The following is a 288,358-nucleotide window of genomic DNA, read 5'->3' on the forward strand; positions in this document are numbered from 1 at the left end:
GCCCATATTTTCAATTGGCAAGCAATAGTAATTATTTCCCATGTAGTATGTTATCATGTGCATAATTAACATACTAATCTCTTAATTTGACAGTAAGGTACTAAATATGTCTGAAAAATGTGTTTGAGAGTCACCTCCACACAAGTGTTTTTGCAACTTTGAAATTGACCACTAGTAGGAACTTACACATACAGTGGGGCAAAAAAGTATTTAGTCAGCCACCAATTGTGCAAGTTCTCACACTTAAAAAGATGAGGCCTGTAATTTGTCATAGGTACACTTCAACTATGACAGACAAAATGAGAAGAAAAAAAATCCAGAAAAATCACATTATCGGATTTTTAATGAATTTATTTGCAAATTATGGTGGAAAATAAGTATTTGGTCACCTACAAACAAGCAAGATTTCTGGCTCTCACAGACCTGTAACTTCTTCTTTAAGAGGCTCCTCTGTCCTCCACTCGTTACCTGTATTAATGGCACCTGTTTGAACTATTTATCAGTATAAAAGACACCTGTCCACAACCTCAAACAGTCACACTCCAAACTCCACTATGGCCAAGACCAAAGAGCTGTCAAAGGACACCAGAAACAAAATTGTAGACCTGCACCAGACTGGGAAGACTGAATCTGCAATAGGTAAGCAGCTTGATTTGAAGAAATCAACTGTGGGAGCAATTATTAGGAAATGGAAGACATACAAGACCACTGATAATCTCCCTCAATCTGGGGCTCAACGCAAGAACTCACCCCGTGAATGACCTGCAGAGAGCTGGGACCAAAGTAACAAAGCCTACCATCAGTAACACACTACGCCGCCAGGGACTCAAATCCTGCAGTGCCAGATGTGTCCCCCTGCTTAAGCCAGTACATGTCCAGGCCCATCTGAAGTTTGCTAGAGAGCATTTGGATGATCCAGAAGAAGATGGGGAGAATGTCATATGGTCAGATGAAACCAAAATATAACTTTTTGGTAAAAACTCAACTCGTCGTGTTTGGAGGACAAAGAATGCTGAGTTGCATCCGAAGAACACCATACCTACTGTGAAGCATGGGGGTGGAAACATCATGCTTTGGGGCTGTTTTTCTGCAAAGGGACCAGGACGACTGATCCGTGTAAAGGAAAGAATAAATGGGGCCATGTATCGTGAGATTTTGAGTGAAAACCTTCCATCAGCAAGGGCATTGAAGATGAAACGTGGCTGGGTCTTTCAGCATGACAATGATCCCAAACACACCGCCCGGGCAACGAAGGAGTGGCTTTGTAAGAAGCGTTTAAAGGTCCTGGAGTGGCCTTGCCAGTCTCCAGATCTCAACCCAATAGAAAATCTTGAGGGAGTTGAAAGTCCGTGTTGCCCAGCAACAGCCCCAAAACCTCACTGCTCTAAGGGAGATCTGCATGGAGGAATGGGCCAATACCAGCAACAGTGTGTGAAAACCTTGTGAAGACTTACAGAAAACATTTGACCTCTGTTATATACCCTGTTGGCAATGACAAAGTATTGAGATAAACTTTTGTTTATTGACCAAATAATTATTTTCCACCATAATTTGCAAATAACTTCATTAAAAAATCCTACAATGTGATTTCCTGGATTTTTTTCCCTCATTTTGTCTGTCATAGTTGAAGTGTACCTATGATGAAAATTACAGGCCTCTCTCGTCTTTTTAAGTGGGAGAACTTGCACAATTGATGGCTGACTAAATACTTTTTTGCCCCACTGTAACTGTTAATAACTTACTAATACAACATCTGCTCGGCTTAGAAAACCACATGAACTGCTTGAAACAATTTTTTTCTATGAAACCAAAAATTGAAATGGTCTTAATGGGTATGTGGGTTTAATAAGGTACACGTACCCTTTGCCTCATGCCAGACGATAAACTAACACTTTTTTCCCACATGCAAATAAATAAAAAGGTTCAATTTAAAATCAAAGGCAAAGCACAAAACTGTTACGAAAAGCTAAAGACCTCAACCAGAGAACTCAGCAGATAATTACACACATGATTACACACACGATTACACAAATCAAAACTATAATCTCTCTCTCGCCTCATCTTTCTCTTTGTCTCAGCTACATGGGGAGTGGCACTGGAATGGAAAGGGCGAGGCGTGTGGTAGGACAGAGATAAGTTTCGTTTTCCTGCAAATATTCATTGGGACATACAATTTTCTAATCCAAGCCAAAGGCAGTCAAGTTGACATTTGTTTGAGCCATATAATGAGTGCATGACTCACAGGAAATGCTAAAATGATGGCTTGGCATGTCTCTGTCGTTTTGATAATTCCCTTGTCCTTGGTTTATCATGTTGTGTTTCTGCAATGGCATTCTGCCACGGTTAAAACTCCTAATCCCCCTTAGGTTGTTGACTTCTCACAATGGCTATCAGAAATTTAGAGCTACTACCATGTACTGTATATCCTTTACACATGTCTAATGTTATACCGATATAATTCGGTCAGATTTACATGAAGTGCCTCTTGAAATCGGACAAGGAATAAATGTATAGTTTCCTCTCAATGTCTTGCTAGCCGTCATGTTGTGCAACACCATTCTTGCCTATGAAGAAGATTAGAACTTTGTCCCCAGGCTCCACAGTAGCAGTTGTTCATTCTTCTCTGTGTAACAGTTGGGATTATCGGACAATTCGGAGGGAAAACATATTTCGTATCCCAGGATTGAGGTACGTTTCCCGAGCCATATCTGGCCAATCCAATCTGATAGTGGGTTATAAGCACTGCAGCTCGTAAAAGGTCCAATGCAGTCATTTTTTATCTCAATATTAAAACATTTCTGGATAACAATTCAGGACCTTATTAATGTGATTATTTTCAATTAAAATGGTCCCAAAAAGAGTAATAATCTTAGCAAAGAGCAATTTCTCAAGCTAGATTTTTGCTAGGACTATCTGGGATTGGTCTGAGTGCGGAGGGGAAAACTGAAAACTAGCTCTTATTGGCACATCCTAGTGATGACACCAGGCAGGCCAAAACCCCATCCCACCTAAACATCCCACCGCCTTTTCAATAAGCTGTTACACTAAAAAGGAATCATCATTTTCACTATTTCACTATTATTCCAAACTTGTAGTGTGGAAATATATATAAAACACAGTAAAATCAAGTTTCGACTGCACTGGGTCTTTAAAGCCAATTGTACCTCGTGCGCGGAATCCCATTCACAGTAAACGCTGTATATGCCAGCTCAATCGCAAATTGCCTTTAAAAACTTATTCAGAAAAGGTGTCCCGTCCACAGGACTGTTGAGCTAACGTAGGCTAATGTGATTAGCATGAGGTTGTAAGAAGCAAAACAAAAATCCCAGGACATAGACATATCTGATACGGGCAGAAAGCTTAATTTATTGTTAATATAACTGCAATGTACAATTTACAGTAGTATTTAGAGCGAAAGAATGCCATGCTTTTGTTTGAGGAGTGTGCACAATTATGAACTTGAAAATGTATGAATAAACCAATTAGGCTCATTTGGGCAGTCTTGATACAACATTTTGAATATATATGCAAGATTTCAGTGGATAACTCTACAACTTTGCACATACAGTGCGGCCATCTACTGGCCAAAGTCTAAATTGCGCCCGGGCAAGACATTCATTATGCCCTTTATCTTACATTTCAAAGATGGTACAAAAAAAGCTTCGTTTTTTTCTCCATTGTATCATCTTTTACCAGATCTAATGTGTTATATTCTTCTACATTCCTTTCGCATTTCCACAAACTTCAAAGTGTTTCCTTTCTAATGGTATCAAGAATATGCATATAATTGCTTCAGGGCCTTAGCTACATGCAGTTAGATTTGGGTATGTCATTTTAGGCGAAAATTGAAAAACAAAAGGGCGGATCAGGCAGGCCAAAACCCCATACTACCTAAACAGGATGAAATTTCAGGCGGCCTTTTCAATAAGCTGTTCATTAAAAGGGAATTTTCATCATTTTCACTATTTCACTATTATTCCAACCTCATTGTGTGGAAATATATATATAAAACACAGTAAAATCAAGATTGGACTGCACTGGGTCTTTATAAGGCAATTGTCCCTCGTGTGCGGAATCCTATTCACAGTAAACACTGCATATGCCAGCTCAATCGGAAATTGCCTTTAAAACCTACAATTCATATAAACCCTCAATTGGATTGAATCCCACTCTAGGTCTTTACATACCTCCCCCCTCAATCCCCCAACCCCCCACACACTATAAATTTATGTATACAAATCTGTGCACTAAGATGCAGTTCGATGTGTGGTAAATGTACTGTTGAAGAAAATGCCCCCTTATAGTAAAGCCATAATAACATGTGTTATGTAGTACAGGCTACAGCTGAGCAGAGGCATTTTTAGGATTTCCACACATGGGGAATTCTTTTATCAGGGTCTAGGAAAAAACATGTATTTTAAAAACATATTTCATGCAATTCTACCTCATTTACACTACAGAAGACATTGCCTGAATATGTTTGAATACCACACAAATGACTGAAACGAGTGGCTACTCTGACAATGACAAACTGAGATCAATCTGGTCTTGAATTCAAACAAACGATAGCCCAGGCCAATGAAGCAACACAGATTGTAAGGAATTGAGGAAATATACATACACACAGTATATACAGTGTCATAACGTTGGCCTTTTTGGGTATAGTAAGCCCATCCCCCTCTCCCTGCCTCCCCCTTGCCTCCTTCAACTAGGCTGCTGTGGTCAGAAGTCGTAAATTCCTGAGAAGACCTCATGGACACAGTTATAGAGGATAGTTTTTCATGGAGACAAAGGAAATCCTTCCACCTCATAGAACTTGAGGTACGAACAAATTTCATGTTCCGGAGAAGTGTAAAAGATCGGTGAAGAATCCAGCTACGAACTGGTCCGTTTGTCACAACTTGGGAAGCTCATGGGAGACGGTGTGGCCGCATTACCATAACGCTGTTTATATAATAGCCCCAGATATGAGGTTTACATCTAATTGTTGTATAAGATGAATGAGTGTGTACGAGACTGTTAACACAATTTTACAATGTGATTTTGGACTGTTTAATGAAGGAAAACTCAAAAAGGGAATTGGAGTTAACTAAATCAGAGGACCGCCCCTGAGCACAGTTGGGGTCAGACATCCTGGGACAGCCCTTTCCTGCCATTCCGAATAAAATCCAACTTTGAGAAATTATCACCAGACCATGTTTTTCTCCATTAGGAGGGGGATTAAGTTTGTAGACAGCGTTTACCTCAATTACGAGATGGCTAAAGGTTGCAGAATCTTAACCATACCACGTGGTTAAACTCTGAGACTATTGATACCGACAGAATGAGAACAAGTCTGATATGAATTACTAGTCTGCAGCTAGGAATTCGGTAACATTGAACGCGAAGAACGACAACCGCCGAAACATCCATTCTATAAAGAATGTCACTTTGAACCATCCCCTCTAACCAAGACAGAGAGACGGACAATTCTACGAAAGACAAACTTTTCACCAGCGATCAAGACACACTGAGCATAAATATATATATTGATTGCAATTGTTCCCGAATGAGTGAGCGTTCATGTGTAAAGGATTAGCATTTTAATTGATATAATTATCACTCTGTAGTGACTTCTTAGTCGACCCCCATTTCCCCTTTGTCTAACAAGCCGCCATGCCGGTTCAGCCCACTAGGGTACAGGGCACATTTTCCTGTCACTTCATGTAACCACATTTACCAAGTTTGTTTGTTTGTTTGTGCATTTCTGTGAATTACTTAGTAATAAATAAATAATTTAAGACAATTGATGTATGGATGACTCAAAGTGAAGACTGGGTTTGTGTAGATAACCAACAATTCCCAACATTTGGAATGAGACTAACGTGAGGTAAAATAAATAATTCATTAATTCGAAGACAACTTTTCAGATGATTTATCTGATCAATTAATTTTAGGAAATGATAATTGTAATTTGAATATTTTTCCTTGGTGACCCGATTTCCTAGTTAATTAGTGACGTGATTAGTCAGTTGATCGCATAGTAACTAATTACAGATAGTCTTTGATAAAAACTATCAGTCTTCAGTTAATGATAGCAAAGACACGACAACAGCATGAGTCAAAAATGTGGATACACCTACACATTCAAGGGTTTTTCTTTATTTTTTTTACCAATTTCTACATTGTAGAATAATAGTGAAGACATAAAACAATGAAATAACACATATGTAATCATGTAGTAACCAAAAAAAGTGTTGAACAATTCAAAATATATTTTATATTTGAGATTCTTCAAAGCAGCCACCCTTTGCCTTGATAACGGCTTTGCACAGTCTTGGCATTCTCTCAACCAGCTTCATGAGGTAGTCACCTGGTGTGCCTTGTTAAAAGTTCATTTGTGGAATTTCTTTCCTTCTTAATGCATTTGAGCCAAGGTTGTGACAAGATAGGGGTGGTATACAGGGCTTCAATATATCCACAATTTTCCATCCTCATGATGCCATCTATCTTGTGAAGTGCACCAGTCCCTCCTGCAGCAAAGCACCCCCACAACATGATAGTGCCACCCCCGTGGTTGGGATGGTGTTCTTTGGCTTGCAAGCCTCCCCCTTTTTCCTCCAAACATAACAATGGTCATTATGGCCAAACAGTTCTATTTTGTTTTTCATCAGACCAGAGGACATTTCTACAAAAAGTATGATCTTTGTCCCCATGTGCAGTTGCAAACTGTAGTCTGGCTTTTTTATGGTGGTTTCAGAGCAGTGGATTCTTCCTTGATGAGTGGCCTTTCAGGTTATGTCGATATAGGACTCATTTTACTGTGGACATAGATACTTTTGTACCTGTTTCCTCCAGCATCTTCACAAGATCCTTTGCTGTTGTTCTGGGATTGATTTGCACTTTTCGCACCAAAGTACATTCATCTCTAGGAGACAGAATGCGTCTCCTTCCTGAGTGGTATGACGGCTGCGTGGTCCCATGGTGCTTATACTTGCGCATTATTGTTTGTACAGATGAACGTGGTACTTTCAGGCATTTCGAAATTGCTCCCAAGGATGTACCAGACTTTTGAGGTTGTGGCTGATTTCTTTTGATTCTCCCATGATGTCAAGCAAAGAGGCACTGAGTTTGAAGGTAGGCTTCGAAATACATCCACAGGTATACCTCCAACTGACTCAAATAATGTCAATTAGCCTATCAGAAGCTTCTAAAGCCATTACATTATTTTCTGGAATTTTCCCAAGCTGTTTAAAGGCACAGTCAAGTTAGTGTATGTAAACTTCTGCCCACTGGAATTGTGATACAGTGAATTATAAGTGAAATAATCTGCCTGCAAAAAAATAGTTGGAAAAATTACTTGCGTCATGCACAAAGTAGATGTCCTAACATTCTTGCCAAAACTATAGTTTGCTAACAAGAAATGTGTTGAGTGGTTGAAAACGGGTTTTAATGACTCTAACCTAAGTGGATGCAAACTTCCGACTTCAACTGTATATACACTAGCGTTCAAAAGTTTAGGTTCACATAGAAATGTCCTTGTTTTTGAAATAAAAGCACATTTTTTGTCCATTAAAATAACATCAAATTGATCAGAAATACAGTCGAGACATTGTTAATGTGGTAAATGACTATTGTAGCTGGAAACGGCAGATTTTTAATGGAGTATCTGCATAGGCCCATTATCAGCAACCATCACTCCTGTGTTCCAATGGCACGTTGTGTTAGCTAATCCAAGTTTATCATTTTAAAAAGGTTAATTGATTGCAATTACGTTAGCACAGCTGAAAACTGTTGTGCTGATTAAAGAAACAAACTGGCCTTCTTTAGACTAGTTGATTATCTGGAGCATCAGCATTTGTGGGTTCGATTACAGGCTCAAAATGGCCAGAAACAAATAACTTTCTTTCAAAACTCAGTCTTGTCTTGTTCTCAGTAATGAAGGCTATTCCATGCAAGAAATTGCCAAGAAACTGAAGATCGTACAATGCTGTGTATTAATCCCTTCACAGAACAGTGCAAACTGGCTCTAACCAGAATAGAAAGAGGAGTGGGAGGCCCCGGTACACAACTGAGCAAGTACATTAAATTGTCTAGTTTGAGAAACAGACGCCTCACAAGCCTTCAACTCTCAGCTTCATTAAATAGGACCCACAAAACAACAGTCTCAACATCAACCGTGAAGAGGCCACTCCGGGATGCTGGCAGAGTTGCAAAGAAAAAGCCATCTCAGATTGGCCAATAAAAAGAAAAGATTAAGATGGGAAAACGAACACAGACACTGGACAGTGGAACTCACATACAGACACCACAATCATTGAATATATTTGATCCCGTGAAGAGGTTTTGGTTGCATAAGGTTATTATAGTAGCTTGCATGTGCTACTTGTTAAAACCCTAGTTTTATAGTGCAAGAACATAAGGGGTAGAGGTCAATTTTGGATTGAGCAATAGATTGAAATTACACCAGTATGGGCCCCCGAGTGGGCAGCGGTCTAAGTCAATACATCTCAGTGCAAGAGGTTCAAATCCAGGCTGTATCACATTCAGCTGTGATTGAGAGTCCCTTAGGGTGGCGCACAAATTGGCCCAGCATTTTCCGGGGTAGGTCGTCATTGTAAATAAAAAATGTATTCTTAACTGACTTGCTTTGCTAAATAAAGGTTGAGTATTATTATATTTTTTTTAATGGCGTAAAACTCAGACTGTGCATACATGTGGATGAAGCCAGGTAGGCCAGGGTCTTCCCTGTGCCTGTCTGGGCGATCGCAATCAGGTCTTCTCCTTTCAGTGACACAGGCCAGGCCTGAGACTGGGACACAACTGTCATCAGCATGGGAATGACACTGACAACATGGGAGTTACAGTGTAATTTTGTATGGTACCAAGTACCAACCATGGCATCACAGTGGTGGGTTTATTGTTAAAACTAATTATTGTATCTCAGAATAAAGACTTTGTCAATGCCCACCCAGGCATCACAGAATGAGTGTATGCTGCAGTTACTGATGTTAGGTGCAGGAAGTGTAGTCAGCATAATGGATATGACCACAGATAACAGGAAGCTATGAGTCATTACAGGCAGAAAGCTTTCTCACGAAATATCCTTCATTGAGCTTCAAAGGGTATGTCCCAATAACATCTCCTTTCTCCTAGTTATGCACATTATACTTCTGTACTTTTTTGATACTTGAACATAAAAAAATGGTTTGGTACTACAATTTAGTTACTTTCGATAGTTCTATCAAATGTGTCTCATGTCGCGTAATGACATAGAGGATCAATTCTGGCCAGAAACGTCTCAGCGCATTTGGTGTTCCAGTTCGACATTTAGATGCTCTGTCACAGTTTGCCATTTTAAAAAATGGTGTCGCAAACATATGGAAAACTCATGCTATATTTAAGCATTATGATTAATTCATGGTCTACTACTTCCGGCGCCGACAGAGATGGCCGCCTTGCTTCGCGTTCCTAGGAAACTATGCAGTATTTTTTATTTTTTTACGTTTTATTTCTTACATTCGTACCCCAGGTAATCTTAGGTTTCATTACATACAGTTGGGAGGAACTACTGAATATAAGAGCAACGTCAACTCACCATCAGTATGACCAGGAATATGACTTTCTAGAAGCGGATCCTGTGTTCTGCCTTCCACCCAGGACAATGGAATGGATCCCAGCCTGCGACCCAAAACAACGGCGTCGTAAAAGAGGCAAATGAAGTGGTCTTCTGGTCAAGCTCCGGAGAAGGGAACATCGCGCACTACTCCCTAGCATACTACTCGACAATGTCCAGTCTCTTGACAACAAGTTTTATGAAATCCGAGCAAGGGTAGCATTCTAGAGAGACAGAGACTAACGTTCTTTGCTTCCCGGAAACATGGTTCACTCGAGAGACGCTAACAGAGTCGGTGCAGCCAGCTGGTTTCTTCACGCATCGCGCCGACAGAAACATCATTCTGGTAAGAAGAGGGGCGGGGGCGTATGCCTTATGATTAACGAGACTTGGTGTGGTCACAACAACATACAGGAACTCAAGTCCTTCTGTTCACCTGACTTAAATTCCTCACAATCAAATGTCGACCGCATTGTCTTCCAAAGGGAATTCTCTTTGATTATAATTACAGCCGTATATATCCCCCCCCCCCAAGCAGACACATCGATGGCCCTGAATGAACTTTGACTCTTTGCAAACTGGAAACCACATATCCTGAGGCTGCATTCATTGTAGCTGGGGATTTTAACAAGGCTAATCTGAAAACGAGACTATAAATTGATTCAGCATATCGATTGCGCAACCAGGGCTGCTAAAACCTTGGATCATTGCTATTCTAACTTCCACAACGCACATAAGGCCCTCCCCCGCCCTCCTTTCGGAAAAGCTGACCACGACTCCATTTTGTTGCTCCCTGCCTACAGACAGAAACTAAAACAAGAAGCTCCCGCGCTCAGGTCTGTTCAACGCTGGTTTGACCAATCTGATTCCACGCTTCAAGGCTGCTTCGATCACAGGGATTGGGATCTGTTCCGCATGGCTTCCAACAACAACATTGACGCATACGCTGATTCGGTGAGCGAGTTCATTAGAAAGTGCATTGACAATGTCGTTCCCATAGCAATGATTAAAACATTCCCAAACAAGGAAACCGTGGATTGATGGCAGCATTCGTGTGAAACTGAAAGCGCAAACCACTGCTTTTAACTAGGACAAGGTGACCGGAAACATGACCGAATACAAACAGTGTATCTATTCCCTCAGCAAGGCAATCAAACAAGCTAAGCGTCTGTACAGAGACAAAGTAGAGTCACAATTCAACGGCACAAGAGGTATGTGGCAGGGTCTACAGTCAATCACGGATTACAAAAAGAAAACCAGCACCGTCACGGACCAGGATGTCTTGCTCCCAGGCAGACTAACTAACTTTTTTGCTCGCTTTGAGGACAATACAGTGCCACTGACACGGCCTGCAACCAAAACCTGCGGACTCTCCTTCACTGCAGCCATGTGAGTAAAACATTTAAACGTGTTAACCCTCGCAAGGCCGCAGGCCCAGACGGCATCCCCAGCCGCGTCCTCAGTGCATGCGCAGACCAGCTGGCTGGTGTGTTTACGGACATATTCAATAAATCCTTATCCCAGTCTGCTGTTCCCACATGCTTCATGAGGGCCCCCATTGTCCCTGTTCCCAAGAAACTAAGGTAACTGAGCTAAACGACTAGTAGCACTCACTTCCGCCATCATGAAGGACCATATCACCTCCACCCTACCTGACACCCTAGACCCACTCCAATTTGCTTACCACCCAAATAGGTCCACAGACGACGCAATCGCAACCACACTGCACACTGCCCTAACTCATCTGGACAAGAGGAATACCTATGTGAGAATGCTGTTCATCGACTACAGCTCAGGATTTAACACCAGTACCCTCCAAACTCATCATCAAGCTCGAGATCCTGGGTCTCGACCCCACCCTGTGCAACTGGGTACTGGACTTCCTGATGGACCGCCCCCAAGTGGTGAGGGTAGGTAACAACATCTCCACCCCGCTGATCCTCAAAACTGTGGCCCCACAAGGGTGCGTTCTGAGCCCTCTCCTGTCATCCCCGTTCACCCACGACTGCATGGGCATGCACACCTCCAACTCAATCATCAAGTTTGCGGACGACACTACAGTGGTAGGCTTGATTACCAACAATGACGATACGGCCTTCAGGGAGGAGGTGAGGGCCCTCGGAGTGTGGTGTCAGGAAAATAACCTCTCACTCAACATCAACAAAACAAAGGAGATGATTGTGGACTTCAGGAAACAGCCGAGGGAGCACCCCCATATCCACATCAACGGGACAGTAGTGGAGAGGGTTGTAAGTTAAGTTACTCGGCGTACACATCACGGACAAACTAAATTGGTCCACCCACACAGACAGCGTCGTGAAGAAGGAGCAGCAGCGCCTCTTCAACCCCAGGAGGCTGAAGAAATACGGCTTGTCACCAAAAGCACTCAAACTTCTACAGATGCACAATCGAGAGCATCCTGTCGGGCTGAATCACCGCCTGGTACGGCAACTGCTCCGCCCACAACCGTAAGGCTCTCCAGAGGGTAGTGAGGTCTGCACACCGCATCACCAGGGGGCAAACTACCTGCCCTCCAGGACACCTACACCACCCGATGTCACAGGAAGGCCATAACGATCAAGGACAACAACCCGAGCCAATTGTTAGGTTAGATTACTCGTTGGTTATTACTGCATTGTCGGAACTAGAAGCACAAGCATTTCGCTACACTCGCATTAACATCTGCTAACCATGTGTGTGTGACAAATAAATAAATATGATTTGATGGTCATTCATTTATCCACCACCACGCTTCGCACTGCACACACAAGCTGTCCAGAGTGCAGACTAGCAAAAAGAAGCGCTCATCAATCCACTCGCTGAGTTGATTTATTTAGGGAAAGTGATTTATTTACAAAAGTAAACTTTCAATAGTGAACATAGTAGCAATACCAAAAGTCAGCTCTAAAAAAACACCTAGGATTGGTTTAGACTACTGTAGCCAAATCGATCAAAAGTGTGCAACTGCAGCCTGTAACGGCTGTTGGTGGAAGAAGGTGAGGAACAAAGCGCAGCGTGGTACGTGTTCATGTTATTTATTAAACTGAACACTAAATACAACAAGTAACAAAAGAACAACCCAAGCAACTCCGTCAGATGCAAAACACACTAAACAGAAAGTAACTACCCACAAACACATGTGGGAACAGGCTACCTAAGTATGGTTCTCAATCAGAGACAACGATAGACAGCTGCCTCTGATTGGGAACCATACCAGGCGAAACACAGAAATACAAAACATAGAATGCCCACCCCAACTCATGCCCTGACCAAACCAAAATAGAGACATAAAAAAAGGAACTAGGGTCAGGATGTGACACAGCCCGCAATTTGTGGCATTCCTGCATGTGGGCATTCTGCATATGCAGGAACGCCCCCCCTCGAACATCCCTTTGGTTCCTTCATGAATGCACCTCCTCGGCTGGGACACGACATCTTCATGCTTGTGTGACAGTTTGAATGTGGGTCAAAAGGGATATAAAAGTATTATTTTTGTTTTTTGCCCCCGTCTACCAGAGTCATTCTTGCCAGCACACAGAAAAACTGTCTACCAGTCATCCCTACATCCATCTAGCACAGAAGACGGGAGGCGAGGGCAACACTGTGTACCAGCTAGCTTGATAGTTAGCGCATGGTGTCACCACCATCTCCTGTTTGCTGTTTACCCGAGTGCTCCTTAGGACTAGCTGGCTAACCTAGCACAGTATCCTTCGCTACCGCCTGCCGAACAACTGCCTTCAACGTCATTAACAGAACTGGGGGAAAACAGTACCCGACAGGTGGGGCCGAAGGACACTGTCTACCGGTGTACAGCTAGCTAGCTACCGCTGTAAGCTTTGAGTCTTGAATGTATGCAGTTCTGTCCTTGAGCTGTTCTTGTTTATTATCATGCCATGTTTTATGTTGTGTGGATCCCAGAAGGAGTAGCTGCTGCTTTTGCAACAGCTAATGGCGATAAATAATTAAATAAAAGACCAATATGGTTTTGCAGAAGGATTTTAGGCTAAATCTCATTATTGGTTTTTCTTATTTTAACTACAGAGTGCCACCATTCCATCAGCTACAGAGTACAGTTAAATGCACACAATAATGTGTTTGTGGATAGTCATACTAATATACACTGCATTCAGAAAATATTCAGACCCTGTAACAGTTCTTGTCTGGTGAAGGAGAAGTGGACCAAAATGCAGTGTGGTATTTTTGAGACATGTGTAATGACGATGAAAAAACACAAACAATACAAAAACAACAAACGGAACATGAAAACCTATACAGCCTATCTGGTGACAACAAACACAGAGACAGGAACAATCACCCACGAAACACTCAAAGAATATGGCTGCCTAAATATGGTTCCCAATCAGAGACAACGATAATCACCTGCCTCTGATTGAGAACCACCTCAGGCAGCCATAGACTATGCTAGACACCCCCAAGACAAAACACACCACAAAAACCCCATGTCACACCCTGGCCTGACCAAATAAGTGCAGACAAACACAATATATTTTGACCAGGGCGTGACAGAACCCCCCCCCCTAAGGTGCGGACTCCCGGATGCACATCAAAACAATAGGGGAGGGTCCGGGTGGGCGTCTGTCCATGGTGGCGGCTCCGGCGCGGGACGTGGACCCCACTCTATCAATGTCTTAGTCCCTCCTCCTCGCGTCCTAGGATAGTCCACCCTCGCCGCCGACCATGGCCTAGTAGTCCTCACCCAGAACCCCACTGGACTGAGGGGCAGCTCGGGACTGAGGGGAAGCTCGGGACTGAGGGGAAGCTCGGGACTGAGGGGAAGCTCGGGACTGAGGGGAAGCTCGGGACTGAGGGGAAGCTCAGGCAGGTAGTTGGATCCGGCAGATCCTGGCTGGCTGGCGGTTCTGGCAGATCCTGGCTGACTGGCGGATCTGGAAGAGTCTGGCTGACTGGCGGGTCCTTGCAGAATGGCAGCTCCTTGCAGACTGGCAGCTCTGGCTGCTCCATGCAGACTGACAGCTCTGGCTGCTCCATGCAGACTGGCAGCTCTGGCTGCTCCATGCAGACTGACAGCTCTGGCTGCTCCATGAAGACTGGCAGCTCTGGCTGCTCCATGAAGACTGGCAGCTCTGGCTGCTCCATGAAGACTGGCAGCTCTGGCTGCTCCATGCAGACTGGCAGCTCTGGCTGCTCCATGCAGACTGGCAGCTCTGGCTGCTCCATACAGACTGACAGCTCTGGCTGCGCTAAACAGACAAGAGACTCCGGCAGCGCTGTAGAGGCGGAAGGCTCTGGCAGCGCTAAACAGGCTGGAGACTCCGGCAGCGCAGGAGAGGAGGAACGCTCCAGGAGCGCTGGAGAGGCGAGGCGCACTGTAGGCCTGATGCGTGGTGCTGGCACTGGTGGTACTGGGCCGAGGACACGCACAGGAAGCCTTATGCGGGGAGCTGCCACCGCGAGGGCTGGTGTGTGGAGGTGGTACTGGGTAGACCGGACCGTGCAGGCGCACTGGAGCTCTTGAGCACCGAGCCTTCCCAACCTTACCCGGTTGAATACTCCCGGTCGCTCTGCCAGTGCGGCGAGGTGGAATAGCCCGCACTGGGTATGCAGGCGAACCAGGGACACCGTGCGCAAGGCTGGTGCCATGTAAGCCGGCCCAAGGAGATGCACTGGGGACCAGATGCGTAGAGCCGGCTTCATGGCATTTGGCTCGACGCTCAATCTAGCCCGGCCGATACGCGGAGCTGGAATATACCGCACCGGGCTATGCACCCGCACTGGAGACACCGTGCGCACCACAGCATAACACAGTGCCTGCCCAGTCTCTCTAGTCCCCCGGTAACCACAGGAAGTTGGCGTAGGTCTCCTACCTAGCGTCGCCATACTCCCTGTGAGCGCCCCCAAGATATTTTTGGGGCTGACTCTCAGGCTTCCATCCGCGTCGCCGCGCTGCCTCCTCATACCAGCGCCTCTCAGCTTTCACCGCCTCCAGTTCTTCTTTGGGGCGGCGATATTCTCCAGGCTGATCCCAGGGTCCTTCTCTGTAACGGTTCTCGTCTGGTGAAGGAGAAGCGGACCAAAATGCAGTGTGGTATTTTTGAGACATGTTTAATGACGATGAAAAAACACAAACAATACAAAAACAACAAACAGAACGTGAAAACCTATACAGCCTATCTGGTGACAACAAACACAGAGACAGGAACAATCACCCACGAAACACTCAAAGAATATGGCTGCCTAAATATGGTTCCCAATCAGAGACAACGATAATCACCTGCCTCTGATTGAGAACCGCCTCAGGCAGCCATAGACTATGCTAGACACCCCCAAGACAAAACACACCACAAAAACCCCATGTCACACCCTGGCCTGACCAAATAAATGCAGACAAACACAATATATTTTGACCAGGGCATGACAGACCCCTTGACTTTTTCCACATGTTGTTACGTTACCGCCTTATTGTTTTTATTTTCCCTCTCAATCTACACACAATCTACACACAATACCTCATAATGACAAAGCAAAAACAGGTTTAGAAATTTTAGCAAATTTATAAATACAAAAAAATACAAATAAAATGTGCCTTTTACTGAGGAGTGGCTTCCATATGGCTACTTTACCATAAAGACCTGATTGGTGGAGTGTTGTAGGGATAGTTCCCCATCTCCACAGAGGAACTCTGTCAGAGTGACCATCGGGTTGTTGTTCACCTCCCTGACCAAGGCCATTCTCAGTCATTATAGGGAATTACTGATGGCACTGATGAATGCAGATCATCAATGAGGAAAAAAAATATTTAATCCATTTTGGAATAAGGCTGTAACAAAATGTGGAAAAAGTCACGGGGTCTGAATACTTTGAATGCACTGTAACAATTTTCATTAAATGTTTACATGCTTTGCAAGAAAAACGATTCCCCTAATAATCCTGTTTACATGGACACATTGAAAAGGCTACCTGATGGCACTGATAAATGCAGAAAATCGCCAATCAAAATAAACGTTCTACCACAGAAAACATGCTATTTTTGGGAAGAATATTTGATTCTGAGTTAGGAAATATAAAGTATGAATGTGAAAACTACTTACATTCAGTAAGCATACATTCAGTTCCGAACTCCCTTCACTCACGCTAAAGAGGGAGGCTCAGTCGGCTGGTGCTAGCATATGTGCAGATCAAATAAACTGCTGAAACACTGATTAAGGCGTTTACTGTCCTAATAATTTGAAAGCTTGCTAAGAAAACCAGTATTTGAAATCGGCGTATGTTTACTTAGATTTTGACTTTATACCGAGAGTTATAAAGAGTTGTCACACCCTGACCTTAGAGAGCCTTGTTTATTCTCTATTTGGTTAGGTTAGGGTGTGACTTGGGTGGGCAAATCTGTGTTTCTAGTTTTTGTTGGCCTAGTATGGTTCCCAATCAGAGGCAGTTGTTTATCGTTGTCTCTGATTGGGGATCATACTTAGGCAGCCCTTTTTCCCCACCTGAGATTGTGGGATCTTGTTTTTGTTAGTTGCTGTATAGCCTGCAGAACTTTACATTCGCTTTGTCTTTTGTTGGGTTTTGGTGTTCATTTGAAATAAAACTAAGATGTTTGCCTACCACGCTGCACCTTGGCCTCATTCAAACGACGAACATAAGAGTAAGGTGTTTACACGGCTATTGCACAATCTGCCTGTTGCCATGATCTGTTTCATATTAAATTATTCATGTGCGTGTAAACATACTCCAGCCTACCATTACATCCATGCAAGAACCAAAGACTGAAGTGAAACATCCCACTCCCCCATTTTTTCTGGTTCATATCAGAGCATGTGAGCAGAGTTGAGGTTGGAAATCCAGCTCATTGCTTTTGGAGGGGGGCTTGTGCACCATCCAGGTGCTCTGTTTGCTTTCCTACTGCTCAGCTAAAAACCGCTCTATGCTCACAGGGGGAAATAAAAAAAATAAAATCACAATTTAACCAACACCCATCTATTTTTGTGACTACATGGACCTACCAATTGTTTTTTTAAGTATTTGAATAAACATGAAAAGGTGACTGTAAGAAGCTAACATAATTTCAAATAGGCTACATGTCATATTACACAGCATATAAACACTCTAAATAGGTCAGGTGCCAGACAGGGAGCCTAAGAAAGAACAAATTATTTTGGTTATATTATTTCAAGGCTATAGCCTACATAGAAATACATTGTGAAGCATTTGCGAGTGCGACACAAAAGGCTGGTAGGGACAAAAAGTGTTCAGCATTTAAACACTTAGCTGAATTAAATCGTTATAATCTATAAATTGCGCATATTGGATACGACTTACTTAGAATTAAATGCAGATCAAATGAAAAATTACTTATTAGTGCCTTTGAATTAATTTTTAGAATTAATTCTTTTGAAACATGAGTTTGGCCAGTTGGTGCCTGGAGAGCCGGCCAGCAGCGGAACATATCCTCTCCACACTTGCAGAGCTACTGAGATGATAAACACCCCTTTGGCCAATTTTGCCAGGCTGGGCAGAGATGCAGTTGTTTTTTCATTTTTCTATAGATAGGCCTTAAGTTTAGGCAAAATAACCGAATCAAAACAGAAATCTCCTTGAAAGTGAGAATATGCCAAAATGTCCAATTGTATAGATAATAGAACAAACGAAACCTTTGATGTCGTTTATAAATACTTTGCTACAATGACACACTTAGTTATATAACCCACCTTGTTCCTTTCTTTTAGCATGTGCACATAGCATGCTTTTGGAATAGTGTGATTCTTTAGTTGTGGGCACTAATCACCGCACTTCATCACTTGCTATTGGTTCTCATCTTTGTAAGTTACCTTGATTTAGCACCTGTGTGTTTTATCAGTTTCTTATTGAAATATTTAGAGAATTCCATGAGAGTAGCACAAGCAGGGGGCTAAAGCAGCACACAAGTAGACTACGAATGCATGCTGGGCCGAGCATGCCCTGAGCTTGTGAAGTGAGTGCTACTTGTGCGGGCGAGAAGGCTGACGCTCCAGACAAAATGGGCACACTCAGCTCACATACTCTGGTTCATATACAGTCAATAAACTAAGCAGACCAGACCCAGCTGCTAATGCATAGGTGCCTATAGATGGGTAACGTTTATTACACATTTTTAGTAATTTAGCAGACACATCCAGAGCAACTTACAATAGTGAACGCATACAACCAAGTTACCAAGCAGAGGTGTGTTGGTATAAAGACTTAGACTGCAGAAATTGTGGGGGAAAAGGGTCACATCGAACGTGCATGTAAAAACAAAGAGACAATCAAACAAAAGTACTGAAGAAATGAAAAGCGACTTCGGGAAGTACAACAAGAAAGTGCATAAAATGAAGCACACAGAGGATGAACAAAGTGATACCCTGTCTGAAGGCGGAAGAATCTTTGCATGTTTTGTCCATTTCATGCAATGGACACGGATACTGGGTGACACCGCTGCTGGATGGAAAAGCAGTACGGATGCAAGTGGACACTGGAGCAGCCTCATCTTTGCCGTCTGAGGCTGTGTAGAAGGAGAAACTACATCACCTCACAGCCCACAAAGATCACGCTGAAAACATACACCTGTGAGATTGTTCCAGTGAGAGGAGGCATGAATTTTACTGTGGAGCTCAACAAACAGAAGGTAGTGCTACCACTCTACATTGGGAAAGGCAACCATCCAGCATTGCTAGGACACACATGGCTGGAAAAGATCAAACTAAACTGGCAGGAAATTCACATGGTAGCAAAAGAGGACACAAACCTACAAGGCATATTGTGGCAGCAAGTAGCCTAGTGGTTAGAGCGTAGGACTAGTAACCGAAAGTGAAAATGCTTCAAAGCTAGAGCTGTCCCATATGCCATAAAACCAAAAGTTGAAACTGAGCCAAACAGACCTGTTGAGAGTGCAGGATTTAATCCAGTGAAATGGGCTACACCTGTTGTTCCAGTCATAACAAATATGGATTCCTCAGACTTTGGTGATTTCAGTCACCATTAACCCAGTTTTGACTGCTGAAAAATATCCACTACTCCTCATTGACAACCTCTTTTCTGGTTTAGCTGGAGGGCAGAAATTCAGTAAGATAGGCCTGACATATGTCTATGTACAGACGCATGTGGACCAAGAGTCATAAGAACTGTTACCATAGTGACTCACAAAGGACTATACAGGTTCCCGGAGGCCTCCTTTTGGAATCACCTCAACTCCGGCCTTGGTTCAGAGAGTTATGGACCAGACACTGAGCGGGCTCACTGGGGTCCAATGTTACCTCGATGATCTACTAATCACCGGCAAAGATGAGCAGGAGCACCTGAGAAACCTGAACGCTACACTACAGAGACTTAAGGAGTATGGTCTGAGGGTCCGGAAGGACAAATGCAAGCTTTTACAGCCTTCTGTTGAATACCTGGGCTACGTCATCGACAGTTCGGGGCTCCATAAGGCACCATCGAAGGTCAAGGCCGTCACGGAAGTTCCCTCCCCACAGAACGTGAGTCAGCTGAGATCATTCTGAGGATTACTGACATACTATGCAAAGTTTGTGTCAAACGTAAGCTAACATGTTAAAGCCACTTGCATGAACCTTTGAACAAAACCAAACAGTGGAAGTGGACAAATGTGTGAGGAGGCCTTCAAGTGAAAAAAAACAGCCTTAGCCCAGTGAAAGGCCCTAACCCACTTCAACCCCAACTTGCAATGTGATGCATCGCCTTATGCCATTGGTGCTGTGGTCTCACACATCAAGCCATCAGGTGAAGGCCAATTGCTTTCGCATCACGGACATTAGGTAAAGCCAAGAGCAATTATGCACAGTTAGAGCGTGGAGCACTTGCCATCGTGTTTGGAGTAAAGAAATGTCATCAGTTCTGTTTGGCCGGCGATTTACACTGCTGACGGACCATAGACCCCTCACCTGCATCTTTGGTCCCCACACCGACATTCCGTCGCTCGCAGCCAGCCGCATGCAGCAATGGGCATTATTGTTATCTGCTCACCAGTATGATATCAAGTACAGAAGCAGCACTGCAATGCTGATGGCCTCAAGGCTTCCCTTACGCCCCAATTATGTCTGTCCAAGTGAAAAAGTTCACCTACACCAGTGAGGTCTGAGGTTGTGGACATTGTCACTCGTGGGAAAGGAGGAGAGCTGTCGGACAGCCTAAAACCTTACCTAGTGAGGAGAAACAAGCTCAGTCTGAATGCTTGCTATAGGGCTTTTGAGTCATCATACCGCTGCCACTGAGAAGGAAGGTGCTTGAAGAACCCCATTCAGGGCACTGTGGCATGGTGGGAATGAAGGAGATTGCATGCAGCTACTTTTGGTGGCCAGGTTTGGACGCAGCTATCGAAGGCAAGGCCAGTGTCACATTCGTCCTATAGAGGAGACCAAGGCGCAGCGTTGTAAGCGTACATCTTCTTTAATGAAAGAGAGAGCGATGAACAAACTATACAAAATTAACCGTGACGCTAATATGAGAAGTGCGGAACAGGCAACTAAACATAGACTATAACCCACAAAATGGAAAATGGCAACCTAAATAGGATCCCCAATCAGAGACAATGATAAACAGCTGTCTCTGATTGGGAACCAATTCAGGACGGTCCGGGTGGGCATCTAGGAACCTTACCTCTAGCCATGATTGGTTGAGATAATGGATGGGCTGGACATGCTGAGAGATGAGTTCGGATTGGTCTACCATGTAGCATGAGCTGCTCAGTCTGTATAGATAGATAATCCTTTCTTCCGTAGCTTTATTGAATGATATCATAAAGTACTGCAAAAGTGTTGCTACTGTTCTCCAATTTCTGGAGGAAGATCGTGCCATGCTGACTCTCTCTGACTCTGAAAAGGAATCAGTAGATGAGGAAATCGCTGATTCATGTAAAAACATTTATATTGAACCAGACATTGTAGTCTATAAATAACAGTCATGGGGTAGAAATGGCAATCAACAGTGTTGTTGTCACGGACGAAGTTGACTGATACAAAAGGTGTACACAAACAACAGTACCGTTTTAGTAGTGAGGTTGGACGGAAAGCTTTGTCGAAGGTGGCTGCAGGGTTGGGAATGGGACGCTTCTCCCTTTCTCCATCCTTCAGGTCGTCCACAAAGATATCGTTATTTGCTTTCCTACGGGAAGAGAGAGTATAATTAGACAGGAATATAGTGACTTTAGTTTAAAGTTGGTTGGTACCAAACCACAGAAGAGTTATGACCTGATGAACATTTTACTGAGCAGAACATCTAACTCAGAAAGTGGCGTAGGATAGATAAACAGCATCCTCTGCTGGACAATAAATATACCTCTCATTGTTGAGACAAAATGAAGGCCTCATCCCCAACTTGCATGCCTTTAAGTTATCTTCATCCCGACTGGCTTCAGTCTCTGACTCAATGTAGAAATCCTTATTTAGAGGAGGGAGATCTGCAAGGGGTCCCAAAACAATGTTCTTTCAGACACTAAGCACTCCAATCAGAATACTGCCGTGTAGGAACATAGGATAATCGAGTGGAGGAACAGTCATATTCTGTGTGTGTCTGCCACTTCATCTCCTCGTATTTCTGCTGGTTCTCTCTCATGGAGTTTCAGTCTATAGACTGTGGAGGGTTTTCCGCCACAGACGCCTGCAGGGCACAATTTTACCACTCGAAGCCACTTCTACCTCCCCCGCCACACCCACCTCCTCCACCCGCAAATCTTCCAGCTGCTCCACCCCCAAATCTAACATCTTTCCCAGGTCCTGCAAGAGGATACAAAACACACACAGAGAAACTCTGACAATTCGGAAGTCTAGTTACAGCAGGGAAATCCGCAATGGAAGGCAGACAATGAAAAGCTTCTCAGAAATCTATACTGTAAGAACAGCGACTTGATTCAGTAAAATATGTAATGTTGGTGAAATGCCCATCATACTGAAGACATTATCATAGAGCTATAGTTAAAGAGTATAAACAAACAGTATACAGTACCCCACTCAGTGCTCTCTCCCTTTCACAGTGGTTTAAATGTTTTTTTCTGCTGCGGAATACCTGGGACTTTTGTCTCCGGCCACCAGCTCCTCTATCATCTCTCAGGCCTTCTACTGCACCTCACCTTCATCGTCCCCCTTGTTGATCTACAACACTTACACACACAGAGGGAGGTTACCTCTACAGGGGGTCTTTTGATTAGGTGTAGTGTAGAAAATGTATCCCCCCAAAAATCCTACATACTGCTACTACTAAGCAAATGCAGTGTCTAAGTTAATTTATTAAAGCTGAAGAATGTACAGTTGAAGTCAGAAGTTACATACACTTAGGTTGGAGTCATTAAAACGGGTTTTTCAACCACTCCACAAATTTCTTGTTAACATACTATAGTTTTGGCAATTTGGTTAGGACATCTACTATGTGCATGACACAAGTCATTTTTCCAACAATTGTTCACGGACAGATTATTTCACTTATAATGTGATGTATAATGTATCACAATTCCAGTAAGTTGACTGTGCCTTTAAACAGCTTGGGAAAATTCCATAAAATGATGTCATGGCTTTAGAAGCTTTTGATAGGTTAATTTACACAATTTGAGTCAATTGGCGGTGTACCTGTGGATGTATTTCAAGGCCTACCTTCAAACTCAGTGCCTCTTTGCTTGACGTCATGGGAAAATCAATAGAAATCAGCCACAACCTCAGAAAAAAATGTAGACCTTCACAAGTATGATTCATCCTTGGGAGCAATTTCCAAAACGCCTGAAGGTACCACGTTCATCTGTACAAACAATAGTACGCAAGTATTAACACAATGGGACCACGCAGCCGTCATACCGCTCAGGAAAGAGATGCGTTCTGTCTCCTAGAGATTAACGTACTTTGATGCGAAAAGTGCAAATCAATCCCAGAACAACAGCAAAGGACCTTGTGAAGATGCTGAAGGAAACAGATACAAAAGTATCTATATCTACGGTAAAACAAGTCCTATATCGACATAACCTGAAAGGCCGCTCAGCAAGGAAGATGCCACTGCCTCCAAAACCGCCATAAAAAAATCCAGACTACGGTTTGCAACTGCACATGGGGACAAACATCGTACTTTTTGGAGAAATGTCCTCTGGTCTGATGAAACAAAAATATAACTGTTTGACCATAATGACCATCGTTATGTTTGGAGGGAAACGGGGGAGGCTTGCAAGCTGAAGAACACCATCCCAACTGTGAAGCACGGGGGTGGCAGCATCATGTTGTGGGGGTGCTTTGCTGCAGGAGGGACTGCTTGACTCCACAAAATAGATGGCTTCATGAGGATGGAATATTTTGTGGATATATTGAAGCAATATCTCAGATATCAGTCAGGAAGTTAAAGCTTGGTCACAAATGGGTCTTCCAAATGGACAATGACCCCAAGCATACTTCCAAAGTTCTGGAAAAATGGCTTAAGGACAACAAAGTCAAGGTATTGGAGTGGCCATCACAAAGCCCTGACCTCAGTCCTATAGAACATTTGTGGGCAGAACTGAAAAAGCGTGTGCGAGCAAGGAGAATGTTATGAAGAGTGATCAGATGAATTACAATTAATTGCAAAGTCCCTCTTTGCCATGCAATTGAACTGAATCCCCCAAAACAATTCCACTACATTTCAGCCCTGCCACAAAAGGATCAGCTGACAGTATGTGTGAGTGTTGATGAGGACAAGGCTGGAGATCACTCTGTCATGCTGATTGAGTTCGAATAACAGACTGGAAGCTTCAAAAGGAGGGTGGTGCATAGAATCATTGTTCAACTGTGGTTACCTGCAAGGAAACACATGCCATCATCATTGCTTTGCACAAAAAGGGCTTCACAGGCAAGGATGTTGCTGCTAGTAAGATTGCACCTAAGTCAATCATTTATCGGATCGTCGATAGCTTCAAGGAGAGCAGTTCAATTGTTGTGAAGAAGGCTTCAGGGCACCCAAGAAAGTCCAGCAAGCTCCAGGACCATCTCCTAAAGTTGATTCAGCTGCGGGATCGGGGCACCCCCAGTACAGAGCTTGCTCAGGAATGGCAGCAGGCAGGTGTGAGTGCATCTGTATGCACGGTGAGGCGAACACTTTTGGAGGATGGCCTGGTGTCAAGAAGGGCAGCAAAGAAGCCACTTCTCTCCAGGAAAAACATCAGCGACAGACTGATATTCTGCAAAAGGTACAGGGATTGGACTGTTGAGGACTGGGGTAAAGTAATTTTCTCTGATGAATCACCTTTCCGATTGTTTGGGGCATCCGGACAAAAAGCTTGTCTGGAGAAGACAAGGTGAACACTACCATGAGTCCTGTATCATGCCAACAGTAAAGCATCCTGAGACCATTCATGTGTGGGGTTGCTTCTCAGCCAAGGGAGTGGACTCACTCACAATTTTGCCTAAGAGCACAGCCATGAATAACAAATGTTACCAACACATCCTCCGAGAGCAACTTCTCCCAACCATCCAGGAACAGTTTGGTGACAAACAATGCCTTTTCCAGCATGATGGAGCACCTTGCCCTAAGGCAAAAGTGATAACTAAGTGGCTTGGGGAACAAAACATTGATATTTTGGGTCCATGGTCAGGAAACTCCCCAGACCTTAATTCCATTGAGAATTGGTGGTCAATCCTCAAGAGGCGGGTGGACAAACAAAACCCCACAAATTCTGACCAACTCCAAGCATTGATTATGCAAGAATGGACTGCCATCATTCAGGATGTGGCCCAGAGGTTAATTGACAGCATGCCAGGGTAGATTGCAGAGGTCTTGAAAATGAAGGGTCAACACTGCAAATATTGACTCTGCGTCAACTTCATGTAATTGTCAACTAAACCATTTGACACTTATGAAATGCTTGTAATTATACTTCAGTATTCCATACAACATCTGACTAAAATATCTAAAGACACTGAATCAGCAAACTTTGTGGAAATTAATATTTTTGTCATTCTCAAAACTTTTGGCCACGACTGTAGTCACTTTGGTGAGGTTTAAACACTTGGTCGATGTAAATATCATAGAAGATTGTAATTGTCTTTAGGACAGCTGTTTTTTTGTTATGACATTTGTGTTTCTTTACATAATATGTCATTATTGTTCTGAGTGTGTCTATAGTTTTGTTCAATGCTGTGTTAGTGTATGTACGTGCTTTTGTCTGAAACTTTAGCCCCCTGCTGCTGTTGGACCAGGTCTCTCTTGAAAAATAGATTTTATCTCAATGAGGAAAAACCTGTATAAATAAAGGTAAAAAAAATGATTAAAGAAAATGCCATCCCAGCCCCACCCATGTCTGCGCCCCTGACCAGTCTTGTGTACTCCATAGATTAGGGCATAATTTATTTATTTAAATTGACTGGCTTCCTTATATGAACTGCAAAATCTTTGAAATTGTTGAAGGTTGCGTTTATAATTTTGTTCAGTATATATATACTGTGCATTTGGAAAATGTTCAGACCCGGTTACTTTTTCCACATTTTGTTATGTTACAGCCTTATTCTAAAATATTTAATCGTTTTTTTTCTTCTCATCAACCTACAAGCAATTCCTCATAATGACAAAGCAAAAACATGTTGTTGTTTTTTTGGAAAATGTATTAAAAATAGAAACACTTATCTCACATTTAAATAAGTATTCAGACCCTTTACTCTGTACTCTGTTGAAGCGCCTATGGCAGCGATTACAGCCTCGTGTCTTCTTGGGTATGATGTTTGTAACGATGACGCTGGGAGTCAGGAAGCAGATGCAGGTGGGGGGTTTAATAATAATAACGAAGCATCTGGACATGAACACAGAACCAATACTGCCTTAAGAATGATGCTAGGGACTGGTAAATACATCAGGGTAGTGATGAAGTTCATGATGGGGCGCAGGTGTGCGTAATGATGGGTTGCCAGGACCGGTGGTTAGTAAATCGGCAACACTGAGCGCAGGAGCAGGTGAGCGGGAGTAGACATGACAACGCTACAAGCTTGGCACACCTGTATTTGGAGAGTTTCTCCCATTCTTCTCTGCAGATCCTCTCAAGCTCTGTCAGGTTGTATGGGGAGCATTGCTGCACAGCTATTTTCAGCCGAGATGTTCGATCGGGTTCAAGTCCGGGCTCTGGCTGGGCCACTCAATGACATTCAGAGAAGCCACTCCTGCATGTTGGCAGTGTGCTTGGGGTTTTTGTCCTGCTGGAAGGTGAACCTTCACCCCAGTCTGAGGTCCTGAGCACTCTGGAGCAGGGTTTCATCAAGGACCTCTCTGTACTTTGCTCCGTTCATCTTTGCCTCGATCATGACTTGTCTCCAAGTACCATGCTTCACCGTAGGGATGGTGCCAGGTTTCCTCCAGATGTGACGCTTGGAATTCAGGCCAAAGAGTTCAATCTAAGTTTCATCAGACCAGAGAATCTTGTTTCTCATGATCAGAGTCCTTTAGGTGCCTTTTGGCAAACTCCAAGCGGACTGTCATGTGCCTTTTACCGAGGAGTGGCTTTCATCTGGCCACTCTACAATAAAGGCCTGATTGGTGGAGTGCTGCATAGATGGTTGTCCTTCTGGAAGGTTCTCCCATCTCCACAGAGGAACTATGGAGCTCTGTCAGAGTGACCATCGGGTTCTTGGTCACCTCCCTGATCAAGGCCCTTCTCCCCCGATTGCTCAGATTAGCCGGACAGCCAGCTCTAGGAAGAGTGGTTCCAAACTTATTCAATTTAAGAATGAATGAGGCAACTGTGTTCTTGGGGACCTTCAATGCTGCAGACATTTTTTAGAACTCTTCCCCAGATCTGTGCCATGACACAATCCTATCTCTATGGACAATTTCTTCATGGCTCATGGCTTGGTTTTTGCTCTGACAAGCACTGTCAACTGTGGGACCTTGGACAGGTGTGTGCCTTTCCAAATCATGTCCAATCAATTGAATTTACACAAATGGACTCCAATCAAGTTGTAGAAACATCTCAAGGATGATCAATGGTAACAGGATGCACCTGATTTCAATTTTAAGTCTCATGGCAAAGGGTCTGAATACTTATGTAAATATGTTTTTTCTGTTTTTATTTTTAATAAAGTAGAAAAATTCATAAAAACCTGCTTTCGCTTTGTCATTATGGGGTATTATGTGTAGATCGCTGAGGATTTCCCCCAAATATATATATATATATAATAACTTTTTTAAATACAGACTTCCTAAAAAATAAGTGAAAATTGACATACTATCCAAAGAATTCGGAAAATTTTCTGGTAAAAGAAGTGGAGTGCAAAAAAACAAGTTTATACCCCATATTTTAATTTGCTCCATGTGGACACAAGGCTGTTTGGCTCATCTCAGATGCAAAGAGGAATGACTTTGCAGCTGTTTCTAATTAATGAGCAATGCCATGCTGGTGTGTGGTAACATTCCAATAAAACCCAGTCCTGAAACGAAATGTATGTTGAAAATAATGTTATATTATAGGAAAAGATACCACATTCACACAGATTTTCACAAAGTTTTGCAATTCGTATTTGTAACTTCAATCCCAATTATACCATACTTTCGCAGTTGTAAGTCAACTAGCCTACCTGGTTAACTAAAGGTGAAATAAATAAATAAATACTTTGACTAAAACTATGACTTATTGACTTAACTCATTGTGCAACATCATGGGTAAGCTCTGGCCCTCCTATTTTAGCTAAAATATATATATTTCTACAGTTGTGGGCATTTAAAAAAAAACAGCTGCGTTGGACATTACCAAAAGTATGTGGACACCTGCTCATCTAACATCTCATTCCAAAATCTTTTTTTTTTACCTTTATTTTTCAAGGCAAGTCAGTTAAGAACAAATTCTTATTTTCAATGACGGCCTAGGAACAGTGGGTTAACTGCCTGTTCAGGGGCAGAACGACAGTACCTTGTCAGCTTGGGGATTTGAACTTGCAACCTTTCGGTTACTAGTCCAACGCTCTAACCACTAGGCTACCCTGCCGCCCCAGGGTAGCCTAGTGGGCATTAATATGGAGTTGGTCCCCACCTTTGCTGCTATAACAGCCTCCACTCTTCTGGGAAGGCTTTCCAATAGATGTTGTAACATTGCTGAGTGGACTTCCATTCAGCCACAAGAGCATTTTTTAGGTCAGGCACTGATGTTGGGCAATAAGGCCTGGCTTGCAGTCGCTGTTCCAATTCATCTCAAAGGTTTTCGATGGGGTTGAGGTCAGGGTTCTGTGCAGGCCAGTCAAGTTCTTTCACACCGATCTTGACAAACCATTTCTGTATGGACCTCGCTTTATACACGACAGCATTGTCATGTTGAAACAGGAAAGGGCCTTCCCCAAACTGTTGTCACAAAGTTGGAAGCACAGAATTGCCTAGAAGGTATGCTGTAGCATTAAGATTTCCCTTCACTGGAACAAAGGGGCCTAGCCCGAACCATGAAAAACAGCCCCAGAACATTTTTCCTCCTCCACCAAACTTTATAGTTGGCACTATGCATTGGGGAAGGTAGTGTTCTCATGGTATCCTCCAAACCCAGATTAGTCCGTCGGACTGACAGATAGTAAAGTGTGATTCATCACTCCAGAGAACACGTTTCCACTGCTCCAGAGTCCAATGCCGGAGATCTTTAACACCACTCCAGCCGGCACTTGGCATTGCACATGGTGATCTTAGGTTTGAGTGCTGACGTTGCTTCCAGAAGCAGATTGGAACATGGTAGTGAGAGCTCTAACCGAGGACCGACGTTTTTATGTGTTACGTGCTTCAGCACTCGGCGGTCCCGTTCTGTGAGCTTGCGTGGCCTACCACTTTCCACTTCACAATAACAGCACTTACAGTTGACAGCCGCAGCTCTAGCAGGGCAGAAATGTGATGAACTGACTTGTTGGAAAGGTGGCATCCTGTGACGGTGGCACGTTGAAAATCACTGAGATCTTCAGTAAGGCAATTCTACTGCCAATGTTTGTGTATGGAGATTGAATTGTGCTCAATTTTATACACATGTCAGCAATTAGCTGAATCCACACATTTTGAAGGGATGTCCACATACCTATGTGTATATATAGTGTATTTCTGTCTCAGCATAGGCTGCAGTATCAAACATGGTGGTATATACTGAATGGTGTATTCTTCACCTCTGCCTCTCCTCTCTGCTAGGCTAATATCTACTTCAAGTGACAGACCTTTCCACGGTACATGGCTGCCCAGCTTTCTGTAGGCTGTATATAATGCAACTTGGTGTGGTTATATTTCATTCAATACATCCAGACCAAAAAGACAGTTTCATGTTTGTAGTTTATTTACATATGATATTATAATTCATTTAGCATTTCTCATCCACAGAGACTGTCATCTCTGTTATGTGCATTTTAATACATTTATTTGAAAGAAATCAGAATGTTAACATTATCAAGCATGTATTTTAAGGCCAGTTTTGTGTAATAAATTCACTGTACGAGTGGTAGGGAAAATGTACTGTAGTAGATTTGCAGACTTTGAACGTGTGTGTTATCCTAGTTTCAGAAACTGGGCTTACATCTGCATGAGTTCTTCTAGTTAGGCACTGTAGCAACATATGCAGCCCAGTAGAGAAAAAAAATAGATATCATCATATATAAATGCTAAAAAAGGCACCGTTAAGCTTTTGGGTTGTTCCATATATATATATATATATTTACCTTTATTTAACTAGGCAAGTCAGTTAAGAACAAATTCTTATTTTCAATGTCAGCCTAGGAACAGTGGGTTAACTGCCTGTTCAGGGGCAGAATGACAGATGTGTACCTTGTCAGCTTGGGGATTTGAACTTGCAACCCTTCCAGTTACTAGTCTAACACTCAAACCACTAGGCTACCCTGTCGCCCCCATGATTTAAGTCATTTTCTGACTGCACCCCTTTAGATTTGAACTGCACACTTTTTGATTTGAACTTTCATGTTTGCCCATGGTGGAAGTGGTCAGAAAGTGACTTTTTGGACCTGAATGCCAAAACATTCAGGAGGTACTCAAAGTTGATCCATTTTGCATACCCCATCCTGCCATGTCTTGATCTCTCAAAAAGATAAAATGGCTGAGTTTAATCAAATTTGAAAGCTTACAAACAGGGTTGTCAAACTATTCTATGATTTATTGAACATTTGTTTTAATTAAACAATGATGTTATTTAAGCTTTAATGTCTATGATCTAAAAACACAAACTCTGATTTTTCTCATTTTTACAAGTGTTGAAGTTTAGACCCTATTTTACATCATCTGAAGTGTTTGGGTTGTGCCAGTCATCGATTGAGACATAACATACTATTGAATACAGGGTGGGTGTTTATTTAATCATAGATATATAACTAATAGAATGGACCTATCCTTTCAGACCCATGAAATGTACAGTAGGTTGTACACCATTGACATTTGAATTGAAACTTGAACTTCTAATTACTACCAGAAAGATGGCTGATTGTCCACCCATTGTTGAAAGTCAACTTGAATGGGAAAGTATATTTGGTAAAAGACCAAGTCCATATTATGGCAAGAACAATTCAAATAAACAAAGAGAAATGACAGTCCATTGTTACTTTAAGACATGAATGTCAGTCAATCCGGAACATTTCAAGAACTTTAAAAGTTTCTTCAAGTGCAGTTGCAAAAACCATCAAGCGCTATGATGAAACTGGCTCTCAGAGGACCGGCACAGGAACGGAAGCCCCAGAGTGACGTTTGCTGCAGAGGATAAGTTCATTAGAGTTACCAGCCTCAGAAATGGCCGCCCAAATAAATGCTTCACAGAGTTCAAGTAACAGACTGTTCAACATCAACTGTTCAGAGGAGACTGCGTGAATCAGGCCTTCATGGTTGAATTGCTTCAAAGAAACCACTACTAAAGGACACCAATAATAAGAAGAGACTTGCTTGGGTCAAGAAACAAAATAAATGGACATTAGACCGGTGGAAATCTGTCCTTTTGGTGTGATGACTCCAAATAGAGATTGTTTTGGTTCTAACCACCATGTCATTGTGAGACGCAGAGTAGATGAACAGATCGTTCCCACTGTGAAGCATGGAGGAGAAGGTTTGATGGTGTGGTGGTTCTTTGTTGATGACACTGTCTGTGATTTAATTAGAATTTAAGGCACACTTAATGAGCATGGCTACCACAACACTCTGCCGCAATTTTCCACCCCATCTGGTTTGCTCTTAGTGGGACTATCGTTTATTTTTCAACATGACAATGACTCAATACACATCTCCAGGCTGTGTAAGGGATATTTGACCAAGAAGGTGAGTGATGGAGTGCTGCATCAGATAACCTGGCCACCACAATCACCCAACCTCAACCCAGTTGAGATGGTTTGGGATGAGTTTGACCACAGAGTGAAAGAACAGCAGCCAACAAGTGCTCAGCATATGTGGGAACTCCTTCAAGACTGTTGGAAAAGCATTCCAGATGAAGCTGGTTGAGAGAATGCCAATAGTGTGCAAAGCTGTCATCAAGGCAAAGGGAGGCTACTTTGAAGAATGTCAAATGTAAAATATATTTTGATTTGTTAAACACTTTTTTGGTTACTACATGATCCCATATGTGTTTTATGTTAAAGCTTAAAAAAAGGACATCATTATTATTTTAAATGCTTTCTTTCAATAAATCATATAACAGTTGTATAACCCTGTTTGTAAGCTTTCAAATGATGTCAAACTCAACCGTTTATCTTATTCAGTGATGAAGACATGGATGCCTCATGGTAGGACAGGGTATGCAAAATGTGTCAACTTTGAGCATCTCTAGATCCTGAATGCTTTGGCATTCAGTCCCTTTCTGACCACTTCTCACATGGACAAACATGTACGGAAGGTTTCGTTCAAATCAAAAGGGGTGCAGTCAGAAAGTGATTGAAATCACATGGAACGACCATTTCCAGAATCAACTGATGGGAATGAACCATTAATGTCAGTGAAGTAAACGTTATAATAACTTCAGACTTTAGACCAAGCATGATATTATGAAAGAGTTCATAACTCCATAGTTATCCAAGTGGATTCAATATTCAGCCCTGCCGCCAATGCATCTGTCCTCTGTACAAGTACTTCCTGTCTGTAGCGCAGTTTTTTGATTATGTATCTGGAAAACATTTCATTACAGAGAATAACACCACCAGTCACATATGCAGGTTCCAACGTCTCCAAACAATTGTGCTTTCAGTTGTGCATTTATCGTACCAACTCGGGCCATTTTCATACAAAATCCCATTGTAACACACAGCTATATAGATTTTGCTGGTCACGTCACACATATGAACATAAAATATACACATTATACAGTATAATTGCTAATCAGCTAAGCCAATGCACCTATGCACCAATCAAAAAAAACAAAATAAAAACATAAACAAACATGTTGAATGGAAGCTGTCATCGTTAACTCGACAGAATACATATAAAAGACTGCTGTGCCTCTCTCCTTCAACGACAAAAAGGTGCAACATTAGAGAAAATAAAGATGTCTAACACAGTTGGTGCATATTCTCATTCAAGAGCCGTCGTCTGTGTTTAGGCTGAGTGGCAGTCAGCAGTGCTGCTGCCTCGTAAGGCAGTGGGACATGCAAACAACAGACAAATCACATTCAGAAGTTGAGCTCGTTGACAGCAGACTTGTTGCCATATTCTCCATCCACTTACAACATGGCTTGTTCATTACTTTCCTGTCTGTGTATCTCTATGGACAGCATCATTAGGGATGACATTGGTTGGACAGTAGACACATAAGACCAGTGGCCTTCTCTAGACAAAAGAACCTGTGTGCTCTATTGGAAGTGCCAGGCTTGTAGGCTCACATACCACCACTTTAAGGGGACTAAAACATGATGGATCAGGTCCTCTCTCCCTGTATTTAGGATCCAACTCCTCTGACTTACTCTCACACCGCTCATCTGTACCTTGGCAAGTCTGTAACAAGTTCTGATCATTATAGCTACTGACAAAGTGTAGGCTGGCTAACCATTTGTAGAGATGTCCCCAACCTGTCATAGACTAATGTTCATCCACTTTGAGGAGATATACTGTATTTATTTTAAAAGTTTGAAGTGTCCCCTGTCAACCAGCTAGTAACAGAAGGGAATACTGTGGGCTCATGAGCTGTACGACAAGGAACCCTGAATTCTGTAGTGTTTATTGTGACCGACAACTGCAGTGTTCCACGGCCTTGTTTCACCATCTACAGTATCATAGTAATAACTGATCTTATTTGGCTGCGGTTTGTCTTTCACTCAAATGCCTTTAAAAGTGAAAATACTGAATCCTACTGGCCTTGTCAGATTAGAGCACCCAATCAGCATATTGGATTTGTCATCAAAATCAAATGGCCACACAAGATTGTAAAATGTATTTAAAAAAAATGTTTTGACAACTTTACATCAGTAGGATTATCTTATGTTATTATCAAATTAGTTATTGTATTATCTATTTACGACATTTTCTATATTTGGGTAATAATTGCTGACTGCTCATAATTGCCTCCAAAAGGGTTTGGAGGATACATTACTGGAACATGCAGATAAACAGGTGAAATGTGGACTTATGAGGTTAGGCTCAGCCATCATGACTGTGTTTCCAGGGCTTGAATGCTCTCGACCCCAAAGTGCGGTTTAGACATGCAGTTGTCATGCATAGCCGAGAGAGCAAACATTAACACTATCTGACCATCCTCTCTTTTGTCCAATCTTCCTCCCCTATCTCCCCTCCCCCTGTTAGTTTCTCTGCTTGTTCCTGTTTTAGGAAATTCGAAATAGTCCATGCAATGATATGTATGAGAGTATAAAGGGTGCCTGAAATCTTTGATTGAAAGGAGTGAGAACCCCCCCCCCCATCTCTTAAAAACAGGGTTATAATCAACAGTTGCAATTATATTTGTTGTTTGTCCAGTGGTAATATTGGTAATGTATGTGTTGGGGGGAGGGTTTATCTTATTCACTCCTATGGAAGAGTTATTTTAGTCGTACGTGGGTAGGCTGGTTGAGGGACTCTGCACTGCCCGTTGTGTGGGTGCGGGGACCAGTCAGACTGCTTAAGGACCCCCCATCTTCAGTCCGCAGAACGTCCAAGCAGCCAGTACCGTCCGCTGTGGGATGGGACAGGAAGTCACTCCCCTGGGACAGGAAATCAAACTGGTCCTCCTGCGGTTCCAGGTCACGGCCGGTGATGAAAAGGTCTGTCTCCCCCCAGTTGCTAGCGTCGGGGTCGCCATGGAAGTCGTCACTAGAACTTCTACTGTTGCCGAGGGGGGAGGACAGGTTAGGAAGGTTGTCTGCAGATGGCTGGGTGAGGTTATGTGCCGACAGGGACTTCCCCAGCCCCTGTTCCTGCTCCGAGGGCTTGCCATCACATCCAGAGGAAAGCAGCAGCATGGGGTCCACCTCCAGGCTCATGTGCCTCCTCCAGGGGCCCTCCTCCCTCAAATGGGGCTTCCCCCTCAGCTGCACCCTGCCCCAGCTATGTCCACCCTCTCTGTCCCCCTCCTCTCCATGGTCCACCCCGGAGCCTACCACCATAGAGAGGCCTGAGCTCTGCTCCTGCCTACCCCCTCGTGTAGCATCTTGGGTGGGGCTGAGGGGACGTCTTTGCTGGGGGCCCATAGGGGGCAGCTGAAGGGTGGCAGCACCAGCGGATGGTGGAGGGGGCGGGAGGTCAGGGAAGTGCGCTCGCCTGGGGAAACTACTGGGTGTGGTGAGGAGCGGGTAGGGGCTGTCAGGCGGCAGGAGAGGCGAGGGCGTGAGGGATGCAGTGGAGGCAGGGTAGGACGGGGGGCAGGTGTTGAGGGTGAGCTCGCTGGGGGCCAGGATGAGCTGGAGGCCCCTGGAGAGATGTCCTGTTGTTGACCGGGACATCCCCCCACCACTTTCATGCCCTCCTCTGCCCTCCCCTCCCTGGGGGGAGTCAGAGGACAGGTCCTTGCTGAGGATGGAGCTTCGGTAGTCGGAGGTCTGGTGCTCCAGCTCGAACAGGGGCAGGGAGGAGAGGGTGAGGGCAGACGAACCATTTTGTAACACCTGCCTGTACACATCCAGCAGAGAGTCCAGCTTTGACTCTATGGACGTCACCTGGGCGGGGGGAAGAGCAAGAGACATGACCGTCAAAAGCAGCAACGGTTCATTGCACTTTCTAAAAAATCTAGTTGATTCAACTAATTATTATATAGTAAAACCTTTTTGTAGTTTACTCAACATTTTTTTTAAATTGTTACCTGAATTTAAAATGCTTCGTTAGCTCCAACTTCATAAAACTAGTCAAACATTGGGTTAGCCACACCCACACATTCAAATAGTGCTTTTATCATACAATGTTTTTCAACTTACGTATTTGACACATACTGACATACTGTACATGATTAGATTGTGCATGTTCATTTATACAGTCATTATTATTCAACAGGTTCTCCCCTGGGATTTTGAACTAACAACCTCTTGGTTCATGAAATTCCTATCTTCCTGCTACAGCACCATGTCTGTGTCAATGACTGATTTCACCTGTATTCCTACACTTTGCACTGGTAAAAGTTCACAAGAAAAACAATTGTATTTATTATAGTGATTAAGGAGTAACACTCAAACAGAAAATCATTAAATAAGTCAATCAAATCAATGATGAGAGAATTGTCAGATAAACTGATATCTGACACATATGGTGGTGTAGCAGGATGATCAGAAAGACTTGAACCAAGAGGTTGTGAGTTCAAATCCCAGCTAAGGACATGTTGAATAAATATGTAAGTTGAAAACATTGTGTGTTAAAAGCACTGTGTGGGTGTTCCTAGTTGGAACTAAGTTTGGGCCAGATAAAAATGTTAAGTTCAGGTAACACTTCGACCGAAATGTTTAGTAAACAACAAAAGGCTATGTTTCAGTCACTAAATTAATTATTAGTTGAATCAACTAGATTCTTTTTACAGTGTGTGCAAGTGACACTTCTCTACGAGTACACACAAACTAATGTAATTGGCTTAATTGGTCACCTGTCTTTCTACCTTACACACACGTCCCAGCATGCTCATGTCCTCCAGGTTATCCCTGTCAGGGTGCAGCTTGTCCCTGATCTTCTTGTCGATGGGGATTTGGCCCTTACCCAGGATCTGATCCACCCTGCGATACACACACTTGTCGTATTAATCACAAAAAGTGGACAAATGGGCACATTGACCGTCACCCCAGCCTCTTCCAAGGGCACTTCACAGCGGGCAACAGACCTAACTCTAATGGAAATATGTCAGTGTTAGAGTTAGTTAGAACAGACACACCATGATTAGATTCAACAACCCACACTACAGAGTCACAGTGCACACAACAAACCACAGGCTACAGTCAAACACACAATCATACAGGGTTTCTAAACTACAGCTTCAATTAGCTACAGTGCAAACTACAGTTCATGTTAAAAGCAACAGTCTGCACCAACTAGTAACTACAGCCATTCCCTGTGTTCACAAAAGTTCCACAATGAGAGTTCCACTTATTCATTAGTCAATTCTTTGCAGGAGGAACATCGATTCTGTTAGATTGACAGCTGCTGCTGTATCTTTACTATGTCACCTAAGCGCAGGAACATGCAAGCTATTTGAGACAGACCTCACATTCATAGCAGCCCACATGAAAAAATATCATAGAATACTATGATAAATACTATAGTATTCACTGTAGTGTTTTTTTTGCAGATTTACTATAGTATTCACTGTAGTGTGTTTAAAGTCCACAAACACACAACAGTGAATACTATACTGTAGTATTTACAATTAACTATAGTATAAATACTGTAGTAAAATAAAACTGTAGTATATACTATACAATGAATGTAGTGTTTATGCGGATTCTACTATACTGTAGTATTTAATGTACAGTTTTTGCAGACTGAAGTATACTGTATTATTTACTGTAGTGTTTTTGCGGACTGTAATATACTGTAGTATTTACTGTAGTGTTTTTGCGGACTGTAATACACTGTACTGTTTTTGCGGACTGTAATATACTGTATTATTTACTGTAGTGTTTTTGCAGACTGTAGTATACGGTAGTATTTACTATCGTGTTTTTGTTTTATTATCTTTGACATGGAAGTGGAGGCTTTCTCCTTCAGGAAACGTACAGGAGAAATGCTAAAATAGATCACTTTCCATAACCTCTAGGTAGGTAGGACTGAAACCCTGAATCCCTACCTCTTCAAAGAGTATATTAAATAATCCCACAGCCCCCCCGCACCCCTTCTCACCCCCCACCCCACCCCACCCCACTCGCACTTTACTTTTTCTTACTAATCAAATCGAATTCAATTTGTGACATGCGCCGAATACAACAGGTGTAGGCGTTACAGTGAAATGTTTACAGTGCCTTGCAAAAGTATTCATCCCCTTTATCCTATTTTGTTGCCTTTACAATCTGTAATTTAAATAGTGTTGTGTTTTTGCAGACAATACTGTTGTATTTACTACAGTGCTTTATTTGCAGATAATACTGTAGTACACTTATCCAGAGCGACTTACAGGAGCAATTAGGGTTAAATGCCTTGCTCAAGGGCACATCGATAGATGTTTCACCTAGTCGGCTTTGGAATTCAAACCAGCGACCTTTCGATTACTGGCCCAATGCTCTCACCACTAGGCTACCTGCCACCCCTACAGTATACCACAGTAAGTACTACACATGATCGAGGGACACTACAGTGTGTAGTATAGTATTCTACAGTTTACTACAGAATTCTACAGTACTTTTATATTCTATAGTAAACTTTCATGTGGGAGCTTTACTTCTACCACACATTTGGGGATATGTTACATCTGCTAGTTGAATGCTTCCATTTCTTAAGAAGCATTTCTAAACACCTTTATGTCATCAGGGAGTCCATAGCTTCTAAATCTGGGTTGATTCAGTGAAAGCAGTGTGTCCTTTCTGGTCAATATATACAGAACTATGATGCTCTAAATCTAAAGATCTAAAAGTGACCGGATAGTGTAAGCAATATATTAGAAACTCTTGTAGTCCCTTTGGAAGCCTGAAGGTTGAGCCATCATCATCTCACCTTTAAACCTATCCTGCCTCTGTAGATCTACAAACACAGGCTTTGTGCTCCCTGATGGACACATGGACATAGCACCATCTCCTTTCAAACTGTGCTCTGTGTGAGGAACTGGGGGACAGGATGGAGTTGTGGGTAGTGGCTAGCGGGTCTACGTTATTAGGGGTTGATGTGGGAGGGGGGGTATCTAACCCTGGGGACTTCATCCCTGGGGTGGACTTCCTCCTGGCCTGGCTGTAATATAATTGCAGGGAGGGGGAGGACATGTTCCCAGGTTTGCTGCCCAGTGTGGGACCCAGTCCAGTGGCCAGTCTGTGTGGGAGAGACATGGGGGTCAGATACAACACACACACACACACACACACACACACACACACACACACTTGAAGTGTATCAAAAAAGGGACACCTACAGGCACCACGTATGTACCAGCTACAATTACATTCTTTAAAACCAGACTAGACTACCACTACTACAATCCACTACTAAACTACTAAACTATAGTAGATTCCACTCTTTTGGCTGAAAGACACAGTGCAATATCAAGTCAATCAGGGTTATATCACTGATTTAACCGAAGACAACAATCCTAACTCCTGAAACATTATTATTTATTCTCAGACATTGTTAAAAATAACACCATGCAAGAGACTACAATATTCATAATGTCACACATCGATGCATGAGATGTCTACAGTTAGACTATTTTAGGCAGGCGAGCGGGGGGTGGGGGGGTTGCCTAACCCTGGGACAGACTTCGTCCCTGGCATGGACTTCCTCCTGGCCTGGTTGTAATATAAGTGCAGGGAGGGGGAGGAAAATGTCTTGACTCTGGGGCTCAGCAGCTGCTGCTGAGGAGGACCCACTATGGTGTCCAGCCTGGGAGGAAGAGGTACATATGAGGGTCAGATATACACACACACAGACAGACAGACACGTGAATTAAGTGGAGAAGGTGAACATAGATATGAAGGTGTGTGTGTGTGTGCATCTCACCTAGTCTGTAGACTCTTGATTCTGCAGAGCATATCCAGGTGTCCTGCAGAGTACTGTTCTATCACATCTTTCACATCATAGGGGCGCAGAGTCTCCTTAAACTTCTTCTTTGCCACATGAAACTTCATGATCCTGAGTGGAAAAGTGATGAGAATCAAACAGAATCATGTCATTGGGTCATGATCTACCTGTCATCTCTTAGTCAGCCACTAGAGGGAAACAACAGCTTAACTATGCATAAACCAGTATGTTGACAAGAAGCTGACAGTTGTTACTTTAGCCTTTACCTTTCGTTTTTGGAGTATAGGTAAAATAAACATTGCTCAAATACTATCACAAGAACATTATGAAACCGTAGCACATGTCATGTAAACAAAATCGGACTGAGCTATTTTGTAACTAAACCACACTCGAATTGTACTATCCCTCTACCTTAATGTACAAGTACAGCTACCGCTGAGTGAATAATATTGATGCAGGTAAGTGGCTCTCTACAGTCGGTTCATTCTGACCCCCTAATGGCTCCAGAACTGCTCCAGTTGCTCATTATCCTCACTGTATAAATGGAAACCATCATGACAGATGAGCTGCTGTGAAAACAGTTCTCACTGAGAGGGTGTCAACCCGACACCCTGGGAAAATCAGGGACACGTCTCCACTCCCGCTGCCCACAAAGGGGGCCTGCTGAGCAAGTAGGCTGGGCAAGGGGAGAGGGGGTCCTCTGGAGCAACAACCTGTGGGTGGGAATTGGGGTGTTGGCAGACAATCAAAATAGGACATCTTTTGACATCTTTTGCCAGAGAGAGGTGGGGGAGATGGAGAGTTAAAGGGAAACGGAAAAAAATAGAGGGAGGTAGAGAGAGAAGAGGTAGTAAAAAGGAGAGTGAGGGAGGGAGATGGTGAAGGAGAGGGAGAGACAGTGCCAGTATGGTGACCACATGAGTAAACAGAGACATGTTGTCGGGGTCAGAGTGAGTAAGGGGCCAGATGGAACAAAAAACACCCAAACTGTTCTCCCTGAGCCATCACTGGGTTAGCAGAATCCCCTTGAAGCACTGGGCTAGAACAACATAGAGGAGGCCCATGCTCTGGATGTGTTGTATCTAAAAGCCTTAGGAGCCGAGGGGAGAGAAGGAGGTGAAGGAGCCCTGGAAGGCTCTATGTTTAAGTGAAGATTGTGGTCGGGATGCAATTGCTATGTACACTGTTTAAAATAGTCATGTCCTGTACAAAATAAATAGTCTACTGTATATAGAGATCTATCTAGCGATATACAGTGAGCTCCAAAAGTATTGGAACAGTGACACGTTTCGTTGTTTTGGCTCTGTACTCCATCACTTTGGATTTGAAATGATGCAATGACTATGAGGCTAAAGGACAGACTGTCAGCTTTAATTTGAGGGTATTTTCATCCATATCGTGTGAACCGTTTAGAAATGACTGCACTTTTTGTACACAGTCCCCCCATTTTAAGGGAGAATAGAATGCTTCTAATTACTTCTACATTAATAGGGATGATACCATGATTACGGATAGTCCTGAATTAATTGTGAATAATGATGAGAGAGAAAGTTACAGAGGCTTAAATATCCTACCCCCTAAAAATGTTTATGGTAACAGTGAGAGGTTAACATGTCTTGGGGATATGATAGTTGTTGCGTCTGTATCACTCATCATTCAGGACTATGTGACTCCAAAATGACACAATACATTATTAACCATTCATTTCTACTGGGCACAAAGTAATCTGAAACACAACCAAAACAAACAGCAAATGCATCCAAGTTTGTAAAGTCACAAGCTTGATGTAATCATTGCGTGTTAGGAATATGGGAGCAAATATAACAATTCTGACAACTTAATACACTTAAGTGAATTTGTTCCTATTATTTTGGTCCCCTAAAATGGGGGGACTGTGTATAAAACTGCTGTAATTTCTAAGCGGTTCACTCGATATGGATGAATATACCCTCAAATTAAAGCTGACAGTCTGCACTTGAATCTCATAGTCATCGTATCACTTCAAATCCAAGGTGCTGGAGTACAGAGCAAAATCAACAAAATATTTGGCACTGTACGAATACTTTTAGAGCTCACTGTAGATAAGCATTCCTACCAGCTCTCACAATCCCACGTCAGAATTCGACAAACGTCAGAAGTTTCGCAAACGTCAAATTTCGGCGTTCTTCCAGACGTCAAATTTGGAAGTGTTTAAGAACAAGTTTAGTCATTAACTCAGAATTCTTAAGGTTAGCTTCAGGCATTAACTCCAAATTGTTAAGGTAAGGGTTATGGTTTGGGATAGACTGAAAAAAATATCAAAAACAACTTTCTATCTCTGGATTTGAACATGCAACCTTTGGAATCAGAGGGAGATGCTTACGCCCATCTAAAACAGAAACATACTTCAAGGTAACAGAGCTCACTGTTGCCCTTAGTGGCCGGTTTCTACGTCAGTATTCTACGTCGAATACTGACTTGTATCACGGATGACCTGGGTGAAGCACTCACCTGACGGCTCTGATGACAGACTTCAATGGAGCTGATAGGTCTTCCACGGTGACATCACAGTGGCAAACTCTGTCGCCGAATACGTCATCATTCCCCATTCCTGTGTCCACTGAGAGACAAAAAGAAGTGTCAAGTTATTTTTTAAATATTTTTTTTATGGGGTAGATCAGCTTTAAGGGGGCAGCATATTCATGTTCAGATGAAAAGCGTGCCCAGAGTAAACCTCCTGCTACTCAGGCCCAGAAGTGAATATATACAAATCATTAGTAGTATTGGATAGAAAACACTCTGACGTTTCTAAAACTGATTGAATGATGTCTGTGAGTATTACAGAACTCATATGGCAGGCAAAAACCTGTGAAAAATCCAATCAGGAAGTGGGAAATCTGAGGTCTGTAGTTTTTCAACTCATTGCCTATCGAATATACAGGGTCTATGGGGTCAAATTGTACTTCCTAAGGCTTACACTAGATGTCAGCAGTCTTTAGAATGTTGTTTGAGGCTTCTACTGTGAAGTGGGGGCGAATGAGAGCTGATTCAACCAGAGGCCTGCCAGAGTGCCATGAGCTGAAAGACAAAGGAATTCTCAGGCTGGAACATTATTGAAGTTTATGTTAAAAACATCCTACAGATTGATTCTATACTTCGTTTGACTGTAATATTTTTGGATATAAATATGAACTTTATCGAACAAAACATACATGTATTGTGTAACATGAAGTCCTATGAGTGCCATCTGATGAAGATCATCAAAGGTTAGTGATTAATTGTATCTCTATTTCTGCTTTTTGTGACTCCTCTCTTTGGCTGGAAAACGGCTGTGTGTGTTTTTGTGACTAGGCTCTGACCTAACAATCATATGGTGTGCTTTCGCTGTGAAGCCTTTTTGAAACCGGACACGATGGGTAGATTAACAAGAAGTTTATCTTCAATTTGGTGTATTGCACTTGTGAATGTATGAAAGTTACATATTTCAAAAAAAATATTTTTGAATTCTGCGCTCTGCCTTTTCAGCGGAATGATGTTGAGGGGTGCCGCTGGCGGAACCCCTAGCCATAAGAATATTGCAGATAGATTGTAGCTTTCTTACAGACTTCCGCTCCAAGCTGAAACTCAACAATGTAATATTTATTTATCTTTTTCCTCAAATGAAAATTGAAATCAAACCCAGGTTGAATTGAAAAAGAATTGAAAATCAAAGGCCCATTATCAGCAACCTTCACTCCTGTGTTCCAATGGCACGCTGTGTCAGCTAATCCAAGTTCATAATTTTAAAGGGCTAATTGATCATTAGAAAATTGTTTTGCAATTATGTTAGCACAGCCGAAAACTGTTGTCCTGATTTAAGAGGCAATAAAATTGGTCTTTAGACTAGTTGAGTATCTGGAGCATCAGCATTTGTTGGTTCGATTACAGCCTCAAAATGGTCAGAAAAAATACCTTTCTTCTGAAGCTTGTCAGTCTATTCTTGTTCTGAGAAATGAAGGCTTTTCCAGGCGAGAAATTGCCAAGAAACTTGAAGATCTCATACAACGCTGTGTACTCCTCCCTTCACAGAACAGCGCAAACTTGCTCTAACCACAATAGAAAGAGGAGTGGGAGGCCCCAGTGCACAACTGAGCAAGATGACAACTACATAGGGTGTCTAGTTTGAGAAACAGATGCCTCACAAGTCCTCAACTGGCAGCTTCATTAAATGGTACCCACAAAACACAAAACGCTGGCCTTCTAGGCAGAGGTGCAAAGAAAAAGCCATATCTTAGACTGGCCAATGAAAAGAAAAGATTAAGATGGGCAAAAGAACACAGATACTGGACAGAGAAACTCTGCCGAGAAGACCAGGATCCCAGAGTCGCCTCTTCACTGTTGACGTTGAGACTGGTGTTTGGCATTTAGGACTGGCAGCTTAGGACTGGCAGTTTAGGACTGGCAGCTTACTGAATGTAATCACTTAAATAGCAAATGGAGCACGGTTTTCCTGTGGTTCATTTTCATGCCAGCCAGGTAGGCTATACTCCTGTTGTAAATAATAAGCAATGTGCTTAATATTAGGAAAATTGAGAAATAAATATAGTCAGCCTATAGAAAGCTGATGGGAGCCTCCTCTTTTTAATAGAGGCCATCACTCAGTAGTTTCATAGCCTATAGAAATGTTGCACAAGAGGAGCTTATGGGCTCTCATGATTAGATTGCATTGATGTCAGAGTGATTAGAGGGACAATAGTGTGATGAGTACAAGGCAGTTAGCAAGTTTGGTAGGCTAATAATGGCCATCAGCAGCATCAGAGCTTGGAGAAGCTTAATTACCGTGACTAAACGGTCACGTGGAATTTTACTGCCTTCATGACTTGTGACTCTCCCCTTGTGGACTTCTTAAAAAGCACATACCTTATACAAACACCTGCACTCGCACACATTCACATAGACCCACACATACGCAGACACACAGAGGCAACACATCCTCTCTACTCACCCTCGGAGGGCGCGGTGCGTGATTGACTCTTGAGGCGCAGGGAGGGTCTAAAGCGTGTGCGGTCGTTGAAGCTCCAGCTCTTCTGCACCTTAGCAGGGCTGGTTCCCGTGTTAGCGCCCGCCACATCGTTGCCTGGGGAACAGCGTCGGTCATTGTTGATGGATGTCTGGCGGCTCTTCATGCTCTGGCCGCGAGGGCTTGCCATCCGTACCCGCTCCTTAAAGCTCAACTTTGTACTGGAGAGAGAAAGAGAGAGAGGGAGAGGAAGAGAGAGAGGGAGAGGAAGAGAGAGAGGGAGAGGAAGAAAGAGAGGGAGAGAGAGAGAGAGAAAGAACAAAATCCTGTTATTATGCATTCCACCTGAGAGATAAAAATGTGTGCCCACAGAGCACACTCACAGTGTAGTGCAGTGAACTGTCCTTTCCTCAAAACCAAACATGCTTACCTCATCCACAACACACTTAAGAGTACCCCATCTGCTCTCTAAGAGAGTGGTCCCTAACCCCGATCCTGAGGAACTACAGATATAGAATCTTAATTAGAGTTAGTTTGCCACAGCAGGAAAATAATCCTGCAGAAACAGGAAATGTGAAATGTGTGATTATAAATAATGGAAAATCAAGTCTGACATTTCAAAATGGAAATGACAAACTTCAGAAGCCTTTTTAAACTTCAAATATACCACACATTTAAAATGTCCTGCATTGAAGGAGAGTTCTCCTGCAACAGGATGATCAAATGAAGATCCTACATCTGTATAGGATGTGCAGGATTCTTCTCCAGCCCAGAACTAAAGCAGCTGAATCAGCTGGGTGGAAACAGAAGTCTACACTCTTAGAAAATAAGTTGCTACGTAGAACCACAAATTGTACTTTATTGTCGCTACATCAAAGTGGAACCCTTCACTAATACAAGGGTTCTACCTAGAACCAAAAAAGGGTCTCCTATGGTGACAAACAAAGAACCCTTTTTTATAAGAGTGTACACACATTGTAGCTCTCTAGGACCTCTAACTCTTGTGGACTATTGTTCTAGAGAGCAGTTGCAGTAGTATGACACTGACCACTGTTCTAAGACAAAGAAAATTACCAGGGAACACTGCAAGACTTACAATTCATATTGATGCAAAGAATTACTGTTCCTACTACTAAAACTGTAGGCTACTATCTCTATCTCTAGGACACTTAGACCTGTATTGTGCCGATGGGCCTGTGCTTAGACGTACTGTAGATTTATGGCCAGAGAGCCTCTACCTGTGACACACCCTAAATCCCCCCCCCCCCTGCAATGGCAACCGGACAAGCATGCAATGCTGTGCATCAATCAGATGGCATGACAGTAAGCCCAATGCTCAGGCTTGATTCTGCAGGCACTAAAGTTTTTGTGGAAACTTCAGGAGGGAATATTGCGCTCCAGAAACGATAAGGAAGTTATTAACGATAACAGGGACCTTGCCCAAGCCCAGGTCAATGAAGATGCATCAAGGCAGTGTGGGTTGGTCAGTCATGGTGGTTGCAACCATTGTTTATGAATTCATGCAGTGGCACCATGCAGCCAAGCTGTGGGACCTCAGCAGACCAATGGAGATCGAGATGGACTGTATATTTCAGAGATTAAGGACTATATTAAGAGTTCAGATTTCTGCACACAGAACTACTTCCGATACCCAACGGGACCAGGATACAGTTAGTTAGGGGTTGTGTCTGATAAGGGGATCCAAGGGAGGTGGGGGTCAAAATCAACAGGCAACAGGTAACAGGCAGCAATCCCATTAGACAAGCAAAGGGCAAATACAATAGTCTCATTGACGGGAAGGGGGTAGGTGGCAGTTTGGGGGTTCTCTCATCATCCTCCATGCACTTGGCAGTTAGAAGGCATTCCCAGAGATCATGTGACCAGGGAGGAGTGGATGCTGGGTAGTGGGTACCTCCTAAATTTCCGTGTGTAATACCTTCTGAAGCGCCTCCTATTACTATGACCCTTACTAGGGGGGTAGGGAGGAAGACAAATAGAGGAGGAAGGGGTTAACACACCATGGAGTAGGAAAGGGAGGGACGAGAGACATCTGTACGGTCAATACTGTCAGAAGTTTAAACTTGCGATTATGTATCTCACATTCCATGTTGTCAGTGTTGAAGAATAAATATAACTGGGGATTATATGGCTCACATACATTTAGCTGTAGGCCTAGGAGTTTACATGAAAAATATGAAGGTTCATTTGTGGTGATTATGTCCTTACACTCTACACTCTTAGGAAAAAAAGGGGCTATCTAGAACCTAAAAGGGTTCTTCGGCTGTCCCCATAGGAGAACCCTTTGAATAACCCTTTTTGGTTCCAGGTAGAACCCCGAACCCATTTTGGTTCCAGGTAGAACCCTATTGGTATAGGGTTCAGATGCCTTTCCTCAGAGCGTTCTACATGGAAACCAAAATATTTCTACCTGGAACTAAAAAGGGTTCTACCTGGAACCAAAAAGGGACAGCCGATGAACCCTTTTTGAACCCTTTTTCGTTTCAAGAGTGTCGACTGACAGAAGTCATAAGTTGTGTAGAATAGATTCCAAAAGAGCAGAATAAGCAGACACACCCACTGACACACCCCCAGTCTCATATTCTCACACCACACACACACACACACACACACACACACACACACACACACACACACACACACACACACACACACACACACACACACACACACACACACACACACACACACACACAGTTTCGCTGGTTGAGTTTATGTCTGTTTTACCAAACAAATTTGATACTGTAAAGGAACTAATAACATTATCTAAGTTCTAAACCCTTGATGTGAGCGATGCGCATGTGTGTGTGTGTGTGTGTGTGTGTGTGTGTGTGTGTGTGTGTGTGTGTGTGTGTGTGTGTGACTGCATCTGTGCTATGCATAGAGTGTCGACTGACAGAAGTCATAAGTTGTGTAGAATAGATTCCAAAAGAGCAGAATAAGCAGACACACCCACTGACACACCCCCAGTCTCATATTCTCACACCACACACACACACACACACACACACACACACACACACACACACACACACACACACACACACACACACACACACACACACACACACACACACACACACACACACACACAGTTTCGCTGGTTGAGTTTATGTCTGTTTTACCAAACAAATTTGATACTGTAAAGGAACTAATAACATTATCTAAGTTCTAAACCCTTGATGTGAGCGATGCGCATGTGTGTGTGTGTGTGTGTGTGTGTGTGTGTGTGTGTGTGTGTGTGTGTGTGTGTGTGTGTGTGTGTGTGTGTGACTGCATCTGTGCTATGCATATGTCTCTCAACAGAAAATCCACATTTATAAAAGCTGCACTGGCATGACATGAGAAATCCACCGTTGCCAAAGGAGCACTGTATTGTAAAAACAATAACCAAAAATCATAATTAAAGTCACAAATCTCTCTGTCTCTCCCTCCTCCTCTCCTTGTCTCTCGGCCTGCCGACTGAGACTAGTGTTTGATGAGTTATATAAATACCCTTGGAAAGGAAAAAGTGCGTCATGGTGCAGACATGGTACAGACGCCGGTTTGCACATACTGTAACACACACATATCGTAGAAACACACACACTCAAACTCATACAGTGTAGAAATACACACACACACACACATACACACACAAACAGTAAGCATAGAAACACACTCAGATACTCTCTCAAACACACAAACATGGCAGAGACAGAGAGAAACGACCGGTACTGCATTCATGGTGGCTTGGAGAGGTGCACTGAGAGACAGAGACGGATACACTAGAGAGCCTTTTCTCAAACCAAGACATCGACTTCCATAGCACTGCTGATTTTCATTCTCCCCCTCTAACCAGGGACTGATTCTGACCTGGGACCCCCCGGTGATAGGAAGCTCTGGCCAAACAGTGACTTTCAAAACAATTTGAAAACAAGAGTTCAGTATCTACACTTGTAACAAACAGCATACGACTTCTTATTAGAGTGGACGTCATTGAATAAACGATTGCGCGATGTGTGTAGAGGTGAGAGCTACAAACCTGCTAGTTGTCTCGCCCTGTTCTTTCCTTTAGGTGTTAGTGAGAAAAGAGGAGAGAGAGACAAGGGAAGAGACATTAGTAGTTAATGACAGAGTCTACAGCAGGCCTAGGCAACTCCAGTCCTCGGGGACCTGAATGGTGTCACATTGTTGCCCCAGCCCCAGCTAACACACCTGACTCCAATAATCAACATCTTCAGTTAAAAATGCAATTAGTTTAAATCAGGTGTGTTTACTAGGGATGGGGAAAAGTGTGACACCAATCAGGCCCCCAAGGACTGGAATTGCCCAGGACTGGTCTACAGGGTCTCCCACCGGGACTGCGAGATGAAGACAGAGGTCAGCCAGCTTCCTAACATCCTGTCTGTGTGTGTCGCATGCGAGACATGATGTCAGAACATGAACACAAACAGTCAGGCATGAAGAACACAAACCACCACAGTCAAAGCCTTGTGCAAGATAAATGTTGTCAGCTAGTTTGCAGAACATTGCAGCAGGTGCACATGCAAGCGATGGATGTGCTACATGACCGGGCTAGGAAAAGCATTGGCAAACAGAGATAGGAGATAGAAAGGTATATGTGTGTGTGTGTGTCTGTGCATGTATTTCTGTGTATTTGTGTATTTCTGTGTATTTGTAGACCTACAGAGGGTATGTTGGTGTAGGTTTGCATGAGAGAGAGTGAGTGCAATAAAGCAGGTGATCCAGACAATATTAACAGGCTCCTCTCCTGTGCCCTTTAACATACCCTAAAGCCTTCAGAGAAACCATGGATGTCATTTCTGGACAACATAAGTTGGAAAATGTTTGTTTGTACACTCGGTTTTACTTTCCATGTTTAAATGAATTAGTGAAAGTTTGGTTCTTTGTGTGTGAGCGCCTGGAAATATTGGACTATTTGATGACTGTGAGCCTTCAAAAAAATGACTGTAAAAGTACTGTATCCAATGACAATAATAAATAGATAATTATACAGAGGAATGTCAAAAGTAGTTGCTGATTAAACTAAAAAAGACACCTGGCCACTAAAAAAGCAGAGAATGAAATTATGAAAAAAAAGCTGGAAGAGCACAGAGACCAAATAGGAAAAGAGCAGAGCAGCAGCCATACTTTAGGTGTTACCTACTTTGCAGGACTGCAGGTATGCAACGCCTTCAAATGAGGCTTCCAGGTAGCTATGGAAACCGAGTTCTCATCAGCAGCATAACTACGCCAGACACACTACGTGCAGTCAACAGAAAACAAAAGAAAAAGACAAAGGAGGGAGAAGGGGGAGAAATGTTTTGTAAGACAAGGCCGGAGGGAGGGAGGGAAGGGAGGGAAGGGAGGGAGGGAGGGAGGGAGGGAGGGAGGGAGGGAGGGAGGGAGGGAGGGAGGGAGGGAGGGAGGGGGAGGGAGGGAGGGAGGGAGGGAGGGAGGGAGGGAGGGAGGGAGGGAGGGAGGAAACAGAAAGAAAACAAAAAGAGAGTGATTAGTAAAACCGGTGGTATCAAGGCATCATGGGGCAGGGGGAGGGGGGGATACATGCCTGAAGGGGGAGAGGGCACCCTGGTAGTGCTGCCACGTGGCACTGAGGTAGGGACGAGCACCGTCAGTGGAGTAGAGCCGCCAAGCCGCCTGGGGTACGAGTTGACACACGCAGACAGACACACATTGACGGGAGGAATAGCATCATGGTGAGGAGATGGGGTACACGTAATCATAAACACAGAGGTGCCCAACACATACACAGACAGACACACAGACATACAGTATACTGAACAAAAATATAAAAGCAAAATGCAGCAATTTCAAAGATTTTACTGAGTTAAAGTTCATATAAGGAAATCAGTCTATGGATCTATGGATTTTACATGACTGGGAATACAGGTATGCATCTGTATTAAAAAAAAAAGCTAGGGGCATGGATCAGTCAGTATCTGGTGTGACCACTATTTGCCTCATGCAGCGCAATGCATCTCCTTTACATAGAGTGGTTCAGGCTTTTTCATCAGGCGTTTCATCAGGCCTGTTGAATGTTTTCATCAGGCGTGTTGAATGTTTTCATCAGGCGTTTCATCAGGCCTGTTGAATGTTTTCATCAGGCCTGTTGAATGTTGTTCCACTCCTCTTCAATGGCTGTGCAAAGTTGCTGGATTTTGGCGGGAACTGGAACACGCTGACCTACATGTCGATCCAGAGCAGCCCAAACATGCTCAAAGGGTGACATGTCTGGTGAGTATTCAGGTCATGGAAGAACTGGGACATTTTCAGCTTCCAGGAATTGTGTTCAGACCTTTGCGACATGGGGCCGTGCATTATCATGCTCAAACATGAGGTTATGTTGGGATGAATGGCACGGCAATGGGCCTTAGGATCTTCAAATCAAATCAAATCAAATTTTATTTGTCACATACACATGGTTAGCAGATGTTAATGCGAGTGTAGCGAAATGCTTGTACTTCTAGTTCCGACAATGCAGTAATAACCAACAAGTAATCTAACTAACAATTCCTAAACTACTGTCTTATACACAGTGTAAGGGGATAAAGAATATGTACATAAGGATATATGAATAAGTGATGGTACAGAGCAGCATAGGCAAGATACAGTAGATGGTATCGAGTACAGTATATACATATGAGATGAGTATGTAAACAAAGTGGCATAGTTAAAGTGGCTAGTGATACATGTATTACATAAGGATGCAGTCGATGATATAGAGTACAGTATATACGTATGCATATGAGATGAATAATGTAGGGTAAGTAACATTATATAAGGTAGCATTGTTTAAAGTGGCTAGTGATATATTTACATCATTTCCCATCAATTCCCATTATTAAAGTGGCTGGAGTTGAGTCAGTGTCAGTGTGTTGGCAGCAGCCACTCAATGTTAGTGGTGGCTGTTTAACAGTCTGATGGCCTTGAGATAGAAGCTGTTTTTCAGTCTCTCGGTCCCAGCTTTGATGCACCTGTACTGACCTCGCCTTCTGGATGATAGCGGGGTGAACAGGCAGTGGCTCGGGTGGTTGATGTCCTTGATGATCTTTATGGCCTTCCTGTAACATCGGGTGGTGTAGGTGTCCTGGAGGGCAGGTAGTTTGCCCCCGGTGATGCGTTGTGCAGACCTCACTACCCTCTGGAGAGCCTTACGGTTGAGGGCGGAGCAGTTGCCGTACCAGGCGGTGATACAGCATGGGACCTCTGTGTATTCAAATTGCCATTAATAAAATGCAATTGTGTTCGATGTCCATAGCTTATGCCTGCCCATACCATAGCCCCACTGCCACCATGGGGCACTCTGTTCACAATGCTGATATCAGCAAGCCCGGTACAGTACAGTTGAAACCGGGATTCATTCGTGAAGAGCACACTTCTCCAGCGTGCCAGTGGCCATCGAAGATTAGCATTTGCCCACTGAAGTCGGTTACAACGCCAAACTGCAGTCAGGTCAAAACCCTTGCTTGGAAGACGAGCATGCAGATGATCTTCCCTGAGATGGTTTCTGACAGTTTGTGCAGGAAATATTTGGTTGTGCACGCCTACAGTTTCATCAGCTGTCCTGGTGGTTGGTATCAGACTATCCTGCAGGTAAACAAGACAGATGTGGAGGTCGTGGGCTGGCGTGGTTACATGAGGTCTGTGGTTGTGAGGCCGGTTGCACGTACTGCCAAATTCTCTTAAACAACATTGAAGGTGGCTTAGGGTAGAGAAATACGCCTTTTGTGAGTATGGAACATTTCTGGGATATTTAATTTCAGCTCATGAAACATGAGACCAATACTTTACATGTTGCATTTATATTTTTGTTCAGAACAAAGGGGACACAATAGTGAAAGACCAGCACAAAGAAACAACAGCGATAACACATCCCTGCCAACTGAATACTGCAAGTCCGTCTGTGGATAAAAAATATCTGGTTAGAAGTGTTCCACATCAACTCAGCCATACCATACAGATAGGATAAATAGAGCACAAAGCTCAATTAGTTGACTGTTTGCAGGCCTTAAAGCAATGGAAAAAGGGAGCTAAATATATGAATCAAACGAGAAGCCTAATCGTTTTTTCTGCTTGATGGCAAAATCTCTATAAAAACAAGATCTGTGTGTTTGCTTTGTGGAGTTTATTGTCTATGTTGAGTTGATGGTGTATTTTAATAGTCCGAGGCTTGTCTGTTAGGATGAGCTTTGGCGTAGAGGTAAATCCACCCTGGGAATAGCTCTGGTGGAAACAGCTCATAAATATCAGCCCTGTATTGCCTTTGGACCTGAGAGAGGACAAAGAGTCTTAGCTACGGTTAGATATCAAATGCACACACACGCGCACACACTCACACACAAACGTGCACGTGTTTTCACACACACACACATACACATAATATATATTTTATACAAACACACTCTGATACAAACACACGTGGGCACTTTCACGCACGAGCACACACACACAGAACAGTTCAATCATATCTGGTGATAGACTTGTGTGTGTTGTGTACCTGGATGAGGCTGGCTGCTGGGTTCCTCCTCTTCTCAAAGTGTTTTTGTCTGTGCTGTTCCTGTACCTTCAGGGCAAAACCTGAGCCCAGGATACCCTGCACACACACACACACACACACCACACACACACACACACACACACACACACACACACACCACACACACCACACACACCACACACACACACACACACACACACACACACACACACACACACACACACACACACACACACACACACACACACACACACACACACACACACACACACACACACACACACACACACACACACAATGGACCACGTTCAATCAAAGTCAAATTGTGCGTGTGTGTATGTGTGCGCATGTGGGTGTGTGGGTGTCTCACGGCAGGCAGGGCGAAGAAGGAGATTCCCATCAGAGCAAAGCCAGCTGAGATCAGACGACCTGTCCATGTCTGAGGAGTCTTGTCTCCATAACCGATAGTTGTCAGGGTGATCTGTTCACACATACAGAGGTCAGAGGTCACAAAACGATTTTCCCACAATGCCAGTTAGTATTATTTTGGGTCAATTTAAATTTTCAATTCAGGTAGTGAAATGTACTTCCTGAATAGAAAAACCCACTGTATAGAGCTCTCGAGGACCAGAATTGAATAACACTGCACTTGTGTGTGTGTGTTGTATATTTAAGTGACCCCCTTTCTCTTCCAGTCCCTGTCTCCCCTTGCACATCTAATACCCCAGTCTCGCCTGACAGACACCGGAAATTACATTTATCGATTGGGTCATGTTAGCACGTCTGAAGCCGTGGGCATTCATTAATTGTGTTGACATTGTATAAGGTCTAGCAGAGTAGCGCCTGGGAGGTGTTTGAAGACCAGCCAAGCATGATCTTGTAGGGGTGTCATTAAGGTGTCTTAAGGTCATATTATAGACTGGTCGGCAAATCCAGTAATGAATATAAAGCTACTCTTTCTTTTTGTCTTTCAGAGATGTCCTGGTTAGGTTTTTTTTTGTATCTGCTGATTAAACCTCGGGCCTGTGAATATTGGTATGGGCTACGTTGAAACATATTAATCAATCTAAATTGAGTGTGTGTGTGTGTGCGCGTGTGTGTTTGCGCGTGTGTGTAGACTCACTGTGCCCCACCACAGAGCATCGGCATAGGTGGCAAAGTCTTTATTGAACTCCTTCTCCACGAGGTAGACCAGGAACGAAGAGAAGATGAGCACCAGGAACCCAATGTACCAGGCTGTCACCAACTCCTATAGGAAAACAAAGATTATGCTCAAACAAATACATAAAATCTCACTTTATTGGATGTGTAGCCTAAAAGCCATCTCGGTCCGAAACCCCTAAAGAGCAAGTGGTAGTGACAGAGACAAGGAAAGATTCACTAGGAAGAACATGAGAGGAACCAGACAGTAGAGGGGAGCACATCCTTTTCTTTCTTTAAGAAGGTCAGAGTACATAGGACTATCTAGGCCAGACTGTTGGACTACACATTTGGTTGTACCTTACTGTGTGCATAGACTACAGATCCCAGTAGTTTCCAAGTGCCCCCTCTGCGGTCCATACGCACCATCCGCAGGATCTGCAGGAAGCGAAGGCTACGCAATGCTGAGGTGGCAAATATGTTACCTTGGCTACCAGCGGACACCACAGCAATGGAAGCTATGAGGACAATTATGTCTGGAAAGAGACAGAAAGAGATAAAACCAACTTCAATACTTTTGTAGTATTTACAGTCTTGTAAACTTTCATGAGAGTCTAATGATAATGTAGTGCAGTGCATATGAGTGATACACATGATACTATAACATGTTCCAAATAAGTTTTGGAGAGTTAAGGATTTGAAATGGTATGGTAGTTGTGGGTAACATCTCCACATTCCAGCTCTGAAAATGTCCCTCACTCATCAGGCTGCTGGAGCCCAACACCAGAGAGTGTAGAGGGGGCCCGGGGCCACAAACTGTGTCGATCTGGAGCTCCGAGACTGGTTAAGAAAATAGACACATTGTACTGGAGGAGTCATCACATGGATCTAATGTACCTAGTATTCACTTTCACACAATCAGAGAAGAAAGGAGAGAGAATATGAGGGATAGATAAAGGGAGAATAGCGAGGGGTAAAGAGGGTTCACACAAACCCACATCCTTAGGGCCACGGAGAGAGTCCTGAAGAACATACAAACCTCTACTGCTCCTACAGTACACTGGGATGATAGTGTGTTTCGCTCCAGTTCACATCTATCACATTTCAGAAAACACATTTAAAATTCTGAAACTCTACCCGTGGCTGGTTTTAGTCTTCTCTATTGGGAGAAGAAACAGATAGTAATCTGTGTTCTTGTAAACTGTATTTATCCTTCTTTTATGAGAACTCAACGCCAGCTTCTGTTTTCTCTGTTTGTGTATTGAAGTACGGCATCTGTCAATCAGAAGTCAGCCTTGAATATTGACAGTCTTGATGATCATCTCTCAACAACAAGATCTCATAGCTTCCATTCGAAATTCAACGTATTATGGATGAACGTCTATTTTCAATGGATTACAGGGTTAAAACAGAAACAACTCAAAAGGTTAACAGTTTAGGCATTCATTTCGAGTGGTTAAACTAAGGGCTATGGTTCTGGGATGGCTCCGCAAACCAACCAGCACTGTTTCCATCAAGTATCCTTGAGTATTCTCACGACTTGCTAGAGCATTGTGAACTGCTGTAGTACAGTGGTCTGAGCAGTGCACTTTGGCTCTGAGCATCATGAGTTTGAGCCCAGTGTTGAGCAACTGTTTTTCTTTTTTTTGTGAACCACGAGGAAGGCATATATCGACATCAGGACATTTTCAAATGTCGAAATCTAAGTCTATTTCTAGTAATCAGGCTGCATCTCTCGGTGGAGTGATAGCACCTTTGCAGTGCAGCACACACACACACAGTTACCTATGACACAGAAGGGTTTCCTGGCAAAGCGGAGGCGTCCCTGCCATCCCCTGTAGCGACAGCAGCAGCCTGCGCTCCATATCCTGATGATGTACTCCAGCCCAAACACCACGATCATCACAAACTCCTACAGGACACGCACGCACACAAGCACACACACAGTCGCAGCCCATTATTGAGAGTCAAGAGGCAAGGGGCAAAAGCTCAATATGCTGTAAATACCAGACAGTTGAATAGAAAAGCCAGCAATTAATAATGATATCCAATAATCAATATACAGATGTTGGATCTTCATTTGACCCTCTATCTGTCGCAGAATAATCCTGCAGCAGGAGGATTTGGATGAATATTGAATATTTAGAATTGCCGCCAGGGGGCAGTTAGAAGCGGTGTTTTCAGTAACTTAGACTGCAGGTCCACTGGGCGTCAATTCAAGTAGCCAATGTAGGCTACACCTCATCTTGTGTGAATTCTTATGTAGATTATAATAATATTTGTATGGGGTAGACATATTATTTACATTTTTATTTTAGATGAACAGTTTTATTATACAGTACCAGTCAAAAGTCTGGACACACATACTCATTCAAGGGTTTTTCTTTATTTTTACTATTTTCTACATTGTAGAATAATAGTGAAGACAAAAAAACTATGAAATAACTCATATGGAATCATGCAGTGACCACAAAAAGTGTTAAACAAATCTAAATATATGTTATATTTGAGATTCTTCAAAATAGCCAAGTTTTGCCTTGATGACAGCTCTTGCACACTCTTGGTATTCTCTCAACCAGCTTCACCTTGAATGCTTTTCCAACAGTCTTGAAGGAGTTCCCACATATGCTGAGCACTTGTTGGCTTTTCCTTCACTCTGTGGTCCAACTCATCCCAATGTCACGGCTCTTGTCAGAATGCATGGTCCAAAACGCAGTGTGGTAAGTGTTCATGATGTTTTATTAATCAATAAACACTCCAACAAAACAACAAAGAGAAAAAAACGAAAAACCGTTCTTTCAGGTGCAGACACTAAATAGAAAATAACTACCCACAAAACCCAAACGAAAAAGGACAACTTATAAATGATCCCCAATCAGAGACAAAGATAGACAGCTGCCTCTGATTGGGAACCACACCAACATAGAAATAAAGAAACTAGAATGCCCACCTTAGTCACACCCTGGACTAACCAAAATAGAGAATAACAACCTCTCTATGGCCAGGGCGTGACACACAAACCATCTCAATTAGGTTGAGGATGGGTGATTGTGGAGGCTAGGTCATCTGATGCAGCACTCCATCACTCCTTCTTGGTCAAATATCCCTTACACAGCCTGGAGGTGTGTTGGGTCATTGTCCTGTTGAAAAACAAATGATAGTATCACTGCAGAATGCTGTGGTAGTCATGCTGGTTAAGTGTGCCTTGAATTCTAAATAAATCACTGACAGTGTCACCAGCAAAGCACCCCCACAACATCACAAGTCGTCCTCCACGCTTCACACACGTGGAGATCATCTGTTCACCTACTCTTTGTCTCACAAAGACATGGCGGTTGGAACCAAAAACCTCACATTTGGACTCATCAGACCTTAGGAAAGATTTCCACCAGTCCCATGTCCATTGCTTGTGTTTCTTGGTCCAAGCAAGTCTCTTCTTATTATTGGTGTCCTTTAGTAGTGGTTTCTTTGCAGCAATTTGATGATTAAGGCCTGATTTCCGCAGTCTCTGAACAGTTGGTGTTGAGATGTGTCTGTTACTTGAACTCTGTGAAGCATTTTTTAAATTATGATTATTTGGGCTGTAATTTCTGAGGCTGGTAACTCTAATGAACTTATCCTCTGCAGCAGAGGTAACTCTCTGTCTTCTTTTCCTATGGCGGTCCTCATGAGAGCCATTTCAGTCATTGAAATGTTCCGTATTGACTGACCTTCATGTCTTAAAGTAATTATGGACTGTCATTTCTATTTCCTTATTTGAGCTGTTCTAGCCATAATATGGACTTTTACCACATAGGGCTATCTTCTGCATACCAACCCTACCTTGTCACAACATAACTGATTGGCTCAAATGCATTAAGAAGGAAATACATTTCCACAAATTCACTTTTAACTAAGCACACCTGTTAATTGAAATGCATTCCAGGTGACTACCTTATGAAGCTGGTTGAGAGAATACCAAGCGTGTGCAAAGCTGTCCTCAAGGCAAAGGGTGGCTACTTTGAAGAATCTCAAATATAAGATATATTTTGATTTGTTCAACACTTTCTTGATTACTATCTTTACTGTTAAAACAGAGCACAGTAAGTGTACATTTTGCATTTGTGAAAATATTTTGATGTGATATGAAAGTAAAGGTTTTCATGTTTCGAGAACCATATAGCAATTGAGAATCTATTCATGTTTAGATAGAGTAGTTGTCTGTTTTGGCAGCCAGAGCCAGTTGACTTCTGAAAATAACCCAGTCATAGGTTTGGTCGTGCCATGACATTGTTATGAACTTTCTATAGCCACCCTCTCAAGCCCAGTCATTCTGGACGGAGGCTAACTACTGTTTAGTCTAACTTTCACTATAGTTTCTGGAAATACGATGACATTGATAAGGTAGACAAATATTTAGTAGGAAACAACTTTGCCAGCATTATCATGTCATCAAATTTACTTTAGATAGATGACAATGTTGTCATTAGCTTGCAAATATCAGCTATGTTTTTTTAAAGGCAGTAAATTAGGCTGAATAAACTGTTTTGCTGCCAGACAATGCTCCGCTAATAGCCAGGTGTAGTGGTGGTAAGGTGTTGGGACTGCTGTTGGGACTCTGCTGTTGGGACAGCTTTATGTAGGCCCTCACAGCTTGTGGGTACCGTTTGTCACCGTTATATAGTGCAATTAATGTATTGTTTAAATTGTGTTGTGTAGTGGCTTTGATGGAATACATCCAAGGACCTTATTCATGGCTTACATGTTTCGGAACAATGTTGTTTTTAACGTTAATTTGGACGGATGGCCGACTGAGCATTCTACCCAATGCATTGTCAATGATTGCTGATGAAGATCTCATCAAAAGTGCATTACAGTGGCTTGGAAATACTATGACATTCATAAGGAGGCAAATAATTAGTAGGAAAATCTTTCGTCATCATTCTGAAGTCACCAGGTTGACTTTAAATGCACTATAACGTTATAACTGTCACGTTGTCCTCTGAAGTCGGTCCCTCTCCTTGTTCGGGCGGCATTCGGTGGTCGACGTCACCGTCCTTCTAGCCATCGCCGATCCACTTTTCATTTTCCATTTGTTTTGTCTTTGTGTTACACACCTGGTTTCAATTCCCCAATTACTTGTTCATTTTTTAACCCTCTGTTTTCCCCATGGTATTTGTGAGTGATTGTTTTATGTATGTTCGGTCCGTTATTGTGGGCGCAGTATTATGACATGTTATTGGAATATTTGAGTAAAGTTACTTGTGTTACTCATCTCTGCTGTCTTGCGCCTGACTGTTCTACACCAGCTACACCCAGACCACTACAGAATCATGTACCAGAAAAATGTAGTCAGCAGGAGCAGACAACCCTCCTTTTACGGTCGAGGAGCGCGTCCAGTAGCATGCGACCATGTTGCAACGTTTCGGCACCGCCATGGATCAGGTGCTGCAGACGATGGATTGATGGGAGACAGGAGGAGTTCTTCCAGAGCCTGCACCGGCACCACTACAACAGGCACCACTGTTCACCCCTCCTTCACCTGGTCCCAGTGGGATTCAGCTTGCGCTCCCGAGGGAGTATGATGGGACGGCTGCCGGATGCCAGGGGTTCCTACTCCAGCTGGAACTCTACTTGGCGACCGTCCACCTGGCTCTTTCGGGACGTGAGAGCGTGTCCGCCCTCGTCTCCTGTCTCTCAGGGAAAGCCCTGGAGTGGGCCAACTCCGAAAAGGGGGAAGGAGAAGCGGTGTTGGACCATTACGCAGAGTTCACCCGAAGCTTTCGGGCAGTTTTCAACCATCTGCCTGAGGGTACAGCGGCGGGTGAACGTCTGTTCCACCGAAGCCCCCTGCTGCTCACATGTTTTTGTTTATACATTTTCCTAATATTTCCCTGCATTCCCAGCATAAGGCGCTCGTAGATTCAGTCGCAGCTGTGAATTTTATTGACAGAGCATTTGCCCATAGTTTATGGATCCCCATTGTTCCTGTGGATATGCCCTTACCTTGTGACGCCCTAGATAGTCGACCATTAGGGTCAGGGATAATTAGGGAGGGCACCACTCCACTGGGCATGATTATGAAGGAGGGTCACAAGGAGAGAATTAGTCTTTTCCTTATTGATTCTCCTGCATTTCCCGTGGTGCTGGGCCTACCCTGGTTGGCCTGTCATAACCCCACTATTTTGTGGCAACAGAGGGCTCTCAAGGGGTGGTCACAAGAGTGCTTGGGGAGGTGTTTAGGGGTTTCCGTTGGTGCTACTACGGTGGAAAGTCCAGACCAGGTCTCCACCGTGCGCATCCCCTCCTAATATACTGATTTGTCTCTTGCCTTCTGTAAGAAGAGGATGACTCAATTACCACCCCATCGATGGGGGGATTGTGCGATAAATCTCCTGGTAGACGCAGCACTTCCCAGGAGCCACGTGTATCCCCTGTCCCGGGAGGAGACGGCGGCTATGGAAACATGTGTCTCCGCATCCTTGGGGCAGGGGTACATTCGGCCCTCCACTTCACCTGCCCCCTTGAGTCTCTTTTTTTGTGAAGAAAAAGGATGGAGGTCTGCGCCCGTGCATTGACTGTCAAGGCATCAACCAAATCACTGTGAGGTACAGCTACCCTCTACCTCTCATAGCCAGTGCGATAGAGTCAATGCACGGGGCGCGCTTCTTCACAAAATTGGATCTCAGGAGCGCTTACAACCTGGTGCTTATCCGGGAGGGGGACGAGTGGAAGACGGCATTTAGTACCACCTCAGGGCACTATGTGTACCTCGTCATGCCGTAAGGGTTGATGAATGCTCCATCAGTCTTCCAGGCGAGATTTTCCGGGACCTGCACGGGCAGGGTGTAGTGGGGTATATCAACGACATTCTGATATATTCCGCTACATGCGCCAAGCATGTGTCCCTGGTGTGCAGGGTGCTTGGTCGACTGTTGGAGGTTGACCTGTACGTCAAGGCTGAGAAATGTCTGTTCTTCCAACAGTACGTCTCCTTCCTGGGGTACAGCATTTCCACTTCAGGGGTGGAGATGGAGAGTGACCGCATTTCAGCCGTGCGTAATTGGCTGACTTCCACCATGGTAAAGGAAGTGCAGTGGTTTCTAGGGTTTGCCAATTACTACCGGAGGTTTATCCGGGGATTTGATCAGGTAGCGGCTCCCATTACCTCACTGCTGAAGGGGGGACCGGTGTGTCTGTGGTGTTCAGCTGAGTTCGCCTGTAACATCAGTTCTGTTGCACTCACAGACAATATCTTTGCAGTTTTGGAAACGTCAGAGTGTTTTCTATCCAAAGCTGTCAATTATATGCATAGTCGAGCATCTTTTCATGACGAAATATCTTGTTTAAAACGGGTATGTTTTTCATCCAAAAAAATGTAATAGCACCCCCTAATGCTTAACTGGTTAACCAGTACTGTCTGTTAGTATAACAGAACTGATTTGGCAGGCGAAAACCTGAGAAATATCCATTCAGGAAGTAGGAATATTTTTGTTGTTGTAGTTTTCTATTCAATGCCATTACAGTATCCATTGACTTAGGACTCAAATTGCAGTTCTTATGCCTTCCACTAGATGTTAACAGTCTTTAGAAATTGTTTCAGCGCTTGTATTCTGAAAAATGAAGGAGTAAGAGCAGTCGGAATGAGTGGACCCTACCGTGTCACAGAGCTATTACATGCGAGTGACTGAGAGAGTGCCTTTCTTGTTTACCTTTTATATTGACGATGTTATTGTCCGGTTGAAATATTATCAATTATTTATGCTAAAAACAACCTGAGGATTGATTATGAACATCGTTTGAAATGTTTCTACAAACTTTACGGATACTATTTGGATGTTTTGTCTGCTTGTTGTGACTGCCTTTGAGCCTGTGGATTACTGAAGAAAACGCGTGAACAAAACTGAGGTTTTTGGATATAAAGAGACTTTATCGAACAAAAGGAACATTTATTGAAAAATGTATGTGTTCTGAGTGCAACCATATGAAGATCATCAAAGGTAAGTGATTCATTTTATCTCTATTTCTGACTTGGCTGGTTACTTTTTTTTTATTCACAAGAAGTTCATCTTTAAACCTATGTAAAATAGTTGTATCTTTTCTGAATTATTATAATGAGTATTTCTGTATTTGAATTTGGCGCTCTGCAATCTCACTGGATGTTGGCCACATACCCTAGAGAGGTTAAATAAATAAGACCTACACTATTTTTAACAGGACATTACTCAACACTAGTGAGACTCATTTTGCCTACAGTATTTCGAAAAAATATTTTTTTAATGACGTGAATCTCCGCCAACAATTAGAGTGGGGAGAACAAGTATTTGATACACTGCCGATTTTGCAGGTTTTCCTACTTACAAAGCATATAGAGGTCTGTTATTTTTAATCGTAGGTACACTTCAACTGTGAGAGACAGAATCTAAAGCAAAAATCCAGAAAATCACATTGTATGATTTTTAAGTAATTAATTAGCATTTTATTGCATGACATAAGTATTTGATCACCTACCAACCAGTAAGAATTCCGGCTCTCACAGACATGTTAGTTTTTCTTTAAGAAGCCCTCCTGTTCTCCACTCTGTATTAACTGCACCTGTTTGAACTCGTTACTTGTATAAAAGACACCTGTCCACACACTCAATCAAACAGACTCCAACCTCTCCACAATGGCCAAGACCAGAGAGCTGTGTAAGGACATCAGGGATAAAATTGTAGACCTGCACAAGCCTGGGATGGGCTACAGGACAATCGGCAAGAAGCTTGGTGATAAGGCAACAACTGTTGGTGCAATTATTAGAAAATGGAAGAAGTTCAAGATGACGGTCAATCACATTCGGTCTGGGGCTCCATGCAAGATCTCACCTCGTGGGGCATCAATGATCATGAGGAAGGTGAGGGATCAGCCCAAAACTACACGGCAGGACCTGGTCAATGACCTGAAGAGAGCTGGGACCACAGTCTCAAAGAAAACCATTAGTAACACACTACGCCGTCATGGATTAAAATCCTGCAGCGCACACAAGGTCCCCCTGCTCAAGCCAGCGCATGTCCAGGCCCGTCTGAAGTTTGCCAAGGACCATCTGGATGATCCAGAGGAGGAATGGGAGAAGGTCATGTGGTCTGATTAGACAAAAATAGAGATTTTTGGTCTAAACTCCACTCGCCGTGTTTGGAGGAAGTAGAAGGATGAGTAAGCAGTCTCACGAGCCAAACACTTTATCAACAATCTTGACGAGCTACTTGATTATATTTGGCAGGACAAAAAGAAAACAGACTTCATTGAGGGGAGGGTAGGCTATACTTGGTTTTTACATCTTGTTCCATGTGCATATGGGCAGTGTGCGTCACGGCCAACTGCGTTACCGCTAAAACCAGCTTTTGGTTGGTCTTCCCTACCAGCGCTGCCTGAACTTAGCACTTTGGATTTTTAACCTCTACAGGATCGGTGCCTCCCCCCATAGGAAGATTGAGCTAACGTAGGCTAATGTGATTAGCCTGAGGTGTTAAGTAACAAGAAAATATCCCAGGACATAGACATATCTGATATGGGCAGAAAGCTAAAAATGTAAATCTAACTGCACTGTCCAATTTACAGTAGCTATTACAGTGAAATAATACCATGCTATTGTTTGAGGAGAGTGCGCAGTTACAGTATGAACTTGAACATGTATTAATAAACCAATTAGGCACGTTTGGGCAGTCTTGATACAACATTTTGAACAGAAATGCAATGGTTAATTGAATCAGTCTAATACTTTGCACAAACACTGATGCCAAAAATTGAAATTGCACCTAACCTGGAATATTACATTTTGGGCTTTCTCTTGCATTTCAAAGATGATGGGGAAAATAATGACAGAAAAAAACGTTTTCCCCCATTGTATTATCTGTTACCAGATCTAATGTGTTATATTCTCCTACATTAATTTCACATTTCCACAAACTTCAAAGTGTTTCCTTTCAAATGGTATCAAGAATATGCATATCCTTGCTTCAAGTCCTAAGCTAAAGGCAGTTAGATTTGGGTATGTCTGTCAAATCTGCTCCTGCAATGCCCTCTACTGCTCATCCTGTGTCTCCTTGAACTGCCACCCCTCCCCCAGTACTCTCTCCCTCGCACTCTCTCTCTGTGTGTGTGATTATGTGGGCAGAGACAGGTGTGCTGGGGTCAGAGCAGATCCACCAGCTGCAACCTGTTCCATAATCAAGACCTCTACAAATACTCAGCCCTGCCACTTCCACGCTGCCAGATTGTAATCTCTGCTCAGTCAGTCTACATTTCTAGCTGTTTGTTGCTCTTCAGATCCTGTTGTGCCGGTTTTCCTCTCCTCTACAGTTCTGCCAGGTCTGACTCTGGTTCCTGTCTCCAGTCCTACGTCTCCTCATCCTGCTACTCTGCCCTGGATTCCCCACTCTACTACTCCCCTGGATTCCCCTCCGGCCTGCTTACCCTGTCTCAACCCCTCTCGCGCCAGCCTCAGCCTCCGCTCCTAGTTTCCAGCAGCCTGCATGAGCTTCTCCTGACCTGCACTCCATGTCCCCCCTGTGTCAAAAAATACCTTGGTTACTTCATCCCAGTCTCCTCGTCTGAGTCGGCTCGGGTTCCCGTTCCACTCCGCAAAACAATGTCATTTTAGGCTAAAAGTTTTTAAATAGGGTGCAATCCTTAAGAGGTTTTAAGGACATGCCTCAAATATTTTCCACCCATCCCATCTAATCGCAAGCGTGCTGATGTTAGACAGGTAAAATGCAGAACCTGGTGTTAGGGCTGGAAAATGCCAGTGTTAGTTTTTTTCCATGACGAAATTGCAAACTAGCGTGCATTTGACACTAGCACCACCTTAAAGCCAGCCAAAAATGGACCCAAATGGCCGGAAAATGGAGCCAAAAGGTCCGTGGGGCGACGCACAATTGGCCTAGTGTCACCCGGGTTATGGAGGGTTTGGCCGGTAGGGAAATCCTTGTCTCATCGTGCACCAGCGACTCCTGTGGCGGGCCGGGGGCAGTGCACGCTAACCAAGGTTGCCAGGTGCACGGTTTTTCCTCCGACACATTGATGCGGCTGGCTTCCGGGTTGGATGGCGCTGTGTTAAGAAGCAGTGCGGCTTGGTTTGGTGGTGTATCGGAGGACGCATGACTTTGAACCTCCGTCTCTCCCGGGCCCGTACGGGAGTTGTAGAGATGAGACAAGATAGTAGCTACTAAACATGGATACCACGAAATTGGGGGGTAAAATTCACAAAAATAAATTAAAGTGAAATTGTGTTTTTTACATTGGATAAAAGTAGAGACTCAGAGCTACAAAATGGTATATAATACACTGCATTTGAGGAACAATGGGAAAGTAATTCTGCTTTGAACTTGTAACCCCACTTTGAGAAAATGGCCATAGAATATTTTTGGTACAATTACTGAAGAGCTCTTTTGTCTGCACCCATTCAGCATTGTTCACACCCTCCAAAGCCTTAGCCCCACCCATCTCTTTAAGGATTCACATGTGAGGTCATGTAGTGTGGTAAAGATTAAGACTAAAAGTAGTATCTTACAATAAGGAAACATTCCAGGTAAACAAAGTGTCCAGAAAAATATTTTCTAAATATTAGATGGAATTTACCCAGACACACCTGTCTAAATTGATGGGTCATGTGAAAGAAATGGTATAACCCCCAGGCACATCTTACTAGGTGGATAGGTCTCTACAGAATGTGTAGAGTACAGCTAAATGGTTACTTGCATAGTAACAATATCAAAAAATAATGCCAATATAAAGAAAAAAGTAACCTAGTATCAATGCCAGTAGAGAAAGAACAAAATAATATACCCTATGTACAACAACAATATAAGTGATGCTTGTGATGAGGTAGTTATATGCACACAATCAGGGGTAAAGTGGCTGAGCAACGTATGGCATGTGTGTTAGGAGACATGTGAATGTCCATAGAGGCACTGCAGATAGTGCTGATGACTGGGAACCCGCCCCCAGTGATGATCTGGTCCATTCGAACCCAGCACGAACAAGGGAATCTATATTCAGAGAGCCTGTTTCTGTCCTGCCATTGACTTTGGTGCAGCTAGCTAAACAATTAACCATAAACCCAATCTTTAGAGTACTAGCAATACAAACCGATTGTCATAGCTAGTTAAAGTTAACCAAATAGGTTCAATGCTAACATTAGGCTATAACTAGCAATGAAAATGGATTTCTGAGATAATATTACTACACAGATCATACACTTGATGTTAACTAGCGAGCCAGCCACCTAATGCCAGCTAGCTAGGTAACAATAAGCTCTAAATTGCAATGAAAAAAATTCTGACAAAATTAGAAACGTATAATATCTGAAACTGTAGCTAGACTCTTACCTGTTTACCTGGATGAATGCTTCAAGGCAGACTGCAACCCTTTTAATTAAATAAGACGTCCTGTGTGGTTTCCGTTTTGTTTGTACAGCTTGCTTGGCCCGTTGTGTCAAGTCACTCTGGTTTACACTGACCATGAGCAATGCCATAAGAATCATCAAATCTTTCTCCCTTTCTGTCACGGATGGTATGGATGCCCTTAGTTTGAAGATGTAATCCGGAGATAGGTGTTTCATACAACAGCCTTCTGTGTTCTCTTTTCATCTCCTTATCATACTTTGCTTCTACCGTACATTCTACTGATTTCAAAACTCGGTGAACTTCTTCCGTGACAATAACACTGTTGATCGCTGTTTCTTCCCCATCACTGTCATGAGAAGACTCTACAATGTCTTTTTCATTTAAAACATTTTTTAAAACCTAAATCAGGGATTTCCTCATTGTCTGGTTAATTTTCAGAGAGTCAGAGAGAGTCGGCATGGTACAATTGTCCTCCTGAAAGTAGTTCATCACAACGTTTTCCTAGTGACCTTTGACGATAGCGCTTGATGAATTCAGGGCAGCAATGTTATTGGGAGCATTAGCAACACATTTGCAGTTCTCCTTGGCTAAAAAGAAAAAAATACATTTTTTTCTGTAGGATTATCTACACATAAAAGGATTATCTACACATAACGAGCAGCTCATTTTATAGACAGAAGATGCTACAGTGGTTCTTCCTGTAAAAGTTGCATCATACTGCAGCACACCTTGCGGGCTACCGCAGAATTCTATGGCACGTTATTTAATTGTCAGACATTGTTGCTAGTTCGTGCTAGTTTGACCCCCAGAGGGCATCTTTGAGAAGCATTTGACTTTTTGTAATATTAGCTGTATCTAGAGAATTAAAAACATGTTTGTAAGAACATAGTATATTGGATTGATTTTAAATGTAGCTTAATTAATTTGATTAATATTATGGTGTTTCTATTCCAAGAAAAATGAAAAACGAAACCCTCAGTGTTTCCGTTAGGAAAATATGGCGCTGTACAATGTGACAGTTTCCACACACTAATTGTAGGCTAACCAATAGCCAAACGAAGATTCAGTGAAAATCAAAATCTCATTGATTTATCAAGACCAGTCCCCATGCTTGTCTCAGAGCAGTGCCGTCTTGACCTCTGAATGCTGTCTTTTCTCTTTTCCACTTGCCTCTTCCATTACTTTTTGTTTACCTTCATTAGCCTACAATATTTCTGTCATTCAGTGATCTTTATTCCCATATTATTTCGTTATGGATCCATATTGAAAATGGCATGTGCAAGAGACCGTGGTAATATGACTGAGTCACTCAGCTTTATGTAGGTTCCCGAGGCTATATGACTGAGTCACTCAGCTTCATGTAGGTGCTGAGGCTATATGACTGAGTCACTCAGGGCCCTAACCACTAGATCACCCCAGGCTACGATTGAACACAAATTTGACAGTTAGTTCGAAACACTTCACACTTGTATGTCATAGCCTAGTGGAGTAGAGACCAATATCTATCTTGTGTTATTAAGCTAGATAAAATGATGGTTATGGATGTGTATGGTTGCATTTCAGATACATTTTTGTACATTTGAATGTTGCAGTAATAGGACCTAGGCCTACTGTATACCGTATGAGCAAGAGAGAATATTATTTTGATAGCAGGCCTGATCCCAATGGAGAAAACGAGCACTGCTAATTTTCAAGGAATCACGAGGCTCATTTGAATTTCCTGAGGCAACAGGAAAATAATATGCGACAAAAGAGTGATCTAGTTAAGATCCGATATCTGTAGCATCACTGATTGCTAACTTGATAAGGTATAGCTGCAGTAGATTAAATGGAATGTCCATAATTGTTGAGTTTTAATTTCTGTGGTCCTGTGAAATAACAAGAAAGCAATCAGGAAGATTAGTATGCAGAGTTATTAGTCTACATTGTTTCACTGCAACACACACATGTACAGTTCACACACGCATGCACACATACATACACTTTGCTCAGCATGTGCTTTGTTGGTTCTTATGGGATGCAGTTAGAGGCAGACCGAGTAATTCATATGATTGCAATCCATCAGTGCCAAACGTAGCCGACAGTATGGATGCTCTAATTGCGGTGTATGATAAAACATGATACGGATCTTCACACGCACTCAGCACACACGTCAGATACCCTTGAATTTCTGAAAATGCACACATTTAAATATATGCACAGCAAATTGATCAGGGTAACCTAGCGTTGCTTTTTCAGTGTAACATTTTTTTGTGTTGATTCAGGTGTGACATTAACACTTATTGGTGTAAAAGAACCCCAGTGTTTGTGTTAATAACCAGTTAAAACAAAACCACACACATCATGATCATATTTCCCAGCATGCTCTAGTCCAGGTAGATTTTTTTAATAGTTTGTTTCAATATCTATTATTTTGCATGTACATTGATCAATTGATGAATTAATCTTATGCTAATCAAAAATAAATAACACACATTATTCTAAACTAAGCCAATCTCTTAGTAATGAAATGGTTGTTTCAGTTTATACAGTGGTGGATAAAGTACCCAATTGTTCTACTTGAGTAAAAGTTAAGCTACCTTAATAGAAAATTACTTAAGTAAAAGTCAACCAGTAAAATATTACTTGAGTAAATGTCTAAAAGTATTTGGTTTTAAATATACTTAAGTAAAATGTACTAACGAAGCATTTGTGTTCAGTGAGTCTTCCAGATCAGAGGCAGTAGGGATGACCAGGGATGTTCTCTTGATAAGTGTGTTCCTTTGACCATTTTCCTGTCCTGCTAAGCATTCCAAATGTAATGAGTACTTTTGGGTGTCGGAAAAAAAATGTATGGAGTAAAAAGTACATTCTTTTCTTTAGAAATGTAGTGAATGAAGTAAAATAAAATGTTAACTTAAGTACTTTACACCACTGAGTTTAGATGCTTTAAGTTTTCTCATACCTTAGTCTTGGGTGAATGAACAATCTAAATGTTAGATATTCCCACTCTGGCTGGATTCCAATAGGAATTACACATGCATTTGCAAGCCAGCATAATGTGACTTGCAGGCCTGATGTGGCCCATAAACCATGAGTTTCAGGCCAATATATTAGGGTAAAACAAGGCCCTGAAAATAAAGCATTATGAAATACATAGTCTTAATTTAATTTTCGTGAAAACATTTATTCACTTAGTTCTCACTTGGTGAAGGCCACAGGACTGAAAATGAATGAATGCAACAAACATGTCTCTGTCACTAAAAAATACAGTCATGGGTCGGAACAATTCACTCCAAAGGCAAGGCATACTGGGAAATATGCAAATTAGGCTTTACATCAAGCAGTGTTAATTTAACACTGAAAGGTGTGGACCAGTATAGACACGGGAACAGTTGACACTGAAATATGCTGTGTGTATATGCATATGTCCTAGCGTCCTGTCCAGGGGGTGTACTTCTACATCAAGCTGCCTCACTCTGACACAGGAGATAGAGTCCTGCCCCTATGGGCCACTTTGGCTAGGACAAGGCTTACTTACAGTTGAAGTTGGAAGTATACATACACCTTATCTAAATACATTTAAAACGTTTTTCACAATTCCTGACATTTAATCCTAGTAAAAATGCCATGTCTTAGGTCAGTTAGGATCACCACTTTATTTTAGGAATGTGAAATGTCAGAGTAATAGCAGAGGGAATGATTTATTTCAACTTTTATTTCTTTCATCACATTCCCAGTGGGTAGGAGGTTTACATACACTCAATTAGTATTTGGTAGCGTTGACTTTAAATTGTTTAACTTGGGTAAAACTTTTTGGGTAGCCTTCCACAAGCTTCTTACAATAAGTTGAGTGAATTTTGGCCCATTCCTCCTGACAGAGCTGGTGTAACTGAGTCAGGTTTGTAGGCCTCCTTGCTCGCACATGCTTTTTCAGTACTGCCCACAAATTTTCTATAGGATTGAGGTCAGGGCTTTGTGATGGCCACTCCAGTACCTTGACTTTGTTGTCCTTAAGCCATTTTACCACAACTTTGGAAGTATGCTTGGGGTCATTGTCCATTTGGAAGACCCATTTGCAACCAAGATTTAACGGCCCGACTGATGTCTTGAGATGTTGCTTAAATATATCCACATCATTTTCCTTCCTCATATTTTGTGATGTGCACTAGTCCCTCCTGCAGCAAAGCACCGCAACAACATGATGCTGCCACCCCCGTGCATCACGGTTGGGATGGTGTTCTTCGGCATGCAACCCTCCCCCTTTTTCCTCCAAACATAACGATGGCCATTATGGCCAAACAGTTCAAATTTTGTTTCAGCAGACCAGATGACATTTCTTTTGGACAGGTCTTGGCTGATTTCTTTTGATTTTCCCATGATGTCAAGCAAAGAGGCACCGAGTTTGAAGGTAGGCCTTGAAATACATCCACAGGTACACCTCCAATTGACTCAAATGATGTCAGTTAGCCTATCAGAAGCTTCTAAAGCCATGATGTTATTTTCTGGAATTTTCCAAGCTGTTTAAAGGCACAGTCAACTTAGCGTATGTAAACTTATGACCCACTGGAATTGTGATACAGTGAATTATAAGTGAAATAATATGTCTGTAAACATTTGTTGGAAAAATGACATGTGTCATGCACAAAGTAGATGTCCTAACCGACTTGCCAAACTATAGTTTGTTAACAAGAAATTTGTGGAGTGGTTGAAAAATGAGTTTTAATGACTACAACCTAAGTGTATGTAAACTTCGACTTCAACTGTACTTCTTACTTATACGTCCAGCAGCCTTGAGGGAAAATGTAGTGGCATAAGACAGAAGGCACTCATGCTGCTTGGGAACTCTGCTGGACTCTGACACTGACATCAATAAGTGTTGTATTGAAAACAGAGTTCCGCTTAGAATAGTGTTCATTATCCTACAGATCTGATCCACTGAGAAACATCCACATGCACACACAAGGACAGTAAGGCAAGTGGCAGTATATCCTTACACTCACCAGGATGAGCAGACAGTGGTTGGACAGGTCTTGATGGGCAGGGATTGTGGAGAACACTGACAGGACCAGACAGCCAAACACCAAGATGAACCTGGGTGAGAGAAACACGCAAACTCTAGATAATAAATGTAACACCTACATATAATACACACAAATATATACAGTTTAAGTCAGAGGTTTACATACACCTTAGCCAAATACATTTAAACTCAGTTTTTCACAATTCCTGACATTTAATCCTAGTAAGAATTCCCCGTCTTAGGTCAGTTAGGATCACCACTTTATTTTAAGAATGTGAAATATTAGAATAATAGTAGAAAGACTTATACAATTGTTTAAAACTTTGGTCAAACGTTTCGGGTAGCCTCCCACAAGCTTCCCACAATAAGTTGGGTGCATTTTGGCCCATTCCTCCTGAGAGAGCTGGTGTAACTGTATCAGGTTTGTAGGTCTCCTCGCTCGCACACGCTTTTTCAGTTCTGCCCACAAATGTTCTATAGGACTGAGGTAAGGGTTTTGTGATGGCCACTCCAATACCTTGACTTTGTTGTACTTAAGTCATTTTGCCACAACTTTGGAATTATGCTTGGGGTCATTGTTCATTTGGAAGACTTCCTGACTGATGTCTTGAGATGTTGCTTCAATATATCCATATCATTTCCCTTCCTCGTGAAGCCATCTATTTTGTGAAGTGCACCAGTCCCTCCTGCAGCAAAGCACCCCCACAACATGATGCTGCCACCCCTGTGATTAACGCTTCGGCTTGCAAGCCTCCCCTTTTTTCCTCCAAACATAACAATGGTCATTATGGCCAAACAGTTCTACTTTTGTTTCATCAGACCAGAGGACATTTCTCCAAAAAGTATGATCTTTGTCCCCATTTGCAGTTGCAAACCGTAGTCTGGCTTTTTTATGGAGGATTTGGAGCAGTGGCTTCTTCCTTGCTGAGCGGTTTTTCAGGTTATGTCGATATAGGACTCGTTTTACTGTGGAAACAGATACTTTTGTACCCGTTTCCTCCAGCATCTTCACAAGGTCCTTTGCTGTTGTTCTGGGATTGATTTGCACTTTTTGCACCAAAGTACATTAATCTTTAGGAGATAGAACTTGTCTCCTTCCTGAGCGGTATGACAGCTGCGTGGTCCTATGGTGTTATACTTGCATACTATTGTTTGTACAGATGAACATGGTACCTTCAGGCGTTGGGAAATTGAGGTCTACAATTTTTTTCTGAGGTCTTGGCTGATTTATTTGGATTTTCCCAAGATGTCAAGCAAAGAGGCACTGATTCTGAAGGTAGGCCTTGAAACACATTCACAGGTACACCTGACTCAAATGATGTCAATTAGCCTATCAGAAGCTTCTAAAGCCATGACATCATTTTCTGGAATTTTCCAAGCTGTTTAAAGGCACAGTCAACTTAGTGTATGTAAACTTCTGATACACTGGAATTGTGATACATTGAATTATAAGTGAAATAATCTGTGTGTAAACAATTGTTGGAAAGATTACCTGTGTCATGCACAAGGTAGATGTCCAAAAAGACTAGTTTGTTAACAAGAAATATGTGGAGTGGTTGCAAAATTAGTTTTAATGACTTCAACCTAAGGGTATGTAAACTTCTGACTTCAACTGTATGTAGTACACACATATGTACTGTATATATCAAGGTCAGGTCACGCTGTCAGAAAAAAAAACGTCTTTATTACTGTAATGAGGATGAAACTGCAGATACAGAAAACTATCCCTGTTTTCACTGTTTCCTTAAACCCATGCCTTGCACTTTTAGGGGATCATCAACTAGGTTCAGTCGTGGGGCTATTTTTTCTGGAGCGGATGGTTGGGTGGCTGGAACATAATTACAAATAATTTGTAGACTGCAAATTGACCGCAAGAAGCCCAAACAGATATAATGTTTGACCAAAACATAATCATTTCAAACCTTACTTACATTTGTTTACAATCACGTGTCTCTCACTATTATGGGTAGGAATACTTGGGAACAGAGTTCTGAATTTAAAATAATTTTAGCTGATTTCCTGGTGTTTTTACAGTCTTTTATGTCCAACAATGAAAATTCCACACAATTAAAAAATTATTTTTTTGGCTCAGAAAATTTAGGGGGCCAAATAAAACCACCCACGGGCCAAATTCGAACCACAGGCCACCAGTTGGGGTACCCTGGGGTATGAGGATCTAGAACGCTAAAGTAATGAGTTGAACAACTGTGGGGACAGAAACAGATACAGAGACGGAGCTGTAGAAAGCAGTTGAATCTTACAGAGTGGAAGGAAACTGCTGGCCAATTCCAGATGTAGGATCTTAATTTGACCACTCTTTTGATGCTGAGAATTTTCCTTACGTAGATGAGCTCCATGATTTACATAACTTCACTGAAAACCCATACTAACACACGGTTATATCAACAACATTATTGCACTTTTCTTGTAGCCTACTTTAGCCCCAGCTAATAACCTAACTACTGACAAAGCAGCATTGTGGACTAAATGTTCAAATCCTGTTGCTGCAGGATTATTTTTGCTGTGACAATATAGGTGAAATTAAGATCCAGCACCTGTAGATGTTTATCCAGCTGAACTAGCAGTTGACATAGAATCAAAGTGTGAGATGATTCATCTGTGTCAAAAATGTTTTTCCTCTATCTTCCTCTCCTGCTCATCTCCATCTTTATAGCTGTGTTTTTACCCCTCTTCCATATTTCTTTCTCTCTAAGTAAATCCACTCTGTGGCTGGTACGGGATTTTTCATTTGCAGTAAAAAGGCAATTTTTCATCTTGTCAAGAGTGAACAAGATGCAAGTTGTTATTCTCTTAGTCTGATGACTTGCTCGTCTCACCCTCTGCTATGTGTGTGTGTGTGTGTGTGTGTGTGTGTGACTCACTCTGTATTCTTAAATCTTATCTAATCTCCACATAGCTCTGGGGCTTAACATATCAATTGATGTGTCTGTTTCTCTGTGCGTGTGTGTCTGACTGTTTTTATCTGTGCGGTATGACGGTAAAACGAGGGAAAAGCAGGGATACTACTGGAGGATGATGCTAATAAGTGGCTTGGAGAGAAATTCACTATGTATTTACCTTTGTGTTGCGTCTCTCACCCCTCATCCCCCTTCCCGCTTAGTCCCCTCTCTCCCCTCTCCTGGAGCTGAACTCCCCCCTTCCTCTTAGATGGTGATTCAGAACATCATTTATTTTCCATGGGATTAATGTGAAATATTAGGGTGAGTAAAGGGCTGTCGGCGGTCCACTCCAGGCTGAGTTATACCTGGAGGGGGAGGTGAGTTAGGGCATGGTTTGGACCTAACGGCCCAGGAACATCTGGTTTTGATAGAGTAGCAGACACTAATAGGCCTTTACTGTCAGACAGGCCATGCACGGACACCAGATCCGCTCCCAGCTGCTGCTGCTCAGAGAGAGAGAGAGAGAGAGAGAGAGAGAGAGAGAGTGTGTGTGGGTGTGTGTGCTGTGGATGAAGAAAGTTTCAAACTTTTTATAGGCTTGATCTTATACAATAATACAGATAAATGATACATTTCACAGGATCAATCGGACATAATTTGGAATCAACAATGGGTTGTCATTTGTCAGCACCATTGGGACAGAACCCCTCCCAATTGTGAAATAACAATGTGTGTCTTGACCTGGGGAGGGACTTTGTGTGTCTTGACATGGGGAGAGACTTTGTGTGTCATGACCTGTGCAGGCGTCACCACCACAACCCACCATGCGTCGTTACACTTCGATAAGTTGACAGTATGACACCTCTGTGACTAATGACTTCATCGATGACTGGACCAATCCATCACTCACTCCCTGGATAGAGAGATCAATAAACAACCAATCCAAGGTGGATAAATCACTGCCATGATTGGACAGTAACAGGCTTTTGGATTACGTGTATTGGATGGCTTTTGTAACTTGTTGTGTCTAACTTGCTTGTGGCTGATATGGTGTATGTAAATTGTATATCCCTGCAACTGTCAGAGACACACACAAAAAAACAGAGCGACAGAGTCAGACACGAAGAGAGAGAGAGAGAGACAGAAAAACAGAGGCAGAGAGACAGAAACAGACACAAAGAGACAGGCAGACAGACAGACAGAGCCAGAGACAGAGAGGTGAAGTGCCTCACTCTCTCCTCTGGTAATGATGAGTGCATGGAAGAGCAGAGACAAAACCATATACAGCCAAAACACCCCCCAACCTAATGCCCTCTTAATGAAATGGAACAGCCAACGTGAGAGTGTAAACGCCCTAGGAGTGTGTTCTGTTGGAGTGCCACTCTGTTTCCCTGACATAGGGGGATGTGGCTGGGGAGACGGCTTTTGGTCAGGGTGAAAGTGGAGAAGGCAAATAGTGCAGTTTCTAGCTAACCATGCCTTGTAGGTCCATTTAATATCCATTTTTACCGTTAGTGATTATTCCGCCCCAAATAGTCTGCTTTTGTCAATACTCCACAAGCAACATTATAGAATGGACTGACACACACACAAAACACATTTTAAGGCCATGTTTCATCTGGGCCGTGAATCTCCCTTAAGCGGACTCATCCAACTGGGCGAAGATTTAGAGTCAAGGAGCAGAAATACAGCTGTGTGTGTGTGTGTGTGTGTGTGTGTGTGCGAGCGTGCGTGCGTGAATGAAAGAGAATGTGTGTATAATGTATAATATTAATAATCTGTGTGTGTGTGTGTGTGTGTGTGTGTGTGTGTGTGTGTGTGTGTGTGTGTGTGTGTGTGTGTGTGTGTGTGTGTGTGTGTGTGTGTGTGTGTGTGTGTGTGTGTGTGTCGGTTCAGCTACGTGAGAGGTCAGTGTTTTCCACACCATACTGCCTGGTATCATTATCTATTTCCTCCTTTCTTTCTATGCCAGCCATGCATTCCCCTTCAATCAGAAAGAAAGTGGGAGGGAGGGGAGAATAAGGCAAGTGCTAAAAATACAAACAAAAGAGAGAAAACTAAAAGGATACGGAGGACAAGAGAATGTGAAATTGCAACACTAAGACCTTATTGTAATTTCAACAGTAAAACACTGTAGAATGCACAGTAAAATACCGTAAATGTGTTTTACAGCATTAATGCATTATGGGCAAAATTCAGAAAAATATTGTTATTAACTGTATTTAGAAGCCTCCGGTAAAAATTACTCTAACATACTGTATTTCTTTACAGTAATAGCTTATGCCTACTGTAGAATAAAATGATCCGTTTCAGGCACCAACCTCATGCTGTCAGGTGAGACACATGAAGCTCAGACTATTTTAGTAAATATCTTCTTGAAGCTGCGGTGAAGTGGAATAATATTTTCAGCAGCTGCTGGGTAGGTACCTTGGCTTGTTTATATGTATCTTTATTACTAGTTGAGTTACTGCATGTTTTCTTTGCTAACCTAGCTAGCTATTTAGCTCAAGTTGACACCAGCCATTTCAGCTGCTCGAAATTGCTCGTAAGTATATTACTGTGCGACTTAGAAAAACATCACCCAGATAATAATTGACAGACAGGTTTCACCATTACTACCGAGAAATGGCTTGTTTGTAGCAGTTCAAAAGATATTACCAATATATTACCGGTGCAGCGTTTCTTAATGGGGATTGACGGGCTGCATTACACATACCGGTAAACCACGTTGTGGGCCGTACTTGCGAGCCACTAAAGCTGATGAGAATGAACAGTGCACCAGTGTTGTATCGAGTTGCCTGTCGACCTAAGGTGTATCTATCACAGTGTCGCCGGCGGTAGCTATAGTAACGTGGCCAATTTTCTTTTCCCTCCAATGATTATATTTCAAGTAGGGTGGCAGCCTACACAAGAAATAACTCACATCGGTAGCCATCTAGATGTCACCGTGATATAGTCTATTAGTCAATGGGGAGAGCATCAACTGCAACAACACCGGGACACAGTGTCCTCCTCAACCTCGTGGGATTTGATTCACACGCCTCTCAGCTGAGCGACATATGGCATTGTGTTGCAGGCCAAGACTGTCTGTATACCCTCTCCCCACTAACCATTTGTTTAATTTAAACAAAACTGTTCAATACAATGCTACAACAGTATTTGTAAACCTGTTCACTTTACTAGTAGTATGCAAACATTTGCCGGCACAGAAAGAAAGGAAAATGTTGTGAGTCCGGTAAAATAATATGTGCTATTGTGTAGGCTATAGTGATGTTTTATTAGGAACGGATCGAAATGTACAGATTGGTTACCTGGAGGAAAATGGAGGAGGGTCATGCTTTTTCAATTTCAGTCAATGGAAGGGTTTAGTCTTTTTTCAGTTTAGTCCAAGGGAGGGTCGTGTAATTTGTAATTGATGACATTTTCAGATTTCTCAGTGTTTTAGAATTAGTTGCTTATTAGGCTATATATCGATGTGTACCCGATGCCGCCCCTCATCTGATTCTCCGCTGGGCGCGCAATATGAAGTGCGCCTATAGGATATTTATTGTGGTCTCAATCAAATTATCCATAGCCTATAGGCTATAGCACATGTGTCAAACTCAATCCACGGAGGGCCGAGTGTCTGCGGGTTTTCGAACTCCACCCTTGAACTTGAACAATGAATTACGGTTACGAATTAGTAAGGAACTCCACTCACCTGGTGGTCTAGGTCTTAATTGAAAGGAGAAAAAAACAAAAACTTGCAGACAATCGGCCCTCCGTGGATTGAGGTTGACACCCTTGGGCTATAGGCTACAAAGTGCATGCTGGGAGAAGCACAGAGCAAAGTTACATTTGTAAGATTTACTTACACCATCCCATTCTGCCCCTGAACAGGCAGTTAACCCACTGTTCCTCGGCCGTCATTGAAAATAAGAATTTGTTCTTAACTTACTTGCCTAGTTAAATAAAGGTAAAAAAAATGGCTTCTTCCATATTTTGGGGGGATTAGGCCTAGTCCAAAACAATCTTATGTGCGGACTAGCCTCTGTTCTGTTCAGTTTGAGAAGGTCAACTTTGATAGCTTGCTACCACTATAATTGATTTTATAAAAAATAAAAAACATTTACCCATGATGTATTTATTAGAGTTATTGACTTCACAATTAACCAGATTCGAGTAACTTACATTGTGGTGCTGAAACTGGAAACAGCATCTGTGGTGTAATCAATCGAAAATGGACAGCTCATGGTGCTGAAAGTAGGCAAATTCGAGCAGGCATAATTCATTTCAAACGTCTTCATTGTAATTAGACTTGACTTAGAACAATATGGCTTTGTGTTGGATCCAATTTCTCCCTATTTAAGAAATAAAAAGGTAGGCCTACCTGTTTGACAGACAAAATTAAGCTAGAGGCTGCTATTCCCATAGATTTGTCAGTCAATTCCTCCACTCACTCTTTAAATAGCCTACCTCTGTGTCAGTCAAGGGCTCTTAAGTTAAAACCAAGACCCGAATTGCGGTGTGCCACAGGCACAGGCCTACCCCTTGTTAGTTTAAGATCCTATTATATGAAGTGATCTATAACAGTGCTTTGGTCCCCTTGTTAGTTTAAGATCCTATTATATGAAGTGATCTATAACAGTGCTTTGGTCCGCAGTGCTTTATGATAGAAACAAGCTCTAAAATACCCGGGAAGACATGTCTGCGATGCATATGGGGATATCATTGTTTGGTTTCTTTGACATTCAGACGCTGAGCTACAATCTGCTATAGCCGAGGAGAAAAAAAAAATGGAATTTGCTTGGGAAGTAATTGAATTGTGTCACTATCAATTGATTAAGCTATTCACTGTCTGTACAATAGAAGATGGTTGAACCCAGACAGCTTTCAGGGAAACACATGTGACCTTCTCGTTGGGTTAAGCCACAGAAGAAGAGCAGACACTAGTTAAAGCATAAATTGTTCTATCTTTTGAAAGTACCATGTTCAGATTCCTAATGACGTCTCAGATGTAATTATTTGCAAACAGGGAAAATGTCATTGCAAACGAGACACACTGGTTAGGAATTGGAGAAATATGATGAGATGAGCACATTGGCCAATTTCTCTTTAGCCTGTCATTTTGGTACTTTGTGTGGTATTAAAAAAGATTGTGCTAATATGTAAAACAATGTAATTTTGCTTCACAGCAGAGATGCTGTAATATATTACACAATACTGTTTCACTACTGTAAAACGTAGATACACTGAGTGTACAAAACATTAGGAACACCTTCCTAATATTGAGTTGCACCCCCGTTTGCCCTCAGAACAGCCTTAATTCATCAGGGTAAGAACTATAAGGTGTCAAAAGATGTCCACAGGGATGCTGGCCCATGTTGACTCCAATGCTTCCCACAGATGTGTCAAGTTGCCTGGATGTCCATTTAATGGTGAACCATTCTTGATACAAATGGGAAACTGTTGAGTGTGAACCACCCAGCAGCCTTGCAGTTCTTGACACAAACCGGTGCGCCTGGCACCTACTACCATACCATATTCATAGACACTTACATCTTTTGTCTTGCCCATTCACCCTCTGAATAGCACACATACAGTGGTTTGCGAAAGTATTCATCTCCCCTGGCATTTTTCCTATTTTGTTGCCTACAACCTGGACTTAAAATCGATTTTTGGGGGGTTTGAATCATTTGATTAACACAACATGCACACAACACTTTGAAGATGCAAAATATATTTTTTGTGAAACAAACAAGATAAAAGACAAAAAACCCAGAAAACTTGAGCGTGCATAACTATTCACCCCCCCCAAAGTTAATACTCTGTAGAGTCACCTTTTGCAGCAATTACAGCTGCAAGTCTCTTGGGGTATGTCTCTATAAGCTTGGCACATATAGCCACTGGGATTTTTGCCCATTATTCAAGGCAAAACTACAAAACCTATTCTCCCTCAGGAGACTGAAAAGATTTGGCACGGGTCCTCAGATCCTCAAACGGTTCTACAGCTGCACCATCGAGAGCATGGTTGCATCACTGCCTGGCGGGGTAACTGCTCGGCCTCCAACTGCAAGGCACTACAGAGGGTAGTGTGTACGGCCCAGTACATCACTGGGGCCGAGCTTCCTGCCATCCAGGACCTCTATACCAGGCGGTGACAGAGGAAGGCCCTAAAAATTGGCTCCAGCCACCCTAGTCATAGACTGTTCTCTCTGCTACTGCACGGCAAGCGGTACCGGAGTGCCAAGTCTATATCCAAGAGGCTTCTGAACAGCTTCTACCCCCAAGCCATAAGACTCCTGAACAGCTAATCAAATGGCTACCCAGACTATTTTCATTGCCCACCCCCAACCCCCTCTTTTATGCCGCTGCTACTCTCTGGTATTATGTATTTATAGTCACTTTAATAACTCTACCTACATGTACATATTACCTCAATTACCTTGACTAACCGGTGCCCTCACACATTGACTTTGTACCGGTACCCCCTGTATATAGTCTCGCTATTATAATTTTACTGCTGCTCTTTAATTACTTATTCCTTATTCTTTTTTCATATTTTTTAAACTGCACTGTTGGTTAGGGGCTTGTAAGTAAGCATTTCACTGTTAGATGAATTCGGCACATGTGACTAATAAACTTGAATTTGATTTGATTTAAAAGGTGACATCAATAATGCATTATAGCTTTCACCTGGATTCCCCTGCTCAGTCTATGTCATGGAAAGAGCAGGTGTTCCTAATGTTTTGTAGCCTCACTGTATATTATAGCATCTCTGCTGTAATGCAAAATTACAGTATTAAGATGGCTAATCTGGTGCCAGTATAATGCTGTACATTTACAGGGAAAGGTTTTACAGTGAACTTCACTTATGCACTTTTCTATGTACAGTTACTGTATAACAGACTATCACTATCCAGTACTGACTGATGATAATTATGTTTGTGCCGCACATGTGAACATGTGGAGTGAAATTAGAAAGGCTTCTTAGAGTAACGGTGCAGATATATATGATATTTATAACATTCTGCTATAAATACACTCTTTCTATCCCTAAAAAGTAGACCAGCATGAGAGACGATACAACAGCATAACCCCGTAGTATGGAGCACCCTGTGCAGTGTGTGTGTGTGTGTGTGTGTATGTGTGTGTGTGCGCGTGCGTGTGATTGCTTTCCTATATTTTCCCACTGATGTAAGAGACAAATGAAAGCTGGCCCTGAGTTTGTTTGGGTCTGGGGATAGAGAGGGAAGGAGAGAGACGAGAAGAGTTAAGAAGGGAGAAGAGATATGAGAAAGTGAGAGGCACAGACTTACTGTCTCCTTGCCAAGAGTCTATTAGTTCATCCCTGTGTTTATCAAGTGAAGTGCAGTAACTTACCTGCTGATGGCAGCGATCAAGCACACGGTTTTATTTCTAAGCAACTACTTCACAAAACACACCAGGGCCAAAGCCACTGGACTGAACAGAGAGACGTTCTCCAAAATGAAAAACCACAACCCCTCAGCGTTCCACATGTTCTCCAAATGTCGTACATTCATATTCTTCCTATTAACAGTGACCTGAAACGTATGTAGATCCCTTGGTTAAATAAGAGAGATTCTAATGGCACTAGTAGAGTCAATCACAACCATGTTACAGTGATGCATACTGTGCTGGAAAACAAGTGGATTTCATTTCCTAAGCCCAGGTTCTATATCTGATAGGTTTTTATAGGTAAGCTGTTCTATAATAGTGATTTAAAGTTCAGAGCTCATCATTCAGACTATGAGAGAGAGACAGAGAGAGAGAGAGAGAGAGAGAGAGAGAGGGGGGAGTGAGAGAGAGAGGGGTAGAGAGAGGGGTAGAGAGACAGAGAGGGGTAGAGAGAGAGAGAGAGGGAGGGAGGGAGGGAGGGAGGGAGGGAGGGAGGGAGGGAGGGAGGGAGGGAGGGAGGGAGGGAGGGAGAGAGGGGGAGAGAGAGAGAGGGAGGGAGAGAGAGAGAGGGGTAGAGAGAGAGGGCTAGAGAGAGAGAGAGGGGGGAGCGAGAGAGAGAGAGGGGGAGAGAGGGAGTGGGAGAGAGAGGGGGAGAGAGGGAGTGGGAGAGAGAGGGGGAGAGAGAGAGAGAGAGAGAGAGAGGAGGGGAGGGGAGAGAGGGAGAGTGGGAGAGAGGGAGAGAGAGGGAGAGAGAGAGAGAGAGAGAGAGGGGGAGAGAGAGAGGGGGAGAAAAGAGAGAGAGGGAGAGAGAGAGAGAGGGGGGTGAGAGAGAGGGGGAGAGAGAGAGGGGGGGGTGAGAGAGAGGGGGAGAGAGAGAGAGGGGGAGAGAGAGAGAGAGAGAGAGCTATAATGAACCAGTGCAGTGGCCAAATTTCCATGATGCTGCATGAGGCTTTGAAGTTGCAGTCAAGGGGGCAGTGCGGGCTCTTAAGTTAAGTGCGTGTGAGAGAGAGAGTGGGTTGTGTAGAGCTGGAGGGAAAAAAGTATAATTGTGCAACAGGTGTGTAACACTGGATGTAACAGCAAAGGGTTGCAAAGTGGAGAGCTTTCACAAGAAGTTTCTCACAAAGAGTTCCTCTAGATCAGATAAGAAACCTCTCTATTTCTTTATCCTATCATGGAAGTAATAGGACGCAAGGGAAAACAGCTCTCTAAGTACTGGCTCACATCTAAATGAGTTGGTGGAGTTTTTCTCTGCCCCTACAGAAGCCACACAGTGAAGCTGAGGTTATCTGTTTTTCTAAACATTATAAAGTGTCTAAACCGTTGAGATATACACAACATGGCCAAAAGTATGTGGAAACCTGCTCGTCGAGCATCTCCTTCCAAATGGGCATTAATATGGATGTTGGAACATTGCTAAGGGGACTTGCTTCCATTCAGCCACAAGAGCATTAGTGAGGTCGGGCACTGATGTTGGGCGATTAGGCCCGGCTCACAGTCAGAGTTCCAATTCATCCCAAAGGTGTTTGATGGTGTTGAGGTCAGGGCTCTGTGCAGGCCAGTCAAGTTCTTCCACACCGATCTCAAAAACCATTTCTGTATGGACCTTGTTTTGTCCGCGGTGGCATTGTCATGCTGAAACAGGAAAGGCCTTTCCCCAAACTGCTGCCAGAAAGTTGGAAGCACAAAATTGTCTAGAATGTCATTGTATGCTGTAGCATTAAGAGTTCCCTTCACTGGAACAAAGGGGCCAGAACCATGAAAAGCCCCAGACCATTATTCCTCCTCCACCAAACTTTACAGTTGTCACTATGCATTCGGGTCGGTAGCGTTCTCCTTGGCATCCGCCAAACCCAGATTTGTCCATCGGACTGCCAGATGGTGCTGCGTGATTCATCACTCCAGAGAACGGGTTTGCACTGCTCCAGCGTGCAATGGCGGCAGGCTTTACACCACTCCAGCCTACGCTTGGCATGGTGCATCGTAATCTTAGGTGTGTTTTGATCTCCGTTTTTTGTTTAGTTTCTACAATTATAAAGTGACTTTGGGTCATTGAAATGCACTACATAGGTCCCATATATTATTATTAGGAGTATTGCTTGGGCACAAGGTGCAGTGAGTATATGGTAAGTCACAACAAACTATTAGACCATAGGGATATACTGTATGATTGAGTGACTACAATACTCATAACGTTTAACGGTGTTCAAATAAGACCTGAATCATATTGTCATCTACACTGTATTTATTTGTATACTTGTTCTCAATATCTTCGCACGGTGGGTATTTTGAAGTTAATTTGCATTGCCTGTTGTTAAGCTGAGAAGGGACAAGAAGTGGTTCCTGTGCATTAATGGGAGACGAGAGAGTCTGTCTCCTGTCATAATCTAATTATGACAGGGCTACGGGGAGTCTTATAGATGTTATGCATGATGTGATGCAATGTTGGCTAACCCTAATGACCAGCCAATGAAGGGCCCAAAGACAGGAGAGGAAGGAGAGAGAGAGAGAGAGATTCAGATTTTCTCTGCTACAGGATGTAGGACACAGCCAGCCTGCAGGGTAGAGAGAAATGCATCAGTTCCTCCTCACTTCCCTCTTTTCCTCTCTCCCTCTGAGATTAACAGTAAGGTTACAGTGCTTGGTGTCTGGGACAGTCTGTGGAAACACAATGTGCCTTACAAGTATTCAAGGGCCCCTGTCCTCCCTTTGAAAAAATACTCCATACCCGCTATTCCGTTAGATTGAGCATCTTCGGCTGATACAGAGTGTTTTCAGACAATGAGGACATCCCCAGTGTGAGAGTGCAGGAGCTCCCTGTGTGGGAGAGAGCGTTGCAATAATCAACACCCCTGCCCTCTCCTCACCTCCAAACAAACATGAACCATAAAGGAGTGGAAATATCGGCCTCCCCTTTCCTGAGTGTGCATGAAGAGGTTTCTATGGTCTATATATCTGGAGCTGTATCAGCGGGGCAGTAAAATACAGTGTCACTAGTTGTGCTGAGTGGGCCTCTTTTATATACACTCATCACCTCACAGGCTATACCCCCTATTAACCCAACATAGCAGCTAGACATTTATCAGCACTGGGCAAATACACACACACACACATACAGTGGAGCAAAGAAGTATTTAGTCAGCCACCAATTGTGCAAGTTCTCCCACTTAAAAAGATGAGAGAGGCCTGTAATTTGCATCATAGGTACACTTCAACTATGACAGACAAAATGAGAAAAAAATCCAGAAAATCACATTGTAGAATTTTTTATGAATTTATTTGCAAATTATGGTGGAAAATAAGTATACTCTTCATACTCTTTCTGACCAGACAGCATCAGATAGATACGCTACACGCACTGAGACAGAGGGGCGCTGTTTCGTTTGCTCAGATGCTTTCTCCGGTGAGATACATTCAGTCTCTTGCGAATTGAAGAAAATTGAAGAAACACAGAGAGACGAAAGATAAAATATTTTGTATGTTTTTTCTTGGTAAGTTTTTTGGGGCAGCCTGGCTTTGAAAAGCCAATAAATAAAATTGGCACTGACCTATTGTCCAGGAGAAGAAAATAATCACATTGCAAAATAATGCTTTTTAGCCTATTCATTGACTGAAATATCAGTTAATGGAAATACAATGCATAACCCCGTCATGCTTATGGGTTAATTTTCATAATTTAGTGGAATTAAAGTGGCGGTTGTGTATATGCATTATGTATCTTATTTATCATATGCGCACAGCATACAGATACAGAGCCTTGTCAAAGCATTATTTATTTATTTACTTATTTATTATTATTATTAAAATAAATAAATACTGTTCAAATAAAGGCTTTATATTTTCTTAAACTTTGTCAATTGTTGCTGAAAAACAAATGGCAAACACTGACAACCAACTCCATACTGTGTAACAACCAACCTCAACAACCAAGATGGGGCTTGTTGTCACAAGTGGACAGAGTGTGTTTAATGGTTTATACTTCATGTTGGAATAAAATATAATGATACAGCTCATCCTTCAACACCATAGTACCCTCTAAGTTCATCATTAAGCTCGGGGCCCTCGGTCTCAACACCGCCCTGCACAACTGGGTCCTGGACTTCCTGACGGGCCGCCCCCCAGATGTTGAAGGTAGGAAACAACACCACTACGCTGATCAAGGGTGCTCAACTCCCTTCTGTACTCCCTGTTCACCATGACCGAATGGCCACGCACGCCTCCAACTCAATCATCAAGTTTGCAGATGACACAACAGTAGTAGGCCTTATTACCAACAATGACGAGACAGCCCACAGAGAGGAGGTGAGGGCCCTGGCAGAGTGGAGCCAGGAGACAGCAGAGGGATCACACCCCCATCCACATCGACGCAACAGCACCTCTTCAACCTCAGGAGGCTGAAGAAATTTGGCTTGGCCCCTGAGACCCTCACAGTTTTACAGATGCACCATTGAGAGGATCCTGTTGGGCTGTATCACCGCCTGGTACGGCAACTACTCAGCCCGCAACAGCAGGGCTCTCCATAGGGTGGTGCGATCTGCCCAACGCATCACCGGGGAATTCTGCTTGCCCTCCATGACATCTACAGCACCCAATGTCACAGGAAGGCCAAACAGATCATCAAGAAAATCAACCACCCGAACCACGGCCTGTTCACCGTGCTATCATCCAGAAGGCGAGGTCATTAATGGCGCATCAAAGCTGGGACCGAGAGACTGAAAATCAGGTTCTATCTCAAGGCTATCAGACTGTTAAATAGCCATCACTAGCCTGTCTCCACGCAGTACCCTGCCCTGAACTTATTCGCTGTCACTAGCCAGCTACCACCCGGTTACTGAACCCTGCACCTTAGAGGCTGCTGCCCTTTTTACAGTACATAGACATGGAATCACTGGTCACTTTAATAATGTTTACATACTGTTTAAGTAATTTGATATGCATACACTGTATTCTAGTCAATGCCATCCTATTCAACTACTGCTGTGCATGCGGAAAGTATTTAGACCCCCTGGCTTTTTCAACATTTTGTTACGTTAAAAATTGTTTCATTTGGTTAATTTCCCTATCAATCTCCACACAATTACTCATAGTGACAAAGTGAAAGCAGGATTTAAGATAATGAAATATCACATTTACATAAATATTCAGAACCTTTACTCAGTACTTTGTTGGAGCACCTTTGGCAGCGATTACAGCCTGGGACTACTTGGGTCTTCTTGGGTGTGACGCTACAAGCCTGGCACTACCGTATTTGGGGAGTTTCTCCCATTCTTCTGCAGATCCTCTCAAGCTCTGTCAGGTTGGATGGGGAGCATCGCTGCACAGCTATTTTCAGGTCTCTCCGGAGATGTTCGATCGGGTTCAAGTCTGGGCTCTAGCTGGGCCACTCAAGGACATTCAGAGACTTGTCCTGAAGCCACTTCTGTGTTGTCTTGGCTGTGTGTTTAGGGTAGTTGTCCTGTTGGGAGATGAACCTTCACCCCAGTCTAAGGTCCCAAGCGCTCTGGAGCAGATTTTCATCAAGGATCTCTCTGTACTTTGCTCAGTTCCTCTTTCCCTCGAGCCTAACTAGTCTCCCAATCCCTACTGCTGAAAAACATCCCCACAGCATGATGCTGCCGCCACCATGCTTCACCGTAGGGATGGTGCCAGATTTCTTCCAGATGTGACGCTTGGCATTCAGGCCAAAGAGTTCAATCTTGGTTTAATCAGACCAGAGAATCTTGTTTCTCATGGTCTGTCCTTTAGGTGCCTTTTGGCAAACTCCAAGCTGGCTGTCATGTGCCCTTTTTACTAAGGAGTGGTTTCCATCTGGCCATTCTACCATAAAGGCCTGATTAGTGGAGGTTCTCCCATTTCCACAGAAGAACTCTGCAGCTCTGTCAGAGTGGCCATCGGGTTTTTGGTCACCCCCTGATGAAGGCCCTTCTCCCCCGATTGCTCAGTTTGACCCAGAGGCCAGCTTTAGGCAGAGTCGTGGTGGTTCCAAACTTCTTCCATTTAAGAATGATGGAGGCCACTGTGATCCTTCAATGCTGCAGAAATGTTTTGGTACCCTTCCCCAAATCTGTTTAGGAGCTCTACGGACAATTCCTTCGACCTCGTGGCTTGGTCTTTGCTCTGACATGCACTGTCAACTGTGGAACCTTATATAGACAGGTGTGTACCTTTCCAAATCATGTCCAATCAATTGAATTTACCACAGGTGGACTCCAAGTGGTGGAAACGTTTCAAGGATGATCAATGCAAACAGGATGCACCTGAGCTCAATTTCGAGTCTCGAAGCAAAGGGTCTGAATACTAATAAGATATCTGTTTTTTATATTTAATGAATGTGCAAAAAGTTCTAAAAACCTGTTTTCATTTTGTCATTATGGGGTGTCGTGTGTAGATTGATGAGGAAAAACATATTTAATACATTTTAGAATGTAATGTTTATAATGTATATTCAGTCCATCCCATATATATATATTTATACTCTGGACTCTGACACGGCTTGTCCAAATATTTATATACTTCTTAATTCCATCTTTTTACTTTTATATCTGTTATGAATTGTTAGATATTACTGCACTGCTGTAGCTACGAACATAAGCATTTCACTACACCCACAATAACATCTGCTAAATATGCGTACAATTTGATTTGAGTTTGATAGAAAAAGGTCCCCATTTCAACTCAGTACCTTGGTGTTTCTACTAACAGTCTTGTAAGATATACCGGTGCAGAGAAATGCTCAAATTACTCAAAAGTGTGAAAACCAACCCCGGTTTCTCCTACATGCCAGGCTATTGTCATGGCCGTCTCCAAATAAAGCAGATGAGAGGATTGGAGAAATGTGCTTGTGCGTTCCAAAGACACCACTTCAGGATAGATAAACACAGATGAGAACTTTTGGCAATGAACCCTCTGATCTAAATAGGAACATTGATTGGTAAAGGCTGGGGGAGCTGAGCCCAGTGTATGCATATGCATGTGTGCAAGGTGCGTGAGTCCTGTGTGTCTTGCAATCGGACCAAACGTACACAATCTGGGAGGCAGAGTAGCGGGAGTAGGCTTTGATCAAAAACATTTTTTTTGTTAGAATGTGCTTCCTTTGATGCCTATGGCTGGCCCAGACCCATGTAGCATAAACATTATTCCAGTTGATTACTGCCTGATTCACATCAATATCACTCATGTTGCCCTGATTAACGCCACTCTGGCTTTCTGTCAATGTTTTGTGTGAGTAGGAGAGTTTGTGTATTTCTATACTGTCTATGGGTTTGTGTGTGTGTGGGAGGGGTCATGAATACGTGCGCGCATGGATGTGTGTGAGCGAGAAAGAGTCAATGCACAGGAATGTCTCCTGTAAGTCTTACTATGCAGCCCCATGCTGCCAGGAATAATAAGACAGACAGACAGACAGACAGACAGACAGACAGACAGACAGACAGACAGACAGACAGACAGACAGACAGACAATTTACACTTGAGCTGCTATGACACAACATGCCCTAGAGGAGGTGTTGCACACCCCTCACTAGACCACCAGAGAGACTAGTCCACTGCTCTGTGCCCGCTATGCCACTGCCATGTGGCTATTAAGCCATTTTGATTAGTGCCATTCGGTCTCTTTTTTTTTCAGAAATATAAAGATTAAAATACAATAATGTCTGTGAATAACATCAATAGCTCGCAGTTATTGTCCTTTTAATGAATAAACAAATCGGACATGCATTTTCAGCTTAAAAAGTATGACAATTTCACATAAGTCAAAGGAGTGTTTTGTGTTGTCATTATTTAAAATGATGAAAGCTGCTAACTAAACAGAAAAGTTCAAAGGAGAAGATAAGTGAAGTGAAGAAAGGAGAAGAGAAAGCACACAGAAGTGCTAATATGTGAGCTTTCAGTTTTCAGAGATTTACACCAGTACTGGCGTCTGGGTGGCTGAGGCACGAGGTACATCTCCACTAGAACATCCAAGCATGGTGAGGACAGTGACGAGAACACACACACACGTGCACACCCAGGCACACAGACACACACACGCCTACACACACAAACACACTTAGGGGAAGTGCTGAGGAGAACCGTGTGGCCACATGCCTTTACACTTGCGTATAACTTAAGCTGTGCCCAGCTGTTGCAGACTGACAGGAAAGCAGACAGCACAGTGTGTGCATGTGTGTTTGCGTGTTTGCGTGTGTGTGTGTGTGCGTGCGTGTCCACGCATTCAACTGCCTGCTATTTCCTGAGCAGTCGGTTACGACAGCAAGTGCAGCTGTCTCTCGCAGTGATATTTCCCAGTGGAAAAGGAAGCTGCCCAAGCTGACTGTAAAGTCATTTAAAGCAACATACTGAAGCTCAACAGCTAACCAGCTCAACAGCTAACCAGCTCAACAGCTAACCAGCTCAGCAGCTAACCAGCTCAACAGCTAACCAGCTCAACAGCTAACCAGCTCAACAGCTAACCAGCTCAGCAGCTAACCAGCTCAACAGCTAACCAGCTCAGCAGCAGTGTGTGTGTGTGTGTATGGGTTTACATACGCATGCGTGTGTGTGTTTATATCCATATGTCTGTATGTTGCATAGGCGTGTGTGTCTGCGTGCGCACGTGTGTGTGTGTTCTCATCGCTGTCCTCACCATGTTCTAGTAAAGATGTACCCTGTTGTATAATTGTGTGCGTGTGCTCTCCATAGACACTCAGTTCCTGCATCTTTAATTGATGTGGTCTTCTATAAATACACAGTCAAGGTGCAGACCTTTACCTGCCTTCCTGGGTGTCTGCAGCCCTGCTTCTACAGAGCATTCCGCTCCAGAGCACCAGAAACTGCTGACACACACATTTTACTCAGCATCCATCATACACACCGCTGCGGACCTAGAAGATACACACCTTATACACAGCCCATTGGATGCACACCTTTTGCTGAGCGACAATAATACACAAAACCTTTGATTTGCACCGAGAAAGTACATACACTTCATTCTGAACGCATTTAGACTTCTTGACTTTTTCCATATGTTGTACTTTAGAGCCTTATTCTAAAATGGATTACATTTTCCTCATCAATCTACACACAATTCCCCATTTTCTTTTGCAAATTTAGAAAAAATACAAAACTGAAATATCACATTTTATAAGTATTCAGACCATTTACTCAGTACTTTGTTGAAATACCTTTGTCAGCAATTACAGCCTCGAGTCTTCTTGGGTATGACGCTACAAGCTTGGCACACCTGTATTTGGAGAGTTTCCCCCATTCTTCTCTGCAAATCCTCTCAAGCTCTGTCAGGTTGGATGGGGAGCGTCGCTGCATGACTATTTTCAGGTCTCTCAGAGATGTTTGATCGGGTTCAAGTCAGGGCTCTGGCTGGGCCACTCCTGCATTGTCTTGGCTGTGTGCTTAGGGTCGTTGTCTTGTTGGAAGGTGAACCTTCGCCCCAGTCTGAGGTCCTGAGCGCTTTGGAGCAGGATTTCATCAAGAATCTCTCTGTACTTTGCTAGTCTCCCAGTCCCTGACGCTGATGCTGCCACCACCATGCTTCACCGTAGGGATGGTTTGAGATTTCCTTCTGATGTGACGCTTGGCATTCAGGCCAAAGAGTTCAATCTTAATTTCATCAGACCAGAGAATCTTGGGGACCTTCAATGCTGTAGACATTTTTTGGTACCCTTCCCCAGATCTGTGCCTCGACATAATTCTGTCTCGGAGCTCTACGGACAATTCCTTCATGATTGATGGAGCGCAGCAGAGATGGTTGTCCTTCTGGAAAGTTTCTACCTTCTCCACAGAGGAATTCTGGAGCTCTGTCAGAGTGACCATCGGGTTCTTTGTCACCTCCCTGACCAAGCCACTTCTCCCCCGATTGCTCAGTTTGGCCAGGCAGCCAGCTCTTGGAAGAGTCTTGGTTGTTCCAAACTTCTTCCATTTAAGAATGATGGAGGCCACTGTGTTCTTGAGGACCTTCAATACTTCAGACAATTATGGGTACCCTGCCCCAGGTCTGTGCCTTGACTCATTGCTGTCTCGGAACTCTACGGACAATTCCTTTGACCTCATGGCTTGGTTTTGCTCTAACATGCACCGTCAACTGTGGACCCTTATATAGACATGCGTGTGCCTTTCCAAATCATGTCCAATCAATTGAATTTACCACAGGTGGACTCTAATCAAGATGTAGAAACATCTCAAGGATGACCAATGGAAACAGGATGAACACTTCTTACCATATAAATGTACTTAAACTTTATTACTTAATTTAATTCTATAAACTCTCAAACGGTAATAATTTAAGTAATATCAAATCAATTGAACTGTGATACATTTAAACATGAACTTACTTTAATAATCTCTGCTACAATCTATGACCTGAAACATTAAATGTCACACAACAACCTAGAAGGATCAGATATTAAGTCTGCAAAATAGTTTTTTTTTAACCTTTGATTATTACTACGGCAAAACACATTAACCCAAAAATCTGCTGAGACACTCCACCCAGAAGGTAATCTGGCCCACCTGAACCTCAGCCAAACTCAATGACATCCATGAATGTGTGAGGTACTTTTACTTGAAATAACTTTATTTAGACTATAGGGCTTTATTGAGACGGAGTTGGGAGAGGAGAAGGGGGCTAAATAAGCAGGAAGGGGGAGACAGATGAGCAGCCAGATCAGAGGAGGCTGTATCAGGGGCTGTTCGTCTCGTGACAGTGTGTGGAACGATTTTCCATCCATTAGTGTGGCCGTGCTCCCAGAGGCATACACACACGCTCTCCTGTGTAACTTTTCACAATTCCATTTGCTTATGTTAATAAACTACCAATGCATGTTAATGTTTACAGGCATGAGTGTGTGCCAAGAATCATAAAAATACAACAAAGTCATCTCCTACAAAATGATTGACAAATGATTCAAAGCAATGTACTCACCTGCATATGGAATGCGGGACAGAGACATGGACAGGGCAGGACCAAGGAGAAAATAGAAGAGAGGAAGAGATTACTACTATAGACAAGTACAGTCCAAATTCTCCTCTTATGGCTTACTCATAGGCCCTGCATATAGCCTACCTACGCTGTAAAAAAAGCCAACTTAACCAATTGTTTAATCAGCATCATTATGCGAGTTGAGTGGACTTGAAAAGGACAATCGTTTCAGTTAACGTGTTAAAGTTGGTTTACTCAAGAAACTCTGCTCGAAGCGAGCTGAATTTGACCCATCTTGTTGAGTATAATTAGAAATTTATGTTTGCGCAAAATCACTCAAGACCACACGCCCATCATTATCATATTTCCCAGCATGCTCTATTGCATGGTGATTTTTTATTTGTTTCAAGGCCTGTGTTTTTATATGTACATTAATTGGTTGATTAATAATATAATACAGAAATATAAATAACATACATTTTTCTAAACTAATCCAATCTGTCAGCAGACTGCTCCTATTACTGAGAAGGCTGTCCCAGTAAACCATGAGTTCCAGACCACTGTGTTAGGGTGTGACTAGTCATCAAAGAAAGGCCTTAATGGGATATATAATGTACTGTCCAAAAAATTGTTAGCTTTTAAACATAACATATTGGTGTTCACTTAGAGAATCACAGGCTACAGAATTAAAACCATTGAATACAAAAACCAGCTCTCTGTTGCTAACAAATATAGTCATGGGTAGTAACTACAATTCACTCGAAAGGCAAGGCACACTGGGAAATGTGCAAATAAGCTATAGTAAATTCTCAAGTTGAATTGTATGTTCACGCCACCTGAAATTCAAAGTTGAGTGAACATACAATTCAACTTGAGAATGTATGTTGGTTGAGCTATATGCCCAAATGTTGAGCAAACTCACTATCCTATTACAGCTAGTTGCCTAACAATTGTATGATGAATCAACCTCTTTTGTTTTACAGCATACTGCTCTTTAATACTAATGCATCATTTGGTATGGTAGGCTGGGCCATCTATGGATACTTTTTCCAATTGTCAGTTGGTTAATTAGACTGTTGAACCATTCAGGTATTAACAGAACCAAGAGTGAGAACCAGTCATCTAAGTCAAATTGTTTTGAACTAATATGTTTCAGACTGTGATCCAGCACAGTGCTGCAGTAGTCTTGTTGTGGAAAAGGACAGTAGCACTACGTAATGGAATCTCTGATGTGCTGTCTCGCGTCTAGTTTACAGTTTGTCCTGTCCCATCCATCGTTTGACACACACACACACACACACGGTAGTGTCTGTAGACTCCTGTGTGGCTCTGCGTCTGGATGTCTGGACAGAATCACTCACTGCAGCAGGCTGGATGTCTGGGACATATACAAGACGGACAGATACACGCACATGTCCACACACAAGGTCAGAGTCTCAAGTCGAATCACAAGTAGAACGGGTCGAGCCTCGAGTCGAATCACAAGTAGAACGGGTCGAGTCTCGAGTCGAATCACAAGTAGAACGGGTCGAGTCTCGAGTCGAATCACAAGTAGAATGGGTCGAGTCTCGAGTCAAGTCCAAGTCGTGCATTCGAAGAGCAAGTCAAGTCGAATCAAGTGTCAAGTCAGACAAAAAAACTCTTGGGACTATAAGGTTCATTATGACATTTTTGTCAAAAATTAGTTAGTTCCATTTGGTAGAACTTTAGATGGTTAAGTTGGTTATGTTCTATCTGCATAAAGCCATTTGAACTTGGCTCTATAAGGTTCTATCTGCAATCCAATCACAAGTCTGAACAAATACAGACGGACCAATCAGAACACGTCTTTGCCATCTCACTCTAAGTACAATCTAGCTAGTCTAGCCAGCAATAATAGCACACAATCAAAAAAATAACACTGTCAGAAATCTTAAGAAAGAAAAATTTACTACCAAACAGTTCTGAAATCTGGGATGTGAAAACTTTGATGCTCAATATCTCAGAACTATGCTTTGCGCAGATAGAACCTTAAAATCGCACGGTCACAAAATCTTGGTCTATTATCGAGGCTACCGCACAGCCCGAACACGAGCGCACAATCGCTACACAAATGTATCATGTCATTACAGCCATAAAAGGTGATGCATTTTCAAAACGCAAGATACAGAAATAAACTGCGTTTAACACCTGCATTTGGAGCTGAAAGTCATTCATGTTAATAGTCAATATCAACTAGGGATATCATGTCACATTGTCACTTCTCTGGTGTCCAGACCAGCAGGATCATAAGGCCTACCTGGATGGAAAGCATGATCTGTCTGTAGCCTTCTTCTTCCTCACAAGGATCGTCATTAATTTGTCAGAAAATGTTACATCTTCATCTCATACCCGAGCTAAGGTAGAGTGATGCTACAGCTACACTGTTTCTTTAAACATACAGTCAGTACCACCACTGAGGTGTATCATTATAACCCACCCAAACTAGGCATGTCTGAAATATGAAAATGATCAATGAAATCACCAGGTAGCCTATTGTTCTGGCAAAAATGCGTCCGTTGCAGATTGCTAAACTGTATTCTATATGGATGATATCAGCGTAGGTAGGCAGGCTACTCTGTTTTTGCCAGGTAAAACCGGAGAAAATTAAACAAGCGCTTTCTGGTCACTAATCTGGATACAGGCGCTCGCCTTTGTGCTTCAATGCTGATGACTGGTCAACGGTTTTACGCAATGTATTGGTTCTGAAACAAATGTTTTTGAAACTAAATTTGGTGCAATGCCGTAGGCCTATGTTAGTGACCAGATCGAATAGGCAAAGTGACTGCTGATTGACAGTTTTGCTGGACCAATCAGGGGGCGGAGGGTGCATTTCAGTAGCCAATCAGGTTTTTTTGCAAATGCGATACTCTCTCTGGCTGTGGAGAGTAGCCTAATCCATGGAGACTGTGCCACAAAACGAATGTCAAAACTTGACAGAACCTGGCTAGAAAATGTAAAGTGATCAGTCTCATATAAAAGTCAAGTCACAAAACGAGTGACAAAACCTCATTTTATTTTCTATCAAGTCGAGTCTCAAGTCATCAAATTTGTGACTGGAGTCAGATTTGAGTCCAAGTCATGTGGAGCCACACTCACCCTCTCTTTCACTCTCTCTCTCTTTCTCTCTCACTTGCTCTCTCTCTACCTCTCTCCCTCAATCTACATACACACAGCACTAATATCCAAGGGTGTCTCCATATACAGACGCATTCTCTGATGTCACACACACACACAGATTCCCAGTTCAGACCATAATAAACACTATGTCATGGTGAAAGCTCCGGTTGTGTCGTGAACAGAGTATCATTATAGCAGGTTGAGGGTACCTACAGGGGACCCATTCGGACCTCAAAATAGAATGCCCCCTACTTACACACACACACACACACACACACACACACACACACACACACACACACACACACACACACACACACACACACACACACACACGCACACACAGGCACACACGCACACACACACACTGGATGCCGACCATGTCAGTCAACCCTCATTCACTTTGTCACTGTGAACATCCTGTGACATTTCTCTTCAACTATGGTCCAGACACATTCTAAAATTAGCACACACACATACTGTTATAAATCATACGATCAAAATAACCACTGTAATGCAACATTGGTCCATGGCTGTGTATAAATTATCATCCATTTGAGGCCTTAAAACAGCACTAGATACATTTTGACCAGTGAGTAACCCCAACATAATTACAATCCCCACCCTAACCTTAGTACATGATGTTACTACCATATGGTACTCCCATACCATACCATATCCATAGATCCTCCACCTAGTTGAATGGGATTTCACTACAGACAGACATAGGAACAGACAGATAGAAATATGTCTATTGGTTGACAAACAGCAGCAATAGGTATCCATTAGACTAGTCTGGGAGCAGAGGAGCCATGACACAATAGCCTGACAAGACCATGGGAAACGAGGTCAGCTGTGACTGCCTACGTCATTGGTTACCAAACGGGTGTATGTATGCCTCTGTCGGACTGTTTGTTTGTTGTTTGTTTCTATCTATTTAGCTATATCATCTAGGTTATCCTTATTCTTGCGGATGTGTATGTGTGTAACAGTGTGTGTCCAGAGACATAAGGCGGGCTTACAAAACCCCAGTCAAACACCGCCCACCCTCCTCACCTCACCACTCCTCAACTCACAACTCCTCACCTCAGCCTCCTCACCTCAGCCTCCTCACCTCACCCTCCTCAACTCACCACTCCTCACCTCACCTCAGCCTCCTCAACTCACCCTCCTCAACTCACCACTCCTCACTCTCTTAACAGGTTTCTCCAGTACTGTTTGTCCCAGCTGATGGGTCTAATGCAGCTACAATGACTACTCTCACTACAGGTGCTCTGAGAGAGAGAGAGAGAGAGAGAGAGAGAGAGAGAGAGAGAGAGAGAGAGATGGCGTGAGAGAGAGATATATAGCGTGAGAGAGAGATAGATGGCGTGAGAGAGAGAGAGAGAGATGGCGTGAGAGAGAGATATATAGCGTGAGAGAGAGATAGATGGCGTGAGAGAGAGAGAGAGAGAGAGAGAGAGATGGCGTGAGAGAGAGATATATGGCGTGAGAGAGAGATAGATGGCGTGAGAGAGAGAGAGAGAGAGAGAGAGAGAGAGAGAGAGAGAGATGGCGTGAGAGTGCATAAGTATGAAATCAGGGGGGTTGTGATCTTTTTCAAATGTCAGCGAGACCACCGTGTGTATTCCTGTTATATGTTCCAACCTGTTGAGTGATGTATCAGAGGCTTTGAAAGAGGTAGGGGACAGGACCAGCATCAATCAGCCTCAACAGCTCCATAAGTCGTCCCCTCCAGTCCCCCTTAACTTTAGCTAACCCCTCAATCCCTCCGTCTGTGGTTCATATGAGTGATGGCTGAACGGATCTCAGAAATTCCTTGACCTTTGACCTCTCTTTTACCCTTAGGCTTCCCAGATCCGGTGTTCCTGGCCTGTTTCCAAGCCCACACCGGCAGAGCGCTGTGTGTGTCGGATCGTTTACAGGGGCCCCGCCGCATCTGGAATGTATTCCCAGTTTTACTCCCGTTTATGGAATTACATGGATCCTGTCCTCCGTCTCCCCTGGTTTTAACCGCCTCTAAAATGGGGCACACCTTAAGAGGGCCAGCCGGTGAGGTTATGCCCCCACAGACGCTCTCAATATGGGGCTTGGCGGTGGGGTTATGCCCCCTCGTAACAAGCCTGGGGGGGGCAGTAAGGGGGCTGTGGAAACGCCCCGGGGGGAAACCTGAGACAGAGGGGGTCCTGAGGCAGCCGGGTTACAGCAAGGGCATCTCGTCTCCTACCCTGGTTCTTCTAACTAGCTGGGGTAAAAAGGTGAGAGTGTAGGGTGAGGGTCATCCTGCTCAGCATCTAGTCTCTGTCTGACTGAGAGGTAGTAAGTTACACAGCAGTAAACCAGGATTCTTGTTGTCTATAATGAATGCTTACACAACCACATACATGATGAAGTGCATGGGTATAAATTGTGCGAAAACAGGAGTAACCGCAATGCAAAACTGTTTTCAGCCATGTCAAAATACTTGTAGTCACATGTTTTTAAATCAATTTTAAAGCTGTAGTAGAGCGTGTCATGAATTTTAAGTTCCTCTACGTCCACATCACTGAGGACTTGTCATGGACCAACAACACCGCCACTCTACTGTACCTAAGGCAGCTGAAGAAAAATGGCATGCCACCCAGGGTCCTCTCCAAATTCTACCGCTGCACCATCGAGAGCGTCCTGACTGGTTGCAAACACAGTCTGGTATGGAAAATGCGCCACCCATGACCACAAGGCCCTCCAGCGGGTGGTGAAGACAGCCCAGTACATCATTGGGGCCGTGCTTCCACCCATCCAGGACATCGACTCGAAACAGGGAGGAAGGCAATCAGCATCCTCAAGGACCCCACACACCCCAGCCCCAAGCTCTTTCTCTCCCTTTCCGTCTGTAGACGGTATCGGAGCAGGAGGTCTGACACCAACAGGCTCAGAGACAGTTTCCATCTACATGCCATCAGACTACTGATCACTTGAACTGAACAGACCACCTGCTATGATTCTCTGCACCTTATCACACAGCACAATCACTGCTACCAGACTTTTGTTATACTGCTCAATTTCTACACTTGCCCCCATCCCCTCTTTCACCATACACTTGTAAATATTGTACTATAAATTATGTATTCCATTCTATTGCCATTTACTTTATGTTTGTATTCTTATTTTGTACTATTTGTTATTGTTGCTGCATCGTCTCGATGGAATTTGCAAGTAAACATTTCATTGGACAATGTATACCATGCGCATCCCATACATATGACTAATACAATTTGAAACTATATCAAGCCTTATCTAATCAGAATCAGAATAACGCTAGCATTAGCTAACACAAGCGAACACTAGCCCAAGTGTTATGTACTTGAGTGAAGACCCAAAAGCGGTTTTAACAGAAAACAGAGTTCTTTAATGAAAAACAGGAATGGCATAAATCCTCTTCCAACGTTGTCAATGGAACAAAAAGAACGTTAGTATAGTGCAGGATGCACCTGCCAGGCAGACTCCGACAGGATAGGACAAGGTGGAAGCAAACGAGACGACAGCTTGCTTCTGGCATCAAAAACACAAACAAGAATCAGACACTGAAAGTAGCAGGAACAGAGAGAGAAATAGAGACCTAATCAGAGGGGGAAGAGAGAACAGGTGGGAAAGAGTGAATGAGCTAGTTAGGGGAGATGTAGAACAGCTGAAGAATGAGAGACAGAGAAGGTAACCTAAAAAGACCAGCAGAGAGAGACAGAGTGAAGAGAAAGGACAGGAACAGACATAACAAGACATGACACCAAGTCAAAATCCCAAGGTAAGTAGTACATCTTAATTTGATCACTCTTTTGTTGCTGAGAAATGTCCTGCACAGCAGGACATGCAAACTTGTGTTGTATTCAAGGTTTAAAAAGGCTTCTAAAGTTTGTAATTTCCACTTTAAAATGTCAAACTTAATTTGCCCTAACAAAAAATGTCCATTCATTATAATCCACACAATGAATCACATTTCCTGTTGCTGCAGGATTATTTTCCTGCTGTAGCAAACTGGCTCAAATTAAGATCCAACATCTGTACAGTGCTGTGAATTTTTTTGTACCCGCTTTCTGATTTTTTCTATTTTTGCATATTTTTTGGGACCGAATGTTATCAGATCTTCAACCAAAACCTAATATGAGATAAAGGCAACCCGAGTTTGCAAATAAGGGAAAAAATGTAGGCTTGTTTTATTTATTTAATTTACATAGTTATGCAACACCCAATTCACTTGTGTGAAAAAGTAATTGCCCCCTTTACACTCAATGATCTGCTCGTTTCAAGTCCTGCCGCAACATCTCAATTGGGATTTGGTCTGGACTTTGACTCGGCCATTTTTATTTTATTTTATTGTTTTCTTTTTACCATTTTCATGTAGACTGGATTGTGTGTTTTGGATCATTGTCTTGCTGCATGACCCAGCTTTGCTTCAGCTCACAGATGGATGGCCTGACATTCTCCTGTATAATTCTCTGATACAGAGCAGAATTCATGGTTCCTTCTATTCAGGCAAGTCGTCCAGGTCCTGAGGCAGCAAAGCATCCCCAAACCATCACGCTACCACCACCATGCTTGAACATTGGTTGAAGGTTCATACTGAGGAATGCAGTGTTATGTTTACGCCAGACATAGTGGGACCCATGTCGTCTAAAAAGTTCGAATTGTGACTCATCTGTCCATAGAACAGTCTTCCAAGAGTCTTGATGATCATCCAGGTGCTTCCAGGTGATTTTTGGCGAACTTGAGTCAACGTTTTGGATGAGATGAGTCTCATTATGTCTGAGGAAATCCAAACACTACATTCCAAAGTAAGAACCTCATTCCAACGGTCAAGCATGGTGGTGGTAGTGTGATGGTTTGGGGATGCTTTGCTGCTCCCTAGTCAAAGTCCAGAACAAATCCCTATTGATATGCTGTGGCAGGACTTGAAACAAGCAGTTCATGCTTGAAAACCCACAAATGTCGCGGAGTTAAAGCAGTTCTGCATGTAAAGAGTGAGCCAAAATTCCCCAACAGCGATGTGAGAGTCTGATCAACAACGACAGGAAGCGTTTGGTTGGAGTCATTGCAGCTAAAGGTGGCACAACCAGTTATTGAGTGTAAGGAGGTAATTACTTCACACAGGGGAATTGGGTGCTGCATGGGCTATTTGTAAACTCAGGTTCCCTTTTTTATACAACAAATAGGCAAAAATAGAGAAAATCCGAAAGGGGGCAAATACTTTTTCAAAGCACTGAATATATCATATAACTACATATTGTAAGCTGACAATTGTGGAAATATTATAGTTTTTCATCCTTAGTTTTATTGAATTTGATTAATACTTGAAAAGAAACCAGTGCTTTTTCACAGCACTGTACGTCAAGTAATACAGTGAGTGGATGAGTTCATCTAGCGAACAGACAATACAATGTGAAGCTCATCTGAGCACTGAAATACGGTAGTGTACTAAACAACGCCAGCAGCATACCACCCTGCATACCACTGCTGGCTTGCTTCTGAAGCTAAGCAGTGCTGGTCCTGGTCAGTTCCCAGACGGGAGACCAGATGCTGCTGGAAGTGGTGTTGGAGGGCCAGCAGGAGGCACTCTTTCCTCTGGTCTAAAAAAAATATCCCAATCCCCCAGGGCAGTGATTGGGGACACTACCCTGTGTAGGGTGCCGTCTTTCGGATGGGATGTTAAAGGGTGTCCTGACTCTCTGAGGTCATTAAAGATCCCATGGCACTTATTGTAAGAGTAGGGGTGTCAACCCCTGTGTCCTGGCTAAATTCCCATTCTGGCCCTCAAACCATCACGGTCACCTAATAATCCCCAGTTTACAATTGGCTCATTCATCCTCTCCCCTCTAACTATTCCCCAGGCCGTTGCTGCAAATGAGAACGTGTTCTCAGTCAACTTACCTGGTAAAATAACAGATAAATAAAATAAAAAACTAGGACTGGCCTATGTCTTTTTAATGGACAGCACTAAAATGCTGTGAGAGATAAATGGATGAGTATCTGTTGTCAAACACACTAAATGAAAGCCATATCTGGGCTACCCTGGGGCGGCAGGGTAGCCTAGTGGTTGGACTAGTAACCAGAAGGTTGCAAGTTCAAACCCCCAAGCTGACAAGGTACAAATCTGTCGTTCTGCCCCTGAACGGGTAGTTAACCCACTGTTCCTAGGCCGTCATTGAAAATAAGAATTTGTTCTTAACTGACTTGCCTAGTTAAATTAAGGTAAAATTAAAATATCACCAAGGTTTTTTGTCTTGGTTTTGCATTCTATTTCTGTCTTTAGAGTCTCGTTTCAAACCTACAGGCCTCCGTTGAACTCAAAATAACCCTTGGGCTAGGCAAGGGATAAACGGCAACACCGTATGGCTGAACTGAGAACATTTCTCACCAGCAACTACTGTACTGTTCCAAACTGGACAAACACCACGTACTGTGAAATGACACAGCCATATGGAACTAATCCCCTCCACTCACTGTGAGGCGATATCAGAGCAGGGGTAAATTGTTGTTATGACTGGGAGGGATGCTTGGATTTCAGCATCTGAAAGAGTCAGTGTCATAATGTAAGTCACTTACTGAGGCAGATAATGACTCAAGTGTAGTTATCCAAAAATGGGGTAATGTGTCAATGTGCTTTAGTAGCTATTTTCGCCACTCTATCTCAGGCTGTGTTTGTGTCAGTGTGTGTACAGTATGTGTGTGTTTGTGTGGGTCAGTAAGTGTGTGTGTGTGTGTGTGTGTGTGTGTGTGTGTGTGTGTGTGTGTGTGTGTGTGTGTGTGTGTGTGTGTGTGTGTGTGTGTGTGTGTGTGTGTGTGCGTGTGTGTGTCGCCTATGTCACTTCCCATTTACCTCTCCATGGGGGTTTAATGTCTTCTGTAGTTGGCGATGGTTATGTAGTGCATTATTTAAATTCTCTCTCTCTCTCTCTCTCTCTCCCTCCCCCTCACTCCTCCTCATCTCGCTCACTTTCTCTGCTGACCACCCCCTTTTTCATAACTTTCACTTAACTATCTCTTGCACATTTCACTCCTTCTCTCTCTCTCCCCTCCCCTACTCCCTCTTCCTACTTGACCACTCTCCCACCCTCTTGCTCTCTATTTATCACCTGTCCTTTCTTCCTCTTCAGTATTATTCTCTGTCTGTCAGAGTGTGTATGAAGCATGTTTGTGTGTCATGTGTTAACTGAGAGCCCAGAGTGGGTGGTGTGGTCAGCCAATTTGTCAATGCTTGACAGGGCGATCGTAGTCTTCCTGTGTTGGGCCGATGTCATCCTGGCAACAACCAAACAACAACAACTTACAACACCATAAAAAGGAGAGAGCTTGGAATTTGAGAGAAGTGGTTCACTAAATGCAAATCATCACCACGAACATTATCATCATCGCCGTCATCATCATCATTGGATCAGACTTAATTGAGTCAAGACTAAAAGTAAACATTGCGCCCCTATAGGAGGTAAACATCAGTATGGGCACTTTCGTAAGCATAAAAAATATTAGCCCAAAATTTGGACAAACCATTATTTACGAGTTACACTATAGAATCAATATGTAATTGGAACTAATGAAAATATTGTTTCATCCTATTTCTAAACACAGACGAAAGGGAAATATTACCAAAGGGAAGATTAAGGGGAAGATTACCCAAGTACATACTGTACATGAACAGACACTAACATAATTAGCCAGGGAGAAGGTAATTGATGGACATTAATTTATAGCCAAGTAATTCCCCACAGCCTATTCTGAGCTGTAGCTATGCCAGCTACAGTATGTGCAACTTTCAACTGGCTGACTCAGAGGAGCTGTCCAGCTGCTTACAGCCTTCAGTCATCACCAACGAGACAGACGAGACAACCCAGCAAACCGGGAACATTCCAATAACATTTGCTAAGATTGCCATTACGTTCAAGTTAGAGTTTTAGCAAACATTACAAAAACATCCCATTTTGTTTTTGATAGGAAACTATTTAAAACATTTTCCCGAATTTGTTTTCATGAAATATCCTCGGAATGTTCTCCAAACATTCGCAAGAATGTTGTGTACAACATCTGTAACAACCACAACAGAACTTTCCCCAAAAGTTCTCATTAGGTTTCCAGGCAATGCATTGTAATAACACAATGTACCAGTAATGTTTTTCCGGCAAATTAAAGTTGTATCTCTGAAAGTTCCCAGAACATTAAGTAAGGTCATGGCAAATCTTTTCATAATACAACAACTGTCCATTCGTGGTGATGATTATACACTGTACGCAACATCTAAAGTGTTGGTCCCATGCATCATGAGCTCAAAAAAAGATCCCTGAAATTTTCCACACGCTAAAAGCTTATTTATCTCAAATTTTGTGCACACATTTGCTTTAATCCCTGTTAGTGAGCATTTCTCTTTTGCCAAAATAATCCATCCACCTGACAGTTGTGGCATATCAAGAACCTGATTAAACGGCATGATCATTACACAAGTGCACCTTGTACTGGGGACAATAAAAGGCCACTCTAAAATGTGCAGTTTTGTCAAACAACACAATGCCACAGATGTATTGAATTTTGAGGGAGCGTGCAATTGGCATGCTAACTGCAGGAATGCCCACCAGAGCAGTTGCCAGAGAATTTAATGTTCATTTCTCTACCATAAGCCACCTCCAACGTCTTTTAGAGAATTTGGCAGTACGTCCAACCGCAGACCATGTGTAACCATGCCAGTCCAGGACCTACAACATCCGGCTTCTTCACCTGCGGGGTCGTCTGAGAACAGCCACCCGGACAGCTGATAAAACTGTGGGTCTGCACAGCCAAAGAATTTGACCTGACTGCAGTTTGGCGTCGTAACTGACTTCAGTGGGCAAATGCTCACCTTCGATTGCCACTGGCATGCTGGAGGAGTGTGCTCTTCACGGATGTATCCTGGTTTCAACTGTACTGGTCAGATTGCAGACAGCGTGTATGGCGTTGTGTGTGTGTCGCGCTGCATGATACTGACTGGTTTTCTGATGCATGCCCGTACCTTTTTTTTTATATATACTATCTGTGACCAACAGATGCATATCTGTATTCCCAGTCATGTGAAATCCATAGATTTAGAGCCTAATTTATTTATTTCAATTGACTGATTTCCTTATATGAACCGTAACTCAGTAAAATCTTTGAAAATGTTGCATGTTGCGTTTATATATTTGTTCAGAGTAGAATGTTTGTATAAAACATTTCCTTGATGTTGCAAGAATGTTCCTATAACACATTTAATCAAGATTCCCAGAATGTTCCGTTAGGTTGTGGGAGCAGTCTGGTGGGAACATTGTGGGGTCATCCTAAAATATATTGTATGTTCCCAAAACACAAAAAGTGTCCAGTTGTGTGGAAGATTCTACGATGGGGTTTTTTTGTGCAAAAAACATTCACTTGATGTAACAAGAACGTTCTCAGTACACATTTTGTCTGTTTTTTAATGGTTCCCAGAATGTTTTATAAGGTTTTGGTAACATTGTGGGGACATGACAAGAATATGTTCCCAAAACACAAATCTGTCCATTTGTGCTGACATTCCGGTAATGTTTGTATCAGGGTGCACAAAACATTCCTTTGATGTTTGTTGCAAGAATGTTGACATAACAGCCTTTCTGAGTTTTTTAAAGGTTCCCAGAACATTTAATTAGGTTTAGGGAACAGTGTGGGTACATTACAAGAGATAGGTTCCCAGAACACAAAATATGTTCCGTTGTGATAACATTCATCCAATGTTGGTTTTATGTTGCAAAGGACATTCCCTTAATGTTATAATCATTAAATAAGTCCGTTTTTATGACATTCATAGCATATTTGTTTTAGGTTCAACATAATATTCCATTGATGTTCACGCAATATACAGTGCCTTGCGAAAGTATTCGGCCCCCTTGAACTTTGCGACCTTTTGCCACATTTCAGGCTTCAAACATAAAGATATAAAACTGTATTTTTTGTGAAGAATCAACAACAAGTGGGACACAATCATGAAGTGGAACGACATTTATTGGATATTCCAAACTTTTTTAACAAATCAAAAACTGAAAAATTCGGCGTGCAAAATTATTCAGCCCCTTTACTTTCAGTGCAGCAAACTCTCTCCAGAAGTTCAGTGAGGATCTCTGAATGATCCAATGTTGACCTAAATGACTAATGATGATAAATACAATCCACCTGTGTGTAATCAAGTCTCTGTATAAATGCACCTGCACTGTGATAGTCTCAGAGGTCCGTTAAAAGCGCAGAGAGCATCATGAATAACAAGGAACACACCAGGCAGGTCCGATATACTGTTGTGAAGAAGTTTAAAGCTGGATTTGGATACAAAAAGATTTCCCAAGCTTTAAACATCCCAAGAAGCACTGTGCAAGCGATAATATTGAAATGGAAGGAGTATCAGACCACTGCAAATCTACCAAGACCTGGCCGTCCCTCTAAACTTTCAGCTCATACAAGGAGAAGACTGATCAGAGATGCAGCCAAGAGGCCCATGATCACTCTGGATGAACTGCAGAGATCTACAGCTGAGGTGGGAGACTCTGTCCATAGGACAACAATCAGTCGTATATTGCACAAATCTGGCCTTTATGGAAGAGTGGCAAGAAGAAAGCCACTTCTTAAAGATATCCATAAAAAGTGTTGTTTAAAGTTTGCCACAAGCCACCTGGGAGACACACCAAACATGTGGAAGAAGGTGCTCTGGTCAGATGAAACCAAAATTGAACTTTTTGGCAACAATGCAAAACATTATGTTTGGCGTAAAAGCAACACAGCTCATCACCCTGAACACAACATCCCCACTGTCAAACATGGTGGTGACAGCATCATGGTTTGGGCCTGCTTTTCTTCAGCAGAGACAGGGAAGATGGTTAAAATTGATGGGAAGATGGATGGAGCCAAATACAGGACCATTCTGGAAGAAAACCTGATGGAGTCTGCAAAAGACCTGAGACTGGGACGGAGATGTGTCTTCCAACAAGACAATGATCCAAAACATAAAGCAAAATCTACAATGGAATGGTTCAAAAATAAACATATCCAGGTGTTAGAATGGCCAAGTCAAAGTCCAGACCTGAATCCAATCGAGAATCTGTGGAAAGAACTGAAAACTGCTGTTCACAAATGCTCTCCATCCAACCTCACTGAGCTCGAGCTGTTTTGCAAGGAGGAATGGGAAAAAATGTCAGTCTCTCGATGTGCAAAACTGATAGAGACATACCCCAAGTGACTTATAGCTGTAATCGCAGCAAAAGGTGGCGCTACAAAGTATTAACTTAAGGGGGCTGAATAATTTTGCACACCCAATTTTTCAGTTTTTGATTTGTTAAAAAAATTTGAAATATCCAATAAATGTCGTTCCACTTCATGATTGTGTCCCACTTGTTGTTGATTCTTCACAAAAAAAATACAGTTTTATATCTTTATGTTTGAAGCCTGAAATGTGGCAAAAGGTCGCAAAGTTCAAGGGGGCCGAATACTTTTGCAAGGCACTGTACATTTTACCTTGTCTTGAAGGTCCTCAGAACATTTAGAAAATGTTACACTTAGGTTTGAAATATATTACCACAACATTCTCAGCAGGCAAATTGGATTGAATCCCAATTATGTTTCTCTTCAGATTTAATACCAATTTACATGATATAGAGACACATACATTTTTTTAACCTAATCCTAGCCAACATCGCTAACCCATAGATATACTGTTAACTGGGTTATTCACCTTCACATCACTACTGTTACAAAATACAGATACAAAACACCATAAAGATTAATGTATCAATATAAACTACAAAATAATTGGGATACTTGTATTTTGTAATGTATTTAATTAAAATATACATATATTTGCAAGTAGCCGGCCCGAACAGCAACAACGTTCTCGGTAACGGTTACAAAAAAAATAATGTTTTACTTGTTATGACTGTGATATGATGTCGTTTAACTACCTTAGTTGAGCAAGTCACTCTGGTTAAGCATGTCAGCTAAATGACCAAAATATAAATGTATGTGTGATAATGAGCATACCAAAATGAACTGCAAAGCACACTGTGTATTGTTTTATGGCAGAGCTAATTAGAATAATACTCAGCATTCTTTACAATTATACATATTTACATGTACATTTATATTTAGTTCATTTAGCAGACAGTTTTATCCCACCATAGTCAGACTTCTGATACCAATGCAGGGTGAAACCGCTGTAAAAGAATTGTTTAGAAAAGTATTTTTTACATTGAAAATACAAATTACAGTATTTTGTAAATAGAAAATACATTGGAGTGTAGTTCAGCCCAGCATAATTCAAATGACAAAATACTCAGAAGTAATTCAAATATTTCTAGTACATGTAACAGAAATACTACCCATCTCTGACTTCACCCATCCTCTTTATATGCTGCATACTTCTGCGCCCATATTTACAAGGTATTCATGACTATAAGTACTGATCTAAGATCACTTTTGCACTTTCAGATCATAAAAAATAAGCAGGGAGGGACCGTATCAAGCGTTTCAAAGTAGGAATTATATCGGGTGTGTTTTTGTTTTATTGAACAAGTTTTACTCAATGTTACATTTTTTTTACAGTTTGTCTAAATTCTGCATTTTTGATTCATACATCTTTTAGTAGAGTATATCTGAGCCTCAATTAATGCATAAAAAAACATGGTTGAAGAATATGTGGGACAGAACCTGCAATATTCAGATCTGCAGTAAAATAATTGACCACCAGTGGATAGCTAGCCTTGTGGTTTTTCTTCAGTCAAATATGGTCAATCAGGACACAGAACACAATTTCGGAGTTATTAAACTGTTCCCATCCTCTTCACATGCTGTGTACTTGTAAAACTATATTTTATGATTTTCTTTCTTCATTGCATGTGTTGTAAAATGCGATTTTAGTTGGATAGAGCTTCCTTTAAACAACCTGTATTCATGTGTATTCCTACGCTTCTTAAATACAGACTCAGCACCTTCAAACTAAATAAGAAAACAACCTTTTCTCAATTTTTAAATCACATTTAATTCGATTTTCAACACGTGACGAAGTAAGACAATCATCAAATACAATGTTACATGTTTCTTTGGGATCCCTTTCAGAACCTGAGATCTTCCGTGGCAATCACAGTTTAAATAGGGGTCTGCATATGCAAATGTGTGTGTGTAGTTGAGGTGCTGACAGTCTGTGTCTTCCGCGGGCAACACATATACGGTTAAACACACCGTTCATTCCCTTCCTCTCATAACTGTACCACAGCCCACATACACATACACATACACATACACATACACACACCGTAACACAACACATCCATGGCAACGAGTGAGAGGGGCGGGGACTCCTCAAAATACATATAGCTACCAAGAGAATGATTACCTAAATGGATATCAAATCCCTACCATTTCAGCACTTGAGGAGGCATATGAAACAAGAGCTGAGTCAAAGATCATAAATGGCCTCTTATATAGCTTAGCCATGTCTGATATAACCTTGTTTAACTCCCACATAAACCCACTGGCCTGGCAGAGGTTTAGTGCAGGAGGGGAGCCAGAGGAACAGCAAAAGACCATCATACACACACACACCCACACACTTGCACGGAAAAGTATACACACGTACACACACAATGACAGGGTATAAATAAATAAACAACTGAGTGAATCAACAATAAAACAATGAATGATTGAAATAATTCATGAGGAATGGAGGAGTGAGGGGGCTGATTGATCGAAGGAGGTGGGATAGGAGTGAAAAGAATGAATTAAACGTTAAATCAATGAAAGAACAACTGCACAATTGACAGAGGAAGCCCAAAATGTCCATCTCTCTGTCCCTTTCCTTCCCTCTCTCCATCCTCCTCTTTCCCTCTCTCCCTCAGTCCCTGAGTCACTGTTTCTCAGGGCCCTGTGGCCCTCTAGGTAATTTTATGTGACAGGCTGTGTCCTGGAGGCTAAGAGGAGGATTAGGCTGCCCAACTCCCTGAAACCAGCCAAAATCCACACCACAGAGCTCCTAAACCCCAACCATTCATAGAGCCTGATCCTGTCTGTGAGAGAGAGTGTGTGTTCGTGCGTGTGTGTGTACAAGTGAGCATGCGTGTTGAGTTCGAGCGGGAAACCACACACACACTACACAGTAAACAGTACACAGTACACAGTACACAGTACACAGGAGGCAGTATATGAGATTAGTCCCGATTAAACAGCCACTTAAGCTCTACTCTATATTACCATCTCCAATTTCCTCCTGCCTCTTTCAACCTAGGATACATCCCTGCATGTCTGGTCCTCCTGGGTGCATGTTTACTTGCAGTTATCAGAGACAAGTGGTACATTACATGCGGGTCACATGACGAGACTGCTATTTCCACCGTGGCCCCCTACTATACCTGTTTTGGATTCTTGCGGTCAATTTGTAGTTTACAAATTGTTTATAACTATGTTACGGCCCCTCGCCGTCCACTCAAGGAGAAAAATTGGTCGATGGTTGAATGTAAATGGTGGACTCCTGTCCTAAATTATATTCAAATACACAGAATTAAAGGCCATACGTAAAGCCATTGCAAAACTCATGGTACTAACCAATTTAGTTAGGTATTTCATTGAGAAAACGTTCTCAATCAATCATTCAAATGTATTTATAAAGCCCTTCTTACATCAGCTGATGTCACAAAGTGCTGTACAGAAACCCATCCTAAAACACCAAACAGCAAGCAATACAGGTGTAGAAGCACGGTGGCTAGGAAAAACTCCCTCGAAAGGCCAGAACCTAGGAAGAAACCTACAGAGGAACCAAGCTATGAGGGGTGGCCATTCCTCTTCTGGCTGTTATCATACAGAACATGTGGTTGTGCTAAGTACAGTTTCTTTGATCAGCATCTATGCTGGAAACATTCCAGGTAAAAGTTCCCTACAACTCCATACAACGTTGAGTTACAGCATTAGCTAAAGAGGTCAATCCCCTATCAGTCAGTAGATAATGTCACTTCAGCCTAATGCACTACACTGCCCCTAATTCCATTAATACAATGCACCATTCAAATCAACGGTGGGTACCTTACCCAAAACATCGGGAGACAGTAGGCAGTGAGTTAGAGGCCTGTAAAAGACTAGTAAAGATCTTTACAAGGCTTTGAGAACTTTAACACTCTCCAGTCCACACTCAGTTTCCACTGTAAAAGTTTGAGAGAGTTTAGGAGACAAGAGTAGGAGATGGAGGGAATGTGCGATAGAGGAGAATGAGAAAGCAAGTGCAAGACAAAGGAGAGTGACGATGAGGGAAGAGTAGGACAGCCAAGTGTGAGAAAAGGGGTGAGAGAAAGAAACAGTGAGGTAGTTGAGGATTGTAAAACACATATATTGGAGGAGAGCAAGATAAAGAAGAGCAAGAAAGGGCTTGAGATGGGTCTTGAAGTCAGTCATATTCAAAAAGTATGTTGTATGAGACAGAATCAATGCGTGTCCAATTCCCATCAGTTGCAGACTCAAAGTTCACACACGCACGCACGCACACGCACACACACACACACACACACACACACACACACACAATAGAATTCAGGACTGGTAGCCAGATGAAAGGCCTCTACTGACACGGTTACTATTTTTGGCCCAGGTATCAATCATGGGCTGTCTGAAATATTAAAGAGAGGCTTACAAAGAGTGAAATGAAATATGTAGAGTATCATTAGAAAAGACCTACATGTACATGACCCTTAAATAAGGGAGGAGTGAGTGAAAGAGAGATAGAAAGAGGGGGAGATAAAGTGGCAGAGGGGAAACAGAGAGGAGAAGAGCGAAAGGGACAGATGGAGAGTGGGAAGATGCAGAGGAGGTAGAGATGGAGAGAAGAGTCACCCAAGAATGGCAGGTTAAAGTGAGTCAGGGTGTGTATATATAGGGTATAGAGTGAAAGTGAGGGGGAAAATTGGATATTCGAAAGGAGTGATACTGTAATGAACACTAACACACACACACACACACACACACACACACACACACACACACACACACACACACACACACACACACACACACACACACACACACACACACACACACACACACACACACACACACACATACACAACCATGAGGGGGCAGGGAGGGGTGGGGAGTACACCATGTTGGTTAAAACATTGTGTGTGCATCAACAGAACCTCCATTGAAGATTATTTGTGGGAGAAGCAACCAGTGAGTGGAAATTACTTTATTTCCTCACAAATCTCGATTACTTACGGAGTCCTATTCTTGGATATTGCAGACATTGATTTATGTGTGTGTACCTGGAGCGCCAGTCAAGGCTTTCATCTAAGAGCAGTTCTACATCCCTGACTGCACTTTATACAGATAGGAGATGCCACAGGATAATGGGGATAAGTTCAAACATACACACAAACCAACCACCAGGATTTGTTTTTACATAGACAGGATGAGGAGTTGATTAACAGGACCTGGGTCAGGTGCATATTTCCTCCACTCTACTCTTCTCTCCTCTCCCTTCTCTCTTCTCTAATCTATTTTGTTTCCTCGTATTCTTGTTTGTAAATTAGGAACAGTTCAACTGAACGACTTCACAGTCTCCCCCTACTGTTTCATCGTCAGCTTAGGTGGTGCAATCAAACAAACACACACTCATGCACACACATTTGCACACATAGATAAATCAATTCCCAAATGAACACTTTAGTGACATAATAATACATGACAACCAAAGCAAAATGACTCCCCCCCCCCCCCCACACACACACACACACACACACACACACACACAAACAATTCAGCAGACCATGGTAATTAAGCCTATGGCATGGTACAGTACTGTTCTGTGTGGTTGTAAGAAGTGCTGTCCTAAGCAGATGTGTTATTAATATTTAAACGGAGGCCTTTTGAGGTTAGTCAGTCCCAGTGAGGATAACACTCTTTGCTTCGGCTTTGGCTCAGCACTCACATACAGTACATACTGTACACATTTAAGTTTGGACACACCTACACACCTATTAAAGGGTTTTTCTTTATTTTACTATTTTCTACAGTGTAGAATAATAGTGAAGATATCAAAACTATGAAATAACACATTTAGAATCATGTAGTAACCAAAAAAAGTGATAAACGAATCAAAATATATTTCATGTTTGAGATTCTTCAAATAGTCACCCTTTGCCTTCTTGACAGCTTTGCACACTCTTGGCATTCTCTCAGCCAGCTTCATGAAGTAGTCACCTGGAATGTATTTCAATTAACAAGTGTGCCTTGTTAAAAGTTAATTTGTGGAAATGTATTTCCTTCTTAATGCGTTTGAGCCAATCAATTGTGTTGTGACAAGGTAGGGGTGGTATACAGAAGATAGGCCTATTTGGTAAACGACCAAGTCCATATTATGGCAAGAACAGCTCAAATAAGCAAAGAGAAATGACAGTTCATCATTACTTTAAGACATGAAGGTCAGTGAATACGGAAAATTTCAAAAACTTTGACAGTTTCTTCAAGTGCAGTCGCAAAAACCATCCAGCGCTATGATGAGACTGGCTCTCATGATGACTACCACAGGAAAGGAGAGTTACCTCTGCTGCAGAGGATAAGTTCATTAAAGTTAACTGCAACTCAGATTGCTGCCAAAATGAATGCTTCAAGTAACAGACACATCTCAACATCAACTGTTCAGAGGAGACTGCGTGAATCAGGCCTTCATGGTCTAATTGCTGCAAAGAAACCACTACTAAAGGCCACCAATAAGAAGAAGAGTCTTGCTTGGGAAAAGAAACACGAGCAACGTCTTTCTGAGACACAGAGTATGTGAACAGATGATCTCTGCATGTGTGGTTCCCACCATGAAGCATGGAGGTGGTGGTGTGATGGTGCTTTGCTGGTGACACCGTCTGTGATTTATTTAAAATTCAAGTGACACTTAACCAGCAGGGCTACAACAGCATTCTGCAGCGATATGCCATACAATATGGTTTGTGCTTAATGGGACTATAATTTGTTTTTCAACAGAACAATGACCCAACTAACCTCCAGGCTGTGTAAGGGCTATTTGACCAAGGATGAGAGTGATGGAATACTGCATCAGATAACCATGCCTCCACAATCACCTGACCTCAACCCAATTGAGATGGTTTGGGATGAGTTGGACCACGGGAATGAAGGAAAAACAGCCAACAAGTGCTCAGCATATGTGGGAACTCCTTCAAGACTGTTGGAAAATAATTCCTCATGAAGCTGGTTGAGAGAATGCCAAGAGTGTGCAAAGTTATCATCAAGGCAAAGGGTGGCTACTTTGAGGAATCTCAAATATAAAATACGTTTATATTTGTTTAACACTTTTTTGGTTACTACATGATTCCATGTGTTATTTCATAGTTTTGATGTCTTCACTATTATTCTCCAATAAAGAAAATAGTAAAAATAAAGAAAAACCATTGAATGAGTAGGTGTGTCCAAACTTTTGACTGGTACTGTACATGTGCACACATGAGCACACACACACTCAGCCACTCATCTTTAGGAGCGACACGACAGCAACGAAACATCTGACAGACACATGGGAGAGATATAGTAAGAGAGTGAAGACGATGAGGGCTGTGTGCACACATGCTTGTGTAAGAATGTGCATGTGTACGATCGAGAGACAGTGTGTGTGTGTACGTCACTAAGCCAGTTGCACAGAGAAAGGAAGTATTGTAAATGAACCCCTAAAACGAGTGTTAGATCACAATGTCTGCTCTATATTTGGAATGTAATTTTTCTTATATGAGCTTTCTATCCTCACTGTATATTTGACAGTTTAGTGTGACTTTTATTTTGAAAGCAGGTGTTTTTTGTGGCCTTCTCTGGTTTACACGCCAAGGGTAAATGGGAAATGGGCACAAAAATAACTTTTTGTTAAGGTTGTTCAAGCACCCAAGAAACAACGTCAAATTTAGCAACTAGTTGGAAAGAGAACAAGGCATTTACTGTCTTTAAAAATGGTCTTGTTTCAGATATCTTTCTAATTCTTTAGAATGTGTACTGAAAGGATATTTGTGTTGTAATTGATGTTCTTAAGTCTGCTAGCGATATGACATTATTAGCTGTAGCCTAGCTCCAACTGTTTGTTAATATTAGTTAATCTTGTGCCAAATTAGCAAGCTATTAGCATGTAATCAACTTCTGTGCCTTGCAAAAGTATTCACCCATGGCGGTTTTCCTATTTTGTTGCATTACAACATACAACAATTTACATGTATTTTTATTTGGATTTTACGTAATGGACATACACAAAATAGTTTAAATTGGTGAAGTGAAATGGAAAAAATACTAACTTGTTTCAAAAAATTATAAAAAATATAAAACGAAAAAAATGGTGAATGCATATGTATTCACCCCCTTTGCTATGGAGCCCCTAAACAAGATGTGGTGCAACCAATTACCTTCAGAAGTCACATAATTAGTCAAATAAAGTCCACCTGTGTGCAATCTAAGTGTCACACGATCTGTCACATGATCTCAGTATATATACACCTGTTCTGAAAGGCCCCAGAATCTGCAACACCTCTAAGCAAGGGGCACCACCAAGAAAGTGGCACCATGAAGACCAAGAAGCACTCCAAATAGGTCAGGGACAAAGTTGTGGAGAAGTACAGATCAGGGTTGGGTTATAAAAAATATCAGAAACTTTGAATATCAAACGGGGCACCATTAAATCCATTGTTAAAAAATGAAAACAATATGGCACCTCAACAAACCTTCCAAGAGAGGGCCGCCCACCAAAACTCACAGACCAGGCAAGGACGGCATTAATCAGAGAGGCAACAAAGAGACCAAAGATAACCCTGAAGGAGCTGCAAAGCTCCACAGCGGAGATTGGAGTATCTGTCCATAGGACCACTTTAAGCTGTACACTCCACAGAGCTGGGCTTTACGGAAGAGTGGCCAGAAAAAAAAAGCCATTGTTTAAAGAGAAAAAATAAGCAAACACGTGGTGTTCACCAAAGGGCATGTCGGAGACTCCCCAAACATATGGATAAGGTACTCTGGTCAGATGAGACTAAAATTGAGATTTTTGGCCATCAAGGAAAATTTCTGCCGCAAACCCGACACCTCTCATCACCCCGAAAACACCATTGCCGCAGTGAAGCATGGTGGTGGCAGCATCATCCTGTGGGGATGTTTTTCATCAGCAGGGACTGAGAAACTGGTCAGAATTAAAGGAATGATGGATGGCACTAAATATAGGGAAATTATTGAGGGGAAACCTGTTTCAGTCTTCCAGAGAATTGAGACTGGGACGGAGGTTTACCTTCCAGCAGGACAATGACCCTAAGCATACTGCTAAAGCAATACTCAAATGGTTTAAGGGGAAACATTTAAATGTCTTGGAATGGCCTAGTCAAAGCCCAGACCTCAATCCAATTGAGAAACTGTAGTCTGACTTAAAGATTGCTGTACACCAGCAGAACCCAGCCAACTTGAATGAGCTGGAGCAGTTCTGCCTTGAAGAATGAGCAAACATCCCAGTGGTTAGATGTGCCAAGCTTATAGAAACATATCTCAAGAGACTTGCAGCTATAATTGCTGCAAAAGGTGTCTCTACAAAGCATTGACTTTGGGGGGGATAGTTATGCACGTATGAATTGGGCTGTTTAAGAAGGTTATAATCCTAAGCAACCTGCATACACATTGTTTGAAGTATAATAGGCCAACATAGCTACTGGAGTAGTTCAAACCTGTGTGCTAGACAACCTTGGTAGAGCATGGGTGGAATAGGCATTGTGGTGCTAGTGAATTTCCTTTCTTTTTCAGCTTCAGACCAATGCCTACTTCTCACTTAAAACATAGGTTTTTGTTTTTGATGGTTTTTAGAACGTTAGGTGATTACACAAAATTATCCAACATTTCAACATGCGAAAGGTATCTTTCAAAAACGTAATTTTGCAATTCAAATTATGTAAAAAATGTGTTTTGTCTCACATATTTTATTTTTCAGTGTAGTGCTAGGGCAAAAACCAAAACGTGCCCCCCTTGGGGTCCCGGGGACCAAGTTTGGGAAACCCTGCCATAGCTTAAGCATTTAAATAAGCCGCCTCAAATTTGCAGCCATCGGTGATCATTTCTTTCTAGGAACTGATCCGTCCTCAGTATCTAATGTTAAGGTAATATTTGAATGGAGAATGCTGATCAGAGAGCAGCACTGTCTTTCTTTCAATCCTATTAGTATCGACACATGCTCTAACGACACACTTATTAAAAAGTTCTCCCTACGTGGTGTTTTAGGCAACCATGTGAGTTCTACGGCTGTTATAGATACGATGCATCGTTAAAACACTCATAAGCTTAAGTTCCATCGCAAAGTTCCATCACAAAACATATGGCTTCTCCCTTTAAAGAGGGGAGGGGGGTGAATATCAACAGCTGCTTTTCATTATGCACATACCAGCTCCTTTGACTCTCAAAGAACTAAATAAATTGAGTGAGCATTTGAGTGAGCATTTGGAAAGAGAGTCCCCCAGATCCCCCTTGTTGATGGCTACTTCCGACTAAGGGAACCTACGCCAATGTCTTTTTTTGTCTTTTTTTAGTGTAGTCCGGACTTGATTCCCTAAAAACACGCCACTTCGATACAAGTTACTTTCGTAGCACATTAGGAGAGCATTTTCGAAACATAGACATCTTTGTTTGGTTCAGATTTGGTCCGGGCCAGACTGGAACAAATCTGAACCAATATTAGACATCTATGTTTTACAAGTTTGGACAGTACAGGACAGTACATGACAGTAGAGTAGCGGTTCTCAGACCTCTCCATGGGGACCCTAGGCCGTTCCATGTAAATTATCTATTTACAGAGCTAGTGTAACGGATGTGAAATGGCTAGTTAGCGTTTCAATCGGTGACGTCACTTGCTCTGAGACCTTGAAGTAGTGGTTCCCCTTGCTCTGCAAGGGCCGCGGCTTTTGTGGAGCGATGGGTAATGATGCTTCGAGGGGTGACTGTTGTTGATGTGTGCAGAGGGTCCCTGGTTCGCGAGGGGACGGGTCTAAAGTTATACTGTTACACTAGCACACCTGATTCAACTTGTCAAATAATCCCCAAGCTCTTGAATAGCTAGTTCAGAGTTACAGCAAAATTGCCAAATGTACGGGGGTCCTTGTGGAGAGGTTTGAGAACCATGGCAGTAGAGCACAGTAGAGTGCAATACATTACAGTACAGTAAAGAAAAGTACAGAAAGTATTTAACATTTATTCAGAATCGAAAATTTACCTGATTTCAACGTCCGTAAAACGTCCCTGGTTCTGGCGAGGAGAGGGACGGAAGCTATACTGTTACACTAGCAAACATGCATTTGCATGCTTTTTACATGTGCATTTGTTTTCTCAGCTACAGTTTGAGTTGTTTCCTGTCTGACAGTGAAATGTGGCTAGCTATTACCATAGCTAGTGTTGCAAAATCCCATTACATTGCATGCATTGTAAGGTAGAAGCGTGATTTGCCCAAAGTTTGGTGTTGGTTTTGATGACTGATGTATCTTGCTAGCTAACTATTGTAATGAAACAGCAGGGAGCAGGTCTCGAACCCTCGACCTTCCAGTCTGAGGTCCGGCGCGCTATCGTCTGTGCCGCAAAAGCATGCTCGTGTGGCAGAGTCGTTACACTACTCCCTCCTTTCAAAGAGCGCGTCTTCACCCTAGCTTGCGACTTTACGTCTTACAGAAACACGCTCACCGGCCAAGCACACGCACTGTCGTGGATGCAAGGTCCGATGACTTCTGACACCAATGTAATGAAACAGCAGGGAGCAGGCCTCAAACCCTCGACCTCGAGCCCGAGGTCCGGCGCGCTATCGACTGTGCCAGAAAATATTGCTAGCTACCATTCTTTGCAAATTTGTTAGCTACCATTTAGCTGACTGGTGTTAGCTAGCTAAAGAGGCTAGCTGCTGAACTTTGGACAAGCAAGCTAACCTTAGCTAGCTAATCAAAATATATGTTTGCAATTAATGATTAACCTCAGCTTGAATACCACCATATAGCGATCTATAGTAGCCTAGGTTTTTTAAATGTACTTTTTTTTGCCTAGGTTTGTTATCAGTCACTTCTTGTAACTGGCAGCATTTTGCAACTGAAATTCTCGACCCGGTTAGACAGAACTGAGATTCGGCTAAAAAGATGTTAGCTTTCTCAGAAATGCTACAAAAAGCTAGCATCTAATTGGTCCTTAATGGAGGGAAATGAGCGCGTCAGAGCGATAAATTATTGTTGCACCTAACAACGTTGTCAATCCGACATTTTTTAATCCATTTGGATGCTATAGTCTCATTTTAATCCATCATCTAGAATTTGAGCTTGGTAAATGCCAGCTAGGCTGCTAGGGGAGAACGGTTCATAATAATGGCTGTAACGGAGAGCAAATGGAATGGCATCAAACCATATGTGATTGATACCATTACGCTCCGGCCATTACCATGACGCCGTCCTCCCCATTTAAGGTGCAGCCAACCTACTTCGGTAACAGCTGGACGGCTCATGACAAGAGGTGGAGAGTGTGTTGTGTACCACCAATCAATTGGCTTAGATATGATGGTAGAGAGATTTTAATTTAACACTGAGCTTCAACCAGTACCATACTATTGTGGGGGCTATCGACCCTACAATAGTAACATTGGTGTCTCAGTAAAAACACTCTTCTGTTATTAGATTGCTTACAATAAACCTACTAATTCCAGGTCACACACTCCTACACACAGGTTCACACACACCTCTGAATATTCCTAATCAAACAACAGTGTCCCTAATGTTGAGTTTGTGTTTTTCAGAACGCTGGGGAGAGACCCTGACCTTTACGATGGCAGGAGAGGAGATAAAGCAGTGAGTACGGTCTGTTCTGTAGCCTTCTCTTAATTGCTGCCTCCCCCCACTCTTCTTTCCCTCTGCATCCCTCTCTCCATCCCTTTATCATGTTCTTTCTGTCTCTTTCTGTCTCGTTCTCCCTCTTTCCATCTCTCTTTCCATCTCTATCTCTCTGTTTTGTTTTGAAACGCACACAAAGTATACTGAATAAAAATATAAACCAAACTGTTTCATGAGCTGAAATAAAAGATCCCAGAAATGTTCCATACGCACAAAAAATGTTGAACAAATTTGGTTACATCTCTGTTAGTGAGCATTTCTCCTTTGCCAAGATAATTCATCCACCAGACAGTTGTGGCATATCAAGAAGATGATTAAACAGCATGATCTTTACACAGGTGCACTTGTGCTGGGGACAAGAAACGGTCACTCTAAAATGCGCAGTTTTGTCACACAACACAATGCCAAAGATATCTTAAATGTTAAGGGAGTGTGCGATTGACATGCTGACTGCAGGAATGTCCACCAGAGCTGTTGACAGATAATTTAATTTCTCTACCATAAGCCTCTTCCAATGTTGTTTTAGAGAATTTGGCAGTACGGCAACCGGCCTCACAACTGCAGACCATGTGTACCACGCCAGCCCAGGATTTCCACATCCGGCTTCGTCACCTGCAGGAATGTCTAAGACCAGCCACCCGGACAGCTGAAGAAACTGTGGGTTTGCACAACTGAATAATAACTGCCAAAACTTTCAGAAACCATCTCAGGGAAGATCATCTGTGTGCTCGTTTTCCTCACCAGGGTCTTGACCTGACTGCAGTTTGGCTTCGTAACCGAAGAAACCATGGTGGCGGTGGGGTTTTGGTATGGACAGGCCTACGCTACGGACAACGAACACAATTGCATGTTATCGTTGGTAATACCGTGACGAGATCCTGAGGTTCACTGTCGTGCCATTCTTCCGCCGCTATCACCATTCAGCATGATAATGCCCATGTCGCATGGATCTGTACACAATTCTTGGAAGCTGAAAATGTCCCAGTTCTTCCATGGCCTGCATACTAACCAGACATGTCACCCATTGAGCATGTTCAGGTTGGGGTGCTCTGGATCAACGTGTATGACAGTGTGTTCCAGTTCCTGCCAATATCCAGCAACTTCGCACACCCATTGAAGAGGACTTGGAAAACATTCCACAGGCGACAATCAACAGCCTGATCAACTCTATGCAAAGGAGATGCGTCGTGCTGCATGAGGCAAATAGTGGTCACACCAGATACTGCATGATTTTCTGATTCACGCTCCTACTTTCTTATAAAGGTATCTGTGACCAACAGATGCATATCTGTATTCCCAGTTGTGTGAAAGTAAGTTATTTAATGAATTGATATAAATTGTCTGATTTTTATGCAAAACGGAGCATGGAGGGCACTTTTCTAATGCACACCAATCGGATTCCAGGTTTCAAGATTGCTTTGATCATGTGGACTGGGATATGTTCCAGGTAGCCTCAGACAATACCATTGATGTATACGCTGACTCTGTGAGACTGTTTATTAGCAAGTGCATCGGGGATGTTGTACCCACGGTGACTATTAAAACCTTCCCTAAACAGAAACCGTGGATTGATGGCAGCATTTGCGCAAAACTGAAAGCAAGAACAACCGCTTTTAATCATGGCAAGGCGATAGGAAACCGAAGGACCGAATACAAACAGTGTAGCTATTCACTCCGCAAGGCAATAAAAATAGCAAAGCGTCAGTATAGAGACAAAGTAGAGTCGCAATTCAATGGCTCAAACATGAGACATATGTGGAAGGGTCTACAATCAATCACGGATTACAAAAAGAAAACAAGTCCCATCTCGAACATCGATGTCTTGCTCCCAGACAAATTAAACAACTTCTTTGCCCGCTTTGAGGACAATACAGTGCCACTGACATGGCCAGCTACCAAAGCCTGTGGGCTCTCCTTCACCGTGGCCAACGTGAGTAAAACATTTAAACGTGTTAACCCTCGCAAGGCTGCCGGCCCAGATGGCATCCCTAGCCCCTTCCTCAGAGCATGCGCAGACCAGCTGGCTGGTGTGTTTACGGACATTTTCAATCAATCCCTATCCCAGTCTATTATGCCCACATGCTTCAAGATGGCCACCATTGTTCCTGTTTCCAAGAAAGTTAAGGTAACTGAACTGAATTACTATCGCCCCGTAGCACTCACTTCTGTCATCATGAAGTGCCTTGAGAGACTAGTCAAGGATCATATCACCTCCACCTTACCTGAAACCTAGACCCACTCCAATTTGCTTACCGCCACAATAGGTTCACTGTCGGTGCAATCACCATCACACTGCACACTATCCCATCTGGACAAGAGGAATACCTATGTAAGAATGCTGTTCATTGACTACAGCTCAGCATTTAACACCATAGAACCCTTCAAACACGTCATTAAGCTCGAGACCCTGGGTCTCGACCCCGCCCTGTGCAACTGGTTCCTGGACTTTCTGACAGGCCGCCCCCAGGTGGTGAGGGTAGGAAACAACTTCTCCACCCCGCTGATCTTCAACACTGGGGCTCCACAAGGGTGCGTTCTCAGCCCTCTCCTGTACTCCCTGTTCACCCATGACTGCTTGGCCATGCACGCCTCCAACTCAATCCTCAAGTTTGTAGACAACACAGTGGTAGGCTTGATTACCAACAACTACGAGACTGCCTACAGGGAGGAGGTGAGGGCCCTCGGAGTGTGGTGTCATGAAAATAACCTCTCACTCAACGTCAACAAAACAAAGGAGATGATCGTGGACTTCAGGATAAAGCAGAGGGAGCATCCCCCCATCCACATCGACGGGACAGTAGTGGAGAAGGTGGAAAGTTTTAAGTTCCTCTGCGTACACATCATGGAAAAACAGAAATGGTCCACCCACACAGACAGAGTGGTGAAGATGGTGCAACAGCACCTCTTCAATCTCAGGAGGCTGAAGAAATTTGGCTTGTCACCAAAAACACTCACAAACTTTTACAGATGCACAATCAAGAGCATCCTGTCGGGCTGTATCAACACCTGGTATGGCAACTGCTCCGCCCACAACCGCAAGGCTCTCCAGAGGGTTGTGCACTCTGCACAACGCATCACCGGGGAAAACTTCCTGCCCTACAGGACACCTACAGCACCCGATGTCACAGGAAGGCCAAAAAGATCATCAAGGACAACAACCACCCGAGCCACTGCCTGTTCACCCCGCTATCATCCAGAAGGCGAGGTCAGTACAGGTGCATCAAAGCTGGGACCAAGAGACTGAAAAACGTCTTCTATCTCAAGGCCATCAGACTGTTAAACAGCCATCACTAACATAGAGTGGCTGCTGCCAACATACAGACTCATCTCTTGCCACTTTAACACATTTAATAAATGGATTTAGTAAAGGTTTCACTAGTCACTTTAAATAACGGCACTTTAATAATGTCTACATATCCTACATTACTCATCGCATATGTACAGTGTATACTGTATCCTATACCATCTATTGCATCTTGCCTATGCTGCACGGCCATCGCTCATCCATATATTTATATATACATGTTCTTATTCATCCCTTTACATTTGTGTGTATAAGGTAGTCGTTGTGAATTTGTTAGATTACTTGTTAGATATTACTGCACTGTTGGAACTAGAAGCACAAGCATTTCGCTACACTCGCATTAACATCTGCTAATCATGTGTATGTGACCAATAAAATTTGATATGATTTGATAAAGCCACAAATAATTGTTCGCTAGCTAGTTACCCACAAACAATTGACATCTACCTTGCATAACATTAGTCTTAAATAATTTTGTCTGTTAAAATATCTGGTTAGCTAGATGATTACGATTCACATATAGCTAGCTGATAGTTATGAAGTAAAATGTATATCTTGTTTCCTCTATTGTTGCAATTGTCCTGGCTAAAAGAAGGTTCAGTGAATAGAGGGGTAGCGTGAGGTAATACAGTAGGGGGAGGGAGAGTGCTTCTCAAATGTATTGTTTAATCCGTTCTTCACTCTCTCGTTCTCACAAGAGCGTATTTAAGTGAACGTCCTCGGTGAATGCACAAGGAGCATGAGATTATGGAGTACCGTGGTCACGCCCTGACCTTAGAGAGCCGTTTTATTTCTCTATTTGGTTAGTTCAGGGTGTGATTTGGGTGGGCATTCCATTTTATCTGTTTCTTTGTTTTTGGCCAAGTGTGGTTCCCAATCAGAGGCAGCTGTCCATCGTTGTCTCTGATTGGAAATCATACTTGGGCAGTCCTTTTTCCCTCTTTCATTGTAGGATCTTGTTTTTTGCATTGGTTGTTATTTTGCCCTGCAGAACGTCACGTTCGTATTTTGTTTTGTTGTTGTCGGTGTTCATTCTAAAATAAATAGAATGAACACGTACCACGCTGCGCTTTGGTCCACTTCTTCCCATGACGATCGTGACAACTGTAGTACGCATATTGAGAAACACCTACGCATTCTCTCACTTTCCAATAAATCTATTTAATTTTAAGCCCAAGGTTTAGAAGAGGAAATCCAGTGTTATGAACTGAGAAATAAGTAGTATCCTACACCTCCCTGGCTCCTCAGCAAACAAAAAGAGGTGCTCATAACCCACACACACACAAACGCACACATGTCTAAACACACACGTCTACACACATACGCAAAAGCACACACAAACACACACACACCGGACAAACACACACAATGGGCCATCATATTGCTTTCACATAAGCCCTTTCATATTTGTAATAAATAGGAGAATGGGAAAGGAGGACATTCTGGGTATGTATTAGGATGTGGCCCTGTCTATATTTCCTCCAGTTCCCTCAGTCCCAATCTGTGAAGCAGATGAATGCAGCAAAGCTGAGCCCATCATGGGGTCCCCAGTGTCCAGAGCAGGTTCAGCACATACTCTGAGCACCAACCACACCTTATACTTGAGTTTAGTAAATATACACGTACTCTCCCCACACACACCAACATAGGAAAATATCCCACCTCCACACACAACGCACACACACACACACACACACACACACACACACACACACACACACACACACACACACACACACACACAAACATATATAGAGAACCTCCTCCTCACACTTGTCGTATTGTCAGAAAAGCCTTAGATTTTTCATAAACAAATAAACCTGCCACCTCCACATCCACTTACATTGCTGGCTGGCTTTGTAGGGTTATGAGAGCATATTTGATTGACATTACCATGTGTGCACATTATTATTATTGCAACCTATAACTTTCAGTCACAAGAATCTGTGAGCTATGTGGGAGCAGAATAGGTCACATGAAAACCTATGGAGAGTTTCATTCACTTACACAAACACCCTTAAATCCCCTCTCCAATAATGCACAGATTAAGTGGGCGAGCTATGGCAAACATAGGAAAACTAGGTTCTGACATACATACGAAGCAAAACACAGTCTATAAATGTATTTTTTATTTTTTATCTACTGCAGCTTATCGTAGAATTCAGTATGTGGGAGAACTATATAAAGCCACTGGTTATGTGAAAGCATATGACATCCTGTAGAAAGGAGGTGTTGTTAACTTAAGATAACCTTCACTGTGCAGGTTTGCCTAACACACACACACGCTAACATTGACATCCAATGCATTTAATTGGTCTTACAATATATTAGATGCCTCAAACTTGAAAGCCCATTTTCTCTTTGTCTATTCATCCTCCTATTGACAGAGTATACAACATTATACAGTAGGTCTGGCGGTGTGAGTGAGATCAGTAGAATCCCAGTAAGAAATCACAGAGGGGTGGATTTATTTCATATTTAATTTTCTTTATTGACTTGGCAATGGACCATCAATAGCCCTCCATATCAGCTATAAAATGCCAAAACATCCAACATAAAACTAAGTAGGGGAGCTAACTTAATTTAATGAGCAGCTTTCTTTGCTAACTAGACTGTATGGGTTCTGGGATGTTAGCTTGGCAGGGCTGGATGGATCCTATTACTTAGCTACTTCCCTTGTCTTCTTTTGTAGTTGCTGCCCTATTGCCCTATGAGTCAGTTCAAATCAAATCAAATGTTATTTGTCTCATGCGCCAAATACAACAAGTGTAGACCTGACCGTGAAATGCTTACCTACAAGCCCTTAACCAACAATGCAGTTCAAGAAATAGAGTTAAGAAAATATTTACTAAATAAACTAAAGTAAAAAAATGGAATAAAAAGTAACACAATAAAACAACAATAACGAGGCTGTATACTGGGGGTACCGGTACTGAGTCAATGTGCTGGGGAACAGGTTAGTCAATGTAATTTGTACATGTAGGTAGGGGTAAAGTGACTATGCATAGATAATAAACAGTGAGAAGCAGCAGTGTAAAAACAAAGGGGGGTCAATGTAAATAGTCTGGGTGGCCATTTGATTAATTGTTTAGCAGTCTTATGGCTTATGGGTAGAAGCTGTTAAGGAGCCTTTTGGACCTAGACTCGCTTGCCGTGCGGTAGCAGAGAGAACAGTTTATGACTTGGGTGACTGGAGTCTTTGACATTTTCTTACACAGAAGTGGTGACCATGGCAAGGTAACAAAGAAAAAGGGAAATGTGTTTCCTTCTCCACACACACACTCACAGTGGTGTAGTAAATAATTGAGTTTCTCTCTGACTCGTGGCAGTCTTGACACCGGTTATAAGGCGCCTGGCGAGCGTCGCCTCCGAAAGGGGCCAGCTTATTACCAAGGAAACTGCTGACTGAAAGGTCTGGCAGGTAAAGGGATGGAGGAGGGGGTACACCTGCAGGGACGGGTGGACTAAGGACCTGAGAGAGACACTGTCACACTAAAGGAAGGTGCCTTTCTTTGTCTTTGCAACTCTCTTTCTGGCTATGCTTTGTTTTCTTTCCCTTATTCCACCTCTGTACTTCCTCCATCTCTCTCTACCCAGACTGAAAGTCTCAATCATAACCAAGATGAACAAAGACGCGCTGAGTGAGAGAATGAGAGGCCGAGTGAAGTCAGAGGGGATATTGAAGAGTCAAGTCTGCGACGTGTGTGAACATGTTTCATTTAGCTGTACTGGTGAGTCCTAACATGAACAGAGAGCAAATGAAAGAATATTAGTAGCAAGAGAGAGAGCGAAACAGAAGGGGAGGACAGAAGGTGAAGGAGAGGTTTAAGTGAGAGAGGGGAGCTGACACTGTTCACATCCCTCTGTCTGCCAGGGTATGTGACCTGGTATCTGTTGCTGGCCTTATGAGCAAATACCTTCTTCATTTTATGTGTGTGTCTGTGTGTGTGCGTGTTTGTGTTCTAACTTGGGCTGAAATAGCATTGAACAATGGAGCAACAGTAGGGGATAGAATGTGCCCAATGTGGCACGCCAGCACACCTGTGTCTGCTGTTGTGGATCTCATTGGATGTTTGGTCAGTATGAGCCCACGTGATTGGGGCCAGCTTGTCACTGGCTGATCAATCTGATTAACCTATCCTTTTCATTCAGATCAGTGCAGGTGAAGGAGAGGAGGAGATGAGGAAAGGAAGATACTTTAGACTATTGAGATGCACCCCTGGTCCTTCTATCTAGGCCAGATGTAGGAGAGGAGACAAGTGTAGGCATGAAGTCTATTAGAACGCAGCCGTTCGCTAAAAGAGAAGAGTATGTGCAGACAGACAGCCCCCCTCCTCCCCCTCTGTGTGGACATTTTGATCTCTTCCTCTCATTTAGTTTCAATTAGAAAGGGGATTATGTACCAGCTGCATTTTGGCAAATGGGGGTGTTTTTGTTTGCTTTGTAGTATTAGCCGGGTTCCTTTTTTTAATTATGAAAAATAAAAGTGATTTATAATGGAAAAAGAATATGTCCACACACACACACACACACACACACACACACACACACACACACACACACACACACACACACACACACACACACACACACACACACACACACACACACACACACACACACACACACACATAGTTTCTCTGGCTGCCAGTGAAAGAGGGATAAAAGGATACAAGTTTTATTGCCTGGCCACCACATAAATCCAGCAATTACTTCAAGACCCAGGAATAAAAATTATAATATTTTTTCTTTTAATGCACACGAACACTTTTGTCATTGTTCGTCCCACAGAGCTAGAAGGAGATTGAGAAATCATTTTTAATTTGAAGCCACACATACATACAATGCCTCCCAGTACTACACACAAAGGGACCCGAACAGAACACAAAGACAAACAGATAGATACACACGGAAAAACAGCTCCAGACACCCACACACTCAAATGGGGACATGTAGGCTTTGAGGACATGACTTGCTGGATTACCATATTCACATAAGAGAACATGGGACATTCACTCCCTCCACCTACTGTGGTAAAGGTTATGGTAGAAATTGATTTACAGAATTTTTCCATATGAGTATAAAAACAAATCAGAGAAATGTCAGCATGTGAAGCTTGTCTATATAACACTGCAACGTGGCACCGTCTTAGGATGCCAACAAGTCAGTAGCACGTAAAAATTGTACGTCCTCGGTTGCAACACTCATTACCGAGTTCCAAACTGGTGGTCTGGGGCTGTTTTTCATGCTTTGGGTTAGGCCCCTTACTTCCAGTGAAGGGAAATCTTAATGCGACAGCATTCAATGACATTCTAAACAATTCCGTGCTTCCATCTTTGGGGCAACAGTTTGGGGGAGACACTTTCCTGTTTCAGCATGACAATGCCCCCGTGCTCAAAGCGAGATCCATACAGAAAAGGTTTGTCAAAATCGGTGTGGAAGAACTTGACTGGCCTGCACAGAGCCCTGACCTTAACCCCATCGAACACCTATGGGATGAATTGGAACGCCGAATACGAGACAGATCTAATTGCCCAACATCAGTGCCCGACCTCACTAATGCTCTTGTGGCTGAATGGAAGCAAGTCCCTGCAGTAATGTTCCAACATCTAGTGGAAAGCCTTCCCAGAAGAGTAGAGGCTGTTATAGCAGCAAAGGGGGGACCAACTCCATATTAATGCTTATGATTTTGGAATGAGATACTTGACGAGTAGTTATCCACATACTTTTGGTCATGTAGTGTATGTCTATTAATTTGGCACTGTAACTCACTTTGGGACTGAGTTTTATTATACACACACACAGAGAATCTGTAGCGCTGGTCCCCACATGTTTTTCATTGTGCCTCAGTGCGTATGAGTGTATTCCATCATCCTGCCTGTAGCAACACAGCTAAGATATTAAATCTATAATTTCAATAATTGCCACATTGCTTTCCCAAAACAAACAATATTGCTTTCTGGGGTGACATTGTGATGACAGCAGTGAGAATGTGAACAGTGCTGAACAGACATTAAGCAAAGATGTGAGAGAAACAAAGTACACACACACACACACACACACACACACACAGTCATCATCAACATCCGCAACTCCACAGCTTTCTCCTGTGGAGCCTTTCGGTGGGTGGTGACATTCACATTGACGATAGAGCAGCTTGTTATAGGTAATTGGGAAAGGTTTCTGTGGATGAGATGAGTTGTCGTGGAGATGTGGATGTTTGCAGTAATGACTGTGTGTGCATAGGGTACCTGTGTGTGTGTGTGAGCTCTGATCCAGATGGTAAAGATGTAATGTATGAAGGCCAGAAAATATCACACATGGACATAAATAACGAGACAGAGACTATGACGCATCTCTCGTTGGAGAGATAAAGAATCTCACAATTAGATTCCCCATATTTGTTATCGATTGGATTAAGCACAAAGGATTTGCATCCGAGTCCCCCATGACCAACCTGTGATCTTATTGGATTAGGGATAGGGAGATTGGTAAATAATAATCTGGTCCAATTGAGTATTGTCCTTTAAAAAAAAGAGGGTTAGTACCAGGGGTTGGAAACGGAACAAAACCGAAAATCACAAAATAACAACAAAAAAATGAAAGGAACAGAATCAGAACCACAAACTAAAATGATTTATATTGTTCCGGAACAGAACCGTTATTTTAAAAGCATGGTAACCGGTTAATAATGTTATTTTACATCCCAGGCGTTTTATTCCAGTCCCACAAAAAATGCAACAAACGCCTATGCAAATCCCTCCCTCTGACAATCAGAAAATTATTCCAGCGTCTGCCTGCCAGCCAGCTAAAAAATCTTTGCCAGTGTGTGTGCATGTAAGCTACCTGCCCCTCTGCCTCCTTTTGCATATCTGTAGTTTACTGACTTTACAAGCGTGATTCAGAAAATAGAGAGAGATATTTTTAATTAGAGAAAAATGGAATAACTCTTTCAATGCTAAATAGGGATACTGTACTTATCACATTCCACATTGGATTAATTAACTGGTGTGTTTTAACACCAATAAACCCATTCATTTAAAAATTAATTTAGTATATGTCAATCTAGCAAACCAGGCAATTAAAAGTAACTGTCTAAAACATGATTTGGTTTGTTTATAGCTTGTTAGCTAGCCAGCTAATGTTAAAGTAGCTGGCTAGGCAGTTCAAATAATTACCATATCATATAGCTGACAACGTCTTAACTTTAACTAATTTTATATTCAATATTACAGGAAAATAAACACACAACAAAATCATTATTCACAAGTTAATGGCGAGCTAATTACAGAAAATTTCTTACGATTGTGAGTGTGATGAAATAAAAGCAGGACATTCTACCGGAGAATTTTAGAATTTGGGCACTGTCTCATTGGCCTAATGTTATATCCTAATTTGACTTTGGTGCAGGTCAAATTGTTCTTCATGTTACTGTCTCTGCTAAACAAAGACTTTATCAAATAAAATCCAAGTTTATTTGTCACATGCACAAGATACAGAAGGTGTAAACGGTACAGTGAAATGATTACTTGCACACTGGAGTCTTTTGTTAAGACATGTAGCTAGCTAGCTACCTAAACAAAGAACCATAATCCCAAATCATAACATTACTACCCTGCAAGAATCTGCAGGTAGCTAAAACTAACCAACCAGGTTCAATGTTAGCTATCTAGCTAACATTAGGCTATAACTAGCAATGCAAATTTCGCTGAGAAATGAATAATTTTACTAAATTGATCATACATGTAAGGCTAGCTAGCGAGCCAGCCAGCTAACTTTAGCTAGATAGCTAACAGTAAGCTTTAACTTGCAATGAAAACAACTTTCTGACAAAATCATAAACATATAATAAATGAAAATGTAGCTTGACCCACACATACTGAGTAGCGTGCTACATGTCAAACCAATCCGATTTCATCTCTCGGCATGTCTAGCCCATCCATTATCTCAGCCAATCATGGCTAGCGGGAAGGTTCCTAGCTTTTTCCATGGCTAAACCCACTCTAAATTTAACAATTGTATTCGTATTTACAGATGACATACAAGTTTGTTATTAAGGCACATGAAAGTTCACATGTTCCAGAAGGCATTTCTGCCCAAAAAACGCCTTTTGATAAAAAAATTTACTAGTTCAAATGCCTCTCTTGTGAAGTAGTGACACAAGACATAGGCCTAGTTTGAAATTAGTCACAGATGTAAACCAGGCTTGCTATTGGGTAAAGTTTGCCAACTTGAACATTTAAATTCATTAAAAAATATATATATATATATTTTCATGATGGACTTTCATCAAAAATCATCAGTTACAGTTGCCAGCCCTAATTAAACACATGCATTCAGGTCCAAAATTATTGTCCCCCCCGCCTGATAAATACTGAGCTATATTGTATGCTCCCCCAAAAATATTTTATAGTAATACAATTGCTCAGAAAAATAGATTTTGTATAACATGTAATAATATAATATATATTGACACCCCTGTTTTCAATATCTTTCAGTGGCTCACCTTGCAAGGATAACGGCACTGAGTGTTTTTCTAAAATGTTTTATGAGATTGGAGAACACATTGGGAGGGATCTTAAGACTAATTCCTCCATACAGAATCTTTCCAGATCCTTGATATCATTCGTCTGCACTTATGGACAGCCCTCTTCAATTCAAACCACAGGTTTTCAATGGGTTTCAAATCCGGAGACTGAGATGGCCATTGCAAAATGTTGATTTTTGTGGTCAATTAACCATTTATTTGAGGATTTTGAAGTATGCTTAGAGTTATTGTCTTGCTGGAAGATCCACTTGCAGCCAAGTTTCAGCCTCCTAGTAGAGGCAAGCAGGTTTCTTAACCACAAATGTCCTGGTACTAGGTAAAGTTCATGATGCCGTTGACCTTAACAAGGGCCCCAGAACCAGTGGAAGCAAGTTATTTTCTGCCTATGCATCTTTATTTCAACGCCAAACTCACCACTGGTGTGCGTGGCAAAAGAGCTTTATTTTCATGTCGTCTGAGCATTGCACCGGTTCCAATCTAAGTGTCAATGACGTTGACGAAACTTCAGGCATTTGACATTTGTTGGATGACATGAAAACAGTTAATACTGTACTGTGTGCGTATGTGCATCTACTGTAGGTGTACTGAGTCATTTGCTGGTCCTCAACTACACACACACACACAAACACACACACACACACACACACACACACACACACACACACACACACACACGCAAGTGCATACAGTAGAAGTCGGACAAATACATTTAAACTCAGCTTTTCCCCATTTCTGACATTTAACCAGTTAGGATCACCACTTTATTTAAAGAAATGTGAAATGTCAGAATAATAGTAGAGGGAATTATTTATTTCAGCTTTTATTTCTTTCATCAGATTCCCATTGGGTCAGAAGTTGACATACACTCAATTAGTATTTCGTAGCATTGCTTTTAAATTGTTTAACTTGGGTCAAACGATTTGGGTAGCCTTCCACAAGCTTCCCACAATAAATTGGGTGAATTTTGGCCCATTCCTCCTGACAGAGCTGGTGTAACTGAGTCAGGTTTGTAGGCCTCCTTGCTCGCACATGCTTTTTCAGTTCTGCCCACATATTTTCTATAGGATTGAGGTCAGGGCTTTGTGATGGCCACTCCAATACCTTGACTTTGTTGTCCTTAAATCATTTTGCCACAACTTTGGAAGTGTGCTTGGGGTCATTGTCCATTTGAAAGACCCATTTGCGACCAAGCTTTAACTTCCTGACTGATGTCTTGAGATGTTGCTTCAATATATCCATATAATTTTCATTACTTGTGACAGCACCTATTTTGTGAAGTGCACCAGTCCCTCTTGCAGCAAAGCACCCCCACAATATGATGCTGCCACCCCAGTGCTTCACAGTTGGGATGGTATTCTTCGGCTTGCAAGCCTCCCCCTTTTTCCTCCATACATAACGATGGTCATTATGGCCAAACAGTTCTATTTTTGTTTCATCAAACAAGAGGACATTTCTCCAAAAGCACGATCTTTGTCCCCATGTGGAGTTGCAAACCGTAGTCTGGCTTTTTTATGGCGGTTTTGGAGCAGTGGCTTCTTCCTTGCTGAGCGGCTTTTCAGGTTATGTCGATATAGGACTCATTTTACTGTGGATATAGATACTTTTGTACCGCTTTCCTCCAGCATCTTCACAAGATCCTTTGCTGTTGTTCTGGGATTGATTTGCACTTTTTGCACAAAGTACGTTCATCTCTAGGAGACAGAACACATCGTCTTCCTGAGCGGTATAATGGCTGCGTGCTCCCATGGTGTTTATACTTGCGTACTATTGTTTGTACAGATAAACGTGGTACCTTCAGGCATTTGGGAATTGCTCCCAAGGATGAACCAGACTTGTGGAGGTCTACACATTTTTTCTGAGGACTTGGCTGATTTCTTTTGATTTTCCCATGATGTCAAGCAAAGAGGCACTGAGTTTGAAGGTAGGCCTTGAAATGGTACACCGGCACAACTACAATTGACTCAAATGATGTCAGTTAGCCTATCAGAAGCTTCTAAAGCCATGACATCATTTTCTGGAATTTTCCAAGCTGTTTAAAGGCACAGTCAACTTAGTGTATGTAAACTTCTGACCCACGGGAATTGTGATACAGTGAATTATAAGTGAAATAATATGTCTAAACAATTGTTGGAAAAAATACTTGTGTCATGCACAAAGTAGATGTCCTAACCGACTTGCCAAAACTATAGTTTGGTAACAAGAAATTTGTGGAATGGTTGAAAAATGAGTTTTAATGACTCCAACCTAAGTGTATGTAAACTTCAGACTTCAACTGTATATAAGGGCCCTCTCTGAGGATTGTGACTGAATAAAAGTTAGATATAAATCGTTGATAAAATAATTCTTAATTTTCCAAAAAGGCTGTAACAATGGTGGGTTTTCCATCTGTTGCTAAGTGCCAGGGACAATAACTCTGTTTCGCAATCCCAAGCTTTGCCCAAAGAAACATAAGTTATTTAAGCCTACCCAAACCTCTGAAAGGCTGCTTCTCCCCTATCCTATCCAAAACAGTGTATATATAAACGTGACAGAAAGGAAAGGGAGAGAGGGAAAGGTAGGGAGAGAGAAGACAGGAGAGAAAGAAGAGAGGGATGGGGAGCGAGAGAGCAGGCTTAGAGAGAGCATTATATTGATGAGGAGAGGGCGTCATCCTTGGACAAAGTGAGATTAAATAAGTGTCAGATTTACACTTCGGACACTTCATTGGGAAAATCATATCATTCAGATGTGACATTTAGCAGTCACAAACACACACACACACACACACACACACACACACACAAAAAAAAACACACTCTTTCTCTCTGTCTCTCACTCTCTTTTTTACACACACAAACACACACACACACACACACACACACACACACACACACACACACACACACACACACACGCACACACCTTGTTATTCAAACACTCAGCTGTCTTGTTGTGTCAGGCTCGCTCATCTGCTGGCTGGAGTCCTGGGAGCAGGCTTACTTAGAGAAAACAGACTCAGAGTGTATTAGGCTCCAGTCAATGGACTGGGCCCAAAGCCTGGATAAACACACAGACACACATGCAGGACACACACCGATTCACAAATGCATAACTATCCCAGACACAAACACAGATAAACATACCAACATAAATACACAAACACACAGAAAGAATGATAAACAGACAGACAGACACTCTCTCATACACTCTCACATTCTATCACACAGTGAGCTTTTTATCCTGGGTAATTTGAGTCACTGACTTCTGGTTAGGCTCTTGGTAGCAATAATAGCAATGTCCACTTTGGGGAGAACTTAATATCTGTGAGGTCAGAGCAAACCTCATACACCACACACACCTACCCTCAATGCAAGACAAACTGTTTTTAACCACAATGATGCTGAATAAACACACACACACACATCAAGCAAAATTCATTATCACATATCTCATACCTCATTGTACAAACAAACACACAGAGACACACACACACACACACACACACACACACACAATAGGCACACTCTTTCCATCACACTAGTGAGACTGTAAGGTAGTACTAAAGTCCAGGGAAAAAAATCATTATACATTTTCGTCCAATAAAGGGGTTTCCCAGCTGATAAAGTCACACAATTCAAGTGTTGAGAAATGAACACTGTCTATGGATCTGAACTCTGAACACAGCCCTGACACTTGGAATGAGTCCCTGTCAGGAATGGTATCCATGCGGGATTCACAGCTTCTGATGGCTCTGATGACAAATGGAAAAATGTGTTTCAGTCGTTTTCATTAAGCCTACTAACACATGTGCAAAGATTCCACACTCGCTGAACTTCAAAGGACGGTTACGGGCAGACGGGCCACAACAAAAGAGCCATCTTTAAACAGCAATAACGCACTATGCGCTCATGATTCAAGTTTGCATTTGATTCACAACAGCTTGCAAAAAAAAAAGAGCGAGGCGGTCAAAAATTATTTTAATATTTGATTAAATCAAAAGATTGCAAGACAAACAGATGCATTCCATTAATGTGCTCTCAATGCATATTTCATCAGGACGGGACACACACGGAGGGGGGAGAATGGCTGGACGACCATCAGAGGCTGGCTCCAGGGGAGGAGGAGCAGAGCGAGGGATGACGTGATGAGATGGAGGCTTTGTCCCCAAATTAATCCCCAATACAGCTAATTCTACCCTCTCCTTGTCTCCAATCCTCATAACCACTCAGGTTTAACTCGATTCAATTTTAATTAACCACAACAAACTTCTTATCAAAGACTAGGTGTTCATTGTCCACTTTTGATGCCAAAGAGCCACTGATGAGCAAACAGTCACATTTGATGAAGCCCCTATCGCAAAGGCATAATATGGATCGCAATGGGAAATAGCAAACCAACTGTGCACAGACGTAATTTCAACGTGTAGTTTTGATTTACATTTGGTTGAGATGTCAACTAATGTGAAGTCAACATGAAATCAACAAAACATGTCACCCTGTAATTGGATTTAGGTTAAAAGTTGGGTGAAAAAAAGACCGAATTCCCTGACGTTGATGACTTTTTTCAAATCCAATCATTTCCCCATGTTGATTCAATGTCATCAGATTAAATGTTTTTTGTTGAAATGACGTGGAAGCAACGTCGATGGGAAGTGGGAAGGCACAGATGAGACAAACGTCACCCTGACGACGTTCTCCTTCTCTTCTATCTCTCGTCTTTTTCTCTCTATACATCTTCCTCCCATAACTCTTTTCTCACCATGTTTCTCCAGTTCTTCCCCTCTCCCCTCGTGACTCCCTTACTTTCTCTCCTTCTCTCTCTCAATCTCTGCCCTACACTCATCCTCTCTCTCTCTTTCTTTCTTTCTTTCTTTCCTCCTCTCCCTCCCTCACTCTCTCTCCTCCTGCATGTGTCAGGTTGGCTGGGGAGCAGGCATTGTGCTCGACAGGTTCTTCACCACCAATTAAACTCCCAGGCAACGGTTGCTAGAAAGGTAGCAACAAGGTCCAACCTGCTCAGGCCAGGGCATTACACGTCACTTTCTGCAAGGGGTCACGACAGCAGATGACCTGGAAGTAATTGCCTTACTTGGACAATAGCTGTTTTGGGGTTTTCTAGCAAACTGTGAGACCAACATAGGTATCAGAGAAATTGCTCCTCAACAGAGAGAGAGAGACAAAGAGACTTGACACATTGGAAAGAATTCACAAATAAACAGAGCAAACTAGAATGCTATTTGGCCCTAAACAGAGACTACACAGTGGCAGAATACCTGACCATTGTGACTGACCCAAACTTAAGGAAAGCTTTGACTATGTACAGACTCAGTGAGCATAGCCTTGCTATTGAGAAAGGCCGCCGTAGGCAGACCTGGCTCTCAAGAGAAGACGGGCTATGTTTACACTGCCCAGAAAACAAAGTGGAAACTGAGCTGCACTTCCTAACCTCCTGCCAAATGTATGACCATATTAGAGACACATATTTCCCTCAGATTACACAGATCCACAAAGAATTCGAAAACAAACCCCATTTTGATAAACCCCCATATCTACTGGGTGAAATACCACAGTGTGCCATCACAGCAGCAATATTTGTGACCTGTTGTACTTTAACAATTTGAACATCGCTACAACACTGTATACATACATAACATGACATTTGAAATGTCTGTATTATTTTGGAGTGTAATGTTTACTGTTCTTGTTTACTGTTAGTTTTTATTGTTTATTTCACTTTTGTTTATTATCTACTTCATTTGCTTTGGCAATGTTAACATATGTTTCCCATGCCAATAAAGCCCATTGAATTGAATTGAATTGATTTGAGAGCAAGAGAGAGAGAAAGAGATAGAGAGAGACATAAAAAAACAAAGACAGAGAGAGAGTGGTCAGGGTGAAAAAAATGTGTCATTTCCAGGATGAATCACCAATGCTACCTAATATATACCATTTTAGCAGACGCTTTTGTCCAAAGCGACTTACAAGTCGGCTGGGGCCACTACTTTTACATATGGGTGGCCCTACCGGGAATCGAACCCACGACGCTTGGCGTTGCAAGCGCCATGCTCTACCGACTGAGCCACACACTACCTGCCCCTGGACATAGTTTCAGACAGTTCTACCTCTCTACATCTCACTGTGGACCCAGACAAAGGGAGAAACAGGGAGAGCTAGGTAATATATAAAACCATTTAAACACGCCTGGACACTGTCAGCTATTTTATCCTGGTGAAAATGTACAGTACTCCACCCTGAGCGCTTGCCTGTCTCTCCCATGGTGAAGGAAAGGTCTTTGCCAAACTGTGTTTGGAGAAAAGCGACATGTACGTGTGGGGGAGGTGAGAGAACCCTCTGCCTGAATCAGGAAGGCTGTCAGGGAGATATCTGGATGACTAACTAACGCAACAGCAAGATAATGTAGTGGGGAGGGGGGCACAGGGGAAACGTGAGTAAAAACCGAAATAATCTCTAACGCACGCACACGCACACACACAGACACAAACACACAATCCCCTGGGCTGAAGGTAGGGGGATGTCACTGCATGGTAAGATATGACAGAGGGATTGCTCCAGTGTTGCTGGGCAGGAGAGCCCAGGGTAGCTCAACACCAGTCACAAAATGCACTGCGTGGGCAGAGAGCACTCAGTTGCCTGTCTCCATCAATCAGCTCCAAAATTGTCTGGGGGAAGTGGCACCTATGCTGATAGGGGGCTATTGTATGACTAATACTCACACACAGAGATCCACACACCACAACTTCTGAGCACAGTGATTTCTAGAATCTTTGGTAACACACACACATTGCCACAAAAAGGCAGACAGTCACACACTGGAGCACACATTTCCCAAATAATACCACTTACACACACATGCACACACTGTTCTACCAGCATTGGTTCGACCACAAACGCTCTCTGAATATTGCCCTCGCACGGACACACACACGCACGCAAACACACATACACACACACACATTATAACGTTGACATTCACATCCTACGACCAGTTCAGCAGCAGTAACATACTGTACATACACAAGCCCTTTACTTGGCTTAGACCCTGATGTCTAACTCCAAATCTCTGGGTTACACATAATGCCATATTGATACATTATAATCAGTTCAAACTCCACTCCAGCTCTATCTACACGTTTAGAAAAAAATTTGTTTGTCCCCTTTTTGGTTCCAGGTAGAACTCCTTGGTAATGAAAAGGGAACTTGTAGCCATTTCCTGCAGTCAAATGACCTAGTGGCCTCATGGGTGGAATGTTACTAATATTTTTCATAATTCAATAATGAGTAAATTTCTTCTTTTTTTACACCGAAAATCTGCTGTTTCTATGTTAAACGGTTTTGTTATATTTCAGCCTTCTGTGATGTACAGGACCAGTCAAAAGTTTGGACAAACCTACTTATTCAAGGGTTTTTCTTTATTTTTACTATTTTCTACATTGTAGAATAATAGTGAAGACCTTAAAACAATTAAATAACACACATGGAATCATGTAGTAACCAAAAGAGTGTTAAACAAATCAAAATATATTTTATGTTTGAGATTCTTCAAAGTAGCCACCCTTTGCCTTGATGACAGCTTTGCACACTCTTGTCATTCTCTCAACCAACTTCATGAGGTAGTCACCTGGAATGCGTTACAATTATCAGGTGTGCCTTGTTAAAAGTTAATTTGTGGAATTTCTTTCCTTCTAAATGTATTTGAGCCAATCAGTTGTGTTCTGAAAAGGTAGGGGTGGTATACAGAAGATAACCCTATTTGGTAAACGACCAAGTCCATATTATGGCAAGAACAGCTCAAATAAGCAAAGAGACACGACAGTCCATCATTACATTAAGACATGAAGGTCAGTCAATCCGGAAAATGTCAAGAACTTTGAAAGTTTCTTCAGGTACAGTCGCAAAAACCATCAAGCGCTATGATGAAACTGGCTCTAATGAGGACCCCACAGGAAAGGAAGACCCAGAATTACCACTGCTGCAGAGGTAATTAAAGCTACCAGTCTCAGAAATTGCAGCCCAAATAAATGCTTCACAGAGTTCAAGTAACAGACACATCTCAACATCAACTGTGCAGAGGAGACTGCGTGAATCAGGCATTCATTGTCGAATTGCTGCAAAGAAACCACTACTAAAGGACACCAATAAGAAGAAGAGACTTGCTTGGGCCAAGAAACACGAGCAATGGACATTAGACCAGTGGAAATCTGTCCTTGAGTCCAAATTTGAGATTTTTGGTTCCAACCGCCTTGTCTTTGTAAGACGCAGAGTAGGTGAACAGATGATCTCCGCATGTGTGGTTCCCGCCGTGAAGCATGGAGGAGGAGGTGTGTTGGTGTGGGGGTGCGTTGTTGGTGACACTGTCTGGGATTTATTTAGAATTCAAGGCACACTTAAGCAGCATGGCTAGCACAGCATTCTGCAGCGATAAGCCATCCCTTCTGGTTTGCTCTTAGTGGGACTATCATTTGATTTTCAATAGGACAATGACCCAAGACACACATTCAGGCTGTGTAAGTGCTATTTGACCAAGAAGGAGCGTAATGGAGTGCTGCATCAGATGACCTGGCCTCCACAATCACCTGACCTCAACCCAATTGAGACGGTTTGGGATGAGTTGGACTGCAGAGTGAAGGAAAAGCAGCCAATGCATTCTCAGCATACGTGGGAACTCCTTCAAGACTGTTGGAAAATAATTCCTCATGAAGCTGGTTGAGAGAATGCCAAGAGTGTGCAAAGCTGTCATCAAGGCAAAGGGTGGCTACATTGAAGAATCTCAAATATAAAATATATTTTGATTTGTTTGTCACGTTTTTGGTTACTACATGATTCAATATGTGTTATTTCATAGTGTTGATGTCTTCACTATTATTCTACAATGTAGAAAATAGTACAAATAAAGAAAAACCCTTGAATGAGTAGGTGTGTCCAACTTTTGAATGGTAGTGTATATGTACAGTGGGGCAAAAAAGTATTTAGTCAGCCACCAATTGTGCAAGTTCTCCCACTTAAAAAGATGAGAGCTCTGTAATTTTCATCATAGGTACACTTCAAATATGACCGACAAAATAAAAATAAAAATTCCAGAAAATCACATTGTAGATTTTTTATGAATTTATTTGCAAATTATGGTGGAAAATAAGTATTTGGTCAATAACAAAAGTTTATCTCAATACTTTGTTATATATCCTTTGTTGGCAATGACAGAGGTCAAACGTTTTCTGTAAGTCTTCACAAGGTTTTCACACACTGTTGCCGGTATTTTGGGCCATTCCTCCATGCAGATCTCCTCTAGAACAGTGATGTTTTGGGGCTGTTGCTGGGCAACACAGACTTTCAACTCCCTCCAAACATTTTCTATGGGGTTGAGATCTGGAGACTGGCTAGGCCACTCCAGGACCTTGAAATGCTTCTTATGAAGCCACTCCTTCGTTGCCCGAGCGGTGTGTTTAGGATCATTGTCATGCTGAAAGACCCAGCCACGTTTCATCTTCAATGCCCTTGCTGATGGAAGGAGGTTTTGGCCATTCTAACACCTGGATATGTTTATTTTTGAACCATTCCATTGTAGATTTTGCTTTATGTTTTGGATCATTGTCTTGTTGGAAGACAAATCTCCATCCCAGTCTCAGGTCTTTTGCAGACTCCATCAGGTTTTCTTCCAGAATGGTCCTGTATTTGGCTCCATCCATCTTCCCATCAATTTTAACCATCTTCCCTGTCCCTGCTGAAGAAAAGCAGGCCCAAACCATGATGCTGCCACCACCATGTTTGACAGTGGGGATGGTGTGTTCAGCGTGATGAGCTGTGTTGCTTTTACGCCAAACATAACGTTTTGCATTGTTGCCAAAAAGTTCAATTTTGGTTTCATCTGACCAGAGCACCTTCTTCCACATGTTTGGTGTGTCTCCCAGGTGGCTTGTGGCAAACTTTAAACGACACTTTTTATGGATATCTTTAAGAAATGGCTTTCTTCTTGTCACTCTTCCATAAAGGCCAGATTTGTGCAATATACGACTGATTGTTGTCCTATGGACAGAGTCTCCCACCTCAGCTGTAGATCTCTGCAGTTCATCCAGAGTGATCATGGGCCTCTTGGCTGCATCTCTGATCAGTCTTCTCCTTGTATGAGCTGAAAGTTTAGAGGGACGGCCAGGTCTTGGTAGATTTGCAGTGGTCTGATACTCCTTCCATTTCAATATTATCGCTTGCACAGTGCTCCTTGGGATGTTTAAAGCTTGGGAAAACTTTTTGTATCCAAATCTGGCTTTAAACTTCTTCACAACAGTATCTCGGACCTGCCTGGTGTGTTCCTTGTTCTTCATGATGCTCTCTGCGGTTTTAACGGACCTCTGAGACTATCACAGTGCAGGTGCATTTATACGGAGACTTTATTACACACAGGTGGATTGTATTTATCATCATTAGTCATTTAGGTCAACATTGGATCATTCAGAGATCCTCACTGAACTTCTGGAGAGAGTTTGCTGCACTGAAAGTAAAGGGGCTGAATAATTTTGCACGCCGAATTTTTCAGTTTTTGATTTGTTAAAAAAGTTTGAAATATCCAATAAATGTCGTTCCACTTCATGATTGTGTCCCACTTGTTGTTGATTCTTCACAAAAAATACAGTTTTATATCTTTATGTTTGAAGCCTGAAATGTGGCAAAGGTCGCAAAGTTCAAGGGGGCCGAATACTTTCGCAAGGCACTGTATATACTATGTATTTTAAAATAGTTCTCTTTTGTTTGTTTTTAATCCCATTCTTCAGCCACACTCAACACCTCCCATCTATCTCTGAATAGCATCCAGTTTTGATTTCTATTTGCAATATATTTTTTAACTGTGCCGTTTCACAAAAGTTCTGAATCTATATATATTTTACGGACACAGTGTATTTTACATGTGTTATCTTGTTGTTTTTAGTTTCACCCTTCAGTTCCACTCAACCCCTCCCATCTATCTCTGAACACCATCCAGTTATGATTTCTATTTGCCATATATATTTCTGCTGTGATGCTTCACAAACCTTTCTATTCTCATAGTTTCTACAGATTGTAAATTAAAGATAAAAACATTTGCAAAAAGTATTGTTATATTATTGCTCAATTGACTATGACTTTTCAAATCCCCCAGCAGTGATATTTGCAGAGTTGGCTCCAGGTTAGTGTTGCAATTCTTCAGCCAATCCTGAAGCTGTGACCAAAAGCAAGCTACATATGGACAGTACCAAAACAAATAATCAAATGATTCTGTCTCTTCGCAGCAGAATCTGCAGAGCTGGGATGATTGTATCAGTAAGCAACAATTTGTTGCCGTCAATTGCATTAGCCTAATTTACTCAAATATTTTTGACATTCAGCGATATTTATTCCCATGTGGACTGACAATTTTCAAAAAATAAGATACTTATGCATTACAACCCATTACATAAATGAAGAGTGGCTGTTATCCACCACAGAGTGGGACAGTGCAGCTCAAAACTGCAGAGGCCTACTGTCCAACTGGTAATTGTGTGGTTCCAAAGGATAACACATCATCTACAGATGGATTTGTGGTTCCAGAGAGAAGCCAGTTGCAAGTCTGTTTCCAGGCACGGTGGGTGACGTCCTTTTCCTGCACATCAATTTGAAGAAATCCAGTGATGGACTATTTTTCAAGTTATTGTTTTAGTATATTTATTTGTTGTCTAATATTAGAAGGCTCTTTAAAGCGATTTGAGTTGTCAATGTGCCACATTGCATTGTGACATTCATGATTCATGCATGTTTTCTTTTTAGCCAAAGGTTGAATAGACCATGCAGACAAATCAATTAATGCATTAAAAGAGGAATAATAGCCTACTGTCTGTTGTCATAAAAACAATTAGACTAAATAAATTGATGTTATAGGCTCTCGGAACTCATTAAGAGGCAGCTTCTATCTTCAATATAATCATTCATTCAGAAGGTTAAACCCATAGGCCAGCAGCAAATTCAATTAGATTACCAGGTTCATTTTTCATTAGGTTATAATAATCCATGCCTTCTGGGAATGTTATCAAGTCTAAAAGTTATGGGCGGAGTTAGAAAGTCAGCTGTCAGGCCTCCCGAGTGGCGCAGCAGTCTAAGGCACTGCATCGCATGCAGTGCTAGAAGCGTTACTACAGGCCCGAGTTCATTTTAATGGGCTGTGCCACAACTGGCCATGGTGGGTCATGTTTCGAAGGACGCATGACTTCGCCTCTTCCGAGGCCGTCGTGGGCTGTCAGAATTATTACAATGGAAATCAACTTTCAATCCGTCTGTTTGCATACTTCAAAGATATGACATTTAAGGGTGTCGTGTGATACCCTATGGGACAATACCCTATGGGACAATACCCTATGGGACAATACTTTTCATGTCAATCATCTTGAAAAAGTGTATACTTAACTGAAAATCAACCAATGTCAGCCTTTAAATGCTTTACTATCCAAATGATTAAAGTGGTTGGGCAACAGACAGAAACAAAATGGTGAAATCTGAGGCTGTATGCCCTGTGTAGTTCAGTTGGTAGAGCATGGCACTTGTTGGGTTGTGGGTTGGATTCCCACGGGGGACCAGTATGAAAATGTACTGTATGCACTCACTATTGTAAGTCACTCTGGATAAGAATGTCTGCAAAATAACGTAAATGTAATATGTGGCCCAGAGTATGGTGGGTTGGTGATGTAGTTGTTGTGTGTATGTTTTGTAATGTCTCAAAAAATAGAATAAAATGTTAAAGGAAAAATGACAAGCTTGCAACACACATCTGATGATTCATTATGAATGGGATTTATTTGATTTATTTCCTTTCCATTCTTCATTGTAACCGCTGTCACACATATTTGAACACTTACACAACATGAGCAGATTAACTTGGTCAAAACATTTGTTTATTAAAGATGATCAGAAACAGTGTTGGCACTTATTTATTTGGATCCAAAGCCACAAATGAGTGAGTCACTCAGCTTTATGCTGAGAAGTAGAGATTTATGCTGAGAAAAAAAAGCCCAAATGAATACAGTGCATTCGGAATGTATTCAGACCTCTTGACTTCTTCCACATTTTGTTACGTTACAGCTCTATTGATTAAATAAAAACATTTCCTGAGCAATCGGGGAAGAAGGGCCTTGGTCAGGGAGGTGACCTGATGGTCACCCTGACAGAGCTCCAGAGTTCCTCTGTGGAGATGGGAGAACCTTCCAGATAGACAACCATCTCTGTTACACTCCACCAATCAGGCCTTTATGGTAGAGTGGCCATACGGAAGCCACTCCTCAGTAAAAGGCACATGACAGCCCGCTTGGAGTTTGTGGAAATGTGGAAAAAGTCAAGGGGTCTGAATACACTATATATTAAATTGCATAAATAAACTACTACATTTCATAAATAAAATGAATTAAGTAGCTCAGGTCTTTAAAATATGGGCAACCTTTGTCCCCTTGCTGGACCCTCTTTCATTCAGTTCCTTCTTCTAATCAGCAATGAAGGGCTCTGTGTTTCAGAAACTCACTTTATACAGAGGGGATATCACTCTTTCACACTGTGGTAAATAAAGAGAGAGAGAAACCAAAAGCCCACTTGCCTATTTTTTTGAAAATCGTCAGTCCACATGTCAAGTGTAATTGCGCCATTGTATTTACCCAAGATCTATCTCACCTCCAGGACCACCCACCAGTTAATACTCTTTTGATCTGATGCAGGGCTCTAGTGCCAGAGGAGAGAGAATCTCAGACGGAAACATTCACACCTCCGGGAATTTACCCAAGGATAGTCTAATAGCTCAGCTCGGTGTGAAAAATACCCCAATTTGTGCCACAGTTTAGACTACCGATAGATCAGCATTCTAACACCCCTTGTGATAGTGTGGCGCAATGACAGAATGATGCAATTTACCACCGTCTGCCACCATCTACCACAAACTGTTGCAGCATAAGCTCCAAACTTGTAATTGAGGAACCAATTACAGGACCGAAACAAATGATCTAATGATTCTGTCTCTTCCTAAAATCTGCATAGCTGGGATGGTTGTATCCCGCCATACTGTACATATAACATTTTATTGGTTGCAAGAATTTTGTATAATAATTTAAATAGAAACATTTTATGTTTTGAATCTGGCGTCGTTTTGTGTATCAGTTCATAAAACATGTGCCATCAAATCGGTACATCGAAAATCTCTTCCCAACTATTTTGCAATCTATATGGCACAGCTGTCAATTATTTGGTCCATAAATGAAACTGGTATGCTTTTTTATTTATCACAATTTTCTTTAACCAATTTTGGTCTGTAATGCAGGGCCGACAGACAAGTTCCTTACTTTGTCCTCCTTCCACTGGCCTCTTCCATTTTTGAGGTAATGCTGCAATTAGTTGTAATTTTGGGTAGAGCAGACATTTCCATATATTTTTGTTAGCTGCATGTGCGACAACTCTCCACCAGTCCAACAAAGATTGTAAAGATTAGAACTTTTCCAATTATTTAAATTTTTTTAATCAATTAGTATATTTGAGTTTAACCATAATATTTGTTGTATTATTTGTTTTGTCTTTTTTAGTGGATGAAACTGAAATGTCAACCAACCTTCTATGGCTTGTTTTAAAAATAGCAATAGTATTTTCTCTAAGTATTGCCATGCAGGACTTCACTGCTGTCGTTTGCCTTTCTCTGCCATTTTTCCAACTGTTAACGACAATGATATAGTGGCGGAGAGTCGACTCCAAAATAATTGATTCCGCAACTCCTTGCACGTCGACTCCCGTCTAATTTCTGAGTGTCAAATGTCACTCCCAAGTATTTGCTCTTAAGAGTCCGAATTTTTGGAACCGAGGAGACTAGTTGCCGTACTTCAGAGAACACAAACACCTGCATCTTTCATAACGTAGCAAGCGAGCACGGAGAGAGAGGGCATGGGCACAATATATGCAGGTCAGCTAGACAGGCCTAGTGCACGGTTCTGACTCTATCAGCAATCAAAATCTGTTTCTCGCAATGAAATGAAATGATCAAAACTTCGCTCTCACACAGTAACACAGTATCTGTGCATGTGCACAGGTTCACAGGGTGCTAGCCACTGAGGTATAAAGTTCCAGGGCACCAAAACAGTGGAGAGAATGAGCCTCGTGCTTAAAAGCTCTTTGTTGTTGCGTTAATTGACCCAATATGCTGTTTACTTTCTGAATCTACTTTATATCAAATAGTCTACATTTAAATTACCCAATTTTCCCCAAGCCTTTATAATCTATCATCTAGTTAGGCTATAACATGTAAAATAATATGTTTTGTGATAATATAATGTAAATAACAGTGCAGTTAAGAAAACAAATAACAGGTGTTCGGTTAGGGAATTTTCTTAATGTTAAGGATCCCAATTTTGTTTAAACATTTAAAACGTACACCCCCCTAATTTAAGTGGGGAAAGTATTCCATGTAGAACCTTGTTTTTAGTGAAAGGGTTCCACTTGGAACCAAAAGTAGTTATTTTCAGTGAATTCTCCTATATGGGGACAGTTAAAGATCCCTTTAATGCAGCTTCTTTGCTTACTTCAGACGTAGTTTAGACATTTGCACTAAAAACCTATCTGGCTTACTTTTCATAAGAAGTATACAAGACTATATCATTATGAAAGGGTTTTCAGAAGATGTTACATTAAGAGATCATGGGAGAGTGTCATGGGAGTGTCATGGGAGACGGGGTGCTTGCATAGGTGAGTGGGTGTCTGTGCTTATGTGCATTAGGGTTGGTGGATAAGGAGATCGTTTAGAGATAATGAGATAACCATCACATTCTTAATCACAGGCACCAGACTCTCTCCCCTTCCTTCCTTCTCTCCTTCTCTCCTTCGCTCTCCTGCTCTCTCTCTGGGCACAAATTAAAGAAGAAGCTCAGCAGTGATGTGGTGACTGTGTTGTGTCACAGAGCCCAGTAAAGGATCAAACAGTGTCCTGTTCACCTAATGCCTCTCTCTGCCCATTCATACTCTTACTGGAATACACACTGTCACACTGTTTATGTGCCTCCATGCACCTCTCTCTCTCATCTTTTCTTCCCCCCTCCCTCTCTCTTTCCCTCTCACAACATCCTATCTGTCTGGATTCTACTGCCTACTTTTTCCATTGGGTACCTGCCAACACCGGTCTCCATATGTACCTTTTAACGGTGGACCAAAACACGAGGTGTTTTATGTGCATGTGGGTTGTATATAGTTGTCTGTGAGACCGGTGACACAAAAAGGAGTGAAAATCTAACTGAGTTACTGTGTAAATGAGGTTAGCGGTGAGGTAACGTCAACGTACGTAATGTCAGAGTGCCATCAAGATGAGATGTGTTACCTATCAATGCACCGGAGAGGCTCTTGAATGAATTGTGCTGACGCACTTAGCTGAAAAGTGAGCAACACAATCCAATTATTGCTGCTGCGTAAGCTTAGTACAAACTGGCTCTTCATCACAAATACACACACGCAAACACACATGCACGCACACACACACGATAAGTCAGTGGAAACTAACTTTGGCTCCTAGACTAGCACATGATGCAAATTGGTGGTTCTGTCCCGGCTCAGCAAATCTGATTACTCAAACACACAGCAGCACATTACGAGATTGGATCGTAGTGTCATTATTGATTCAATAACGGAGCACTATTTGGCAAGGGTAGGGCCTGGTTTTTATTGGATTCATGCTAGAGTGGTTGGACCAGAACCGCAGATATCAACAACTCAGGGAAATCCACACAGGCTTAGTGAGTGGAGAGTGGGGTTGAGGGGGAATAAGCCTGGATTGAAGTTGCCCATAGACTGAGTGAAGGTAAGTTTTATGATGTGGAAGGTATCTATGGTAAACTACTATCCAGAGTAAGTTAAGCACTCACAAGCTCATAACATTAATACACGACCATCCTCAGAGAGCTTCCTACCTGTGCCCACATCACTCTCTCTCTATCTTGAGACATACACTACCGTTAAAAAGTTCAGTCACTTAAAAATGTCCTTGCTTTTGAAAGAAATCCTCTGTTGTTCAGAGGACCTAGCCAACAACACAGCTAACACAATCATTTCAAACTGAAGCTGGAAAGACAACAAACTAGCTGCACTTTGTTTCGTTTGACCTTTTTTCAGTTTACATTTCTTTGTATATATCCATACAAATTATTGCAGCTGATTCATGATTACTACTGGTTGAGAAACGCTTCATGCCTCTGTCTCTTCCCTACTCCCGACACGTTCATTACCATGAGACACCTGTTGTATAAAAATAAATCAGTCAATTGAAATCAATTCATTAGGCTTCACAATGGAACTCAGGATCTGGTCAAGGTATCTCTGAGCATTCAAATTGCCATCGATAACATGCAATTGTGTTCATTGTCCGTAGCATATGCCTGCCCATACCATAACCTCACCACCACCATGGGGCACTCGTTGGTTCACAACGTTGGCATCAGCAAATCGCTCGCCCACAAGACCCCATACACATGGTCTGCGGTTGTGAGGCCGTTTGGACATACTGCCAAATTTGGTGCACCCCACAGTTTGGGAACCACTGTTTTAAACAATTTATTGGCCGATGTCAATTCAATTATTTTAATTCCATTGAGTTTTTTAAACTTTCCGTGAGCTCAATGCGCACGTCGCACAGTTCCTCTAGAGATAAATCAGATCCAGACTGAACTGTGTGATGTAATAGGGAGTTGTAGTTTCCAACAGGTCAATATTCAACATAGTTTAGCGCATAAAATGTGGTAGTTATTTACAATGACCACAATCCATTGCGCGTATACTTGTCCGGTCTGTGCTTCTTTTACGCCTGCTACTACTGAAGCGAGAAGCGTGTGCAATCGTGAGGTGATATAGAGCAGCTGTTGCTTCGCGAGGTATCTCTACCTGAAAATACATGATCTAAGTGATTAATAGTTGGTATTCAGCAGTCATAAAAGTATAGTTTAAAAAAAATCTATATATATATATATAAATATATAAAAATAATAATTACATACAGTGCCTTGCAAAAGTATTCGGCCACCTTGAACTTTGCGACCTTTTGCCACATTTCAGGCTTCAAACATAAAGATATAAAACTGTATTTTTTTGTGAAGAATCAACAACAAGTGGGACACAATCATGAAGTGGAACGACATTTATTGGATATTTCAAACTTTTTTAACAAATCAAAAACTGAAAAATTGGGCGTGCAAAATTATTCAGCCCCTTTACTTTCAGTACAGCAAACTCTCTCCAGAAGTTCAGTGAGGATCTCTGAATGAGCCAATGTTGACCTAAATGACTAATGATGATAAATACAATCCACCTGTGTGTAATCAAGTCTCCGTATAAATGCACCTGCACTGTGATAGTCTCAGAGGTCCGTTAATAGCGCAGAGAGCATCATGAAGAACAAGGAACACACCAGGCAGGTCCAAGATACTGTTGTGAAGAAGTTTAAAGCCGGATTTGGATACAAAAAGATTTCCCAAGCTTTAAACATCCCAAGGAGCACTGTGCAAGCGATAATATTGAAATGGAAGGAGTATCAGACCACTGCAAATCTACCAAGACCTGGCCGTCCCTCTAAACTTTCAGCTCATACAAGGAGAAGACTGATCAGAGATGCAGCCAAGAGGCCCATGATCACTCTGGATGAACTGCAGAGATCTACAGCTGAGGTGGGAGACTCTGTCCATTGGAGAACAATCAGTCGTATATTGCACAAATCTGGCCTTTATGGAAGAGTGGCAAGAAGAAAGCCATTTCTTAAAGATATCCATAAAAAGTGTTGTTTAAAGTTTGCCACAAGCCACCTGGGAGACACACCAAACATGTGGAAGAAGGTGCTCTGGTCAGATGAAACCAAAATTGAACTTTTTGGCAACAATGCAAAACGTTATGTTTGGCGTAAAAGCAACACAGCTCATCACCCTGAACACACCATACCCACTGTCAAACATGGTGGTGGCAGCATTGGGCCTGCTTTTCTTCAGCAGGGACAGGGAAGATGGTTAAAATTGATGGGAAGATGGATGGAGCCAAAGAAAACCTGATGGAGTCTGCAAAAGACCTGAGACTGGGACGGAGATTTGTCTTCCAACAAGACAATGATCCAAAACATAAAGCAAAATCTACAATGGAATGGTTCAAAAATAAACCTATCCAGGTGTTAGAATGGCCAAGTCAAAGTCCAGACCTGAATCCAATCGAGAATCTGTGGAAAGAACTGAAAACTGCTGTTCACAAATGCTCTCCATCCAACCTCACTGAGCTCGAGTAGTTTTGCGAGGAATGGGAAAAAATTTCAGTCTCTCGACGTGCAAAACTGATAGAGACATACCCCAGCAAAATCGCAGCAAAAAGTGGCGCTACAACGTATTAACTTAAGGGGGCTGAATAATTTTGCACGGCCAATTTCAGTTTTTGATTTGTTAAAAAAGTTTGAAATATCCAATAAATGTCGTTCCACTTCATGATTGTGTCCCACTTGTTGTTGATTCTTCACAAAAAAATACAGTTTTATATCTTTATGTATGAAGCCTGAAATGTGGCAAAAGGTCGCAAAGTTCAAGGGGGCCGAATACTTTCGCAAGGCACTGTATATATATATATTAAAAGGAATAGAGTCCGGCTTTAAACTTACTCTTGAAAGTTGTAATAGTAGAATGCACAATTTTCAAATTTGGTAGTGTTCATCAGTTCCTCTTGTCATGTTAGTCATTGCATACATTAGAGAGCTATTATAACTTGTCAGAAATGTCCAGATCAACTAGTCCATGTCAGCCCACACAAACAATTTGCTCATTGATATCATTGTAATTTTTTTGTCACTCAAATATGACATGAATACACATTAGATTTTGAAGAATGTATAGAAGTGCAAGAAAATTAGCTTTAAAACTGCAACATTTCTTTGCACCCATGACAAAATGTGTAGAATTTCAGGAAATATGCTTTAAACCTCTCCACTAATGGTGTGCCCATAGATATAGACATGGCGTGTGCTCGCACGCGCAGGGGGGGGGTCGCGGGATGCTGGAAGGGGGACACCGAGTGAAAAAGATTGCAAACCCCTTGTTTAAAAAAAAACCTTACATTTTGGTTAATCGCTCATCAGAGATGCTATTTAGGCCAATATGGTATTTTGGAAGTCATCCACAGCTATTGTTTGAATTCAGCCAAGGATTCAACAAAAAATAGACAATAAAAATGGAATATACAAGTCAATAATAAATATGATGAATTCACGTCTACATCTCTACCAAAAATCCAAGTGAAAGAATAGGATTAAATCAATTCAAACTGTATTAAAGGGAATTTAAAGTTTGCTTTTATTTTATGACTCTGGATCAGAAGATTGCGTGTTCATTCCCAGTCGTGGACATACTTCTTTTAAAATATATATATTTTTGTCACGTTGTTCGTAGTAATGATGGTCGGACCAAGGCGCAGCGTACTTCGAGTTCCACGTACTTGAATAAAGTGAAACGTAAGCAAATACAACAACAAAAAGGATAAACGAACATGACGACAATTCAGTGCGAACAGGCAACTAAACAAACAATATCCCATAACCCACAGGTGGAAAAAATGCAATTAGAGACAACGATTACCAGCTGCCTCTGATTGGGAATCATGCACAAACACCAACATAGAAAAATAAACCTACAACCCCACATAGAAATAATAAAACTAGACTAAACACACCTAGTCACGCCCTGACCTACTCTATCATAGAAAATAAGGCTTTCTATGGTCAGGACGTGACAGTAACACACACCCCCCCCCCCGTGCGAACTCTTACTGCAAAACCTGAAACAAAAAGGGAGGGTTAGCGGGGGTGTTTAGTGTTGGTGGTGGCTCGTGTGGGGCGAAGTACCCGCTCACCCGCCAGCATTGGGGGCGGCTCTGGTGCGGGACGAAGTCTCCGCTCATCCTGCGGATCCAGCCATGGACCAAGGCTGAACACTTTGTCTGGACTGGGCATCGGCGCAGGGGAAGGCTCCGGCCATGGAGCTGGAGGTCCCGGACCGGGGACCGTCTCAGCAGGTTCCGGAGCGTGGATCGTCATTGGAGGTTCCGGACCGTGGACCGTCATTGGAGGTTCCGGACCGTGGACCGTCATTGGAGGTTCCGGACCGTGGACCGTCATTGGAGGTTCCGGACTGCGGACCGTCATTGGAGGTTCCGGACTGTGAAACATCGCAGGAAGCTCTGGACTGGGAACTGTCGCCGGAAGCTCTGGACTGGGACTCGTCGCAGGCAGCCTGGTGCGTGGGGCTGGCACTGGTGGTACTGGGCTGGTGACACGCACCTCAGGGCGAGCGCGAGGAGCAGGCACAGGACATACTGGACTGGGGAGGCGCACTGGAGGCCTGATGCGTGGGGCCGGTACAGGTGGCACCGGACTAGTGACACGCACTTCAGGGCGAGTGTGGGGAGGAGGCACAGGACGTACTGGACTGGGGAGACACACCTCAGGGCGAGGGTGAGGAGCAGGTACAGGACGCACTGGACTGGGGACACGCACTACAAGGAGAGTGCGAGGAGCAGGTACAGGACGCACTGGACTGGGGACACGCACTACAAGGAGAGTGCGAGGAGCAGGAACAGGATGCACCTGACTGGGTAAGCACACTTGGGGGAAGGTGCGAGGAGCAGGCACAGGACGTACCGGGCTGTGGAGACGTACTGGAGACCTGGTGCATATAGCCGGCATCAATGGTACCGGAACTTTAAAACACTTCACACGGCAAGTGTGAGGAGCTGGCACAGGACGTACTGGGCTGTGAAGGTGTACTGGAGACCTGGTGCGTATAGCCGGCATCAATTGTTCCGGAACTTTAACACACTTCTCAGGACGAGTACGGGGAGCTGACTCAGGTGGCACCAAACTGACACCACGTTCCTTTAGTCCAAATCCATGCATCCTCCACCAACTCAACAACCCTCCAATTTCTCTCTCCTCCAAATACTCCTTCTCCCAGACTGGCTCTGGTTCACTCCTCGGCTCCGCCGACTGCTCCGCCGACTGCTCCATGTCCCCCCCCAAATGTTCTTTGGAGTTTCTGTCGCCTTGCTCCCCGACTTCTTCGCTGTCCCTCCTTTGCTGCTTCCGCCTGCTTCCATGGCAGGCTCTTCTCTCCTGCCATTATGTCATCCCAAGTCCAGGATGTTCTCTCCCTAATCTCCTCCAAGGACCAGGATGCCATTACGTCCCGGGCACGCTGCTTGGTCCTTTGTAGATGGGATATTCTGTCCCGTTGTTCGTAATAATGATGGTCGGACCAAGGCGCAGCGTACTTTGAGTTCCACATACTTTTAATGAATAAAGTGAAACTAAGCAAATACAAAACAAATAAAGGATAAATGAACCGTGACGACAATTCAGTGCGAACAGGCAACTAAACATACACACTATCCCATAACCCACAGGTGGAAAAAATGCAACTTAAGTATGATCCCCAATTAGAGACAACAATTACCAGCTGCCTCTAATTGGGAATCATACACAAACACCAACATAGAAAAATAAACCTACAACCCCACATAGAAATAATAAACTAGACTAAACACCCCTAGTCACACCCCTAGTGGGAACTCATTAGCATGGCAGGCTTTGGTGCCTTCTTCCCGTGGGTTCAAACCGAAAGAAAATGATATGCTCTAATTTTGTAGTACCTAGTCTGTTCTCTGTGAAGTAGGCTACGGGAGTTTGGTAACTCTTTACAACTTGGCTTAGTGTTATATATCTGAACCTATCTATTTGGGATTCTCCATCGGCCGGTGACGCACTCGCCTCCCCCTGGCTTTGGTAGCTAACTCAGCCTGCACACTTTTGAAATATTTACCATCAAATGGGCCCCAGACATCATTCAGTAAGTCTCTGCTCTCTCTTTGCTTTGATCTGTGGTTATGTTTTAGTTGTGTTGTGTTAGTTGGGTTCTAGCTAGTCTCCAGTAGTTGGGCTCTAGCTTGCCGACCATAACAATGGTGGCTGGATAGACTAATAGCTGGTTGGCAAATAGATAATGTTGGCTGACTGGCTCGCTTGCTGGCTAATATAACTGCATATAGCTTACATGCTTTGATAACTGGTTAGATGGCGTTATGTATTTCCAAAACTTTGGTTTACTTTAATGTAGCTGTAAGCTACTGTAGGTGTTGATAGCAACTGGCTGACTCTTGTAATGCTAACCTAACATTAGCGGCTAGTAGGGCTAACTTTAGCAGGCTAGTAGGGCTAACGTTGGCAGTCTAGTTGACTAGCAACCTTGTAAGTTGATTTGTAACAATAAATTCATTAAGTATTTGTTTGTAAGTTGTCTGAAAAAGTAATTGAAACCATTAGTCATGAGTGCTAACAATTTGGTTTAATTTGAAGTTATTTCTGTTGGAGTTTACATTATAGGGAATAGACTGACTTGCCAGGTCCTCCATATTACATCACCCCCGGAAAAACATATTCCAACGTAACTTTGGCATACTTTGGAATTCTGATAAGTTTGATGTAATAACTTAAAAATAGAAAAGGGAGGTGTAACTTTTCATTGGGACATTTCAGATCCATATGTTGTATGTGGATATGTTTATGCTGCGTACCCTTTAACCAATCGGAATGAGTGCCTAAACAATGTTTTAACCCTATCCCAAACCTTAACCCTTACTGTAGCCAATCGGAATGTGCCTAACCTTAACCCTTATAACTTTGCCATTTTATGTTTAGAGAAATGAAACGATACAGAGAGAGATGAGGAACTATACAGGGCAGCAGAATTAACAAAAACATTTTTCCCCCAAATTTGATGTTGGAGAAGCTTTGAAATTTGACATTTGATGAACGTGGATGAACGTCTAATTATGCTGGGAGGCTGTGAGAGCACGTTGAATAATCTGCACAGAATCTCAAACAGCATTGATCACTTGCACCATGTAATCTCAACTGCAATCCAGATCATTTGTTTGTACTATTAGATAACGCAGAGTAATAACACATTAAGTTGTGGGATAAATAAACAAAATATCTGATATTGTTTTCCCCATTTGAAATTTGTTGTGATTTGAAATGGTTGAATTTGCAGTAATAACACATTTAGGTGACAACTAAATCAAAAATCAGACATTGATTTACATTGGAATTTGGTTGCGCTTTTAGATGGTTGAAAGCATAGTGGTAACACATTGGGAATTCGTATTTTTGAGTAGGTGAAAATGAACTCAGCAAAAAAATGAAACGTCCATTTTTCAGGACCCTGTCTTTCAAATATAATTCGTAAAAATCAAAATAACTTCACTGATCTTCATTGTAAAGGGTGTATACACTGTTTCCCATTAACAATTCATGAACATGCACCTGTGGAATGGTCGTTAAGACACTAACAGCTTACAGACAGTAGGCAATTAAGGTCACAATTATGAAAACTTAGGACACTAAAGAGGCCTTTCTACTGACTCTGAAAAACACCAAAAGAAAGATGCCCAGGGTCCCTCCTCATCTGCGTGAACGTGCCTTAGGGATGCGTTTTGGAGCTTTACACACTCTCTGTAGATGTGTCCACAATTGTGCCACTTTTCATTTTGGAATCGACATTCACTGTGCTGGTGATCATCTCCCCCACAACTTGGCTTAGACCTTTGTGATGTGGGCTGCTTTGTTCCTGTGTAACCTTGAGGACGGGACTGAGAAAAGTGTGACTTTTGTGAGCCTTTTTCACCACATGCATCACTGACCTTGTGAACACCTTTCTGATGTTCTGCATGTCCCGATAGCTCAATAGTATCCCTGTGGGCAAGCTCGAATCCAAGTGCGATATCACAGGCTTTCTTAAAGGTCAGGTCCTTCTCTGACAGAAGCCTTCTGTGATATGCTTCACCTGTGAGACCACCTACAAACTTGTCTCGGAGAGCATCATCAAGAAATTGTGCAAACTCACATGTACTTGCCAGCCTTTTTAAAAGCAAGGATGTAGTCAGCCACGGTTTCCCCTTGACTCTGGGGACGTTGGTAAAATCTGAAACATTCTGCAATGAGAATTGGCTTAGGCTTGAAATGCCTTGAAAGGGTTTCAGTCAGTTCTGCATAGGCCAACTCCACTGCTTTTCTTGGTTCAATGAGACCTTTCAGCAATCCATACTCAGTTGGATCTAAAACACTGAGAAATACGTCTGCTTTCTTTTCATCTTTGATTTCATTTGCAGCCAGCCAACGCTCAAAACGCTTTAAATAGGACTCAAAATCCTCTTTTGTATTCTCAAACTCTGGTACTCGACCAATGGTTGCCATTTTCACAGTTAATTGTTCAGTTTCCTCATTCCTTGTATTCCTTACTTTTCAGAAATTTCATCTAATTCTTCACTTCAGAAGTTTCTGCAATTACTTCATTCACTGCACTCATTTATAATAATGTACACATAGTGTTACATTCCTTCTTGCTTTTTTTCTACAATATTTCTCCACTGAGAACGCCTAATTTCAATGGGTTCAATTTGTTTTTTTAATTTAACTACCAGAGGACAGTGTCGCTATCCTGGACTCCAATAGGCTTGCTACTTGGCACTGTGCCTGCTAGCAGTGCTTAAACTTTTCTATTGGCAGAAAAAATAAATAAATACCTGACGATATACATCATTATTTAGAGTTTCATTACTCACGCAACATTCTTCCCTTCAAGTAATGTCCGTTTAAGAAGCTTAATCACCTCATCGCCACTGCAATATTTGTGTTGTGGAAAAATGACCAGGCAGGAGACAGGAGTAGAGTTAGTTTCGTTTAGTCAAAAACTCTAATGCTCTCCAGCCCCCGACACAATAGTGTGCATGTGAATTTCCTATTAGGTGTAGTAACGTAACACTGCCGTAATACATTACTGCTTAGTAACAGCATAGTAACTAATATAAACAGATGTAGATCACAGATACTACAGCTCCGTTCATCTTTCCCTCAATCCTGACTAGTCTCTATGTCCCTGCCACTGAAAAGCATCCACACAGCATGATGCTGCCACCACCATGCTTCACCGTAGGGATAGTGCCAGGTTTCCTCCAGCCATGACGCTTGGCATTCAGGCCAAAGAGTTCAATCTTGGTTTCATCAGAACAGGGAATCTTGTTTCTCATGTTCTGAGAGTCTTTAGGTGCCTTTTGGCACACTCCAAGCGGGTTGCCACGTGCCTTTTATTGAGGAGTGGCTTCCATCTGGCCACTCTACCATAAAGGCCTGATTGGTGGAGTGCTGAAGTGCAGAGACGGTTGACCTTCTGGAAGGTACTTCTATCTCCAATCAAGTTGTAGAAACATCTCAAGGGTGATCAATGGAAACAGGATGCACCTGAGCTCAGTTTCGACTCTCATAACAAAGGGTCTGAATACTTATGTAAATAAGATATTCCTTTTTTAATGTTTAATAAATTATCTACAATTTCTAACAACCTGTTGTTGTTTTGGCATTATGGGTTATTGTGTGTAGATTGATGAGGGATATTGTTTATTTAATCCATTTTAGAATAGGGTTGTAACGTAACAAAATGTGGAAAAAGTCCAGGGGTGTGAATACTTTCCAAATAAACTGCATGTGTGTCCATCTCTTGTGGTGCATTGTGAGGCTCAGTAGCGGTGTGTGGGTAAAGTCACCATGGAAACCATGCCAGATTATGTGTTGTGATAATTGCATTGTTTGCTCTATAACCTGTTAGTTCATATGCTTTGACACTGTGATATATAGGCCTAAAGCCTAAAGCCTATATATAACAACTATTGATTTAGAGTTCCCGCAAGTCGCAAAGAAAAGAGGCGCGACTCCACAATTCCAGCACCATTTCAACTTCAACATCATCTAATCACCTATGCTTCAATGACAACTAAAAACTTTTTAGTCCAATCAACGTAAACTAAATATGATGTGTGTGTCAAATTGGTCATATACACATATATATATATAGATATGTTTATTTTTTTTCATTAATTTTACCCCCTTTTTGTGGTATCCAATTGTTAGTAGTTACTATCTTGTCTCATCACTACAACTCGTACGGGCTTGGGAGAGACGAAGGTCGAAAGCCATGCGTCCTCCGAAACACAACCCAACCAAGCCGCACTGCTTCTTAACACAGCGCGCATCCTACCCGGAAGCCAGTTGCACCAATGTGTCAGAGATAGACTGTGAACTTGGCGACCTGGTTAGTGTACACTGCACCCGGCCCGCCACAGGAGTCGCTAGTGTGTGATGAGACAAGGATATCCCTACCGGCCAAACCCTCCCTAACCCAGATGACTCTAGGCCAATTGTGCGTCGCCTCATGAGCCTCCCGGTCGCGGCCGGCTGTGACAGAGCCTGGGCTTGAACCCAGGGTCTCTGGTGGCACAGCTAGCACTGCGATGCAGTGCCCTAGACCACTGCTCCACCAGGGAGGCCCCATACACATATTTAGCAGACGTTATTGCGGGTGTATTCCTAGCTCCAACAGTGCAGTAATATTTACAATTCACAACAATACACACAGATCTATAAGTATAATAATGGAATTAAGAAATGTATAAATATTGGGACGATCAATGTCAGAGTGGCATTGACTAAAATACAATAAAATAGAATACAGTATGTACATATTAAATTAGTAAAGCCGTATGTAAACATTATTAAAGTGGCTAGTGTTCCATTATTAAAGTGACCAGTGATTCCATGTCTATGTATATAGGGCAGCAGCCTCTAAGGTGCAGGGTTGAACAACCAGGTGGTAGCCGGCTAGTGATGGCTATTTAACAGTCTGATGGCCTTGAGATAGAAGCCGTTTTTTTACTCTCTCAGTCCCAGCTTTGATGCACCTGTACTGACCTGGCCTTCTGGATGATAGCGGGGTGAACAGGCCGTAGCTCGGGTGGTTGATGTCCTTCATTGTCTTTTTGGCCTTCCTGTGACGGGTGCTGTAGGTGTCCTGGAGGGCAGGAAGTGTGCCCCCGGTGATGCGTTGGACAGACTGCACCACCCTCTGGAGAGCCCTGCGGTTGCAAGCGGTGCAGTTGCCCTACCAGGCGGTGATACATCCTGACAGGATGCCCTCAATTGTGCTGCTGTAAACTTCTGAGGGTCTTAGGGGCCAAGACAAAATTCTTCAGCCTCTGTTGTGCTGTTGCGCCTTCTTCACCACACTGTCTGTGTGTGTGGACCATTTCAGATTGTCAGTGATGTGTACGCCGAGGAACTTGAAGCTTTCCACCTTCTCCACTGCAGTCCCGTCAATGTGGATAGGAGCATGCTCCCTCTGCTGTTTTTTAAAGTCAACGATCAGCTCCTTCATTTTGTTGATGTTGAGGGAGAGGTTATTTTCCTGGCACCACTCACCTCCCTGTAGGCTCTCGTCATTGTTGGTAATCAGGCCTACTATGGTTGTGTCTCCTGCAAACTTGATTGAGTTGGAGGCATGTGTGCCACGCAGTCATTGGGTGAACAGGGAGTACAGGAGGGAGCTGAGTATGCACCCTTGTGGGTTGAGGATCAGTGAAGTAGAGGTATTGTTTCCTACCCTCACCACCTGGGGGCGGCCCGTCAGGAAGTCCTGGGATTCAAACCCATGGCCCCGAGCTTGATGATGAGCTTGGAGGGCACTATGGTGTTGAAGGCTGAGCTGTAGTCAATGAACAGCATTCTAACATAGGTATTCCTCTTGTCCAGGTGGGATAGGGCAGTGTGCAGTGCAATGGTGATTGCATCATCTGTGGATCTATTGTGGCGGTAAGAAAAATTGAAGTGGGTCTAGGGAGTCATTTAAGGTAGAGGTGATATGATCCTTAACTTGCCTCTCGGAGCACTTTATGATGGCAGAAGTGAGTGCTATGGGGCGATAGTCATTTAGTTTAGTTACCTTTGCTTTCTTGGGTACAGGAACAATGGTGGACATCTTGAAGGAAGACGGGACAGCAGACTGGGATAGGGAGAGATTGAATGCGTCCGTAAACACTCCAGCCAGCTGGTCTGCGCATGCTCTGAGGACATGGCTAGGGATGCCGTCTGGGCCGGGCAGCCTTGTGAAGGTGAACACGCTTAAATGTCTTACTCATGTCAGTCATGGAGAACAAGAGCCCACAGTCCTTGGGAGCGGGCCACGTTGATGGCACTTTGTTATCCTCAAAGCAGGCAAAGAAGGTGTTTAGCTTGTCTGGGAGCAAAATGTCGGTGTCCACGATGAGGCTGGTTTTCCCTTTGTAATCTGTGATTGTCTGTAGACCCTGCCACATACGTGTCATATCTGAGTCGTTGAATTGCAACTCCACTTTGTCTCTGTACTGACGTTTTGCCTGTTTGATTGCCTTACGGAGGGAAAAACTACACTGTTTGTATTCAACCATATTCCCAGTCACCTTGCCATGGTTAAATGAGGTGGTTTGCGCTTTCAGTTTAGCGCGAATGCTGCCATCTATCCACAGTTTCTGGTTTGGGTAGGTTTTAATAGTCACAGAGGGAACAACATCCCCTATACACTTCCTGATGAACTCAGTCACCGTGGCCATGTATACATCAACGTTAACATATCCCAGTTCGTGTGATAAAAACAATCTTGAAGCATGGATTCCGATCGGTCAGACCAGCACTGAATAGAACTTAACACATGTACTTCCTGTTTGAGTTTGAGGAGAAAAATTGAGTCGTGATCTGATTTTCCAAAGGGAGGGCCTTGTAGGCATCCCGGAAGAGAGAATAGCAGTAGTAGTGTTTGTGTGTACACGCACATGCAAGTAGCAAAAACATGTTGACTCACCCTACTTGTAGAGAAATGCCAATGCCATCCTCTTTCATGTTGGCTGAATGGTCTATGACTCTGCCATCCAGTACAAGCTGTTAGTTTTGGTTGTCCTAGGCTACCTGGCTAAAAATGCTTGCTCACTAGACTGACTTCCTTTCATAGGCAAACGATGCGCCAGGCCAGGTCGTTAACATTAGCCAGTCAACTAAATCTAGCTACATGTTGAACTTACAGTAAAATAATAAAAAATGATTAAGAAAGTCAAAATCCCTATCTCCATCCATAGCTTATTTAGGAAAGGGATGATTTTAGCTAGCTAACTGGCCACCGGAGGACAACGACACAACGAGATGCAACAATTCAAGTTCTGTCAATGACATTTGGCTTCTAATGTAATGTGATTGGTGTGGAGCCAAATCCAAACTGGCTTCCCTTGACACTTTTGTTTGTTGCGCCAGGACCATTCACAGCTGAGCTCACTCAGTTTAGCTCAACGCTGATTGATTTATTTTTTATTTATCAAGGGAGGCTAAATGCACGCTGGCTTCCCTAGCATTAAGTGCTACGCCTGCAACAATGTCATACTCGTTTTGACCAGACAGCATAAATAGGCTACACATAAAGAGTCAGACGGGCGCTGTTCCGTTCGCTTGGATGCTTTCCCCCGGGAGACACATTCAGCCTCTTGTGAATTGAAGAAAATTTATGAAACACAGAGAAATTAAAGACAAATTACTTTGTATGTTTTTTTCTTGGTCATTTTTTGGAGGAAGCCTGGCTTCCCTTGGCGTCAATGAATAAACGCCACTTGTGAGGCTGAGTTGTGGTCAGGGCAGATGTAAGGACTTAACCCCGGTGACCCTGCTGTCCCGCCTGAACAAATAAACCATCAACATCCTGCTTCACAGCCCCTCGCCATGCCCCATCTTACCCAACCTGATAGCTCCATTACCTTCACATACTCCTCCCTACACTCCACGGCCACGAATCAGCTGCAGTGTTAGGAGAGTATTTTAACTTAAATCAAATAAAAAGTCAGCACAAATAAGTGTGTGTGTGTGTGTGTGTATGTGTGTGTGAGAGAGAGAGAGAGAGAGAGAGAACTTTGAGTCTGCAACTGATGGGAATTGGACACGCATTGATTCTGTCTCATGTGTGTTTTTGTTTGGTTTTGCTATGCTTGTGAGGACCTGAAGTCCTCACAAGGATACTTAATCAATGAAAATGTGGATAAGTGGGGACATTTTGTTGGTCCCCACAAGGAAAAAGGCTATTTTAGGATTAAGTACCTTGTTAAGGGCACATTAACAGATTTTCACCTTGTCGGCTCAGGTATCCAAACCAGAAACCTTTAGGTTACTGGCCCAATACTCTAACCGCGAGGCTACCTACCACCCAACCTACTGAGTCTACCTATAATGTAATTTACTGTTTCAGATCCCATGATGAGAAATTAGATCTCTAACTTTGACTAAAGGAGTCCAATAACATAAAATAGGATTTCTCAACCCGAACTGTACCAAGTACGGTTATGTGCACACAATAATAGTTTGATTTAAACGTTTACATGCTTTGCAAGAAGAATGATTACCCTAATAGTCCTGTTTACATGGACACATCTGAAATCAGGCTTCCTGATGGGAGTTTGATAAATGCAGAAAATCGCCAATCAAAATAAACCTTCTACCAACCATTTCTGTATGGACCTCACTTTGTGCATAGGGGCATTGTCATGCTGAAACACAAAGTTGGAAGCACAGAATCGTCTACAATGTCATTGTATGCTGTAGCATTAAGGTTTCCCTTCATTGGAACTAAGGGGCCTAGCCCAAACCATGAAAAACAGCCCTAAACCATTATTCCTCCTCCACCATACTTTACAGTTGGCACTAAGCATTCGGGCAGGTAGAGTTCTCCTGGCATCCGCCAAACCCAGATTCGTCCATCTGACTGCCAGATGGTGAAGCGTGATTCATCACTCCAGAGAACGTGTTTACACCACTCCAGTCGACGCTTAGCATTGCACATGGTGATCTTAAGCTTGTGTGCGGCTGCTCGGCCATGGAAACCCATTTCATGAAGCTCCCAACAAATGGTTATTGTGCTGACATTGCTTCCAAAGGCAGTTTGGAACACGGTAGTGAGTGTTGCAACACAGGACAGACGATTTTTACAAGCTATGCGCTTCAATACTCGGCCTTCCCATTCTGTGAGCTTGTGTGGCCTACCACTTCACAGCTGAGCCGTTGTTGCTCCTAGACGTGTCCACTTCACAATAACAGCACTTTCAGTTGACTGGGCAGTTCTAGCAGGGCAGAAATGTGATGAACTGACTTGTTGGAAAGGTGTCATCCTATGACGGTTCCACGTCAAAAATCACTGAGCTCTTTAGTAAGGCCATTCTACTGTCAATGTTTGTCGATGGAGATTGCATGGTTGTGTATTCGATATTATACACCTGTCAGCAACAGATGTGGCTAAAATAGCCAAATCCACTAATTTGAAGGGGTGTCCACATACTTTTGTATATATGGTGTACTTCAGTATGAGACTGCTATTATTGAAGTCATTTGTGGTGACATCAAAAAATGAGGGGTGTTGTACAAAACAAAGTAATCAGAGATTGGATCATCTCTGACCAATCAGAGTATCAAAGCCAATGACAAATTATCAAAACGCAGCTTTACCCTCGTGTTCTGTCTCCGGCCCAACCCATCGGTTTCTGGGACAAATCAGACCGTCTGGAATGGATTTCCATTCTACAAATCGTCAGGGAGGTACTCAGAGCCACACTCATTGCAGAGAAGAAACTAACATCCGTGGGTGTGATGTAGCGTTTGGCCGGTGCAAGGAATATGGGTAGCCTATCAAGATTCATATGTTATCACTATGACTTATCCAATAGCAGAACCAAATGACCTGGATTGCTGTTGAGATTAAAATAATTAATGCTGTTCGAGATTCTGCACAGATTATTGCAGCAATTGTGAAGATCTCCACAGATCTGTGATGACCTATGCATGCTATCTTGAACATGCACACTTTATATGATTACATAAAACATTTATAGTTGCAGTAACCTCAAAATGTGGCCATGGATGTGTTACTCATTCTAAGGTTGATTGTTACATTAGTTTGTGAGATAACTTTAGTCTATTTACTGTATTACAATAGTAATATTGAGTTGTGTTAGGTTGACAATGCAACCAAATGTCAACATTTAAAGGAGATGCATCTACTGCTTCGATAGTTCCATCTGAGCCAATGGCTTAATCCCATTCTTTAATTTATAATTTTTGGTTGAGTTGAAGACGTGAATCCAACATATAATTTGTGAACTTGTGAACAAGTTCATAGGCTATTTATTGTATTTTAAAGGTGATATTGAATTGTGTCTGGTTGTCAACGCAACCAAATATCAACATTTGAGGGAGATGTACCTTCTGCTTAGATAGTTCCATCTGTGCCATTTAGTCTGGATTTGATTCCAGTTTGTCTACAAATCAATAATTGATACATTGGATTCACATCTCTATCTCAACCCCCCAAAAAATGTAAATGCACTTCAAATAAAGTCTGATATGATTTAGTCCTATTTTTGTACTTTGATTGTTGGTTGAAATGGAGACGTGAATGCAACATATGGTGCTGGCACATGCGCAGATTAAATACACCACTGGAAATCTGATTGCTGTTTACATGTCCTAATCATTTGAAAGATTGAAACACCTGGTTTTCTGAGCAATTGGCGTATGCTTACTTCAATTATGACTTTACGCCGATTAAGATGAGCAGAGTAAGGTGTTTACATGACCAATACCATACGTGGCCTACTACCATAATCACTTTAATATCGAGTGATTAGTGTGCGTGTAAACATGATTATCGTGCGTGTAAACATACTCGTATGGCACTACTCTACAACAGCAGCATCCAACTGTTACAATGAAACAATCCAGACAAGGCACTTGGACACTTGGATCCACAGCCTTTTTTTTTGATTTTGCTAAACTTTTCGGTCCAGGTGTTAGCTGAATAGAAAAAAATAGTTTGCCTAAACTTCGCTCTGCAAATTTTAAATGATGTATTTGCTCAATTTGTTTCATACAGTATGTTCATTCTACAATGCATTATTATTTGGGCATCTTAACTAGAAAAGGCTGTGCAACTGGTTACACATACAGTGATTTTAACATAGAACTTAGATATTTGATACACATTGACATTCCCCATGTATACAGGGAATTGTATTACTGACCTGGGATTTCAACTCACAACCACTTGGTTCATTCTGATCTTCCTGCTATGCCACTATGTCCGTGTCAATGATCAGTTAATCTGTCTATTCCCTCATCACTGGTTCTGTATAGTTGTCTAATGTTGGTAGGGCATATTACTTTGTTTTAATGTTACTCCTTAATTTTCTCCTTAATTCAGTTTTTCTTGAGTGTACTTTTAACAGAGATTTACTTTGAACAGCAAAGTGTGGCCATACAGGTGAAATCTGTTATTTACACAGTGGCATAGCAGAAAGATTGGAATTCTGTGAACCAATAGGTTGTGTGTTCCCAGTTGAGAACATGTTGAATAATAATTACTGTATAAATGAACATGCACAATGTGTGTCAAATGTCAATTGAAAACATTGCATGTTAAAAGCACGGTATCAAACACATAATTTTACATTGACTGAATTGTTTGCCAACATTTTCTCATTTTGAAGCTAAATTTGGGCCAATTAAGAATGCTTACTTAACACTTTGACAAAAAGATTGAATAACGATTTTTTTTAACAGTGTGGTTCTGGTAGCCTACACTTCACCTGGACAAAACCTCTAATCATTCCCTTTCCCCGACGTAGCTTTGTGCGCTGCGAGAATTCCCAGCAACAGGTGACTGAATTAGTACCCTGTCATAAAAGTACTGTTTAAATCTGTTTAGATTACATGATAACAGCTCGTATACTCACACGAAGGCATGGTAGATGAACGCCCATGCCCTGGGTCTCTCCAGCACATTGTAGAGGTAATTCTGCAGACGCCGGTAGCGCACATTCCTGCGCCCGCTCTGCGCGCTGTAGATGAGCGGCTTCCCGAGCAAACTCATCCGGGCGCCCTTTTGCCTCTCCGCGCCGTCTGCACCTGCAGGGCCCAGCGAAAGCATCCTGTCTCCGACTCGAACCGCGTTGTTCATCATCCTCCGTCCAGACTCCACATCTTTCAACCCGTAGTCCTGAGCCCGACGCCCTGGGGAGGTATTCATCCAGAGCCCAGTACCGGCCTCATCGCCACTGTGGTTGCGGGGCATGGCATCACCAACGCCGGCTGGGGATGTGCAGCTGGTACCGGGGACGTGCACATAGAGTGTAGATGAGTTTGCACAAAGGTGTAGGAAAGAAAACCATACGGCTATATTCATGAATTCATTGAAATAACTACAATTAACACTAGGCTATTTTATGGTCTCATCCTCTATCTCGGTGGTCTGTCTACTGGGGTTCGGTGCGGTAAGTAGAATTCTGGGGTTTGGAGACTTCTGTGCCCACGGCGCTTTGGCCATCTGCGCGAAAGAGCAGGGTTATGAAGGAGTGTCAACGACTCCCGGACAGAAATTTGGCGAGGGGAGGAAATCACCCGACACTAACTCCCTCCCCCCTTCTCTTTCTCTGACTTCGATATGTAATATCCACGCGGCTCAGGATTTGCACAGACAGACAAGAGGATTGATTATCCTTGAACCAGGTGCGAGCTAACTTTCCGAATTGTGGCACTTTGTTTGGTTCTTCACTGCGCGCGTCTTCAATCACTCAGAAACCTAGTATGTGGTATTAGAGAGCACCAACAAGCCCATGGCTACCAGGGAATCGATTTGAAGCTTCAACAGAGCCGGGTGACATGCATGTGCAGTGCCGAGGAAAATCTATTCGGGATAAATGTAATAATCTGTATTCGGAAACACTGCCTCGATATAATCACCTCTAGAATATCAACGGGCTCCTATGGAATAAACTCTAATTAAGCGCGTGTAGGCTTTTACACTTCAATTTTAAAGGCGGGTGAATAAGCGGTCATCCAAAACAAGAAACTAACTCGCGTCAAAAGCAGATATACACATCGGGTAAATCCAGTTCCTCACTGTCCTCCCTCCTACTCACGGTGTCCCAGATTGTCGGATTGTAGACTCTCATGTAGCGCTGAATATGGGCATTGACAATGACAACGAGATTCATCCGTGGCCAAAGTGTCGTCGGTCTGATGTCCATGTTCGTTTACTTTCGTTTCAAATACGATTTTCTCTCCTCATGTTTCGTTTATGTAAATACGTTTATTTGAACTTTTTGCGCTTGTGACTCTAGGTCACACTCTTCACAGGCAACATGGATTTTGTCCGACCACGTGACCTCAAGTGAAACACACACACACACACATTATACATTGTAGCATATTAGGCCTATACAGCGGGATAATACAAACTACCCACTGGGCAAAAACTTGTTGAATCAACGTTTTTTCCAGGTCATTTCAACAACAAAAATTCAATGTGATGACGCTGATGGAAAGCGGATTGGATTTGCAAAAAGTCATCAACCTAAGGGAATTTTGTATTTTTTTTCTCACCCAACTTTTAACCTGTATATGGAGTTGATCTGACATCTGTGCCCAGTGGGTATAGCCTACACTCATTGAAAAACGTTTCAATTGCACATGGACTGTGTCAGAGCAGGGACATGTTTGTGAAATCATATTCATTCTGGAAAAAAACAAAAACATAGACAGACCTAAAAAACTACAAGTCTCATGGCCTATGTTATACAGTACTGCAGACAGTGCAGATGCTGTATGTAAATCAATTACAGAGCAACCTACGTTAGCTTTAAAATGCAGTGATGTGTTGTAGGCCTATATGTCATGTAGCCTATATATAAACTATTTAATTTCGTTATCTACACCCAGGGAAGCACCAGTGGGGTGCCTCTAGTTACATTTCTGACAGCTCGCTTAGTAAATTAAAACCTCACAATCAATTTATGTGATTGCTCTCTAAAAGCCTCCTTAATTTGGTAAAACAGAGACTGAGATACCTCATCTCCAATCATCTCTCTCTCTCTCTCTCTCTCTCTCGGCATGGGAAACATTGCCAAAGCAAATGGAATAGACAATAAACAAAGGGGAAATTAACAAGGGAAATATTAGTAAACAAGTTTTAAGAGAAAATAGACATTTCAAATGTTATTTTCTTGGCTATGTACAGTGTTGTAACAATGTGTAAGTAGTTATTATTTATATTTATAAACATAAATATAGGTTGTATTTAAAATGTTTGTACTCCACTGGTTACCCTTTTGTCATGGCAACAGGCCACAAATCTTGCTGCAGTATCTGCGATATTTCGCCTAACAGATATGGGAGTTCATCCATGTTTGATTTGTTTTCAAATTCTTTGTTGATCTGGGGGAATATGTGTCTCTAAAGTGGTCATTAGAGAGGTTAAGAAGTGTAGCTCAGTTTCCACCTAATTCTGTGGGCAGTGGGCACGGAGCATGTCATCTTTGAAGAGCCAGTCTGTACATGCTCATTGAGTCTGTACATAGTCAAGGATTTTCTTAATTTAGGGTCAGTCACAGTGGTCAGGTATTCTGTCATTGTGTACTGTTTGTTTAGGGCCAGATAGCATTCCAATTTACTCTGTTTTTTGGTTGATTATATCCAGTGTGTCAAATAGTTATCTTTTTCCTTTCTAATCATTTGGTTGGGTCTAAATGTGTTACTGTCCTGGGTCTGTGGGGTCTGTTTGTGTTTGTGAACAGATCCCCAGAACCAGCTGACTGAGGGGACTCTTCACCAGGTTAATCTCTCTGTATGTGAGGACTTTGGGGTGGAATGTGTGGGCATCGCTTCCTTTTAGGTGGTTGTAGAGGTGGTTGTACAGGTATAGCCCTAATTCTGCTCTGCATGCATCTCTCGCAGACAGACAGACAGACAGACAGACAGACAGACAGACAGACAGACAGACAGACAGACAGACAGACAGACAGACAGACAGACAGACGCATTATATCCAAACATTCTGTAGCACCCTACTCTTTTCAAATACAGTGGAAAGAAGACAGGGAATGTGTCCCTCAAATTAATCTCTTAGACTAAGAATAGAGTTACCATTTGGCCCACAGGCATCCTTCTGACAGGATATCAAACACCAGAGGAATAAATACAATGGATTTGAGCAGAGACTTGGCTAGAATAGCATAGCAAGTGCTTGTGTGGGTGTGCGTGCGTGTGTGATTGTGTGCATTTGCTGTGTTTATGTTGGATGAGGGAGCTCTATGGACAGGGTGTCTACGAAGATGTCCTTCAGGGGTTACTGATAGGCGATTACAGAGCCATATCCCCTGCCTCTCTCAGCAGGGCAGAAGTCATCCCCCTGTTCCCCAACATCAGTAAGGCCCCTATTCTGTCCTTTTAGTATCTTGAATATGCTGTCTGCCTCGTAATATAAGTACCCCCTCTAGTGGTGACAGGTTGACATCACAGGCTGTCTTTTGGGGGGGGGGGGCTCAGGTATGAAAGTTCACATTTCACTTTTGCTCCACTGTTACAATTGTCATTTAATCATGGACACATTCAAGGGATAAGAGTGATAAAGACTTCTTTAGAAATATTTAATTAAATAGGTAAATCCGCTCATTAAACTGCAATAGAGGTGATTAAACTCGCACACAATTAAAGGTCTCCCTTCACAGCAGACAGTCCAAACATACAAGCATACATGAACTCAGTTGTAAGTCATAGCCTTGTGGGATCTATCAGCAACTCATCTCCTTTGATACGGCTTTATAAAATCAATGGTTCTGCAAAAGGAATTAGCTGATCCACCATTTTGGAAAACAATGCTACTAACAGCACAAATCTTTCAACCATTAGGCCTAAAACAATATATGGGGTGTCAAAAAGAGCTACAAGACTAGGCCTACACAGAGAGCGAGAGAGAGAACAAGATAGAGGGCCATGGGGGTGAAGAAAAGAGAGTGAAAAAGTGATAGAGAGCGCGAGAGAAAGAGCAAATGTGCTACAGGCAGAGAAGAGTGAGAACAATGAGAGGCCAGTTTGGTTTATGGGATGTTTAAGCCTCTCTTCCTCCTGTGCAGTATTTTTTTCAGAGCTGCCGGAGCATGGCACAGCTATGAGGCATAGCGTGAGGCCAGACAAACGCCCCCGTAACGCAGGCCGTAAAAATACTGAGGAGATTACACGGCTATCGGGATCAAGGCTGCGCCCCATGAGTAATGAGCCTTTAAATATACGCAGTGGATACTAGTGGGAGATGAGCTCCAGTCTTGACATGCTTCTTAGCATATTTGCTAGAGCCCAGGTATAAATCAGATTCCTTTAAAATAGATTTTTTTATACCACAGTGGTGGTAATTTTGATAGGGGAATGCTGTGCCAGGCAAGCAGACTGAGCACCTTCTCACCTCCAGCTGAAATAAACTCAGATCAAGTGAGCAACCAAATAGGGTTCTCTTTCATATACTAGTTTCGATGTATGACATTGGGATTTGCTCAGAAATACTAATCGGGGAAGGACAAATCAAAGTCGGAGACACACAGGTCAAGTGGCAAATGAGGTGAGCCCCTCCCTTCATTATAAGGCGCCACTCGCCCATCCTTTGGTCATTCTCTCGTCTCTTCCTTGCAAAGAGCTCTTTTGAAGCTCTCCTCAGCACGACTTGATCCCTGTCATCCTGCTTAACTGTTCTCAGGTGAACCGCAAGGTTAATGTTGCCAAATGTAGGATTTTTAAGCTCTCGTCCAACTGACCAAAAGGAAACATTTTGGTTATTGTAGAATTAGCATCACACGGCTAGCTACTGAGACTTGGCTAGCTCTCGCCGCAAGGCTTAGTCAACCTGGCTAGCTCGCCGCAAGGCTAGCTGTAGAACCAAACTAGGTTTTCTACCTGGAAATGTATAATTTACTAGCTCTCCTCTCTCGATTAACTCAAACCATGTCCCCTTGTGTCGAGTTGACTAAACTGGCTGTCCTAGCTTCACAGCTTGTCAGTTGAGAGACACACTTAGTTCATCGATTGATGAAGAAAGCATGTGCTGTCTCCGGCTAGCATTGTGCTAACTAGCGAGGTTATTTGCCCACGAGACGAACACTAGCTAGCTTCCACTTTGCCCGAGAACTAACTATCTCTCAGAGCCATTGAGCTTGCTGCCACTACACAGTGAGAACCAAGCAATGCTACTTCCCAGTTTATCAAAAGTTTTGGGAAAACATGTCAATAATCAATTGACTGGCTTTCTTTATGTATATAGTATTCTCTCCGGTATGCAATCTGGTTTTCAGTCAGGTTATGGATGTGTCACTGTAACCTTAAGGGTCCTAAATTATGTCACCATTGCCTTTGATTTTAAGCAATGTTGTGCTGATGTTTTTATTGACTTGGACAAAGCTTTTGATATAGTAGACCATTCCATTCTTGTGGGTCTGCTAACTACCTCTTGTGTGCCTGGTTTGCCTCCTGTGTGCCTGGAATGTGTGCCATTCTTGTGTGCCTCGTTTGCTAACTAGCTCTCTCAAAGAGTGCAGTGTATAAAGTCAGAACATCTGTGGTCTCAGCCACTGCCTGTCACCAACGGAGTACCCCAAGGCTTGATCCTAAGCCCCACGCTCTTCTCAATTTACGTCAACAAACATAGCTCAGGCAGTAGGAAGCACTCTCATCCATTTATATGCAGATCATACAGTTACACTCAGCTGGCCCATGTTGTGCTCTACAACAAAGTTTCCATGGTGTCCAACAAGCATTCTCTGCCCTTAGCCTTGTTCTGCACACCTCAAAAATAAGGTTATGTGGTTTGGTAAGAACAATACCCCCCACCCCTTCCACTTGTGTGATTACTACCTCTGAGGCTTTCGAGCTTGAGGTAGTCACCTCATACAAGTATTTGAGAGTATGGGTAGACGGTGCACTGTCCTTCTCTCAGCACATATCCACACTACAGGCTAAGGTTAAATCTAGACTTGCTTTCCTATATTGTAATCACTACTCTTTCACCCCAGCTGCCAAACTAACCCTGATTCAGATGACCATCCTACCCATGCTAGATTTTGAAGACATAATTTATAGATCGGCAAGTGAGGCTGTTCTTTACTACTCGGCCATCAGATTTTCCAGCAATGCTCCTTATAGGATATATCACTGCACTCTTTACTTCTCTGTGAACTGGCCGTCTCTGTATACCCGACGCAAGACCAACTGGTTGGTTCTTATTTATACAAACCCTCTTAGGCCTCACTCCACCATATCTGAGATACCTACTGCAACCCTCATCCTCCACATACAACACTGGTTCTGCCAGTCACATCTCGTTTCAGGGTCCCCAAAGCACACACATCACTGGGTCACTCCTCTTTTCAATTGGTTGCAGCTAGCGAGTGGTACGAGCTGCAATAAACATTCAAACTGGACAGTTTTATCTCCATCTCTACATTCAAAGACTCAAAGCTGAAAATGTCCCAGTTGTTCCATGGCCTGCATACTCACCAGACTGTTTGGGATGCTCTGGATCAACGTGTACGTGTCACGGCTTTCGTTGTGGGAAGGAGAAGCGGACCAAAATGCAGTGTGCAAAACACAGAGACAGGAACAATCACCCACAAACACACAGTGGAAACCCAGGCTACCTAAATATGGTTCCCAATCAGAGACAATGACTAACACCTGCCTCTGATTGAGAACCATATCAGGCCAGACATAGAAATAGACAAACAAGACATCCAACATAGAATGCCCACTCAGATCACACCCTGACCAACCAAAACATAGAAACATACAAATAAACTATGGTCAGGGTGTGACAGTACCCCCCCCCCCACCAAGGAGCGGACTCCGGCCGCAAAACCTGAACCTATCGGGGAGGGTCTCGGTGGGCATCTGTCCGCGGTGGCGGCTCCGGTGCTGGACGTGGGCCCCACTTCACCGTAGTCCTCCCCCACCTTGTCCGCTTCCGTGACCTCCTAGCCACGGCAACCCTGCTAAATAAAACGGGACAGAGGGGCAGCTCGGGACAGAGGGGCAGCTCAGACTCCGGCAGCAGCACCGTACAGGCGGGAGACTCCGGCAGCAGCGCCAGACAGGCGGGAGACTCCGGCAGCAGCGCCTGACAGGCAGGAGACTCTGGCTGCAGCGCCGGACAGGCGAGAGACTCCGGCAGCAGCGGAGAGGAGGAAGGCTCTGGCAGATCCTGGCTGACTGGCGGATCTGGAAGAGTCTGGCTGACTGGCGGATCTGGAAGAGTCTGGTTGACTGGCAGATCTGGAAGAGTCTGGTTGGCTGGCGGATCTGGAAGAGTCTGGCTGACTGGCGGATCTGGAAGAGTCTGGCTGACTGGCGGATCTGGAAGAGTCTGGCTGACTGGCGGATCTGGAAGAGTCTGGCTGACTGGCGGATCTGGAAGAGTCTGGCTGACTGGCGGATCTGGAAGAGTCTGGCTGACTGGCGGATCTGGAAGAGTCTGGCTGACTGGCGGATCTGGAAGAGTCTGGCTGACTGGCGGATCTGGAAGAGTCTGGCTGACTGGCGGATCTGGAAGAGTCTGGCAGATCTGGAAGAGTCTGGCTGACTGGCAGATCTGGAAGAGTCTGGCAGACTGGCGGATCTGGAGGAGTCTGGCAGACTGGCGGATCTGGAGGAGTCTGGCTGACTGGCGGATCCTGGCATGCTGACGGCTCTGGCTGCTCCATGCTGACTGGCGGCTCTGGCTGCTCCATGCTGACTGGTGGCTCTGGCTGCTCCATGCTGACTGGCGGCTCTGGCTGCTCCATGCTGACTGGCGGCTCTGGCTGCTCCATGCTGACTGGCGGCTCTGGCTGCTCCATGCTGACTGGCGGCTCTGGCTGCTCCATGCAGACTGACGGCTCTGGCTGCTCCATGCTGACTGGCAGCTCTGGCTGCTTCATGCTGACTGGCGGCTCTGGCTGCTCCATGCTGACTGGAGACTCTGGCAGCTCCTTGCAGACTGGCAGCTCCTTGCAGACTGACAGCTCCTTGCAGACTGGCAGCTCCTTGCAGACTGGCAGCTCCTTGCAGACTGGCAGCTCCTTGCAGACTGGCAGCTCCTTGCAGACTGGCAACTCAATGCAGACTGGCAACTCCGGCTGCTCCATGCAGACTGACAGCTCCGGCTGCTCCATGCAGACTGACAGCGCTGGAGAGGCGAGAGGCTCCGGCAGCGCAGGAGAAGAGGAAGGCTCGGGCAGCGCTGAAGAGGTGGGAGACTCCGGCAGTGCAGGAGAGGAGAAAGGCTCCGGTAGCGCTGGAGAGGCGAGGCGCACTGTAGGCCTGATGCGTGGTGCTGGCACTGGTGGTACTGGGCTGAGGACACGCACAGGAAGCCTGGTGCGGAGAGCTGCCACCGGAGGACTGATGTGTGGAGGTGGCACTGGATAGACCGGACCGTGCAGGCGCACTGGAGCTCTTGAGCACCGAGCCTGCCCAACCTTACCTGGCTCGATGCCCACTCTAGCCCGGTCAATACGAGGAGCTGGTATGTACCGCACCGGGCTATGCACCCGCACTGGAGACACCGTGCGCTCCACAGCATAACACGGTGCCTGCCCGGTCTCCTTAGCCCCCTGGTAAGCACAGGAAGTTTGCGCAGGTCTCCTACCTGGCGTAGCCCTACTCCCTGTGAGCCTCCCCCCAAGACATTTTTGGGGCTGACTCTCGGGCTTCCTTCCGCGCCGCCGTGCTTGCTTCGCCATCTCCATTCTCCTATAACCCTCTTCGCACTGCTCCAGTGAATCCCAGGCGGGCTCCTCTCATTCTCCCTGGGTCGACCGCCCACCTGTCTATTTCCTCCCAAGTAGTGTAGTCCCGATATTGTTGCTCCTGCTGCCGCTGTTGCTTCTCCTCATACCAGCGCCTCTCAGCTCTCGCCACCTCCAGTTCTTCTTTGGGGCGGCGATATTCTCCAGGCTGATCCCAGGGTCCTTCTCCAAACAATTCGTCCTCCCATGTCCATTCCTCCCTTTGTTGCTCCTGCCTGTTACCACGCAGCTTGGTCCCGTTGAGGTTGAAAACAGCCCTATCTGGTGCACAACACAGAGACAGGAACAATCACCCACAAACACACAGTGAAACCCAGGCTACCTAAATATGGTTTCCAATCAGAGACAATGACTAACACCTGCCTCTGATTGAGAACCATATCAGGCCAGACATAGAAATAGACAAACAAGACATCCAACATAGAATGCCCACTCAGATCACACCAGTTTAAGCCAATATCCAGCAACTTCGCACAGACATTTAAGAGGAGTGGGACAACATTCACAGTCCTCAATCAACAGCCTGATCAATTCTATGTGAAGGAGATGTGTTGCGCTGCATGAGGCAATTGGTAGACACACCAGATACTGACAGGTTTTCTGATCCACACCTTTTTTTAAAGGTATCTGTATCCATAGATTCAATCATTTATTTCAATTGACTGATTTCCTTATATGAACTGTAAGTTGTTACATGTTGCGTTTATATTTTTGTTCAGTATATATCAGGATAATGTGCACTTTTATGGAGAAAAATGTGGTACATTGATTGGGAATCTATTATATTGTTGTTTAATAAGCATTACTATACTTTTTGAACATATACAGTATTCTATACATAGACGATTACTATACTATTAGAACATATACAGTATTCTATACATAGAGTATTACTATGCTATTAGAACATACTGTATACAGTATTCTATACATAGAGTATTACTATACTATTATAACATATACAGTATTCTATATATAGAGTATTACTATACTATTAGAAAATATACACTATTCGGCAGGGTAGCCTAGTGGTTAGAGTGTTGGACTAGTTGGACTAGTAACTGGAAGGTCGCAAGTTCAAACCCCCAAGCTGACAAGGTACAAATCTGTCGTTCTGCCCCTGAACAGGCAGTTAACCTATTGTTCCTAGGCCGTCATTGAAAATAAGAATTTGTTCTTAACTGACTTGCCTAGTTAAATAAAGGTTTAAAAAAATATATACAGTATTCTATATATAGAGTATTACTATACTATTAGAACGTATACACTATTCTATATATATATAGAGTATTACTATAATATTTGAACATATACAGTATTCTATACATAGAGTATTACTATAATATTAGAACATATACAGTATTCTATATATAGAGTATTACAATACTATTAGAACATATACAGTATTCTATATATAGAGTATTACAATATTATTAGAACATATACATATACAAGGAAAACGTCTCTGAGCTTCTTTCTAAAAGGTTTTGTGAGCTTGTAGAACACATTAGGGGGGATCTTAGACCAATACTGCATACAGAGTCTTTCCAGATCCTTGATATCCTACATCTACGCTTATAGACGGCCCTTCACAGTAAGGTACTTAATTGTTACCCATGAAATATTTGTTATTGAGATTTTTTTTTTAAATGCTGTATTGGGTCTTGAAGTATAGATCATTTTAATCAATAGCTTTTATTCCTACACATAAATGTGTGACAAGATTTGAGTCATTCTCAGAATTTCTAACCTGTCGGGAACCTCCTTATTCATAGTTTGAGCTGCTTGATACATGCTTGATACATACAATGTATCATTTTTCCTTTGGGTCACCTTCCTTGAGCATGAGAGCAGGGCACCCAGTAAGCTAAAGCAAACAAATGTAACACACATACTTCACTAACGGACAGACAGGGTAGCACACACACACCAAACCCACAGTAACAGACAACTTACCTTGAACTGCAGTGGCTCGTCCATATGTACATCTATGTCCACGACTCAACTTACCTTTTATTTAAAAGTTGGGCAAAAAATATGTAAAAAATAAAACAAATACGAAAATAAATGGAAAGAGGAAAAATATCCTCTTGTAGTACAGCAGCATCTGTCAGCACATATAAAGGTGATTAATGTACAGTACATACTTTATGTATTATATGTTTATACATGTTCAGTTTTTACAACTTCATTCTATACTGAAACATCTGCCTGTTATTCAAGATAAAGCTCAGTACAGCACTTCCACCTCTGCAGGTCTTCGTCAACCTCTGCTCAGACCTAAATATCAGGGTTACAAGAACCTCCACCAGGGGGAACTGTAGAATCCCCAAACAGTCAACCACCTTCTCCCAATATGCCTTCTCATTCAAAGCAATAAAGACATGGAATGGCCTTTCTTCCTCCCTGAAAGCTTTAGCAGCCTCCAAGCCTTCTCATCTGAGACAAAAACATGGAGTCCAATCAGATGTGTTCACACTGATTTTAATCTAATATGTCACAATTACTTTTTCATTCAGCAGAAGACACACTAAAGCACATGTGCAATTTCAATAGGTGCAATAACTTTTCTGACTTCTGTTTTGAAATGTGTCTGTACTGTATGTCCTGACCTCTGTTTTTATATGTATGTTGTCTGTTCATATGTAATGTTTTCATGTTTATACGTCCACCTGCCCGGGGACTTCAGATGTGTCACGGATCCCTCCGGAACATTCATCACGCACACCTGTCCCCTATTCCCACTGATTAGTATTTGTATATATGTGCCCTTAGGTTTCCATGGTCTGGTCGATTATTGCTACAATGTCCGTTGGTGCGTGTGAGTACCTGTGCTGTGTGTTTTGGACTTTCGTGCCCTTGTGGATTGCAGGTCTCGTCTCTTGTGCATTTGTGTTATTTCTTTGAGGTACTCCTTGCTCTTTTGTTTGGGTTTCAACCCTGTGTTTTGTGTACGTGTTTGTTTGTTTCTTGTCCCCGTGCCTTTTACACGGCACGCTGTAATTTTTAGGTGTAATAAAAAAACTATTATTCATTCCTGCGCTTGGGTGGCATATCGCTGCAGAATGCTGTGGTAGCCCAGCTGGTTAAGTATCTTCTGCAGCAAAGGTAACTCTGGGTCTTCCTTTCCTGTGGCGGTCCTCATGAGAGCCAGTTTAATCATAGCGCTTGATGGTTTTAGCGACTGCACTTGAAGAAACTTTCAAAGGTCTTGAAATGTTCCATATTGACTGACCTTCATGTCTTAAATGAATGGGCGGCAGGGTAGCCTAGTGGTTAGATCGTTGGACTAGTAACCAGAAGGTTGCAAGTTCAAACCCCTGAGCTGACAAGATACAAATCTGTTCTGCCCCAGGCAGATAACCCACTGTTTCTAGGCTGTCATTGAAAATAAGAATTTGTTCTTAACTACCTTGCCTAGTTAAATAAAGGTTAAAAAAATTGACTATTTCTCTTTGCTTATTTGAGCTGTTCTTGCCATAATATGGACTTGGACCTTTACCAAATAGGGGTATCTTTATACCACCCCTACCTTGTCAGAACACAACTGATTGGCTCAAACACAGGAAAGAAATTGCACAAATTATCTTTTAACAAGGCACACCTGTTAATTAAAATGCATTCTATGTGACTACCTCATGAGGATGGTTGAGAGAATGCCAAGAGTGTGACTTTGAAGAATCTCAAATAGAAAATATATTTTGATTTAACACTTATTTGGGGTTACTACATGATTCCATGTGTGTTATTTCATAGTTTTGATGTCTTCACTATTATTCTACAGCTAAACCCTTGAATGAGTAGGTGTGTCAACTTTTGACTGGTACTGTACATTTTCAAATATATGTAATCATTATTGTAAGGAAAAATAGGAATGCCTATACCCACTTCTGCCTCATCCTCTTGAGGAAAGGATGCTAGGGAAGAGGTCTCTTTCATCAATAATTTCAAGCAATATCATATTACCATATATTTCCGCAAATATAAATGTTTCATTACTTTAAATAAAAAAATAGGGTCTACCCTCATCATCCTCAGACACACTCTTACCCTGTTTCTACATTGCAGGGGCATCCTCCACTGAGTGAGGTTCCTCTAAACCACTAAGACATGTCAGATTGGAGGTAGATTGCCTCTTCTTACACACACACATACATACACACACACAAATATATACCTTCCTTATGGAAGAGCAGGATGACCAGTAGCGCAAACAGTAACACACTATAGGCCCTCAAACTTTAAGAACAGAGAGCAATCCTCACACACACACACAAAAACGCACTCACACACACACACAAATACACTGGACCATCTATTACCTCAGTCCTGCACTGACGAAGTGTATGTTTACAGAGATATGCCTGCAATATTGTATCCTGTATTTATCCTGCAGTCGCTGAAATGTGTTGTGTTTGGTGTAATATCCCCCCTGTGTAAAACATTGAGTATACTAACTTCTTAATCCCCACGATGTGTATCAAAGTAGTGTAGTGGAGGTATGCGCCATATCAATTAATAAGGCTGATGGAACAGATTAAAATGTTTAGCTTAAAATACAGATAAACTATTATTGCTTCACATTTTAGTCACAGCAATGTTCACATTTCATCGTAGGTTCATAACTCTGCCTATCGGCCTGTCCTGGGAGACACACAGACCCAACAGGTGATAGATTGACGCCTCTGCCGTGTGTGTAAGAGAGAGAGACTGCTACCTATATCCCCCCATTAGAAACACCATACTTTAATGAAGACAGCTTCTCCATCCTGGAGGGGGAAATCCATCATTTCCAGGTCCAGGGACATGTACTAGTTAGTCTGTGGCGACCTAAATGCCAGAACCGTACAAGAACCTGACACCCTCAGCACACAGTCGGGACAAACACCTGCCTGGAGGTGACAGCATTCCCTCCCCCATATGCTGCCCTAGGCACAACAATGACACCATAACCAACAAAAACGGGTCACAACTCCTGCAGTTCTGTCGCACTCCGGGAATGTAAAGTGCCTTTCAAAAGTATTCATCCCCCTTGGCATTTTTACTATTTTGTTGCATTACATCCTGTTATTAAATTTATTTGGGGGGGATTTCATGTAATGGGCATACACAAAATAGTGAAAATCGGTGAAGTGAAATAAAAATAAACAAATTACTTGTGAAAATGTGAAAAGTGGTGCGTGCATATGTTTTCACCCCCTTTGCTATGAAGCCCCTATATAAGATCTGGTGCAACCAATTACCTCCAGAAGTCACATAATTAGTTAAATAAAGCCCACCTGTGTGCAATCTAAGTGTCACATGATCTGTCACCTGTTCTGAAAGTCCCCAGAGTCTGCAACACCACTAAGCAAGGGGCACCACTAAGCAAGCGTCACCATGAAGACCAAGGAACTCTCCAAACATGCCAGGTACAAAGTTGTGGAGAAGTACAAATCAGGGTTGGGTTCTAAAACAATATCTGACATTTTGAACATCCCATGGAGCACCATTAAATCCATTATTAAAAAATTGAAATAATATGGCACTACAACAAACCTGCCAAGAGAGGGCCGCCCACCAAAACTCAAGGAACAGGCAAGGAGGGCATTAATCAGAGAGGCAACATAGAGACCAAAGATAACCCTGGAGGATCTGTAAAGCTCCACAGCGGAGATTGGAGTATCTGTCCATAGGACCACTTTAAGCTGTACACTCCACAAAGATGGGCTTTATGGAAGTGGCCAGAAAAAAAGTCATTACTTAAAGAAAAAAATAAGCAAACACATTTGGTGTTTGTGAAAGGCATGTGGGAGACTCCCCAAACATATGGAAGAAGGTACTCTGGTCAGATGAGACTAAAATGTAGCTTTTTGGAAAAAGCTATATCTGGTGCAAACCCAACACCTCTTGTCACCCCGAGAACACCATCCTGCCACCACCATGCTGTGGGGATGTTTTTCATCGGCAGTGACTGAGAAACTGGTCAGAATTGAAGAAATGATGGATGGTGCTAAATACAGAGAAATTCTTGAGGGAAACCTGTTTCAGTCTTCCAGAGATTTGAGACTGGGACCGAGGTTCCAGCAGGACAATGACCCTAAGCATACTGCTAAAGCAATACTTGAGTGGTTTAAGGGGAAACATGTAAATGTCTTGGAATGGCCTAGTCAAAGCCCAGACCTCAATCCAATTGAGAATCTGTGGAATGATTTAAAGATTGCTGTAACACCAGCGGAACCCATCCAACTTGAATGAGCTGGAACAGTTTTGCCTTGAAGAATGGGCAAAAATCCCAGTGGCTAAGATGTGCCAAGCTTATAGAGACATACCCCAAGAGACTTGCAGCTATAATTGCTGAAAAAGGTGGCTCTACAAAGTATTGACTTTAGGGAGGTGAATAGTTATGCACACTCAAGTTTCTGTTTTTTTGTCTTATTTCTTGTTTGTTTTACAATAAAAAATATTTTGCATCTTCAAAGTGTCAGGCATGTTGTGTAAATCAAATGATACAAACCTCTAAAAATCCATTTTAATTCCAGGTTGTAAGGCAACGAAATAGGAAAAATGCCAAGGGGGGTGAATACTTTCGCAAGCCATTATATATATCAACAAATTGGCGAGGGCACTAGAACAGTTTGCAACACCCGGCCTCACCCTACTAGTATTTGAAGTCAAATGTCTACTGTTTTCGGATGATCTGGTGCTTCTGTACAGATTCTGCAACACCACGAACGCACAATCCCTCCATCAGTGCTCAGACTGTCCGCAATAGGCTGAGAGAGGCTGGACTGAGGGCTTATAGGCCTGTTGTAAGGCAGGTCCTCACCAGACATCACCGGCAAGAACGTTGCCTATGGGCACAAACCCACTGTCGCTAGACCAGACAGGACTGGCAAAAAGTGCTCTTCACTGACAAGTTGCAGTTTTGTCTCACCAGTGGTGATGGTCAGATTCACGTTTATCGTTGAAGGAATGAGCGTTACACTGAGGCCTGTACTCTGGAGCGGGATCGATTTGGAGGTGGAGTGTCCGTCATGTTCTGGGCCAATGTGTCCCAGCATCATCGGGCTGAGCTTGTTGTCATTGCAGGCAATCTCAACGCTGTGCGTTCTCCTCCCTCATGTGGTACCCTTCCTGCAGGCTCATCCTGACATGACATGGCTGGATCATCCTGACCAGCCATACTGCTCCTTCTGCGCGTGATTTCCTGCAAGACAGGAATGTGAGTGTTCTGCCATGGCCAGCAAAGAGCCCGGATCTCAATCCCATTGAACACGTCTGGGACCTGTTGGATCAGAGGGGGAGGGCTAGGGCCATTCCCCACAGAAATGTCTGGGAACTTGCAGGTGCCTTGGTGGAAGAGTGGGGTAACATCTCACAGCAAGAACTGGTAAATCTGGTGCAGTCCATGAGGAGATGCACTGCAGTACTTAATGCAGCTGGTGGCCACACCAGATACTGACTGTTACTTTTGATTTTGAACCCCCACCCCTTTGTTCAGGGACACATTGTTCCATTTCTGTTAGTCACATGTCTATGGATCTTGTTCAGTTTGTCTCAGTTGTTGAATCTTATGTTCATACAAATATTTGCACACCTGAAGTTTGCTGAAAATGAACAGTTGACAGTGAGAGGATGTTTCTTTGCTGAGTTTATATTTCCCATTCCAATAAAGCCCCTTGAATTTAATTGAATAGAGAGAGAGAGAGAGAGAGAGAGAGAGAGAGAGAGAGAGAGAGAGAAATGCTCTCTGTCAGGCTGAACTACTGACCTCTGCTGCATGATTGTGACTGACACTGCAGCCCTGGCCCCATACCTCCCTGGGGTCTACCCTGGTCACTCTGCCTATCTGTGCCAGATGCTGAATGTCTTAGACCTGGAAGAGAGCCATGTGGCCCTCTTTGATCCATACCTGCTGCCAACAGTGTCACACACCTGTGCATGTGCACGCACACAAACACACACACCTTTCTCATGTGCCAGCTGGTTGAATGTCAGTGAAGTATACTGTAGGAATCCTCCTGTGGTTTCTCTATACAGATATAGCAGTATGAGGGGAAGCTCTTACCTTTAAAATGAAAGACAATTTCTCAGCAGCATTGGGTTGTTTATCGGTCAAGGAACCCTTCCTCCCCTACTACCCCCTGCTACAGGAATATCCGTGCAGCAGTCTGCATGTATTTCTCTGTTAAGCTGTCACCCACAGACTGACTCCACTCCAGTGCTATAGTAGGCAGCTCTAGGGTTGTGTAAATCTCTTCATTATGGATAAGTCTACCAGAGCGCTACTCTCCTCAGGCGATAATGGGAAGGATGCAGTCACGGGCTAGCCTGTGAGGAAGGAGGAGAAAGTACAGTACAACTAGTTCATTTCTCAAAGTTTTTCATTTCATGTAATGATGGAATGGTGTTGAAAGACATTGTTTCCTGGGCTAGTTTTGGTACTGTTGTAAATTGAGATTTATGTGGAAAGTATTGGGTTTCCACTGTGATAGCAAAAATGATACCAGAGTATTACTGGGACTGCATTACAAGGTCAGTGGCGGTATCACCTTCAGATATGACGTCAGGGAGACACAGAAATAGTATCTCTCAATGGAGGGAGGCCTATATGTGACGTCGAGCCACCCGGTCTTTGTGTGTGTGTGTGTGTGTGTGTGTGTGTGTGTGTGTGTGTGTGTGTGTGTGTGTGTGTGTGTGTGTGTGTGTGTGTGTGTGTGTGTGTGTGTGTGTGTGTGTGGGACTGTATAGGATGAGGTGAATTTCAGAGCGGCAATTGTGAAATATCTCCTTTAGGCTGTACAGTACAGCAGGTTTTACATGATTCTCACTGACATGTGTCATGTTGGATGTCCTCCACTGCTTGTCCTCCACTGTCTGTCTGTCTCTTTGTCTTTAATCTTATGTGACCTCGGCGGATCTCACCTCCACCTAATTTCAATTGTTTCTCTCACTGATGACTGGTTACCACTATGTTTTCTCAGCCACTTGCTAACACCCACATCATTTATAACTAAGAACAAGCTAGTGTCTCTGTGAGAAATTAGTGTCTTGGGAATGTATTACCACGGTTAGACATTTTTCATATTTGTTCTCTTTAGTAGGATGAGTATAAATACCCTGCCAGTGAGGATGGATCTATTGTTCATCCCCAAACGTCTCTTTCTCTCTCCCTGAGATCCGCCTGCCTGCCTAAGAGCCTGCCTACCTGAGAGCCTGCCTGCCTACCTGCCTGAGAGACTGCATGTCTACCTGCCTAAGAACCTCAAGACACAATGAGTCACTTAGTCTTCTCATGAATAAATCCCACCTGCCTTATATAGTCTACGCTTCTTTCTTTCCAAAAGATTTCTTGGGAGTCCGCTGGTGTCTCTGTCATGGAGAACACAAATGCTTGCACACTAAGCAGTAGAGGCAGCAGGCACACTGACACAGTGTCAATTCACACAGCCTAGGGTTGAGTTACATACTGTGGGCTCATTTAGTCAAACCCACATATTTAAGCCATACTATTTTGCCCACGGTAAACATAAATCACCAAATGGGGTTGTCCGACATGATCCTACCACATTCAACTCTTGAAACAATATCTCCATGAGATCCTATCACTACCGAGAGTGTGTTGTGTTTTTTAAAACTGGTAGATGTGTTTTTTTTTGTTTGTTCGGTTATTTCCCATCTATGTGTGGCTCCATGGAGGCAGAGGAATCTTATGCCCTTCTCTTTCTCCCCCCACCCCTTCTCTGTGGGTCAGTAAAAAAAAGGTCTCGGGAATAAAATAGCTGTCTGCTTTGGCCCTATAATGTAGGAAATGGACTTGTTTCTTTGGCATCGATTTCCTTTCGGCTTCATTGGAAAGCAGCGTTGTGGAGGCTATCCTAAGAGCGGCAGGTCGATAGGCCTACGAAGTGGAAGGAAGCCAGGGGATGTTGTTCACTGTACAGGCCCTAATTGAAGTGCTCTCTGTCACCTCCGGCCGCATGGCAAATGGCTCAAGACTATGCCCAAGGGTCAGTATGCGCTTCACACCTCTGAAGGGCCAAAAATGTGTCTCTCTCTCTCTATAGTATCCAGATGACTGACTATGGAATGTGATATACGTGATACCAGACATGGATACTATAGTATTGTTCTATCTGACACTTACCTACACTTACTACCTACATGGATGTATGATCTCTGTGGTCAGTTGTATCTGTACAGGGTGAACTAAATGACTCTATGCAAAGGGATTCCATTGTGTATTTGCATTGGTTAATCAGGTTACTGTAAACTTGGTATTGTTTGATTGGTCAATGGCGGTTGGTTGTGGTTTGAAAAATGTACACCTTCAGATGTTAGAAATGAAATTGAAGGTCTGTTGTTCTCTCTCGTATCATGTACATTGGAGGTTTGGTTTTATGATATTTTCTCATTGCCCAGGCTTTTAAGCCTCTGTTCATGCTTTGTCTTGTAAGTTAACCTTAGGATATATATGCCTAGAATTATGTTTCGTTAATGTCAGTACTGCCTTGTAACTTGAGCTTTATGCCTTGTATGTGAATCCATTCACCTGTCCAAGTTATTCAATAATACTTGCTTTGATATTCACTTCTCATGACCATTTCTTTATCTTAGTCAGCTAAACGCATAATACTTGATTGCACATGGTTTTACTGTCATGTTAAATGGAGTCAGATAAAGAGAAACATTTACAAAACTAATGACAAAATCTTATCATGGGTCGCATGTGAAGTATATATAATATACACATATCAAATACTACCCCACTACAGATGTGATGCTGCTCTACTCACTGATCACCAGATAGGGTTCACTGTGCGTTCACGTATGAGTGGTTATCGGTGGTGATTTTGTTCAAATGGTATTGGGCAATGAAAGAGTAATACTTTGTCGAAATCTATTTTCATATTCGCTTCAGAACTTGATGGTGAGTGAATGTCCTCTGAAATAGGACATGGTTGTCTGGTTGTACTGTACTATGTTGACTTACACTAATGAAGAACTACTTGTCAAATACTTCCCTAATGTCACTCTCTGTCAGATAATGTGCTTTTGAGAATCCAGCCACAAGTGTCACATCCTGATCCAACTACAGGCTTCAGAACTGAAAAGAAATCTCCATCATTACTTCAATTTGACCACTAATAGGTCTAATATCACTAATACTGTGCGGAGGAAATAATCATTGATAAAGCTTCTGTTCTGGGAATTGAATGAGAGCAAAACCGGTGCTTTCCTATGGTTACGGAAAGGTAACTTAATAAATCAATATGATTCTCCACATGAGCATCAGGGGCTTAGACAGATCTATTGGTGCTCTGTGTTGTCAAGGCTTATTATCTATGATTAAACTGAAACGTGAGGGACGGGAGGCATTGATTCTGCTTGTTGTTTTCCACAGCAGACTTTCCACAGGGTCTAACCTATGTTCCCTCGGCACTATGTTCCCTCGGCACTATGTTCCCTCGGCACTATGTTCCCTCGGCACTATGTTCCCTCAGCCCTATGTTCCCTCAGCCCTATGTTACCTCAGCCCTATGTTCCCTCAGCCCTATGTTCCCTCAGCCCTATGTTCCCTCAGCCCTATGTTCCCTCAGCACTATGTTCCCTCAGCCCTATGTTACCTCAGCCCTATGTTCCCTCAGCCCTATGTTCCCTCAGCACTCTGTTCCCTCAGCCCTATGTTCCCTCAGCACTCTGTTCCCTCAGCCCTATGTTACCTCAGCACTCTGTTCCCTCAGCCCTATGTTCCCTCAGCACTCTGTTCCCTCAGCCCTATGTTCCCTCAGCACTCTGTTCCCTCAGCCCTATGTTACCTCAGCACTCTGTTCCCTCAGCCCTATGTTACCTCAGCACTCTGTTCCCTCAGCCCTATGTTCCCTCAGCACTCTGTTCCCTCAGCCCTATGTTCCCTCAGCACTCTGTTCCCTCAGCCCTATGTTCCCTCAGCACTCTGTTCCCTCAGCCCTATGTTACCTCAGCCCTATGTTCCCTCAGCCCTATGTTACCTCAGCCCTATGTTCCCTCAGCACTCTGTTCCCTCAGCCCTATGTTCCCTCAGCACTATGTTCCCTCAGCCCTATGTTCCCTCAGCCCTATGTTACCTCAGCCCTATGTTACCTCAGCCCTATGTTCCCTCAGCCCTATGTTCCCTCAGCACTATGTTCCCTCAGCCCTATGTTCCCTCAGCCCTATGTTACCTCAGCCCTATGTTCCCTCAGCACTCTGTTCCCTCAGCCCTATGTTCCCTCAGCACTATGTTCCCTCAGCCCTATGTTCCCTCAGCCCTATGTTCCCTCAGCCCTATGTTACCTCAGCCCTATGTTCCCTCAGCCCTATGTTCCCTCAGCACTATGTTACCTCAGCCCTATGTTCCCTCAGCCCTATGTTCCCTCAGCCCTATGTTCCCTCAGCACTCTGCACTCTGTTCCCTCAGCCCTATGTTACCTCAGCCCTATGTTCCCTCAGCACTATGTTACCTCAGCCCTATGTTCCCTCAGCACTCTGTTCCCTCAGCCCTATGTTCCCTCAGCACTCTGTTCCCTCAGCCCTATGTTCCCTCAGCACTCTGTTCCCTCAGCCCTATGTTCCCTCAGCCCTATGTTCCCTCAGCACTCTGTTCCCTCAGCCCTATGTTACCTCAGCCCTATGTTCCCTCAGCCCTATGTTACCTCAGCCCTGTGTTCCCTCAGCACTCTGTTCCCTCAGCCCTATGTTCCCTCAGCACTCTGTTCCCTCAGCCCTATGTTCCCTCAGCACTATCCCTATGTTCCCTCAGCCCTATGTTCCCTCAGCACTCTGTTCCCTCAGCCCTATGTTCCCTCAGCACTCTGTTCCCTCAGCCCTATGTTCCCTCAGCACTATCCCTATGTTCCCTCAGCCCTATGTTCCCTCAGCCCTATGTTCCCTCAGCACTATCCCTATGTTCCCTCAGCCCTATGTTCCCTCAGCCCTATGTTCCCTCAGCACTATCCCTATGTTCCCTCAGCCCTATGTTCCCTCAGCACTCTGTTCCCTCAGCCCTATGTTCCCTCAGCACTCTGTTCCCTCAGCCCTATGTTCCCTCAGCACTATCCCTATGTTCCCTCAGCCCTATGTTCCCTCAGCCCTATGTTCCCTCAGCACTATCCCTATGTTCCCTCAGCCCTATGTTCCCTCAGCCCTATGTTCCCTCAGCACTATCCCTATGTTCCCTCAGCCCTATGTTCCCTCAGCCCCAGCAGCAGCGGCTGTGTCTGTAGAAGACACTGTAGTTGTCAACGCAGCTGGAGCTTGTGGTTGTAGGATTGTAGTTTACCTCATGGCCAGGAGGTGTCAACATTGTTTTTCACCCTGTGAACTATACCTTCCACATGTGTTTTTCAATGGACTTGCAAAACAATTGTGTGTGTATATACAAAAATTAAGAGACCACTGCAAAATTAGTCTCTTTGGTTTTGCTATTTATAGGTATGTGTTTGGGTACAATAAACATTTTTGTTTTATTCTATGAACTACTGACAACATTTCTCCCAAATTCCAAATAAAATATTGTAATTTAGAGCATTTATTTGCAGAAAATGACGACTGGTCAAAATAACAAAAATTATCCAGTGTTGTCAGACCTCGAATAATGCAAAGAAAATAAGTATTCAAGCATATTCATTTTTAAACAACACAACACTAATGTTTTAACTTAGGAAGAGTTCAGAAATCAATATTTTGGTGGAATAACCCTGATTTTCAATCACAGCTTTCATGCGTCTTGGCATGCTCTCCACCAGTCTTTCACATTGATGTTGGATGACTTTATGCTACTCCTGGCACAAACATTCAAGCAGCTCGGCTTTGTTTGATGGCCTGTGACCATCCATCTTCCTCTTGATCACATTCCAGAGGTTTTCAATGCGGTTCAGGTCTGGAGATTGGGCTGGCTATGACAGGGTCTTGATCTGGTGGTCCTCCATCCACACCTTGATTGACCTGGCTGTGTAGCATGGCGCATTGTCCCACTGGAAAACCCAATCCTCAGAGTTGGGGAACATTGTCTGAGCAGAAGGAAGCAAGTTTTCTTCCAGGACACCCTTGTACGTGGCTTGATTCATGTGTCCTTCACAGACACATCTGGCCGATTCCAGCCTTACTGAAGCACCCACTGATCATCACCGATCCTCCACCAAATTTCAGTGAGTGCGGGACAGTGGCTTGTAGGCCTCTCCAGGTCTCGCACCCACTGTGAGATTTGGTGGAGAATCGGTGATGATCTGGGGGTGCAAATAAATGCTCTAAATTACAATATTTTTTATTTAGAATTTTGGATAAATGTTGTCAGTTGTGTGTGTGTGTGTGTGTGTGTGTGTGTGTGTGTGTGTGTGTGTGTGTGTGTGGGCGCATGCGTGCGTGCGAATGTGGCAGGGTCCTGTGAAGGAGAAGCCCCTGTACCTCCAACTAGACACACACACAAACATGCACAGCCCACACAGACACGCACAGCCCACACAGACACATACAGCCCACACAGACACATACAGCCCAGACACACACACACAGCCCTGACAGACATGCACAGCCCACACAGACACACACAGCCCACACAGACACAGCCCAAACAGACATGCACAGCCCACACAGACACACACAGCCCAGACACACACACACAGCCCTGACAGACATGCACAGCCCACACAGACACACACAGCCCACACAGACACAGCCCATACAGAAACACACAGCCCATACAGACATGCTCAGCCCACACAAAAACACACAGCCCAGACACACACACACAGCCCATACAGACATGCACAGCCCACACAAACACGCACAGCCCACACAGACACAGCCCGTACAGACAGGCACAGCCAACACAGACACACAGCCCAGACACACACACACAGCCCTGACAGATATGCACAGCCCACACAGACATACACACACAGCCCAGACAGACACACACAGCCCAGACAGACACACACAGCCCAGACACACACACAGCCCAGACAGACACGCACAGCCCAGACAGACACACACAGCCCACACAGACACACACAGCCCAGACAGACACACACAGCCCAGAAAGACACGCATAGCCCAGACACACACACACAGCCCATACAGACACACACAGCCCAGACAGACACACACAGCCCATACAGACACACACAGCCCAGACAGACACAGACAAGACAGACACACACAGCCCGGACAGACACACACAGCCCATACAGACACACACAGCCCAGACACACACACAGCCCATACAGACACACACAGCCCATACAGACACACACAGCCCAGACACACACACACAGCCCATACAGACACACACAGCCCAGACAGACATACACACACAGCCCAGACAGACATATACACACAGCCCATACAGACCTACACAGCCCAGAGAGACACACACAGCCCGGACAGACAGACACACACAGCCCAGACAGACACACACAGCCCGGACAGACACACACAGCCCAGACAGAAACACACAACCCAGACAGAAACACACAACCCGGACAGACACACACAGCCCGGACAGACACACACAGCCCGGACAGACACACACAGCCCAGACAGACACACACAGCCCAGACAGACACACACAGCCCAGACAGACACACACAGCCCAGACAGAAACACACAACCCAGACAGACACACACAGCCCAGACAGACATACACACACAGCCCAGACAGAAACACACAACCCAGACAGACACACACAGCCCAGACATTGCTTCGAAATCCTGGTCTGAATCGGAGTAACAGATCTCAGACATACACTACCCTCCAGACTGATGCTGGTTATGAGAGGTGCTGTCAAGTCGGACTTCCCTCTGCTCGGAGTGGCCATACTAGGCTGTCTCTGCTGCGTGCCTCTCAGCCTCATCTTCATCCTGGTGGATGACCAGGGCTTTGGGGACGTGGGCTACCATGGCTCGGACGTCCACACTCCGGTCCTGGACCAGCTGGCTGGGGAGGAGGTGAAGCTGGAGAACTACTATGTCCATATGTCCAGTCAATCTGCTCGCCCTCATGCAGCCAGCTCATGACTGGATGGTGAGTAATGCATTTATTGTACTGGCTTATTATATATTATCCTGACTTGAATGATTCTTCTCAAACTCCTGTGCATTCTTATGACCTTGCTTCTAAATAAAGGGGTGATCTGTCAGAACATTGCATGTTGTTTTGAATAGGTATGTACAGTGCCTTGCGAAAGTATTCGGCCCCCTTGAACTTTGCGACCTTTTGCCACATTTCAGGCTTCAAACATAAAGATATAAAACTGTATTTTTTTGTGAAGAATCAACAACAAGTGTGACACAATCATGAAGTGGAACGACATTTATTGGATATTTCAAACTTTTTTAACAAATCAAAAACTGAAAAATTGGGCGTGCAAAATTATTCAGCCCCTTTACTTTCAGTGCAGCAAACTCTATCCAGAAGTTCAGTGAGGATCTCTGAATGATCTAATGTTGACCTAAATGACTAATGATGATAAATACAATCCACCTGTGTGTAATCAAGTCTCCGTATAAATGCACCAGCACTGTGGTAGGCTGAGGTCCGTTAAAAGCGCAGAGAGCATCATGAAGAACAAGGAACACACCTGGCAGGTCCGAGATACTGTTGTGAAGAAGTTTAAAGCCGGATTTGGATACAAAAAGATTTCCCAAGCTTTAAACATCCCAAGGAGCACTGTGCAAGCGATAATATTGAAATGGAAGGAGTATCAGACCACTGCAAATCTACCAAGACCTAGCCGTCCCTCTAAACTTTCAGCTCATACAAGGAGAAGACTGATCAGAGATGCAGCCAAGAGGCCCATGATCACTCTGGATGAACTGCAGAGATCTACAGCTGAGGTGGGAGACTCTGTCCATTGGACAACAATCAGTCGTATATTGCACAAATCTGGCCTTTATGGAAGAGTGGCAAGAAGAAAGTAATTTCTTAAAGATATCCATAAAAAGTGTCGTTTAAAGTTTGCCACAAGCCACCTGGGAGACACACCAAACATGTGGAAGAAGGTGCTCTGGTCAGATGAAACCAAAATTGAACTTTTTGGCAACAATGCAAAACGTTATGTTTGGCGTAAAAGCAACACAGCTCATCACCCTGAACACAACATCCCCACTGTCAAACATGGTGGTGGCAGCATCATGGTTTGGGCCTGCTTTTCTTCAGCAGGGACAGGGAAGATGGTTAAAATTGATGGGAAGATGGATGGAGCCAAATACAGGACCATTCGGGAAGAAAACCTGATGGAGTCTGCAAAAGACCTGAGACTGGGACGGAGATTTGTCTTCCAACAAGACAATGATCCAAAACATAAAGCAAAATCTACAATGGAATGGTTCAAAAATAAACATATCCAGGTGTTAGAATGACCAAGTCAAAGTCTAGACCTGAATCCAATCGAGAATCTGTGGAAAGAACTGAAAACTGCTGTTCACAAATGCTCTCCATCCAACCTCACTGAGCTCGAGCTGTTTTGCAAGGAGGAATGGGAAAAAATTTCAGTCTCTCGATGTGCAAAACTGATAGAGACATACCCCAAGCAGCAAAAGGTGGCGCTACAACGTATTAACTTAAGGGGGCTGAATAATTTTGCACGCCCAATTTTTCAGTTTTTGATTTGTTAAAAAAGTTTGAAATATCCAATATCCAATAAATGTCGTTCCACTTCATGATTGTGTCCCACTTGTTGTTGATTCTTCACAAAAAATATATCTTTATTTTTGAAGCCTGAAATGTGGCAAAAGGTCGCAAAGTTCAAGGGGGCCGAATACTTTCGCAAGGCACTGTATGTGTTTGGAACAATAGTTTGAAGGTTCTAACCGTGATCCCTGACAATAAATTGGTTCTGACAATCTTGCTTTAGCTCTCATCTAACCTTCCCCTCCTCTCCCCCTTTTCCCAGGTACCAGATCCATACGGGCCGCCAGCATTCCATCATCCGGGCGCGCCAGTCCCTGTGCCTGTCCCTGTGCCTGTCCCTGTGCCTGTCTCTGTGCCAGTCCCTGTGCCTGCCCCTGTTCCTGCCCTCAGATGCGCCCACCCTGGCTGAACGACTGCAGGAGGCAGGCTACAGCACCCAGATGGTAGGGAAGTGGGTGCTGTAACCTGGGCTTCTGCCGGCCGGGCTACCTGCCCATGGGCCACAGCTTCCATAGCTTCTTAGGCTCCCTGACTGGCAGTGGTGATCACTTCTCCTATGAGAGCTGTGACCAGGCTGAGGCCTGCGGCTTTGACCTGCACGACGGGGAGAGACGACCTGGAGCTGAGCAGTAACTACTCAGCAACACTCTACATAAAGAGGTGAGGTCAGCCTTTACACACATCTTTCGTGATGTTGTAATTCATGTACGAAAAGGAGCTTGTCTAGTACTAAACACTACTGTGCATGTTGGAAACGGAATGAAGAGGTTTTTAGAGTGGTCTTGATAAAGTGATTCGCATTTGATTATAATTGGGCACTTCAAAGTCTTCAGCTATTTCAAAGATTAGGACACAACAGAGTTGTTGTATTTTACGTCTCAGTTATATAAAGAAGTAACCCAGACCTGGTGGCCTACTCCTCTTTCCATCCAGGGTTCAGAAGATCCTGAGGGCCCATGACCCCTGGAAGCCCCACTTCCTGTTCCTGGCACTCCAGGCCATCCACACACCCCTGCGGGCACCAAACCCCTTTCTGCGATGCTGCAGTAACCCGGACAACTGCCTGCGACAACACTATGCAGCTATTCTGAGCTGTGTGGACGAGAGTGTGGGGGAGCTGGTGCAGGAGCTGAGAACCAGTGGCCTCTATCAGAAATCTGTTCTGGTCTACTCCTCAGACAACGGGGGCCAGCCTTTCTCTGGGGGCTGCAACTGGCCCATGCGTGGAGAGAAGGGTACCTACTGGGAAGGGAGAGTGTGAGCAGTGGGTTTTGCACAGCCCATTCCTGAAACGGAAAGGGAAGGTGAGAAAGGCGCTGATCCATGTTTCTGACTGGTACCCCTCCCCCCATTGTCTCTGGTGTGGGGGGCCATCAGCCAGGGGCTGCCCTACCCCCGCACTGAGATCCTGTTCAATATCGACCCGGTATCTCGATGGCCCAGTGAGGCAGACTCCAGGCCCTCAACAGCTTCGGCATCTGGGACACAGCAGTGCGGGCAGCCATACGGGCTGCGGACTGGAAGCTGCTGACTGAAAATGTAGGGGACTGTGTGTCGCCTCAGACCCTGCCCGGGGGGTCCAGCAGTGGCAGGACATGGGGTAACGCCGGGACCCTTATGAGATGTCAAACGTGGCTGATGCACGGCCGGAGGTGGTCAAGATACTGTTGGCCAGACTGACCGAGTACAACCTGATGACCCACCTGATGACCACATGGTGGACCCCTCAGCTCCATGGGGGGATGTGGACACCCTGGATGGATAAGCCGGGCAGCGAGGAGCCATGGGGCAGCAGGGAGGGGGAATAGTAGTAAGATGAAGCACTGCAAGGTGTGCAAACTGCAAGCCCTCTTTAAAAATGTGGGCTCCCAGATGCAGAGGTCCTCTCTGTTCTTTTAGTCCTCAGAGGGATGGAAGGAGCACGTGGACAGACAGGCAGGACTGACAGACTTACATGAGACTGGATCTTAGTTGAGGGTGAGTTTTTGACGTCTCATCTGCTCATCAACAGGACAAAATCAGAATGACACTCAGACACCCAGAGGGATATTTCTTGAACTTTTTAAAAAGTTGTACTTGGTGATATAATGGACCGTCCAGGCTACACGCTGCTTATGGCATACTCCTCTGTTGCCTAACCAACTCTAAACAACACCTCACTGCATCAAAATCATAAATTGGGGATTGGCCAGCATAAACTCAGCCAGAAATGCTGTGGCTGTTGTGCTCTCCAGTGTGGTCACAGTACAGTACAACCAAAACCCAAGCCACGTTCCAGACATACACTTTTAGACAAAAAGATTCCAAAAGGGTTCTTCAGCTGTTCCCATTTCTGGTTTCACATAGAAGCCCTTTGGGTTCAATGTATTACCCTCTGTGGTAAAGGTTCTACCTGGAACCAAAGGGGTTCTTCAAAGGCTCCTCTTTTGGGGACAGCTGACAACCCCTTTTAGGTTCTAGATAGCTCCTTTTTTTCTAAGAGTGTATGTGGCTCACACTGTAAGTGTGATATACCGGCTAGCAAATCGCGGAATGTGAAATAATGCAGACGTAATTGGAGCAGACTGGATCAGGGTGGCACTTAGAGTTTGGATGTGTCACATTATAGAAGCCAGATCACATCAGATCAGATCAAATCTGAGGCTTGCATCTCTTGCCTATAAGCCATTTGTGTTGCAACTAATGTGTGATTAAGCCTGTACTGTATATAATGTAGGTAACATTCAGCAATTCTGCAGCAATCCCACACAGAGAAGGGAGAAACACTGTACATGTCTTATTTCCAGCAACAAGCTGCCTACTACTTCCCTGCCTCCTCCTTTCTCCCTCCAGCCAAGTCTCACCCTTCCCTCTTGTCTGATCTCTCGCTCTTTCTCCCACTCTCTCTCATTTCATCTGATTTTCTCTTGCTCTTTGCCTCTTTCCTACAGCGGTAGGAACATGTTCTTCATCCTCCTCCTCCGCCCTCTTCATCGCCTTCTTCTCATATTCTTCTTCCTCCTCACTCTTTCTCATTTCATTCGGGGATCAGGTCAGTTTGTAAGTAATAGGCAGGATGCATGTGAGTCAGAATTGAGATCTGATGTACAGAGTTACATAAACAGAAAGGGGGAGGAAGGCTTCCGAGGGGGGCAGCAAGGCCATGCTGTTTGAAGCACTCCCTGCCTTATCTGTTATCTCGCCATTTGAAAAGAGGTACATATCCTGACATACCGGTAAGTGTCTATGTATAGCTTGATGCTAATGGTATACTGAAATGCGTTCTGCCGTTTGCTGCTTTCCATTCATAAAGAGACTCTGACACAATGTGTTGGTGATTTTGTCACTTGTGTTGAACATCTGTGTGTACAGTCGGGGCCAAAAGTTTTGAGAATGACACAAATATACATTTTCACAAAGCCTGTTTGTATGATGGCAATTTGCACATACTCCAGAATGTTATGAAGAGTGATCAGATGAATTACAATTAATTGCAAAGTCCATCTTGCCATGCAAATGAACTGAATCCCCCCCAAAAACATTTCCACTGCATTTCAGCCCTGCCACAAAAGGACCAGCTGACATCATGTCAGTGATTGTTGATGAGGACAAGGCTGGAGATCACTCTGTCATGCTAATTGAGTTCGAATAACAGACTGGAAGCTTCAAAAGGAGGGTGGTGCTTGGAATCATTGTTCTTCCTCTGTCAACCATGGTTACCTGATAGGAAACATGCGCTGTTATCAGTGCTTTTCACAAAAAGGGCTTCACAGGTAAGGATATTGCTGCCAGTAAGATTGCACCTAAATCAACCATTTATCGGATCATCAAGAACTTCAAGGAGAGCGGTTCAAATGTTGTGAAGAAGGGTTCAGGGCGCACAAGAAAGTCCAGCAACCGCCAGGACCGTCTCCTAAAGTTGATTCAGCTGCGGATTCGGGGCACCCCCAGTACAGAGCTTGCTCAGGAATGGCAGCAGGCAGGTGTGAGTGCATCTGCACGCACAGTGAGGCGAAGACTTTTGGAGGATGGCCTGGTGTCAAGAAGGGCAGCAAAGAAGCCACTTCTCTCCAGGAAAAACATCAGGGACAGACTGATATTCTGCAAAAGGTACAGGGATTGGACTGCTGAGGACTGGGGTAAAGTCATTTCCTCTGATGAATCCCCTTTCCGATTGTTTGGGGCATCTGGAGTAAAGCTTGCCTGGAGAAGACAAGGTGAGCGCTACCATCAGTCCTGTGTCATGCCAACAGTAAAGCATCTTGAGACCATTGATGTGTGGGGTTGCTTCTCAGCCAAGGGAGTGGGCTTACTCACAATTTTGCCTAAGAACACCGCCATGAATAAAGAATGGTACCAACACATTCTCTGAGAGCAACTTCTCCCAACCATCCAGGAACAGTTTGGTGACGAACAATGCCTTTTCCAGCATGATGGAGCACCTTGCCAAAACGCAAAAGTGATAACTAAGTCCTTCGGGGAACAAAACATCGATATGTTGGGTCCATGGCCAGGAAACTTCCCAGACCTTAATCCCATTGAGAACTTGTAGTCAATCCTCAAGAGGCAAACAAACAAAAACCCATAAATTCTGACCAACTCCAAGCATTGATTATGCAAGAATGGGCTGCCATCAGTCAGGATGTGGCCCAGAAGTAAATTGACAGCATGCCAGGGTAGATTGCAGAGGTCTTGAAAAGGAAGGGTCAACACTGCAAATATTGACTCTTTGCATCAATTTCATGTAATTGTCAATAAAAGCCTTTGACACTTATGAAATGCTTGTAATTACCTGTATACTTCAGAATTCCATAGTAACACCTGACAAAATTATCTAAAGACACTGAAGCAACAAACTTTGTGGAAATTAATATTTGTGTCATTGCGTATGTGTGTGCACACATTCCATATAGATATATGCATAGTACTATCATCACAGCACAAACACTGAAACTGTAATCTGGGAATGAGATTAGTCAAGAATGCTTTGAATTAACGTTGGGGCTTTCTGACGCCAGCCACTACAGCTTTAAACTCCAAAAACTCAGAGGCCCTGTAGGTCTAAGGCAAAAACCATATAGCCGAGCTGATTCCTGTGAAGTGACACAAGCTATAAATCACTGAGGTGACACACACAGTGTGCTGTCCAGGAGGTCAGCTGGGGGGGAGTGACCTTTAATGACGTCACAACGATCCGTTACACAGCAACAACGGCAATATAAGCAGTCTGATATGTTCAGAGTCAGAAACCTCCAGCGTTTTGAGTTGAAATTAAAGAAAGGGTTGTGGCCCTGGAGTGAAGTCATGTGTAGTAAATATGAACATAGTGTGGACAGTGGATACATACTGTGGTATAAACACACTAAAACACAGCAGAGCTGTTAAACGGTCACCCTTTAAACCTGTGCGATGACCAGAAAATGGGCAGAGACACATTTCAGGTTTCCCTTGGTAAAGGGTCACCTATTAGCCCTTGGATTAATCTGTCCTTTTAAATAGGTCATTAGTAGAAACCTATGGTGTTGTAATTGACAGCCTGCAGGCGTTAAACTAAAACTAAATGCATGCTCTTTATCCGATCGCTGCCCGCACCTGCCCGCCTGCCCAGCATCACTACTCTGGACGGTTCTGACTTGGAATATGTGGACAACTACAAATACCTAGGTGTCTGGTTAGACTGTAAACTCTCCTTCCAGACTCACATTAAACATCTCCAATCTAAAATGTAATCCAGAATCGGCTTCCTATTCCGCAACAAAGCATCCTTCACTCATGCTGCCAAACATACCCTCGTAAAGCTGACTATCCTACCGATCCTCGACTTCAGCGATGTCATTTACAAAATAGCCTCCAACACTCTACTCAACAAATTGGATGCAGTCTACCACAGTGCCATCCGTTTTGTCACCAAAGCCACATATACTACCCATTACTGCGACCTGTACGCTCTCATTAGTCCATGGAGAACAAGAGCACCTCCTCCCAGCTGCCCACTGCACTGAGGCTAGGTAACACAGTCACCACCGATAAATCCATGTTATCGAAAACTTCAACAAGCATTTCTCAACGGCTGGCCATGCCTTCCACCTGGCTACTCCAACCTCGGCCAACAGCCCCGCACCCCCCCCGCAGCTCCTCGCCCAAGCCTCTCCAGGTTCTCCTTTACCCAAATCCAGATAGCAGATGTTCTGAAAGAGCTGCAAAACCTGGACCCGTACAAATCAGCTGGGCTTGACAATCTGGACCCTCTATTTCTGAAACTATCCGCCGCCATTGTCGCAACCCCTATTACCAGTCTGTTCAACCTCTCTTTCATATCGTCTGAGATCCCCAAGGATTGGAAAGCTGCCGCAGTCATCCCACTCTTCAAAGGGCGAGACACCCTGGACCCAAACTGTTACAGACCTATATCCATCCTGCCCTGCCTATCTAAGGTCTTCGAAAGCCAAGTCAACAAACAGGTCACTGACCATTTAAAATTCCCACCGTACCTTCTCCGCTGTGCAATCTGGTTTCCGAGCCGGTCACGGGTGCACCTCAGCCACACTCAAGGTACTAAACAGTATCATAACCGCCATCGATAAAAGACAGTACTGTGCAGCCGTCTTCATCGACCTTGCCAAGGCTTTCGACTCTGTCAATCACCATATTCTTATCGGCAGACTCAGTAGCCTCGGTTTTTCGGATGACTGCCCTGCCTGGTTTACCAATTACTTTGCAGACAGAGTTCAGTGTGTCAAATCGGAGGGCATGCTGTCCGGTCCTCTGGCAGTCTCTATGGGGGTGCCACAGGGTTCAATTCTCGGGCCGACTCTTTTCTCTGTATATATCAATGATGTTGCTCTTGCTGCGGGCGATTCCCTGATCCACCTCTACGCAGACGACACCATTCTATATACTTCCGGCCCGTCCTTGGACACTGTGCTATCTAACCTCCAATTGAGCTTCAATGCCATACAACACACCTTCCGTGGCCTCCAACTGCTCTTAAATGCTAGTAAAACCAAATGCATGCTTTTCAACCGATCGCTGCCTGCACCCGCATGCCCGACTTGCATCACCACCCTGGATGGTTCCGATCTTGAATATGTGGACATCTATAAGTACCTAGGTGTCTGGCTAGACTGTAAACTCTCCTTCCAGACTCATATCAAACATCTCCAATCGAAAATCAAATCAAGAGTCGGCTTTCTATTCCGCAACAAAGCCTCCTTCACTCACGCCGCCAAACTTACCCTAGTAAAACTGACTATCCTACCGATCCTCGACTTGGGCGATGTCATCTATAAAATTGCTTCCAACACTCTACTCAGCAAACTGGATGCAGTTTATCACAGTGCCATCTGTTTTGTCACTAAAGCACCTTATACCCCCCACCACTGCGACTTGTATGCTCTAGTCGGCTGGCCCTCTCTACATATTCATCGCCAGACCCACTGGCTCCAGGTCATCTACAAGTCCATGCTAGGTAAAGCTCCGCCTTATCTCAGTTCACTGGTCACGATGGCAACACCCATCCGTAGCACGCGCTCCAGCAGGTGTATCTCACTGATCATCCCTAAAGCCAACACCTCATTTGGCCGCCTTTCGTTCCAATACTCTGCTGCCTGTGACTGGAACGAATTGCAAAAATCCCTGAAGTTGGAGACTTTTATCTCACTCACCAACTTCAAACATCTGCTATCTGAGCAGCTAACCGATCGCTGCAGCTGTACATAGTCTATTGGTAAATAGCCCACCCATTTTCACCTACCTCATCCCCATACTGTTTTTATTTATTTACTTTTCTGCTCTTTTGCACACCAATATCTCTACCTGTACATGACCATCTGATCATTTATCACCCCAGTGTTAATCTGCAAAATTGTAATTATTCGCCTACCTCCTCATGCCTTTTGCACACAATGTATATAGACTCCCCTTTTTTTCTACTGTGTTATTGACCTGTTAATTGTTTACTCCATGTGTAACTCTGTGTTGTCTGTTCACACTGCTATGCTTTATCTTGGCCAGGTCGCAGTTGCAAACGAGAACTTGTTCTCAACTAGCCTACCTGGTTAAATAAAGGTGAAATAAAAATGAATAAAAAATAAAATAAAATAAATTGGCTGGCACTCAATTCATACTCGTTGCCAAACCCACTGGTTCCAGGTCACCTACAAGTCTATGTTAGGTAAAGCCCCGCCTTATCTCAGCTCACTGGTCACCATAGCAGCACCCACCTGTAGCAAGCGCTCCAGCAGGTATATCTCACTGGTCACCCCCAAAGCCAATTCTTCCTTCGGCCGCCTCTCCTTCCAGTTCTCTGCTGCCAATGACTGGAACAAACTGCAAAAATTACTAAAGCTTACCTCCCTCACTAGCTTTAAGCACCAGCTGTCAGAGCAGCTCACAGATCACTGCACCTGTACATAGCACATCTGTAAACAGCCCATCCAATCTACCTCATCCCCATACTGAATGTATTTATTTATCATGCTCCTTTGCACCCCAGTATCTCTACTTGCACATTCATCTTCTGCACATTCTACCATTCCAGTGTTTAATTGCTATATTGTAATTACTTCACCACCACGGCCATCTGTATATAGATTTTTCTACAGTATTATTGATTGTATGTTTGTTTTACTCCATGTGTAACTCTGTGTTGTTGTTTGTGTTGAACTGCTTTGCTTTATCTTGGCCAGGTCACAGTTGCAAATGAGAACTTGTTCTCAACTAACCTACCTGGTTAAATAAAGGTGAAATAAATAAAATGAATAAACAGTAATGATATCCCACAGTTTTCCAGAAAATGGTAAGGAACAGCTTTATGCAGATACCTACATGTTTTTAATTTGGGTTTTTCAACATATGATTTCGCCGATAATGTCTTGGCTCATCTTCCCTCTGTGCAGAAAGACATAGCGACTCAGATACCACAGGTGGCTGGTTGCACTTTAATTGGGGAGAACAGGCTCATCACAATGGATAGGAATAAATAAATGGAATGGTATCAAACACATAATTTCCATGTGGTTGATACAATTCCATTCACTCCATTGCAGCTATTATTATGAGCCTTCCTTCCCTCAGCAAGCTCCTGTTTTCAGATGCAGTATATAGTAAACTATATGTACTGGGTTTTTTCTTCGTTTGGGTGTTTCACCATATGATTGGGGATAACAACGTCTTGCTTATCCTTCCTCTGTGCAGATAGACAAAGAAATAACAAACAGGCATTTGGAAAGAGGTGCAGAGTTGTTGAGTACAGTGCTTTTTTCCTTTCCTGTGAAAGAGAGAGAGTCAATAGGGCCGGATGAGGGAGGCGATGAGGGAGGCGATGAGGGAGGTGGTGCTCTCAACTCTTGAATTCTTGCCCAACCTCCACTTATCAGCTGTGCTCTACACACCATGCCAAACTTCACTCCTAGTCTCTCTTCCAGTTGAAGCATGAACTTGGAAGTGAGGAAATGCTCTTGAAAGATATTTCCATCCACCAGCCAAATTGGCGTAATTCTTGTTGAGTGAGTCACTCAACCTCAATGGTACCGCTACTGTATCTCTCTCCACTGCTGTGGAGTGGAGTTGTTTACTATGGAACGTGGAAGCTCTTCAGCCAGCCGTGGCTGGAGGTGTCTGCTACGCGTAGACATTATGCAATGTAATACAATGATGACGGGGCAACAAAAACAGGAATAGAGGGGAGGGCTCTATTGTCTCAGTGTGTGTATGTATGTTTGAATTGGCTTGTAGAGAATTAGGTCTTGTGTAGAACTACACACATGAAAAAATGCTATAGTATAATATGGTATAAATACTGTAGTATTACTATATTTACATACCATAGTATTCACTGTTCTGTTCTGCAGACTTTACTGAAGTATTTTTGCTGACTTTAGTACACTCTTGTATTTATTGTAGTGTTTTTGCAGACATGACTGTAGTAGTCAACATACTGTAGGGTTTCTGTTTTTGTACTATATTTTACAAATAATTTTTCCTTGAGCAAATGTACCTTAACCTGTAGGCAGTACTGCAGTCTGAGCAAATAATTCAGCGCTTCTGCTCTTTTTATACAAGCTGTAGGGAACACAATATATGGCCTAGTCTTGGAATGCAGGTTTCTCACTCATGGGTGGCACACATTGGGATATGGGGGAGGGGAATATGTGGGTATATGCAAATCAAATACTGTACGAAATTCTATAGTAAGTACTACACATGATCAAGGTATAATACAGTTTGGAGTATACTAAACTACAGCATACTATAAAATTCTATAGTAAGCACTACACAATTGAGGAATACTACAGTGTACAGAATAGTATTCTACAGTACACATATTTAGTATCTTAATTCGATCACTCTTTTGTTGCTGAGAATTTTCCTGCTTGACAGGAAATGCAAACTTCAAATCAAATCAAATTGTATTTGTCACATGCGCCGTATACAACAGGTGTAGACCTTACAGTAAAATGCTTACTTACAAGCCCTTAACCAACAATGCTCTAAGAAGTTCAGAAGAAAAACATGTTAAGTAAAAAATAGATACGTAAAAAATTGAGAGAAAAAAGTAACTGCAGTAAAATGACAATAGTGAGGCTATATACAGGGGGTACCGGTACAGAGTCAATGTGCTGGGGCACCGGTTAGTCGAGGTAGTTGAGGTAATATGTACATGTATATAGAGTTAAAGTGACCATGCATAGATAATAAACAGAAAGCAGATAATAGAGAGTAGCAGCAGGGTAAAAGATGGGTCTAGGTAGCCATTTGATTAGCTGTTCAGGAGTCTTATGGCTTGGGGGTAGAAGCTGTTAAGAAGCATTTTGGACCTAGACTTGGCGCTCCAGTACCACTTGCCTTGCGGTAGCAGAGAGAACAGTCTATGACTAGGGTGGCTGGAGTCTTTGACAATTTTTAGGGCCTTCTTCTGACATTGCCTGGTATAGAGGTCCTGGATGGCAGGAAGCTTGGCCCCAGTGATGTACAGGGCCGTACGCACTACCCTCTGTAGTGCCATACCAGGCAGTGATGCAACCAGTCAGGTTGCTCTCGATGGTGCAGCTGTAGAACCTTTTGAGGATCTGAGGACCCATGCCAAATCTTTTCAGTCTCCTGAGGTTTTGGTCTGCCCTCTTCACGACTGTATTGGTGTGTTTGGACTATGATAGTTTGTTGGTTGTGTGGACACCAAGGAATTTGAAGTTCTCAACCTGCTCCACTACAGCCCCTTCAATGAGAATGTTGGCGTGCTCAGTCCTCCTTTTCCTGTAGTCCACAATCATCTCCTTTGTCTTGATCAAGTTGAGGGAGAGGTTGTTGTCCTGGCACCACACAGCCAGGTCTCTGACCTCCTCCCAATAGGCTGTCTCATTGTTGTTGGTGATCATCGTCAAACTTGTTGATGGTGTTGGAGTTGTGCTTAGACATGCAGTCATGAGTGAACAGGGAGTACAGAAGGGGACTGACCACGCACCCCTGAGGGGCCCCCGTGTTGAGGATCAGCGTGGCGGATGTGTTGTTAGCTACCCTTACCACCAGGGGCGGCCCAGTGTATTTGTAGTGTACTTGAGTTTTTAAATGGTTTCTAAAGGTTTCTAAAGTTTGTCATTTCCACTTGGAAAGGTCTGACTTGATTTGCCATAAAGAAAAACGTATCAACCCCAAAAATTAATAATTATTTTTTTAAATCCCCAAATCATGGTCTGTTTTTTGGCCTGGCGCGTATGGAATTACTAATTTAGCCACTAAGCCTTCATGGAGTTGCCACTTGCTGATGTGTTTAATAATGAGCACTCAAGTTATCCACTGCCACTTGTCAATATTCCAAAATTCAAAAGCCATTCGCGAGCATCTTGTGTCCCGCCGCGACCTGTTTTTGTAACATGTTGCTATGAAACACTGACAGACAGACGCACTCTGTGGTAATAGATAGTGAGAATGTTGTAAGAACAAAATGGCACCAAAGCACACACTGTCACGTCTTAACAAGGTGGGTGGAATCAGGCGCAGAGAGCAGATAGTGATATGACAGTTTATTCTCCGGCGAACAAGAAACACGGTCAACCCAACACACACAGGGTGAACAATCCAACACAGGATAAAGACAGACCGGAGAATAACAACACAGGATACACCGACTGACATGAATACACAAATAACAATCCCGCACAAAACAAGGGCGGGACAACCTACTACATATACAGACACAAATTAACTTCATGCGACGAGCAATCCCGGATCCGGGATCCTATTTATAGCCTCAAGCTCATTAGCATAACGCAACGTTAACTATTCATGAAAATCGCAAATGAAATGAAATAAATATATTTGCTCTCAAGCTTAGACTTTTGTTAACAACACTGTCATCTCAGATTTTCAAAATATGCTTTTCAACCATAGCTAAACAAGCATTTGTGTAAGAGTATTGATAGCTAGCATAGCTATAAGCCTAGAATTCAGCCAGCAACATTTTCACAAAAACAAGAAAAGCATTCAAATAAAATCATTTACCTTTGAAGAACTTCAGATGTTTTCAATGAGGAGACTCTCAGTTAGATAGCAAATGTTCAGTTTTTCAAAAAATATTATTTGTGTAGGACAAATCGCTCCGTTTTGTTCACGTTTGGCTACGAAAAAAACCTGTATCCAGTTATAGCCTCAAGCTCATTAGCATAACGTAACATTAACTATTTATGAAAATCGCAAATGAAATGAAATAAATATGCTAGCTCTCAAGCTTAGCCTTTTCTTAACAACACTGTCATCTTAGATTTTCAAAATATGCTTTTCAACCATAGCAAAACAAGCATTTGTGTAAGAGTATTGATAGCTAGCGTAGCATTTAGCGTAGCATTTAGCGGGCAACATTTTCACAAAAACAGAAAAGCACATATCTCTTCATTGATATATCGTTCGTGGAAGTCTGCTTTCTTCTCTGAATTACATGGAAAAATACTTGCAGCTGAGGTTTTACGCACCAATTTCGACACAGGACACCGGGCGGACACCTGGTAAATGTGGTCTCCTATGGTCAACCTTCCAATGATATGCCTACAAATACGTCACAATGCTGCAGACACCTTGGGGAAACGGCAGAAATTGTGGGCTCATTCCTGGCGCATTTACAGCCATATAAGGAGACATTGGAAAACAGTGCTTCAAAAATTTTGCTAATTTCCTGTTTGAAGTTTCATCTTGGTTTCGCCTGTAGCATCAGTTCTGTGGCACTCACAGATAATATCTTTGCAGTTTTGGAAACGTCAGAGTGTTTTCTTTCCAAAGCTGTCAATTATATGCATAGTCGAGCATCTTTTCGTGACAAAATATCTTGTTTAAAACAGGAACGTTTTTTTATCCAAAAATGAAATACTGCCCCTAGAGTTCAAAGAGGTTAACTAAACAACACACAGGTGAAACCAATCAGACAAAACCAACAGATACACGAAAAGGGATCGGTAGTGGCTAGTAGGACGGTGACGACGACCGCCGAGCACCGCCCGAACCGGCAGGAGAGCCAACCTTGGTGGAAGTCGTGACACACACGTTGCCACTCACCAGTCATTTGATAAGCTGATTTAGCTAACGTGGTCTTCTAGCTCAAGGTGCCTGCTAGCTTCTACTATCTAGCTTCATTGACAAACACAGAGATGGAACTTAGCTAGCTAGCTAGCTAGCTAGTGATTTAGGGCACCGATAAAGAGTGTGTAGCTTGTGCTTTGCAGTACACTTACTAGTTTTTCATTAAAAAAATTACTTGAGAAATACTGCACCAAACACCTTAGCTATATGTAAAATTGCGAGACTAAGACCTTCTGGGCAAAAAAAAACAAAAACAACCTGTAATTCTGACTATTTTGAGGAAGTGGTAGGGGCTATGTTGTTGCTCCAGTGACACAACAGGCAAAAACAACAATAACTGCCAGGGTACGAGATAGTGAACATAACATACCCACATCAAACCACACCCCCAAGTGTCAAGTCTCATTTTTTTTCTTAATGAGCAGCAGAAAGGTCCAGGCAAAATCAGTGAGTTCATCTGTCCTTTAAATCTAGGAGACAACCACCATTGCAGCACTACACCACCAATGGAATACATCATAATAACACATAATATTGACAATTGGTACATTCAGGAGAGGTCAAACAGCACTGGCTTGGAAATGGATACTGTTTCCATAGGACCATGCATTCTTTCACCGATCACCCTGATACATACAGCTTTTATTTGGCAAAGAGGAAAGTGGCAACTACCTCCCCTCCTCCTCTTCCCCCTCTTCTCTTTCCTCTCTCCTGTCACGGCCTGACCATAGAGAGCCTGTTATTCTCTATGTTGGTTAGGTTGGGGTGTGACTAGGGTGGGTCATCTAGGTAAATATATATCTGAGTTGGCCTGGTATGATTCCAAATCAGAGCCAGCTATTTATCATTGTCTCTGATTGGGGATCATATTTAGGCAGCCACATCCCCTTTGTGCTTTGTGGGATCTTGTTTAGGTATAGTTGCCTGTGAGCACTACTCTGAGCTTCACGTTTCGATTGTTCACTTTATTGCTTTTTTGTTATTGGAGTTTTCTATTCTCTAATAAAGGATGGAAACATACCACGTTGCATTTTGGTCCACTCCTTATGACGATCGTGACATCTCCTCTTTCCTTTCTCTTCCTATGATCTGACATCCCACTGTTACCACCCACCACTCCATCCTGCATGCTGAAGTCTTGTCTGACATGAACATCATAGAAAATGCTGCAATTAATTTTGAGGCACCTGTGCACCGCTCTAACTAGGCTTTCATATCAGTCAGCCTCCCTGTAATTACAGCAGAAGCCCAGAGCACAGCTCTTGTGTTCACTGCAAACACTCTATAATCACTGGCACTCTCCCTCCGCAACGTTGCCTGACTGTGAAGGGCTTGCCCAGTTCAGAGACGAAGTTCCGGGTCTGTGAGAGAAATACACTCACGAACAGGCTCACATTGACACATACTGTATCTCTCTTTCTGAATAAAAAAAACGAACACACAAACAGTCATTGTTTAAAACACACACTGACAAATACAGATATGTAATTTATCTGAACAGATATACACGAACAGAAGCACAGCCTTGTACAAATACGCTTGCAGCGCATTCTGTCTTTTACTCTCTCTATACAAACACGCATGTGTGCACACAGACAGACAAGGAGCGGGAGCAGTGGCAATACACTTAAACATACTGTGAAACAAGTCATACTAATACTCCTCATAAAGAATTCATGAAAGCTCAGATAAACCGTTGCAGTGGAGCATGCAATTACATCAAGATGATGCTTCAACAACTTACAGTTAAATACTACTCTAAGACTAAGAAGAGACTTAACAGTAATTAGTTCCATTTTCCCAACCTATAACCCCAGAGGGACGAGACACACATTTCTCCACGGCAGCAGCTCTCTGGATTTATGAGCCTGTTATGATGGAGACATTAGTACAGATAATGAAGTAGGCAGCTCTTCCAGACTCCTGGGGAAATGGGAGTCATATGGGGGGGGGTTAAAGGGGCAGCAGGGGACAGCTGGACATGGGAAGCCTAGGGCATGATGATAGTGAAGACCGTTATGTTACAAAATGGGTTCATGTCAGGCGATAGTAGAGGAGCTCCATCCAGTATAGGAGGGGCAGTCAGAGGAATATGTTGAAAGGTCATCAGTAGGAAGGAACACGTAGCAGGCAGGACAGGAGGAAATGTGTGCATGGGTGTGCAGGTGACATGCAAAGGCAGCGTTGCGTTCTGAAAAGGAAGGCCGAGCTTTAGAGTGGACCGTTAATCAGAAGTGCTGAGAGACAGGTATGGATTGGCTCTGGGAGTTTGTTTCCATTTGTGTTTGATTGTGATCAAATCCTATCAAATTCTATGCAAGGCAAGTTGGTGTCACACCTGATAGATCCCTTTCAACCTATGTGGATATCAACCAAAATCAGTCAAGGCCTACTGGTAGACCGACTCACTTCACACTATCATTTTTCAGGAAGATTATCTTTACAGTAGGTTTATCTTTACCGTATCTTTACAGTTCAAATGTCTACACTAAGATATTCAGAGGTGGAAATCTGCAATATTCACACTTAGATATAATTTTATGAGGTCACTTTCATTTAGGCTTTCCTATCTCTGTGCCAATGCAGCATCAGATCACGTATTCTTTCTTCTCGACTACCCTCGTAAGCAGGATAACGCAGCCCATATAATCTGTTCTGGGGTCAGTGTTACTTTAAACAAAGATTGATAATAGGCTACCTACAGCGTTTAGGTAGATAAAGCTGATCCTAGATCAGTGGCGCTCGAGACCAGAGAGGAAATATCGCGTTACTATCCTTTTTTTCTCTACCTCAACCACCACCACTAGGGCTAAAACCACTACTATTTTCTCCCCTCAGTCTCTGTCGCTCCAGTATCTCCCTTTCCCTTTGAGTTTACGAGATCTCCTCTCGAAACCTGAGCGAGGCAGTCACGGAAAAGAGAGGCGATACCCTCCTGCACAACATGGCTGCAATTGTAACCTCGACCAGATTTACAGACGAATATCAGCTGTACGAAGAGCTCGGAAAGTAAGCGACATGAAAATATATCATCCTATTGTTCTTATACATTTTCCTGTACTGCTTCGTAGACTCTCGCTGTGCGTGTCTAGTCCACTGTTGACCAGACAATGATAGGTTGTCAGAAACAGGAAAGGCATCCCCCCCGCAACGAAGAGATGATCGCTTCTATCCTCGTTCAGGGAGCTTTATAGTCCAACAACATTTTATTAGAATATGGTTACATATCGAGCTAGTGTCGGAGGGCTTGCGTGTACTGAGTTTACCATGCCATAGATATGGGACACCTAAACGACATCCGCTATAGGTATAGTGTTTATTTATCTCAAGGCAACAACTTTCCCGCGATCCATTTTTTAAATCATTTGTTTTACTTTTTGGGTTATTTTTCCGTATTGTTTTGTAGAGAGCCACACAGGGATGAACGCTACACTGACTACTTGTGTAACCATCTAAAATGTATCCAATGTGTTTCATTCTGTGCGTTGTAACATTGTAGCACATGAGTACTACACGCATAAACCACCAAGTAGAAAGATACTTTGTAACCCGTCTGTTTGATCGTTTGCAGTTAGCAGTAGCTCGTTATTGTGTACGTCCAACTCCACCTATCACCATACATTTTCAGTTTCAAGTATGCATGATGAAATCATAATAGACGGTAGACCTATGGTAGGCTTAATACAACACTCAGTTATCATAGCCTACAGTAGACTTGACATGTTTTGGTTTATTCCCTGGATAGTTTTGTGGTGCTCAAGGTACTTCTGCACACTAGTTCCTGTGTAGGCTTACAATTACAATTTCCTCTAGTTTTCTGGGATTCTAATCTAAAATATAAGAGTTGTCACATGATCTCATGTTGCTGTTTTGTTTATTAATTTGTCTCGTTGCAGGGGTGCCTTCTCCGTTGTCCGGCGATGCGTTAAAAAGTCCAATGGCCAGGAATTTGCTGCTAAAATTATCAACACAAAAAAACTATCAGCAAGAGGTAAGACAGAGGGAAACATTACACCACTTACTATGCCGTGTGCTTTGATGCCTGTGACATTGTTTCGACCAATCAAAATTCAATAGGAGATCGACACCGGAGAAGGTAGTCTTTTCATTGTTGGTTTATTCAATTACCCATGTGCACATGAAAGTGCTTGATCCATGTAATATCTAGTTCAAACAGCATAATACAATTGCATTATATGTTAGTGTTACATAGCCGTTTCATCAACTTGTCAAAAGGTGTGTGCCAAATTGCATGGTGTAGGTAAGTGCGACATATTTGAGGAACTATGACTTCACAGAGCTCCGTGTTCAATGGGATAAACAGTAGCATTCACCTCATGATGTTCCAGTCCAGCATGACATATTGTTACTGTGCCTGCCTACCCCAGAGCCATAGCTCAGCCACTGTCTGTGTGTGTTGCATTTGTTTACTCTCTATTCCTGCCCTCAGCAACCGAGTGTGTTTGTGAATACAGATTTGCCGGAGGCCCATTTAGAAGGATCTGGAGCGCCTTCGTGTTGTTTCGTCATAGCTGTGGTCACAATACCTCTATTTGCTGCTAGGGCTACACCAGTGTTTTACATTTTCTCCTCTCACGCTATCTTCCCCCCCCCCCTCACCTTGTGAGATCCCCTGATCAGAGACGTGGAGTTCAGACTGAAAAGCATGTCCTCTTGGCCGGAGGAGACTGTCACGCTTCAGTGTGGATATCATCTGCTCTAATCAAGCCTTGGCCAGGAGGGCTGCACGGGGAAACGTGAGACATGGCCAATCTGCCACTGCTGCGGCGCCAGAGACAAAAAGGCTCCGGATCTATTTTTGGGAAAGTGGACGCGGCTGATACCTATTTGTTCAGGTATCAAGTTGGCCCATCTCCTGTTTGCGCTTGACATCGTGGTGGAGATGGATATTAATTCGATTTTTCTAGGCCTCAGCACTTTCTCTCTCTGTCACTGTGTGCGTTAGGGCATACATTTCCATGACTAATGTCAAACAGCTAACGCCATGCTTGTCACACCGTAATTACACTGCAATTCAATGTTTGCGTCACCAATTTTTGGAAGGCATGGTTGTCGCAGCCATTTCTTGCGTCAGTCCCGGCTGCCAATTACTCCAAGAAGAAATCTTCCGGAAGCACAGTCTTAGCTGTGCTGACCGGGTATTGACTTGTTAATCCAAGCAGTCTTTTACTGCTAGTCGTAAAAAAAAAGTACCTCTTTCCCGTGACAACACTGTTGCAGATATGGCCTCTCTGCCGTCTTGAGAAGGCTTTAGCGATGGCCATGGAGGGGCAGTGGAGGTTGTTTGATTATTAGGAGAATTACAAAGGCCAGCCCTCGGTGTGAGGTTGTTCCATCCTCTGGAGATGCCAGCTGAATTACAACCTCCCCCCTCTACCCCACTCTGCCATGGTCTCAACGGAGGGGCCAGTAAAACAAAGAATTTCTTTTTAAAAAAGCCGTAAAAAACAACAACAGGTAATTAGATCTGCTGTGTTTTAGCTGCGGCTGGCAGAGATCCCGTCAAGTAACCTGGCAACTGTTTTCTTGAAACTGTTCATGATGTTGGCTGGCACAGAAGGAGAGGAATGCTCCAGTCCTATTGAGCTGGGTAGAGGAGAGCCAAGCTGAGCCAGAGCCCCTTACCCCCCTCCTCATCTCCTTACTGCTCCTCATGCCCACTGCCTTTAATCAGAGCCGAAGGCCCTGAGCATGCCAATGTGTTTTACACAAACCGAAGCTGCAATCATCTGCCATCATGAGGCTGTATTTATGTATAAAGTTAAAGGCATGCTCTGGAACTTTGGCTACTTCTAAGTATTTTGTAAACCTCCCGCCCTGGGCTGGACGTGTCAATGTGGTGTTCACACATGCATAATTTATGAGCAGAATTGCTGTTTTACCACAATCAGCCACAAGCAACTGTTTTTCTGGAAGCTGTGCTGCACCATTTTCCCCCACGTTGGCCAGCCCCTTAGCAATTCGTGTTATAGCCAATAAGCTTCAGCCCCTCACCATTTGAGTGAAAGCTAGCGAGATGTACACACAGCAGAGCAAGAGAGAGCGAGTATAGCGAATAAAGCCTGGCACGATGTGATGCACCCCTCCTAGGGACGGCATGGAAGATTAGCCATACCACCCCCCGGCACATAGTATATTGCAGCATAGATACTGAAGACTGAGACACGGGGGACTGGGAGAAACTGTGGCACTGTCCAAAGTTACACACAGACTGGGCCAACCAGGCAGGATATAACACCACCCACTTTGCCCAAGCACTGCCCCCACACCACCAAAGGGATATTAACAGACCACTAACTTTCTACTCTGAGACAAGGCTGAGTATAGCCCACGAAGATCTCCCCCACCGCACGAGCCTGGGGGGGAGCAAAACCGGACAGGAAGATCACGTCAATGACTCAACCCACTCAGGTCGTGGTATAGGGAATAAAGTCTGGCCCGGCATGATGCACCCCTTCTAGGGACGGCATGGTAGAGCGCGAGCCAATCTCTTCAACAGGAGGATATCTGGTGAAGAGAAACAAGCCCGGTCCAAACAAGCTATTAGCAGACAGTGCTTGGTGTGTGTGTTCATTCTGTATTCTCTGTGTGATGTGTGTTTAGAAAAATAAATGTTTTTTTATTTGGTGCGAGTGGGGAGCTTTGCAGCATTTGTGCAGATGAGTTGAGTGCATGATGTGAGTCGGATTAAATCCCAGTGTGTGTGGCTGCATGTGTGTCATAGAGGTCAAGCCAGTTGACTGTCGGTCGGTGACTATGCCTTTGGACTGTGAGCGTGTCTTAACCCAGGGCATCAGGGCTAGCTGAGTTGCCCATGCCAGCAGGCCTGGTTGTATATTGGATGTGTTCTGTTATATTATGGCTCTTGACAGTCAGTATCAATCAATCAAATGTATTTATAAAGCCCTTCTTACATCAGCCAATGTCACAAAGTGCTGTACAGAAACCCAGCCTAAAACCCCACACAGCAAGCAATGCAGGTGTAGAAGCAGTAACATCTCACCCCCCCCCTCTCATATTACTCACCAGGTCACTCTGGACAACTTCTTCTGGGGCGCTCTGTCCAGTACTGCAGGGGTTAACCTTTACTTTCTCCACCGTGTGTGTGTCTTTGTTTGTCTGCCTGCCTGTGGGCATGTGTGCATGTGTCATTATGCCTCTGCATGGATGGTCTTTTTCAAATGTACCCTGTCACTCACAGAGTTTGCTGCAGGGTTAGGGTTAGGGTTTGCTGCTGGGGACGTGAGATGCTGGCTGGGTAATAAGGGGGGAAGGGGAGGATGCTCTATGTTCCTGCCTGGCTGGATGGGATGGAATGTACGCTGAGCCTGATCCTGAGCCCTATAGCCTGAGTGAGCAGCCTGAGAGGAGAGGAAAGGCAGCGAGGCCCCGGATGGTGTCGAGAGGCTGATGGAACTGTGCTGCTGAATAATTGACACTAGCACAAGGCTCTGCTGGATAGAAATGGAAAAATGGAGAGAGCCTTTCTCTACCTCTTTCCATCTCTCTCTCTCTTTCTCCATCTCTCTTCTTCTCCCTCTTTCCCTAATCCCAATCATCTCTGTCTTTTTCTCTCTCTTTCTCTCTCCCTCCTCCCAATCTCTCTCTCTCCCTCCATCTCCTTGGAAGGCTTCATCTGTGCTGCTCGTTAGAGTCCTGGTAAACGTAGCAGTACTGCCATGGTGAATCTTTAATGGAACGAATTGTGCATTTTTTATGACACCAAGCCAAGTGTGTGTATGTGTCTGTGTGTTTGAGAGAGAGCGAGGGTGCGTGTGTGTGTCAGAATGTGTGTGGGTGCATGTGTTTTTATAGCCTACTATATCTTTGTGTGATGACAGATAATGCTATTCAAATAATGAAGTTGTCCTCCAAAATTGGAAAAAGAAATACTGATTGTTTATATAAAGATAGCTTGGAAGCTACTTTGCACAGCCAGTACTTTCCTGATTCACAGTGACCTCACACTGAACGTTTCGGTTCGGTTTACATTTTTTTGTAAACATTAAAAGCATTATTAAATATGACATTTAAATTATTTCAGAGCTGTTTTATTTAAATGCCAAAGCCAAATATTGAGAACATTCAATTAGGTCGTTCTACCTCAAAAACATTTAGACTCCCTCCCATCATTTATGAAGTTAGTAACAGTTAAGACTAGCATTCCTGAAACATTATTTTGTTGAAATATAATTTGATCTCTGAGAAATTAAGCTAATTGATTGCACCCAAATCGGCCATTTTAATAGATAAGATTCAGATAATATTCAATGAATATAGTACCCAATTTGGACCAAACTTCTTCCTACCAATGAGTAAGGAGGTCTGGCGGTATAGCAGGAACAGTCCAAACCTGTTATTTTCCCACACTACTTTGTGGTAAATAATAATAACTTTTAAAGTTTCTTCAAGTGCAGTTGCAAAAACCTTCAAGCGCTATAATGAAACTGGCTCCCATGAGGACTGCCACAGGAAAGGAAGACCCAGAGTTACCTCTGCTGCAGAGGAGAAGTTCATTAGAGTTAACTGCACCTCAGATTGCAGCCCAAATGAATGCTTCACAGAGTTCAAGTAACGGGCACATCTCACCATCAACTGTTCAGAAGAGACTGCGCAAATCAGGCCTTCCTGGTTGAATTGCTGCGAAGAAATCACTACTGAAGGACACCAATAATAAGAAGAGACTTTCTTGGGCCAAGAAACACGAGCAATGGACATTCGACCGGTGGAAATCTGTCCTTTGGTCTGATGAGTCCAAATCTGAAATTTTTGGTTCTTACTGCCGTGTCTATGTGAGACGCAGAGTAGGTGAACAGATGATCTCCACATTTGTTGTTCCCACCGTGAAGCATGGAGGAGGAGGTGTGATGGTGTGGGTATGCTTTGCTGGTGACACTGTCAGTGATTTCAAGGCACATTTAACCAGCATGGCTACCACAGCATTCTACAGTAATACGTGATCCCATCTGGTTTGCGCTTAGTGGGACTATTTGTTTTCCAACAGGATAATAACCCACACACCTCCAGGCCGTGTAAGGGCTATTTGACCAAGAAGGAGAGTGATGGAGTGCTGCATCAGATAACCTGGCCTCCACAATCACCTGACCTCAACCCATTTGAGATGGATTGGGATGAGTTGGACCGCAGAGTGAAGGAAAAGCAGCCTACAAGTGCTCAAAATATGTGGGAACTCCTTCAAGACTGTTGGAAAAGCTTTCCAAGTTGGTTGAGAGAATGCCAAGAGTTTGCGAAGCTGTCATCAAGGTAAAGGCTGGCTACTTTGAATATATATCAAATATATTTAGATTTAACACTGTTTTGGTTACTACATGATTCCATATATGTTATTTCATAGTTTTGATGTCTTCACTATTATTCTACAATAATATAAAGAAAATAAAGAAAAACCCTTGAATGAGTAGGTGTGCCCAAACTTTTGACTGGTACTGTAAGTATTCATCATTCTGGAGATGTTTGTACAACTTGATTGGAATCCACGTGTTTAATTCAATTAATTGGACATGATTTGGAAAGACACACACCTGTCTATATGAGATCCCACATTTGACAGTGCATGTCAGAGCAAGAACCACGCCATGAGTTCAAGGAATTGTCGATAGAGCTTCGAGACAGGATTGTGTCAAGGCACAGATCTGGGCAAGGGTAAAATATTTAGACAGCATTGAAGGTCCCCAAGAACTCTTCCTAGAGCTGATCACCTGGCCAAACTGAGCAATCGGGGGAGAAGGGCCATAGTAAGGGAGGTGACCAAGAACCCAATGGTCACTCTGACAGAGCTCCAGAGTTCAGAGCTCCAGAAGGGCAACCATCTCTGCAGCACTGCACCAATAAGGCCTTTATGGTAGAGTGGCCAGACAGAAGCCACTCCAAGGTATGAGTAGGTGTGTCCAACCTTTTGACTGGTACTGTATATATTTTCCTGTGATTTTCTTTTCTCTTTCTTGTTATTTAATTTATTCAAAGTCATCATCTTTTCTGTGCTCAGGCAATAGCAGCCAGACAACCATCTAACGTTATCTCTGTTCTCTCCAACGAGTCATAATATTTAATTAGGCTAGTAGATGGTTAACTAGATAGTAACTGCACATACTGCAGAGCTGTCTGACTAAATCACTATTTTAGTAGTTCTTAAGGCATACTTTCAAGACTGCTACAACTATCAATCGGGTAGACCTACCTCATGAACTGTCTCTATGCCTCTCGTCTCTGTGTTGTGTACATTCCTCTCTCATGTGGTCTGTGTGCGGAGCCGGGAAGAACAAGCGCAATGGATTCCGGTCATTGTAGTTAATTACCATGTTTTCTGCGCTGAACTAGGTTGAATATTTAATTATTGAAGACTACAACTCCCTACAGCATCCCACAGATTGTTCTTGATTTGATGTCTCTCGTGCGCTTGATAGAGAAACAGCACATTGAGCTCACAAAAAAACATAATCATAAATGGAATTCAAGTAATTGAACCAACGTCAATTAGTTGTTTTGTAATAATAATTTAAAAAAATATATTTCAGCACTAGGGACATTAAATTACAGTTATACTACATTACATTATACTGTATTGCATTAGACTGGGTCTGATTGATTACTTCTGTTAGAATTGTCATATAAGCTCTCAGAGTTTTTTTTCTTCTGTATTTGAGTCAAACTGTAGTCTGATTTGTGTATCCTAAACCTCAGGTTTGTATTGTGCTTCTTTCCGTGTGTGTGCGTGTGTGTGTTTGCAATCCGAGGAGTGTTGGGTAATGACTACTCATAGATAGGGGACGTACTACCACTGTTCAGTCCAATTCACCCTGGATGTGTTGTATGATGTCACCCTGGATGTGTTGTATGATGTCACCCTGGATGTGTTGTACGATGTCACCCTGGATGTGTTGTATGATGTCACCCTGGATGTGTTGTACGATGTCACCCTGGATGTGTTGTACGATGTCACCCTGGATGTGTTGTACGATGTCACCCTGGATGTGTTGTATGATGTCACCCTGGATGTGTTGTACGGTGTCACCCTGGATGTGTTGTACAAAGTCACCCTGGATGTGTTGTACGATGTCACCCTGGATGTGTTGTATGATGTCACCCTGGATGTGTTGTATGATGTCACCCTGGATGTGTTGTACGATGTCACCCTGGATGTGTTGTACGATGTCACCCTGGATGTGTTGTACGATGTCACCCTGGATGTGTTGTATGATGTCACCCTGGATGTGTTGTATGATGTCACCCTGGATGTGTTGTACGATGTCACCCTGGATTAAGGCAGAATTAATAAGCACCACACACTGCAGAACTTTGTCCTTATCCCCGGCGTCAGTATGAAGAATGGCTGGATTTGTGTTTGCTACTTTCTTTTTGCTTCCTCTAAGACTAAGACGTTGGAATCAAAGACAAATTGTCTTATCAGACAAAAATGGGATTCTTTTGGAGCACATCCACCCCACAGAGACATATGGAGAACAAAGACAGGGAGGAAATAATGGAAGTTATCAATCTGTCAACAGGTACTGTACACAGCCCTCTGTCTTATTCTGCCCACCCACTCCATTGCCTTTACTTTGAAGCTAAATGTGTGTGTGTGTGCGTGTGTGCACGTTTGTGTGCGTGCATGTGTGTGTGTATGTGTGGCAGTTTAAAGTACTGCAGTATTGTAACGTGGTTGTTAGTGATGTGAGTGTGACTCTGCCAGCTCTGTGTCAGACTACCCTGAGGAATCAAGTCCCTTCCTGAAAAGCACGCTGAATCGTTGCTCTGGGTGTGGAGGTGTGTGTGTGTGTGTGTGCACGTACATGCACACGCTCGGATCAGGGTGACAGTAATACTCTAACCAAGCTGACTTTCTCTCTTCCACTGTCTTTATCTTTATCCCTCCCTCTCTCTCTTTCACTCTCCCTCCCCCTGCCTCTCTCTGTGGATGGTAGTGGTTTATATGTCAAGTGTCTGTAATGTAGTAGTAGGTACCTGTGTTATATAGTGAGCCTGCCAGACCAGGCAATGGTTGTGGCTCTCCGAGCCTCTGAGGCATGGAACAGGATAATCCCAGCCTGATCACAGAGACATGCTGTGACACCCTCAATCAACCTGTCGCCTGGCAATGAGCAGCTCTACTACCACTGCTACTGTCTCCTAGACCTAGTCTGGCCATTATTTGATCTATCACACCAGACACTATACAGAAATCACTAAATAAATACAATCACGTCCATAATTATTGGCCCCCTTGATAACGATGAGCAAAAAATAAAAATAAATAAAACAAATACTGAGCTATATTGTATGCAATTTTTTTGGGGGAGGGAAGTTATTTTATACTAATACAATTGCCCAGCGAAAGAGATTTTGTCTAACAAGTCATTTAAAAAAAAATCTAAAAACGACAGGGGTCAAAATGATTGGCACCCCTGTTTTCAATACTCTAGCATTGCGCGGATAACAACACTGAGCCTTTTTCTAAAATGTTTTATGAGATTGGCGAACATGTTGGGAGGGTGGCCAAAGTGCTCTATTTTCATGTCATCTGACCATAGCACTGCCTGGAGTTTGATAAACGGCATTGACACTTGGATTGGAACTGGTGCTACGGTCAAATGACATGAAAATAGAGCTCTTTGGCCACGCACACCAGTGGCGGATTTGTTGTGGAAAAACAGAAGCATATGCTGAAAAGTACCTCATACCTACGGTAAAATATGGTGGTGGGTGGATCTTTGATGTTATGGGGCTATTTTGCTTCCAGGACATTTTAGCCAAAAACCTGGTTGCCTCTGCCAGGAGGCTGACACTTGGTCGCAAGTGGATCTTCCAGCAAGACAATAACCTCAATCATTAATCAAAATCCACAAATAAATTGATAATTGACCCAAAAAGTCTACATTTTACAACAGCCATCTCAGTCTCGGGACTTGAACCCCATTGAAAACCTGTGGTTTGAATTGAAGAGGGCTGTCCATAAGAACAGACAAAGGATATCAAGGGCCTGTGAAGGATTCTGTATGGAAGCATGGTCTAAGATCCCTCTCAATGTGTTCTCCAACCTCATAAAACATTTTAGAAAAATGCTCAGTGTTGTTATCCTCTTAGTGGGAGGGTGCTGGAGTATTGAAAACAGAGGTGCCAATCATTTTTACCCCTTTTTAGATTTCATTTTATTACTCGTTAAACAATTGTATTAGTATAAAATAAAATAATACAAATATTTGAGCATATAGTATAGCTCCCGAGCGGCACAGCGGTCTAAGGCACTGCATCTCGGTCCTTGAGGCGTCACTACAGACACCCTGGTTTGAATCCAGGCTGTATCACAACTGGCCGTGATTGGGAGTCACATAGGGCGGTGCACAATTGACCCAGTGTGTTTTGGCTGGTGTAGGCTGTCATTGTAAATAAGAATTTGTTCTTAACTGATTTGCCAAGTGAAATTAAAGGTAAAAAACTTAGTTGCCCTTGATAGTAAGTACTGTAGTATAGGCCGTGGAGAATTTTGGTGTGATTTATTTTCATTCTGGGCCCTACTTACCAAACGGTTAAATATTGCGGTTTAAGTGGCTGCTGTGCTGTTTGGATGGCTCAGTTCATATGGCCATCTAACAGTGCAGAAGAGCGTGTTTCTTGGCCTGTAGTCTGCTGTGACCTGGGCTAACACTACTTCTACTCTAAATTAGCACAGTTGTAAAATGAAAGGTCAAATACACAGCATTTAAACAGTCAGCAATAATCTGCAATAATCTAATGACTTCAGGGCTTGTGTGAAGGTAGGATAAATATATGCCTTCCAAAACCACAAGACCCACAAATAATGTAATTATTTCATCAAAATAGTTAAACCTGCCTTTTTTTTGTTGCAATAATCACTGATCTGGCGTTCTAGTCTGTCTATGAAAATGCCCTTTTTGTTACAAATGTAACTAGAACCATGCATAATGCACATTCACTAAGACTAACTTCTTGTAGCAGGCATTATAGAAAATGAACACCGGTCTCATCAACAATCTCTCAAGCCCATGTGCTAGTGATTAGCCAGTTAATCTTTATGTTTCAAGTTTAGACAACTTGGATGTATTTGCTAGCTAACAGGATTGAACAGTGGAATTGTTATGAACACACCCTTCTGTTCATCTGCAACTGTTTAAACAGCATGCAAGCCTGTTCACTTTGTTCAGATGTTGAAATCAAGTGGCCTACCTTATTTCTGAAACCGCTTGCCAGAGAGGAAGATGTGATCTCTCAACTTTGTTGGTATGAGAGGCAGGGGAGGGGCATGGTGTGTTTGTGTGTAAAACATTGAGTAAGAGGCGAAGCGCTAATATCTGAACAAAATAATGGCAATGAGTTTCTATGGGCTTATTTTGGACCTAAACATGTCGCCTGCATTCCCCCTTTAGGGTGAATCCCATTGTTAGGGTGGAGTACGTGCCTCTTGTCATTATATACAGATCTCTGGTGTAAATGAAAGGGTGCACAGAGGAGCGAAGGAGGCGGCAGGGTAGCCTAGTGGTTAGAGCGTTGGACTAGTAACCGGAAGGTTGTGAGTTCAAACCCCCGAGCCGACAAGGTACAAATCTGTCGTTCTGCCCCTGAACAGGCAGTTAACCCACTGTTCCCAGGCCGTCATTGAAAATAAGAATGTGTTCTTAACTGACTTGCCTGGTTAAATAAAGGTAAAAAATTAACTTGTAAGTCGCTCTGGATAAGAGCGTCTGCTAAATGACTTAAATGTAAATGTAAATGTAAAAAATACAACATGAGAACAAGCAGAATATCGCGCAAAAACATACTTTGAAATGAATTTGATATATCGCCCAGCTCTACTCCCAATAAACAGGATTACGCTGGCCAGCATTGTGTGCTGCTGCTGGACAATCTGCTGTTTTTCTTTTCTTTTCTCGGTCTGTCTGTGCCACCGACAAGAGCCACTAAATAGTTGAGTGAAGGACAGTTTACATTGCTTCTCTAAATGTTTGTTTATATTCTCCTTTATATGTCTGTTTATATCCTCGTGTGACTGTATAACACACACACCCTTCTCTGGAGCTCCTCTGAGTAAATGTTGATGCACCTTTAGTTGTAATTCTCTACTTGTACTCCTGTCTCTCTCACTGACAGCTGCAGTATTTCTTAAGAGGACGTCTGAGCGGCCAGCCTGCCCCTCATGTGTGCTCAAGGTAAATGTAGGCACTTTAATGTCTTGGCAAGTGACCCTAGGTACCACACATGCACAGGCACACAGAGCCTTGCCCGTGGCCCAGTTTTGGAATGGCCCTGTCCTTCCCCAAGGCTGCCTCCTGTCTCTCTGCTCTGTTTATGGCAGCCAGAGATTCAACTGTGCGGTCACATAAACTCAGTTAAAGTATAACATCCACAGCAAGGTCCCCTCTTCAGTGACAGACGGTTAGCAAACGCAGCTTAGTTCACCTCAGACAAAAGTCAAACATAAAACCAAACCCTTCATTTAAAAGAGGTTGATTAGATGGCGGTGAATAAGAAGTTGTTGGCTGTCAGGAACAGGTTGACCACAGTTTTGCTCTTAGCTCTGTCTGTCTGTTAGCGCTAGTGATGCTAGCCTCTCTGCTCACTGAGCATACCTAATGGGGTTTGTCCTCACATTGGCTTCTAATGTTGTAGGTGTGCACGTGTAGTTGGAGATGATCTATTGTCAAGACTTAAAAGGCTCCTCCAGCGAGCTGTCAATCACCATCCAGCCTTACATCATACAACACATCAAACAGGCAGAGTAGGGTCACTCAGGGATAATGAATGGTGATTAGGTTGATCATGACCATTATCTCAATGAGAATTAATCATGGTATATTGGCAAAAACCTGTGTCGTACATATGTGTCTTGACACTACACCATAATCACGTTTGGCATGTTAACCCTAGAGGGGTTGCTACAGTACACTGTTACTGGGAACAAAATATTGGATATTGTCAAACTATGCTGCATCTCTGTTGTGTGATGCGTCACAACCCTCTATTTAATCAGTAGGAAGAGGGTTTAATTTAGTAACCACCACACTGGCCCTAGTGCACCTCTCCCAGTTCACCCTTGACCTCAAACTGGACTCTCCTAACTGTATGGACGAGGCTGTGCAATACCATTCTTCTAACCCATAACAGCAGCATATTTACTCTGTGCTGTGTCGGATGTTTGTGATGTTTGTTTGTGTACTTACCTATCTGTGCTAGTGGCCTCATTCCGCCCCACTAATTGTGCACACCCTGTTGACAAGGTTGTGTCTCACTTGGTTGCCCGTGGCGTAAGCGGTGCTGCATACATCAAACCAGCTAGTGAACGTAGCATAGCTGTTTCTGAAGGGAGGTTGAAAGGGAGAGGAGGTGAGGAGTGCATGCTTGGCAGTGTAATCCTCCATACTAGCTTCAGCTGTCTCTCTCTCTGGTAGCAATGTTTGCCAACCATGCACTCACTCACACATACAATACACACGTACGCCAACAAAGGCACCAACACATACACACCTGTACATATCCATATTCATAATATTCAGTACATATCATATACAGGTAACTGCCAAAATAAAGGAAACACCAATGTAAAGTGTCTTAATAGGGCGTTGGGCCACCACGAGCCAGAACAGCTTCAATGCACCTTGGCGTAGATTTTGCAAGTGTCTGGAACTCTAGAGTAACTATTGGAGGGATGCGAGAAATTCCATAATTAGTTTTTGTTGTTGATGGGAGTGGAAAACGTGGTCTCAGGTGCTGCTTCAGAATCTTCCATAAGTGTTCCATTGGGTTGAGATCTGGTGACTGAGATGGCCATGGCATCGTTTTCATGCTCATCAAAGCCCAAGTAGAAAAAAATATTAGATTTAAATCTACATTTGATCTACAGTTGAACATTTTAAAATACATTTAATGCATTAAATATCAATTTTATTTGTATTTGATTAGTATAGTATATTAAATACATTACAAATGATCGAAGTAGGTACACTTTTTTGTACTTAAGTATGATCTTAGTATATTAGCTAAAGAGCAAAACAAATAGATCTTAAGTACATTTTAAGTATATTTCTCATAAATTAGAATTACAATTCCTGTATTTTCTTTACAAAAAAAATATTTATAGAGTGATTCAAGTATACCTTCACAAACATACTTCTAATTAACCACATTAGCTATTGTAATTAGCCATATGAAGGTCACCTTGATTGACCAAAGCATTATCTCAGCCAATGTTAACGTGCCATTTACAAAGCAGTTGTGACTAGAACAGCAATTTACAAGCAACACTTTTCAGAATTGTGCACTATTGGGATTTCACACTTTAGTTGTTCACATTACGGTAATAAATTAACATTTCAATAACATGTGTAATGTGTAATTAAAGGTACAACAATATTCAGTTTGAAATTTGAATAAGCTAAATATGAGGAACAATATCATATTATAAATCACAACTTCAACTGCAGAAAAGGATGTTGGGGAATATGCACATTTTTTGCATATGCATTTTTGAAAGTATACTTTAAATATATTTTGTGGACATTTAAGTTAAATATACTTTTTTTAAAGTATACTTAAGTATATTTTCTAGAGATATGAAAAAGTATACTCTCAGGAAGCATGTTCCTCAACTGTGCAATAAACAATCGTTATCATTGTCAACTTTTTCTGCACTCTTATGAAAAGTAATTCAGAAAGTGCTAAACAAATTACTAGCACTAACACTACAATGCCTTGCAAACGAATTGATACCCTTTGGATTTATTCACTGTTTGTTTTTACAAAGTGGGATTAAAAGGGATTTTATTATAATTTTTTGTCAACAATCTACACAAAATACTCTAATGTCAAAGTGGAAGATTTAAAAAAAACATTTGTTGAAAAGATTGATAGATATTAAATAACTAAAATATAGTCGTTGCATAAGTTTTCATCTCATAAGTTTTCATCTTCATCTTCATATTCTTACACTCCCCCCTAGACCATTTAAAAAATATAAAACGTGAAAAAATAGACAGTATAAAATACATTAGCAGTAAGCATAAAATCATTTACATGAAACACCTTGCATTTCTTTTTTTGTGTGTGTGTTTTTTTTGTTTGTTGAATTTTACCCCCTTTTCTCCCCAATTTCGTGGTATCCAATTGTTTTAGTAGCTACTATCTTGTCTCATCGGGCTCGGGAGAGACGAAGGTTGAAAGTCATGTGTCCTCCAATACACAACCCAACCAAGCCGCTCTGCTTCTTAACACAGCGCGCATCCAACCCGGAAGCCAAATGTGTTGGAGGAAACACCGTGCACCTGGCAACCTTGGTTAGCGCGCACTGCGCCCGGCCCGCCACTGCGCGATGAGACAAGGACATCCCTACCGGCCAAGCCCTCCCTAACCTGGATGATGCTAGGCCAATTATGCGTCGCCCCACGGACCTCCCGTTCGCGGCCGGTTGTGACAGAGCCTGGGCGCGAACCCAGAGTCTCTGATAGTACAGCGCCCTTAGCCACCACGCCACCCGGGAGGCCCCACCTTGCATTTCTATAAAACACAAAGGGCATATTCTACTTGCTGTTGCAACAAGAAATAGATTTCAAGGAAAGTTATAGAAAATAAGTGTTAACAGGTGTAATGATGTCCCTTACGATTCCCTGTATTAGGAGGAAACTCACAAAATAATCATTGTTATTCACCAAGTCCTTTAAAAGTGACCAGCTCTTCCACACTGGTGTCAGTCCCACATAGATAATAACTATTAGAAATGATGTTCTGACAGTCTGCTGGTAGTGAGGAATTCTTCTTCCGTTCCACTGGTTGATAAGGACTTCTCTAATGAACACTTCACCGGTGATCTTGTATCGTTTCAGGTACAGTCCTTGGGATATTGCTTCAGCTTCTGAAGGTAGCTGATCATCTTACTATGCGTCTTCACCTGAGATCGGCCCCCGATTGCTAATCAATCAGTTCTTTATTCTCCAGGCTTCGCGTTGTCATCAAAATGGACAACCTTGCAATGAATGACATTTATCCACAGTGATTTTCCCTTGACTTTCACAGCTGAGCTCATTATGAGCAAAACTTGATAAGGACCTGTCCATTTTGGCCTTCCTTCCCATCGCCCACTGTCCTGACACTACGTCATGTCCCCCCTCGGGAGTTATTCCCCACGCCTCTTTTACTTGTCTGTCTGCTTCCCCTACTGCATTAGAAAGTTGTATGCAATAGTTAAGCATTGTGTCACTCATAAAGTGAACGTCTGCTTTTCTCAAACCTAACGTGTCTGGGTCGACCTATGATGACCTCAAATGGACTCAAGCCTGGGGTTTTATTACGTGTTGCCCGTATACTACATACCACCGTAGGCAATGCAACCTGCCATGCTATCCCTTCTTGATGCATCTTTGAAAGTCTCTCTCTCGCCACGCGATTTGTGCATTCATTTTCAAAATTGAACTTGTCCAGGTAACTGGAGAGCATTCAGTAGATCCATCACCTCTGGTCCATTCTTCACAGGAGCTCCCAGTGATGTCATGAATCCTCTGTTTGAAGCATACCTTGAGTCTGTGTAGATATTAGCTGTTAGCTGATATTAGCTGTTTCCTTCAGCCACCAATTCCGCCACCTTAGACAGACCTTCTCCTGTTTATTCCTCATAAGGACACATTTTCTTTTCCGACAGTCTCCTTGCCACAGTGACCAGAAATCCTGCAATAATGACATACATCAGGTTTATCTTCTGCTGAACGGATAATGTTGTTGGTTTCACTGGGAAACCTGCACAACTCTGATAACAGCCGGTTTATTGTTTTGATTGATGTCTCTGTCCAGTCGTGACAGCCTGTCGATGATGTCTCCATAGATTGTCTCTACCAGTCAGTAGTTGTGGAAACAAATGTTTTTCACAAATAATCCTGTATGGATTGCATCAACTGATGGGTAATTGCCCCATTTTTGGAGGAATTGAGTGCATCTTCATCTTCCATGCTGGGTAACCCACTGTGTCTAACCACCTCTGCTCTAAACCTATCTTCAAATTCAACAAACGGTTATTTTGGTTTTTGAACACATTTGATTATCTCTCCCCAATTGATGGTTGCATTGGTCAGACCCTTAAACTTCTTAGGGCTGCAATCCCGTCAACGGGATCGATATGATAACAGCCAGTGAAAGTGCAGGACACCAAATTCAAAACAACATACATCTCATAATTAAAATTCCTCAAGCATCTTATACCATTTTAAAGGTAATCTTGTTCTTAATCCCACCAAAGTGTTCTATTTCAAATAGGCTTTACAGCGAAAGCACCACGAACGATGATGTTAGGTCAGAGCCAAGCCACAGAAAAACACATTCCTTTTTCCAACCAAAGAGAGGAGTCACAAAATGCACAAATAGAAATAAAATTAATCACTAACCTTTGATGATCTTCATCAGATGACACTCATAGGACTTCATGTTACACAATACATGCATGTTTTGTTCAGTAAAGTTCATATTTATATTTAAAAAAATCTCAGTATACATTGGGTAGTTCCAAAAACATCCGGTGAATTTGCAGAGCCACATCAGTTTACAGAAATACTCATTATAAATGTTGATGAAAATTCAAGTGTTAGACATGGAAATATAGATAAACTTCTCCTTAATGCAACCACTGTGTCAGATTTCAAAAAAACTTTACAGAAAAAGCAAACCATGCAATAATCTGAGAACGGCGCTCAGAAAACAAATAGATATATCTGCCATGTTGGAGTCACCAGAAATCAGAAATAACATTATAAATATTCACTTACTTTTGATGATCTTCATCAGAATGCACTCCCAGGAATCCCAGTTCACATTAAATGTTTGAGTTGTTCTATAATGTCCATCATTTATGTCCAAATAGCTACTTTTGTTAGCGCGTTTGGTAAACAAATCCAAAGTCACGAAGCGCGTTCACTAGTTGCAGACGAAATGTCAAAAAGTTCCGTTCCTGTCCATAGAAACACGTCAAACGATGTATGGAATCAATCTTTAGGATGTTTTTAACATAACACTTCAATAATATTCCAACCGGAGAATTCCTTTGTCTTCAGAAAAGCAAAGGAGCGCGAGCTACCTCTCATGTGAAATGCGCATGACCAGCGCGTGTCTGCTGGCAGACCTCTGACTCAATCTTCTCTCATTCTCTCCCCCTTCACAGTAGAATCCTCAAACAAGTTTCTAAAGATGGTGGACATCTAGTGGAAGCCTTAGGAAGTATTCAGATTTCCCACTTCCTGTTTGGATTTCTTCTCAGGTTTTTGCCTGCCATATGAGTTCTGTTATACTCACAGACATCATTCAAACAGTTTTAGAAACTTCAGAGTGTTTCTATCCAATACTACTAATAATATGCATATATTAGCAACTGGGACTGAGGATCAGGCAGTTTACTCTGGGCACCTCTGATCTTCCATGTAGGGTAACCCACTGTGTCTAACCACCTCTGCTCGAAACCTTTCTTCAAATTCAACAAACTGTTATTTTGGTTTTTGAACACATTTGGTTATCTCTCACCAATTGGTGGTTGCATTGGTCAGGCCCTTAAGGGAAACATGTATGGCTCTACATCCATCGGCCACATCTTGCTCTTCACTACCCCCACAGCTCTATAAACATTTTCTTCAAGTACACCTTGTTCACAGTTGTTCAAAACAAAGGCTAATAACTGTAACCCATCATAAGGATGTAGATTGTATAGTTTTTTTAATAATGCTTCAAATGGCCCCATGTCTTCATACCCATGTCTTGTGGATGCCCCAGAGACTTTCACCAAGAACCCTCAAACTCTCTTTATCTCTCTGCAATGTCCTATCACGGTTATCAAGAAATAATTTATCCTCCCCTTTTCTAATTTCAACTAATACAGTTAAAGACCATCGTGTTTTTGTCAACGAGTTAGACATTCTCTGTTTTTTTCCCCAAGTTTTTTGTATATCAGACAGATTCCATAGTCCATCTTTGTCAACAATGACAGAATATTTATTTATCTCTTGCCTACACTTCTCTTCTTTGAAATGGTTCTTCATATCACTAGACAGTGTATTCAAAATCTTTTTTATGTTCACATCCAGAGGAGCTGTTCCGCCCTTTTCTAGAGTGGTTTTCTCACTTAACAATGGCATTACATTAACTTCAAAGGTTGTATAATATATATCTTTATGTTTATATATTTATTTAACTCCAATATATATGTATACCCCCTTTTGTGGACTATAACCTCTATAACCGTATCTTCTAGTGTTAGCAGTTGTTTACATAAAAGAACATGTTGCCAATGTTATGTTGAACTAACCCTTGGCCCTAAGCCCCTTATGGAGTGGCCACTTGCTGATGTGTTTGGTAGTGTCACTCACTCAATTCTGCCACTTCATTGGGCAACTTGAGAATTGAGATGATCAAAGAGCACTTGTATCCCAACTGCAACTTGTCAATATTCCAAAACCTGTTAGCAAGCATCTTGTGTCCCCCCACAACCTGTTTTGTAACATGATTCCCTATGAGAAAGTTGGCTAGTTTTTCGTGCATACAAAAAAATTCAGATAAACTGCATCAAACACCTTAGCTAGATGTAAAATTGCGTGACAAAGTCCTCGGCAAAAATGCCTAAATTAATGACAGATTTCTTGATCAATTCTGACTATTTTAAGGAAGTGACTATTTTGAGGAAGTGGCTGTTGTTACAACAGTGACTCAGGAGTGACAAACAGCAGTACCTGCCAAGGTACAGTATGCAAACATAACACACCCACATCAAACCACACTCCCAAGACAACTCTTGCTTGGCTTTAGTCATGGCTGCTAGCGTTTCTTAATGAGCAATTTTCAAAAGGAGGCCAAATCAGGAAGTGCAGTCACCCTTTAATTGCTTAGGAACCACAACTGTGTGGAAGCACCTGCTTTCAATATACTGTGTATCCCTAGTTTACTCGTGTTTCCTTTATTTTCGTAGTTACCTGTACATACATGAAGTTTAATTTGTTTCTGACCAGTTATCACCCGAATAGTGATTTCCGAGAAGACGTGGAGAATATTTCAGCAGTTTGGCTGCTGGGTTAGGAGGGAGGATGTGCAACAGGACTGGCATGGGTGGGCTTTGGTGCTGGCAGAGGGGTGGTGTTGTGTGTGGGGGATGAAGGAGCGAGGGCTGTGAGGGATAATGTTATCATGTATTTATCTAGCTTGTGTATATGTGTGTGTGTGTGTGTGCAATCAGAAAATATTCAGACCCCTTGACTTTTTCCACATTTTGTTATTTTACAGCCTTATTTTAAAATGTATTAAATTATTTTTTCCCCCTCATCAATCTACACAGTACCCCATAATGACAAAGTGAAAACAAGTTTATACAACTGTTTGCAAATGTATTAAAAATAAAAAACAGAAATAACTTGCAGTACCAGTCAAAAGTTATTTGAGAATTTTGGTTCCAACCACCGTGTCTTTGTTAAACGCAGAGTAGGGAAACGGATGATCTCCGCATGTGTGGACAGGGTAACTGAGTTCATCAGGAAATGTATAGGGGATGTTGTTCCCACTGTGACTATTAAAACCTTCCTAAACCAGAAACCGTGGATAGATGGCAGCATTCTCGCTAAACTGGAAGTGTGAACCACCGCATTTAACCATGGCAAGGTGACTGGGAATATGGTTGAATACAAACAGTGTAGTTATTCCCTCTGTAAGACTTTGTTACACATTTTATTTTATTTTAAAGTACACTTTTAATACGTGTATTGAAGTGGTCTGCTAAACATGTGTATGTGACCTATAAAATGTGATTTGATTTGGTTCCTACCATTAAGCATGGAGGAGGTGTGATGGTGTGAGGGTGCTTTGCTGGTCACACTGTCAGTGATTTATTGTAATTCTGCTGCGATACCTCATCCCATCTGGTTTGCGCTTAGTGGCACTATCATTTGTTTTTCAACAAGACAATGACCCAAAACACACCTTCAGGCTGTGTAAGGGCTATTTTGCCAAGACAGATAGTGATGGAGAGGGGCTTCTCGGGTGACACAGTGGTCTAGGGCACTGCATCGCAGTGCTAGCTGTGCCACCAGAGACTCTGGGTTTGAGCCCAGGCTCTGTCGCAGCCGGCCGCGACCGTGAGGTGCATGGGGCGACACACAATTGGCCTAGTGTCGTCCGGGTTAGGGAGGGCTTGGGCGGTAGGGATATCCTTTTCTCATCGCACACTAGCGACCCCTGTGGCGGGCCGGGCGCAGTGCACTCTAACCAGGTCGCCAGGTGCACGGTGTTTTCTCCGACACAGTGGTGCGACTGGCTTCCGGGTTGGATGCGCGCTGTGGTAAGAAGCAGTGCGGCTTGGTTGGGTTGTGTTTCGGAGGAGACATGGCTTTCAACCTTCATCTCTCCCGAGTCCGTACGGGAGTTGTAGCGATGAGACAAGATAGTAACTACTAACAATTGGATACCACGAAATTGGGGAGAAAACACAAAAAAAAGTGATGGCGTGCTGCACAAGATGACCTGGCCTCCACAATCACACAACCTTTTTTAAATGTATTTTTATTTATCCGTTATTTTACCAGGTAAGTTGGCTGAGAACACGTTCTCATTTGCAGCAACGCCGTGGGGGAATAATTACAGGGGAGAGGAGGGGGATGAATGAGCCAATTGTAAACTGGGGATTATTAGGTGACCGTGAGGGTTTGAGGGCCAGATTGGGAATTTAGCCAGGACACCGGGGTTAACACCCCTACTCTTACTATAAGTGCCATGGGATCTTTAATGACCTCAGAGAGTCAGGCCACCCTACACAAGGCAGTGTCCCCAATCACTGCCCTGGGGCATTGGGATATTTTTTAGACCAGAGGAAAGAGTGCCTCCTACTGGCCCTCCAACACCACTTCAGCAGCATCTGGTCTCCCATCTAACCTCATCCCAATTGAGATGGTTTGGGTTGAGTTGGACTGCAGAGTGAATTAAAAACAGCCAACAAGTGCTCAGCATATGTGGGAACTCATTCAAGACTGTTGGAAAAGTATTCCAGGTGAAGCTGGTAGAGAGAATGTCAAAAGTGTGCAAAGCTGTCATCAAGGCATAGGGTGGCTACTTTGAAGAATCTAAAATCAAAAATACATTTTGATTTGTTTACCAGTTTTTGGTTACTACATGATTCCATATCTGTATATACTGTATATGTGTGTTTGCATGTGTGTGTGCGTGTTGGAATGAGGGGTAAATGTGAGTGGTATGGAAAGGATGCGTGATTCATAATTCATGCAGGTTAGGGCGAGGAGAGCAAAGAAAAGGTCTGCAGCAGGTGGTAGAGGTGCAGAGTATGGAGAGGGGGATCAGAGAGGATTTGAAAGGGATTGGGAGGGAGGGAACGAGAGAGGAGAGAAAGAGCGAAGAGTGCTTTCCCAGTGCCGCAGTGTGATGGTGGAGTCTGGAGGGTTGCTATGAGCTGTTGTCTTCACTACCGATGCACACTGCACTGTTGCCAGGGTGTGTGGTTGCATGCTAATGTGTGTGCGTGTGTGTTCGCCAGTGTGCGTGTGTGCCTTTGTGCAAGTGTGTGTGCTTGAGAGGGGCAGAAAGAGAGAGGAAGAGACGAGAGATGCGACACAACAGGTTAGCGTCGTTGACAATGCATCGTAAGGCAAGGCTAGGGTTGTTTACATTGGCCTCTTTACACCTCTGTATTATGCCATTGCAATAATGACATAACCTTGGCTAGGTATTGAGTAACTGTTTGTCAGTAGTAAACCTTATGAATTAGTATGGTGCCATGGTGGTGTACCCTGTCCGTGTAGATATTCTCTCTGTACAAACACACATGGCACGTCTGTCAAACAACATGTCAGCCACCCATGTGTTACAGCTCAACAGTGAGTCAGGTTGTTTCTCGTAGATTTGTGTGTTCTCACATGCCAGCCACACTGGACTGTGGGGTTTATCTGTCTGGCTGGGCGGTGGCTGCTCGGACCTTTTCAGAGGAGTGTTTCTGTGCGCGAGCGTGGGTGTGTGTAAGTGTGTGTGCGTGCGTGCGTTTGTCCTCCCAGGCACATTTTACACTGACTTAATTCATGAATTCAAACAATAGAACTGTAAGTGAGAGATTCACAGAGAGAGGTAGAACACGGGAAAGAGGGGGGGGAGGAGTGAGAGGTCGATGAAGTACGCTAGAGAGAGAGGAAATGACCTGGCAGGCAGAGAAAGAGGGGTCAGGGGAGAGGACAGAACACCATAGTGGAGGAGGAGAGCAAGTGGCAAGGTGTGCAGAGGGAGGGAGGCAGAGATGGTGACTGAGGGACAGATGGAGGGATAGAGAGAAAAGCAGGGCGCCCATCTTAGTCAGCAGTGTAAGCTTTATATAGTGGATGATCTCTCTTCTCACCCCTCCTCCTGTGGGATTGGGTGGGGGGTTCTGGAGCTATTCCTGGGAGATGAATAGATCAGACAAACGCACACACACACCACTTGATCCAGCTACCGTATAAGGGGAACGGAGAGACTGCAGGTGCAGTCATTGTAAGACACAGTGTGTCATCTGTCTTCTTTTTTTCTATTCATATTTGAATAATTTACACCATAGGAGACCTCATATCAATCAAGTGATGACGTATTACAAGTATAATAGAGGCCTTTTGGGATTTCGGATCATAGACGGCTGCGTCTTCCTTCTCCCTCTTCTCCCTCTGCATCCTTCCTTCCTTTCTCGTCTCCTTTTCGATCTGTCTCTCCCTCGCTCACTCCATCTCAACGTCTCTGTCTCTCTGTGCGGGGTCCTTTGTCTCTGTAATTCAGTGTGCCCAGACAGCTGGTAAGCAGAGTGGAGGGGCTGAGGCTGAATGGATGAATAGTTGAGAGGAGCAGACCCAGGTGGCCCTGTGAGGAGAGATGGAGGCAGAGAGAGAGACCAGGGTCTGATCCAGTGGAGTGCTGGTGGTGGAACTGTCTGTCTCCTATGGTGTAAATGATTCAAATATGAATAGAAAAGAGAAGACAGATGACACACTATGATGATGACTGCACCTGCAGCTCTCCGTTCCCCTTATAGGGTAGCTGGATCAAGTTGTGTGTGTGTGTGTCTGTTTTGCCATAAAGATACTCTCCTCTCTAGGAAGTGCTTGACTTGGAGCTGTCAGGATTGCCTTACAGGTACTTCAAATGTTTTGGGAATAAAGTACCGGCTCCTTTTTAAAACAAAGTTGCCTATTGCAGGCCCAGATTCACACAAGAAGGCCAAAAATGTTGATCAAAGTGGAATGAAGGCCGAATCTGCATTGAATAGCAATGGAGAAAGGGCATTCATTTCCTGAGTCCGCTTTTATTTCAAGTTTATTTTCTGCTAGTCTGTGAATCTGTGCGTGACAGTAGGCTGCTCAAGATTGTGCAGATAGAACATTCGCCAACCTGAATGCGCATAATGTGCTTTTCCAAGTTGTCAAATAAGGGTTTGTAAGTTCATGAATAGTCATGGGAATTAGTTTCATATTTTTTTGTTCATGTAATACATGAAGGCACACTTCAAATATGATCAATCACTTAAAAATCTACATATCACCCATTATCGGAATGACCCTTCAGTGCATGTCTGTTTGTGCTGCGTGTGAGCTGGTGCGAGTTGGCCATTGCCGGAGGAGAGAGTGCGACATTCCAGCAGCAGGCATTCTAGCTACAAGTTATCTCGATTGTCAACTATAGCTAACTAAGCGTTCATATCTTTATCGCTAATTGACAAATAGCTTGCTGTGCATAGATCTCCCCTGAAACATGTTTAGTTCAATGTTCCCTCTAAACTGCGCACACTCACCCGTGACTGCCACACAGAATAAATATCAGCGCGCGCAAAGGAGCACGAGATTGAACTTCAACTTTCTAGAATTTTCCCCGTTAGTTACCACTTATCAACCTTTCCCTTTACTGTGTGAATTCTGATCGAATCAACGCAATATTAGCCACTGTCAACTATACAAGACTTAGTATGCAAAACCAACTACACAAGAAATGTTGTAGGCAGAACGCATCGGAGTAGGATTCTATTGCACTGACAGGCACAACTCAGGCACGTACTCTACACAAACCGGTGCGCCATAACCAATCAGAGCAGCAGTATGCCTATATGCAGATAAACCATTGCCGGATCTGTGCCATTCACTTTGAACTGGACTGTTTTTACAGCCCCACTGGTCCTGGGTAGATGCGTTTGTTTTGAGATCAAAGCGAGAGCCAGCAACATGTGCACATTTGTACGTGTTCATATCCTCTGCTAGTAAGTGAGTATTTAGCTCAGTTATAGATAATTTGTAGTCGGCAATAGGGGAGTGATTGATTCCTACAAGGGCACAAAACGTGTGCATTTCTAGACATCTTTGAAAAGAAAGTCAGGTAAAGAGCTTGTTTTTCTCTTAAAGAGGAAGTGCTATATTTTGAGACAGGCTTGACTAAGCAAAGTAGCCATTATTTTTTATTTTTTTGTTAAACGTAACCTTTATTTAACTAGGCAAGTCAGTTAAGAACAAATTCTTATTTACAATGGTGGCCTACCTCGGCCAAACCCGGATGACGCTGGACCAATTGTGTGCCGCCCTTTGGGACTCCCAATCACAGCCAAATGTGATTTAGCCTGGATTCAAAACAGGGACTGTAGTGACACTTCTTGCACTGAGATGCAGTGCTATAGACCGCTGCGCCACTCGGGACCAATAGGCAGAGGGTAGCATAATTTGTCTGATTCTCTGTAATAATGGTAATGATGCATTTTATTTTGTAAAGTGGTTTCTTGCATCAAACACCACAACAACATTTGCAGTTACCTCTTTGTCTGAAGGACAAAGGTTAACAGGTTAATGTCAAGCCTTGCATGTTTTTTTCCAAAAGTCTCATGGAATGTAGGCCTATATTGAGCACCAACACATTGGCTGCTAATGTAGGCTGAATGATAGAACAGCTATTTCCATGTTAAAATGTTATGGGATGCATTTTCTCCATTGTTTTTGTTGGTAGGCCACTCTGGTTGGCCTACATTATGATTAAATAGCCACGGTAGCCTACTTGACCTAAAACACACTTAAAACTAACTTAAAGCGGGTACAGCCTCAATGTTCACAGTATACTCTCACTGAAAGTTGCACAGAATTTTCATAACATTCAAGTTTGAGCTCAGCAGACCTGAAATTTGCTTTGTGGTAAAAAGAATCTAGTAAGATACCTTGCTTTAAAGTAGCCGATCTTATCCATTTGATCCCTGGTTCATTGAATGAGGGAATCATTTTATAAAGACAAAAGTATTTGGTTGTAATTTTGCAATAATTTATATCAAGGGTGGCAACCATCCTCCAGGATAGCTACATAGTGGGTGTGCAGGCTTTTGTTCAAGCTCTGGTCTAACCACAGACCACTGGTCTAGCCTGAACATCAGCTGCTCAACAGGACCTTGATAAGCAGACTTCAGTGTTTCAGGGCTGGATCAAAAGCCAAGCCTGCATGCTCAGGAGCTCTCCAGATGGAGGGTTGACCACATGTCGACAACATGTGATTAGCAGTGCAGTTCTACTTTGTAGGGGGTTAAGTGCCTTGATCAAGGGCACAACGGCAGGAGATTGTAAAGTCTACATGGGATCAGAAACAGCAGCCTTCCAGTGTCAATAATTCTTACTTTTTCATGTAGCCTATTGTAATAGTCATGAAAATTTGGCAAAAGTCATGGAAAATGTTTATGAACCCTTAACAGTGAATAATCAGAAGTCTATAGCATAATGTCATTTGTACATTTTAGCTGACTGAATGACCACAATACAGCAGCAGCACAAATATAAATATAATTAATAACGCAGAATGTTTCATTGACCAGATTGGCGCACATTAAACACATCTGGTCTAACAAAGTGGATAGTCCGCAAATCCGTCATGATTTACAGTGCATTTGGAAATTATTCAGACCCCTTGACTTTTTCCACATTTTGTTATGTTACAGCCTTATTTTAAAATGGATTAAATTGTTTTTTTTCCCCCTCATCAATCTACACACAATGCCCCATAATGACAAAGCAAAAACATATTTTATTTTTGCAAATTTATAAAAAATTCAAAACTGAAATATCACATTTATACAAGTATTCAGACTCTTTACTCAGTACTTTGTTGAAACACTTTTGGCAATGGTTACAGCCTTGAGTCTTCTTGGGTATGATGCTACAAGCTTGGCACACCTGTATTTGGGGAGTTTCTCCCATTTTTCTCTGCAGATTCTCTCAAATACGGTCAGGTTGAACAGGTAGCGTTGCTGCACAGCTATTTTCAGGTCTCTCCAGAGATGTCGATTGGGTTCAAGTCCGGGCTCTGGCTGGGCCACTCAAGGACATTCACAGACTTGTCCCGAAGCCACTCATGCGTTGTCTTGGCTGTGTGCTTAGGGTCGTTGTCCTTTTGGAAGGTGAACCTTCTCCCCAGTCTGAAGTCCTGAGCACTCCGGAGCAGGTTTTCATCAAAGATCTCTCTGTACTTTGCTCTGTTAAGCTTTGCCTCGATCCTGACTAGTCTCCAAGTCCCTGCAGTTGAAAAACATCCCCACAGCATGATGCTACCACCACCATGCTTCACCGTAGAGATGATGCCAGGTTTCCTCCAGATGTGACACTTGGCATTCAGGCTAAATAGTTCATTCTTGGTTTCATCAGACCAGATAATCTTGTTTCTCATGGTCTGAGAGTCTTTAGGTGTCTTTTGGAAAACTCCAAGCATGACCTGCATGTATTCATTAAACCACAATATCAAAGATGGGTCTATGTGAACTGCACATAGACCCATCTGTCTCCCGTCTAGCCATTCTACCATAAAGACCTTATTGGTGAAGTTCTGCAGAGATGTTTGTCCTTCTGGAAGGTTCTCCAATCTCCACAGAGGAACTCTGGAGCTCTGTCATATTGACCATTGGGTTCTTGGTCACCTCCCTGACCAAGGCCCTTCTCCCCGATAGCTCAGTTTGGCCGGGCGGCCAGCTCTAGGGAGAGTCTTGGTGGTTTTGAACTTCTTCCATTTAATAATGATGGAGGCCACTGTGTTCTTGGGGTTCTTCATTGCTGCAGAAATGTTTTGGTACCCTTTCCCAGATCTGTGCCTCGAGACAATCCTGTCTCAGAGATCTACGGACAATTCCTTCAACCTCATGGCTTGGTTGTGTGACACGCACTGTCAACTGTGGGACCTTATATAGACTGGTGTGTGCTTTTCCAAATCATGTCCAATCAATTAAATTTACCTCAGGTGTGGAAACATCTCATGGATGATCAATAGAAACAGGATGCACCTGAGCTCAATGTTGAGTCTCATAGCAAAAGGTCTGAATACTTATGTAAATAAGGTATTTCTGTTTTTTATTTATAATACATTTGCAAAAAATTCAATAAAACTGTTTTGTCATTATAGGCTATTGTGTGTAGATTGCCAAGGATTTTTATTTGGTTAATCCATGTTAGAATAAGTAATTTAACAAAATGTGGAAAAAATAAAGGGGTCTGCATACTTTCCGAAGGCACTGTTTGTATTGTAACAGGCCCACAATATAGTTACTTAAATCCGATTTGAATATATTTGGCTATTTATGCTGCACAACATTTACAGTATAAGTTGTCCCTTTTCAGGTTTTGAAGAAGTGACTGCTAAATGCTAACTCCTGTTAGCAATGCTGTTTAGCATAAATAAATAAGTGGTGGGAGTAATTTCTTTAGCTGTAATGCAGTTGATTGGTGATGATGACATGAACATGTGTTGGGGTTGACATCCATACAAGCATTATACTCCGAATTTTACCTCAACATAGTGTGAAATAGGTGTTCTGGATGACTGTGTGATAACGCTCTGTGTGATAACTGGCAAGTGACTTCACTGACATTTTCAACCTCTCCCTGACTGAGTCTGTAATACCTACATGTTTCAAGCAGACCACCATAGTCCCTGTGCCCAAGGAAGTGTAGGTAACCTGCCTAAATGATTATCACCTCATAGTCACTCTCATCAGTAGGCATGATGTGCTTTGAAAGGCTGATCATGGCTCACATCAACAGCATCCTCCTGGATATCCTAGACCTACTCCAATTCGCATACCACCCCAACAGATCCATTGATGACGCAATATCAATCGCACTCCACACTGCCCTTTCCCACCTGGACAAAAGGAGAACCTATATGAGAATGCTGTTCATTGACTACAGCTCAGAGTTCAACACCATAGTGCCCACAAAGCTCATCACTAAGCAAAGGAACCTGGGACTAAACACCTCCCTCTGCAACTGGATTCTAGACTTCCTGACGTGCCGCCCCAGGTGGTAAGGGTAGGCAACAACATGTCTGCCACGCTGATCCTCAACACTGGGGCCCCTCAGCGGTGTGTACTTATTCATCATCATTAAGTTTGCTGATGACACAAGTGGTAGGCCTGATCCCCGACAACGATGAGACAGCATATAGGGAGGAGGTCAGAGAACTGGCAGTGTGGTGCCAGGACAACAACCTCTCTCTCAATGTGAGCAAGACAAAGGAGCTGATCGTGGACTACAGGAAAAGGCGGGCCAAACAGGCCCCCATTAACATCAATGGGGCTGTAGTGGAGCGGGTCGAGAGTTTCAAGTTCCTTGGTGTTGGCAAACCAGACGGTGATGCAACCGGTGGTGCAGCTCTCGATGGTGCAGCTGTAGAACTTTTTGAGTATCTGGGGACCCATGCCAAATCTTTTCAGTCTCCTGAGATTTTGTCGTGCCCTCTTCACGACTGTCATGGTGTGTTTGGACCATGATAGATCGTTGGGGATGTGGACAATAGATGTGTTTTCTGTCAATATACCTGCTAAAATAATGGTTCATAAATAACTCTATGGGGGCCCCATAAAATTATATTTTGTATTTTCAAGAATTTTTTTGTTTTATTTTCCCTGTTCATTTTTTAAAATGTTTTTTTTACTCTCAATATTACAATTATTCATAGAGAAACAACAACAATTGAAGTCAAGATGGCAAAATCGGAGGAATGGCGGCCATTGCGAGTCTACCCATATGAGTTAAGCAGGAAGTAAAATATGTGCTAAAATATATGCTGTGATTTGCTGATTCAACTTAACTGACATTACAAAATATACATTCCATTACATGAGCCAAATCAGTTAACATCATTTGAATGAACGTTTTACATTAACATGGAAATGATTGCATCACAATACCAGGCAGCCATAGATACTCCCAGTTGGTGTTAGATAGAATGTCGCTGCACCACCCACCTGTGGGGAAAACAACCTGTGGTTACCTAGGTTACCCCATTGGCTCACAGCAAAAACTTTACATTTTTCTATCACACATTTGTTTTGTCTGCTTGCTTTAGTCAATTACAAAACTACATTCAAGAAAAGTACATGTCTAAAGATTACTTTTCAACATTGCCTGCTCTAGAGTGTTATCACTGCTTCCTTCATGCCCCTTTTCATGACAGTGCTAGCAGCCATGTGAGTGAGTGCTAGCTAGCTACCGGCCGGAACATTAAGCTAGCCAACACCAACACAAACAAACGGACTATACAGTCAGCTACATGTACTGAATGGAGTTACAAATGGACTATACTAAACAAGTTAAATGTCTTACCTGTGATTAAATGTTTTCCACATAGCTAGCGATGTGTAGCGTACTTAGACATCGGCTCCCCAGGGCTCTAATGACACAACAACAGCTGATGGCAGTAGCTAACTACTGTAGCTAAGTAGCCAGCTAACTAGCAACCAACTCTAAAGGAATTGCAAACAAGTTAGCAGAACTCTAGCGAAAAAAGAAAATCTAAATGTTAGCTAGCTGGCTAGCATTTATGAGACCAGAAAACACATGTTTACGTATTTCCTCCAACGTTGTAATGACAAGGTGCCTCGGTCCCAAAATAAAAGTTTTCTGGAGACTTATGGGAGGAGTGCTGATGATGTCAGCCACTGTATGCGCTTTCTGGTAGCCTGATTGCGTCCAGACTGTGGAGAAATCTGCACACAATGCATCGCTCACCACCAGACTGAGGTCAGACAGATCTGAACACAATCAGACCACAAAGCAACTTTCAAATATCAGTAGATGTTTGGCTTTTGGTAATCGCTCTGAAATCCCAATGTTAGTCACTCAAAGCCTTGACCCCAGACCCAGCGTTAGCAGTGTTTGATGGATACGGATACAGAGATTAGCTCTGAACATTGAGGAGGGAAGGACCTGATTCCAGCTGAGCCGGTCTTAAACCAGAGGATAATAGAAGGGACAGAATGTCTGAGATGTTGGGAGAGCAGTCAGGGTATGTGTCTGCGCCTTCGTCTCCATGATTCTCAAAATGTCTCCTTTGATTTCAATCTGATGACTAAGCGTGAGAGCATCCAAGGGACAGCAATCTAGAACAACACATGACAACAGGAAAAGTACAAAAAATAGGACTGTTTGTCGTAAATGTATCCCAAAGAGGAGTGTTCTAAGTGCGGTGGCCCCTGATGGTGCTTACATAAGGTCTGTTTTCAGTGACCCTGGGAGAGGGGACCGGGGACGACACTGCTGTCTGTGTGATGGGCCGGAAACGCACAGGATGGAGCAGCCAGAGCAAACAAACACATCAACAAACAAACACCCCCCCCCCCCACTGCAGCTGGGGTTGGTACAGGCCACCACATGCCTTAGCCCTTTCCTACTGGCATGTGGGAACAGAGTGTGAAAATAGGGACCACATAGCAAAAGCAGGGATGGATTGGAATGGATGGGTGTTGTAATGAATTATACTATAACTATAATGAATTGTAATGGATTATTAATGGTTAAAAAATGTTTAACTGCATCTTAGGGCATAGAGATCCGAAGTTGTTTTCATCTCCTTCTCTCCATTCCTCTCCATCCTTCACTCTCTCCCTCTCTCATCCATCCATCTCTCCATCCTTCTCTCTCTCCTTTTCTCCTCCTCTCTGGATGGTGGATGTGCACCAGGCCTGTCTCTGGGGTGCACAGCAAGCCATGATGGTTATCTCAGGCTCGTTTGCATACTGCGGAGGTGGAAGTAGGGGGTGTGAAGCTACTGTCGCTGGCGACCAGCCAACAGAGCTCTCCCTTTTCAATGGGCTCTGCCAGGGTCTCAGGACCTCAGACTGTTAACACCATCAGGCAGTGCACACAGCCTTTGCTTATGTCACTTTACCACACTCTACCCACCCCCAACTCTCCCTAGCCCACCAGTCTAATGAACCCCCAATCTGAGCTCTGACGATAGGGTCTCTTCTCGGTGCCTTTTACTAACCTTGCTCTGCCCTGTTTGACTATCTTCTTCTCTGCTCTGTCTGTATCTCCGTATCTCCCTCTGTTCTCTCCCCTGAGCACTAGCTGGCTGGCTGACTCACCGCCAAGCTGAGCCCTAGGATGGATCGGGGTATTTTTAGTCGTCTGGGCCACACTGACCTCTCCCTCAGCCACGCGCCTAAGTCTCCCAAAGCTCCCATCAACAGAGCTAATCTCTCCCACCACTTCTTGCTCATCTGTCACCACTGGGAGTCATTGTATACATCCCGTGAGCCGCCCCCCCACCTGGCACCTACTGGGACTCTCTGGACATTGCCCTGCCCCTGACAAGGGCTCCTAAGGGTGACCGGGAACTGGGACTGAGAGTGTGTGTGAATGAATGGGGGGGGGATTGAGTTGGCTTCTGTCAAGGTGACCCTGTCATGTGATTGGACAGCGCAGTATGTCGTGTCTGATATTTGAAGGCCAGTTAGGCTGCCAGTGTTGTGTGTGGAGGAGGTTGACCGTGTCACTGTATGACCGTGTTCCCATGTGTTTCTGCATTCTTCTACCCAATCCTACTGCCTGAGAAGCAGAATCAGGAAGGCAACCACAACACTACTTCACCACTGTTGTTTTGCTGTATTGCTGCTGTTGTGTCTTCCTCTATGCTGTAGTCTCACAGTATTAATGAAGGTATGTAGCTGCACTTGATAGCTCAATTGTTTCACAGATCACAGATCACAGATCCTGCTAATGAGCTCAGAGGGAATGGATTTTCTCTCCTAGTCAGCAATTACTTATAGATGTTTAAGGAGCAAATAGCTCTGTCTGAGCCACGGTGTTGGAGGAAGATTAGTAAGGTGTAGTCTGGATAGGAGGTCAGCCAGGGCAGCAGGGCTAATATGATAGGGTAAACCTAGCCTTGATATGCTCCGCCTTTTGCCTCAATGGATAATATCTTTCAGAGTAGTGGAGCCACTTGGCTTGCTATATCTGAGACACTGTTTGTTTCATAATCTCTCCTAGCCAGACCGACCGTGTCTGAGCACAGACATTGAGCAGATGCCACACTAAGGTACTATCTATGATAAATATTTGGTTTTTGGACTCCTGCCTCAGCGGTGTGGCTTGTTACAAAATAATTGTCCAGCAAGCTCACCAAACTGGGGATTTAGAAGCAAACTGGGGGAGAGATAGTTGTGCAAAACACAACTCCAACCAGTATCCCAGCTAACCCTGACTCCATGCATACCTGAGGTGTACCACTTAAACGTGGTGCTGTATGGCTCAGTTGGTAGCGCATGATGCTCGCAAATGCCAGGATTGCGAGTTCAATTTCCAGGGCCAACCATACGTAAAAGGTATGGATACATAACTGTAAATCGCTTTGGATTAAAGTGTCTTCTAAATGGCAGATATTACATAATCATATTATTATATTCAATAGGCACCCGAGAAATGATTGGTAAGATGTCCTACAGTTTGAATCCCTGTAATGGGAGGGGACTGGAGTAAAAAGGTTTCTACTTGGCTCCCTGCTGTAGCAACACACACAAACCATGACTACTTGTTGAATTGGAGCAAGGATAGATAGCTGTGTGTGTGAAGTGAACGTGCGTTCCACCGTTTGTGTTCCCGCGCTCTGCGAGAAGCGACAGTTCTTTGATCACAGATACAACTCGTTCTCAGGGTAGGATTACAAGGTGGCAGTGAGCTCCCCATATGCCACAGATAACCCTCACTCTACTCGCTCTTCACTACGTTCTTTTCTCCTTCTCAGACGAGTCTACTTATTAAAAGTGAAATCAAAGCGTACTGTCGACATAACCTATCCTTCTTAGGGCTTGAAACAGTATGTTCTTTCTCTGTTGATGGAACGTAATCACTGTAAATATAGGAATATATTTGTTACTTGAATTGATGGTCATAGTAAAGGGGTAATTGTGTTGTTTTGCAGCCAGAATATGATGGCAGCAAATCTCATTGATTGCAAACCACGTTTGCCTAAACCCCCACACCTACCGTTGTCACTTCTCCATGACCGCTCATTGAAATATCCATCTCTTACCGACCTATTTTATAGCTGATCTCAAAGCTCTTGATAGGTCAAAGTATTATAGTGTAAATACATGTATCTCTAGGGGTGCATCTAAATAATCTGAAGTAGCTTCCTGGCTTTGTCTCCTTCCCTTCATCTGCGTTGTTGAAGACATGAGACGAGGAGCAGAAGCCACTGAGCAATTGAGATGTACTCTAATTATTTTACCAAGGAATGGTTATGAAACAAAGCATACGAGAAAAGTACACTATTCTGAATTATTGTCACCTGTTCTCGAGAACAGCACTAAACAGTGGAGCCTATGACATCATGGCATGGATGGTCCAGTGTTAGAGAGCAGCACTTATCCCAATTGGTTTTTCAAGATGGCCGACAGTGAGGCACGTTGTTTATTTATCCATCCATCTCATCTAGGAGGTGTACACAGAGAGACAGAGAGCAAGATGGATGGAGCGCCCTTCAGTCTACTCCAGTTACTTACTTATGTCTGGAAGATGAAGGGAACCATTCTTGACCAAACTCCTCTTTCTGTTAGGGGTTACGTTGGCCTCCCTTGGTACTTTAGCCTTGGTAGCTTTAGTGCGTGCTTAGAACTCCCCCTGGTCAAGTTGAGCTGTCATCATGTATGACAGACACCTGTGAATAAAACTGACCAAGAAGCCCACTTACTGTAACATTTGCATAATTGATGTGGTGTCTTTTGGGAGTTTGCGTGCTAGCTGCTTTCAATAGGTTATGTCGAGAAGAAGGACTGAATGTCTCACACAGGCAAGGCTTTGTGCAGACCTGTTTTCACCACCACTTTTATACTTTACACTGAAGGAACGTTCTGGGGGGTTTCTTCAAGGGTTGAACCTATGTCCCTCTATGAGAACTTGTAGAATCTGAGAGGAGAAAGAGGTTGTCCACTGCCCTTCCTCCGCTGATTAGCAGCAATCAAACAACCGGCCTCTACTAAGCAGAACATGATGCACAATCAAACTGCGAGTCATTGATTGCAAACTAACTGCCTTGCCGATTACTGAATTCACAAGGGCTCGCTCCACATTCAAGATCACATTTACCTAAACTCCCACACCCATCATTGTTTTGAGACCCCAATTAGTCGACTGGTCGATTGTTTGTCCATAGGCTGTTGGTCAACCGAGATTTCTTTCGTCGAGCAGTAGCAAAAAAATACAATCATTTTATAATACAAGACACCTGTCTGATTAGCGCATGTCTGAGTGGACTAATCCATTGTAGAGGCCGTGGGGATGGTACAGTCCATCACTAAGACGTGCTACTGAATATGCATATGCTTATATAATGTAAGAACAATGGTGTAACACTAATAAAAATAATATTATTTTATAACAAATGCGCTTTCTCCCGCGTTGGGATAGTGGTCGCTGTCCGCGGTTCTGAAACATCAGTGCAGTGTCGAATTGGCACGTTTTCCTAGACCATATTGCTATGTGCAAAATAGAGAAGTTAACCAGAATATTGGTGTTGAGAACAACGCAGTGGAGGCAGCAGCGTTAGGAGACGAGAAAACTTGCCTTAATTGTCTAAGAAGAGTGAGGAGTGAGGAAACCACAACTTAAGTAGGTCTGTAATCAGTAGACTAACTGTTAAATGTGCCTGGCTTTATACATCATCCATATACAGTATATCTTCTGAAATAAGACAGATCCTGCTTGTGCTTAGTGTTTGTTTAATAGCCTACTGATTCCGAGAGCACCAAGCCTCATGCGAACAGCATGTCAGATAAACAGTTTCACAAATTCAGCTGTTTTTAATCTTTGCTTTGCTGTAATAAAGGCTTTACACTTTTTTTTGTTAGAACACCTACTCTGCTATTACTTATAATTTATTCAGTGTTGTTTGCACTCTTCCAAATTCTTCCAAATAATAATATTTATAATAATAATAACCCTCCTTTTTCTTAATCTCCTCCTTATTATTATTATTGTTATTATTATACTGAACAGAAATATAAACGCAACATGTAAAGTGTTGGTCCCATGTTTCATGAGCTGAAATAAAAGATCCCAGAAATGTTCCATACGCACACAAATCTTATTACTCAAAAATGTTGTGCACAAATTTGTTTACATCCCTGTAAGTGAGCATTTCTATTTTGCAAAATAATCTATCCACCTGACAGGTGGGGCATATCAAGAAGCTGATTAAGCAGCATGATCATTACACTGGTAAAAGGCCACTCTAAAATGTGCAGGTTTGTCCCACGACACAATGCCACAGATTTCTCAAGTTTTGAGAGTGTGCAAATGACATGCTGACTGGTGAAATCTCCACCAGAGCTGTTTGCAGAGTATTGATTGTTCATTTCTCTACCATAAGCCGTCTCCAACATCGATTTAGAGAATTTGGCAGTACGTCCAACCGGCCTCACAACCGCAGACCATGTGTAACCATGCCAGCCCAGGACCTCCAAATCCAGTTTCTTCACCTGCGGGATCGTCTGAGACCAGCCACCCTGATAGCTGATGAAACTATGGGTTTGCACCAGTTTGGCACACAAAATATGCATGCATCGCTTGCTCATAAGGTTATTTTTCTTGATCTCCAGTATTTTCTTCAACTAGTCAAATTTATTCCACACATCCGGTTTCCCCTTTACATCCTGAGTAACCAGTAAATATTCCACTGTTTCAAGTTTATTTGTCACGTCCTCTGCATCCATTTTGCTGTCACATTTGTTCAGAGTTTTTTTTATAACCAATTTATTGATGTGATTATGATATGCTATAGGTAAGGCCCTATTGGTCATGTGCATGCGATGCATACATGTGTCAGGAAAAGAGAGCAAGATTTGAGGGAATAGGGAATGTTTTTCTTAAACAAATTAGGGATTTTGGTAACGTAACTTTTCAGTTAGAAATGTCTGTAATTCGGGGCCTCCCGAGTGGTGCAGGGATCTAAGGCACTGCATCGCAGAGCTGGGTTCAATCCCGGACTGTATCACAACCGGCAGTAATTGGGAGTCCCATAATGTCGCCAGGCTTAGGGGAGAGTTTGTTTGGCCGGGGGAGGGGAGGGGGGGTGTTCACTTGGCCCGCTCTAGCAACTCCTTGTTGCTGGATTCCGGGTTAAGCGGGCGGGTGTTAAGAAGCTCGGTTTGGCGTGTCATGTTTCGGAGGACTCTTGGCTCGACATTCGCCTCCCGAGCATGTTGGGGAGTTGCAGCGATGAGACAAGATTTAATTTTTATAACGTGCCTGTATGAGGAGAGAGAGATTATGAGGAGAGAGAGACATTGGGTGCTAGTCACACAGTCACTTGCTGTCATTTAACACAGCGCAGCAAGTCTGAGCACAATCAAATCAATTGCAGTCGGACTCCAGTCATTTGTGTGTCTTAATTATTTAATCAAACAGTGTGCCTAAAGCATCAGACAAGCTCAGTGCATATAGTTGATAAAAAACAAACATAGGATGTGTCTATATATGGAAAAATACATGTTTTAACATTTCGACCGATTAACAGACCATTCTCAGTCGACCAAGATTGTTTTAGTTCGTATTGTCTGTGTGTGTGTCTGAGTGTGTGTATTGGTTTATGTTCCTGTCTGGCCCCATGCATGCTGAGCAGTGTTCCTGGCACGGTGTCTGGGACAGTAACACCCACACACAAACACAGCTATGTTCTAGATTAACTGTTCTACTGGTCGTTACCTGGCCCAGCAGTGGGAGCCGGGTGGGGCTGTACTGGAAGGGGGGGCTGTGTGGATATAGAGTGTCCGCTGTTAATGTGGTTAGGTAATAAAGAGATCTGTGCGCCGTTGTAAAGGTTTCCACTGGTATGTCATAGCTTTACACACTGAATGTCACTCACATAATCCACTGTTGAATATGCGCAGTGTGTTTGCTTGCTGGGGGCTTGTTTTACATTCTGCAAAAGGAATTGCACAGCCTCTCCATGTAGAGTCTTTAAAGCCGTTATTGTAAACTCAATCAAAACATTCCTGTAAGGACGACTAAAAGTGTAAATCTCTTTCTCTTCTCACCACACTCTCTTTCAATTCAATTCAATTTAAGGCCTTTATTGACATTGGAAACATTTTTTTTCCACCTTTATTTAACCAGGTAAACAAGTTGAGAACAAGTTCTCATATACAATTGCGACCTGGCCAAGATAAAGCAAAGCAATTCGACACATACAACGACACAGAGTTACACATGGAGTAAAACAAACATTCAGTCAATAATACAGTAGAAACAAGACTATATACGATGTGAGCAAATGAGGTGAGATAAGGGAGGTGAAGGCCATGGTGGCAAAGTAAATACAATATCGCAAGTAAAACACTGAAATGGTAGATTTGCAGTGGAAGAATGTGCAAAGTAGATGGGGTGCAAATGGGGTGCAAAGGAGCAAAATAAAATAAATACAGTAGGGAAAGAGGTAGTTGTTTGGGCTAAATTATAGGTGGGCTATGTACAGGTGCAGTCATCTGTGAGCTGCTCTGACAGCTGGTGCTTAAAGCTAGTGATGGAGATAAGTGTTTCCAGTTTCAGAGATTTTTGTAGTTCGTTCCAGTCATTGGCAGCAGAGAACTGGAAGGAGAGGCGGCCAAAGAAAGAATTGGTTTTGGGGGTGACCAGAGAGATATACCTGCTGGAGCGCGTGCTACAGGTGGGTGATGCTATGGTGACCAGCGAGCTGAGATAAGGGGGGACTTTACCTAGCAGGGTCTTGTAGATGACATGGAGCCAGGGGGTTTGGCGACGAGTATGAAGCGAGGGCCAGCCAACGAGAGCGTACAGGTAGCATATGGGGCTTTGGTGACAAAACAGATGGCACTGTGATAGACTGCATCCAATTGGTTGAGTAGGGTATTGGAGGCTATTTTGTAAATTGCATCGCCGAAGTCGAGGATTGGTAGGATGGTCAGTTTTACAAGGGTATGTTTGGCAGCATGAGTGAAGGATGCTTTGTTGCGAAATAGGAAGCCAATTGTTTGATGTGGGTCTGGAAGGAGAGTTTACAGTCTAACCAGACACCTAGGTATTTGTAGTTGTCCACGTATTCTAAGTCAGAGCCGTCCAGAGTAGTGATGTTGGACAGGCGCGCAGGTGCAGGCAGCGATCGGTTGAAGAGCATGCATTTAGTTTTACTTGTATTTAAGAGCAATTGGAGGCCATGGAAGGAGAGTTGTATGGCATTGAAGCTTGCCTGGAGGGTTGTTAACACAGTTTCCAAAGAAGGACCAGAAGTATACAGAATGGTGGCGTCTGCGTAGAGGTGGATCAGAGACTCACCAGCAGCAAGAGCGACATCATTGATGTATACAGAGAAGAGAGTCGGTCCAAGAATTGAACCCTGTTGCACCCCCATAGAGACTGCCAGAGGTCCGGACAACAGACCCTCCGATTTGACACACTGAACTCCATCAGAGAGAAGTAGTTGGTGAACCAGGCGAGGCAATCATTTGAGAAACCAAGGCTGTCGAGTCTGCCGATGAAGATGTGGTGATTGACAGAGTCGAAAGCCTTGGCCAGATCAATGAATACGGCTGCACAGTAATGTTTCTTATCGATGCCGGTTAAGATATCGTTTAGGACCTTGGGCGTGGCTGAGGTGCACCCATGACCAGCTCTGAAATCAGATTGCAGAGCAGAGAGGGTATGGTGAGATTCGAAATGGTCGGTAGTCTGTTTGTTGACTTGGCTTTCGAAGACCTTAGAAAGGTAGGGTAGGATAGATATAGGTCTGTAGGAGTTTGGGTCAAGAGTGTGACCACAGCTGCTTTCCAATCTTTGGGAATCTCAGACGACACGAAAGAGAGGTTGAACAGGCTAGTAATAGGGGTGGCAACAATTTCGGCAGATCATTTTTTTAGAAAGAAAGGGTCCAGATTGTCTAGCCCGGCTGATTTGTAGGGGTCCAGATTTTGCAGCTCTTTCAGAACATCAGCTGACTGGATTTGGGAGAAGGAGAAATGGGGAAGGCTTGGTCGACTTGCTGTGGGGGGTGCAGTGCTGTTGACCGGGGTAGGGGTAGCCAGGTGGAAAGCCTGGCCAGCCGTAGAAAAATGCTTATTGAAATTCTCAATTATAGTGGATTTATCAGTGGTGACAGTGTTTCCTATCTTCAGTGCAGTGGGCATCTGGGAGGAGGTGTTCTTATTCTCCATGGACTTTACAGTGTCCCAGAACTTTTTTGATTTAGTGTTGCAGGAAGCAAATTTCTGCTTGAAAAAGCTAGCCTTGGCTTTTCTAACTGCCTGTGTATAATGGTTTCTGGCTTCCCTGAAGAGCTGCATATCACGGGAGCTGTTCGATGCTAATGCAGAACACCATAGGATGTTTTTGTGTTGGTTAAGGGAAGTCAGGTCTGGGGAGAACCAAGGGCTATATCTGTACCTGGTTCTACATTTCTTGAATGGGGCATGCTTATTTAAGATGGTTATGAAGGCATTTAAAAAAAATAACCAGGCGTCCTCTACTGACGGGATGAGATCAATATCCTTCCAGGATACCCCGGCCAGGTCGATTAGAAAGGCCTGCTCGCTGAAGTGTTTCAGGGAGCGTTTGACAGTGATGAGTGGAGGTCGTTTGACCGCTGACCCACTACGGATGCAGGCAATGAGGCAGTGATCGCTGAGATCTTGGTTGAAGACAGTAGAGGTGTATTTAGAGGGCAAGTTGGTTAGGATGATATCTATGAGGGTGCCCGTGTTTACGGCTTTGGGGAGGTACCTGGTAGGTTCATTGATAATTTGTGTGAGATTGAGGGCATTAAGCTTAGATTGTCGGATGGTTGGGGTGTTAAGCATGTTCCAGTTTAGGTCGCCTAGCAGCACGAGCTCTGAAGATAGATGAGGGGCAATCAGGTCACATATGGTGTCCAGAGCACAGCTCAAGGGCAGAGGGTGGTCTATGGCAGGCGGCAACAGTGAGAGACTTGTTTTTAGAGAGGTGGATTTTTTTTTAGAAGTTCAAATTGTTTGGGTACAGACCTGGATAGTAGGACAGAACTCTGCAGGCTATATTTGCAGTAGATTGCAACACTGCCCCCTTTGGTAGTTCTATCTTGTCTGAAAATGTTGTAGTTAGGGATGAAAATTTCAGAATTTTTGGTGGTCTTCCTAAGCCAGGATTCAGACACAGCTAGAACATCCGGGTTGGCAGAGTGTGCTAAAGCAGTGAATAAAACAAACTTAGGGAGAAGGCTTCTAATGTCAACATGCATGAAACCAAGGCTATTACAGAAGTCATCAAAAGAGAGCGCCTGGGGAATAGGGATGGAGCTAGGCACTGCAGGGCCTGGATTCACCTCTACATCACCAGAGGAAAAGAGGAGGAGTAGGATAAGGGTACGGCTAAAAGCAATGAGAATTGGTCATCTAGAACGTCTGGAACAGAGAGTAAAAGGAGGTTTCTGGGGGCGATAAATTAGCTTTAAGGTATAATGTACAGACAAAGGTATTGGTTGGATGAGAATACAGTGGAGGTAAACCTAGGTATTGAGTGATGATGAGAGAGATGTTGTATCTAGAAACATCATTGAAACCAGGAGATGTCATCGCATGTGTGGGTGGTGGAACTAATAGGTTGGATAGGGTATAGTGAGCAGGACTAGAGGCTCTACAGTGAAATAAGCTAATAAACACTAACCAGAACAGCAATGGACAAGGCATGTTGACATTAAGGAGAGGCATGCTTAGTTGAGTGATCAAACGGGTCCACTGAGTAGTGAGGTTGGTTGGGGTCACGGCGAATCAGACAGCTAGCCGGGCCATCGGTAGCAAGCTAGCATAGGATGGAGGTCTGTTTTTAGCCACCTCGTGCGTTTCCATTGGTAGGATTAGTGGGGTTCCGTGTGGTAGAGGGGATCAATCCAATTCGCAAAAAAATAGATATAGTTATAGAGGCCCAAGAAAAAAAATTTGTCCGATAGGTCTATTCAGATACCAGCCGTTAAGACAGCTAACGATTAGCGGACCGCAGATGGGCGTTCAGGTAACATCGCGACAGAGGAGCCAGCTGGATTACTCCCTTGGGCAGATAACGTCGGTAGTCCAGTTTTGAAGGCCCGGTGGGGCTCCGCGTTGACAGTAAAACGGGTCCGGATAGGTGATTGTAGCCCAGGAGTGGCTGATGGAACTCTTCAGCTGGCTAGCTCCGGAATAATTGATGTTTGCTCCGGGATCGACGTAAGCCAATAGTCAAATCTGGGGACATGGAGAGAAAAATAGGTCCGGTATGTTCAGGTCCGAGCCGCGCCGTAGAAAACTGCCGATAGATTTTCGAGCTAAAGGATAGCTGATGACCACAAACCGTGGTTAGCTGAATACTAACGATTAGCCAGTAAAGAAGCTAACTAGCTTCTGGCCAGCTTCTGATTAGCTTCTGATTAGCTTCTGGTTAGCTTCAGGCTAGCTTCTGGTTAGCTTCTGGTTAGCTTCTGGTTAGCTTCTAAGGAGGATTTCAGATTTGAGGTAAATAATACTTTCTTTTTTAAAATATAAATATGTGAGGCGGGTTGCAGGAGAGTGTTCTGAAGTTGAGTTTATGGAAAATAAAAAAAATATATAAAAAGGTATGTGAAGAAAGTTGCAAATATATATATATATATATATACGGGACACGACAAGACGAGGACAAAAGACGTCTGACTGCTATGCCATCTTGGTGACACACACATATGTTAACATAAGTGAAGTAGATAATAAACGAAAGTGAAATAAACAATACAAATTAACAGTAAACATTACACTCACAAAGGTTCCAAAATAATAAAAACATTTTTTCAAATATATTTTACTAGGCAAGTCAGTTAAGAACAAATTCTTATTTGCAATGACAAATAAGAATCTGGGTGGGTTAACAGTGGGTTAACTGCCTTGTTCAGGGGTAGAATGGCAGATTTTTACCTTGTCAGCTCAGAGATTTTATCTAGCAGGCTTTCGGTTACTGGCCCAACGCTCTAACCACTAGGCTACCTCCCGCCCCAAATGCCATATTATGTGCAAAAAGTACAAAAGGGAAAATAAAATAAAATAAATATGGGTTGTATTTTACAGTGGTGTTTGTTCTTCACTGGTTGCCCTCTTCTTGTGGCAACAAGTCACAAATATTGCTGCTGTGATGGCACACTGTGGTATTTCACCCAATAGATATGGGAGTTTATCAAGATTGGGTTTGTTTTCAAATTCTTTGTGGGTCTGCGTAATCTGAGGGAAATATGTGTCTCTAATATGGTTAGGGAGTGCATCTCAGTTTCCACCTAATTTTGTGGGCAATATGCACATAGGGCAGCCTTTCTCAATAGCATTGCTTACTGAGTCTGTACATAATCAAAGCTTTCTTTAAGTTTGGGTAAGTCACAGTGGTCAGGTGTTCTACCACTGTGTAGTCTCTGTTAATGGCCAAATAGCATTCTAGTTTGCTCTGTTTTTTTGTTAATTATTTCCAATGTGTCAAGTAATTATCTTTTTGTTTTCTCATTATTTGGTTGCGTCTAATTGTGTTGTTGTCCTGGGGCATGTTTGTGTTTGTGAACAGAGCCCCAGGACCAGCTTGCTAAGGGGACTCTTCTCCATGTTTATCTTTCTGTAGGTGATGGCTTTGTTATGGAAGGTTTGGGAATCACTTCCTTTTAGTTGGTTGTAGAATTTAACGGCTCTTTTCTGGATTTTGATAATTAGTGGGTATCGGCCTAATTCTGGTCTGCATGCATTATTTGGGGTTTTAAGTTATAAACAGAGGATTGTTTTGCAGAATTTTTATGCAGTCTCAATTTGATGTTTGTCCCATTTTGCAAATTCTTGGTTGGTGAGCAGACCTTCTCTAACTGATTCAAGTATTTTTTAGCCAGATCCTAATTGGTTTGTAGAATTTTATGTTCCTTTTGATGGCATAGAATGCCCTTCTTGCCTGGTCTCTCAGATAGTTCACAGCTTTGTGGAAGTTACCTGTGGCATTGATTTTTAGGCCGAGGTATGTATAGTTTTTTGTGTGCTCTGGGGCAACGGTGTCAAGATGGAATTTGTATTCTTGGTCCTGGTATCTGGATCTTTTTTGTGAACACCATTATTTTTGTCTTGCTGATATTTATTGTCAGGGCCCAGGACTGACTCTCTCTCTCTCTCCTTTCTCTCTCCTCTCTGTCACACACCCACACCCACACACACACATACAGTAGTCTTAATCCTACTTGTGAATGTAAACGTAGTCTGTGTGCCCTGTGCTTCACTCCTATAGCTCTGGTTTCGTTCTGTCTTTGAGCTGTTGATTTTGAACATCACAGTGAAGACCATTGGATGACTCGACATAAGTGAATAAATGAGAGAGTTCAACATGGGCCTTGTCTTTTCTTTGATCTGAAGCTAACTGTAATGGTGAATGTATTGTATGGTGTATGGTTCCCTATCTGTTTACCTACTTGTATTGTACTATTATGGCATGGTCATGGCATTGTGACAGTAGATGGTTGGACACAGCTGGATAGGCTGCTGCTTTGATGCTGCTCCTCTCCTGAATGGTAGAGAGAGAGGGGGGAGTGAGGAGAAGCAGAAGAGAGATAGAGAGAGTTGCAGAAGAGGGAAGGAGAGAGAAAGAGAAAAGGAGGGAAAGAGCAGAGAGAGAGGGATCTGAGATGCATATTTAATGCAGTAAGGGGCTGCGTTAAGTCATTTCTGGAAATTAGGCCTCAGTGTCAGAAGCGATTGGACAGGAGATGTGAGATGGGGAGGGGGGAAGAGGAGTGGCAGCTGGTTGGATGCACACACACACACACACTCACAAACACACAACACACACCCGTGCATACAGTACACAAATATAAGCACACGTGCACCCACCCAGAGTGATGGTGATTGGCTGTAGTTCTGTGGTCCCCATGCTTGGTGGGTTATCTGAGTGGCTCAGGCTGGGTGTCAGGGGACGAGCTGTTTAGGGGTGCTGCTATTCTTTTAAATCTCTCTCTCTCTCTCTCTCTCTCTCTCTTTCAATTCAATTGAGGGTCTTTATTGGCATGTGAAACATGTTTACATTGCCAAGGCAAGTGAAATAGATAATAAACCAAAGTGAAATAAACAATAAAAAATTAACAGCAAACATCACACTTACAAAAGTTACAAAAGAATAATGAAATTTCAAATGTCATGTTATGTCTATATATACTGTTGTAATGATGTGCAAATAGTTAAAGTGAAAAAGGGAAAATAAATCAACATAAATATAGGTTGTATTTACAATGTTGTGTGTTCTTCACTGGTTGCCCTTTTCTTGTGGCAACAGGTCATAAATATTGCTGCTGTGATGGCACACTGTGGTATTTCACCCAATAGATATGGGAGTTTATCAAAATTGTATTTGTTTTCAAATTCTTTGTGGGTCTGTGTAATCTGAGGGAAATATGTATCTCTATTATGGTCATACATTTGGCAGGAGGTTAGGAAGTGCAGCTCAGTTTCCACATCATATTGTGGGCAGTGTGCACAGTGTGCTCTCTCTCTCTTCCTTTCTCTCTATGAGGTCTCCTACTCAGCTGAAGGAGAGGGGACTACATGAGTGAGTCATACAGGACCAACATGATAGAACTCATTTGTTAACACGGTGTTTCTCCCTCTGTTAGTGCTGGGCCGGAACAAAAGCATGCACACGAAGTAGCTATCCAGCACCGAGTCTGTGTGTCTTTGTCCCCCCTATCCCCTATTTCCTGTTGGTTCTCACTCAGCATTTTCACTTGTTCTACGGTACTCGTTCACACTCAGGTTCTTATGTTCACTTTCTCTAGCTCTCTGCTCTCTCCTGTGTTCCTTCTCTCTCTCCTCTCCCTCCCGTTCTCTCCTTTTGTTCTGGCTCTCAGTGACAGACCTTCCATGCTAGTCTACCATGATCTTTTCAAGGCAACCAGCTTGTGTGTGTCCAGAGTGTGTGTGTGTGTTACAGGAATGTGTTTGTCAGACAGAGAGAAGGTGTGCGTGTGCACAGCATCCCCATTTGTAGAATAAGGTGTGTTTGCGTTAGTGAGTATGGGTGTGTGCGTGCCTGTGTGTATGTGTATCGGAGTGAGGCATACATGCTCTCTGCTCTCCCCTACAGCCACTCCTGTATAAACCATTTGTTTCTACCTATCTAAAGGCTGTCACAGTCAACCATGCTCTGTGTATGTAGCCATGTCATATGCGACTGGGCTCCATATACATAGATTTTGAGCTCTACATATATACAGTGCCTTGCGAATGTATTCGGCCCCCTTGAACTTTGCGACCTTTTGCCACATTTCAGGCTTCAAACATAAAGATATAAAACTGTATTTTTTTGTGAAGAATCAACAACAAGTGGGACACAATCATGAAGTGGAACGACATTTATTGGATATTTCAAACTTTTGTAACAAATCAAAAACTGAAAAATTGGGCGTGCAAAATTATTCAGCCCCCTTAAGTTAATACTTTGTAGCGCCACCTTTTGCACATCGAGAGACTGAAATTTTTCCCATTCCTCCTTGCAAAACAGCTCGAGCTCAGTGAGGTTGGATGGAGAGCATTTGTGAACAGCAGTTTTCAGTTCTTTCCACAGATTCTCGATTGGATTTAGGTCTGGACTTTGACTTGGCCATTCTAACACCTGGATATGTTTATTTTTGAACCATTCCATTGTAGATTTTGCTTTATGTTTTGGATCATTGTCTTGTTGGAAGACAAATCTCCATCCCAGTCTCAGGTCTTTTGCAGACTCCATCAGGTTTTCTTCCAGAATGTTCCTGTATTTGGCTCCATCCATCTTCCCATCAATTTTAACCATCTTCCCTGTCCCTGCTGAAGAAAAGCAGGCCCAAACCATGATGCTGCCACCACCATGTTTGACAGTGGGTATGGTGTGGTCAGGGTGATGAGCTGTGTTGCTTTTACGCCAAACATAACGTTTTGCATTGTTGCCAAAAAGTTCAATTTTGGTTTCATCTGACAAGAGCACCTTCTTCCACATGTTTGGTGTGTCTCCCAGGTGGCTTGTGGCAAACTTTAAACAACACTTTTTATGGATATCTTTAAGAAATGGCTTTCTTCTTGCCACTCTTCCATAAAGGCCAGATTTGTGCAATATACGACTGATTGTTGTCCTATGGACAGAGTCTCCCACCTCAGCTGTAGATCTCTGCAGTTCATCCAGAGTGATCATGGGCCTCTTGGCTGCATCTCTGATCAGTCTTCTCCTTGTATGAGCTGAAAGTTTAGAGGGACGGCCAGGTCTTGATAGATTTGCTGTGGTCTGATACTCCTTCCATTTCAATATTATCGCTTGCACAGTGCTCCTTGGGATGTTTAAAGCTTGGGAAATCTTTTTGTATCCAAATCCGGCTTTAAACTTCTTCACAACAGTATCTCGGACCTGCCTGGTGTGTTCCTTGTTCTTCATGATGCTTTTAACGGACCTCTGAGACTATCACAGTGCAGGTGCATTTATACGGAGACTTGATTACACACAGGTGGATTGTATTTATCATCATTAGTCATTTATGTCAACATTGGATCATTCAGAGATCCTCACTGAACTTCTGGAGAGAGTTTGCTGCACTGAAAGTAAAGGGGCTGAATAATTTTGCACGCCCAATTTTTCAGTTTTTGATTTGTTAAAAAAGTTTGAAATATCCAATAAATGTCGTTCCACTTCATGATTGTGTCCCACTTGTTGTTGATTCTTCACAAAAAAATACAGTTTTATATCTTTATGTTTGAAGCCTGAAATGTGACAAAAGGTCGCAAAGTTCAAGGGGGCCGAATACTTTCGCAAGGCACTGTATATTATTGAAGCAAATTGTTTCCCTATTTAAAAAGAAGATGGAGAACAAGCTATGAAGGAATATCCTGGCGTTTTGGTGCAGGTACAGCCAACTAGCGCAAAAAATAATATTGGTCAATTTATCTTTGTCGATTTTTTTCCCCACCCTATAACTACAACTTTGTTATCATTTTTCATCATGGCGCCGTTTGCATTCTGCACGTCGCAATGCAAGTGACAATGTAGAAGACATGTGTCTGTTATTTGGCATAACTGGTAGATTGCTTGCAACTCTTTTAAGGAGATGTATACCTTTAATTCCATCCAGTTGTATTTTCATCAACATTTATGACGAGTATTTCTGTAAATTGACATGGCTCTGCACTTTCACCGGATGTTTTTGAGGCAAAACATAACAACGAGCCAATGTAAACAGAGATTTTTGAATAGGTTCCGGTACTCGTTTTGGGTGCTGTTACTGTTTATATTTAGGTGCAGACGCTCCAGACTTTTGAGCTAATATTCTATAAGAGGAACAGGCAGTAGGTTCAAGCAGTAGAACATTTGAGGTGCTGGTACTCAGCTCTGGTGAGCTACTGCCCAAGTCAAGCACTGCTTCTTATCCCTTGCGCAAATAGCCTACAACTATGTCTGTTCCAAGTTCACTGTCCAGGGAAACTCTGAGGAACAAAGTATTTTATACAATGTTGCAAGTTTGTTGCAGACAGGCCATGTGTAGCCAATATGATTTATAGGATATTTATTCTTTTCAGGATATTTTCTACCTGCAGGCTGTAATGTTTGTATTTGTTGGCTTTATGTAGGCTATTTTTACATAGTTGGCAGTGGCAAAATAAGTTACTTTTTAGGTTTGTATCATTTTAATTTAGATTTGGATAGAGTTGTGATTAACTACATGACAATGATTTTGAAATATGAAGACGTTATTATAAATTAAATTAAAGTGTTCCACGAAAATGTGCATATGAAAACCATAACTGCCTTGCAGATCGGTAGATATGGTAAGATGAATTGGAATTCCACATGAGAAAGGTTGACGACTCCTTGTGTAGCCTATTACCGGCAACTTCAGGAGAGTAATGGCAGAATCTGTGAAAACCAGCAGGAGAGGGGAATGGTTAGGTCAGGTTGTTTTTTTCTTCTTATGGTAAAATAGATCTCTGGCTCCCTCTTGCGGCATTTGTGTCTTGTTTCATCAAACTGTAAGCTTAAAGCATCAGAGAAGCTCAATGCATATACTTGATTTAATTAAAACACATAGGGTGTGTCTACATATGGAAAATTACACATTAAAACATTTAGACCAATCGATTGTTTGAAAGAACAGACGACTTTCGGGCAACCAATATTTTTTAGTCGGGGACATCACTCCTGCAAATTATCTATAGGCTATGTTTCATCTTGTCAATTTCAAATTATTTCCAAACAAGTTTGATTTCATTTTTTTATTTTCAAATTGAGGTGTGTTCCGCCTCATCATTAATTCACATAGAAGTAGCCCATTTCACTGTTGTGGACAATTTACATTTGAGGCATTACTGAGAAGGACAAACTTCACTCTTCGACAAGAGCTCAAGCACTTCCCTAGTGTTTACCCAGATCAAGTACGCAGACATTTGTGCATCTCCAGTCAGAACAGAACATAAACTTTTCCCCCCTGGCACATTTTCACGCTGGCGCCCGCATTGCCTTCCTTGTTGTTTTCCTTACTCATAATAACCTTGGACATGTGTGTGTTCCTATCAAAGTATGTGCCTTATTAGGTTATCATTATAGTTTCTGTATATCGTGTTATCATTTCTACACTCTTCAGAAAAAGATGCTATCTAGAACCTAAAAGGGTTCTTTGGCTGTCCCCATAGCAGAACACTTTGAACAACCCTTTTTGGTTCCAGGTAAAAGGTTCCAGAGGGTTCTAAATGGAACCCTAATGGGTTCTACATGGAACCAAAAAGGGTTCTCCGATGAGGACAGACTAAAAACCCTTTTTTCGAAGAGTGTACTGTAACACACCGAATGTATGTATGAAGCATAATGTATTTACTGTTTTATTCACGTTTTCAAGTACTGATGACAAATAATGCATTCTGATTCTTGAAGCATAGATTGCACTGGACACATATGATGATTGTAAAATACTTTTTTGAAGGTTGTACTGATTATGATGAGCTAATGCTAAGCTACTTGCCAGCTATGTGTGGAGCCTTGTTTGTTGACAACATACAATGCATTCTGGTTGTCACATAAACGTCTGTCCGACCAAAGATGTTATAACAAAACGAGGTGAAAGGGATGGTTCAACTCGTCTTTCAAGTAAACTTGCGGAAGTGATTGATGGAAGTGAAGGATGGTAGACAACACACCCCCTTCAACATGCAAACTACAAACAGACCCAACACATCTTGTAACATCTTGTAATCTTTGGTTGATGTGAAAAAACAAACATGACGGCGTGCACAAAATACCCATTATCGTATTACTTTTTTAAAAAGTGTTTTACTTAATTATTTATATCACTGGTGAGCTTCCCCATGATGTGATGAATTGTAAATAGCCATTGCTATTAGCTAACTCAAATGATGGTTTCTGTCAGCCAAGAGTTAGCTAAATATGAATGCTTGTGTTAGGTCACTATTTTCTCAGTCACATGTCAAAGGGTTAATTAACCAGCTAGCTAGCACATTGTCTTGTCAAACTGTTTAAGGAATTATTTGTAACAAATAACGCGTTCTGTCTCCTTAGTTTTAGAGATGTTCAGGACCAGTTTATTACTGGCCACCCATTCCAAAACAGACTGCAATTATTTTTTAAGGGTTTCTGTGACTTCATTAGCTGTGGTTGCTGTTGCATATATGGTTGAGTCATCATGATTCATGGACACACATTGTTTGTTTAATGCCAGTGGCAGGTCATTGGTAAAAAAAGAAAAGAGTAGAGGGTCTTCGTGAGCTGCCCTGCGGTACACCACACTTTACATATTTGACATTAGAGAAGCTACCAATCAAGAAAACACATACACATACTTTTTTCAACAACATGGTCAATAATAGAATAACAGTACAGCTCCCACAATCTTCTTATTATCAATTTCTTTCAACCAATCATCAGTAATTTGTGTCAGTGCAGTACATGTTGAGTGCCCTTTTCTATAAGCATGCTGAAAGTCTGTTGTTATTTTGTTTTACAGAGAAATAGTATTGTATTTGGTCAAACATAATTTCTTCCAACAGTTTGCTAAGAGCTGGCAGCAAGCTGATAGGTCTGCTGTTAGAACCAGTAAAGGCCACTTTACCACTCATTGGTAGCGGAATTACTTTGGCTTTCCTCCAGGCTTGAGGACAAAGACTTTCCTCTAAACTCAGATTAAAGATATGACAGATAGGAGTGGCTATATGTTCAGCTAACATCCTTAGTTGCTTTCCATCTAAGTTGTCAATGCCTGGAGGTTTGTCACCATTGATCAATATCAATATTGTTTCCACCTCTACCATACTAACTTTACAAAATTCAAACTTGCAATGCTTTTCTTTCATAATTTGTTATTTTATACATGAATACGATGGCTCACTGTTCATTGTTGACATTTCCTGCCTAAGTTTGCCCACTTTTCCAATTAAGTAATCATTCAAATAATTGGCAACATCAAATGTTTTTTTTGAACCATCTGATTTGATGAAAGATGGAGTTGAATTTGTCTTTCTGCCCATCATTTCATTTAAAGTACTCCAAAGTTTTTTTAAATACATTTTTAAATGATTGATCTTGGCTTCATAATACAGTTTCTTATTAGTTTTGTTGAGTTTAGTCATTTAATCATTTCTAAATGTTCTGTAAGTCAGCCAGTCAGATGTGCAGCCAGATTTATTAGCCACTCCTTTTGACCCATCTCTTTCAACCATACAGTTTTTCAATTCCTCATCAATCCATGGAGCCTCAACAGTTCTAAAAGGTGCATATTTATCAATAATTGGATGAAGTGATTTCAGTATAGTATCTTTAGGCATCTTATTAATCACATCAGACCAACAAATATTTTTAACATCATCCACATAAGAGTCACAGCAAAAGATTTTGTATGATCTCTTATACACTCGGTTAGGCCCAGCTTTTGGAACTTTGGCTTTCCTGGATATAGCCACTATATTGTGATCACTACATCCAATGGGTACGGATGTAGCTTTAGAACAATGTTCTACAGTATTAGGAACAATGTGATCGATACATGTGGATGATCTTGTTCCTGTAGTGTTTGTAAACACCCTGGTAGGTTGATTAATAACCCGAATCAGGTATTGGTTAAAGTGAGAAGCTTCCTCTTGAGTTGACAGCTTGATGAAAACCAGTCAATTATCAGGTTCCCAAGAAAGTAGACCTCTCTGTTTACATCACATACACTATCAAGCATTTCACACATATTATTTAGATACTGACTGTTAACACTTGGTGGCCTGTAGCAACACCCCAAAATTAAAGTCTTTAGATGTGCCAAGTGAACCTGCAACCACAACACTTCAATAACACTTGACATACGATTTTCTCTTAGCATTAAAGGGATATATATGGCTCTGAATATATACAGCAACACCTCCCCCATAAGCATTTCTGTTATATCATTGAATTGCTACTGCTGTATCATCAAATTAATTATCTAATTGAGTCTTAGAAATGGCTAATATAGGAATGTTATCTGATGTCAGCAATTTATTAATTTCATAAACCTTATTTCTAAGGCTACATATATTAATATGGGATATTTTCAGCCATTTCCTGGGTAGCTTATCAGGGTAGTCCTCGTTGAGGAAGATATACAAAACCTCTCAAGTTCTTGGCTTATTTCCAAAACAGCTACCTTGTCCTTGAACCTCAGGAACTTGACCACTATCCGCCTGGGCCTGTTACCTGGGCTGGTTGTGGGTTTTCCATTCCTGTGGGTGTGCTCCACCTCAATCTTTCTGTGGTCCATCTTCAATTTCTCAGAGATCTTTTCCCTCACTTTGTCCTCAGACTCCGTCCAGGTCTCATGTGGAGAATCTGTAATTCTGTCCACAACCACATTGTTCCGCCTTAATTACGCTTTGCAAGCAATGTGTTATGCAGCATTATGGTGATACGGCCTAGACAGAAATAAGGGCATTCATGCTGAGCAGTGCAGAGCTGTTTTGAAGGAAGTTGTCAAGGAAGTGAGTTTATGTGTATACAGGATGTACCGCCCCCACCTACCATGAACCAATAATTTCAATGAGAGGCTCATGGCGATGCGGTACGGAGCTCGAATTGGCCTCTGCATGTCTCTGGAGGCTGCGAAATTGCGTCCCTGCCTCCATATGGCGCCTCCGACCACATTTTTGGATCAAGCATAAATTGTATTTTAGTCTAGGCCTCTGCAATGGATTAGTTCACTGAGATGGGTACACATATATATGATATATATTTGTTACTGCTCGACTAAGAAAATCTTTGTCGACCAACAGCCTATCTATCAACAATCGACTAGCCAACTAATTGGGTGTCACGTCCTGACCATAGAGAGTCCTTATTTTCTATGGCGGAGTAGCTCAGGGCGTGACTGAGGGGTTAGTCTAGTTAATATTTTCTATGTGGGGTTCTAGTTTTGTTTTCTATGTTGGTGTTTGGTATGAATCCCAATTAGAGGCAGCTGGCTATCATTGTCTCTAATTGGGGATCATATTTAAGTAGCATTTTTCCACCTGTGTTTTGTGGGATATTGTTTGTGTAGTTGCATGTTAGCACGCCATTGTCGTCACGTTTCGTTCTTGCCTTATTGTTTTGTGCGTTTCACTAAATAAAGATGTGGAACCCAGATCACGCTGCACGTTGGTCCGAGTATGCTTCAAACGATCGTGACATTGGGGTCAGCCCTATTTAGCAGGCAGCAAATCTGAGGCTTTAAAAGTGTACTTACACCAAGATTTCAACATTCAAATGAATTGGGTTGCATAGAAAACATGTTGTTATAGTGAATTCTGTTTTAATCCAAAAATAGACCATATATATAATATTTTCAATATTTTTGACGACATTGCATTTTTATACTAATGAGCTATTGAGAGAAGCGACTGAAAATTATATATCACTTATTCTATTGATGAGGTCACATTCTTTCCGTGGACCAGCCATGTAACAAGTCAAGACAGGCGATTCCAGCACCTTGCAGCCTGTTGGGATGACTGGAAGGCTCCGCTTCCCAAATCCCAAATCCTGGACGGGGACAGGAGCGCGAGAGGGGGATTAGGGAGGCTAGAAGCCTACTTCGTTCTGCCCCGGCGTCGTAACACACACATAACACACACATCTGTCCCCGGGAGCCTAACAGCTGGTGCCAAGGTCTGGCTGAACTTGGCCCACAATCTCTCTCCTCATCCCACTGTACCATCTCTTTATCTGACATTCTATCCATCTATCTGTCTATCCAATCTGTCCATGTAGGGCTACAATTGAGCAGTAGATTTAAGTACTGCCCACCCACGTACGTTTGGATATGAACACACACACACGAGCATTTGCATGAGACACACACAGACCCACACACACAGTGCCGCCCCTTACTATTAGAGTCATTAACTGGACATTGATTGTATTAGAGTCTGAGCCCAGGAGACTAATTTAACTAAGTGCAATAGGCTTGTGCTGCTGTGTTCTTCTACATCTGCATTGCTTGCTCTTTGGGGTTTTAGGCTGGGTTTCTGTATAAGCACTTTGTGACATCTGCTGATGTAAAAGGGGTTTTATAACTAAAGAAATACATTTAATTGATTGATTGTGCATTGTTATGTGTTCTAGTAGACAGATGGCATAGAGCAGGGAGGTGTGCCCCTTTCTGTTCAATTAGGTAATTTCAGGAAACATTTTCAGCAAGGAAAAAACATGGTCACACTTTAGAATAGGGAACACATGTTGATATTGACAGATGAGGCTGCACTGCCTGAATGATTGTATATTTATGTATATGTATCTTATTGATGTATTCATGTATATACACTATATATACAAAAGTATGTGAACACCCCTTAAAATTTGTGGATTCAGCGATGTTACCCACACACGTTACTGATCGGTATATAACATCGAGCACACAGCCATGCAATCTCCATAGATTGGCAGTAGAATGGCCTTACTGAAGCACTCAGTGACTTTCAACGTGGCACCGTCATAGGATGCCACCTTTCCAACAAGTCAGTTCATCAAATTTCTGCTCTGCTAGAGCTGCCCCAGTCAACTCCAAGTGCTGTTATTGTGAAGTGGAAACGTCTAGGAGCAACAACGGCTCAACCGCTAAGTGGAAGGCCACACAAGCTCACAGAACGGGACCACCGATTGCTGAACCGTGTAAAAATTGTCTGTCCTCGGTTGCAACACTCACTACTGAGTTTCAAACTGCCTCTGGATGCAATGTTAGCACAAGAACTGTTAGTCGGGAGTGGCATGAAATGGGTTTCCATGGCCGAGCATCCACACACAAGCCTAAAATGACCATGCACAATGCCAAGCGTCGGCTGGACTGGTGTAAAGCTTCCCACATTGGACTCTGGAGCAGTGTAAACGCGTTCTCTAGAGTGAATAATCACGCTTCACCATCTGGCTGTCTGACACGAAAATCTTTGTTTGGAGGATGCCAGGAGAACACTATCTGCCCCAATGCATAGTGCCAACTGTAAAGTTTGGTGGATGAGGAATAATGATCTGGGGTGGTTTTTCATGGTTCGGGCATGGCCCCTTAGGTCAAGTGAAGGAAAATCTTGTACGAAGTGCATGAAGCGAAGTCCATACAGAAATGGTTTGTCGAGATCGGTGTGGAAGAGCATGACTGGCCTGCACCGAGCCCTGACCTCAACCCCATCAAACACCTTTGGGATGAATTTGAACGCTGACTGCGAGCCAGGTTTGATCGCCCAACATCAGTGCCCGACCTCACTAATGCTGTTGTGGCTGGCTGGATGCAAGTCCCTGTAGCAATGTTCCAACATCTAGTGCTAAGCCTTCCCAGTAGGGTGGAGGATGTTATATCAGCAAAGTGGGGACCAACTCCATTTTGGAATGAGATTTTGGAATGAGATGTTGTCCACATACTTTTGGTGATGTAGTGTGTCTACCCCCAAGTCATAAGACTGTTAAATAGTTAACCAAACAGCTATCCGGACTATCTGTATTGACTCTTTTTCACACGATGCACACACACTGGACCCACACATTCACACTGACACTCCAACACATACACACACTCTCACACTCACTCACACATAACACGTCCACACTGGCACACACTCACCACATACACACACACGTCCATACTTCCATACTCACCACATACGCTGCTGCTACTGTCTATTATCGACCTGTTGCCTAGTTACTTTACCCCTACCTACATGTAAATACAGTATCTACCTCAATGACCTCGTACCCCTGCACATCGACTAGGTACTGGTACCCCATGTATACAGCCAAGTTATCATTGCGTATTTATTCCTTGTGTTACTATTGTTTTCTTCTTCTATGATTATTATTAGTAGTATTTTGTCATGTTTATTCTGTTCTGCATTGTTTTTTGTTTTGTCTTTTGTAGTAAAAAAAAAGACCCCTTTTTCTCCCCAACTTCGTGGTATCCAATTGTTTTTAGTAGCTACTATCTTGTCTCATCGCTACAACTCCCATACGGGCTCGGGAGAGATGAAGGTTGAAAGCCATGCGTCCTCCAATACACAACCCAACCAAGCCGCACTGCTACATCCAACCCGGAAGCCAAATGTGTCAGAGGAAACACCGTGCACCTGGCAACCTTGGTTAGCGCGCACTGCACCCGGCCCGCCACAGGAGTCGCTGGTGCGCGATGAGACAAGGACATCCCTACCGGCCAAGCCCTCCCAAACCCGGATGACACTAGGCCAATTGTGCGTCGCCCCACGGACCTCCCGGTCGCGGACGGTTACAACAGAGCCTGGGCGTGAACCCAGAGTCTCTGATGGCACAGCTTTTTTTAAAAACATTGAACAATATGTTGATCGCTGGTAGAACAACTAAAATAACAACAAGATCCTCTATTCGATATTCAATTTCTTTAAAAAAATAAAACAGAATATTAGTAACAAAATAATAACAAAATAATATCTAACATGTTCCTTATGCATAACCATGTCTGAGACTTAGAGAATACAAAATAATTGTACAATTACATCTAAACCGTTTTACATATCAGGGTTAATTTGCTCATCTATGGCCAAAATATTGGGTCAGATTACATTCATTAGACCTATGATTCATTACAGCTTAAACATGCTGTGTATTAAATGACTAGTTTAGTTCCAAAACAACATAAAAAACACTTTGAAGCTAATTTCCGAAGCTTCTATATTGCATTAGTCTACACCTGCATATGATTGATTTTACACAGCATACTACATTTCCCAGAGTGTATTTCAACTTCTAGGGTGCAACGCTCAACCCAGGGATGCTAAATATATTGGTGTCGTAGCTAAGTTATGAGTGTATTTCACATGAATCATATTATATTATGTTTAAAAAAAATGTAATGCTGAATATATGTTCATTGCCACTCAAAAACAACTTGAATTTAGTTGCTGGTAGAATAACTTTACAATGCAAATGTCACGTGTAAAATCGTTGTTAATGTTATTTTTTAACTAAACCTCCCTTACCGTGCTTTGTAACACCTTTTGCATAGTTGTTCTGATGGGTTGGCCCTCATCGTCTGCTCTGTAAGCAAAGTATTCTGGAGCCTGTTTTGTCAGCGAGCTGCGGGCGTGGAGGAATGATGTTTTCGTTATAAGAAGCCATGCTGTCTGCATTTTCTCTCTCCTCTCACTTGCTTCTAAAAAGTGGCTCCCACTATGTCAGTTGCATGCTCAAGCACAAGTAGCCACTAGCCTGGCCAGCTTACTACTGCCCCTTGAGAAGATTCAGACAAATGACTAGACAGACTCGATCCTCACGATCCGTATATGACGCGAGAGACATTTGACAGAAGTACAGAAAGTAACAAACATTGTATGACCAAACCGTTTTTCAAGTTCTAGTATCGTAAAAGTACAAAAGTTTCGGTATACCGTGCAACACGTATGCATGTATATAACATACATGATGTATAGGGATGTGCCTCCCAGTCCCATTGCCCAATGGTGGTTTGTGATTTTTTGTATTTAATTTCTCCCCACTTTTGTGATATCCTATTATGATCTTGTCTCATCGCTGCAACTCCGCAACGGGCTCAGGAGAGGCAAAGGTTGAGTCATGCGTCCTCCGAAACCTGACCCACCATGCCACGCTTCTTAACACCGCTCGCTTAACGCAGCAACCAACTGCACCAATGTGTCGGAGGAAACATCGTTCAACTGATGACTGAAGTCAGCCTGCAGGCGCCCGGCCCGCCACAAGGAATCGCTAGAGTGCGCCACAAGTAATCGCTAAAGCCCCCCTGGCACAAACCCTCCCCTAACCCAGAAGACACTGTGGGCAATTGTGCGCTGCCCTATGGGAATCCCGGGGGGTTCTGACACAGCCTGGGATCAAACCCGGGTCTGTAGTGAAGCCTCAATCACTGCGATGCAGTGCCTTAGACCGCTGCGCCACTCGGGAGGCCACCTTTATTACTTTTATTTAAGACCAATCCTGCAGAATATCGACTTAACAACAGAAAGGTGTGTGATTGTGTTTATGTTCTGACACGTTTCCCTTTCCTTTCCCCCTCAGATCATCAAAAACTGGAACGAGAGGCCCGCATCTGTCGCCTGCTCAAACACCCCAATATAGGTGAGTGGTTCCTACTTACTATAGTAAGCTAAATAAAAGTGTGTCTGTATGGTAACCTACCTGACAGGACGAAACCGAAGCAACATCGTTTTGTCTAGTTGGTGAGCTGGCTAACATGATAGCGGTTATTCATGCTCGGCTGGTTGCCTAGCAACAGGTGAAGTCTCTTTGCTGCACATTTGACCGCTGACAAAATCTCGTTGGCTGTCCAGAGGAAGAAAATTGATTTGAGTGGTTCAATTCTGCCCAAAATTTCAGCCACGTTGTTTTGAAGAGCATTGAGGGTGTCTCCAGTGTCAGTGTGTTACATGGTGTCACAGAAGCACTTCATGGAAGAGAGTTAGGGTGTAGGCAAATGGAGCCAGCCAGTTAACTGATGCCCACTGGTGTGGGCCATTTGCATGGTGCGACTGGTGATGAGGAGCGAAACCCACCACTGCATGCAAACTCAGGGAAATGACGCAGACTTCACCTTGCCTCACACTGCAAGCCAGCCTCTCCCTCCACTACAAGTGAATGTGCGATATGCATGCAGGTGTGTGTTTGTGCGAGCGTGTGCAATGTGTGTGTGTGTGCGTATGTGAGATAGGTATGACAGGAATGTATATTAGTGAGATTGGTGTTAGTGGTGAGCTGTGTGGCTGAGGATGGGGGCACTGTGTGTGTGTGTGTGTGTGTGTGTGTGTGTGTGTGTGTGTGTGTGTGTGTGTGTGTGTGTGTGTGTGTGTGTGTGTGTGTGTGTGTGTGTGTGTGTGTGTGTGTGTGTGTGTGTGTGTGCGTGCGTGCGTGCGTGCGTGCGTGCGTGCGTGCGTGCGTGCGTGTGCAGGTGGGTGAGAGCAGCAGCAAGCAGGCCAGGGAGCTGCATGTAATTACACTTTGAAAGCCACAGAGAGAAAGGGGTGAGTAGAGAGGGAGGGAGAAGGGAAAGAGAGAAGACTACATAGCACCGCATGAATGCATCTTCTCGTACTGCCATCGATGCTCATCACCCAGTCACATCTTCAAACTAAACACATGCAGAGCACCTACTTCCCCTTTATCCTTTCCTTTCCTCTGCATTTCATCCTTACTTTTGCTTTCACTTGCTTCTTGTTTCTATCTTCTGCATCCACCTCTCCACACAATTGCTTTTCCCTTCTCTCATCCTCCTTTTACTGCTCTCCCTCTCTCTGCTTCTCTCTGTTCTCCAGCGGCATCTCATTCTGGTCCACCTGCCTTCTCCATCTGTCTCTCACCTCTCCCCTTCTCTCTCTCCCTCTCTCTCTCTCTGTCCCAGATTGTTCTCTGTCCCATAAGGCACACTCCTTCTCTCTCTTCCTCACCTCACCTCACCTCACCTCTCTGTCAAAGGTACAGTCAAAGGGACAGATTGTCATGTTTTCTGCTTGGACTGCAGATAAACTCCTAACAAAGGGAGTAATTGAGAGCGAAAGGAGAGAGAGGGGGAGGGAGGGAGGAATGGAGTGCTCAAGGAGTGCTCTGCCGCTGGGCAGGCTAGTTCATTCCATTCCATTCCATCACACACACACACACACACACACACACACACTGACTCTCTTCCCCCTGACTGTAGCTCTCTTTCTGCACTCATAAACACACAAGTGACAGACAGTGCAGGCAGTATACACACATGATTCACCTACCCTTGGCATGTACTGTTGGCCATCTTGTCACACCTCACTATACACACTCTCTCACACACTCACACACATATACAGTACATACACACACTTACGCATGCACACATTGACTCACACAAACACACATCCTGTGCCTTGAGCGACATAGATGATGTGTTGAAGCATAGGGCTCCTTAGTGGCGCAGCATCTCAGTGCAAGAAATCTCACTACAGTCCCTGGTTTGAAACCAGGCTGTATCACATTCGGCCATGATTGGGAGTTCCATAGGGCGGCGCACAATTGGCCCAATGTTGTCCGGGTTTGGCTGATGTAGGCCATCATTGTAAATAAGAATTTGTTCTTAACTGACTTACCTAGTTAAATAAAGGTTAAATAAATAAAACAAATATTAATAAGTGCCTGAGCATTGGAGAAAATGGAGCAGCTGCATCCCCACTTTGAAAATAGGGGTGCAAATATATGTTTTTGCACCCACGCTTTTTGCCAGAAAAGTATCATGCTCCATTGGGTAATTTGTCATTTTCTATGATTAGTAATGTTTTGAACTAGTCTGTATTACAATATATATGTCCATTTCATATTATTATATGTTGCCTCAAGATGAATGGTTTCACCCACTTGAAAGTTTTGCTTCCCTACTGCTTTTTTATTTAACTTGGCAAGTCAGTTAAGAACAAATTCATATTTACAATGATGCTCTAGGAAGAGTGTGTTAACTGCCCTGTTCAGGGAACAACAGATTTTTACCTTGTCAGGTCAGGGATTCGAACTAGCATCCTTTCGGTTACTGGCCCAGCGCTCTGACCACTAGGCTACCTGCCGCCCCAAACATATATTCCCTGTCCGGGAACCGAACTCGGGCCGGATCCTAACCACTAGTTTTGCTTCAGTGCAGTTAGAAATCACTAGTTTCACCACTGGTGTTTAAAATCAAAAGGCCCCTGCAAAATAAAATTGTTCATATATTTTGTTGTGCTGTTACATTTGTGTCGTTGTTTCATGTCCGATGCACTCAGGGTGTTGTTGCATATCATTTGAGAGGCGTGCACCACAAGCAATTTTGTCATTTCACTTTGCTTGTAAGAAGCATGATGAGCACGGGCATATCTGATTAACCTTTGCCTTATTCGCAGCCTCTGGGAGAATCTCAATTGTTTGCGTCTCTCCATTCTCACCTCTTTAATACCCATTGGAGGAGAAGTTCAGAGAGGTGTGACCCCTGGCTTTTGTCATCCAATGGGTTTTGAGAAGGAGAGGGGACGCGAAGAGTATGCATTTTGGATTCTCCCACAGCCTACCAAAGGTTGCACCTTTGCAGAAAACTGCATGTCCGGAAGCTCGCGGGTTCTCAATTAGTATCTTGCAATTAGACACTGAGGAATAATCAGTAGGCCTAATATTGCATGGATAAATATGTGAAATAGGCATTGAAAACCATTCTGCATTTTCCCATCTATTTTCACAACATCAACCGGTTAAATCACATTGTTAAAATGTTTTCCTTCAGTTACGAAAGTAACAGTCCTGGGTGAGCCCCATATACAATGTAGTCATATACAATGTAGTCAAACTGTTTCTGTATGCGGCTGTGAGCAAAATGAAAAAAGAGCAGGCTATTTGTACCTTGATAAAACAGCTCTGCTTTGCTTTGTTAGTAATATCAACTAAATAAGCTATTTCTATCCTTGTTGTATCAAATATGTATGCTGCCTGGACAGGTTAAAACTTCTTCGGGTAGCCCCTTCTTCTCAATTTCCGCCTAAAGACATACCCTAATCTAACTGCCTGTAGCTCAGGCCCAGAAGCAAGGATATCATTTAAAAGGAAACACTCTGAATGTTGTGGAAATGTGAATTGAAGGTATGAGAATATAACACAATAGATCTGGTAGAAGAAAATACAAGGAAATAAACATTTCTGTTTTTTTTATTGTCGCTGCATGATCTTTCAAATGACCAAGAACAGCCAAACATACAGATAGGATGCTGGGGATGGTTTGAATGAAGAACATAAGATGGCAACAATAGCTGAGCAAAGTTTTTTAGACAGATAACTTCAAAAATGAGTGAGCTACATGACATTGAGCATGAAGTCACCAAGGTGTCCCACACAAATGTACCCAAATGTACCCATGTGGCTGAATTGGTACAGTGATACATTTTGAAGGAAAAAACTATATACAAAATACATAAATGCTATTCTAACCCCCCCAAAAAAAGAATATATATATATATATTTTTTTTTAAATAAAAAATAAAATAACAAGGGTAACTATTTACACATTTTCTATTTACAATATTGTGAAGACCCTCAGTCCTCTACACAATATTGTGCTGCTGGTGCCATGACCCATAGCAGTCTCTTTCTGCTGTAAAGCATAGGGTTACTGAACAAGTGGTGTAGGTGATGGGGCATTTCCTGTGACAAAGGGCACAACGACGCCTTCCTACTGTGCCCTTTTTGCCCCGAGGCACATTCATGCCTGCAGAGATGAATTTGGGCAGGTGAACACCACTGGTTGAAGGAGCAGAAGGGACAGAGTTAGAGGGGACAGAAGGTGCTACAATGGACTTGTTGTAGCTAGCAAGCTCCTGGATGAGCAGCTCCCTGAAGGGTAGCTGTGAGATGTGGGGCTGCCCACAGCTCTCAGGCATTTCCTTCTGGAGGATGAAGGCATTCACCACAATCTTGATGAAATTATTGAAAAATGTCTTGTACCATTTCATGGTCTTGTGGAGAACATCGTAGTATCCTATCAATTTATTCTATAATTTGGGTTACATCTGTATATCTAGACTTTGTTTTAGCTTTTCCTGATTTATTCGCCATAATTTAAATATATAAAATTGCTGAAAACGCTCTTCACTATGTACTGCTATGCATAACACTCGTGGCTCCGTCAAGTAGGACTTTCAATGGCGAATTAACCTCTTTTACGCCAGAGTTTACGACAAAGGCTGGTCTTTGAACGTATAACCAGTACATATTGCCGTTTACCTCAGCTTATTGGCTATCTTCCAAGCTAGATTTCAAGATGATCAGTGGTCATTGGGCCAAAATACAGTCAATCAATGATAGACCACTCCTACCATTGGTGCGCAATGAGGTCATTGATTGGTGTCTTCAAATTGGTTTGTTTCGGTCAATATGTCCCGGGAAAAGAGCCATCAAGTGTGATTGTGTTACTAACAAACAGAGGATTGCAATGAAACCAACCATGACTGGATAAACGTGTGTTTAGTGTGTGTATTTACCACTAATGTTTCGTCCAAAGTTGAATGAGACGGAAATCACGACGCAAGCAGTTTACAAATGTTTCGTGTTAGGCTACAAAAATTGATTTTATCAAACAAAACGAACATTCACTGTGTAGTGAAGACACTTGGCATTGCCACCAGAGGAATATTTTCAAAGGTAAGCAATTTATTCTATTGTTATTTCTGACTTTTGTGACGCTAATGCTTGGTAGGAAAATGCTAGTAATACTTTTGTTAGCTGGGTGCTCTCCTCATGGTTTGCTTTTGAATTGATGTAAGACACATGTATTTACAAGAATGTTTAATAATACGAATGGTGTATTTAGAATTTAGGCGTTCTGCAATTTCACTGGCTGTTGGCCAGGTGGGACGCTACCGTTCCACTGGTGCCAGAGAGGTAAAATTTTTTTGTGAGTGTTAAAAAAAAAGGAAATAGAAGGATAGGCATGAGTCTCTTTAAGCACAGATCATTTATTTTTCAAATACTGTGAAATGTTGTCTTGAAGACAATGTTAAATTGCTTTGACTCTAGAGTTCCAAAGACCTACATGTGCATATTGCGGGGCTCAAAAAAAAGAAACCAAGCCAAACATCACGCATGCCTACAGAAGTATATGCCTATTAAAAGTATCTAACTATATTCCTTGCCAAATTACAACAGTTTTATCACAAATTCAAAATGGTAATAACGTGTTCCAACAACGAGCTGCAGTTTTGGAATAATTGCGTCCCGTTTATCTTCCGCTTAGGCTACTTTGCAAACTGGACTTGAAAACAGGTGGTAGGCCTATAACCTACGATCCAAAATGCAATGTGGTTTGATGAGAACACTCACATTTTGCCAAGGCCGTGTGGCGAAACACCGAGACACACGCGGACAGCAGTGGACGCATACATTCTGTCCTAATGACAATCACCAAATGTCATTACACTTTTGGGTGATTTCTGTAACAGATGTCTCTTACCATCCGCAACTGGTTGGAGGCTGTAAATATGTTGTGAGTGGATGAATGTGCGCGGGTAGCCTAGTAAAGGATCCCTTTGAAGTGATTGTTTGACAATCAGACAAAAACATCATGACTGGTTGTGTTTATGCCACAATAAAAAGGTAATCCGCCCATATGGATTAGGCAGCCGCCAAGAGCGGCAGTTTGATGATGAGGTCATTTTTCAAGCTAAGCTGACCAAGACGTGCCTCCAACAACACATAACACCTCGCATTATTCTGCTCAAAAACAATGAGAACTTCTCTCACCCAGTGGGATGAGGGTTTTTTAGGTGAGCGCTGATGCCACCCCATGATAAGCAGTGCCCACTTTGTCAAAGGCAGGGGCGCAAAATATTTAGCTCCATGCCCAGCGCGCTTCTCCAGGGTGCTGTTGGAGAGACCAAATGAATTTAGCCTAACGTAAATGATGTAGCCTATGGTAGAAAGAGTAGCACCCTATGTGGGTTTTCTGTAGCCCATAGACTGGAGACCATCTTTATTACAATGTCATGAGACAGACACTTTTTCAATCATTAAGGAGGAATACCTATGTGAGAATGCTGTTCATCAACTACAGCTCGGCATTCAACACCATAGTACCCTCCAAGCTCGTCATCAAGCTCGAGACCCTGGGTCTCGACCCCGCCCTGTGCAACTGGGTACTTGACTTCCTGACGGGCCGCCCCCAGGTGGTGAGGGTAGGTAACAACATCTCCTCCCCGCTGATCCTCAACACTGGGGCCCCACAAGGGTGCGTTCTGAGCCCTCTCCTGTACTCCCTGTTCACCCACGACTGCGTGGCCACGCACGCCTCCAACTCAATCATCAAGTTTGCGGACGACACAACAGTGGTAGGCTTGATTACCAACAACGACGAGACGGCCTACAGGGAGGAGGTGAGGGCCCTCGGAGTGTGGTGTCAGGAAAATAACCTCACACTCAACGTCAACAAAACTAAGGAGATGATTGTGGACTTCAGGAAACAGCAGAGGGAACACCCCCTATCCACATCGATGGAACAGTAGTGGAGAGAGTAGCAAGTTTTAAGTTCCTCGGCATACACATCACAGACAAACTGAATTGGTCCACTCACACAGACAGCATCGTGAAGAAGGCGCAGCAGCGCCTCTTCAACCTCAGGAGGCTGAAGAAATTCGGCTTGTCACCAAAAGCACTCACAAACTTCTACAGATGCACAATCGAGAGCATCCTGGCGGGCTGTATCACCGCCTGGTACGGCAACTGCTCCGCCCTCAACCGTAAGGCTCTCCAGAGGGTAGTGAGGTCTCCACAACGCATCACCGGAGGCAAACTACCTGCCCTCCAGGACACCTACACCACCCGATGTTACAGGAAGGCCATAAAGATCATCAAGGACATCAACCACCCGAGCCACTGCCTGTTCACCCCGCTATCATCCAGAAGGCGAGGTCAGTACAGGTGCATCAAAGCTGGGACCGAGAGACTGAAAAACAGCTTCTATCTCAAGGCCATCAGACTGTTAAACAGCCACCACTAACATTGAGTGGCTGCTGCCAACACACTGACACTGACTCAACTCCAGCCACTTTAATAGTGGGAATTGATGGGAAATGATGTAAATATATCACTAGCCACTTTAAACAATGCTACCTTATATAATGTTACTTACCCTACATTATTCATCTCATATGCATACGTATATACTGTACTCTATATCATCGACTGCATCCTTATGTAATACATGTATCACTAGCCACTTTAACTATGCCACTTTGTTTACATACTCATCTCATATGTATATACTGTACTCGATACCATCTACTGTATCTTGCCTATGCTGCTCTGTACCATCACTCATTCATATATCCTTATGTACATATTCTTTATCCCCTTACACTGTGTATAAGACAGTAGTTTAGGAATTGTTAGTTAGATTACTTGTTGGTTATTACTGCATTGTCGGAACTAGAAGCACAAGCATTTCGCTACACTCGCATTAACATCTGCTAACCATGTGTATGTGACAAATAAAAATTTGATTTGATTTGACTTATTAACGAGGAGAGAGAATGCAGGAGAAAGTCAACTCAAAAGGCTAGCGGGCAGACATCAGCTTTGGAGTGGCTGCGTCATAATCAAACAGGTGGGCAGCAAATGGTGCTGAAAGTAAGTAATTTCAATAATTGTCTTCATTTTAATTTGACTTAACTAAAAACGAGGGCTTTGTTTGAGCCTATTTCGTCCTATTCAAAACAATGTAGAGGTCGGCCTACCTGTCTGACAGATGCAATTATGCTATCCATAGATTTGTCGTTTTTGCCAAATCCTTCAATACTGTCACTATGCAAGGCTCCGGCACCGACAGAGATGGCCGCCTCGCTTCGCGTTCCTAGGAAACTATGCAGTTTAGTTTTTTTACGTGTTATTTCTTACATTAGTACCCCAGGTCATCTTAGGTTTCATTACATACAGTCGAGAAGAACTACTGAATATAAGAGCAGCGTCAACTCACCATCAGTACGACCAAGAATATGACTTTCGCGAAGCGGATCCTGTGTTCTGCCTTTCACCCAGGACAACGGAATGGATCCCAGCCGGCCACCCAAAAAAACGACTTCGTAAAAGAGGGAAACGAAGCGGTCTTCTGGTCAGACTCCAGAGACGGGCACATCGTGCACCGCTCCCTAGTATACTTCTCGCCAATGTCCAGTCTCTTGACAACAAGGTTGATGAAATCCGAGCAAGGGTAGCATTCCAGAGGGACATCAGAGACTGTTACGTTCTTTGCATCACGGAAACATTGCTCACTGGAGAGACGCTATCGGAGTCGGTGCAGCCAGCTGGTTTCTCCACGCATCGCGCCGACAGAAACAAACATATTTTTGGTAAGAAGAGGGGCGGGGGCAAATGCCTTATGGCTAACGAGACGTGGTGTTGTCACAAAAACATACAGCAACTCAAGTCCTTCTGTTCACCTGATTTAGAATTCCTCACAATCAAATGTCGACTGCATTATCTACAAAGGGAATTCTCTTTGATTATAATCACAGCCGTATATATTCCCCCCCAAGCAGACACATCGATGGCTCTGAACAAACTTTATTTGACTCTTTGCAAACTGGAATCCATACATCCTGAGGCTGCATTCATTGTAGCTGGGGATTTTAACAAGGCTGAACTGAAAACAAGACTCCCTAAATTGTATCAGCATATCGATTGCGCAACCAGGGCTCGCAAAACCTTGGATCATTGCTATTCTAACTTCCACGACGCATATAAGGCCCTGTCCCGCCCTCCTTTCGGAAAAGCTGACCACGACTCCATTTTGTTGATCCCTGCCTACAGACAGAAACTAAAACAAGAAGCTCCCATGCTGAGGTCTGTCCAACGCTGGTCCGACCAATCTGATTCCACACTCCAAGACTGCTTCTATCACGTGGCCTGGGATATGTTTTGTATTGCGTCAGACAAGAACATTGACGAATACGCTGATTCGGTGTGCGAGTTCATTAGAACGTGCGTTGAAGATGTCGTTCCCATAGCAACGATTAAAACATTCCCAAACCAGAAACCGTGGATTGATGGCAGCATTCGCGTGAAACTAAAAGTGCGAACCACTGCTTTTAATCAGGGCAAGGTGACCGGAAACATGACCAAATACAAACAGTGTAGCTATTCCCTCCGCAAGGCAATCAAACAAGCTAAGCGTCAGTATAGAGACAAAGTAGAATCTCAATTCAACGTCTCAGACACAAGAGGTATGTGGCAGGGTCTACAGTCAATCACGGATTACAAAAAGAAAACCAGCCCCGTCACGGACCAGGATGTCTTGCTCCCAGGCAGACTAAATAACTTTTTTGCCCGCTTTGAGGACAATACAGTGCCACTGACTCGGCCTGCAACCAAAACATGCGGCCTCTCCTTCACTGCAGCCGAGGTGAGTAAAACATTTAAACGTGTTAACCCTCGCAAGGCTGCAGGCCCAGACGGCATCCCCAGCCACGCCCTCAGAGCATGCGCAGACCAGCTGGCTGGTGTGTTTACGGACATATTCAATCAATCCCTATCCCAGTCTGCTGTTCCCACATGCTTCAAGAGGGCCACCATTGTTCCTGTTCCCAAGAAAGCTAAGGTAACTGAGCTAAACGACTACCGACCCGTAGCACTCACTTCCGTCATCATGAAGTGCTTTGAGAGACTAGTCAAGGACCATATCACCTCCACCCTACCTGACACCCTAGACCCACTCCAATTTGCTTACCGCCCAAATCGGTCCACAGACGATGCAATCTCAACCACACTGCACACTGCCCTAACCCATCTGGACAAGAGCAATACCTATGTGAGAATGTTGTTCATCGACTACAGCTCGGCATTTAACACCATAGTACCCTCCAAACTCGTCATCAAGCTCGAGACCCTGGGTCTCGACCCCGCCCTGTGCAACTGGGTACTGGACTTCCTGATGGGCCGCCCCCAGGTGGTGAGGGTAGGTAACAACATCTCCACCCCGCTGATCCTCAACACTGGGGCCCCACAAGGGTGCGTTCTGAGCCCTCTCCTGTACTCCCTGTTCACCCACGACTGCGTGGCCATGCACGCCTCCAACTCAATCATCAAGTTTGCGGACGACACAACAGTGGTAAGCTTGATTACCAACAACGACGAGACGGCCTACAGGGAGGAGGTGAGGGCCCTCGGAGTGTGGTGTCAGGAAAATAACCTTACACTCAACGTCAACAAAACTAAGGAGATGATTGTGGACTTCAGGAAACAGCAGAGGGAACACCCCCCTATCCACATCGATGGAACAGTAGTGGAGAGGGTAGTAAGTTTTAAGTTCCTCAGCATACACATCACAGACAAACTGAATTGGTCCACCCACACAGACAGCATCGTGAAGAAGGCGCAGCAGCGCCTCAGGAGGCTGAAGAAATTCGGATTGTCACCAAAAGCACTCACAAACTTCTTCAGATGCACAATCGAGAGCATCCTGGCTGTATCACCGCCTGGTACGGCAACTGCTCCGCCCACAACCGTAAGGCTCTCCAGAGGGAAGTGAGGTCTGCACAACGCATCACCGGGGGCAAACTACCTGCCCTCCAGGACACCTACACCACCCGATGTTACAGGAAGACCATAAAGATCATCAAGGACAACAACCACCCAAGCCACTGCCTGTTCACCCCGCTATCATCCAGAAGGCGAGGTCAGTACAGGTGCCTCAAAGCTGGGACGGAGAGACTGAAAAACAGCTTCTATCTCAAGGCCATCAGACTGTTAAACAGCCACCACTAACATTGAGTGGCTGCTGCCAACACACTGACTCAACTCCAGCCACTTTAATAATGGGAATTGATGGGAAATATAGCCACTTTAAACAATGCTACCTAATATAATGTTTACATACCCTACATTATTCATCTCATATGTATACGTATATACTGTACTCAATATCATCTACTGCATCTTTATGTAATACATGTATCACTAGCCACTTTAACTATGCCACTTTGTTTACATACTCATCTCATATGTATATACTGTACTCGATACCATCTACTGTATCTTGCCTATGCCGCTCTGTACCATCACTCATTCATATATCTTTATGTACATATTCTTTATCCCCTTTACACTTGTGTGTATAAGACAGTAGTTTTGGAATTGTTGGTATGTGACAAATAAAATTTGATTTGATTTGAAATACCTCTGTGTCTGGGAAGGGCTTGGTGTGTTTGGTTGAAACCAGGGCTCAAACTGAGTGAGGGTATGCAATACAATTTGGTAAAGAAAATGGCAAAAAGGATACCTGTTGGTAACTTTATAGAAACCAAAAGAATACAGATAATATATAGCGTTCTATAACAATTTCTTAACTCCACGATGCCTTGTGCTAGAAAGAAGCTTTAAAATGCCCACAAAAGATGTGACTGAGCTATGTGGGACGGCAGGGTAGCCGAGTGGTTAGAGCGGTGGACTAGCCACCGAAAGGTGGTTAGTCCCCAAGCTGACAAGGTACAAATCTGTCGTTCTGCCCCTGAACAGGCAGTTAACCCACTGTTCCTAGGCCGTCATTGAAAATAAGAATTTGTTCTTAACTGACTTGCCTAGTAAAATAAAGGTAAATAATAATATTGATTTGTCTTTATGACATTCTGAAGTTGAGCTGTGGCCTTCAATATTGGATGAGACTCGTTTTCTATTTGATATTATGTCCCTATTAATTGAGCTTTTCACTTTCTGAAAAGAGAAGGTGTTTAAAGGCAGGCAGCTTTTAGGGAGGCACTTCTGTTGTTGGGTTAAGCAATGGATCAGTTGCAGGCAGCTGAAGCTTTCGTTTTTCTGCATTTGAAAGTGCCATGCTTAGATTCATAAGGATGTCTAATATTGAATTATTTGCAAACAGCAATTGTTTCATTGGAAACATTGGACATTGGTTTGACATTGGAGAAATGTGCTTATTTCTCTGTTCATTCCTCCCTGAAAATTCTATTTTCATTATCCACCTTTCTTTTGAGACTTTTTCAGAGCAACATTTTTAATTGACTTTGGTGATTTTATCAGTGTAATTAGATAGAAAATATTAGGATATGATATTGACATTGAACTGATTATATAGCCTACTGTTAAAAATGGTGTTTCATTTGTAGCATAGGCCTATGAAATGGGCTGCTATTGTGTTCTGTTCTGCTTACTTATTAGCTGAGAACAAAATGTGCAAACCTATTACTGTCACACCTAATTCCCGCTCCAGCCCTCGACGTCACCAGTCTACTAACCTCCGGTCTGGCAACCATCATTCTCCATCACCTTGATTACTCTCCCTTTCTTTAGCCCTCAGTAGCCTCAGTCATCAGTCAGTGTTGGTTTTAAACTCACCTTCTGCATCTGCTTCCTGACTCCCAGCATACAGTTGAAGTCGGAGGTTTACATACACTTATGTTGGAGTCATTAAAACTCGTTCTTCAACCACTCCACAAATTTCTTGTGAACAAACTATAGTTTTGGCAAGTCGGTTAGGACATCTACTTCGTTTTTGACACAAGTAATTTTTCCAACAATTGTTTACAGACAGACTATTTCACTTATAATTCACTGTATCACAATTCCAGTGGGTCAGACACTAACGTCCTCTGGTCTGATGAAACAAAAATATAACTTTTTGGACATAATGACCATCGTTATGTTTGCAGGAAAAAGGGGAGGCTTGCAAATCGGAGAACATCATCCCAACCGTGAAGCACGGGGTGGCAGCATCATGTTGTGGGGGTGCTTTGCTGCAGGAGGGACTGGTGCACTTCACAAAATAATAGAAAATTATGTGCATATATTGAAGCAACGTCTCAAGACGTCAGCTTGGATGCAAATGGGTGTTCCAAATGGACAATAACCCCCAAGCATACTTCCAAAGTTGTGGCAAAATGGCTTAAGGACAACAAAAGCAAGGTATTGGAGTGGCCATCTCAATACCCTGACCTCAATCCTGTAGAAAATGTGTTGGCAGAACTGAAAAAGCGTGTGCGAGCAAGGAGGCCTACAAACCTGGCTCGGTTACACCAGCTTTGTCAGGAGATATTGGCCAAAATTCACCCAACTTATTGTGGGAAGCTTTTCGGCTACCTGAAAAGTTTTACCCAAGTTGAACAATTTAAAGGCAATGCTACCAAATACTAATTGAGTGTAATGTAAACTTCTGACCCACTGGGAATGTGATGAAAGAAATAAGAGCTGAAATAAATCCTTCTATCTACTATTATTCTGACATTTCACATTCTTAAAATAAGGTGGTGATCCTAACTGACCTAAGACAGGGAATTTTTTACTAGGATTACATGTCAGGAGTTATGAAAAACTGAGTTTAAATGTATTTGGCTAAGGTGTATGTCAACTTCCGACTTCAACTGTATATACACGGCAGAATGTCCAGGGGCGGGCCTGTTGGGTCCATAAATGTTTTTGATGCACACGCACGTACACATAGGAGGTCCCATACTGGGAAGAAATTAAATCTATTTTCACCCCTCTAGATGATATCATGTTTTTTACTATACAATAGGCATGTCTTGACTGTGATAAGGGCTCGGGAAATGAGTGTCTTTTCTACTAAATGAACAAAACAAGGTTATGCCATTGCACAGCCATAGGCTTCTATGAGCAAGTGCCACTGCTGAGGTTAATGCTTTTTTGAAGAGTGTCTTCCACGATATAATATAACCAGATGATATTTGTATTGTATTGTGAATGTATTGAAACTGTATTAATTGTATTAATACATTAACTTGTACATTCAAATGGCACTTGCTTTTTTATTGACTGAATATACAGTCGTGGCCAAAAGTTTTGAGAAGGACACATATTAATCTTCACAAAGTTTGCTTCTTCAGTGTCTTTAGATATTTTTTGTCAGATGTTACTATGGGATACTGAAGTATAACTATAAGCATTTCATAAGTGTCAAAGGCTTTTATTGACAATTACATGAAGTTGATACAAAGAGACAATATTTGCATTGTTGATCCTTCTTTTTCAAGACCTCTGCAATCCACCCTGGCATGCTGTCAATTAACTGGATGGTTGGAAGAAGTTGCTCTCGGAGGATGTGTTGGTACCATTCTTTATTCATGGCTGTGTTCTTAGGCAAAATTGTGAGTGAGCCCACTCCCTTGGCTGAGTAGCAACCCCACACATGAATGGTCTCAGGATGCTTTACTGTTGGCATGACACAGGACTGATGGTAGCGCTCACCTTGTCAAGCTTTTTTTCCGGATGCCCCAAACAATTGGAAAGGGGATTCATCAGAGAAAATGACTTTACCCCAGTCCTCAGCAGTCCAATCCCTGTACCTTTTGCAGAATATCAGTCTGTCCCTGATGTTTTTCTTTGCTGCCCTTCTTGACACCAGGCCATCCTCCAAAAGTCTGCGTACAGATGCACTCACACCTACCTGCTGCCGTTCCTGAGCAAGCTCTGTACTGGTGGTGCCCCGATCCCGCAGCTGAATCAACTTTAGGAGACGGTTCTGGTGCTTGCTGGACTTTCTTGGGTGCCCTGAAGCCTTCTTCACAACAATTGAACCGCTCTCCTTGAAGTTCTTGATGATCTGATAAATGGTTGATTTAGGTGCAATCATACTGGCAGCAATATCCTTGCCTGTGAAGCCCTTTTTGTGCAAAGCAATGAGGACGGCATTTGTTTTCTTGCAGGTAACCATGGTTGACAGAGGAAGAACAATGATTCCAAGCACCACCCTCCTTTTGAAGCCTCCAGTCTGTTATTCGAACTCAATCAGCATGACAGAGTGATCTCCAGCCTTGTTCTTGGCAACACTCACACCTGTGTTAAAGAGAGAATCACTGACATGACGTCAGCTGGTCCTTTTGTGGCAGGGCTGAAATGCAGTGGAAATGTCTTTTGGGGATTCAGTTCATTTGCATGGCAAAGAGGGACTTTGCAATTAATTGCAATTCATCTGATCACTCTTCATAACATTCTGGAGTATATGCAAATTGCCATTATACAGCAGACTTTGTGAAAATGTATATTTGTGTCATTCTCAACTTTTGGCCACGACTATACAGTATATAGGGTAAGTTTGCAATTAGGATTGGTTCTCTGTAATGGTTATGATAAATTAGTCATTATTGCAGACTGCTGGCATATATATAACCCCTCCCCCCCCTTCAGACAAAGTCAGGGGCCCATGTGTTGAGGGACATATCACTAAGCCCCTGTGCGTTGAATGGAGTTAGCATTGGAAGTCTGTGTGTTCCGGTTTAAATCCTGGTATTCCATGGTAAGTACAGAAGCTCACTGGGAACATCTACATTGTTGCCTAATATACCCCCAAGCTCCCAACCAGGATGGGGACCCTTTTGTTCCCACAGAGACAAAGCCAGGCATGGGTGTGTGTGTCATTGCGATGGGATGGGTGTTGGATGGGGTGTTTGTGGTTTCGGGATGGGGTGCGTGTTGGATGGGGTGTGTGTGTCATTGGGGATGGGGTGTGTGTGTGTTGTTGGGATGGGGTGCTGTGTTGTTGGGATGGGGTGCGTGTGTTGTTGGGATGGGGTGCGTGTGTTGTTGGGATGGGGCGTGTGTGTTGTTGGGATGTGGTGCGTGTGTTGTTGGGATGGGGCGTGTGTGTTGTTGGGATGTGGTGCGTGTGTTGTTGGGATGGGGCGCGTGTGTTGTTGGGATGGGGTGTGTGTGTTGTCGGGATGGGGTGCGTGTGTTGTCGAGATGGGGTGTGTGTGTTGTCGAGATGGGGTGTGTGTGTGTTGTTGGGATGGGGTGCGTGTGTTGTTGGGATGGGGTGCGTGTGTTGTTGGGATGGGGTGCGTGTGTTGTCGAGATGGGGTGCGTGTGTTGTCGGGATGGGGTGCGTGTGTTGTCGGGATGGGGTGCGTGTGTTTTTGGGATGGGGTGCGTGTGTTGTCGGGATGGGGTGCGTGTGTTGTCGGGATGGGGTGCGTGTGTTGTCGGGATGGGGTGCGTGTGTTGTCGGGATGGGGTGCGTGTGTTGTTGGGATTAGGTGCGTGTGTTGTTGGGATGGGGTGCGTGTGTTGTTGGGATGGGGTTGTGTGTTTTTGGATGGGGTGCGTGTGTTGTTGGGATGGGGTGAGTGTGTTGTCGAGATGGGGTGCGTGTGTTGTCGGGATGGGGTGCGTGTGTTGCCGGGATGGGGTGCGTGTGTTGTCGGGATGGGGTGCGTGTGTTGTTGGGATGCGGTGTGTGTACGATGGCCGAAGCAGCTGGATGTTCTGAGCTCATTGCTCCATACATCACTGTGAGGTGTTACACACATGAACATACTGTATACTCCCATGCAATCACACACACACAGCACATTCAAACTACATCTCTTATGCCAACACATACTGTGTATTATATTGGCCACTGAAGACCGTGAACAGACATGCAACAGGACTTAAGTGGCAGTGCAAAAACACTCACTAATGAATGAACCCACGGACACCTGCTGATGTCACCTGAATGAAACAGCTTAAGCTCCTACCTAGAAGGAGCTTCACTTCCACAGCCTGAGGCTACAGGTGATTGAGCAAGTGTATGTGTGTCCACGCGAATCTCACATCTCGCTTTCCACGAACTGCAGGTCACAACGTGACACAAACGAGCTCTCACTGCCCTAAGTGCGTCCCTGGGGCTCGGGGGAAGCAGAGGAGGAATTGTCGAGGCGGGAGATAAGGGGATAAGAGCTGTGTGTGTGTGTGTGTTGACTGTTCTCTAACTCTCGCTCTATTTCTCTGTCTGTCTGTCTGTCTGTCTGTCTGTCTGTCTGTCCCACAGTACGACTACACGAAAGTATCTCAGAGGAAGGCTTCCATTACCTCGTCTTCGATCTGTGAGTATACTGATACCTGTCAGCCAGTCCCCTGCTCTCTCTGGCCAATATACTCTCACAACTCTCCTACTTAAAGGTGCTTATAACACCAGACAGTAACACGTGGCTTTGGTTGCTGCAGAGGCCACATGTAATGGCTATATGTAATAGTTATAAGTCTGCTAAATGACCATATTATTATCATGAATTAATCCAATACTCAAAAACTTAAGACATGTTTCTTTGTTTAGTTTCAGTAATAGATAACTGTGATAGTGTGTATGGTTATCAGCAGGTCAAGTGGTGTAGACTGAGAGCCCTTTGTAGAGCACAGTCTCGCGCAGGGGTGTCAAACAAACAGCCCGGAGGAACCAATCCAGCCTGCAAGTGGTTTAAGTATAATATATATACATAAATACAGTGCATTCAGAAAATATTCAGACCCCTTCCCTTTCCCCACATTTTCTTATGTTACAGCCTTGTTCTAAAATGTATTAAATATGTCTACACACAATACCCCATAATGATGAAGCGAAAACAGTTCATAAAAAAACAGAAATACTTTATTTACATAGGTATTCAGAACCTTTGCTATGAGACTTGAAAATTGAGCTCAGATGCATCCTGTTTCCATTGATCATCCTTGAGATGTTTCTATAACTTGATTGGAGAAAACTTGTGGTAAATTCAATTGATTGGACATGATTTGGAAAGGCACACACCTGTCTATATAAGGTCCCACAGTTGACAGTGCATGTCAGAGCAAAAACCAAGCAATGAGGTTGAAGGAATTTTCCGTAGAGCTCTGAGACAGGATTGTGTTGAGGCACAGATCTGGGAAAGGGTACCAAATAATTTCTGAAGCATTGAAGGTCCCCATGAATACAGTGGCCTGTAGCTAGTTCTGGCCGCCCGGCCAAAATGAGCAATCAGGGGAGAAGGGCCTAGGTCAGGGAGGTGACCGAAAAATGGTCACTCTGACAGAGCTCCCGAGTTCCATCTGTAGCGAAGGGAGAACCTTCCAGAATCTTCCAGACAACCATCTCAGCAGCACTCCAGCAATCAGGCCTTTATGGTACTGTAGAGTGGCCAGACAGAAGCCACTCCTCAGTAAAATGCACATGCCCACTTGGAGTTTGCCAAAAGGCACCGAAAGGACTCTTAAGACCATGAGAAACAAGATTCTTTGATCTGATGAAACCAAGATTGAACTCTTTGGCCTGAATGCTAAGCGTCACATCCTAAAGAAACATGGCACCATCCCTACTGTGAAGCATGGTGGTGGCAGCATCATGCTGTGGGGATGTTTTTTCAGTGGCAGGGACTGGGCGGCTAGTTAGAATTGAGGGAAATATGAACGGAGCAAAGTACAGATTGATGAATATCTGCTCAGGTTCTCAGACTGGGGCGAACATTCACCTTCCAACATGACAATAACCTGAAGCACACAGCCAAAGACAACGTAGGAGTGGCTTCGGGACAAGTCTCTGAATGTCCTTGAGTGGCCCAACCTGAGCCTGGACTTGAACCTGATCGAACATCTCTGGAGTGACATGAAAATAGCTGTGCAGCAACTCTCCCCATCCAACCTGACAGAGCTTGAGAGGATCTGCAGAGAAGAATGGGAGAAACTCCACAAATACAGGTGTGCCCAGCATGTAGCGTCATACCCAAGAAGACTCGAGGCTGTAATGGCTGCCAAAGGTGCTACAACAAAGTACTGAGTAAAGGGCCTCAATACTTATGTCACACTTGCTCCCGCTTCCCCAGTGCTCGAGGGCACCAGGATGCCCTTCATTATGCACACCTGTCACCATCATTTCGTGGATCTGTGCAATATTGGGATCACCATAAAAATTGAGGCCCTTTACCCATTACTTTGTTGATTGTCCCTCTATATCTGTCTGCTCCTCAGTTTGTTCCCCGTGTCAGCATTGATGTCGTTACATTTTCCCCCGTCCTTGTTTGTTTCTTGTCTATTATCCATTAAATGTTCTCTCCCTGTACTAGCTTCTCGATTTACATTTTTATTTTTTACAATTTTTTTCTCCCCAATTTTGTGGTATCCAATTGTTAGTAGTTACTATCTTGTCTCATTGCTACAACTCCCGTACGGGCTCGGGAGAGACGAAGGTCGAAAGCCATGCATCCTCCGAAACACAACCCAACCAAGCCAAGCCGCACTGCTTCTTAACACAGCGCGCATCCAACCCGGAAGCCAACCGCACCAATGTGTCGGAGGAAACACCGTGCACCTGGCGACCTGGTTAGCGTGCACTGCGCCTGGCCCGCCACAGGAGTCGCTAGTGCGCGATGAGACAAGGATATCCCTACCGGCCAAACCCTCCATAACCCGGACGACGCTAGGCCAATTGTGCATCGCGTCACGGCCGGCTGCGACAGAGCCTGGGCGCGAACCCAGAGTATCCACCCGGGAGGCCCCCAGTTTTACATTTTTAATACATTTGCAAAAAATGTCATGATGTCATTATGGCGTATTGTGTGTAGCTTGATGAGAAAAATAAGGCTGTAACCTAACAAAATGTGGAAAAGTCAAGGGGTCTGAATACTTTCCGATGGCACTGTACAGTCAGGGAGAATAGTAAATTGAAAAAACGATGGACAGAGGATAATTTTTTTCCACACTTTGATAGCGAGGAAATATATCAAATTTTCAGTGTGGCCCTCCGGACCAGTGTGGCCCTTGAAGACCGAATGCAGCCCCCAGGGCAAAATTAGTTTGACATCCCTGGTCTAGTGGAACTGTTCTTATTGCTGATATGTCACCACTCAGATATCACTGTGTAACTACAGAGCATTCAGGAGAGGGGACACATCTATGGTTAACACCCTAAGCACCA

General features: G+C 43.1%; 2 protein-coding genes and 1 pseudogene across 13 annotated transcripts in view; 2 read left to right on the top strand and 1 right to left on the bottom strand.

Annotated features, from left to right (window-relative positions):
- Window positions 1-29,811: 29,811 nt before the first annotated feature.
- LOC135512340 (potassium voltage-gated channel subfamily KQT member 5-like) lies at window positions 29,812-167,019 on the bottom strand. The gene is made up of 16 exons (XM_064934264.1): window positions 166,369-167,019; window positions 71,573-71,663; window positions 56,014-56,140; window positions 54,589-54,764; window positions 54,212-54,337; window positions 53,459-53,569; window positions 53,089-53,184; window positions 49,738-49,832; window positions 48,613-48,639; window positions 44,556-44,791; window positions 42,083-42,191; window positions 39,572-39,703; window positions 39,320-39,454; window positions 38,768-38,887; window positions 36,525-36,651; window positions 29,812-35,613 (listed from the first exon to the last, which is right to left on the bottom strand). Exons 1-16 carry the CDS (start codon window positions 166,815-166,817, stop codon window positions 34,501-34,503), a joined length of 3,270 nt encoding a protein of 1,089 aa, XP_064790336.1. The 5' UTR covers window positions 166,818-167,019; the 3' UTR covers window positions 29,812-34,500.
- Window positions 167,020-190,998: 23,979 nt separating this feature from the next.
- Window positions 190,999-194,767, top strand: LOC135511403 (arylsulfatase I-like; annotated as a pseudogene).
- A 14,469-nt stretch (window positions 194,768-209,236) lies between these two features.
- LOC135512344 (calcium/calmodulin-dependent protein kinase type II subunit gamma-like) overlaps window positions 209,237-288,358 on the top strand; it is a 137,831-nt gene continuing 58,709 nt past the window's right edge. For all 12 annotated transcript variants that reach the window (XM_064934283.1, XM_064934281.1, XM_064934286.1 and 9 more), the window contains exons 1-4: window positions 209,237-209,422; window positions 210,310-210,404; window positions 268,225-268,284; window positions 285,464-285,518. In XM_064934283.1, coding sequence (XP_064790355.1) covers window positions 209,358-209,422; window positions 210,310-210,404; window positions 268,225-268,284; window positions 285,464-285,518 — 275 coding nt within the window. In that variant the 5' untranslated portion in view covers window positions 209,237-209,357. The remainder of the gene's footprint in view (window positions 209,423-210,309; window positions 210,405-268,224; window positions 268,285-285,463; window positions 285,519-288,358) is intronic.

Source organism: Oncorhynchus masou, chromosome 24 (genome assembly GCF_036934945.1).
Source record: "Oncorhynchus masou masou isolate Uvic2021 chromosome 24, UVic_Omas_1.1, whole genome shotgun sequence".
Classification (NCBI taxonomy): Eukaryota; Metazoa; Chordata; class Actinopteri; order Salmoniformes; family Salmonidae; genus Oncorhynchus; species Oncorhynchus masou.

Excerpts from the sequence above, each read along its gene's own strand:
- LOC135512340 (XM_064934264.1), bottom strand. The coding sequence starts at position 166,817 with ATGAATATAGCCGTATGGTTTTCTTTCCTACACCTTTGTGCAAACTCA. Across the intron at positions 49,833-53,088 it reads CAGCAGCCAGCCTCATCCAG|TGTGTCTGGCGTAGTTATGC; the intron begins GTACACAACACA and ends GACTGCACGTAG. Across the intron at positions 44,792-48,612 it reads CAGGGCGAGACAACTAGCAG|TACAAAGTTGAGCTTTAAGG; the intron begins GTTTGTAGCTCT and ends TTCTCTCTCCAG.